Source organism: Amblyomma mixtum, chromosome 3 (assembly GCF_055824585.1).
Source record: "Amblyomma mixtum isolate Tamu chromosome 3, ASM5582458v1, whole genome shotgun sequence".
NCBI lineage: Eukaryota > Metazoa > Arthropoda > Arachnida > Ixodida > Ixodidae > Amblyomma > Amblyomma mixtum.
The window spans coordinates 193,124,365-193,411,293 of NC_143014.1; the positions used below are offsets into that span (position 1 = coordinate 193,124,365).

The window sequence follows — 286,929 nt, forward strand, 5'->3', positions numbered from 1 at the left end:
TCTTCCTGAATGGTTTATAGAGACTTGGAAAGCTAATTGGTTTGTTTTCCAACACTAAACACCAAAGGAATGCTTTATGGGCATGTACAAAATTTTGTACAAAGTGTCACAGCAGTAAAAAAATTGTAACATTGAAATACCAGGGTTTGTCAGATAAGCACCTTTGGGTTGGGGGATCACTTTGCAGTATTTTCAAAAGCAGCACATGATGTTATAGCCGGATGCAGCTCGGGAACAAAGCTGCTCTTCCCTGTCAGAGGAACTCTTTCCAGCCAATGGCGTTGGCCGATAGTCCCCTCCCTGCATTGTTACACTGCTCCCTGCATTTTGACGCTAGCAGGTTCATGAGAATTGGCCAATGCCATTAGTTGGAAGTGGGTCCTTTGACGGCGAAAAGCCGCTTCGTTATTGAGCTCTGTCCGACTATAGAAATGCTAGAAATTAGTAAGGGAAAAACTGTCTCAGGAAAATGACAGAATATGTGCTACCAAGCTGATTGTTTTGAGAAATGTTATTTGCTAGTTTGCAAGAAAAGCAAACAGTTTGTGAGGTGAAGGGTACTAAATTCACCAAACAGTTTGTGAGGTGAAGGGTACTAAATTCACCTGGAACGAAGAGTTACTATGCACGCTCAAAAACAAGTTTGCATTTGCTGTGCACACAGTTCTGTACATAGCACGTCAAAGGGTTAATTAATGTTGCGGGTACAGCTGTTGTAGTCAAGTGGCTTTGTCCTGCTTCTCCCAGCTATGCCCTCTCCATGGTGGTTTCCCTTGCATACGTCAGACACTTAAAGGTGCACTAACGAGGAATCTCAACTGCTCTTTTTACCGCGGAAACTCGATCTACACATTTCGAGCATTCTTAGAAACGTCTAATTTTTGTCCTGTGCAGCTGATTTCCCTAATTTTTATCGGATTAAATGTCCCGGCTCCCACCTTTTTTTGAATTCGCCGCGGAAGGTAGGAGTCAACGCGTGGAGTGCCTTTCAGGCAGTTGCGTGGTGGCTTCGCGTTCGCTTTTATTTTGTTTTTAGGTTTCCATGGATAAATAGATCCAGTCAGAGACTACATAGCTGGAAATTAAGCCCACGGAAATAAATATACGCGTGGACTCTTCGCTTTCGCCGATCACTACGTATCACTCTGCTGATGAGCGGCAAGCCACCACAGGACTGGCCGTGAAGTTGGTTTACTCCTACCGTCAGTGGTGAGTTCAAAAAAAGGCCGGAACCGAGACGTTTAATCCGATTTCACTAGGGAAATCGGCCGCACAGGACATAAATTCGAAGTTTCTAAGAATGCTCGGTGAGTGTAGAATGAGTTCCCACTGTAAAAAGACGAGTTCAGATTCCTCTTTAAAGCACCTTTAACATTTTTATTCTTTCTTCCTCACTTTTTGCTTTTTGAGGTGCGGAGAGGGGTGTCAAGGAATGCTTAGTTCGAGCTGTGGCAGGTGTGCACTTGCACCTGTTGCCTGAATGCCTGTTATAAGTAGTGGAATGGCTGGGAACAGATAACTTTTATTATTTTTAATGCGAGAGCATTATATGGCTCTGTTGCATCAGCAACATGTGTCCGCAATTTTGTCCGCATGATTACGTCGTTCTCTGAAGATAAATGTGTGAAAGTGTGATTGTGGCTGATCATGTGTGATAAAATGTTGCCGTGAGAAAAAATTTGGTTGTTGAGGTTTCATTAGTTAATTAATTAAACGCGAAAAAATACACTTAGACGTCAAAATAGCCATGGCCATCGATATAGCACATGGACGTCAGAAGAGCCACGGGTGTCGATATAGCTGTGGACATTTCGCTTTCACATCGCTCCAATGTGGGTCGTCGCAGTGATCTTTTCAGGGGTCCCACTATAGTTTTGGTTGAATGTGTGTAATGGGTGTCAGTAGCGCAGTGTGAGTAACACTATGCTAAAAGCATGATTATCACAGCTGCAGAGGTGTTTATAGTGTAGTAATATCCATGCAGCGGACTTAGATTCGCCATTAATTGCACTCACCACAGAGACAGTGCCCCAGGGAGTGTGCAGTAAAGCTGACACAAAATGAAGCACACTATCATGAAGAAATGACATTATGCATGCCTTTTGCGGAGGTGCAAATAAACTGGAAAGCCCAACATGAATGTTGGAAAAAAAAATGGTACTGTGAAAGGCAGTGGATGTCACTTGCAAGCAGCTGAACGCTGGGGAAGCATGTCACCTGTCACTTGGTATGACAGATGACTGACTGGGAATGTGAAGGGCCTTTCGTGTAGAGGGCATGCCCCTTTCATCACAGGCATGGCTGGGTAGATTGGCTGTGTCGGGACAGAGTGCAAGCTGGCTTTGTTTTGAGTTTCTACCATCTTCTTGCGATGTATGTGCTCTAAAATTTGCAAAGATGATTGTAGCCACTCGATCTAATGTTTATTTTGTCCAAGGTTAGTTCAGAGCACTTGCTTTTAGCAGCAGTAATAACCATGAACAGGTCAAGCCCAGGGTGTATGTAGGCTTGCTGTCCCATTGTGGACCACACAAGTTTGTTGCTTGTGGCAGCAGGTTTTGCTAGGTCTTCTGTTGCAAGTATTGTGCGTGAATCTTACCAGAGGCCAGAACTGCAGCTTGTCATAGCTCTTTGACATGCTTCAGGTCAGCTGTTGATATGGTAATGATGCTTTGTGTGTAGTATCATTCCTGTCCTCTTGTAGTTGCTTGCTGAAAAGGCAGCAAGTGTGTGATGCAGCTGAATTTTTTTTTTTTCACTTCGCTATTGCTATGCAATGATAAAATTATTGTAGTGCGCTAATTTAGCTGCTTTCTTTTGTGCAGAACCCGAACACCAAAGACCAGGTTGCACCTGTAGACATCCTGTGGGTCAAGGGTACTGAAGGTGGAAACTACTACTTCTCTTTCGGAGGAAACCACAGATTTGAGGCCCATTACAGGTTGGGCCTCACAACCATCCGTGCCAAGCTTATTCGGTCAGCACCTGCAGCGTTGCCTCTCTACCTGGGAGGGTCAACACCGGAGCTCAAATGATTGATGTGCAGTCCTTGGGGGGTTTGTGTTGATTATTGTAATTGCCATAGCTACTTTCACTGATCTTTAATAACCTGTGCCTGACTGCCATCGCAGCTCTCATCACATGCTCACCTGTACAAAGACCATTATGAACACATATTGGACTGACAGCAGCTTTGCCTGGAACATGGAATTAATAAAAACAAGCATCACATTTCTTCCCTTTTCAAAAAGTTACTCTGGCTCTGGGGGATGCCGTTGTGGAGGGCTACGGATAATTTCGACAGCATGGGGTTCTTCAATGCACACTGACATTACACAGTACATGGGCCTCTGGTGTTTCGCCTCTATCAAAATGCGACCGTCGTAGCCGGGATTGTACCTGCGTCTTTCGGGTCAGCAGCCAAGCACCATAACCACAGAGCCACCGCGGTGGCCAAAGCATCTAAAATAGTTATTCTCAGTTCCTTATCAGTATGGCATCTTTTCATGAGCAATGAAAAATAAAGGAAAAATATATGACGTCCTCCATTTGGCATGCCTTGTGTACATCTGTTTGTACCCACCTCTTCATCTTAAGCAGGGTAAAAGGCCGACTTCTTGAATGTCCACACCTTTTTTTTTTTATTCCTCCAGCCCTGTTTATGTATATACATGGAAATAGATGCATTTTTTACACTGCACTTGTTTGGAAAAAATTTCTTGTAATGTCAAGAACCTTATAGAAATGTCCTCACAGTAGGGGCTTTACTGATTGTCGTCGTCGGGTGCACCATCTTCCGAGGCTCCCTTGACAGAGATATCTTTCCATAGAAGTTCTTCAGTACCGCTCAGCGCATTAGATGTCCCACATTTCTTGAAAGCATGACCGACGAGCTCCTCGGAAATGATGGCCCAAGCGTCCGCGATCTAACTGCAGAATGTAGCTGGAAAGGTCTGTTTCAGCTATCTGGCAACATTAACTACAGGCTCTTCCTACCCCATCTAGTTCACGTAGCAGCGCTTGACACGGTGCCGATGCTTACGGCAGGTACAATTACTTTCCTTTTAAAAGAAGGCATAGCTACTGCTCTCGCAGTACCGACAGTGTGCGAGGTGCAATCGTCCTGATTCCAGTAGCTTGGTTAGTGTGGACGCCGCGGTCGGGGTCAGCATGGTGAAATGGTGCGAAACTGAAACCATCGAAAAAGAACCGACGCCAGTGCTAGATTGCTCCTCCTCTGGCTGGAAACTTGATGGGGATAGTACGTAATAATAGTTAGTTCTGAACCGTGAATTTGGGCTGAAATTCGGTTGGACCTGCATATAATGTGAGGCAGAAATTTGAAATGCTCAAGTCCTGAAGAAAAAAACTAACTTATATTATACACGGGTTTTTATGGTACTCTGTGGCACCGCGATGGCTCAGTGGTTATGGCACTCGGCTGCTGACCCGAAAGATGCAGGTTCGATCCCGGCTGCGGTGGTCGCATTTTGATGGAGGCGAAATGCTATAGGCCCGTGTACTATGCAATGTCAGTGCACGTTAAAGAATCCCAGGTGGCCGAAATTTCCGGAGCCCTTCACTACGGCGTCCCTCATAGCCTGAGTCGCTTTGAGACGTTAAGCCCCTATAAACCATTTTACAGTACTGTAGCTGAAGCTGTACAATGTGTACATCAAAGCCGATACATAATGCCGTGGTGTGGTATAAGGAAGCAAACACTCACCACAACCAAGGACAGCGTAAGGGAATTTTTTTGTTTGAATTTGTGGCGTTGATCAATGGGGAATTAATAGTGTAATAATTTGTGGCTGAAAGATAATTGATTAGAAAGTGTCTGAGGAACCTGCAAAACCATAACTGCAGCATTTCGTGGGCACTCGCTCATATCGCACAATGCCTATCATTTCTCTGAACATCTGGTTTTAAGCACTGTTCCGTGTACTGTTACTGAAGTGCTTGTTTAATTGCACAAATTCAAAACCACAGTTGTTGGCGTTGACTGCTAGCAAGGATGGTCTCTGAAATTTGTGAAAGTCTCGGAGGTCACAGTGAACAGAGGGCAGAAAAAGCGACGGCATTCTTTGAATACTTTGCATGTTTGGCTGAAACATATAGGGACATCCTACTTGTGTTGTATTTGAGGTAATTTCTGGCGCACCGGTGCGGAGGCAGTGCTTCTCAGCTGAAGAGGTCATAAATTGTGCATACAAACATTTCTCAAGATCTAAGTGAAGGTTATTGAAGATTTATGTAAAGCAAGTATTGTTTTGTGAACTTTCTTGCTAGATTTTCCGAAGACATTCTCAACAGTCCAGACAAATGAGCAACACTTTTATGCCCATCCTCTTGGCCTTTTTGCTACTGTAGGAAAATCCTGCTCATCTTGCCAAATTGTACCAATACAGTCAGTGCTGAGCACAGCTTATTATGAGTCTGTAGTGGTCTTCCAGAGAGCCTGATATGAGCTGGACTCGTCATATTGCAAACGTCGTGTTTTTCCTGTATTTTACTTGGTTGGCGTCAATTACCTTCTCCTAACATTAAATTTCCCAACCAGACAGACTTCTGTCGAATGTTTTCTTTTGAATTTTTCAGAAGCATTCTGGTGGCCATCATCACACTGTTGTGAAAGGCATATCTGCCATCTCATAGCGGATGAACAAAAATGCATGAAAACAAAAGTTCAGAGTTTCTTGTTGGAAGAAAGCAGTATGAAGTCCGGAGAAATCAGGAGTAGTGCTATTTCAAAGGATGACCGTCATAGCAGTGGCTCTGCAGATGGAGTACACATTTGTACTAAGCTTGTAAGGGGCTCTCTATCAATATGCCTCATCTGCTAATCATATCATCACACTTCTTGGTTTCATTAACTCCACTGATAAGTAAAACCATAGCTGATACCGAGGATATTATTAAGTTGTTTGACTGCTTTCTTTTTTACTGTCGGCAAAGAGTTAAGTTGTGCACAAAAGCCCAACGACTACGATTTCTTTTTCTAATATTAAGTTAAGAACAAGGCTTTCGGGTTTGAAGGAATGCAGCTTTTTTTATACAGAAAAGATTCTTTACGGGCTGCTTAAAAAAATGATAATATTGGTTTACTTTTGATTAATGCTGCAGCTTCTGGGCCAGCCTGTGCCATTGCATGAAACCAGCTACATACTGCTAAAAATTGGTAGTATTTTATGAAATTGTACCAAGGCTGCCCCAGAGTACAATTCCAGCAACCAAGAGCCACAGCCAATGTGAAGAGGCTGAGGCTGCTGCCAGTGGCGGTCCCAGAGATTGGTTCTAGGGGGGGGGGGGGGGGGGGGGGGGGAAGAAAAAAAAACTGACAAATTTTTATTTGCATTTTATTTGACAACAATTTTTGTGCTCTTTGTTATTGAAAAATAAATGGCGAACAATATAGATGTTATACCATAACTCATGCTTTGAATTTTGACTGTTAAGTGAGCATTATTCATTTTGATACCAGGGGAAAGTGGGAAAGCAGGTCGTCGGCTGAGATATCCCGCCACGTTGAGTCCAGGAAGGTCAAAGCACCTGCTCGGGCTAGGGTGCCTCAATGCCAGCGCCACTGTATGTGGCGGCGCACTGCATCAAGGCAGCTTAGCCCGGGCATTTCACGAGCGGGGTTAGCAGCCTTTATTACTCAGTTCGGGGAAAGAGGTTTGTTCTGCCCTCGGTCCTCTCCAACAAAGAGGCTGGTCGGCACTCCTTTTCAAGTCAACAAAAGGTTTATGGTTTATGGGGGGTTTAACGTCTCAAAGCAACTCAGGCTATGAGAGACGCCGCAGGGAAGGGCGCCGGAAATTTCGACCACCTGGGGTTCTTTAACATGCACTGACATTGCACAGTGCACGGGCCTCTAGAATTTCGCCTCCATCTACTGTGGCATCTAGGGTGGCTCCATGCCGCCCTGATGAGGTTGCTGGCCGCTGCAACCGCGGGTGAATGGCACCGCCGTCGGCGCCAAGGCAAGACAACAGTGGGGGTACGGCAGGACCACGATACTTCGATAGTCGCTACGTTGTACTTGTACAACAACCTGTAGAGCGTAGAAGTGTGCAAAAATTGGGTGAAATAAGACAGCCACTAGCACGTGAATGTACAAAGTAGGGGATTACTGGACGCATCACAGACGAGAAAGCTTCCCAGTTCTACGTAAAAAATCATATCTCGCCCGGAGAGCCCGAAAACGGACGTTCGGGAAGATGTGCAAACTCTTTAGAGGGGGCGACCGCCCCCTCCGCCCCCCCTTAGGACCGCCACTGGCTGCTGCCCATAGTGCACAGCTGCTACGATTTAATATGTAGAAGCACGACTCTGGTTCCTTCTCCCGATATGTGACGAGAAATATGACCAACAGAATCCAACCCCCTTCTGTTTAGCAGCGAATGCACACATGCAAAGAAAAAAATTACTTTTAAAAGGTTCAAATAGTGCAAAATCATGGTCCTGCTGGATTTATTGGGCTTTTGCACAGCACCATCACATGTCCCATAAGATCAATGTGAAACAAGCAGAAAGGTTTTGGATGTGCTCCAACTGATATAGCTCGATTCCATGGATCACGTTTATGCTGGCTAGATGTGTAACGGCACTGTCAACATCCAAGCTTCCGATTTGTTTATAAAGCAGAACACATTAATTCGAAACTTCACTGTAGAGAGTTGGTCCGTGTAAAAGGAATTGGAATGAATTGAGCCACCTCCATTGATGGGGAGTGGCATTCTCAGAGTGTTGGCCACATAGTGGAAACGTAATCTAGAGCTTGTGTTGTTGCCAGATGCCTGTCGTCACACGAGCTTGAATTATATGTTACGGTGGGAAAAAGTTTGAACCTAGTCTGTTCATTGCAAACACTTGAAGAGGAAGCAACAAAGTGTGTGGGAAGCACATGGCAACGCCGAATCCATCAGTGAAGAAAAATAGTGGTACTCCTTGGAACGGGGACTGCGCATGCATGATAATACACTTTGTTGCGAGAAGCGCAGCCATGTTGGACTGCAAGAAACCTGCCATAGCTTCCCATAAACCTGTGAAGTGCCTAGGCATTGACCTGAGTTGTGCTGTGAAACGGTGATGGCGTGGTCGCATTCCTGCTGCGGCATAATAACTTCAACGATGCAAGGTGGCCATGCTCATCCTGAAACAATCACCGTGACCATGGTGCCCTCTGTATTCATTCTGGCTTTCCCTAACTGAGGTCGTTTTTGAATGGTGCAGTGTTGTGAGAGTCTCATATAGCTGCCTACCATTTTTTCATTGGGCCTATTGGGCGAGCGGGCTCCAAGGGTAACGTTGACTGGGTGTGACATCAGTCCTTTGGGACTTTATGAGATCAGGAGACGGTTGCAGAGGCAGAGATTGCCCGAGAATGAAAAAACTTCATAACAGTTTATTCTCATGGTAGAAATGGAAATGGGAGCTCTCTATACAGCATAAAGCATGCACTTTTATACGTTGCATGTTGCCTAGTGAAGTCCTTTGTTCCCTAGGGGTAAAAGTTCAACATTTCTAAAGGTTACATGACACAGCTCTGCCCCTTCACACACTGACATCTGTGGGAGAGAGCGTATGCCCTATGTGGTGGGGGCGAAGGCCCTGAAGGAACACGAGACAATCCGCTTATTGAAACCAAGAACTAGTATACAACATATACTCCTCCCATTATAGAAATGAAAACATACAGGAACACTAGCACATGAATCCATCAACAATGCCTACATGAGGTTGATTCAAGAATACAATCTTACCAATCAAATGAAGGTGGACGCACTAGTACACCGTATTTTCTATGTCAGTGCATATAAATAATCACCATGGGTAGGCTGTAGAATAACAGCTCAGTCACCACAGCTTTATGCTGACACACTGTGCTTATGGCAGCAAGGCCATGACGACAACAAACGACGACAAAGCAGTGAGCAAGGTCATCCTGTGGAACCATGACCACCCACTTGGGACAGTTTAGTCATGTAATAAGTCACAGAAAAAAAATGCAACACCAAGACTCTCTCACTGTGTCTATTAACACGTGTAGCACCCCAGCTTTGTGTGAAGACATGCACACACTTTCCCCTCCCCTCAGGCCGTCCCCCGAGGGTACTCTTTCTGTGCTTCCCCAGAACAGATGTTTCCTCGCAACCTGGCGTTGCATTAAAGACACTTGTACCAAATATTTTATTCATTACAATAAAGTTGCATGAATGCAACATGTTCATGTCTCAGCAGTTCCATGTAATCATACCTTCTGGCATGTCCTGGCATGACTGTGGAGCCGCCTGCGGATAACATGTCCCCATAGCATTTCGCTGTCCGGAACGGTGCAAAATTGGTTCACAGTCACTTGTGAAAGGAGTTCTTGTTCCTGCCTGAAATACTTCTTGCCAGGTTTCTTTAGGCTGCTGACATGATGGTTGCGAACCTGATCTGACCATGGTCTCAAAACACTGGAGTGTAGCTCCAATGATTGTAAGCTTTCAAGTTCTGATGGCATCTAGCCCCGTCAAAGTGACCCCCTCCTGAGCCACATAGAGAAAGACCTGTGCTGTTCTCTCTCTGAATGTTGCGGTTGCTATAAAACAGCCGACAACCTTGATCGGGCGTTCAGAATAATCAAGTAACGTTACAGGAGCTACTTGAAACAAGTGGTAGGTCCTGCGCATGCTACTTAGCAATCAAAGTACCAGTATTTCTACCCACCGTCAGTGCGTTTTATTGTATGTACGTACTATACTCATTGGTAGCACCTGGGGGTCATTCGGGTACTTGGCAGCTGTGTGCATGAGCTGTTTAGACGTTCTGAAAAACCAAAACTGCAAAAGTTTTGTACAGCTGGGCTGCACCACTCCACTCTTATTCAGGTAGCGCAGCATATCTGAAAGAAAAACCTTAGATAACATACTAGTTTGTTTGGCAATTTGATGCAGCCAAGCATAGGCTATGTGAGCCTGGGAGTTTTCTGTAGGGGAGAGTGGGGAGGGGTGCACCCGTCACTGTGTCGCCCGGGTGAAGGTGAAAAGTCCGGGAGCATTTTCATACTTTTTAATTGCACTGACTGAATGCAATGCAAGGAAATTGTGAAACATTAGAGTGTATAGGGTGGTTTTGGATCACAGTTGTGGGATTTGTGTGGTAAAGTTAGCTATTTCTGACTTTACAGAATGTAATTTTGTGTACCCTGAACAAGTTTTGTTTATTTAAATAAGCTACCACAGCCACAATTTTCGTGCAAAGCTGTGGTGAGGCCATCTTGCGAGAGTGCATTTTCTTGGGGGAAAGCTCTCTTGCTGGTGTGGAAAAGGCAGGGCACCATCATGCCTATGCTGGCGCAGATCTCTGCATTGTGCGCGTGTCGCATGCCGAGCATTGCCCCTGCAGACTAAAAGCCGTGTATGCTTAAGTGCACCCGCTCATGGACTTCAGGCTTAGAAACTCCGGGGCCACATTTTCATCATATGCTGTGTTGCAACACACGTTACTGCAGTGCAGAAATGGCCAGGTTTCGGTGCTGCGCACATTGCCTGCAGTGTATGGAAGGGCGCGTGGCGTACCTGCTTGTGGCGTTGGTATAACAGCTATGCTGCAGAAGGAGCTGCAGAGACGCACGGCTACCCTGGCACCTTCAAAGCACTCAAGAGTAGCATGAAAAGCAAAAAGCAGTAGAAAACACACAAATAGCAGCAACTATGCGATACAGTGAGAAAAAAAGAGACGCGGGAAAAAGAAAACTACACCGGTGCCATTTTCAAGTGGGATAACATAAGCTTATTTCATTCTCTGTCTTCTGCTCACTTTGTGCATAGTGCTATAAATGCTCTGTTTCCAATTATCTGCTGTCTGAAAGGTTGTTATATTCATTGTTTTCATGTAACATGTTTGGACATACCTGCCATGCTCACACACCTTTAGGGGCACTTCTGTTAAGACTAACAGATTTTCTGGTCCCTTCAAGTTCATCGTAAACGGAGTCTACTAGTCAAACACAAAAGAACCTATAATTATACTATCAGTTAACTACTTCTGTTTTCAAATGCAGGATTTCTGTTCCGTATTTTCTTGCAGTTCATTTGATAAAGCTAGGCATTGCCTTTACTGTAGAAGGCAGTTTTCAATATTTATTATTTATTTACTCGTACTACGCTCTTAAAGAGACCAAGCAGGTGGGCGTGTTTGTACAAACATTTTCTTTTCATTAACAAAAGAATACATACAGTGAAACCTTGTTATAGCGAACAAGTAAAAAAATTGTAAAATAGTTCGCTATTGCTGAAATTCGTAATACAAAATTTTGTCAGAAACGCGCGCAGTAGCGGCGCAATTTAGTCATTGAAGGGACAGCATTTCTGGCGATCCTTACTAGAGAAACGGTGAGATGTTCTCCCAGGTTTTGGCGGCGTTTCGAAGGCGCTCGCGGCTATTCCAAAGACCGCAAAAAAAACCAAGCGCCAGTTAGGCTAGCTTCTCCGCACAGCACCGCAAACGCAGGTTAAGCGCTGGTTACTGTGGCTTCTCCGCATTACAGTTGTGTCGCGTGGAAAGCGGTACGTCAGAGCAAAAGCTATCGCCGTTTTCACCATCTCCGCGACAGCCGATATGAACGCAGGATTGTTACTGCAAGTTTACAACCACCATTGCTGCTTCCATGGCGCTGTCGACGGATGCCAGGGGCGTGAACGCGTGATGACTGCCGGAATGCAACCCTACACGCCGCTGTTGGCGAGTGCGGGGTGAAAGTGCAAACCTTGGCGCAAACGCTTGCCGCATCACCACTAGGCACTTGTGCTGTGCGGCCAAGCCTGCCGCCTGCCATCCAAACGAGCACAGCTTGGCGCCGGAAAGTTTAATATATCGTTTGATGGCCAACCGCGTTCGATATAGAAAGGAGAAATTGCATACATTTTTCAAAAATATTTACGAAGAGTTTGATATAGCCAATAATTCGTAATATCCGTGTTCATTATATCGAGGTTTCTATATGCTCTTGTGCTAGGCGTATGCAATAGAAAAATGGAGAAAAAGAATAGAAATGAACAAGTAGGCATTTCAGCTTTGCAAAATGATGGCCTTCATGTAATCAGAACAAAAATGCTCTTGTATAGGCAGCCTCACAAAGTAAGGATAACTGGGAGAAAAGGTGGAAAAAACAACATTGAAGATTTAGATGCAAAATGCATGAGTAGCACCTGGTCAAAATCGTCACTGGAAAAAATCGTCGAGGGGAGACCATTCCGTTGTGTAACTGTATGAGGAAAAACAAATTTTTAGAGAAGTTAGTGTGGGCTTGGAAAGAGCAAGTTGTGAGCATGATAGTGCCTAGATGCGCATGGCAGGTAAGGTTGAATATATGTTCGTCCGTTTAAACTTCAGTGACTTGTTATACATCGTGAAAAGAAATTTAAGTCATGCTGCAGTTCTTGATTCTAAGGTAGGGATATGGTTGTCGGCCATTAGATGTGACGAGGAATCAGCAGACCTAAACTTGAAATTGAACCACACTGCCTCTGAACGAGGGGAAGCAGTTTGTTAAAAGAAAACCAACAGCTATAAGCAAAACACTTCAATTTATTGTTAGTGATTAAACATTTGAAGAAACTTAAAGATTAGGCAAATCATGTAAACAGTTTAGTGGCAGCATGTCAACTCCACTGTTTTGCTGGTTTGCTTCAAGTGCATTAATCTGGTCAGCTGGCTGGAAGCAGTGCTTGCCGGTGAGTGTGTAAAACTTCTGCAGCCTTGTTTAAGAAGTACAGTCTTAGCAAAAAGTAATCTGGCTGCATGGTTTGCATCTCAGTCCCATGGTAGAACACCGTGCCACCCTTCAAGCTCTAAATCTCTGTAAAGCTGGTGCTGGTTTGCTTCGAGTGCATTAATTTGGTCAGCTGGCTGAGAGAGGAGAACCCTTGTTCTCACTTTTCAAGACCTTTTTAACTTTAGGCAATTGGTAAGGGCTCTACTATATGAATGAGAAGCAAATCAATGAAGCTTCGTTACTCTTGGCAAAGACTGTACATGGACCTTAGTGCTTCAGTTGCACCATGTGGGCAGGGGAGCGACTTTATTTTTGTTCCCTTTCTTTGCCCACTAAAAGGTACGTAATTATAAGTAGCATGTTGTGCCTTGGGCAGAGCAGGCTGGGGACTTTTAATTTTTTTTTTTAAGGTACCTTAACATCGTTCTCATTGATTCTTTTGAGATATGCCTTGTCACCTTTTTCATTGTGTTCCTCGTTCTCTCGACTATGTGTTGCAGTCACGTTCCTTTAGAACACTGCACTGTCACTGTGTAGTGAAGTGACAGTGTAGGCACTGTGTAGGCAAAAGACGACATTCCTTTGTCACCTAATCAGGAAATTTATACTTGGGTAGCAAACGACTCTAGCCAACTCTTCTACTCATTGTGGTGCAGTGACCTGCTTATGATACTTTCTCAAGACACTTGTAGGAGTTGGGCAACAGTGACTCACTTTGGTTTGAATTGATGATCTTGAAGTTAACAATTTTTTTTTTCCGTATCTTTTAGAGGTAACACATAATTGGTGGCCTTGCTGGGCCACCATACTCAAGGCATTCTTTACTGACATAACTTATGTTAGATGTCGACGCCTTTGTTCTGCTAGAATGTGGAGTATATGCATTGTTAACTTACCATGGCTGTCTTTCACTGGAAGGCTTTTCTGACTAAAGATCTAGCTTTTCACCATTTTGCTTTCAATGTAGATTTCAAGCTATGCTCGATTGGCAGATTGGCTTCTTTTCAGTAACTCAATGTGATGTCAGCTAGTGACACACATGTAATATGGGTGAACAAAAATATGCAGCCATAGTAATGCAGTGACAAAATACTTCAGCTGCCAAGCTTAAATTTGCAATTTCACTTCTTGGCTGCAACAGTCACATTTTCATGTTGCAAAAATTGCTTGTGTGCTCAGACTACTAGGCAAACCTCATAGGCCTTCAGTTTTACCAAGATGAATTTTTCAGAATCTTTTTTTTGTCTGTTATGTATCATGATTTCTAGGCAAGAGTAGTACTGCCTTTCCTTTTTTTAGCTTTCATGTCCTCTGCTGCTTTCATTATATCCCCTGCAAGAGAAGGTGCTTGGAGTGCCATGACACCATAGACCTGAGCACATATGGGCTCAGCTCACCCATGCTTAGCCATGTGAATCTTTTAGCACTGTCTGGAGAAAAGGGGATTGTGGAGGTTGAGGCAATGCTGAGTGCTTAGACCGTTACGGCCCCTCGGCTGAGGCAACACACCACTTTTACTTTTGCTTCTCATAAATGGCGCCCCCAAGCTGACCTGATGGGGAAATCTGCAGTTGCCTTTTTCCATCCTGCTCTCAAATATTTTGTTTTCCTGTCTTTCTAGCAGCTTTCATGTCTCCTGCTCACTTGCCTTAGTCCTGTTCTGCAGGCTAGGTGTTGACCCTGTGTGGCAGAACCAACCTTGATATTGTCATATTTAGTTCTAGCAGTTGCGAATAGTGGCATGGCCAGGCTTGCTTTCAAGTTCCTCTCCAATTGTTTGGCTCTGCGGTAGGCAACTGGAATCCCTTCTGAGCAGTAAATGTTACAGGGACTCTCTCTCCTCCACTCTCAGATTGCCTGCCTAAGTACCATCGCACCAATGCAATGTCACAGTTTCTTTTTAAAATTTAGGAAACCTTTCATCATTACCTCAAAGTGCACAACAAACTGACAGAGAAGGCAGCCAGAGCCCGTTTGCCTTTCTCAGTAACAAAACGCCTGACTTGGTTATAACATAACGGAGCTGTCGAGTGATGACCTCCCGATGGAAATCCTCTAGAAGCTACAACTGGAAAATTTTTTACCCTTGTGTATTTTGAAGTACTGCTTCCAGTAATGCCGCACAGGCTACTCCACACTGCTTGCGGCTTAATTTCAGAAGACTTCACTCACCTCACTGAAATTGAAACGTTGGAAGGATGTAGGGAACAAAATGCAAGAAATATGCATCGCTTTGATTTACACACAAAACATCTCATACTTTCGGTTTGAGCTTACTGATGGACTATGTGGCTGTAAGGTGAAAAGAAACTCGGGTCCGGGGCTATACGCCAAAACCCCACCGCTGTTCAGAGTTCCAGAAGTATGACCATGGTTTCAAAAACTGCTCAGGAAGACCATCCTGTGCAAAGCTGGCTGCATTTCAACATCCTTCCAAGTTGCGACGCCACACTGCACAGTCTTAACTGCAATGGTGAACATCCTGCTCACTCGGTCAAGCCTGGACTGGAAAAGAAGAATATATGACACTAAAAGTAAAGGAAAACATCTCGCGAAGCTGAAAAGCGGCTGTCACTTGCACAGCCTATTTTACTGCGGTGCAAAGAGACGTGGCACTACTACGGCTTTGATGACTGCGCAGGTCATGCACAGTGATCTGGTCATTTGCACTCCTGGCATCTCCTCTGCCATCTTACAACCCTGCAACTCTGCCATCTCCAATGACTGTAGTCCATGAGGAGTTCCCATATGAGAGGAGGTCGCACAGGCATTTACTCGTTTCTGGTGTGCGGATCATCGTCAGCAGTATTATTCAACCTTCCTGGGACAGTGTGGCATTTTATATTGAATTGAAAAGAAATTGAATTGAAAAGAATTGAATTGAAAATAAATTGAAATTATATTGAATTGAAAGGGCCGCCGCGGTGGCTCAGTGGCTATGGTGCTCGGCTGCTGTCCCAAAAGACGCGGGTTCGATCCCGGCCGCGGCGGCTGAATTTCTTTGGAGGAGAAATTCGAGGCCCGTGTACTGTGCGATGTCAGTGCACGTTAAAGAACCCCAGGTGGTCGAAATTTCCGGAGCCCTCCACTACGGCGTCTCTCATAGCCTTAGTCGCTTTGGGACGTTAAACCCCATAAAACCAAACCGAAAAGAAAGGGCCCGGATCACAGGTTTGAAAACAGATCTTGCCTGGTTCCTTTCCTGTGACGCACACATTACCCATAAAACAGACTACTTGTGGTGCATTTAAACTGCAGAAGGCACTACCATAGCGAAAATTCTAATAGTGGAACTAATAGCCCGTTTGCTTATCGACTACTAATATGTACTTAGTTTAATGAGAAATGAAAGTAGAAAGTCTGATTGGCCATCAGATTTCCTGACACTGGGAAACAGCATCTGCATGGCCAGCGTCGTGACAGAAATCTCCGTAAGAAGTATGCATACACTAATGTTGCAGTATCACTAGGAAACACCGAGCATAAAACCCCCGCACTTGCCATGTATAAAGAGGCAGCCTTCACTGGGTTTATATTGCTGCTCTGAACAGCGCTTCCATATGTGCTGGTGGTGAGTTGAGAAAAGCTTTCTAAATAAATATCGCGACTGTATATTCGTCATGCATCATGTAAAACAGCTGGCTTGCCTGCAACATTGTGTTAATTGAAGATCCAGTTAATATCAACCAAAGGGTGGCTGGTTGACCTCTTAAATATACTTGATATTTTTAGATGTTGCCTGATGACTAGAAGCCAGATTGTTAGGCACTACAAAAATACAGTGTTCTGCAACTTTATTATAACCGCTTTGAAAAATTCTCCCGTCCCAACCGGAGCTCGTTTTTGGAGAAACCGCGCACAAAGCTTGGTTATTTTTGTACCGTTTGTTGCGTAGTGACCGCGCGTGATGCAAAACCAGAACCTGCCAGAACCATCTGTGACAAGATCGAGGGCGTGAAAGCCGCCAACGTCGAGTACGAGTTTCCGCCGAAGGGTAGTGGTGGCGCCATCTGGCATCGCTGAAGGAATGCGCCGCGACCGAAAAGTGCCGAAGCGCGCGGCTAGCTTTGAATGCGCCGTTCGGGCCATGTCGTCTGCTTTAGCGCGTCGAATATTTTTCGGCCAACGCATATTAAAAAGTATCGCAAACAATTAAGTGACTTGACGGTGATTTACCAACAGAAGATATATTGTTAGCTTTCTCGTCAAGTGTTTCTGTCGTCTGCTTTCACCAATCCCGTTGTGTGTCTTGCTTCTGTCACTTCTTACCTGCCTCATAATCGACCCGGTTTCTTCAGATTTGCGGCTCCATTCCGAAACTGCCTAACGAGACGGTAGTCGACGGGGAAACTTCAACTTTAACTGCTTGCGGACATAGCGCTTGGAGCCAGACTGTATCAACCGCAGTAGTGCCTGCACTTTCTCCTTCGCGGTGTAAATCAACATAATGCCGCTCTACACACCACAGCAGAAAGAAGCAAGGACGTCAGAGACAGCAGGACAGGATAATAAAATTAATCGCCACAAACCAGAATGCAAACTTAAAAACACTGCTCAATACTTCGCGAAGTCTTCTGTTTGCGTAGAGAGAGCCGCGAAAGCAGACGACAGAAAGACTTGACGAGAAAGCTAACAATATATCTTCTGTTGGTAAATCGCCGTCAAGTCACTTAATTGTTTGCGATTCTTTTTAAAATGCGTTGGCCGAAAAATATTCGACGTGCTAAAGCAGACGACATGGCCCGAGCGGCGCATTCAAAGCTAGCCGCGCGCTTTGGCACTTTTCGGTCGCGGCGCTTTTCTTCAGCGATGCCAGATGGCACCACCACTACCCTTCAGCTATGACTCCCTCAATCTCGTCACAGGTTGTTCTGGTTTCGCATGACGCGCGGCCAAACCTGGTAAGTACCATGGTAAGTACAACAAAGGGGACAACAGCTTTGTGAGCGGTTTTACAGCAAACGAGCCTCCAGTTAAGGCAGGAGAATTTTTCAAACCGGTCCCGATAAGGTATGGAAATAGATTTAATGCCCAGTGTACCTCTCCCTTCGTCCTTTCCAACTATCCCCTCACCTCTTTCATTTCACTGCTACACACTGCCTGCTATCCTTCATTTCCGCTGCCCCAATCCAGGTGCTTCCAGTAGCGCTAGCAGATGCCGGGGCCAGCAGTAATCTTTTCCTTCCATTTGTCATGTTTATTAAAACTACTTAATTACTCCTACTCTTGATAAAGTTGCAGAACACTGTACATTTTAGGCGCCAAAAACGGGTGGTTAAAAGCGCATTTGAAGCACCGAATGGGGAAAAAATATACACTGCAAGAGAGCATCATTCTCAGCGACTCCAAAATGGCTATCAATAATTTCGCAAAAGGGCGAATTATAAACACCTCCCTTAGAATCCTTAACGCCATCAAATTCTTACCAAATTATTCCGAACTGATATGGGTCCCAGCCCATTCGGGGAATTCGGGGAACGAGGCAGCCCACAATAAAGCCCGAGGTTTCGTCGACCGGGCAGTGGATGAGACTGGCTCCCTGAATTTCGCGAAGGACTCCATGATCACATATCATGATCTCACCAATCATTTTAAACTAGAGAGGAGAATTTTCCCCCCTCCGGACAAAAGCCTGACTAAAGAACAAGAGGTTACGTGGCGTCGTCTACAGACGAGATCGATACGTACCCCATCACTCGCGCACATTTATCCGGATTTATACAACCCAAACTCTAAACACTGTGGCCAACGAGCCCACTACGATCACATCCTGTGGGACTGCAAAACAGAGCCACCTCTGGGTGATATAGTTACCGCTCCTTCTCTCGAGCGGTGGGAGACCGTGCTGGCTATAGCTCTGTCCCCAGAGCGCAAGTTTTGGCGATGGAGTGGGCTGACAAAGTCGTCGAGGGCTATGTACTCTCGACCACTTAACGCGACCTCTTACCAAGCTCTTTCCGGCGAATAAAATGTTTTACAATCAAGGCATTGTAAATTTTAGCAGAAGTTCGAATGATTTCAGGCCTAAGCATCTGCGCACAATATCTGCCGCAAAAAAATAGGGGTGATGACTTGGGATCGTCAAATGGCGAAAACCTTAGGGGCAGCTTTATGACAAACGATTATGAGCATATATGACAAACGATTCACATGCTTCAGCAGGGCAGATGAGGCAGTCACTTTCTGGCGCGAGAAATATTTGGAGGAATTAACGGATGTACCAGCACTTTTAGAAACACTTTTGACGTGACTGCAACAAGGAATAAAATGCAAATACATTGTTGAAACTCCCGATGTACTTATTAAAATATGAGCTGGTCTATGTTACGCACTGGAAAATATGCCTGCCATGCTGAAAAAACTACAAGCGACCAATAAACGCATTGACAGGAGGCCGTATACATATAAATTACTGCAATAATAATTTTTTTTTTTTAATATCAGGCATATGAGCTTATAGCGTGCCATCGTGGTCCGGCTGCAGAAGACTGGATTTCGTGGCTGCTCAACTGAATGCCGACGGCCCGCTGTCCCGTTCCCGCCTGGCTGAGTGGGTCCTGCCAAATATATTTGTGGACACCCGACAACGACTTGTGTCTGTGATTCATCTCCACAAGCTCAATATATTAATTCAAATAGCAATTATCTATCTTGCACAGTTTTGCACAATTATCTATTTCGCACATATATTTTGCAGTTCTGCACAGTTTTGCAACTTCTCTATTTTGCACAGGAAAATGGTTGTTCCTCAATTTGCGGTTCATTTTGTTGGTAATTTTATGCAGCGGGCGTTGATACAGTGTTCAGCCGGCTGCTGACGTCACTTGCGCGACATGACGTCGTATGCCAGGTTTCGCGCGAAAGCCCGGTACCCCGTGCCCACCGTGCCCGGTACCGCTGGTCGCCACGAGATGCGAAAGGAGGAATGTTTAAAAATGTATTGTAAATCATCCGTTCGCTTTTGAAGTCTCGTACGCGGCATTAACTGTCGGTGGCCTGCACTCTACATAATGCAAGCATTTTATAGCGAACCACGAACGCCCTGTTCAGGGACCCTTTAAAGGACACTTAAAAGGAACACAGCGGTTCCTCTTGCCCACGCAAACACGGACACTGTACCTTTTCACCTTTAGCATACCGTGTACCGCGTTACCGTTTCCGGGGTACCGGTAGTTCATATGTAGAATGCCTTCGCAGTTGTCCGCCGGCGCGCTGTGTGCAGTTGCCGCAGGTGATGGATCATTAGTATTATTTTCTAATCACTACTGCAGTGCCTGACACTTCATCTGCATTAAAGGATTCCTTCCACCTTCGTAGATTTCTGTTGACACCACGCACGCGTGTAAGCGAATGTGTCATTTGAGCACAGATCGCAAGACAAGCAAGATGCGTCCGCGCTTTTAGGCAATTACGGCACCGCTTCGGTCATCACAAAACTGCCCACCGGTGGGCATAATCGGCGCACGGTGCAGTCGCCAGGCACCCCCCCTCTCCTGCCCGGGCGCAACGGGTGTGAACAGCAACAGCACGCGGAGAGACAAAGCGCGCAGCACTCAAACACGATTAGCCAAAGCTCCACGGTGGCGTCGTGCTTGATCAACGCCTCCGAATTCCGCCGCTAGGGGAAGAGCGCGGCTCTATCGTCACGCAGGCAAACTTTAGGTTGGGGTCCTGTCGTCTCTTGTAGCCATAGTAGTTTCGTATGACGTTCGGGTCGAGGTTAATGCCTGAAGGAAGAGCATGTAATGCAAAACAACTAACACTGTCGTAAGTACACAGCTAATAAGAGCGTATTCAGAATACTTTTACAACTATCGAGATGTCGGATAAACTCTTAGAAAAAAGGTAGTAGTACTTACTAACTTTTACTGACTTACTAACTGCTTGTCACTTATGTTACTACCCTGTTAGTAACTGCAGTAAGTAACGGGAAGGTTAGTAACAGTTACTAACCCATTGAGTTAGTGACGGCTGCTACCTGCAGTTAGTAACGGGAAGCTATAGTAGGATACAACTTATAAAAACAGCAGTTGCTAACAATGGGCCGCGGTCCGCGGCGTCTTGTATTACTCCGCTGGCGAATCGCAACTGTAAACGAAAACAGTTTTTTAATGCTTGACTATATCAAACAATCCACGTATCAGAACTGTAGAGCTCGTAACTTTTTTCTGGTGCTAAGCTTCTTGTTTACATAACAAGAAACGTTTCAGCCGCAGACTACTTTTTCGTCGTGGAGGAATTCAGCGCGCGGAGGCTGAATGTGGGCGGAGCTTCACTGCAGACTTAAGTTGTATCCGACTATAGTAGTATTTACTAAGAAAATGAACAGAAACTCGCATATGTTGCTAGATTCACCGTACGGTGTGCTGGCATGGCTTGTCAAATCCATGCGACTCGAAAAATAAAAAAAAGCTTCACAGTCAATTTCACTAACTCCGGAATCCAGACAGAGCTATCAGAGCGTGCTGGCCGTAATGTGAATCACACACTTAATCACACACACAGGTTTAAGCTTATCGCGCATTACATGTACAAATTATGCGAGGTGATGGCATCAACAACCTTACCGTACACACACAAAGGTTCAGAATGCAGGAAAAGCACACATCAGAAAGAGCCACACTCGCGCACTGCGCGTGCACATGTAGGGAAATCTTTCTCACTCTTATACACTCCGTAAATCAGACTCATTTACGGGCTAGTGGCTGTTACCGGTTGAGCTAAGATACCAGCGTGAATTAGGAATTTGAGATTGTAGAAACAGCTTAGTCTACCTAACCATATGCCCCTGCAGAAATGTTCAATTACAAAACCAATTTATTGGCAAGACATTCTGTATCAGTTTATATTCTTTGACTTTATTTTAGGGTTAAAGGAACGGTTACTAACTAGGCAGTAACTAGCCACCATAGTTAGTAAAAAGGTAGCAAGGGCTACTTTTACTAGCTATACCTTGAAGAGGGTAGTAAAGAGCTGATATAAAGTAGTAAAACGAAGTCAGAGTTAGTAACTGCTGGACTTACTACCTTTTTACTAACTTTTTTTTCAAGAGTGTTCGACGACTCCGGCGAAAACAAAGCTTAGCCCTTGCTGAAGGCATGGGCGTTGACGCCAGCACAAGGCCACCTTCACGGCTGCGGCGGAAGAAACGACAATTGAGCTATAAAGGTGACGAGGAAGCAACTAATGGAGAAAAAAAAAACATTCAAGATAAATTTATTCTATGAAATGATAGACACTATAAAGATATCAGTTGAGGAAAACTTTATGCAGCTGGAGCAGCACGTGAATCTCCGGGGTTTCCATTACGACTTCTCAAAACTTCCAGAAAAAGCACCCCCATTGTGCTCTCAAGGACAAATAAAGTGCTGACATTATATCTATATGTAGCCTGCGGCCCACTGGTTGCAGCAACGTTCTTCAGTTTATATTAAATCATAGCCTCGACGATAGCTTCCTGAACACATGGGTGGCACTTAGGATACTTCGTGCACTGCACGCCCGTTTCCGTGGCGACAACGGAGAGAATTTCTCTAAATTAAAACTGATAAAGGCTTATCTAAGATAGGCTATGGCAGAGGCGGGACATTCATCTGTGGCAATTTGATACTGAAAACAAATTTGCATCTACCATCGACATGTCGGAAGCAGTAGCTCAATTCGTAATTTGCTACTGAAAACAAATTTGCATCTACCATCGACATGTCGGAAGCAGTAGCTCAATTCGTAATTTGCTACTGAAAACAAATTTGCATCTACCATCGACATGTCGGAAGCAGTAGCTCAATTCGTAACGTTAAGGGCCCGCAAGGTTCCGTTCTGATATTGCAGTTACGTTTTCCTTCCGCTTGTTTCCCATGTTTAACAGTCATATCACAGAACAGCTTAAAAGTCTCATCCTTGTTTGAAAGACTTAAAAACCTTTTATTTTTTATATATTGCAAGCTTGTATTTCGTTATTTCTTTTTGAATAGAATTTTTGTCATTTCTACGTCCGTAGTATCATTCAACTGATTTTTTCCGCTTCTTAATTAGCGCACAATCACTATGACAATCAATATCACCACAGCACACAAAAACGAACGCGGACGGACAAAAAGGTACCAAAGAGACACCACAACGCGCAGCACGCAGCAGTAGTTGAAGCAGCGCTTTGTGGTGACTTTTTGCGCATTTGCGCATCCGTGTTCTCGTTTTTGTGCGCTGTGGTGACGTGAAGTATGTGGAACCAACTAACCCGGCAATTCGTTTGGAACACTATCTTGCTCGCTCTATAAATGATGACCTCGATAATTTTTCTTTGGACCGCAACCTATAATTTTATATTTTTTACAATTTAGTCAAAACTGCTAGCAGCATCAGAAATATGTTTCACGCACTGGGTCCCAAAACTTTTCCCCGTGTTCTTATATTTAAAAAAAAAAAACAAAAACAGGAGAGGGAGCTGCTTCGTGAGCACATGGCTTGCGAAGGCTGGCCGCGTAACGTCACTCTCCCTCCTGAGTTTTTTTTCCTTCTTGCTCACGTGACCAAACTGTTCACTACACGCCACAGCCAGCGTTCGGTTGATGAAAGAGAAGCCTTGTCGAGAAGAAATGCAGTCATGAGCTATTTAGCGGTCGTAGACGAATATCACGAAGTAATGCATGCATATTGATTTTATAACGCATCATTTCAAAGAAAAAAACACCAAGCAAAAATTAGGTGTCGAAGTCTTTTAAAGGGCAAAGCCGGGTGTTTTTGAACATTTTGAGTTGATAATTCCTTCGCATTCTTTAGAGTCCCTTCTCTACGGTGCAAAAAAACAAACAAACCGTTTTTCAAAATACCGAATATAACAATTTTAAAACAGCAAAACCTAGGAAATAGAAACTGGGTTCCGTCCAAACTATGACGTTACAACATACCAACCTATGACGTCACGGTAATGTCTCAAAACTTATCGTGCGCGCGTTAATTGGCTAAGCTTGAGATGGTAAGCGAGAGCATGGGTCATTACTTGTCTGAACTGACCAAAATCAAGCGTGAAGTTTTATCCTTCAGCAAATGCAGAGCGAATATCAGCGAGCGTGCCAACCTGTGAGGTTACGCACGCAAGGTTGCCCGTAGTTAGTCGCCCGGAGTGAAGCCACGAAATGAAAACATTTAAAATTAATTTGCACTGCATTAAGACGTCGTCCGGCTGTGAAATTTGGCACAAATGACCAAGAAACTGCGGTCAACTTAACCTGAAAGTTTCACTAAAATCCCTGTGGGTACAAAAAACGCCGGAGTTGCCCTTTCTTGCACGTTTAGAAGTGAGATGCGGATGCAGGAATACCGTGAAACGAGAGGATCTGGGAGCAAATAAGCTGAAGAATAGGGATAACCGTAAATGGACAATTTTGAATGTTATTTGTACGCGAGGACAGAACGCTGGATCCGAATGGAGGAAAACTGATAGAAAATTTTGTATGAAATATACCGAGAAGAGATAGAATGAGCAAAAACTTAAACAGACAAAAAGACTATTTACTGCAGGTAAATGTGACGAAAGAGGCTCCATCTCTGCACTAATATCTCAGGGGAAGATTTAATTAAATGCATTGCGCAGTTGTGGGGACTCGCCCCGCTCCGTCCCTTCGTGGTTTGCTTCCCCGCGATGCGTCTTCTCTAATGGCCTTGACTCACTAGGAAGGGCGCCCGCATCGCAGCGACACTAGCGCCACAGACGCCATGATTACTGCGGGCGCGGGAGACAGCTCTCCCTCATATTGGTCAACAGCACTTAAACAAACGCACGCAATGCGTTGGTTGGTTGGTTTATTGGGGTTTAACGTCCCAAAGCGACTATGACGGGGGGCTATGACGGGGTGCCGTAGTGGAGGGCTCCGGAAATTTCAACCACCAGGGGTTCTTTAACGTGCACTGACATTCTCCTCCAAAGAAATTCAACCGCCGCGGCCGGGATCGAACCCGCGTCTTTCGGGTCAGCAGCCGAGCACCATAACCACTGAGCCATCGCGGCGGACGCAATGCAAAACACGACGACATAGGCGCTTTGTGTTTTGTGTTCTGTCCGTGTGTCTAAGCGCTGTTGACAAATATGATGCAACACCAAATAGCCCGACAGCTTGTCTTATTGAAGCTCTCTCTCACTCTCCGACCTCGGGACCTCATCGCGTTCAGACGTTTCGCTGCGTCGCTCTCCTCTCCGCTAGGGGGGCGAGGCCCCGTGGGAACATTTCTCGCAAGCTTGTCCCATCCGGCATCAGGGCTTCACCCCTGCCCTAGAGTGGGCGAACTTTTGCTCGCAACTTTGCTGGTGAGTCGGACGTCCGCGATTCCTCAGTGTATTTTGTTGCTGGCTGGCGTTATTGTTGTTGTAACAATAAATTCCTTTCTGTGTCAGCTCGTGTTGTTCCTTTGTTCCAAAAGAGCTCGGCCCGTCGTGACCGGCGTGTGCTCGGTAGCACGCGCGATCACGGTGTGGGGTCGGCGGTTTGAACTGTGTCAGCCGCGGTTTATTTATTTATTTATTTTTATTAAAATCACTGCAGGCTCCTCCTGGAGTCCAATCAGGAGCGGTCAATGAAACGTATACCAAAACACGAATACAAACAGGCAAAGAACAAAAACCTTGCATTCACTCTTTTCAAACAGGCAATAAAATCCACTACATGCTTGCAGACAACGGCACTCTGTGGCAGCCTATTCCAATGGGAAACAATATTAGGAAAAAATATTTAAATGAATCTGTAAAAGCCCGGTACTCTTCCAAAAGTTTTCGGCGGCTAACGCGAGTGCTTGCTCGTGATATACTGGTGAGATAGCGGGCCTTGTCAACCAGCGTTTTATTATTAAATACGGTATATAAGAACTTCATCCTGTGTTCTGTGTGTCTTAAAGATGCACTAAAGAGGAATCTGAACTCGTATTTTTACCGCAGGAACTCGATCTACACTTCCCGATTCTTAAAAACTTCGAATTATTCTCCTATGCGGCCGATTTCCGAAATTTAAATCGTCCTAAACGTCCCGGCTCCCGCCTTTTTTTGAACTCGCCGCAGACGATAGGATGAGTCAGCCAGCCTTTCAGCCAGTCCCATGGCGGCTTGCCGCTCTGCCATCGGCGAAGTTATACTTAGCGATCGCCGAAAGCAATGACTCCATGTGTATTTTTATTTTCGTGGGCCTAATTTGCAGCTATGTAGTCTCCGAATGGATCTATTTATTCAAAATAAAAGCCAAAGCGAAGCCGCCACGCGACTGCCTGAAAGGCTCTCCACGCGTTAATTGACTCCTGACCCCTTCAGCAGTGAGTTAAAAAACAAACAAACGGGAGCCGGGACGTTTAATCCGATCGTTTAATCGGCTGCACAGGACAATAATTCGAAGCTTTTAAGAATGCTTGGAACGTGTAGATCGAGTTTCCGCGGTAAAAAGACGAGTTGAGATTCCTCTTTAGTGCACCTTTAATCGGAGGGTCTCAAGGTCCAGTATATTAATCACGTCTGTTACGGTGTCTGTTCTTCTGCAGTGGTTACAAATGAAGCAAACGGTCATTCTCGGCATTTTTCCAGTGTGTCTATGTTTGTTTTGCTATAAGGGTCCCATAAGCTTGACGCATGCTCCAAATTAGGTCTAACCAGTGCTTTATGCGCAGTATATGTCACGTGTGTTGGGGCTGTCGACAATTTCCTTCGAACCCTCCTTAGGGCCTTACATGCGGTGTAGCATATATGTTATCGATATATTGGCTCTGGCTTAAAGTTGGTATTATTTTTATTCCTAGGTATTTCAAAGCTGGTACCTCTTTGTAATGGTTGCTTCGTGATTAATACGCGAAGAACAGAACATTTTTGGATATTTAACGCGATTTCCCACCAGCTCTGAATATTGCTAAGATTCGTATTAAGCTAAAATTCGTATTAAGGAGTTCTTGATCATGTGGTGACCTGACCGCTGTGTACATAGCACAGTCATCTGCAAAAAGTTTAACAATGACGCCATGGTCTGTCACTGTCCCAATATCATTGATGTAAATAAGGAATAAGACCTGTCCCAGGACAGAACCCTGGGGTACACCTGATGTCACTGGAAGGATGCAGGAAAGCTATTATTAACTTGAACATATTGTGCGTGTTTCTAGGATTTGCCATTACAAAATCAATGATTGTGCTATTTATGCCAAAGTTATAAAGCTACTGTATGAGTTTTTTTTTTGTGGCTAAGTCAAACAACAGTGCATCGATTTGACGTCTGTCGTTAATTGCAACAAAAAATTCGCGGCAAATAGTTAACTGTGTAACAGTGGACAACCAGCACCGAAAGCCGTGCTGAGCATCTGGCAACAAGTTGCTTTCTTCTACATACTGAACCAATTCTCTGCAAACGATGTGTTCCAGTAGCTTAGAATTAGCCGCAGTTAAAGATATAGGGCGGTAATTGGATACCATTGAGCGATAACTTGATTTAAAAATACTTAATTTTCAGTTGATTCAAAAGCACAGAGAATGTATTTTCCCCCTATTCTAACCCCGCACAGTAATCCAAAAGGTGAAACGGGTTTTAAAAGACATATACAGAAAAGTCCCATAGCCTTGCCTTTGTGGCTTGTCCACAGCTTGCTCACATGATCCACTTCATTCAGGTGCTAGCACGGGCAGCATTTGTCTTGATTTGGTCCTTAGCTGTAGATATGGCAGGGCGAAAATAGGCCTCCTGACTGCAGCAAAATAACTAGCATGGAAGGTAGTAATTGAAACAGGAACAGGTGCAGCAATGTCTACTTCGTAAAAATGGCGACGTGCAAACTCCTACTGGTCAGTGAATGTGTCGTTGCCTCTTAGAGCAACTGTTGACATCTACCCATGGTTCTCACTAGTGGCAAGGCGAGCATACGTGCAAATCGCCTTCACAGAACTAATGGGGCGAGCGCGTCACAATGCCCGTAAACCTTGTGGCGCATCTTATTCGATGTTTATTAATGGTGAGGCTGAGATATTCTCATACGCAGAGTGGCCGTGGTTGGTGAAAGGCAGATGTACCTGGAGGTCACTGCGAGAAGCTATTGGTGTCATAAGTCAAGGTGAGGATCTGTTAGGAAAGGCAAGAAAGAAAGAAGATTTAGGAAGAAGTGAGCAATGAAAGTTTTTTCATTGCTCGCACGATGTTGCTGGGCATATTCAGAAAGGGGTCCCAGAGCCACCCCCAGAGCTAAATACCGTAGGTGGGACCCTTATTAGTACTAACAAAAAACATATAAGTGAAAAAATAGCAGTCGCAGCATGAAAAACGATGGAAAAGTGGAAAAAATTGACAGTGATTAGATAAGAAAACAAAATTGGCAATAAAGTAGCCGAAAATAATTACGAGCTAGAAGAAGACAACACAAATTATTTAAACAGGCGTAGTGAACTACATTCTTTAACTTAATTTGTAAACGTATAACGAACTAAGTTGTGCTAACGGTAGTTGTCTGTTAGCCGTAGTTAGTCTGAATAAGGTAATGAGTAATTATTCATATATGCGGAACGTGTGTGTTTGAGGTGAGGAAGTTGGCTATGGGTGGGTAAAGTGGACGGCAACTTCTTGTTGTGAACGTTGAATATTAAAATGCCAAGATAATATTGAATTGAATCATAAATGGAATACATTCTATTTAGCGAGTTTTATCGATGCACAGCACGTAAAGCTTGATTTTGAATAAATTGGAGAGATGATAAATGCGTAATGCAAGTGTTACTCCAACATGTGATGCAGCAATTGATATATCTGTGAATGAAGGCGTAGTAGAGCAAGATCAACGTATGTACAGTCAGGCCGGAATGAAACGCGAACAGAGCATGTCAAGAAAACTAAATATTTTACCTGCCTACTTTCAGCTGAGGTGTACAACTAGCCTGATTCACGTGTCTGGGTAAAGGGCCTACTGGTTTGGTTTTGTGGGGTTTAACGTCCCAAAGCGACTAAGGCTATGAGAGACGCCGTAGTGAAGGGCTCCGGAAATTTCGACCACCTGGGGTTCTTTAACGTGCACTGACATCGCACAGTACACGGGCCTCTAGAATTTCTCCTCCAAAGAAATTCTAGCCGCCGCGGCCGGGATCGAACCCGCGTCTTTTGGGTCAGCAGCCGAGCACCATAGCCACTGAGCCACCGCGGCGGCATAAAGGGCCTACTGAAATGCATAATCGAAAATAGGTTGTAAAGGAATACCTCGCTGCAAAGCAGAAATGTATGACATATGCGTGTTCGCGTTTCATTCCGGCCTGACTGTACCTTAAAGTAAGGTCGGCCTATGATTAGTATTCTAATTCCATAGGGTGCTTGTTTTTGTAAAAAAAAAAAAAATAATGTGCCCTAGAAATTTGAAGTGTTTATCAGTTATGACGCCGAGGAAAACTTTTATCGACAGGTGGGATGACAGTAGAATTTATAAAAAAATAGATGTGTAAATAAAAAGAAAACGAAGCTTGATTTTAGCGTATTAATGTGAAGCAAATTAGTGCGGCACCACTCTACATTTCAAGACGCGCCATTGATGATGTTGTTGATAATCTAAACATTTATCACTGCACAAACTAGTGGTGTCATCACCATATAAAATACATTAACTGTTAAGGCATTTAGGGAGGTCATTTATGTATACCGGGTGTTTTGTAGCTGTTTACGGATTGTTAATTTAAACCTTGCGAGAAATATGTCGGTGCGGTGTGCAGTTGGATTGTACAGCAGGGCGGACATTGTGTACGTGATAGAGATCAGTGATTAAACGATTAATTAAATGAACTAAAGTTAACTAATCAACTTTTTAAATTTTGATTTTAGGGCCCAACTTTATAATATAAAATTTAAGGCCGTCAACATAAAAGCTGGGTTCAGTTTTAAAATTTTCTAAATCGGCAATGCATTTCGAAATATTTAACGCCAAAAACACGCATTTTTTTAGCTCGGAAAGTTAGCATCCCGCAGTGCACTTTTTAAAAAGGTGTCACTCGCTTTTCCAATACAGCAAATACGGAAGCCGGTTGATGCGCTCTGATGGAAAAAAAGCGTTGTTTGTCCATGCACAACGGCGCTGCTATGGCGCAGCTGCGGGTAGTAATCTGTTTTCTTCGTCGTAGAACTCGTTCGTGCAGCTTGGCGTTTGTCGAATGTGAACGAATATTTAGCCACAGGCAGTATGTGCGATAGGTCGTGAGGTTTACCACAAAAGTCGGAGGTGTATAAGCTCCTCGGCAGGGCAGTTCCCACGCGTCGACGGGTTTTATAGCTGCCGAAGCAACAAAACCAGCAATCCAAAGTCACAGCGATACTCTAAAGTTAAAGCGCTATTAAGTTTTAAACTGATCTCCAACGAATACTTTGATTTCACAATGTATTTGTAACGGACGGCGCTTATCTACGAGAAAAAGCGAATACCATGCATATTTTCTGCCCACTTATTTTAGCATTGTCGCTTTCTCTTCGCCTTCGTAGCATTTTTTTCTTTCTTTGCATCGCTCGTGAGTTACGTCACATCGCTCGCGGATCGCTGCCCGCCGACCAACCGCCGCGCCTACTCCTCTGACCGTTGGGACCCGGCGGCGTCACCTCTGCTTCCTCTGTGCCCTTCGATCACCTCGCAACGAGACCGGAGCCATGGACCGGGTGCTGACCATCGCCTCGCTGCTGACCATAAGGTTTCCGTCGCTGGCCCAGATGGAAGCCAGGCGAAGGCGCGCCAATGAAGAAGACTACGACTCGGACGTGCCACCAGAAGTGGTAAGCCCCGACTTCTTCCGACAACCATCGGATATCTCATTGACGCGGTGCTCCCTGTTGGTCGCCCAGCGGGTGTTTAACTACGGACGGCGAAGCTCGGAATGTGTCTCGCCTCTTACATCGGGAGTCCCAGCTGTGTTAAGTCACTCTGCACGGATCAAAGATCGTAGCTGTCTGAACATAGGCAAGACTGGCTTTCACAGTTAAAAAAGGGCAGGTGAACGCAATGTTCAACCCATTCACGCGCACGCTTCATTTTCCTGCCACAGCACATATGTTCGGCCTAATTAATTCAAATTCAAATTCTTTATTTCTGCCTTGTAAAGACAGAGACAGCGGAGGCGCAGAAAAAGCTTTGAGAGACAGCTTGACTAAGTCGCAGCCTCCTTTCGCTTGGCAGCAGCTTGACAGCAGTTTTAGGACAAAAGGCAGTTGCACAGCGTGATAACAGGTATACAATAATGAGCCGGTACAAGAGAGAAGGAAACAATATTATACAATAGTGACAAAATATTCCCATTGGGTAACCACAGGTACTGGCAGAAAAGGAAAAAAAAAAGACACAAAACAAAAATCCTACATGCTAGCATACAGAGCACGCAAAGATCTGTTTGACGAACTTAAAAGGTCAAAATTATTATATACATACGCATTTAGCAGGGAAGGAAGAGGGAGCTGCAGGCGTTCTCTACCTGAATTTAATCGTGGGGTCGGGACTATCCATGTCTCAGCATACCTTGTTGTGTAGCTTGCATCTCGGGTATGTAGTTTAGCAAGTTTACGTACGGGATTTACATTTCTACGTGTTTCGAGTTTAAACCGGACACTCAAGCGATATTTATACAAGTTTTAGCACATCGCTTTGTAGAAAGAGATCTGTGCTTGGCGAGTCCCAGTGGACATTTTAAACATGGCGAAGAAACCTTTTCTGAAAAATGTAGATACGCTGAAGACAGCTAACCGTAGCTGTGTCCCACACTAGGTGGCAGTAGAGCGGGCCATCGTTAAATGCGAGCCGCATGGACAGATAGGGACGAAGCAAAAACAACTGCATATAGCCGATTGACGTACACCCATCACTGCCCATCACTACCCGATATATAACCATTTATTTCAATGCCATTCATGACTGCCGCTGCGGTGGCTCAGTGGTTATGACACTCGGCTGCTGACCCGCAATACGCGGGTTCGATCCCGGCCGTGGCACCCGAATTTCGATGGAGGAGAAATTACAGAGGCCCGTGCTCTGTGCGACGTGAGTGCATGTAGAAGAACATCAGGTGGTCTAGATTTCCGGTGCCCTCCACTACGGCGTCCCTCACAGCCTGAGTCGCTTTGGGGCGCTAAGTGCACATAAAACCAAAAGCAGCCATCCATTACTGCTCACATGGCTAGATTGCAATCTAGCGGCTGAGCTGTCTCTGCGTTCAAGACCAAAATGCAGATCGAAATTTTTCAATAAATGATTAATCTAAAAACTTTTGGTAACCTATCCTTACTTTCCGTAGGTTTTGCCTAGGCCTGTTTCATTTTCTGAACGAACAAACGTAGCGTTTAAACAGGACACAGAAAGATGAGGACAGGACGGGGCTACAACTTACAACTGAATGAAATCGATAAACGAAACACACATCCCTTCTCGAGCAAAGACACGCATGCGCAAACTTGAAAGAATGACAAAACTGTGATAATCTAGAAAAATGCGGTAAAAGAAAAAGAGACGAAAAGGCGAGAAATAGCCACCGGTCATGAAGACTGTTTATAAACATTAAGTGCGTCTTAGAAAGTTCCTTTCTTTTTCCATTAGATAAATAGATGGTGTGCTAATGCACGTGTCATTACCGCGTTGTGATATTTCATGAGCTTCCAAGATTTCCCTCGCCAATTGATCTTTACCCCTTCCTAAAATCTTCGTGCGGTTCAAAGAGGGAAAGCAACCTGGGCAGCTCTTGCAATGCTTTGGCAAGTGCTCATCAGTTTGCTGACGAAGCGAAGATGCGTGTTCACTCAGCCTCACGTTTAGGCATCTGCCCGTCTGCCCAATGTACACAATTTCGCAGCGTAGAGGGATCTGATAAACAATATCTGTGGCGCATGAGACGTGCGGCTTCTTGTGTTTTGTGCTACACCCTGGTCGGCGCTCCTCAAGTCATGTCCGCACAAAGTTGGTAGTAGTTTTGACAACCAGGTTCAAAGACTTAAATAAGCAGGCTTTCCTGGCGATGTTCTTGTGGCTGTCGCAGAAACTCTAAAGAAAAAGTTGCACAAAGAAAGAGAACACATCCAGTTATCTAAGATAAATGTACCGGGAGAACAGAAAAGGAAGTTTGAAGTTATGCCCTATGTACAAAGGCTCTCGCACAACTTGAAGAGGGTGGCAGCAAAATTTGGTATTGATGTGGTATTTTCAGCTCCCCTCAAGCTTGCAAAGCTTTGCGCTCTGGCAGATCATGAGAGCGTCAAAGGCTCTCGCACAACTTGAAGAGAGTGGCAGCAAAATTTGGTATTGATGTGGTATTTTCAGCTCCTCTCAAGCTTGCAAAGCTTTGCGCTCTGGCAGATCATGACAGCGTCAAGAATTCAGGTTGTAGCACAAAACACAAGAAGCCGCGCGTCTCATGCGCCACAGATATTGTTTATCAGATCCCTCTACGCTGCGAAATTGTGTACATTGGGCAGACGGGCAGATGCCTAAACGTGAGGCTGAGTGAACACGCATCTTCGCTTCGTCAGCAAACTGATGAGCACTTGCCAAAGCATTGCAAGAGCTGCCCAGGTTGCTTTCCCCCTTTGAACTGCACGAAGATTTTAGGAAGGGGTAAAGATCAATTGGCGAGGGAAATCTTGGAAGCTCATGAAATATCACAACGCGGTAGTGACACGTGCATTAGCACACCATCTATTTATCTAATGGAAAAAGAAAGGAACTTTCTAAGACGCACTTAATGTTTATAAACAGTCTTCATGACCGGTGGCTATTTCTCGCCTTTTCGTCTCTTTTTCTTTTACCGCATTTTTCTAGATTATCACAGTTTTGTCATTCTTTCAAGTTTGCGCATGCGTGTCTTTGCTCGAGAAGGGATGTGTGTTTCGTTTATCGATTTCATTCAGTTGTAAGTTGTAGCCCCGTCCTGTCCTCATCTTTCTGTGTCCTGTTTAAACGCTACGTTTGTTCGTTCAGATTATGTATGACCAACTGGCCCCACAGTGTACTGTTTCATTTTTTTTCTTTTGAGCTTTATAATTACTGGCTATATACAAAGGAGTGAATAGTTTCACTTTTTGTTCCGCCAGTTGATTGTATTCCACTATTTTTAGTTCAGATGCTCTTGTTGAACATTTCTGCGAGCTTCGGTGCGCACAAGGGTGCAAACAAGGGTGCGCTGAGTGACCGACCCGCTTTCTTCACCCTGCAGCAGCGCCACATGTCGGACCAGAGGCGTCGCCTGCGGAACATTCGGCCGGCAGGGGAAGACACCATACACATCTGCTGGCACTGCGAATTAAACTTCCACCTACCTAGCCGCCTCATAGCCCACCAGATTTTCAAGCATGACTTTGGCGACGAGCCCCGGGGCACTAAAGTGCCATGTCCGATGTGCTACCGAAAGTGCCGTAATGAGACCATTATGGCCTTGCACTTGGGAAAACACATCGGCGAGAGGCGGTGCTTCAAGTGCGGTGCTGAGTTCGCGAGCGCCACCTCCGCCATTGCCCACAGGCGTCTCCACCGCACGGGCGGTCGTTTCCAGTGCGGCTTTTGCAGAAAGCTCTTCGCCCACAAGAGCGACCGCGATGACCACTGCCGGCGGGAGCACCTGCGCCAGCCGATGGGTCTGCGCTCTGGGAGCAGCCGGTAGGCCAGCGAAGGCAGGAGCGATACGCTCCACGCTTGGGCTTGAAGCGAATGGCGGTGGTTTAAATAAAAAAAAAGTGCTCCTGCCTCTGTGAAAATGCCTCCGTCGGTTTGGCGCGGCTTTTCAGCCACCCATGCTTTACGTTCAACCATCAGAAGATAAACACTGGAAAGACCTCCGGACTAGAACGAACGGGAAATTTTCTGTTTGCGTGCAAAAAAAAAAAAATCTAAGGCAAACACATTGAATGTTACCTGTCTTTTAGGGAGATGTCATACACCGAATGAACTCAGGGTTCAGATGTCTGCGCGATGTAAGGATCGACGGGTTGTTAGACTGCGCTTGAGGTGCCATAGCGAACCTGTGGATCACATCGAGATGCACGATTATATGAGGAGCACTGTTTAGATTCGAGCCGAGCTTGCGCAGTGAATGCTGAACGAGACATCTCTGGATTGTACGCATCGGCTTAGAAAGTGTGTGATGATAATGAAAGTTTGCGACAGGCACTTATTTCTCTGTCAAGTCCAAATGCGTGCGTTTTTAAACGGCGGTGTGCCCATCGATTCCGCTTAGCTTTCTTAAGCAACCTCGCAAGGGTGCTCACATTCCATTTGTAACGTTTACGTAAAGTTAGAATGAACGGCTGTTTTTTAGTATTTTTTTATTAAGCTTTTCTTTTTCGCAAACACCTGAGTGATTATATGTGATCCAGGGACTGCATGGGTGGTTACGTTTATTGTTAGAAGTCAATGTGGATGATTTGTTAAGTGCATATGATAGCACGCTATAAAAACAAGGAAACGCTGTCTCAGGATCACCTGCTGGCATTACTGGCGACCAGTCAGCGCTACCGACATGGTTCAGAACTGGCGGAATGTCAGTCGTCCCTTGTTGGATGGAGGACAAGTGTAGTTTTGGATCAAGTTAATTTTTACAAAGAGGGGGCAGGGATCCTTAATCAGAGATTTAATGATGCCTGCATCTAGAAATGGATAATGTTAGATTCGCGTGATCTATGAGTCAGCCTTGTCTGGGAGAGCGACATCTAGACGGGCACGTTATGAGGCATTCAAACCCATGTCCATTGAGGCAGTTAGTATATTCAGTAGGGGTGGAATTACGAGTATCAAGAATATTAGCATTAGCATTCCCCCTAATAATGACATATTTCCGTTCAGCAGATAATGATTCAAATGTTTTTGAAAGTGCCTGACACGAATCAGTAGCCGATGATGAGGGTGAGCTATACCAGGTGTCCCAGCTAAATGTAACCAAGCTTTTAAAAAACACGAGATGTCCTAGCCGTCTGAAACCAAATGTGGGTTGTTCAGAGTAGCGTGACCTAGTCTGCAGTATTTTTTTCGTTCTTCAAGGTTGACTAATAGTTAAGCTTAATTAACTAACTTTTTAATTATTGACTTCAGGAACAAAGTGTCAATGGAAAAGTTGTATATCGCTTTGAGAAACAGCTTACTGAGACATTTGCAGCAAAGTAATATTTACGTAAAGTTGTTTTTTTTACCGGCCTTTAACCATAACCCACACAATAAGAAAAAGCTTCCACATGACAACTGTGCCACTTCAACGTCCCAAGACGCACCTTAAAGAATAAAATCCATTTTTTCTGAAGTCATCTCCTCGATGAGACTTTGGGTGCACATTGGGGCAGAGAAGTGAGCGAGCAGCTGGTCACGTGACAACTTTCTTTTAAGGCCAATAAATGAAGCTACGTAAATCGTAACTTGACGGAAACAGCACTACTAGCGGTTTTTCGAGGTGATCTAAAACTTTTGCTTTGACACTTTCTTCCTGAAGTTAATAATTAAAAAGTTAGCTAATTAAGCTTAACTAATTAATTAACATTGAAGAGCGAAAAAATACTCAAGACTAGGCCACGCGACTATGAACAACCCTGAGTTGGTTTCACTGAACTAGGACACTTCGCCTTTTTTAAAAGTTTGGTTACATTTAGCTGGGACACCCGGTATATGCAACCAATATTTAGGCCTATGTCGTCTTGAAAACGACATGATTCATTGAGCTCTACCCACATCGATTCGCAGTTATGAACATTTAAAAATGAATCAATTCGTCTGTAATGCTGTAGGTGAGACGAACTGAAGATGGTCGCACCTCCGTGATTGCATATAGGGCGATAATGATACTGATATGCATAAGAAGGTAATGAATATAAACCTTTGTCGCTACCGCTAAGCCAGACCTCACTTGTGCAGATGACTAAAACTTTGTGCTGGATGCATGATAATAGGTTAGTCAAATTATCGGAATGTTTTGACGAGTTCCGCGCATTGAAATGCATGATTGATAAGCAAGGTAGGCACGTAGTTCTGAAGGTAAAAATACGAAGCCATTATGGAAAGATTAAAATATATGCATGCGAAAGGACGGCATATGCTGAAGTGTTAGCCGACAGGTCGGCCTCGGAGGGGACGCGGAAGACCCAGCTGTCATCAGAATTCTACGCTTTAATTTTTCAGCCTTCGGTCCAGAGGAACGGCCATTGTTTTTTTTTATTCGAGGTTAATGCCTTGGCAAAGAGAGTTTGCTATCTGGGGTGAGATGTTCATTTACATAGAAAAGCATTTCCTGCCCTAACAGTTTGAGGTCACTCGTGCTCAGCAGGGCTCTGCGGGCCTTTCTGATGAATTCGCTTTGCTTGGAGCGGGAGCAGAAACTCGCGATGATATTCGGGTGTCCAGATTATCAGGGACCCGGTGAATGACGTCAACATAAGCGGCCGGCAGAGGGCAGTCGAATTTTTCTGCAGTTGGGGCTAGAATGGAGGAACAGCCTCGCTTTTTGTTTGGGTGGGGGACTCATTTAATGTCCACATTATTCGCACACGAGATCGCGGTCACCATTTTCGCTTGCACGGACCTTCTTAATGCTAACGCATCAATAATGTTGTAGTGAAGGGGAAAACCTATAGGAACAGGAAGCCTCATCTTCGAGGCGCTGAAATCGATATGGGTAGCGGTAAAAGCGGGCGCGCGGCAGCGATTCCATCGCGAGCACACATTTTAGATAGCTTTCGATGGCAGACTCCTTTTCAACGCACGAGTACTCTGGCCGTAACGGCGCTAACGTACAGTACGGTTCATTGTTAAAGGGAACAGGCGATCGCGTGCCCTCCGCGCTTCACGAAGCCCTGCCGCCCAGATGCGGCGAGAATAGGCGGCGTCAGGTGCATGCGCAGAATGACCAGCCGTCATGCTTACTGCGCATGCGTCTTGTGCCGACAATTCTCACAAGTTCTCGGCGGCACCGCTCCGCGAAGTGCGGAGGTCGCGCGATCGCATGTTCCCTTTAACAGTGGACCGTACTGTACATCAACGACAGTCTGAACGCCAGCTATGTTGTACGTGGTCTGCTCGGCCCGCTGTCATGAGGCAGTGGCGACCTAGGTCACCTTCAACTTCGGTATAACGCGGTTCAGCTGTACTCTCAATACAGCGAAAGTTTCGGATTTCGCACACTTTCCTGAAAGCGCGAAGAGCATTTTTACAGTAAAAAATTATCGCAATGATGATTACCTTATCTGTAGTTTTTCTTGACATTCTGCAACTTTTTAATTAAAGCTTCGTTGTAAACTAACTAAACAAATTATTGTGATACAAGCATCCTCCTCGCTCTAGGCGACCACCAAGGATGCTCTTTCACTTTTATTCCCTTTGTTTACTGTACTTAAAAAATTATACCTTTCGTTCAGGTTAGCAGGAACACCATGCATGACTTTTTCCATCCGAGTCTCCGAAATTCTCGCGTTGATATTAGGTACCGCGTGCCGCACCGTGAGCGAGCTTGAATCTAACACGGGAGATTCTATGCACCTATGCGGGCTGGGTGGCGTCGCGCAAGTAGCCATGGTCGCAGAGAGAGAGAGAGAGAAAAGTCGTTTAATGAAAAAGCACAGAATTTAGCCCCCGTCTAAAAATCGCTGGCATGCTTATCTGCTCGGAGCTGACACTGTAGTCCGGAGAGCCATGGTTAATTTTCTGCTCTTCCGACTGGGGGTACTTGCCCTGTGGTGCTCATGATCGGTTCAGTTAGAGTAAAGGGCCCACAGTGATTTGCTTTTCTGCAGCCTTGAAACAAAGAAAGATATCATCCACTTCTGCTTACACCTTTGAAGCACTGCTCCGTGGCAGTGGTGAGCCCCTCTTCAAACTTTTCTGTCTATTTTGTTTTTTTTTTGTAGTGGGCCCCGTATCAAGAGGTACTACGAAGTTTTGCCTTTATATTATGTAGCAGACTCCATTATGTAACAGATTGGAGGCCATCGACCGAAGCCCACTGCTACCTCACTTCCAGTCCAGTGGGTGGTTTTCTTGCCATAGCACAGATGTCCAGGGCAAAGTAAACTTTCAGGCGGTAGTAAGAGCGTGAACAAGAAAACGCGGCATTTGGTCTTGCCAATTGGCAGAGATTCATCGTCCTGGAAATACTAAAGAAAACATTGGCAGTGGTTTAGCTCTGGCTAAACCTGGAGGATTGCGAAAGCAACGAGGAGAGAGAGAGAAGCGATGGAAAGCGCGCGGCAGCGTCGGCGGCTCCGGCACGCTAGCTATGCGCCGCTACTGCGCATGCGCAACTGGATAGCGCAGCGGCGGCACCTCTGAGTCACCCGCGCAGCGACGGCGGCGGCGCGCCAGCTGTGCGGCGTGTGACGTCACTGCTCCTCGCGCATGCGCAGTATGGCCTTTCGTCAGCTCCGCGAAATGGCTCGGCGACTCGCGTAGCGTAGTATTGCTTTCGCAACAAAAGGGACAGCAAATAAACAACACTGAGGGCTAAGTTTCTTCCACAGGGGGGGGGGTCTCGCGTCTTCAGCGGCCGACGCTCTGGCGGCGGATAGGTGGCAAAAATTTGAAAACATGAGAACATTGGCAACTGCATTTCCATTTCCTCCACGCCCCTTAACTGTAGCGGCGATAGTGGAAAGGTGGGGAACGCGAAGGCATGCTCTGTGTGTTATTGAGCTCGCTGAGTGAAATGCCATTCGATACTTAAGCGGACTTGCTAAGAATGACGTCTTAAACTGGCCGGAAATATTTGAGGAAGACGAGAACATGGAAGGGATGTCGGCAATTAAAGACACCGCCTGGTAAAAACTCTGCCAAAAACCTCGCATACCACGGGCTCTGACCCGAGTTCTTGCTTTAGACTTGCAAAAATGTAACTTTCGGTGAGTTTGTGTAAGTCGCACGTGCACCAACTGTGAATAATGTAAACAAATGTGCAGTTTGAATAAAGCTTTATTTATATTTTTTTTCAGCGCAAGGCGCCACTGAGTTAACGAACTCCCACGGAACCGCCGTCATGACGAAGCAGGGAACCGTCCCTGAAAGGTGAAGGGAGGGAAAAGAGAGAGAAAGAAAAAAAAATTGTGTGAACGCGTCATTAAAAGCCCTTCCCTCTACCACATAATGCAGTTCCATCCGCACAGAGTATGATACTTGCACTTAAAAATAAAATATGTGATGAAAAAGACATTTCGTCGCTTGTTTACAGCCGAACAGAAGACTTCGTTACTTACGGCGACGAGTCGGTGTAGCGGAAGAGGCGAGAAAAAAGTTAAAGTTCACTATGAAGGACTGTGACGGGGGACAAGCAAACATACAATGTACTGGCTGCAATGTCGCTCGAGAAATTACGGCGCGCGCCACTGACAACCACACACCAATTGCCTACAGTCGGATACAACTCAAGAACGCAGCGAAAATGCCCCTCAAAGGAGGCCCTCGAGCCAATGGCGTCGATCGACTGTCATGACTTTATGGTAAGCCGCCTTGCCCCTCCTAGTGTGACAAAGTGGGAGACTGACCAAGAAGATTAACCACAGGTTAACCGGATTAACGATGACGTCATGAAAATAAGTCGATGCCATTGGAGGTGCTCCTTTGAGGGACATTCTCCGCTGCATTCTTGAGTTGCATTAGATTGCAAGTGACTTTGAGCGTTCAGATTTTGGAAGAAAATTCAGCGCTACAAGTTGCCGGGTTCCCGAAGATAAGTTTCCGGACTTGTTAGTTTTACATGCTTGCTTCCCCTACTGTGCATTAAAAAGAGAGAGAGAGACGGACAGATGGTGGAAGACGGCACAGATGCGTACACTACCAGGGATTCGGAGCAAGCGTCCAGCTCCCTTGACTGCCGCCACGGGGGGCATTGGCTTTATTAAAAATAGCGCTGGCATTATCCGTGACGTAAGAAAAACAGGGAATGACCGAGTGGTTGCCACTGAAGCGCTATAGGCCGCTAGGCTAAGCGGCACTGGCTGGGCGCTGTCCCGAATTCTTGGCAATGGATGCATCGTCTTCCACATTTAGTACGCGTTCATTTTTTCGCGGGCGGCTGCGGAATTGAACTGTGTCCCTACACATCAAGGCAGTAGTACGAGTGCGCGATAAACTAAAACAGTGGATAAAATAATTGCTCTCGTTGCAGGGCAACGTTTCCGCTTGTTGCATAAATCGCGATATTTAGCTAGAGCTGGCGTAAACGTTGCAATTTTTTAAGCTCTCTGATCTTTTACCCTTTCGCTTAATCTTGTCCTTCACGGAAGGGCCAGATGTCCACCCACTGGATGACTACTAGCGCGCCTTTCTTAATCACTGCTTAACCCCTACAAAGGCGTGCACAGTTGTTTTTAAAGTAGCTAGTGACGCTGAAACGCGGACAAATCTGTCGACACGGCTGCTAACGACAGTGTGAGGCATTAAATGCTTTCGACTTAAAAATGTCGTCGCTGTCCTAGTGCGCTGTAACCGTTAACTGGCGGTTCTCGTGCCGGCCACTTAGGATGCTATCCAGGTGTGCTCAGGTGTGGACGCGGTGCAGCTGCCCTTGTCACTTCTACGTCCTCGCCTGACAGCGGAAATCCTGGGAGTTTTGCGTGTAGTTGGTCGCGAAATGCGGGGTCGCGTGGAATTTCGCAGTGGTCGCCATGTGGTGGTAATCAGTCGATAACCAGGACTGCTGGAGTCAGCAGAGACGCTTCTACGACTATCCCTTTGGTTGCGCGTGCAGTGTACGGTATGTTGTCGTTAAAGTCAAGCATTTCAGGTGTCCGAGAGCGGGGCTACGTTACGGCATTTGCGAACGATGACGTGAGTGCGTTTACATTTCGCATTAGTTGCAGCGTCACGCTTATGGCACTACGGGGAATGTTGACGACGTGATATACTAGATATAAGACCTACCATTGCTATCGCATGCGGATGATTTACGGCTCTGTTCCAGAGGCCGTGCACTTTCCCAGTGACGCTATAGAGCTTGCGAGTGTGTTGTTTTATGCAAGAGCGATTCGCCGCAAAGGAAACATGCCTCCAACTTCACAAAGGAGGCGTTTATTGACGGCGTCCTCCAGCGATGTACAGAAACAGTCACCTCGTACCGGGGGTGCGCTAGGAGCAAGCTACGCAGCGCGCACGAAGCGACAAGTGCAATGCGCGCTGCTGCAGGAGAATGTCCCCGCGGCATTGCTGTGGCTACCTCGCGGCAACCGTTGGGCCGTTCGCGAGAGAGGGTGGGCGATCAACGGAAGGTACGCCTGTCGGAGGCTGCTGGAGACAGGCTCGAGCCGCTGTAGGTCACAGGACCCCGTGCTGGTGAGCTCGAGTATGCACTGGTCCGAACGTCAAAAGCCGGCGAACAAGACAGTAACGTACGCACCTTAGGCTGTCTGGGAGGAGTCTATCCCTGGGCTCCGCTCGGACGGTCACGCTGCGCGGGGCCGCCAAAGCGAGTCCCCAATTCCCACCAGAAGATACCAATGGCAAAAGCCACTGGGAATCCTGGGCGGAGCTGTGGCCGAATTACAGCGATTAGTCACCCAGCCACCACTCCGTCTCCTGAGGCGGAAGAAAGAGAGAGAGAACAACGCGGGACGTACGTCGGTAACAGCCGCGCAAAGGCAACGCGGAAAGCCAGGGTTCCCACACGGCCGCAAGTCATCACGTGGCCAGCGTGAATCACGTGACCATCGTAGGTAGCACGGCGACAGCTTTCGCCAAATTTTGCGCAACTCTGCAAAGCGTAGATACTTGGCATATTTTTTAAAATCCTTCAAGTCTAATTTTTAACACTTTATATCTTCCAGCACGGCAGCAACGCCAGGATGAGAGGCCAAAAAAAAAGTGCACCGTCAGTAAAAACTCTTCCAGAGCTAGAAGGAAACGAAGAGCAAAACAATCAGACAACGATTACTGCTCTCGGTAACGCGATCTTTCAGCGCAGCTGCTGCATGCGGCACTCAGTGCCGAACGGAAGCGGCTCTGGGTTTCGGCTTGGGCTGCGCGCACAGCGATCTGTCGCCGCTGATTCTCGCCTCGGGCGAAATGAAATGCGGCGCGTTAGCGCTGCCTCCGCCGGCGGAGGGGGCGCGCGCATCGAGGCACCCTACGGCGCGCGCAACTCTGGCGCCATCTCTTAACGGGTCTCCGCCGCGGAGTCCATCTTCAGGCTGCCCTTCGTACCCTCGTTCTCCGCTTTCCTCCTCGCACTCTGCCTCCACTCAACGCCACCTAGAAGAATTCTACCTCCACTACGCACTTCTTTAACCCCTTTTTCTTTCACTTCCTCCTTTACCCTGCCCGTACGGCGCGGTTGAGGTGTCCTCCGAGATGTGAGACAGTTATTGCGCCATTTCCTTTCCACAAAAACCATTAGCTGTTAATATCGCCGTGTTCTGATCCGCTGCGCTGCGCGTTCGCTCTTTCATCTTCCGTTGCGCTCATTCGCCCTGCTGGTTACGCCAAGGCCGACCACCAGGGACACCGCGCCGCACACGAACGGGCGCGTAGGAACCTCGCCCTAAAAGATGTTACGAGCTGGTACTTAGGGGTTTAACGGCCCGAAGCAACACGTGAACTGTGCGGGACGCCGTACTGGAGGACTCCGCACTGTTGAAGTTCTTTAAAATGCACTGACATCGCACTGCACACAGGCTTTCCTGCATTTCGTCTCCACTGAAATGCGGCCGCCGCAGCCAGGATTCGGTTTCGCGACCTTGGGCTCAAGCAGCCGAAAGCCTCAGCCGCTGCGGTGGCTGAGCAGCGAGAAAACATATTTAAGAATAAAACGACATAACCAGTGTTATGTTATTCTGGCAAAACGCTCGACATCGGCGCAGATTTTCCTGAACAGTGTCTCGCACTAAGTTGCCGTACTAGGAAAATATTTTAACGGTCGCTCTAGTTTCACCTCGGCGTTATAACAATCCCATTTCTGCGGCTTCAGAAGATTCGCATGTGCTGTCACGTTGACTGTAAAGATGGGCATTTACACGGGAGTATGCCAAGACGCTGGATGAGTGAGCAGTGGGTCTCGGCTCTCCGCTCGGCGTATGCATCACTGCAAATGGAGGCTGTCCAAGGACGCCACCGTGCAAGAGCCGAGGCACTCCGCGCCTCGACCGCTTGCAGAGCGAGCGCCGGAAGCAACGTCCGGAGGGGCGCAGCCTTTCTTTCCGGCTCGCGCGCACCTTCGGATGTCATTTAACGCGGCGAGGTAGGGCGTGCAGCCAACGCGAGATAGAAAAAGAAAGAGAAACGGGCAGAACAAAAAGAAGAAGTATCGTGACGTCAGCGTAGGAGGCCGATCTTAGCTTGAAGACGCTCCCTGGGCTACCCGCAAATGGTGCCACTGAATGAACGCGTGCACGGGCAGGGTGCTTACGCTATGCGGGCCCATGCGCGCAGTGGAGAGATAAATACAGACCGGCTGAAAGCCTTTTAGTGATGCACCGTGGTTCGGTGCGCCACCTACTAGATCTTCACCGGTAACTTTTCACGTGTTGAGCGAGTGCCGGTGAAAGCAAACGGGTTTCAGGGGCACTGGTGCGGTCGTTGCCTGTAATGGCAGTGACGGATAGGGGAGTGTTAACATCATCATCATCATCATCATCATCATAATCATCATCATTTATTGTCCCTTAAAGGCCCCTGTCGGGGTATTACATAAGGGGGGAGCGTATACACGGCTGATGTAAAAAACAAAGGTCACAAAAATATAACAATGCAATATAGAAACTAAAGGAGAAGCAAAGAAGGCGATAGTTAAAACGGTGCAGGTAAAAAATGCCTTTAGGCCACAAGCACCACACACGTCGGCGAAAGGTTAGGGCAGCAAAACTCAATACAGGAAAAAGGATTTCATATAAACACAAATCGAAGAAAAAAAGACATGTCAACCCAGGTGATCTAACAACATCGCCTTAAACCTTGTCGCATCGTGCACATTTGTTAGTGAGTCGGGCAGAAGGTTCCATTCTTCAATTGCGGTCGGAAAGAAGGACTTGTTAAAAGCATTGGTGGAGCCATGAAGTCGTTGGACGCCATTTGAATTAAAAAGGCGACGCTATGTACGAAAGGGAGGAGATATAAGGGAACCACAGAGATAGGGGAAATTGAAGTATAACTTATGGAAGAAACAGAGGCGCGCAACTTTTCGTCTGAGAGCTAAGAAAGTGAGGTCAAGTGATGATTTAATGGAGCTTACGCTGGAATGAAAGTCGTATGTTGACGATATGAAGCGTGCTGCACGGTTCTGGACGGCTTCAAGCATGTTAATTAGGTAGGACTGATGAGGACTCCAGATCGCGGATGCATACTCCAGCCTACTGCGGACAAAAGTTTCATATGCCACTTTACGTATGTTAGCGGGGGAAGAGGGAAGTGATCTTCTAATAAAACCAAGCGTACGTGAAGCGTCGGCCGTGATTTTTGTAATATGATCAACCCAGGTTAATTTGCTATTGATTGTGATGCCAAGGTAACGATAAGATTCTACTTGCAATAGGTCCTCAGAAAATAAAGAGGAAGGATAAGTTAAATTGGAGTGTTTCCGAGAAATTTGCATAAAACTGCACTTCCTAATATTCAGTTCCATCATCCACAAAGAGCACCAATTTTCGATGAGCTTCAGATCGTTTTGGAGGCCAGCTTGATCGTGTTTAGTATTTATACGCCGGTAGATAATGCCATCATCCGCGAAAAGACGGATGGTGGATGAGATGTTGTGTGGGAGGTCGTTAATAAATATTAAGAAGAGAAGCGGACCCAGCACAGACCCCTGTGGTACTCCGGAGGAGACGGAAGTAGAATTTGACGGAAGTCCGCCTATTACGGTGAACTGAGAGCGAGCTGTGAGAAAATTGTGAATCCAGTCTACAACTAGTGGGTGAAGGTGAAGACCTGAAAGTTTGAACATAAGACGTTGATGTGGGACACGGTCAAATGCTTTGGAAAAATCAAGATAGATGACATCGGTATGGAACAAAGAATCAAGGTTTAAGTGAAGGTCCATGGTAAACTCAAATAACTGTGATTCACATGATTAGCCATGACGAAAGCCATGCTGATTTTTGAAGAAAAAGGAGTTGGAATTCAGGTGGGATGTAATATGCGAGTATATAATATGCTCAAGAAATTTACATGGTATGCAAGTTAATGAAATAGGACGATAACTGGACGGGTCGCTCCGGCTGCCAGCCTTGAACACAAAAACGACTTCGTTAATTTTCCAGTCACTAGGTATGGAACTGTTCGCAAGAGATTGATCAAAGATTATTTTTAGAAAATGAGAACATACATTTTTTGTAGCTTTTAATATCTTGGCAGTGACGTTGTCAGGCCCGGCAGCACTGGATAAGTTTAGTTTGTCTATCATAGCACAAATGCCAGCAGTATATAGTGATGTTGATAGGGGCCATCGCAGAAAAGTTAAAAAAAATCTTGGTGTGATGTATTTCAGGCAGGTTCATGTGTGAAGACTGATGTAAAATAAGAGTTCATGACGTCAGGTCGAAGTTCTGGAGGCACCTGTGAACCATCTGGATATAAAAGGGTAATGCAATGAGTGTTGCCTGATTTGGGTGATAACATCCGCCAGAATTTCTTTGGGTTTGTTAGTAGAATGCCATACAAATCATTGTGGAAAAACTTTCTTTTTGTACACCTTAGGAGACGCGTGTAATCCTGTAGGCACGAGAAATATTTCTTCCATTTATAAGCCAGTGCAGTTCTTTTAGCTTTACGAAAAAGACGCTTTTTCTTTTGAGAAAGCCTCCTTAATTAAGGAGTTAGAGTACCAGGGCTTGTTGGAGTCGCCGCGAATGCATATCAGCGGAACATAGGTTTCGACCAGATTTGAAAGTTTATTTTTGAAAGTTAGCCAGTTTTCTTCGACAGACCTATTAGATGCGGACTGCTTGAAATGATGAAAAAAGTTCTCAAGCTCTGAGTTGATATGGGCGAAGTCTCCCTTTTTATAATCGCGAATGAACTTAACAGAGCGCTGCCGTTGGGGAAACGGGAGTGATAGGTTGAAAATAACTGTGTTGTGGTCACTGAAATTGTCAGTGCTCGGTATGGATTGGATGAGTTCGGGGCTAGACGTAAAGACAAAGTCAAGGGTGTTACTGCCACGTGTAGGGAAGTTTACTGCTTGGTTGAGGTTGAATGTCATGACAACGTCAAGGAAATCTTTCGATTGACGAGAAGATGTGCTCAAGTTCCCCCAATCAATGTCAGGGAAATTAAAGTCACCGCAAAGGATGTAATTGGCTTTAGGAAAACGAGTATTAAGATCGAGCAGAACCGAGTAGATATCGGTAATAAAGGAACTGTCACTGTCAGGAGAGCGATAACATGCAATAACTATGCATGTGCTTGTGGAAAGGGTAATTCTGACACAAATAATTTCCTGGCAAGAATGAGTCGTGAGAAGAGAAGAATTAAGACTGGTTTTAATAAAGGGTAAAAGACCCCCACCCCTGCGTGAAACCCTATCACGTCTGTAGATGAAAAACGGTTTATTGTTGTCAAGCAGTTCCTCATCTGAGATATTATCGGAGAGCCACGATTCTGTAAATATGGCAATATCGGTGTCGTGATCGTCAAGAAAGGCTTCCACTGACTCTCTCTTCGGAAGATAGCTACGAATGTTTGCTAAAACAAAAGCCGTAGTTTCATAAACATGTGAACATGACGGAGGAAAAAGTGGCTGATGGTGGGAGGGGAGCCTTGAAATAGACCGCTATGACCGATGCTCTACCACGGAATCTGTATCCGCATCGTAGACAAACTGCTTATCGCCCATGGTCAACTTGTCATATCTTTGTATTTTAAACCACTTTCCTTGCCGAACGCACGAAGTTTCTTTTGAGCTGTACGCACGCGCACTGAAAAATCTTCACGGATTGAAAAGTCAGTTTCTTTGAGCTTAGGGCCAGCAGAAAGGATTTTGCATTTATCTTTAAAATGCGAGAATTTAGCTATTATTGGCCGTTGTTTCCCTTGCTCGATGCGGCCTAAGCGATGCGCTCTTTCAATGTTGGCAGAATCGATTGATGTGCTTAACTTATCTGAGCAGAAAGAAATCACGACCGTTTCAGATTGCTCCCATGTTTCATCCGCCGTATCGGGCAGTCCGAAGAACAGCAGATTATTTCGGCGAAGTCGGTTTTCGGAATCGTCACATTTTTCTTTGAGGATTCGGATTTCAGATGAAAGGCTGTGAATAGCTGGGTTTGAATTAGGCGTTGGACTGACGTCATTGCACTGGCTTGTTGCGACAATTTTTTCGAGAGCATCGACGCGCGATGAGAGGCTACTGACCAAGCTTTGGAAATTCGACTGGGAAGCACGAATCACTGCAGGTTCAGACAGAACGGAATTTTGTGCAAGTTCTAAGGGTGACAAACTTTCAGCAATAGAATCAAGAGACGGAGGAGGACCAGGATTTAACTCGATGTCGCCTGACAGGACAAGAAGCAAGGAGACAAAGTGAGCATTTACGGCGAGGGAAAGTATTCACCGGCACAAAAACGCTTGGCAACGCTTGACCGTGTCTGAGGGTCACGACACCGCTAGAGCGAGTACAAGATGCGCATGGCAAATAACCAACCTGCAGCAAGAAGAAGGGCATTCTAGTGACCATGCTCGTAGCGGTGCGGTGATCCAAGTGGCCCGTGAAGGGTGGGTGCCTTTGTAGTAATGCTCCCGCGCAGATAGTGGCGTGGGGTTGCCAGGCGAAGATCCGGTCAAGAGCTGGAAAAGGCGATGACGGTCGAACGATGCTTTCATGCTGATTCCAGCCGGGCTCTTCGCAAATTCCCGCATCATTGGTGACGTTGCAGCCAAGGCAGGATAAGATCGGCGAGGGTTGCGTCAGCAGGAAAGCCTGCAGCAAGAAGAAGGGCATTCTAGTGACCATGCTCGTAGCGGTGCCGTGCCGTAATGGAGTCTCCCACTTTAGGCGCTTCGTGACGTAAGAAAAGGAAGGAAGAACAATGAGAGATGACATCAAATACAAGGGGGTAAAATAGTGCGAATTGCCGTGCTTTTCTGCCGTGCGCAAGGCTTCAAATACTGTCCGGCTTTGTGGTGATCCATCGGACAATAATTGTGAGTTACATACTATCAATAAAACCGCACTCGTTGCGCGAGTCGTTATTTCTAGGCGGATCCTATAAAGTGTTGCATGGCAAATGTACTGAAAAGACGTGGACAATGCAGCAGGGAATCATCTCTTCGTGATATGCCGAGATAACGCTGCAAATAGACGGTTGAGGTGTCATGCCTGAGTGCACTTGAATCTGCACAGCTTTTACCTTGCAAACATATGTGCTATAGCAGCAACTGAGATCGCAGTGTAACGTAACATGGCTTGAGGATACCTCTTGTAAATAAGAGTGGGGTCGCGGTATCTTATAGATTTTGCCCTGCAGGTCGAGAATCGGAGGTGTTTACTGCTCGCTCGGGTAATAAGGTGAGGGGATGATTGAGGGGCAACCATACTCAGAAGAGCTGTGCTGCCGTGTGGACGATATTTAGATGGTCAGACGAATGGGGGAATGGTGGTCCAACTGTGTCGTATCGCGAGCGGCCGTGAAAATGCCATGTGTACCGCTAAAAAGACCTTCAGCGCATGATAGTTGGAAGTTGGCATAGGAGGTGTTAAATGAGGAAACGAATCACCACGGGGGGATGCACCCGGTATATACGTGCAGCGAGTCACGAAGTTAATGCTGAAGCAGGTGACCAGCAGCTTCAACTTCCATCCGAAAAGCGTCCGCTGCGCGCCGTGTGGGAATGAGTGAGTGCGCATGCAGGTCAATCCCTGTTCAATGCCGAATGTTTCGTGCACTCAATAACGCCAGCCTCACAGAGTGAACCTTCGCAGATGACGTCACGCCGAGGCACTTGTGTAGCGCACCAGGGTTGATGCCGGTTGCTGGTTAATTCACTGAAGAGAATGGAGGTGCATGCGTTTTGTGCACCGGGCCCCTGGATACAAGAATGAAATTACGGGGTCGCGATATGGTATGCCCGAAGCACATGAAGAATGTCAATATTTCCGAGTTATAACGCATGTCAGGACAAGGACGGAGAACAAACCTGACGTTTGGTTTCGCGGCAGTGTACCATGTATAAATAGTTGTGCCTTTTCCAAATAAAGTCGTTGGAAGTTAGCGCTGTGTGTGTCAATTCTTGTTATCTGCCCTTGTCCTGTGATGCTCTAAAACTGGGAAATATGAACCAACAGGCCCAAGTCTCCACGTAACTGAATGTCAATATCCTGCCGCGAATTACGAGTACAAGGAAGAGAAATGTATATGCATGGCACTGGCCAACGACCGAAAACGTGCGCGACTATTCGTAAAAATGACGCCTTCTCATATGCATCCGGTTTGGTTTAGTTTATTAGGGTTTTACGACCCAAAGCGACTCAGGGTATGATGGACGCCGTAGTTGCAGGGCTCCGGAAATTTCGCCTACCCGGGGTTCTTAAACGTGCACTGGCATGGCACAGTACACGGACCTCTGGAATTTCGCCTCCATCGAAATGTGACCGCCGCGGCCGGAATCTAACCGCGCGTCTTTCGGGTTAGTAGCCGAGCGCCATAACCACTGAGCCACCGCGGCGCTTTCATACATGGAATCGGAGTGACACACACACACACACACACACACACACACACACACACACACACACACACACACACACACACACACACACACACACACACACACACACACACACACACACACACACACACACACACACACACACACGCACACGCACACACACGCACACGCACACACACGCACACACACGCACGCACGCACGCACACAGAGGCTTCATCCCGATTGCGTAACATCGCGGTAGTACGTATACGTTTCCCCACGTGCAGCGCGATAAGCCGTCAGCCGGCTCGCGCCAGGCCTCGCAGGCATCGTTAATTGTGTCTGCTAGATTGTGAAAAGCTACAACTGGCTGCGATGCCCGCGGGTATGCCGCCTCTGCCCGCAAGCTACGGAAAGGGCATCGCTTTTCGTCGCTGATATCAGCGCGCCGAGCCGAAGACGCTCGCCACGTGCAGCCGTGGAACTCCCCGCTCGACGCTCGCCTTCTTTTGCCCTCTCCAACCCTGGACGCGTGTGCAGTCGGCGCCTCTCCTCCTCGCGTATTGGTGGCTTTTGACAGCAGGACTGCGCACGAAGCTGCGATCGGCCGACTGAGAAAGAAAACGCGCTTTTCTGTCTGAAACGCCGCGGAAAAAACCGGACAAGCTTATTCCGGCCGAGACTGGCTTCAGGGTGGCGTCCTTTTCCGGGCACATCAACATTTCACGATTGCAGTTCTTGGTTTCCATTTTGGGATGACACGGAGACACAGACCCACAAAACTTGCTACGCGTATAGTAACCCAGTCGAGTTCCCTGAATTAAAATAAAAAGAATAAGCCCCATCTCATTGTTGCGTCTGTAAATATATGCTGCACTTTGCTGATATTGACACCGGTCGAAACAACATGCACAAATAATTGGGTTTTCTTTTTGCAGACAGTTGAGTTATACTCCCTCACGGTTAGAACTGCGAACCTACGCATCTGAGCGATAATTTAATTCTCAGAAATTGTGAATTGACCCACATAAAAGTAGGCCTGGCTTCACTTGGCAATTCACATTACGTGAGGTAGTGGCTACTGCAAGGAACGCCGAAAATTTTAAATTATACATAAATAATATTCAGAACATTTAACTACTCACTTTTGTTTCTGTATACAGATCATTTCTCCTCAAATAACTCGAAACATAAGAATATATTGGTTGACTTTGCGAGAATGGAGTTCAAGTTGCGTTCCGGGCGGTAGCCTCGTGCATACAGGAGTATTTTCTTTTTATTTCGCAATAAAATTACTTAGTTGGGCTTGCATGACTGACTCCATAACTAATGGAGATACGGCACTAAGTTCACTTGGAAAACTACAACGTTAGAAAGACCATATGGCTCTATTTTCTAGAAAAGTAAGTTAGTTCTCAAAGTTTTTCCGCGCACTGAAATAGGCGCTCTAAACGCTGGAAGCGCCTGAAAAGCGCATGTGTTATATTTGTGCTGACAGACGCCAATTAGGGTGCGCCACCTGTAAATGTGCGCTTCTGTGAGCAGAATATTCAAAGCATGGGCTCATCGCCCAAAAATGTGGACTTTCGTAAGAATTGCTCTCAACTATATAGCTGTGTACACACGAAGGAAGCCAACAGTGACACAAACCAAGGAATACAGGAGATTACTTTTTTAAATTCGAATGTTCGTCAATATATATATATATATATATATATATATATATATATATATATATATATATATATATATATATATATATATATTGACGCTGATGAACACTCTCAAGGTTAAGTTACGTGTAAACATAAATACCCCCGAAAGCAGAAGATTTAACAACCGTCGCCGTAGCTCAGAGGTAGAGCACCGGACGCGTAATTCGGAGGTCGTGGGTTCGGATCCCACCGGCGGCATGTGGTTGTTTTTTCTTCTGCTTTTCTAATCAATTAGCTTTAAGCGATAACATATTCAGTAGTATTCTAAATTGATCAACACCACAGAATAAATACATTAATTAAAAAAAAATCCCCTGTGCCCCTTGGTTTCTGTGGCTGTTGGCTTCTTTCATATTTATAACGAGCCCCTCATTCGCCTTCCCTTGTTTGCTTAATTGCTTAGCGAGGGCCTCGGTTCCAGCAGCCTTGACGCCATAGGAAGCATAAGAGGGTTCTCACGCAGCTTCCACCCTCTCCGTTCGATGACGTTCTACGTCACACCTGCGGTAACTCAGGACGTTCTACGTCCGCCGCTTATGAACGTGGGTGGCGCTGATGAACACTCTCAAGGTTAGGATACTTGTAAACATAAATACCCCCGAAAGCAGAAGATTTAACAACCGTCGCCGTAGCTCAGAGGTAGAGCACCGGACGCGTAATTCGGAGGTCGTGGGTTCGGATCCCACCGGCGGCATGTGGTTGTTTTTTCTTCTGCTTTTCTAATCAATTAGCTTTAAGCGATAACATATTCAGTAGTATTCTAAATTGATCAACACCACAGAATAAATACATTAATTAAAAAAAAAATCCCCTGTGCCACTTGGTTTCCGTGGCTGTTGGCTTCTTTCATATATATATATATATATAGTGCACGTTAAAGAACCCCAGGTGGTCGAAATTTCCGGAGCCCTCCACTACGGCGTCTATCATAGCCTTAGTCGCTTTGGGGAGTTAAACCCCATAAACCAAACCATATATATATATATATATATATATATATATATATATATATATATATATATATATATATATATATATATATATATATATATGTATGTGTTGCGAAATCATAAGGTACTTGACTGCTTACAAGAGTATATAGCGAAGTATACGCTTCGTTAAAGGAAACATATTTATTCGACTCGACGTTTCGATCGGAAGACCGATCTTCTTCAGGAGTGATTTTACTTTGTTAATGCATACCCTTTTATAGGGGTGGGCACAGTACAGGCAAGTGGGAAACACAAAGCACATAGCAGGAAAATACACATCAAAAATTATTAGAGGCAGTGCGACGCACACGGGAATATATATATATATATATATATATATATATATATATATATATATATATATATATATATATACACACACACACCGGGTGTTTCAGTGAACACTTTCAGAAATTTTCAAAAATAGGTTTTTTGGGATAAAGATATAGCTTTTGCGGCATAGTATCACAAGTTCTGGCGGACACCAGGAAACCGGTGAATCGTCTTAAGTACCAAGCTGGTTAAATAATTTTTAATAATTACCTGTTTAATTAGTAGAGTTAGGTGCCTAATTGCAGTTAGATATATGTAGCCGGTCGTTAGTAATAACCATATCAGTTTTTAGAATTTCGAAAACACGATTACCCTCGCCGTTGTAGCTCGACAAAATCTGGCTTCATCTTGCGAAAAATACACTTTCGAAAGCATGCAGGCAAAGCAACCCCTCATGTGCACGTAACTAGTCGAAGGAGTCTCATATATATATATATATACACCGGGTGTCCCAGCTAAATGTAACCAAATTTAAAAAAAAAAGCGAAGTGTCCTAGTCCAGTGAAACCAACTCAGGGTTGTTCATAGCCGCGTGGCCTAGTCTTGAGTATTTTTCTCTCTCTTCAAAGTTAATTAAACAGTTAAGTTTAATAACCTAACTTTTTAATTATTGACTTCACGAAGAAAGTGTCAATGCAAAAGTTCTGGATCACCTCGAAAAACCGCTAGTAGTGCTGTTTCCGTCAAGCTACGATTTGCGTAGCGTCATTTATTGGCCTTAAAAGAAAGTTGTCACGTGACCAGCTGCTCGCTCACTTCTCTGCCCCAATGTGCACCCAAAGTCTGATCGAGGAGAGGCCTTCAGAAAAAATGGATTTCATTCTTTAAGGCGCGTCTTGGGACGTTGAAGTGGCACAGTTGTCATGTGGAAGCTTTTTCTTATTCTGCGGGTTATGGTTAAAGGCTGGTAAAAAAACTACTTGGCGGACACCAGAAAACCGGGGAATCGTTTACTTTACGTAAATATTACTTTGCTGGAAATGTCTTAGTAAGCTGTTTCTCAAAGCGATCTACAAGTTTTTCATTGACACTTCGTTCCTCAGGTCAATAATTAAAAAGTTACTTAATTAAGCTTAACTAATTAGTCCACCTTGAAGAACGAAAAAAATACTGCAGGCTAGGTCAGGCGACTCTGAACAACCCTCATTTGGTTGCAGACGGCTAGGACACCCCGTGTTTTTTAAAAGCTTGGTTACATTTAGCTGGGACACCTGGTATATATATATATATATATATATATATATGCGGGCTCTGTACAAAAGGCCACAAAAATGACGCCATTGGGCATTTCTTGCGACTCTCTTCAGTTTTTTAGTTCACGTATCACCGACGGTGAAGAATTAAGTGAACTAATCTTAGCCAATCGCCTAGTTAATTGTATCGATTAATAACTCTTACGCGCTGCATTAGAGCGCCGGCAGCACTGCTACATGTCGCACTGCAGCATTGGTTGCAAGTATGCGCCACTCCATATTAGAGCTTTGGTGCAGTCTTGCTCAAAAACATACGCGTTTTATCCAAAAAATTAGAACCAGCAGTAGGCAAGAGTGAGCACTTCACTTTTTCTTTCATCAATGCATTTTTTTTGTCGTAGGAAATTTTGTATCCCAAGAAGGTAGCAGCATATTTTCGCCTGCCGCAGCACTTTTTGGCGCGCAATGAAACGTTTATCATATCTCCGAACCAAAGCAGTCAACGGCGTGTCCAGTCGAAATGGGTGCGAGGGGGAAAAAAAAAATCAGGGGCGCAGAAAGGCCGAACGTGCGAGCGACGAAAGGTGAGAGTGCGCACTTCCAGGTGATGATTGAGACGCGTGCGTTTCGCCGGCGGCCACTGGCGTCACCGGGGCCGCTCGCTCTGAGATTGGAAGAAGGGCTGCACGTCTTGCGGAATCTTCCGTGAAGCTGTTTTTATGTATGGAACAACGTTATTCAGTTGGCTTCAAATACTGCGCTACGGAGTACCAGGGATGCCGTTTGCTTATACCCGGCATACAGGAACGTTCGCGGAGATCTGTGCGTTCAGGGAGATTAAATAACTGATCAGAGAAAAAAAGTATGCCGCACCGTCAATCGTCACCACGGTCGTTTGGGAGCACTGCAGAGCCCTGCTCTGTTGCGAGGAAATTGTTGAAACCCGACTGGTTGGAAACGGGCTATTTTCGCATTATCAATCAGAGATTCGCACTAATGCTTAACATGCCGTTTAACAAAAGCACCACGCAAATGAATTACCTTATTCAAAAGTAGAAATTAGAAGAATAAATAGAATCGCAAGCAGAGTTAGGGGGACTTGTAATTCTTACGAGTGATTTAGTTTTTTACTTTTCTAGCAGAGCAAACGGCTTGAGGCTAGTGCGCGTGTCCGTTTATTTTTCTTTACCCATTGGTGTGGCCGTCCTTTGTCAGGGCCTTTTCGAGGAAGCGAAATAAATAAGATTAGTCAATTTCGGATGAAACCAAACCCAGTAGTGTGCAGCACTGCAGAACCAAAGTATGCTTCGCTGTTGCGTGCGAGATTTCCGGGTGCTGCTGTTGTGTGCTCATATGCTCGTCCACGTAATTAAACAATGAGAAATAACGAGGCGAGATTCATTATTCCTAGTTCATCAACTTACTGCAGGGAAATTCTGCCTGGACGCATTAGCAGTCTGGCTGCGTGTACAGAAAGCACGAGCAATAAATCATTGCACCATATTGTGCTGTCTTTTTTCAAGCTGTGAAAATACCACAGCTTTGAATTAAAATTTTCTGGATGAGCACAACGTTGGCATTCTCATTTACTGTTGCAGTACTCGAGGCCTAAATGTGAGTAGCAAAGCAAGCCGTATGCGCTCTTGGCCGTCTTTTTTTTTTCATGTTATTCTTCCGCATTCAGAGGTGTTCGTATCAAGAACAAAACGACCAAGCCGCTCGCAGTGATGAGAGCAACGTAGATTACAAGCACAAGAGCGTGCGTCATCGACAAAACACTGCACACATTGCGTAAGCAGTGCCAGTTCTCGGGTTAGGTGCCATGCCAACCAAGCCCTGTCGTGACCTGGAGAGGAACAAGTTCGAAGAATTCTTTATATGGTCGTGCATGCCGTAGCAGAGCAGAGTTCGCATCGAAATGCAGAGCACGCTCCGTGTTCTCATGACTATTTCACTCCGTTCTCGCCTGCGCACGAATGTTTCCATTCCACAAAGCGATAAGGCCGCTGCTAGCTAGCTTCCGTTTAAGTCACGGAACAAGTACACCGTCGTATGCGCCGCATTGTTTTGTAAACAAGGTGGCGTCGCGTAGGTACAATTCCGGCGATCACTCGATCGTCCTTGGAGGGGAGCAGCTCACAGGTGGCCATTGCACGTGCTGCCCCGCGCGTGCGCCTACAGGAGGAACTGTCTTGGAGCGGGCGGCTGTTTACAGGGGGACCCTGCGTAAGCGTTTCCCATGGGCCGCCGAGTTCCACGAAGAGCACTGGCTGGGACAGCGCGCAGCCCAGCGGCACAGAGCGTCGGCGGAGGGCTCCCGACGTCAACGCACCTTGCGGCATCCGACGTGCGACCACCGCTCCCAAGCAGCACTTCCTGAAGCACCTTCTTCGGCGGCCCGCCTCCCGCTCGAGCCCACTGCGGCGAGGACTCGAAGAACTCGCACCTCTGGCGCCGCGCGCAACATCCGTGGGAACAATGCCGACCCTTGCGCCGAGCCGGCCGATAAGCGCGCGCTTCCTCGCGTCGCACACGTCAGAAAGTCGTCCACGCGCGGGAGGAGCAGCAGCAGCGGCGACGACGACGTGAGCCGCGACGTCAGCGGCGTGGCGCGGACCCGGAAGTGACCGTCGCGGGAAAGTTTGAAAAAGGGCGCGGGCGATAAGCGGCTGCCGAGAAAGCTCCGAGCGCCCAGCGCCGGTGTCACATCGGGAGTGCGTTCTGCTGCGTGCGCGCGATTTTTCCCCCGCGCCGACCCCGAGCCTTCCCTCCGAGCGTGCTGCTGCTGCCGCCGCGGATAGACCAAGTGCGGCGAACCCGAGCGGCCGCGGGTAATTTTCGACAGGAAGGGAGAGGGGCTGCCGCAAGAGAGGAGATCGCCTGGCCGCGGGGACCGGCCGCCGTCCTCCGCTCGGAGTCTCACCGAACGCCAGTCGCACCGAGGCAGCGGCCAGGATCGGACCTGCACGCACCCGGGTCGCGCCAGCGAGTCTGCAGAAGCCCTCCTCCGCCGGTCGAGCACGCGGTCACCATGCGCGGAGGCGCCGGAGCAGCCATCCTTCTTCTGATGCTCGCCGTCGCCCGAGGTCAGTGCCAGCTGCGCCGCGGTTTCTCTCGCCCTCGATGACAACAGGTCCTTCTCGCGAGGAGGCCAGATGCGTACCCGACGCGGCGACCTGCTTGATTCTCCTGCGATTGGCCCCGCAGCGCTTAACGATTGGGTACTGTGAAATTCGGAACAACCTTTCAGCACTGAGTTCACGAATCTTGACCAACAAGCCTTGTGCACGGACAGCAGATACAGCAGCCGTGCTCAAGAGCTCGAGATAGTGTTTCTTTTTTGCTTGTTTGTTTCTGCGCGGTACAAAGAAATGAGAGAGAAAACAAATAGCGGCCACTGTAGGCTACCGCTACTGCCTATGTATCTGTCCATGTTGTTGCCGTGCAATTGTAATGTGATCCTGTGATGATAGCCCCAGAAATCTTCGTTTCTTGGAGTTAACTCGCAATAACGTGATTTTAATTTGTGAGCTCATACACTGCAACATTTACTTTATCCAAGTTATTAGAATGCCGCCCAACCAAAGCTCGTGTATATCTTTTGGTTCATAACGGTGTGACAGCGTGTTATTATTACCTCTTCCCTTCGTGGTACATTTACTTTTACATTGAGTGTAATATGCAAACGTGCTCGTACAAAGCGGCGAGAGATTTTGTGTTCAGAAAAGCAAAAGTTTCATCCTAGAAGGCAATCCTAGCTTGGGAAATAAATAAATCCTGTCCGAGTAAATTGGTTTGGCTTATGGGGGTTTAACGTCCCAAAGCGACTCATGCTATGAGGGACGCCGTTGTGAAGGGCTTTAACGTGCTCTTCTTTACTATGCACTGACATCGCGCAGCAAACGGGCCTCTAAAATTTCGTCATAATCGAAATTCCACCGCCGCGGCCAGGATCGAACCCGCGTCTTTCGGGTCAGCAGCTGAGCGCCATAACCACTGAGCCAACGCGGCGGCTAGTAAATTAACGAAGCAAAATTTTATCATCTTCGCAAATCGGTTCCGCAAAATGCGCATGTTTCCTGAAATCACAAGTCATGGTTTGATTTCTTTACTAGCACTGATGTTTATTAACTAACAAATAAATTAACTCAATTGAAAATCCGCGATACTACTTCTGCAAGAAAGGCTGAAATGGTTAACTCCACTGATCCTGGCAGAATCTAAACCACACTATTGGTATATATGTGATCATATAGGTGCTTTTACATGCCGCTGTTGTACAGTATTAGACTAAGGGTCTCGCTTGAACTGGCCTTAACACGCAGGCTGGTTGCTCTCTTATAATAATGCCCGCGTTTTATCCTTGCGTGTCATTCTCGCTACAGCCACGGAAATGAAAACATATCACGGCAGCTAGAGGCGGTATTGCATCCCACGTTTGTGAGCAATGTGTGATGACCTTGGAAATCCCGACAGCGTCTTCGGCGGGGATTATTTTCGAAAACACTTTTATATGCTTCAACCGCTTCTTAACTAATGCGAAGCAAGTCCCACATGTGCCGTCTTTAAGGTATAGCGCTCACCGAATTTTTCAACGTGGCCGCGTACTCTGTTCACTGAGCGATCAAACGCGTTTGGCCTTAGCCCATCGTTTTCACGCAAGCACTGCCGAGGCTTTCTTTAGGCTCAGCTCGCCTGAGTACAGCAGTCACATTTCCCCCCCCCCCCCCCTACGTTTCTGTTCGCTTCTGACGTAGTAAAGCGTCTGAAGGAATACTACCATGAACAACACACGGCGCCAATGACTCCTTATTTGATTAGGCACTAATTTCGCTGCGTACTTCCCCCGTCGGATTAGACCTCCTTTACTCTCCACTCGCTGCCCATGACAGCGAGCCACAAGGTGATTTCTTTGTGCTTATTCCGTCGCTGTTTGGTCAGCTGAGGGGGTCGCCATAAGTCACGAACGGCGCCGTAGTCGACTCACCTTTGAATATTTATCGGCCTCGGAAAGTCCATATATGACGGAGTACGCTTATAGCGCTTTGCTTCCGTTTGTGTTTTCTCGCACGCTGTGAATAGCTGTGTAGCCGTCAGATGCAAGCTTGCGACGCCCCACTGCTACCAGAACGGCGTCGACGGAGCAAAAGGTGCAGAGCAGGCTGGTTCTAGAAAAAATGTGTGTGAAAACAGCTCGCGTACTCCGCTTTTGGTGCTTAGTAGAATAGTTAATTCACAAAGCTTCGTTGCGAGCAAAGTGCGCTCGTTGAATATTTAGCGCAGGATCCTCACTAAATTGCTGCGCCGCGTGCTTTATTTTTCTTCGGTATAGCGTAACAGGGAGTACTGAAGTCTGCATTTGTTCGCTGCACAAAATTAACCAAGGAGAGGTTGTATGGCCATTATGTCGAGCAGACCGCGCTGGCTGAGAAAATAGCTGAAAGCAACCCGTAATTAATCCTCCTCATCGGAGATTAATCTTCCTAGTATTCCCGAATTAGATATGTGATTTCTTTTAGAGAGAGAGAAAGAGTAATATAGAGAAAGGAAAAAAGCTTGCAGATAGGGGATGAATAGTCTGATACAAATCGTCAAAATATCACGTATCTCATGGGTTTTTATTTCCTGGAATAAAACACAATGGATTTTTTTTAAACACCAGCAATGTTTTTATCTAATAATCACTCGTAGTTTATTGTTCCAGAAAAAATTGCCACATTATTTTCAGGCTAAAACTGCACATTACATACCCGCGAGATCACTAACTCCGGATACTGCCGGGCTTACGCCGGATTTTTTTCTCGCCTTCTGGCCAGACGAGAAGAAACTACGGCTTACAAAGAAACTCAATTTCTCGAAGACATAATAGGCAGCAAATTGTACTAGCTGCTTCCGTTCATTCTTGCACCGTGCGCTTAGTCGATGAACGATGGAACGCTGTCCTGTATCTCGTGTCGTCGTTTGTGAACGTACGCACAGTGCAAGAATCTCGAAGACAGTCGGCTGGCGCGTACGGCCTTACGGAGCGGCACCGATCGCGGAAAGGTGCCCGAAATCCCAAGAGGCATCTTTGTTCGCTGTGGAAACAAAGTCACCTGAACAGGCATCCAGAAGCGAGAAAGGCTGTTCAGCTTGCCGCGATCTCGAGCTATCCGGCCACTACCTGCTTATGTCACTCTTACTGCTTAGCCCGAAGTGGCCATACCAGTCGGCTGCGTAAGTCGACAATACGAAAAACAACAAAGCTCGAATAGGGCACTGCCTTTTCTCCGTGCCACGTTCATCTGTTTCTTTTACTCCCTCTGCGCAAAGAATTTTCGTGCCTCCTCAGAGCAGCAGCGATCGCAGCGTGTATAGTTGATGGAGGCCAACCTTGACTTCTTTTTTTTTTTTTGCTTTGGCGTCGGCTGAGCGCAGGCTCTGAAAAGCGCGAGAGGAGATGAAAAGAAGATATTGCGCAATCTTCCTCTGGCACGTCGGCGACGAGCTCAGCTGTGCGCGTGCATGATGCGCGACCTCCGAATCGGGCAGCGTTCGTTCCGTCCACAGGGCGCGCTGCCCTCCAATCTGTGGCCAAGGGGTCAATGCTACCTGCCTTCGCCGCGCAGGCGGTCGCAGCAGACACCGGAACGGATCCCAGTGTTCGCTGGGAATGGACCGGCTGCACGACTCGAACGTAAAAGAAACAAACCCGCGGAGACTTGTCTCGTCGTAGGCAGCATCTCTTCCTCCTGTGGGACTGCCTGCTATCAGGTGTCTTCCTGCGGCTTGTCCGTGATGCGTAGTGAGGAGCTGAACGAAAGAAGAGGGGAGAAGGAGCGCGTATCGAAAAGCAACGAGAAAGAGGGGCGCATGCGCCGGGTGAGCGGGGCTCCTCTCATTGGCTGGGACGGGCCAAGTCCTCTAATCGTCGTTTACCATCGCTATTACCGTCGGTCGGTCGCGTAGCCAGATATCATTCACTGCGACACATTGCCTTCCTTGTTGTTTTCCTTTCTTTATTTAATCGTGTTAGCTATTCATCCCGAAAACACACAACGATGTTTCATCAGGACGAGACTGTATCTGTGAGAAAATACCGTCCGTTATCTATAGCTACCTGGACAGCGGACCATATATATTGCGCGCACCAATTTCATGCGGATGAAAATCCACGCTGTAGATCAATGACAACTGTGACCAGGTTGCAAACACATGCTCGCGGGTCGTTTAGCCTGTGACCCAGGGAAAAGTCGCCGTGTCCATCCCTGGGGCTCCTGGGTCGCTACATGCTTTAGAAAACGGGACAAAGTTCATTTTACAGTTCTTTGGCGATTGCAAGGGATCTTATTGTCGGAAATGTTGCAGTTATAGCGCTTCCCCTGCCCACAGTGGCGGTTATTCTGCGTCCACCCAAGGAGGATGACCGCACGATGTAAAGTCTATAGCATCTGGAGTCTTTACAGGCGAGTTAATTCAGCTCTCCTTTCTTGCTTTCCATGATGCTGCTGGGACCTTCATTTGTGAAGACGTGGCGGGACAACACTAGTTCCATTCCACAGAGACCACAATTTTAGATGATTGAAGCTCTGAGGCTGTCATTATGCAGCTAGCCCTATTACGGTAATCGAAACTATTGCAGTCTTTGTCATAGGTTGATGTAATTATTAACTGGTGTTGATGCACCAAAGTGAAGTGACACTGTGGGCAGTAAGGTATAGCGTAGGGGCCTGGTTCTTTAACGTGCCTGGTAACGGGCACGTTAAAGCCCCTCGGGTTATTTAACGTGCCCAGAAATCTCAGTATATTTGTCACAGATGTAGGTGCGTTCGTGCGCCATGGATCCAGCCGCCGGACCTCCTTTCGTAGTTTTAGGGTTCTGAATCTCAAAAAACTTTTGCTAACAGTTGTCCATCTGGCTGTACAAAATTTTGAGAACGCCAGGAGCTTCTCACGGGCCTCACGATGCTCTCCGGTGACCCTATAATGACCACCGGCCAAGCGGCCTGCGTATTTTAGATAGTGACTGTCCGATCGCTTGGCAGCTGTAGAAGACCTGAGCGGAAAAGCAACCAGGCTCTCTTCGTGCGACCTCAGTGCCGCTCGGCTGTCTTTAGGGGCTGACAGTTCGGTGGGTCGTAACGGTCAGTTCCGCCACACAATGCCTACTCTTGCGAAGAATAAGCTATTACTGACATATGAAGCCCGCTATACATGTTTGTCTTTGCGTGCAAGGAGATATTACGATGCGCCTGATAATGCAGGGTTGGCTGAGAAAACTGCGCAAAACGTTCCCAACATCCGGATGCCAGGAAGGGTGCCAAAAAAGGTTTTGTGATGGCCTCCCGAACCCCTCTCATGTTTACGCGCGTGCAATGCGCAGGTGAGGCCAGGGACGAAACCGCCCGTGCGGTAGTATAAAATTGCGATTGATATTGCCGCTCTATGGGCTATCATTTGGCTGGTCATTTCGTGCGTACGGGTTGTATTCTTGGTGAGAGACCACGCACCACTTGATTGTGATTCGTCAGGAGCAGAGCGTACGAAAGCGTTTGGTCCGTTTTAAACGCAAGCGCTGCACAACTTTCAGAGAGGCCGTCTTTCAAGCAGCGATGCTCCAGCCCTGTCTTGATATTTTAGAGCACCGGATGATTGGAAGGTGGCCATGCTAAGAGCGGACACGCTGTGCGGTTTTACAGCGGCACTTGCATCGGGGACTTTTCTCAGGCGCAAAAGTCTGATGGGGCGGAAGGTGGACACTCTCAGCAGTGCGCCATCTGCTTTCATGTGATCTTGGTGCGCCTTGAGTGACTGTAGAGTGACCACTCTCGTGGGGATGTGAGAAAGGGGTTGGGGGCGAGGACAGACGACTATAGTAGCCACTTTCCCTGGAGAGAACGAAAACTACGGGAGCCCAGCCTGTTTTCTCTCGACCAAAGCACACTCGCAATTCGAAAAATAATGGAATGCAATGCACGAGCAAAAAGGAAGCCGTAACGAGCGGAGAGTCCAGTGAGTTATGCTTCGAAGCCGGCCCCATTGGTCTTTCTGCGTCCCACGAAGTGCTTGCAACTGCCGGCGCGAGTAAGCTGGTTAAGCGACGGAAAGTCGGCTGGCGGCTTAGTAAAGCGCGCTTTCAGGTTACCCGGCTTTATCGACCGCGGCGCTGTTGTGAGAAAGTCACGCGTTCCAGAGTTAATCAAGTATCTTTTGCGGCCATCTCCGCCTAAAAAAGATGGGCACCTCGCTTCTTTTTGGGGCAGTAACCAACACCGGACTTCGACGAAGGCGTAAGCGAACGCTGCCCTCTGCGCTGTTGAGTGGGGCCAGTTCTTCGAACTTCCCTGGCTGCCCTCGCGTCGGGCCGGCCGAGCACGAGAAGGGGGGAGTGGGGGGGGGGGGGCGACCTTGTCGGGCGCTCAGCTGGAAGCGACGCTGCGGTGGCCTTGAGACTGGCGCCCTCGCGGGGCTCAGGAAGCGACCCGGACGGAGGAACGGGCGCAGCGCTCGTGGGTTCGCGCTGCTGCGGCCGATGCTTTCCAGGTGCTGTATCCCAGCCGAAAACCGCGAACCACTTCACAGTAATTGCGCCCCCGTTGGCGTGCCTACGCTTTCCCAGGATTTGGGCACTTGCACGTTAAAGGCCTCGGGAGAAGGCAGAATAAAACAAGGAGAGAGGCCCGGTTCATGACCGAACGAGCTGTAACGCCGCGGAGAGCACATTCGACGCTGAAACTGTGTGTGGGCCCCACTGCTGTATGTATGTCGGGTGTGTTCTAGTCATTAATCTTTTTTGTTGTTATAACATAGGCTCCTCTTTGTTATGACCCGGACTTAATGAGGAGGTGGTGGCGACGGTGCATCGTTGATGCCAGTAACGATGAAAGCGAATAAACCTTGAGTCGGAAGGTAGTAAGTTCTCAGTAGCGTAAAAAAAAGAAAAATGAAAAATCCAGACAGTACAAGGAGAGATAAAAACATGAAGAAGGATACTAACAAAAAGAAGAGTCCCAGATGCTGACCCACGCGTGTGTACAATGATCAACGCTGCTACAAAAGCGACCCAGCCTTCCCGTTGTCCCAGCCGAGGAAACGGAGCCGAGTTTTGCACACTAGGCAATGTTTTATGCAGTGCAAATTTCTTTTGTTTCAATGCCACCGCTTCATGGCGTCGCCACAGGAAAATTGGACCCTTGGCTATCACTTCCGACAGTCGCGTCGCACTTCCCGGTAATGTGGTCAGGTGGTGGATCCGTAGAAATTAGACCTGAGGTGGGCTGCACCGGTTCTTGCTTGTCGGGACAGCACCACCATGAGGTCATAGATTTTGCTGGCCTACCAGTTCTCAAGCTGGAAGTTAAGAGTGCTTGTTCGGTCGTTCGGTGCAAACATTTGGCAGAATGTCAGTTATCAGAAACCAACCAGCTATCCCTCTGCATTACAGCTCATTTCAAAGTGGGCGTAGTAAGGCAGTGCCGCATTTTGATCAAGCATCCTACAGCATATAAACACATGGAAGCGGTGCACCGTGTGGCGTACATATTCAATATGCTAATCACGCCAGCTGCATTCATCATATGATATTGTGTCGCTGGCCACTGCTCCCTCATTACCACGCAGTTTTCAGTTAGGAGAAAATATGTAAACATCGCACAGCCCGTAGCAAGGGCAAAGCGTATGTTTGGGACGGCTCTTAGTGCAGAAGAGGCAACAGCTATGCCTTGGTCCCGAAAGTAGGATGACATTTACTAGTCATTGCACAGCCTGCAGAGTCCGATGACAACGGAGCTGTTTCGCGTGTTGGAATAGTAACAAATTGCAAGTAGCTTAGTAAGCCGCTCAATAAAATATTAATAGACTTGGATGACGCATTGCTGCGTCGTCGGCTCGTGCCATTACCGTTATAGTCATCGTCTTCGTTAAGTCAAACCTCCTTAAGAGCCCCTAATTTGTGGTACTCTCCGGCCATGTCAGCGATATCGTGTTCCAGGACAATGATGTCGGTGCTGTGCACATCAGACGTTAGCCCCATTAGTGGGATTTGTAAGCGTCACTTGTACACGACGCAGTTCCGCGAAAAACTGGTCTAGCGCCATAACAACGTCATTTTAACTATGACAATGAGCGCAATGTGGAGCGCGTACAGACTGTGCCCTCCGCCTGACAATATCTGCACGTACAGAACTATCGGCCCAACAACAAACAGCAGCCACAAGCGAGCGAAACGCAGCCGCGCGTCGACTGGCGGCGTGAAACGCGGTGCAAATGAGATGATCTGCACGCAGGGTCGCCCACCGAGCGGAGCAAGTACCTGCCCATCGTCTTCCCCGAGGAGAAGCCGCCGTGTGCCGCCGGCTTGGTCTGCCGAGACATCACGCTCTGCTCGCCGGCTATCCAGCAGGTGCGCAGTGGCGGCCGACCCACCATCTGCGGCTGGAACCGCCACGTGGCCAAGGTGTGCTGCCCGCAGGACTCACGGTCCGGCACGGGCCGCCCCTACACGCCCGAGTTCATCGCCTTCCGCCGGCCCTCGGGTGAGTCCTGCGCTTATACTGACACTGGTGGTTTGACAGATGTAACTCGGGGAGCCCTGACGACACCGAACACACAACGCAGTACCGCAGGAGCGATGCTGTGCGCACTGATGCCGGTACATCTGTCAGAATGGCTTTCGTTTCCGGCTTCATGTTGTGTTTCTGCAACGATACTCGTATGACTTCTTGTACAGCTTCATGAGCTGAATAAGAGGACCGAGATGAGTCTTCCTGCAGCATTCCATCATAATGCGTAATGGTTCTGGACTTTAAGCGTATACAAAAAAAAAAAGAAACCATAAGAACACCCGAGGAAGGAAACACGCCTTTTACTCGCAAACACAATGCTGCGAATAGAAAAAAAAATGTACCTCCAGCGTTTATGCGCGCGTTACAGAGGTCATTAGTCCTAGCTATTGCGCCTGCGTACATACAAAGGAATCAGCACCAATACTTTAGACCCTGTGACCACGCAGATGACATTGGTGTTTAGTCCTTAAGGTCGATCCGTGGATGCCGAACGCCATAACAATACGTTAAGTACGAGGTTACGGACTCCCTGTCTGATTAAGGACTGTGAATGTGCGGGTTAACCGATATCCTTGAGTGCATTGCATTTTGCGTGTTTCTTTTACCATTGTTGCCACTGAATGCCACGTCTGTGACGGCCGATCTTTCGTATATATCAGTGCAATCAAAAAGTTAATTGCCAAAATTAGGGCAAGAAAATTTCTCCCTGCTTTCGGGCCTCTGTGGCCGACTGTGGTCACATCGTTAGATGGCCGTATAGATTTATTCACACATATCAAACAAGCCCTGCATGCAACCGCACCATCGCTAACAGCCACAGAACAGAGACCCTGGACATCGGCTCTCTCATACAGTCTCTGCTATCTGATAAAGCTTTGGTCTTTTTCATGCATATCACTGAAACAGGAGCGCGCGCAAAAAAAAAAAAAAAAGAGGGACGAACACAACGCAGGCCGGGTCACACAACTGCGGCAGTGGCGTACAAGCCCAGTGCTTCAAGAAAGGCAGCCGTGTCCGTTCGCTTTCAGATAGTCTGGGTATCATGGCGATCCGCACCACAATGCTGGGCCGGACAAAATATCCCACCTTGTCAGCTGTGAACACGCTCTAGATTGGCACTACTTCCTTATAGACAGCTAAACACCACTGCCTAGACCATTCCATCGCGTACACACAGTTGTGTTAGCACCTCCTCTCTGGACTGCTGCGAACCGGTTCAGGGAGCTCGCGCCACCGCTTCCACCGTGCTAGCGCCACGTGCCGACTGCAGACCAACGAGCAATATTGCAACGCCCACGGAGGGCCTATCGGAATGCTGGCAAGGACACTTGTCAGCGCAGCGTGCTCTAATTATGTAAGGTACACGTGTGTCGCTTGCGAGCAGAGCAGAGAAGGCTGGCCACTGATCGGCTGGCAGCGTTTTTATGCGGCCTGAACTGTAAAAGTCCTTTCGAATGATTGCATATGAGCCGCGCTATGCACAGGCGGCATTCAGTATGTGAAACAGCCACTGTGCAACTCTTCAGCGTCCACAGTTAAGACGAAAGGAGTGCCTGCAGCAGTGGCGGTGGGGCCGATTATTGGCGACGCGATAGCGCTGCAGTAGCCTCCGTTTCGCAAGCGTTCGTCGTATTGTTTGTTCCGCAGCAGAAGGAGCTATTTCGAGAAGCGCAGTGTTCGCAAACAAAGGATGCCGAGGCGAAGCTGTCGTGGAAGGCGCTCGCATGCCGTCCGTGAATTCCGAAGTGTCGCACATCCTGCGCCGGAAATGCGCATCTCGGCGCACGTGATTTCCTATGCAATAAGCTGGCCCGGGGGAACGGCCCGCTTGTTTCCCGGGAAGGCGCACCAGGGCGGTCAGCAACAGCAGCGGCGGCCACCGGAAGGGCTCCCGGCAGCCAGGAAAGGCTGCTGCAGCCCCCGCTTTCGCGAAGCGCCCGAGAGCCGTCCGCTGGCCAACTATTCTCAGCTGCATGGTCGAGAACTGGCGGCTGGTATGCATTACTAATAATGAGCACTGCGCGTTGGCTCAGCAGGCGTATAGGATGTATGGAAGTTAGGCTGGGTTTGTGGGGTTTAACGTCCCGAAGCTGCACATGGGTAATGAGAGACGCCGCAGTGGAAGGCCCCGGATTATGTTTGACCACCTAGGGCTCCTAAACGACATCGCACAGCACACGGGTGCTTTTGCGCGTTCCACCTCCATCGAGACGCTGCCATCACTGCCGCCGCGGCCAGGATTGAATCTGGCGACCTTTGGACTTAGCAGCGAACGCCGGAGCGTGAAAGCAAAGATTGGCGTCAGTACGGTTGTTAGAGTTGGGCTAATTTTCAGACTTCGGTGGTGGCTATGCATCTGGATGTCGGTATTTTTGCGCATTGCAAGCTGATGCCTGTCGGAGCCCCTCGAATCGAGCAGACCCCCCCCCCCCCCCCACGACTCAGCAGTCCGATTCTCAGAATCAAGATCAATTGCCAGCTTTGTTTCGCATATTAGATGGACCGCAGGACACTGCGTGCATTATTATTAGAACTGTAAGGGCGCATCTGATGCCAGGAAAGGTACCAAGGTTTCAGGCTGACGTGTTTCTTTTTTTTTTTTCTTGCCAAACACTTGCGACCGTTATTATTTACCAGCAGTTTCCGGAGTTACACACTCTCAGTTCTCTCGTCTGCAGGATCATACAGGGGACCTTTTAGAGCGGAGCAATTGAGCACGCTTGGATATGCTCTTTTGTAGCCTTGCGTAGATCCTTGCCTGAACTTTACAGGAGAGCTGTCACAGTTCCGCCCTTTAACTTCGATGCCGAGAGGTATCTTCGTATTAAGCGGATACAGTAGTGAGAGCTACGGGGAAATTATAGAAAGGTCCTGTCCCCAAGCGGATTCGCGACACTCGGCTTGCGCAAATCAGCCGGAATCGCTCGGGTTCCTTCTCACAGCTACAGCGCCGTGAGCGCACATTGAACTGGTTTCGTCTCTCGGCTTGGTCTGGCCGGAGGCTCACAGAAAGACCGCTGAGAGCTCGCTGACGAAAAAAGGCCTGCTCACTGCGGAAGCGCTTTTCTTTTTTTCCGAGCACGTTCCCGATGGTTTCGTCATCGGTGGGGAATCGCCGAAGCTCGAGTCAGCGCGGTATTTTCTTTTCTTGTTCAAGGCCGTCTCGAAAGGCCGCCGCTTGGCAGGTACGCGTGTCGATTACAGCAAAGGGCACCAGAGACGCCTGTCGGACGAAGTCTGGTGAGAGCAGCACGCGTACAGAATGACCTGAACCGATGGCGATGGCCAGTACTCCTGAAAGGTGGGCTTCCACTGAAAGGGCCACTGAGGGGGATAAACTGAGGCTTCGTGTTCTAATGATAAAGCAGCTACTTTCGCTAAAAACGGAGCTTCTAGACGCTAGAAAAGGTTCGAAAGCGAAATTCAGGTATCACCGCCGCACACTGTCTTCACAAAGGCACTGGGGTGAAGTGAAGGTAGTTTTTTTTTTTTTTTCCACGCAGACCTCGGAGGCTATAACTACACCACCATTCACTTCGAAATGGCGATCACGGAGTCTTGTTTTTTTTTTTTCTGTCTTGACGTCACGAGTTTCTGTCAAATGGCAGAGAAAAAAAAATGCACCATTTCAAAATCCATTTGGCAATAAATCTGCCTTCTGCCCCCAAACGAACGTCAGCATATCAAGAAAGAGCCACAGAATCAATTCTTAGAAAATCGGATGGATTTGTCCTGAGTGTTTCTTTCAGCTTGGTTCATGGTTCGAAGGGGGTTTAACGTCCCAAAGCGACTCAGGCTTTGAGGGACGCCGTAGTGAAGGGCTCCGGAAATTCCGACTACCTGGGGTTCCTTAACTTGCACTGACATCGCACAGTACACGGGCCTCTAGAATTTCGCCTCCAAAGAAATTGGACCGCCGCGGCCGGGATCGAACCCGCCTCTTTCGGGTCAGCAGTAGAGTGCCATAACCACTGAGCCACCGCGGCGGCCAGTGATTCGCCATGGAGATGGGCTTCAGCTTTGCACAGATATGTGAAAAACGAGAAGGAAATTATCTCTTCTTGCACACAAAGAGATATGCTCCTCCCTAGCGTTGATGTGCAAACTCGCCATTTTCCAGCCACAGACTCCTTCTGAGCCGCTAAACGTAGTTGGTCTTGAGCATTCACCCGCCTTTCCAGTTTAGGTTCTTGCGCGTGCGCGTGTGAGCACTGTGACATCCCTCTAGTTTTCTTTTCTCTCTGTTCCCTCATTTGGTTAATGTCCCCGCCTGTCCATTTCTTAGTTATCTCGCTGTCAGCTATGAAACACTGACAATCTGCAAGGAAGCAGCGTTGCAGGGGCTGCTGCAGAAGGAACCCCCCGCAACAGAAGTGAACCCCATATTTCGATAGCTCCTACGCTTTCTCCCGGAAGTGTGCCTGTGCTGTCGTCACGTCCCTACCAAAGCACCTATAGTCCCTGTAGCATGCCGAGCCAAGGCCTTGTTCAATCCCTGCATGTTGTCGCGCGCAACTCGGTTCACTTTATTCGACTCGCTGAGCTGAGTGCCGGCCAGTTTATCGACGATGGCGGACTCGGCGATTACGGCATCCGTTTCCTCGGCCGCTGAAAATTTCGGCGCCAGCCTCGTCAGCGCAGCGCGCGCAATCATTACGCTCGAGCGCGCGCCGCTGGCGGCCCGATCGGAAGCGCCGGCCAGCGAGGGAGGCTGGCGAATCGCACGCGGACTGTCGCTTCCTGTAGGGAACCCGCGGAGGAAACTCGCGCGGGGGGTGCAACCTGCGGCGAGGACGGCGAAAACGACCAGAGACGCGCGGCCAGCTATGGCGTATGCGTGGGCCCCAAGGTCGCGGCCACCGCGGGTCTCTCCGATTTGCTCGGCTAGAGCGACAAAACACGCTCGGGAAGGAACGGAAAAAACCGTGGCATGCGCTGGATACCTCGAGCTCACGTTCTTTTTTTGTTGTTGTTTCTTTGTGTGTTCGACGAGGGATATCCCGATTTGCTTGATCAAGATCGATGAAACGCAGACCGATAAGTCACGATACGGCGCGCACAACTTTCTCTGCCCACAGCTGCTACAACGAAAGGCTTGGCCACATTTTGCGGCGGTGAGGCAAAAAATCATTAAAGCCGGTTCTAGGACGCGAGGCAAGGTTCACAAAGCTTTTCGTGCGCGAAACCGCCTCGCGACTTTGCGACTTGCCTCGTGGGGAAGGGGTAGGGCAAGCCTCACCAATCTCTATGGGGGAGGGCAAGCAGCTCTGGCTTCGGCTGGTTTTTGCGCCCAGCAACTTCTCTGAGCGTCTGATGTCTACATGTTGTCTATATATTCGACTACTATTTCTCGTTTAGTAATGGGAGCTCGCAATCAAATGCGATCATTGCAGCGTGCACAAATTCGCACAATATGCGCCACAGGGTGACGCTGACTTGAGGCACCACCATCAACCAGTTAGTTTACATGCTGTGACCATAAACTTTGTGCACGAAAGCTGAACCACACAAACCTCTCCGTCGACAGTGGTCAAGTTACGTAGTCGAGGTGCGAGGTCGTGTTCAGTTTCCACAACGATTAATTTCACTTCAGCCTCGCGTTGTCATTGTTCATCCTTCATTTTTATAGGTTTCTCGAGTTGCAGACCTTGCTTTCATCTGTTATAAATGCTAGCGTTAACGTAGCGCTCCAATGGCATTTTGGTAATACCGGTAGGCATTTTCTTCTTTTTATTTTTTAATTTGAACAAATTTCGAACAATCATCGGTTAAGACATTTTTACCTTGTTCATGTCACGCAGAGTGCGGAATTCTGGTCGTGCCTCAAGTCAACGCTTCAGCGACGACGAAGGCTCCGAAGACGTCCACGCTGAAGACGTCAACCAATACCGCGCGATCTTCGAGTTCAACGCGATTTCCCTCGACAGTAAAGAAGAGCTACGTTTACGGGACGCCATCGAATTCAAAGGTGAGAGTTTTTGTGCCTGGAGAAACACGGACCGATGGTCTGCTTTTTTGGACAGGAAGCTTTGTTAATGCGCTCCCCCCCCCCTTTTTTTTTTTTTTGCGGAGTGGCTATAGTCTAGGGTGACCGCTTCGGATAGACAAGCATTCTGAGTTATGGGCTGGTTATGGTTATGGGCTGTAGGCAACGACTGAAATTTTGCAGTGAAATAATGAAACGCTGTCAAATGCAATGCGAGCGCTTTTTGTGTCGTTTCTTCCGCAAAGCGCCTGCCAGCTATCTAGGTGAATTCGCAAAGTTGTTGTTTTCAAATTCGGCTTCTGATTAGCTGGCGTCCGTGTGCTCTGCAGCTTCGATAGCCGAGACACTGCAGCGGTCAATCGTGGGTCAGGAAGTGGTGGTGTAGCACTCCCACTTGTAACCGTAGAACAGTTTGACCTGACTGTTAATTTCGAACTCCCAGGTTACCAACTAATTCCTCGAAAAAAAAAAAAAAACAGCGGTCGTTAACGCCAAAGGAGAGAATAAAGCAGTGACACTGCTCGTGCCGTGCGCGTTCACTTGTCGCTTACTGGCAGTTAGCGACTATTCCATTCTCTAAAATGTCCGCTGAAGAGGGACAGTTATGCGAAGGGTCATTAGAGTAGTGTGTACAAGCTGCCACCCTTGGATGTGCAGTAGCTTTCAGGCAGCACGGATCACATATCCAGCAAAGCAGTCGTAACTGTGATGTCTGATCTACGCGGCACACCATCTCCTGAGGGCAGTAGGCCTGCAGGTGTCCAGGGCAGTTCCGCCTGCCTCGAGAGGAGCGGGTTGGGATCTGGGATGGCGGGAAAAGCAAAGGTGCGGATAGTTAATCCGATAAACAGGGACCCAAGCCAGCATCTTCAAAAACGGTTTCGTACTGAGGGAAGTTGTCAGCTGCTTACCGTCGCCGATTTACCGTGGCCGCCAGAAGCAGCAGGCGATGCTGTCGCAGAGCTGTATCGCAGCTTGGAGCGGAAACTATAAATCCCCGGAAATATTTGGTCAGGCCTGACTGAGCATTGCTACGAAGAAGGAGCCGACTAAATGGGTTCTACGTTCGCAGCTGGACTCGAGCCGGCGGGGGTCGGTGGCGCCGCCGATCAGGGGCCACACGCAACCCACGCTGCGGCCCAGCGCCAACTTTGGCTACAACGTGAACCAGAGAAGCACATCCGCGTACTTGACCACGACGCCGCCGTACTCGGCGCGGGCCTCGCCCCCGCAGCGGCAGGCCCCTGCGGCGGCTGCCGGAGCCCCGTCAGGAGGAGGCCACGTGCACTACAGCGTCTACCAGAGCAACCAGGTGGTGAGCAGCCACAACCACCAGTACGAGTACACGGAGTTTCGAGGTTCTTCCGGTGACCGCAACCACATCGCCGGAGGCGGCGCCCATCACCAGTACTGGGAGCCGCCGCCGCAGAACCAGCGGGGCTATGCCGAAGGCGGTCGGAACGCCGGCTCCAACGACTGGTACAGCTATAACACATTCGCAAAGAGGCAGGCCCGCGCCATCCGCAATTGGTCCGACGGCAAGGGCTCTCGCTACGACGGCAAGGGCTCTCGCTACGATGGCAAGGGCTCTGGATACGATGGCAAGGGCTCTGGCTACGACGCCAAGGGCTCTCGCTATGACACCAAGGGCTCTGGCTACGACGCCAAGGGCTCTCGCTACCATGGCAAGGGCTCTGGCTACGACGGCAAGGGCTCTGGCTACGACGCCAAGGGCTCTCGCTATGACACCAAGGGCTCTGGCTACGACGCCAAGGGCTCTGGCTACGACGGCAAGGGCTCTCGCTACGACGGCAAGGGCTCTGGCTACGACGGCTACGACAACGACGTCCTTGGGAAGGGCGCTTTCCAGGAGGACAAGGAACGGCGCTACGAAGGCAACTGGCCACCCAAGAAGAAGGCAAGCAATCGCTTACTCGACACGCATTGCGCGGCTCTATGAAAGGATAAGCTCCCACGCTCTTGCGTACAGAGTGGGGTGAAAAATTCGACTTTTGTGAGACGCACCTCGCTCGGGTCAAAATTTTCAACCTGCTGCTTTGTGTGTGTGTTGTCAAAGAAGGGCGCGTACTAAGTGCACATCCTGCGTCGAGATGCCCTGATTTGGCGCTCACTCAACGTGCTGTGCGGCCGCAGGTGAACAGCGCAGCAGCCAAGCCGCTGGGCACCACGCACCGTCCGCGGCGCACCAAGCGGACGGGCAAAGTGGACGCCCGCGTGCCGGACCCGGACCTCATCAAGGCCATCGCTCCGGCGGTCAGCCTCGTGGTGGGAGGCCAGGCGGACTACAACACCTGGCCCTGGATGGTACGTGCCTTCCCAAAGCCTCCCCCTTCCACGCTGTGCTGCGCCCTGTGCCGCGCCCTGTCTGCACCGCTCGTCAAGCACTTGCTATTTACTTGCGTGTTTGTAGCACTCGTGCAGTGCACTACATGCCTCCGACGTCCACCAACACCGACTGGCGCGTTCCAATCAATCACCGGTTATTTATGCTGAGCTTCAGGTTGCCACACACGGGAGAACTCAGCCACATATGTATAAGCAAAGAAACTACAGATACGCGTTTGGACAAAAGCAAGAAACCCGTAACTTTAGCATAAAAATATAGGCACGTGGCATCGACTAGTTTGGTAATTTTCGGTCGGACATCCCTAGCCTAAATTAGCGCTTGGTAGAGTCAGCACCCCCTTCGGCTTTTCACTTTATTTCCACACGAACGGGGTTTATTCTTCGTTGCCTCCCTCTCCCGGCTTGTCTTTCATTCTGCCCTCCCCTCTCCCAGTCTACCTGCGTATACAGTGGGCGCTGTTTGCTCGTCTTTATGCTCATACGAGTTTTCAGACAACTAACTGCTCTGTGATTCTCTTCGCGGTGACCAACGGAAGCGAAACAATCCTCTCGAACGTTCTCGCGCATTTTTTTTTTTTTTTGATTAAAACATACCGCACTAGTGACAGGGGTTGGGGCACAGTACACGCCTCAAAAACAGTGACGGTTCGCAAGTTAACAATTGTATTCCTTTGCGTTTCTTGTCTTTTTCTACAGGCCGCTATACTCATGGGCAGCGAACTCAAGTTTCTCTGCGGTGGATTCTTGATCAACGATCGATACGTTCTGTCGGCCGCTCACTGCTTCGAAAGGCACAGGTTAGTTGCATGCAGCGACTCATGTAACATGCGGCACGCTTTGATACGTGGAAAGCCCTCACATACAAAACGGCCCGCATAATTAATAGCCGCGCTATTAATACCACCAGCGTTTCCCCTTGTCTTGGTTCTCCGTGGTGTTCGTTTTTCACGCCTGGGCGCAGTTAGTCGCCACTTGTTGACAAAAAAAAAAAAAAAGACCGGCCTACTCTTTTTCTTATTGTTTACTCTGGTCGTATCAGCTAATTTTTTTCTTTTTCCAAGACTTTCCTTGCGCTGGTCCTACAAATAAAGTTACCCCTTGAATGTGTTTCTCTTCTCATTAACTCTTTTAAACGAATCATTTATCATCGCTGTTCAGAATTTTTTAGGGTTTTAAACGTTAAGCCCCCATTAGTGCGGTTGCAACCGATAAATTTACAATTCAAAGACATTAAATGCACCGTTCATGGGAATATAAACAGTCTTCCTTGTAACTGTGGCACGCACGAGTGCATTCGGGAAAGGCATTGAAAGAGTAGCAACAAGAGACAAAAAAGCTAAGTGATGGGAAATTCTGACCACTCACACGCAAGCCGGAGCGACCTTTGCCGAATGAAACTTGATCGACACTCGGTTGGCAACTGTGCAGGCCATCGCAGAAGTACGGCGTTCGCCTGGGACAGATTCGCGTGGACGAAGGCCGCGTGTACAACGTGGAGAGGTTCGTGCAGCACGAGGACTACGTGCGCCGCGAGTACTACAACGACATCGCGCTGCTACGCCTCACCGAGTCCGTCCCGCTGGCGCTCATCAAGCCCGTCTGCCTACCCGGCCTCGAGCTGGCCCGCTCCGACCTGGTGGGAAAGGAGGCCACCGTGCTCGGATGGGGCGACACCATGTTTGGTGAGACGCTGGCCTCGCTCGAGTGTACTTGCAAACGAAAAGCGACGTCGTTTGGAATGCCGGCAACTGTACGTTGTGGTTGGAAAGGCATTTTTGTTGAACGGCAACGCGAACGGCAAGTTGAAACGACTGCAGTCGTTTCAAAGTGGCGTTCTTGTCTTCTTGACCCAGCTGGTGAACCATGGCACGGCACGACGATAGTTATTTTTAAGCTGCTTCTCCATTCTGCTTCTTGCGTAACGTGACGGCTGCAACTATAGGTAGCACAGCAGCCACTTTATTCTGAACTACCAAAAATTGCTTCACAGATGGCGCCTGTGCATAAGATATGTTTTCTCTCTTCTGTTATGCCTTTTGGTTTAGAGCTTTGCTTTCTCCTTTTTCGCCAGGGAACATTGAGTTTGACTACCCGCTTGAAAGGACCAGGCTACCACCACCATCATCATAATCATCATAATGGTCTGATGCTGCTATAGCACCCCGAAAAAAAGTTAAAATTTTGACTTGATTACGGTTATATGATAATATAACCGTTGATTTTTAAGATAACCTTTAGTACGTTTAAACTGCCAGTTCTTCGCCGTGTACTCGAGCTGTTGTGAGTAGGGCAGAACATGTCCGATACATTAAATGAGGCCGGGAAGAAATGTTGCTGTGCGCATCGTATTATCTGCAGCGATTCTCTTTCTTTTGCATTCTTGGCCTATCTTCCTATGATCAGTGCCGCCTTTGACACCGAAGCCCACGGCGCTTACCACTCTCAACATAGCTGCCATCGCCAACATTGCAGGCTGTAGCGACTAAAGCACAGTGGGGCAAAATATAGTATAAAAAAAAAGAAATGTTAGAAAATCGCTGCCCCACGTTGAGTGGGTTTAAACGCCCACAGCCTGTTTGTTAAAACTGCATATAACCGCTCGACGAATAGACCTCTGGCCGTTTGAAACCCCTAAAGCAATTGCAGCACACCTGGTTTAAGAGCGCCGCGCGTGCATGAAGTATTTTCGTCCTGGGTTTCCCCCATTCGTTTTGTTTCGCTTGTTTTGATCCATCTTGCTTTCACGCAGCTGCTTGTGCCATAACACGTTTCTAACGAAAGAAACGACTCCGCGCAGAGGTCATGCGCCGCAGGGAAGGAGAGAACCTTCCACAGGTGGCCGCGCTCGGTTTGCGTTCGCTATTCTTGTAGCCTCCCCCGGAAGGTTGTGCTTGGTCGTATCCAAGTTAGCTGCAAGTTCTTAGCCAACTGCATCAGCGTTCGCAGCTCGAGCAAGCTGCGTCACGGGTTCATCTGCATGCTCGCTGAAAGGGAAGGGGTATACCAAGTCAGGCTAGACTGATCGGTTAGCATAACCTGATAGCGAAATCGTCATTTTTTTTTGTTTCATCGAGAACGACGCTTTTATAAGCCATAAGAGTGCCTAAAAGCCAGGTACATGCAGCGCACGCTACTTGAAGCTTCGTGCAGCGGAGACGAGTGACGTTTACGTGAGCTTTCTGTGGGAACGCTATTCCGCTGTCTCGATGGACAGTAACCGTCGAAATACGAGGAAAGCAGCGCGGCGAGCGTATAGGCGACAATGCGAAGAGTCTCGAAGAGTACTGATCAAATCGCGCTAACAGGCGCAGTGCCTGTTAGCGCGATTTGATCAGCCTTGAAGCACCAACTAGCCCCCGCTGTTGCATTGTTAACAGTTATCTCGAAGAGTCTCTCGTGCCCTGATTCGTTTCTGCTTACAACCCACAAGAAACAATTCACGAACGTAAAAATAACAACGGCCAAAGTAGAGTCGATTACGAGGGTTGACTACAATTGTTTTTACTGAGTAGTTAGTCAGCAACACAGGCGATAATTGACAGCACAGTGCGCCGCTTCATGAGAAATACGCGTTCAGTTTTTTCGCTCTGATGTGGCGTTGAATGAAATAGGCTAGAGCGCGACGGCTGCTCGCATGCTTTAGGGGATCCCTCGAAGCTTAGGTTTACACTTCACGACAACGCACGGCGCACCGAAGGCCACACGCTCCCGTTATCGTCGCCGATGTGTAGGTGCGTGAGCGCGCGGTCAGCAGTTTGTTCTGCAGTCTGCGGCTGTCCTCGATAACTTCGCGTAATTTATTTCGCACCCAAGGAGCCTATTTCTACCGTACGCGCGCGTTTCAACAAGACGGAGACGCACGCAATGGAGCGGAAGTGGAGAGGCCCTATCGAAATAGCGGGTGGCTGAGGCGACCTGCACTTGCACCTTGCCGCCGCGACCGCTGATCTGTTCACTTTCGGTTTCCAGTCGCATTTCCGGTCTTTGGAAGTGGCGCCTCTGGTCGGATTGCAAAGATGTAATAAATGACGACACGGTAGTCAATTTTTCGCGGGCACTTTGAATGTGGAAGGGTTACGGGAATTTCACACTTGCGGTTTTCTCAGGCATGCAGCCACCTGTCCGCATAAGAAAAACGTTGATAGTGTTCCTGAGGAATAATCTATCAGTTTTTTTTTAGTTTCATATTTCCCCTTAGTGTCCCTTTAGCGAACGATTGGTAAAGAAGTGAATTATAATGCATTTCCAAATATATCCACCTTCCTAGCGGATTAATTAAATTTTCGCCGCCGCGGTGGCTCAGGGGTTATGGCCCTCGGCTGCTGACCCGAAAGACGCAGGTTCGATCCCGGCCGCGGGGAACTTATTTCGATGGAAGCGAAATGCGAGTAGGTCCGTGTACTGTGCGATGTCAGTGCACGTTAAAGAACCCTAGGGAGTCCAAATTTTTCGGAGACGTCCACTACGGCGTCCCTCATAGCCTGAGTCGCTTTGGGACGTTAAACCCCGTAAACCAAACTAAACTAATTAAATTTTCGACAGCTTAAGTCATGACCGCAATCTAGTTGAGCATGAACACCGATTGTTATGCAAGTCTAAACGCAGCTGCTCGTACCTACGTCTATCGCCGCGCGGCGTTACCATAGAATCGCGTAAGAGTCCGGCCGCGTGTCTGTAGCACATCCATTTGCTCCCAGAATGTAACGCTGCTACCTCTGAAATATTTACAGAAGACATCGGACGTGCGTTAAAAGACGTCCCTTTTTGTTTTCGTACTTTTGTTTGGTTTGCGCTACAGCTGTGTATACCCTGGGATAATGAACCAAAATCAAATCAAATCAGATCAAAAGCAGAGCAGAGACACACTCTCTGCTTACCACTGTATTTAGCTCATGCCTTCAAGTTAGGAACAGACTCACAGGAGCATGCAACAACTTCCGTGAAGTGTCGCGAAATTCCGACGTCCTCAAGAATCGAAACATTTTATTGACGTCCAACTGCGTCGACATCCTTCTGTACCAACGTCCCACAGAACCCTTCGTTGTGGCAACGAACGTGTGTCCGCTTTTTCTGGTACGCGGAGGACGCTTTTCTAAGAAAGAGGGAAGCATAGCCGTCGAGTGTGTCTTGCAAAGGAGCTGTATGAGCGGGTATAGCAAGCAAACTGGAGTCGCGCAGATATCGTAGAAAAAAGTAGGTCTCGACTCACACGCGTACCTGGTTTCACAAATTCCTTTGCAAATAAATGTAACGAGGGATGTGGGCTTGCATAGCTTTAGAAGCCTTCTGTCTAAAATGCGCACCGCATGAGCTGATGCTTTGCGCCGGCCTTGTTCTGTCTCATACGCGATCGCTTTGGGGCCCGGACATTTATTCCTTGCCTTCTTCGCGCAGCTGCTTGAATATATCAACGAATGAATTCCCGTGGTAAGCTGCCAAATAAAGCAGTGGCATCGGCCGCTTTCGTTGTGATGACAGCAAAGGGTAGGTCGATGCACTTTGGCGAGCATTAAAAAAACTGCCTACAAGCCCCTGGGCCTTGCTGCCGCGATCCTGTCATATATAAGCATCTCTGCGTTGTGCCGTGTATGAAGATCGATTTTGTTCGGGTGACTAGAGCACGGCCCTGAGCCCCCCGCCCCGGTTGCGCAGGTGGTCCGCGCAGCGACATCCTCCAGGAAGTGAACGGCTTGCCCGTGGTGCCGGTGAAGCAGTGCAATGAGTCTTACTCCAAGCTCCGGGGAAACCCGTTCCGTCGAGGCATCACGTCCGAGTTCATCTGTGCTGGCCTACCTCAAGGCGGCAAGGACGCCTGCCAGGTGAGCATGTCGCGCGCATTCGCGGCCTGTGATGAAAGCAGCATTTTCTAATAGCGTCGTACACTCAGGGTTCCCAGGCGTTCTGTCACTGGACACGTCTGGTGAAGCGGAAACTGCGCCTGAATTTCTCTTCTATTTCTGAAAGGTCGCCGTTGCTTGCCGCGTAAGAGTAGCGGCACCCCTCCCCCCATTGTGGAGATTTATTGCCCTCAAATGCTATCAAGGGTACATTTCCATTACGCGTGTATGCAGCCTAGCCAATGCACCGTAAAGAGTGAAAAAAAAAAAAGAAATCAGGTCTTTACTTTTTATTATTATGTTTCCACCAGCAGCAGTATGTGAATGTGAATGACGTGCAGTATCATTCAGTCTTACATCATGCTACGCCATGAGGCTTCAATTCGATGCAGCGCAATGTTCGAACTTGACCTCGTACTGTAAATAGAGTAGCAGCGAGTTCTCCATGCTCGATCCGTGTGTCATAAGCCATGTGCCCTGGATGACGGCCCACATAGAAGGGTGGGATACACCTGCACGAAGGTGCATTCGCCATAAAGAGGAACCTTAGTTGAACTCAGCGTGTATACTGCCTTCTTGGTGGCCCCGAAGGGCCGCCTAGTGGTCCCGATACCATTTTCGAGAGCGCGCTATTAGTGGCTGGCCCGTCGTTAGCCTGGCCGCACCCTGTAATTGCGAAACCGCGCTTCCATTACGCGGAGCCAGAGTTGCGAGCTTGCTGACAGCGCGTGCAGATCGTAACGACCGCATCATACGCGTCTTGTCGGTGTTCTTTTGCGCTAGCCACCGACTTATGCGGCAATTTGCCGTCCGCGATTACAGGAACGCTTGGCACGCAGCCAAGAATGGGTAAAACAGGAGGCGTCGGCGTCCGAGCTTATGTGCACAGTACGCAGCGCGAGAGCTCTGCGCTCCTAACTCTCTGTTTACAAACAACATTGAACTGCGTGCGCCCTCAGAAGGTCGCAACTAGCTTCCCTGTTTAGACAACAAAAGAAAGTATTGCATCATTCTTGTCCACCATACTAGTCATTCAGCGCAGTTCATGCTCATGACACGAATAATAAGCGGCGGGTGTCACGGTTTTTCACCAGGAAGCGCGAGACATTCGCAAGCGGTTCTTGGGATTTTGGTCACATCTTTGAGTCTGTCGTATACGGTCCCTGTTGTCATTATTGTCACGATCCGACTGGTCTTTCAAGTGGGACAAAAGGGGGTTCGCGCCAATATGCGCACATACTTTTTTCCGTAAAATGGCGCGCGCAGACAGAAAGACAGACACGATGCTTCGGATGGGTCATTGACATCCATTCAGTGTCAGCTAGACGGCAGCGAAGCGTTGACTGCCTATAAAGAGGGAGTGGTTTATCGTCTTTCTTGAAAGACGTGGCCGATCATCACTCTTCGTGTTTTTCCCTCTGACCGCCGATGCGACCACTTCGGAGAGTGTCTGCTTTGAGCGAACGATTCGCGATGCGTCAGCAGTCCGCTCCGCAGCCGTCAGCCGGACGCTCAGCTCGCGGAAAGATGGACGCCGGCGGTCAGTGCGCGTGCCGCGGCCGCAGCGCGTGCGGGGAGTTTCCAGCGGCGCTGAGTGCCGCGTGCACGCCGCCCGCGGTGAGCCACCGGAGCGAATCGGATGAACCTCTGGACGCAGCCCCTGTTCTTGTGCGGTTGGGCAACCCTCAGGATTACCCGAGCTAGGGTTTCCCGCAAAATCCTTATCGGCTTCCTGTCTTTGTGCTGGCGACGACGTGCAAAAGCGGGGGAGGGAGAAAACGATGACATGGGCTCAGACAGTCATCAATTAATGACGTCGAGAAAATAACGCGCGGAGAAAACCGTATTATTACCCTGTACATCTACCGAGCGAAAGCGCGATGCTCGCAGTGCCGCCTCGTGCGAATCAATTTCAGTGTCGGGGTTGCCCTGTAAAGAAAAGGAAACAAAGTCGTCTCGATGTGCTGAGCCCGTCGCTTGGAAATAAGGGGAAAAATAGAACAACAAAGAAAAAGTGACAGACCTAATGGATTCTCACTATTCCTCCGTTTCCTCTGAGGTCGCATCCGCTGCACCGGTAAAGGGATATAGTTATCTAAATTTGCCGAGCTTCCTCTCCGAATGCTCTGAGACTAAAAATACTGACTACGCCGCTCAGGCTTTCCTATAGCATGCACTGATTACGTGTTAGTATTTCTGCCGCAGCGATCATTTCTTAAGAAAGTCTGTGTTCAAAGCATTCTGCTCTGTCGCTAATGTCTCTTTTTTTTTTTTTGCGAGTGCTGTTAGTAGCCGGCTCCTGGGTGATTATCGCTCATCGGCCAAGCACATTGTATAAGTTGACCATGTAAGTCTTGAGCAGCCTGTACCAACCACCTGCCTGTCAACCGTGGCATCGAGTATACGGTTCGAATCCCGTCACCACAGCCGCTGTCTGGCCACCACAGCACACACCCTCGCGGAAGTTCTTGCAGGACCCAGCATGCACCGTCGGCACCTGATTCATATCGTGCAGCAATTAGCATGCGCGCACTTAGACAACGACATTGCGCGGAGCATCGCAGGGGCGACACGCGCGCTCATCTGTAGGCGTCTGCCGCGCCTTTTCACGCGTGTCCCGCGAGGCGTAACGAAAAACACCTTGCTGGCTGCTGAGAAGCACAATAATGCGCTCAGGCGTCAAGCGTTCACAGGCGCGCGATCACGCGAACCGAGGATGCGGTCGCTGCTGCAGCGGCTAGTGCGCGTCAACACAAACAAAGCGAACCGCTTCGGTTTTTTTTTCCACTTTTTTTTTTTTCTGCGGCGGGGAAATTTTCGGCCGCACAAAGAAGGGCGAAGCGTCAGCCACTAGAAATGAAATTATGCTGCTCGCGGAACCGCAAGGTGAGCTGCGAAGTAGGAATGTATTTTCTGGCCCTTCACTCCGGCGACGCGCATAGCTGTAAACAAAAAGCTCTGGCGCATGCGCGCGTCGCTGCTGCCACTACTCCACACAGGGACGCGAAAAACTCCCGGACTGACATTACACTCTCTCTCGGGAGATGATGACAGTAATATAGCCAACGCCGGTTAGCCCCAGAGAAAGCCACATTTACAGCTGGTTTAGCCAAAAAAAAAAAAGGGTGGATGGTTAGGTAAAAGCTCCAGTGAAAAAGCCTGAGGTTCATCAACCCCAGTGCAATGATAACAGGCCAGAGTATATGTATACAGTTCTACACATACCGCGGCACAAAATTAATACGTGAGCTAATGAGTGCTCGCAATAATAACAATACGTTAGGTATACATTGGTTCGATTACATCAGCATTGCTGAAGACGCACACAGAACTCATATCCATTCTGAGAAACTACATAATGTGAACATGATAAAAAAGTATAAACTATAACAGCACAACGCCTCGCAGTGCCTCTGCGTGCTACCACTTCTGTTTCATCCTGTTCGTTGTGCAGTGAATTCCCATAAACAGCCGTCGTTGGAAAACCAGATTGAAAAGAAAGACATCCCCACCTCTCCCTTTCTCACCAAACGCTTCCTCCGTGGCGACTATTACAAGTCCGGCTACGCGGGCGTAAAAAAAAAAAAAAAAATTCGCCCTGCTTGCACGCAAGTTTGAAATCTGGCGACCTGTCGCTGGCGGCCGCTCGCGTGAAGCAGCGGTAGCCGTCGTGGCCAACGGCGGCCTGACGAATGCGTGTTCGTGCGCGCACGTGTCTGTGCGTGCGGCGCGCGGTCCGTTCCGCGACGGCTCGTCCGAAGGCAGTGACCAGGCGCTGGTCTGGAACCGCCCGCCGATTATCCGAGGTGAGGCAACGACACTGCTCGTTGCGGCGGCGACGATTACGACGCTGGCGGGAGCGCTCGCTGCGCCGCAGGGCTAGCTGGCAATCACGGGCGGCCGCCTCCAGTGGCCGGTCAGAGGCGGCCAAGTGCCAGCGCCGGGCCGAGGAGTTCGCCGGCCGCCCGGCACGTCTTTGTCCGGTCATTCTCTCTCGTGACCAGCACTGGCATGGGAAATGAGGTTCGTCAAACGCTGCCCTCTCTTTTCGCCAGGGAGGATAAGCAAACGGAAAAGAAAACGTGAGGGGGAGGGGAAGCGGAGGGCGGACTTCTGCTGGGGCCAGCTCGTTCCTGAGAAAGGCGATGCTTTCCAGGAACACTCGCCTGGAAACAGGGGCAAAGAGAACAAAGGAAATAGCAGTGCGCTGATGGGCTGACCGAGCCAGCAGGGTTCAGCCAGTCGTCCCCACGTGGGTACCTTGTCTGTGCGGTTCCTTGGCGGAGCGGAAGGTTGAACGGGTTTGTCCGTGCAGCTATAGTGCGTTTTTTTTCTTTCTCTCCTTTCGTGCCGGGAAAAGGGTGCTGGAGGAAAATGATCATATCTTCCGACTCAAAGCCAATGAGTTTTTCTGTAGCCTTTTCAAAGGCAACTTTTTTGGTGGTATTTTGATTTCTCGTTTAGCATTTTCAGCGTACGTGGATTGTTTTGAAGATCGCAGTGATCGTTGACTGCAAGCCATTTTCGCATCATATTTGGTCTTATGTAAACAAAGTGCAACAATAACTGACCTGTTAGCTTGCGAACGGAGTTGAACACGTTGCATATATTGTAATACTCGCTTTCAGGTACGTGTGTAAACTGCCGTTGTAAAACTGATTATGATTCATTACAAATCCATTCTCGAGATGTAGAAACAAGCACGCTGCTTTCATCTCAGCTACCCCACGCACCACTGGAATCGAACTACAGCGCCACTCGCACATTTTAGACAGGCGATGGTAGGGTCAGCTGTTTTTAGTCTAATTATGCTTGCATGTATATTTATTTGCTATCATTTTGGTGCCTGATTGGTTGTATTGAGGAGTAAAATAAGACGATGGAAATTTCAAGAATCTACCGTTTAGGAAAAATTCACGACTTAAGTGAAATGAAACGAAATAACAAATTGGCTGCATTCGACTCTATGACATGAATTTACCCTTAAAAGCTCGTAGCTGGAATTAACATGGCACTTTGTCGAATTACGGAATTGATGGTCACTGCCCTACAATTGATAGGCAGACGAGCAATAGTAAAAAAAGAAACGCGCAACGTTCGCCGTAATTCAAGTCAGTCAATTACGATTGAAACATGCCTCTTTGCGCATCACGATAAGAAAGCGCACTGATCATTCTCCTTCAGCGGTTAGGCTCGCAGCAGTATCTCCATTAATGAGCGGGAAACTTGGCGTGAGTCGTGCACGCGAGAGCACCTCTCGCTCGCGCGCCCCATCCGAAAGTCTCCACCGCCTTAATCGTTTCATGGCATGTCAGGGCAAGAGCGATGGTGCCCACCCGAGGTGGGTGCGGAACGCGCCCACGTCCAAAAAAAGGTTCGTGGCCACCGCCTCGCATGGCTTCCTTGAACTAGTTAAACAGAGTCAGACGGGTTTCCACGTAACCACCGGCATTAACCCGGCCGCACCAACATCCGTAAGAAAACCGGCGTCTGATCTATGGTGCGCAGTATGCTGAAGTGCAGCACGCGCGCGTCGGCAAACACTGATGGCTGTGCAGGGCGACGGCATCACTTTCACTGACCCAGTGGCACTGGCAGGGCCGGCCGCAAGCGGTCATCGATTAGGCTCGCGGCGCTCCTCTGGAACCCGCCTGGCGAGCACGCGTAGACAGCCGATTCGGCCAGAAACCGCTATAGCGTGTGTGCGCATCCATTCCAGGCATCCGGAGGCAGCGCCCGCTGAGCGCATCACCCCACCTGCGGAGCGCGAGCGGTCACGAGAGACGCCGTCTGGCCCCCGCAGTCGCACACACTTGACGAAGCATAATAACTACCGATGTGGCAAGCTTACTCGCCGACTCCGGTAGCCGTTGAGATGGATGCGCGGGTTGAGAACGCCGCGCCGAACAACGAGCAGGGGTCAAAGTTTTACTGCCGTGCGGCGCAATCCGGTTTAGCAACACGAGGGGTGCGTAATCGCCGGACTCCGTGGTGTTGAGAACGGCCACAAATTGACCCCTCCCCTACAAACAAGGGGGCCTCGCGCTTAGTTCGTCTCTCAGACCACAGGCGTCGCGTATGGTCGGGTACGCTCTCAGCCACACCCAGAACTGTACGATTGCCGGTTGCTGTATTCGCCCGGGCCCACTATTATTCAGCGGCCGTTGAAAGCGGTTCGTGGTAGGCAATAACTGGCGCTCTGGGAAGCGCCTCCTAGATGGGAGGGTGCTTTCTGTATGACCTGATCAACTGCACTTATCCTCGCTTATTATGGGCGGTTGCGCGGAGAGATCACTCATGTGCTGATACACTAGAGCCCACTTGCAACGAACCTGAGAGTCGTGCGGATTGCGTTCATAGTATCCGAGGTTCGTAATAACTGGACTTCCGACGTTACAGCCAAATACCTAAGGTCGGACAGTGCAAGTCCTTTATGTACGTCTGTGCATTCAAACTAGATCCTATTACGGCGCTTTCCAAGCTCTCCAGCGCAGTCACATGCTGCTCGCCGATGCTTTTTCAAGCTGGTTTAACGACGCGGTATAACCAATCGCGCTCACGGTAGCAGGTCATAGGTCAGCCTCCTCGTCATCGTCCTCATCAGATTCCTGGCAGTGCGAGAGCTCTCGTCGACGTCATCATCGGACTACCGATCGCGAAGTTGAAGTCATCCCAGACGACATAGTTGAGGGTTCGGCGGAAACCCGTCTGGCGAGAGAAATTCAGCATAACAAGAAACAAACACGCATAACAAGAAAGCATAACAAGAAACAAGAGACGTTATGCCGGATATTGGCTGACTACGACATCCAAGTTTCCCATGTCCCATCCAGCAAGCTCAGAAACCATCTGGTACGGGTAAAGGACCCGCTTGAAAAGACAAGCTACCCTGGGGTCGTTTACACACGGTAGCAGGTCATAGGTCAGCCTCCTCGTCATCGTCCTCATCAGATTCCTGGCAGTGCGAGAGCTCTCGTCGACGTCATCATCGGACTACCGATCGCGAAGTTGAAGTCATCCCAGACGACATAGTTGAGGGTTCGGCGGAAACCCGTCTGGCGAGAGAAATTCAGCATAACAAGAAACAAACACGCATAACAAGAAAGCATAACAAGAAACAAGAGACGTTATGCCGGATATTGGCTGACTACGACATCCAAGTTTCCCATGTCCCATCCAGCAAGCTCAGAAACCATCTGGTACGGGTAAAGGACCCGCTTGAAAAGACAAGCTACCCTGGGGTCGTTTACAAAATCCCTTGCAAAGGATGCGGTGCAGCCTATATAGGCGAAACAGGGGACTTCAAGAGACGTTTCAAAGAACACCAAAGTGACGCCAGGAATCGAAAAAGTGACTTCTAACGCTCTCGATGAACACCAGAAAAACACGGGCCAACCGATTGATTGGGATGCCGCGCGCATACTCGAAAAATAAAAGTCTTTATCTACTCGCCTGCTCAAGGAATCCCTTCATATACAAATGACAAGCCAAGTGATTAACAGGACACGAGGCACTCTACCCGAGATATACATCCGCACGATACGCAACATTTTTCCTACATAAGCAGCAGCCCATATCGTTTTCATGCTGTTGTGAACAAGGCACCCGTAAGGTGCTGAAACGTCAATGCTTTTATGTTTGTTTGTTTTTCTTGTATGACTTTAGCGAGTGTTTGTTTCTTGTTATGCCATCCCAGGCGACATCAGGTCGGCCCAGCTGCGCATCGGCGACGCGTTGCCGCAAATTCACATGCGTCCGATGACATAGCGTTCGACAGCGTCCTTCATCGTTCCTGAGTACTTAAATGCAGCCTTACGGAAGCAATTCTTGATGTACTCCGCTATCAGTTCCATCCACAGGACCTTATCATTCCACGGTGGGGAGCAGAGAATTTCTAACTGATACGTCGCGGCACATGGTCGGACAATCCCTATCAGTACGCGCTGGTGACGCGCAGCCGATAGGACACCTTGAGCACGTGAATTATGCCCATGTCAAGGGTCTGGTGTTGCTCGTCGCGGCCGGTGAAAGGAGAGCGTGGTCAGTGCAGTGAAGGAAGGCAGCATGTGGTGCGCTGCGTGACTATCGAGTCCGAAAAGGACCTTACTATTTTTAATGCGATAGCGTTGGGAAGGCCATGAAGGCGAAAACTGTCAGGTGACGGCGTCGGAACCCTTCACCTGTCAACCGTGCCGGGTGGTGTTTAGGGGGATTTCACTCTCTCCGCCTGCCACTTGCCAACCATCCCCTCTCACCCTGCTCAAATCCCTCTCCCCCTTTCTATATTTAGGGGAGAGGATGGAGATGCCGGAAGAGGGGCTCAGCAAAAAGAAAATGACTGAGAAGAAAATGGCTCAGACAACAGCAGGCCTACGTACAAAATAGATAGCCTCTCGAATAACTATATCCGCAGAACTGAGGCTTGCGAGAGCTACTGGTTCTCTCACTGCTCAAGAACAGCAACCTGTGTCTCACAAGCTCCACCGGTGGCTGTGTTTCAAGCAGCCACCTGCCGGAGCAGTGGCGCATGGCTTTACCTCTGCGCCACTACACCAGTAGTAGTATGTGAGCTCACCGCGATCTGTCAATGTGACACATTTTGCATAGTTTCGTTGTCGGAATTGGAATAAAATCAGAAATGAAAATGATGGGAAGTGAAAGACAATGGACTTTGTATTGGAACAGAATCAGAATTGGAATAGTTTGGCGAGTGAAAGAAGAATGCTGCCCCATTTCTTCTGCATCAATCCAATTGGTTGGCCCTAACTTTTTTTTTTTCGCCGTGTCATGGTCGAACTGAACAAGACACACGGCGAACAAGTTGCCTTTCACCCCATGCCTCCCTAGTGTGACGGATGTGCTTAATGGCACACTCGTGGAATAGTGGAATAATAATAATAAAAAAAATTCGCGCATCATTCAGGCCTTTGTGTCGCGCATGTAGCGTACAAGAACGTAGCTTCCAAAGCACTGCGCCTTGCGTGTCTTCTTGATGACAGAAGGAGACCACCGATCGCTGCCTTTCGTGCTCGTGCACAGAAAGCCGCTAACGCGAAGATTACCGCACTTTACACCAGCGCTATGCGCCTTTCAAGGCATGCGTTCTTGATGGTCGCATCTGGTAAACAGTTCTGTCGGCATTCCATACGCCTCGTATTTGTCATTTGTTTTTATTGTTATTGCTTTTTTTGGGTCGCCGCGTTATTTCCGTAGGAAGGTGGGAGGGGCGACACGAAAGCTAGGAGACGCTCGTCGCTCCCCGCTCATGCAAGAACTCGTGGCTTTCGGCTGCGGGGCCGAGTTTATAGCTGTGCAGCTGTATCTGAGACGAAGTGCCACTGCCATAACGCGTATTCTGACGGTAGCACAGCTCTCGTTCGTAGTAAGAGAGCGTTCGTTATAACTGCGGCCTTTATAAGTGGGGTTGACTGCATACGTTCCGACTACCTACTGTAATGCTGTGATGTACTAAACGACGAAGGTATTGTTATAGTTTGACTAGATTCATTATGCAAATAATTCTTCGACTGTCCTTTTGATGTAGAATATTAGCTTAGGCAGATGTTCTTACTCTTAAGGAACGTTTATACCTTACTATACAGTCCGCACTTCCATAACGTGCTAGAAGGTACAGGGACAGACATGTTGTAACGTGGACATCGCGTGCATTCGTTGGCCAGCAACGAGTCAATGCACTGCTTTCTTGCAACGTTCGCACTCGTGCACGTTGCTTCCCTCTTCTCTTGTTCTGAGAGCTTAGTCTTTTGGAGCATTTAATTTTCAGTGACGCCACAGAAGCACGCCTGAAGCGATGGCTCTGGCTGTGGCGTTCGGCTGCTAAGTACGAGTTCGCGGGTGCCATCCTTGTCGCGCCCTCCGCGTTCCGACGGTGACGGAACGCCAAAAGGACCGTTCAATGAGACTTCGGTCGTTAAAATACTCAGGGGATCGAAATGAACTCGGAGCCCTCCATTGCGGCGTGTCTTATCGTCCACAGCATCAAGCAACGGTAGTCGTGAGAAATGGCTTCGATTGAAGGAAAGGCAATAATGAGAGAGGAAGAAGGGGTAGCTTAAGGGCAGCTTAAGGTAAAACGCATCGCACATGACCGCGCGAAAGGCGATTCTGTTTTGCTTCTCGAACTTGCCTGTCATACATATGTCGCATGTGTGTATAGTGCTGATATGAAAATGCACTCGTTGGTCGTTGAGAGGCTGACTTTCCTCTCTTGCCCATCTACGTGTACCGCCCACGATTCTGAGCCCACGCGCATCGATAAATCCTCACATGCTGGTGGTCATTAAACATCGCGAAGTATTCTTGCTCGTTAGTTTTTGGTGTCTACCGATTGACTATTGCTCTCTTCGGTGCAATGGCTCAGATCCGTGATCGATATGTGCTTTCATATATGTGCAGGGTGACTCCGGAGGTCCCCTCATGCTGGACCACGATGGACGCTGGACGGCAGTGGGAATCGTGTCCTTCGGCTATCGCTGCGGGGTAGCCGGCTACCCCGGCGTGTACACACGTGTCTCCAGGCACCTACAGTGGATAGACAACAACATGTACATGGATTCCATCGGTTACAACACCATTGTGTGAACCACAAGAGCCGACGCAACTACCGCAGCGTGCGGAGAAGAAGAGCCTGAACGTGCTTTCGGTGCAGAAGTGTTCTTGGTGTCTTCCAATAGCCGCTCACCTCTGTCGAGGCAGACGGGAACAGTCACGAAAAGACCGTGTAGAAGACGAGGCGAACGCTTTAAGCCAAGTCAGAACCACCGACTGACTCTATTCTCTGATATGGAGCGTGGGTGCCTGTAAGAATACTGGCGTGAGCAATGATGAGCGACGTTCATGCCGAAACAAAACTGGTTCCACGTTGCCTGTGTCTCGCACGGGCACTGTGAGGAGTCTCACAGTGGCATTTGAAGAAAAGGACTGCGTGTAAAAGCTAAGCTTGTGTTTAGCTGTGTGTGCCCAAATGAGAGCGTCATCACTGAAGCAGGTGTCATCGCGATGTGTTATGCTGCTTTGGGGACAAAGTACGCCATGCGCCCCCATTTTTGTCATCGTGCGCTGGGAATTTTTTATTTTTTTACAGTCACTGCCTATATTTCTATTACGTGACATTGTGTTCATGCGGAGTAGGGCCGGTGGCATGCGCACTGTTTCAACGCTTTCTACGCCACCGGAGACGTCCATTGAGAGCAAGCGCATGGCTGTGCCATCCTTGCGAGAACGAATGCGTGAGCGAGTGGTTTGAGATGAATGAAAGCGTGCACGAGGAGCGGAAATTACTGCCAGAAACAGCAATTTCAGTGCGAAGTCTTTTTTTTTGTAATGTGTAGTGAACTGTTTACGCTGGATTAACACACGTACAACCAATAGACAGCGATAAACCGCGGTGCTGGACCTCACGGGATATCGCAGTTCCTGCCTCCACATTCGGTGTTTGTTTCCATTGTAACCCTTGTCAAATAAAGTCATATGTCAGTTTCACTGAAATGTGTCTATGGCGGCACTCATGCTTCTTCTTACATGGTATCAACAAATGCTGCACATATTAGGGACAAAGCGGCAACAATATTCCTAGGAGAAAGGCAAGTCTCTTCAGTGAATGCTCAGCAAACACATAGCTGTGTGACGGGCATAAATGTAGCGCTAGATTCACAAAGTTGTTTGTACGTCCTCGTACTCAAGCTGAACGTGCTGACCGGTCTCGATATCCAGAAAGGCGATAGCTAAGGTGCTGGTTAATCAAACGCTGAAGACATACAGACAGTTTTGCGAAATTCATGAAACCCAGCAAGAAATTCGCGTGCGGCTGCCAATGTGAAAAGCAAACGAAAGGATACCCCGACCAATTATTATCATCACCACACGATAATCATCATCAGCCTAATTTCGCTCGCTGCAGGATAAATGCCTCTCCCATATCTCTGCGGCCACCTCAAAAGCGCGAACTTCTTAATCTCATCCGCCCACCTGACTTTCTGCCTTCCCCTGCTACGCTTGCCTCCTCTTGGAATCCAGTCCGCTACCCTTAACGACCATCGGCTATCTTGCCTTCGCATTACATGCTCTGACCATGCCCACTGCTTCTTGATTTCGATTACAATATCACTAACTCGCGTTTGTTCCCTGATCCCTTCCTCTCTCTTCCTGTCTCAATGTTACACCTATCATTTTTCTTTCCATAGCTCGCTTCGTTGTCCTTAACTTAAGCTGAACCCTTTTGGTTAGCCTCCACGTTTCTGCCCCGTAGGTGAGTACCGTCAACATACAGCTGCTATTACACCTTTAGCTGCATAGCGAACTTCAGCCATTCCATTTTTGGCGTATTTCTTCTTGAAATAATTGTGCCTTCTTTGTCTCTCTGTATTCCCTTCAAGCCACCCGTCGTGGTTTGACTGCCTCCTTAATTTCCTTATTTCACTAGCTTCGTGCCTTTCCAGCGGTTTGCTACTTTTACTTGTTTCCTGTTCGTACTGATGAGGAGTTCTGATTATAATCTCATTTTTCCATGGGGAGTTTTTTTGTTGCTTCCCCAACGCCGGCTGCGGTTAGGGCTATTTATTCATCGTTTAATTTTACCTTCCCCTTTTTTTGCTTCTGCATTTCTGCTTTGATGACGGCTCCGGTCTGTAGACTGATGCGTTTATGATCACTTCCCAGGATTTACTCCCCTTCTTCGTCTATTTCCATTTTTGCGATCATGCTGTAGAGTTCCTGCGACATTAGGCAGTAATCAATGGTGGCCTGCCTGTTCCGGAATTCTCACGTGATTTGTCCCCCACATTTAATTTTTCTATTACAATAACTAGGCTGCGCTGCTCACAGATGTCTAGCATTAACACCCCAATACAATCTGTGTATCCATCCCGATCCTCGATGTGGCCACGGGGGTAAAGCTGAGCCAGCAAAGCGCTCCATACCAGTAGGTCGCCATCTTACAACTCATCATTTTGGGCAGTGCAGTTCTTTTTTTTTTGCTGAGTCATGATTGGGTAAAAGTTAGAACTAGAATCCCGAAAACTGCGGAAAAGAAAATATCTCTGCGAATGTCTTACCCGCATTTCTTAGTTTTTAAACATATTTTGTGATACTTAGGATACTGATTTTGGCCGACTGTGAACAGTGTTCACGAGAAAACGGTTTTGAAGTTTCGGTTTCAAACTTCCGTTTTCGAGCGTGGTTTCCGACTGCTTTAGGTTATTAATTATAAGCTAGGTGATTAAGATACGTAAAGAAAGGAGCTGCACACGACAAAGAGCCACTGGCGCTCTCTTGCACCGCGACGCCACCTTCGTGCGTTGTGTGCAAGGCAAAAGCTCCAAAAGGATTGGACACCTTGCATCACGGGTATCTTGCAACTTGCAACGTGCCAAATGATAAATCTGCACATTTAACGACATGTTTTACCTGTCGTGAAATGTGCAGAGTACACACTGGTACTACTTATAACGGTTAATGGGCGTTCTCAATAGCGCTAAAATGCGTTTAGAAGTACTTTTTGCAGCACTAATGCAAGCGGTAAGTAAAGGTGACATCGTTTTTTTCATTTCTGCTTCCACCCAGCTGCTACTATGCACACCGGCAGGCTGCTGTTAGTCATTCTTGACGATGCTCTCAGCGTTGCTGTGGACGAATAATCCCACTGTGAGCTCGTCCCGCGCCAGAAAAGACACGACAACGTCGTCCTCGGCGAAAGAGAAAAATGAAAAAAAAAAAAAGGATGAGGCCCGAGGCAGTTCCAGAATCCTATGACGTTTACTATCGCAAAACGCTGACCAGCCAAAATAAACCAGGCAGAGACGTTGCCGGTTACATCGGCGCCATTTCCTTTGGGTATACTGTGTTCGACCTCTTGTGCCAAAGCAAATTTCTGACGTGTATTTGGAAATCGGGAAAAGAGGACGTGCATAATGTTTTGTGCTCGACGGACGAAATGTACTCCAAGCGCGTCACAGTCGTGGTACTCCCCTTCAAATAACACTTTAGAGAAGTAGGGCACCCATATGAAGTTGCATCAGGTATGCGACGCTACATAGCATCAGAAATGCTCCAAACGTGGCAGTTTGCCGTTGTTTACGCAAGTTTAAAGCATTCGTCAATTACACTGCACTCTGCCGTCTTCCAACGAACAACGTTGCCAAGTTCAAGATTGTTCTTTGTCCTGATTTAGCAGCCATCTAAACAGCTCGCAACACACACAAACCGTTGGATCATGGCGGCGTTCATGCGTTGTCCGCTGGTTTGTATGGATACAATGTGCAGCTTTCCCGCTAGAGTCGGTATATTGACTCTATTGATGTGGCCATTCATGTCCTCTAGCTTGCGGGCACGTGGCACTATCTGGTGCCCTCCCGCCGGACTTTTGAGGGTCTCGCCGCCGTCGCTCGACTTCGGCTATGGCGTAGTATAGATTAGAACACTGCACGGCTAGGGGTTGCCCGAAAGCCATGGCCCGGCTCAGATCGCAGGCCGGGCCGTGCTGGGTACAACAATTTTATGACGGGCCTAGGCGGGGCCCAAGCTGCCCCTTGGGCTACGTTTCATCGCAATTATTGTCGTTCAGATCAGACATCCTGGGTAGGTTTACATCGAAGACAGTTTTCAAACAGCACGATAAACGAATCGCGAGCTGCAGCAGACAACTAACACCGTGATTACACACACAGGTTGCGCTGGCGAACGTCGGAGCCGGAGTCGGTCAGTGTGTCGTCTGCGGCGCCGTCTTCTGTGATGCGTGGTCCTCTCTCATGCGCTTGACACGGCGTTTGAAAATTGTTTTGTCAGGTAATGCTGTCTAGGCTATTTAGTTTCAACTACTGTATTAGTGAACAAATGCAGCGCACGCAGCAGCATGTCAGACTACATGAGAAGCTTGCTCGGTTCGGGGAAACACCCAGCGGATAGAGCGCCTTTTGGGGTATGTCCGGATTCACAACACACATTTATCGTGGTATTTTGCAACTATTGCTTCGAAGTGACATAGCATACTTTGTCACACTCTCCTTCAAAGCCCTCGCCAAATGTTAAAAAAACAGCTGCCTCCATGAATGCTCTGCGAAACGAGAAATATATTTCTGAAACTATTGCTGACAAGTGTTTCTATGGGCCGCGCTTCCGTTCCGTACCTCCTTGCGTAGGTGTTTTAAATATGCATCGCCTTGGAAATGACTCATCATACTTTCAGAATCTGTTCTAGGATGAATTTTGTTGTTCTTCAAGAAGGGTCGACATCGTAGGTGCTCTGCGAAATTTAAAAACTGCTTAGAAAGCTTTCGCTTCCACATATTCCTATGATCGCTAAGCCTACTTTTCACCCCCAAGTTTTCCCCCAGTTCTTCCAGCCGGTGACAGCAGCGCAACCGCGTATTGCTTACGTAACATATCGGTGTTGGTTTATATGCTATCGCCGCCTGGCGCGTTCAATACAACAATCCCTTTTGTGCTGCCATGCATATCTGCCTACGCAGCATTGTTATTGTAGGTGATAATTTAAAACCCCGCGTTCGTGCTGCTCAAATTGACGCTTTTGCTAATACTTACAGGAAACTAAAATTTTCAAACCTCGTTAATGCTGCACCTTGTGCACTTATGCAGGTCCTAAAGAGGATGGCAAACGGGCGCGGATGGGCGGACGAACGGCAGCTGGACGGACTAATTTAACGCGCAAAAAACGTAGCCGCTAAATACATTCCTGCATTGAAAGCTCCAATTTTTAGGAACGACATTATGAAAAAAAGCCCTCACTTTACCCTTTTAGGAAACTTTTCGCCTTGACGTGTACTCTTAGGGAAACCTGCCACCGCCGGCCCTCTATCGGTATTCGCGGCGCGGTGTTGAACCGTCTCCTCCAAGTTTACTGCTAAGTTCCGTGTCGCTTTCGTCAGGGTCTTTGCAGTGGATGGTCGTTTTGGGGAATGGCTCTCTCTTCATCCAAGAATCCTCTGCCAAGAATCGACGCCGCCTTGGATCGCCTTTGCGACGCCAAATATTTATCTTCCATGAACCTGAAGTTGGGGTACTGGCAAATCGAGGTCGACGACGGGGACCGCGAGAAGACGGCTTTCATCACATCAAACGGATTATACGAGTTCCAGGTCATGCCTTTCGGTCTTTGCTCCGCGCCAGCCACTTTTCAAAGACTCATGGACACCGTTCTTGCCGATCTGTAGTGGCACACTAGTCACACTGGGCGACGTGATTGTCTTCCCCCCATTTTTCGTGGAGCACCTTCGTCGCCTAGACGCGGTCCTGCAGGCTATAAAGTCCTCTGGCCCTACACTTAAAGCCGAAAAATGTCATTTTGCTTACGAGGAGCTGAAGTTCTTAGGCCACGTAGTCAATCGAGACGGCGTCCTTCCGGATCCAGAGGACACCGTTGCCATTGCGAATTTCCCGGCGCCGCGTGACCTGAAACTACCACTTGTGTTGTCGTGCGTATCCATCGGTGCCACTTCATTTGAAGGCGCTGACGCTGAGTTACCACTGGCACCGGTAGCAGCAACACTTGCCTCGGTGGCCTTACCCGAGGCGCTCTCTTCAGGTTGCTGGTCTTCTTGATGCTCGCAAATCCCATCGAGTTGAGAGGACTGGTTCGTTGTCTCCTTTGAGTCCTTTGCTCTGTGGTTGGTTTCTGCACCGGCGACTTCCGCGACGTCCACCTTGTCCATGAGGTGTTCCGAGAGGTCGTCGGTTCTTGCAGGCCCTGTTGCACTGGCGTATGTTTTGACACACTGCTCTTCCGTGTGACCGAAGCGACCACAAAGGCTGCATTTCGGCACTTTACGATCGCGCCGGATATGTCCTGTGGCCTTTCACCTCAGACACGGCGGCGCCCTTCCCGGAACAACAAGAAGTGCAGGCTCACCTGCTATCTTGAATTGGTGGGGAATGTCATCCACTGAAATTATGTTTTTCAACTTGAGGGCCACTGTTCTCGTTGTACATCCTTTGTCTGCGACACCGAAAACTCGCCAACGTTCTTTGGAAACGTCAGTCACGGTTCCGTACGGCAGCAAGGCAGCCCGGACATCATCATCAATAACGCCGAGCAAAACCCAGTGAATTTTGAGGCGCACATCCTGGTTGCTCGGGTAGATCAGTAGGCAGGGCCGGTTCTTCACCTTGACATCCGTAGCCGCCAGTAGCTTCCTTGTTGCCTCGGCGCTCTTGAGCGTAACAGCCCAGACATGGTTCACTTGATACGGCCCCAAAGCAAGCACTTCAGGGAGAGCACCAAGATGAACCAAAGTATCCCTGAAATCTTCAACGTGATATGGCTTATCCGCTGGGTCGGCGTGCATAAAAATCGTGTTCAACATGATTCGTCCTGTCGACAAACTTGGCAGTATGACCTGATAACCTTCCTCGACGGCACACAAAAAACATGTTGCCGCGGCTTGACTGGGCCACTGACCCCGCTCTGACGGAGCTCATGATTAACACGTCCGTACGCTGTGGCGGCCGGAAGTCCTGAGCTATGCGGGCTCTCTGCTGCCTTTCATTCCTTTGTCCCAACTGCGCATAATAAAGAAAATAGATTTTCACCAGGAGCCCACCATTTCTGCCGTCACTGCGGACGATGGTGGGCGATCGTCAGGCCTCAAAACAAAATTTTGTGAATTTTCACTTTTACAATAATTGGTGGGCAAGAGACACCAACGACTTAACCATGAAAACGGAGAGAAAGAGATTCCTCACGAAAAGTGCAAAAAATAATAACATCCGCCCGAACGGGGGCTCGAACCCCGGACCGTTAGGTTAAAAGCCTAAAGCTCTACCGACTGAGCTATCCGGGCTTTCTTTTCCTTTATTGCCTGTTTTGACAGCGATAACAGCAAACAAACCTGTAAAACACGTTAACCGGCCTTCGGTCAACGTGGTTGTTTAAAACTTCTTGAGGGATACAAGTTCATCCAACACGCCAAGTCATTCAGGAAGCTCCGGTTGGTCACGGTAACATTCGCGCAGATGCACAACACTTTCAATGAAATTTTCTCTTACAGGACGATAGTTCACATCGGCGTTTCTCACTGACATCCTGGTTTTCCATATGCTGTGAAGGCCCCGTAGCATGATGAGATCATAAGGAACATCTCGGTCATCTTCTACCGCTGAGAACCGGATTCCATACGGCGTGATTGGCAGGTCTTTCGTTATTGTTCTTTGTAGAATGTCCCAATGGAATACCGGATCCCAACATTCTATAAACACATGCTCGATTGTCTCAGGCTTTTTGCAGAGCATACAGTTAATCGTCCATGGAACAAAAATGCCATTTTGATCTAGCCAGGTTTTCACTGGCAGAGTGTTAGTATGGAGTTTGAAGAAAAAACTTTTAACGTTATGATTTACTGGCATACGTTTCACTCTTTTCAAAACATCTTGCCCTGGGCTTCCGCAGCCTAGCTGTCGATACAATGGTGCAGGCAGCATGACATCCAACAAATCTTTACACAGTTTCTTTCTTGACACATTACTTAAATGATCTAAAGGCGCACTTTCATCATGTTAAAAGCCGTGACAACTTCGCGCCAAAATCGTCTTACAGATGTCGTCCTTTGATCAGAACAGGATACCAAAAACTCAGGCAAAGCATTGCGCAGGCGCACTTGCACAAAAGTACGCAAAAAGGGATCATTATGTTCTCGCAGAAAAATAAAACGCGACACAATCTGTCTGATAAATAAATGCACGAGACCCACTTCCTCTTTTCGAACCGAAAGAAACAGATTTGTCCGACTCGTACAGCCTTTGTCAGAAGTTTAGAGCCCAGGGGGCCTGCTTCTGGGCCACACTGCTATGCTCGTAATGCGTCCTCAGCGTCCCAAATCTCCTGAAGGTAAGAAGATATTTGGTCCTGCTCCCTCCAATGCGTACGACTTCCATGAGTCCTACAGGAGCGCCACAATAGTGCTCAGAAGCAAACCCCCTGGGCTCTAAACTTTTGACAAAGGCTGTACGTTCCCATGTGCTTCCCCACACGAAAACAGCAAAGATTCGATGTATTTTTTGTATGGTTACGCGCGACATGAGCAATACCTGCAACACATACGAAACTTTCGCAACTAGGAAAAGGTTGCAAACAATTGATCGTGTGAACATGGACAGGTTCCGGCCGCTCCAAGCTTGCGTTTTCCTTTTGAGATTCTCTATTTTTCTATTCCAGTATTGCTCAGTGTCATTGTACTGGTCAAGTGGTACTCCCAAGTACTTTGAGGGCAGCGCTATCCATCGCACATTGGCAAACACTTCAGGTTTTTGATCCCATTCCCCGTGCCAGAATCCGGACGATTTCTCCCAGTTAACACGGCAGCCCGTTTTAGCACAAAAATCAACCGCCACACCAACAGTTTCTTGAACGCTTTCTTTGTCTTCACAAAAAAATAGCCGCATCATCTGCGCATGCGAGCATTTTTACCTCCATTGCTTCGAGCGCGAAGCCGCGTATCCTTTCGTTCTTTATCATGCTCAAGCACAACGGCTATAGGTATAAAGCAAAAAGCAACAGGGATAATGGACAGCCCTGCCTCACAGACGATTTCACTGGCACTCTTTCGGTGAGCTTTTTATTTACAATAATTCTCACTGCACAATCCGAGTAAGCCATTTTGACTCCCTCTGTATAACACTTCCCATATTCACAAATTCTAGTAGATTAAAAGCGCTTCATGGCATACTCGATCAAACGCTTTTGCTAGGTCGAGCTTCAACATCGCAACTCGTCCATCAAAAGTATCGCAACACTCCAAAACACTTCTCGCCACATGCATATTGGTAGTAATACTTCGTCCTTGTATTGCGCAAGTTTGGTGTGGTTCTACTAGGTATTTAATAACGCTTCGTGTCCTCCTCACTAAAACTTTTATAAGGATTTTGTAATCGACGTTGGTGAGGCGTATCGGCCGATAAGACCCCACCAACAGCAGCCTCGCTGGATCTTCATACTTCGGAATCAATACAACGTGGGCAGCTTTGAAAGACGGCGGCAATCGTTTTGTTTCATAGGATTCTTGGATAACTTTGTGCAAGACCTGACTTAGTTCATCTTTAAAAGCTTTATAAAAAGCTGCACGTAGGCCGTCTGGCCCAGGTGACTTCTCGGCATTTAACTGGTCAGTTGCTATGTCTATTTCTGTTATGCTGATTGGAGCTTCAAGTCTTTCCTTCTCACTGTCTTCTAATTTAGGCATTAATCGCAAATAGTCACGTTCAAAGCCGTCCTTCTGCACTTGCTCCTGTACTAGCAAAGCTCGATATTGCTCAAAAAAGGCGCGTTGTATCTGCTCTGGATAAGTGGTTTCTTCATTTCTGTACATTATGTTTTGTATTTCATTTTTCGAGGCATAGGTCTTTTCATCGCTCGGTGACCGCTTAGTGGGCGCCTCACACGAGCTATCCGCGCTCTCTGCTGACTTTCATTCCTTTGTCCCAACTGCGCATAATAAAAAAAAATAGATTTTCACCAGGAGCCCACCACTTCTACCGTCACTGCGGACGATGGTAGGCGATGGTGGGCGAGCGTCAAAACAAAATTTTGTGAACTTTCACTCTTTGCTTTTACAATAATTGGTGGGCAAGAGACATCAACGACTTAACCATGAAAACGGAAAGAAAGAGAGCCCTCACGAAAAGTGCAAAAAATATTAACATCCGCCCGAACGGGGGCTCCAACCCCGGAACGTTAGGTTAAAAGTCTAACGCTCTACCGACTGAGCTATCCGGGCTTTTTTTTCCTTTATTGCCGGGCTTCGACATTACAAAATAGAACATAATAATAAGTACATACAGCATACAGAGTTAGCCAGGATCCCAAAGAGTGGGCCTGACTTAGGTTAAAATTCTCTTAAAGTTACGAGGGGTTCCAGCCTTGGTAACCACTCAGGAACCTCCACTATTAGCTTTTGTTCTTCCAGAAACTTGTGCATACTTTCTCTAAAATACATGCGGGCTGGCCGTGCGTCAGGGTCACAATGATACCCTGCCATGCGGGAGCACCATATACTGTGGAGGCCCACCAGCATGACTAAGTCTAACGGAACCCCATCCTCGTTATTGGTTGGCAAAAACCTTATTCTGTATGAGTGGATTGGAAGCTGTTTCTTTAAAGTCCTCTGCAGCATGTCCCAAAAATAGACCCCTTCCCAACAGTGCAAAAAGACGTGATCAATTGTCTCCGGCTGCTTGCATATGATACAATGCGACCCCCAAGGAAGAAATATCTGTTTTGCCTCAAGAAAAGTTTTCACAGGTAAAGTTCCAGAGTGTAATTTAAAGAAGAAACTCTTGACTCCCGGTGGTACCTTCATTTTCTTTACCCTTTACAATACGTTGTAGCCCGGCCCTCCACAGTACATGGCCCTGTACAAGGGCACAGGAAAGAGGATGTCACACAAATCCTTGTACAAATCTTTCCGGCTCACATCACTCAAATATTGTTTTGAAAAATCTAGCATTCAAAAATCGGACGCTGGCAACTATCTCCTTGAAAAACCCAAACATGCCACCCGTCATACACTCAGTTGAAATCACAGTCTGGCAAAGCCCTACCGAGCCTTACTTGGCACACTGTGCGCAGAAAAGGATCATTCACATCGCGCAAAAACAAGAATCTATTGACCAATTGCTTCGCAAATAAATGTCCAAGCCCGAGTCCTCCATCCCTTACTCTTCTGAACAAATCGGTTCGCGTACACCTCTCCCATTTCGAGGCCCATACAAAAACAGCAAAAATGCGATGTAACTTTTGTACATTAATTCGCGAACAATGCATCACTTGCATCACATACCACAGTTTGCTGATGAAGAACAGATTGCACACTGTGGCTCTCGCAAATATAGATAGATAGGACGCTTTCCACTTTTCAGCCTTTTCGCGTGTTTCTTGCACCTGCCGTGTCCAATACGGTTCGCTGTCGCGGTAATTTTCCAGCGGGACACTCAAGTATTTCACAGGGGTCGTGTGCCAGGTCACGTTAGCAAAATGTTTCGGGGTCACTGACCACTGTCCATGCCAGAACCCCACACACTTCCCCCAGTTAACCCTGCTCCCCGTCACAGTGCTGAATCGCTTTACCCCGTCGAACGCGTTACGAATGCTATCGTGACTCACGCCAAAAACAGCAACATCATCTGCATATGCTAGGATCTTGACTTCAGCCGTCTGTAGCCGAAATCCTTGAACAGCATTATTTCTTATAATGTGCTTACACAAAGTTTCTATATAGATACAAAATAAAAGAGGACTGAGGGGGCAACCCTGGCGAACCGAACGCTGAACGTTAATGGGGGCCCCCAGCGATTTATTTACAATTAACCTGGTAGTGCAATTTCTGTACGCCAAGGCCACACCCTCAGTGATAATAGTGCCTAAATTAACGTGATGGAGGATAGAAAACAATATGTCATGCGCAACACAGTCAAAAGCTTTTTCTAAATCTAGTTGGAGAACTGCCACACGAGCGCCAATGGCGTCACAGCACTCCAACACACTTCTTGCTTTGTGGATATTATAAGCAATAGACCGCCCCTTGATGCCACAGGTTTGATGAGGGCCAACAATTTCTATAATTACCATCTGAAGAGTGGCAGCTAGCACCTTCATAAAAATTTTGTAATCGACGTTCGTCAGCGAGATGGGCCTATATGCTGTAACCAGTTTAAGTTTCTGCGCGTCATCTGTTTTAGGAATAAGTACTGTGTGGGACGTAGCGTAGGATGGAGGCAGAGCATTACGATTGTAGGCTTCGTTAAATAAAGAAGTCAGTAAAGGGGTTAATTCACTCTTAAACACTTTATAAAAAAACAGCACTTAAACCATCCGGGCCTGGAGACTTTCCAGGGTTTAAGCTTTCTATAGCGCGTTCGACTTCTTGCTGCGTAATCTGCTGCTCTAAAATTTCTTTTTGCTCGTCATCCAGCCGTGGCATATCTTCCAAAAACTCGTCTCTGAATGCATTCGAGTCGATTTCATGTTGCGCGAAGATTGTCTGAAAGTGCTCAAAGAAGGTCAGCTGTATGCTATCGTTATCAGAGACTGAAGTGCCTGCCCATTCTACCCCGTGAATCACTGAGCTATCCGGGCTCACTGTTGCCTTTCATTCCTTTGTCCCAACTGCGCATAATAAAGAAAATAGATTTTCACCAGGAGCCCACCACTTCTGCCGTCACTGCGGACGATGGTAGGCGATGGTGGGCGAGCGTCAACACAAAATTTTGTGAATTTTCACTCTTTGCTTTTACAATAATTGGTGGGCAAGAGACATCAACGACTTAATCATGAAAACGGAAAGAGATCCCTCACGAAAAGTGCAAAAAATATTAACATCCGCCCGAACGGGGGCTCGAACCCCAGACCGTTAGGCTAAAAGCCTAACGCTCTACCGACTGAGCTATCCGGGCTCACTGCTGCCTTTGATTGCTTTGTACCAACTGCGCATAATAAAGAAAATAGATTTTCACCAGGAGCCCACCACTTCTGCCGTCACTGCGGACGCGATCGTCAGGCGTCAAAACAAAATTTTGTGAACTTTCACTCTTTGCTTTTACAATAATTGGTGGGCAAGAGACATCAACGACTTAACCATGAAAACGGAAAGAGATCCCTCACGAAAAGTGCAAAAAATATTAACATCCGCCCGAACGGGGGCTCGAACCCCGGACCGTTAGGTTAAAAGCCTAACGCTCTACCGACTGAGCTATCCGGGCCTTTCTTTCCTTTATTGCCGGGATTTCGACAAATAGAACAAAACATAGAAAGAGATGTACCGACACATCCGCACAAGTAGCCTACAACCCCCTGAGGCAGGCCTTGTCACGCTAAAATTTCTTGAGCTCTATCAAGGATTCCAGCCTTGGTAACCACTAGGGGACAAATTTTCCCAGTTTCAAAAGCTCCAGAAAGCTATGTACGCTTTCCATGAAGTACATCCGCGCAGGGCGGGCGTCGGGGTCGCAGTGATACCCGGCCATGCGGGAGCGCCATATACCACGGAGGCCCATCAGCATAATTTGGTCAAAGGGGACACCATCCTCATTATCTGTGGGCAGGTACCCGATGCTGTGTGAATTAAGCAGTAATTCTTTTTTGATGGCTCTTTGCAAGACGTCCCAGGAGTAAACGCCCTCCCAACAATGAAGAAAAACACGATCTATTATTTGTGGCTGTTTGCAGATTAGACAGTCTAAACCCCACGGCATAAAAAAACCCCTTCCCTCTAGAAAAGTTTTAACTGGCGATGTTCCTGAACGTAATTTGAAGAAAAATGTCTTGATTCCTGGTTGCACCTGCATCCTCGTTACCCTCTTTAGCAAGTCTGCACCCGGAGCTCCATCGTATAAGGCCCTGTACAGGGGCACCGGAAAAACAGTATCACATAGGTCGCAATAAAGCCTTTCCTTTTTAACACCACGTAAATATTCTTTTCAAAATCGTGCACCTAGAAATTTAAGACTCGCGATAACTTCTATCAAGTAGCCGAAAATCCTTCCCGGCAAACACTCGGTTCCAACAGCAAACTCAGGCAGAGCGCGGCCAAACCTTAGTTGGCATACAGATCTCAAAAAGGGATCGCTGACATCCCGAAAAAAGTATCTGCTGACAAGCTGGCGCAAAAAAAGATGCCCCAGCCCAAGACCACCGTGTTTAACAGTCCGAAATAAATTCGTCCGACTACATCGCTCCCATGCCCAAGACCGTACAAAAAACGCAAAAATACGATGCATCTTTTGTACGTTGAGCATTGAGCAATGCAACACTTGCATGATATACAATGCCTTGCTAATAAAAAAACACATTGCACGCTTTGGCTCTCGCAAATATAGATAAATACGCAGCTTTCCCCTGAGCTATCGGGCTCTCTGCTGCCTTAACTTCCTTTGTCCCAACTGCGCATCATAAAGAAAATAGATTTTCATCAGGAGCAGACCACTTCTGCGTCACTGGGGACGATGGTGGGCGATCGTCAGGCGTCAAAACAAAATTGTGCGAGTTTTCACTCTTTGCAAGAGACATTAACGACTTTACCATGAAAACGGAGGGGAAAGAGATCCCTCACGAAAAGTGCAAAAATAGCAACTCCCGCCCGAACGGGGGCTCGAACCCCGGACCGTTAGGTTAAAAGCCTAACGCTCTACCAATTGAGCTATCCGGGCTTCTTCTTCCTTTGTTGCTAGGTTGACAACAACAATACAGAACATAATGAAAACAACGATAAAAGTGCCGCCAGTCCTTCGGCTGACACGTCTGGTTTAAAATTGTATCATAGTAACCAACTTCTGAAGTAAAACTCTAGTTTGGGCGAGTTGGTTCATGTTGAAAGAAAAAAACTGGTAATGGCGCAAGAAACGGGGACACAGAAGGCGTCAGTCCTGTCTTTTGTGTGCCTTCTGTGTCCCCGTTTCTTGAGCCATTACCAGTTTTTTCTTGTCAAGTAAATTCAGCCAATCCAGTGGATCAGATTGGGCTCGGTATACTTCGCTGAAATACGACACGGTCTCAATGAAATTTTCTCTGACAGGACGTGTATTGACGTCTGCGTGCCATATCTGCATTCTGGTCTTCCATAAACAATGAAGGGCAAGGAGCATTATCATATCGTGTGGCACTTCTTTGTTGTCTACAGGTAGAAATCGTATGCCATAGGGATCTATTGGGAGTTCCTCTTTTATCGGTCTTTGATGAACATCCCAGTGAAATATGGGGTCCGAACAGTCTATGAAAACATGCTCAATTGTCTCTGGCTTCCTGCAGAGAAGACAATTCGTTGTGCACGGGACAAATATTCCTTTTTTCTCAAGCCAAGTTTTCACTGGAAGTGTCCCAGTATGTAATTTGAAGAAAAAGGATTTCGCCACTGCTTTAACTGGCATCCGCCTTACTCTTTTTAAAACGTCGCTTCCAGGACCTCCATAGTACACAGAACGGTACACAGGCACACGTAACATGATATCAAGGATGTCTGCATACAGTTGACGTCTTCAAACTGAAGAAAGATATTCAATCGAAAAGCGGACACTCAACATTCTAAATGCACATACCGCCTCGCGTAAGTAGCCTGTGATTGCTGTGCATTGTTCTGTTCAGGATGATACAATGAATTGTGGTAACATTTTACGCATCCTTACTTGCAAAACAGTTCGCAAAAATGGGTCGTGCTGGTCTCGAAGATATAGAAACCGCGATACTATCTGGAGTAGAAACAATGAACGAGACCCAAGCCCCCGTTTCTGAGAGGCCGGAACAAATTTGTGCGACTCATTCTTTCCCAAGTGGATGTCCAAATAAAACAGGAAAAACACGATGAACTTTCTGGATATTGACACGTCAAGCAGACAAAATATTCATGACATGCTATATCTTGGGAACAAGAAAAACACTAGATACTAGCTCGCGAAAACCTAGATAAATCTCTAGCCCGCCATCCTTTCGCTTTTTCTCGAACTCGATTTGCTTCTTCTGTCCAGTATCGCTTAATGTCTCGGTAACAGCACAGGGGTACACCGAGGTACTTTGTAGGCAATAGCGCCCACTTCATCAGCGCGAAGTATTCCGGCCTGTTGCCCCATTGCCCGTGCCATAAGCCTGAACTTTTTTCCAAGTTAATTTGGCACCCAGTCTGTTTGCAGTATTTCCCTACAATAGTAACAACTTCACGGTTGCTATCTTTATCTCAACAGAAAACAGCAATGTCATCCTCATAAGCTAGGACCTTACATGAGCATCATGAAGCTTAAAACCAACCACCCTATCACTGTGAAGCAGAGCTAAACACATTGGTTCAAGGCACAGCCCAAATAGCAGCGGCGACAGCGGGCAGTCGCACCGATGAGTGCACATTCACACACTCGGTAAGATTGCCATTTATGATGACACGCGTCGTACAGCGAGCACATGACATCTTAACGCCATCCAGTATCACTCGGCCCACATTGGTGTGCTCAAGGACGCAGAACGAAACTGCGTGCGACGCTCGATCAAAAGCCTTTGCTAGATCGAGTTGCAGCATAGCAACACGACCTTCAAAGGCATCGCAACACTCCAGAACACTACGGGCAAAATGGATGTTAGTATTTATCGTGCTGCCTTTGATGCCACAAGTTCGGTGCGGGCTTATCAAAAACGTAATTACTCTCTGTAGTCCGTTTGCTAGTACCTTGGTGAATATTTTGTAGTCTACGTTGGTGAGGCTAATTGGGCGATAGGACCCCACCAACAGTCGTTGTTCAGGAGCATCAGTTTTCGGAAGTAGGGTAATGTGCGAAGTGCCAAAGGACAGACTGAGCTATCCGGGCTCTCTGCTGCCTTTCATTCCTTTGTCCCAACTGCCCATAATAAAGAAAATACGTTTTCACCAGGAGCAGACCACTTCTGCCGTCATTGCGGACGAAGGTGGGCGATCGAACCCTGGGCCGTTAGGTTAAAAGCTTAACGCTCTACCGACTGAGCTATCCCGGTTTTTTTTTCCTGTATTACCTGCTTGGGAAAAAGGATGACCCATTGCGAATGTTACATGGGCATAAAAACACGTCAATATCTGACTGCTCTGTTATATTCAAAAGGGGTGGAGGGTGGTCAGCTGGTCCAGAACTGGTAGCCGGTCAGGAGGATCGCTCTTTGCACTGAAAGCATCAGGTATGTACTGCACACTTTCGATAAAGTACTGTCGAGCTGGGGTAATCACCTCATGCTCATGTCTAACAGCCATGCGCGTTCTCCACACGCTGTGCATGCACAGAAGCATTAAAAGACCGCAGGGCTCTCCCGCTGGTTTAGCGCATGACAGAAAACGTATTCCAAATGGAGTTATTGGCAAATCCTTTTTCAAGGTGTGTTTTAAAACATCCCACAAAAACACTGCGTCATGGCAGTCCAGAGAGATATGCTCAATTTTCTCTGGCTTTTTGCATATCAAGCAGTCTACGGACAGAGGTGCAAAGATTCCTTTGCTTTCTAGCCACGGCTTCACTGGAAGATTGCTTGTATGCAACAGGAAAAAGAAGGATTTAGCGGAAGCTTTTACCGGCATTCTTTTTAGTCTTAAGAACATCTCGTTCTGAACCCAAAACATATACTGAGCGATACAAAGGTACACGCAAGAATTCGTCAAGGAGATGTTAATACAGTTTATTACGAGTAACGGCGGCCAGATATTAACATGATAATTTCGCCTTTAGTATATCGAAAGACGCGACTATTCGCGCAAAAACGCACTTAAAGCCTTTGGCCCAGTGGACGTAGACGACACTATATAATCAGGCAATGAATCGTGTAGCCTCACCTAAATCACTGTTCTCAGAAAAGCATCGCTTTGGTCACACAACAAAAAAGAATCTGGTTACTATCTGCTTGAGGAACAAATGTGACAACCCCAACCCTCCATTCATTACCCTAAGAAACATATTACAACGGCTAGTACGTTCCCAACTTGACGCCCCAATTAAACGTCGCGAACTCTCTCTGCAGTTTTTGCATAGAGATCCTATTCAAACATAATGCTTGCATGACGTACAAAATTTTAGCAACTAGAAATAAATTGCACAGAGTCGATCTTGCAAACACTGAAAATTTATGCCCTCCCCATTTACCTGTCTGAGTTTTAACTCGTACTGCTTCGTTTGCCCAATATTCTTTGAATGGCCTCCGCGGTGGCTCAGTGGCTATGGTGCTGGGCTGCTGGCCCGAAAAACGCGGGTTCGATCCCGGTCGCGGCGGCTGAATTTCTTTGGAGGAGAAATTCGAGGCCCGTGTACTGTGCGATGTCAGTGCACGTTAAAGAACCCCAGGTGGTCGAAATTTCCGGAGCCCTCCACTACGGCGTCTCTCATAGCCTTAGTCGCTTTGGGACGTTAAACCCCATAAACCAAACCATTCTTTGAGTGAAAACTTCTTCGACGGAAGTCCGTCCGGTTGGATTCTTGAGATAGTTGAGAGAAAAAAAACTAACGCCAACCAATACTCTAATTTTGCCCAACGTTTCGGGACCAACTCGGTTCCTTCTTCAGGGGTGACTAAAGTGTGCCAGCAGCAGCGGGGTGCTGCCTTCGAAGGGAGAGCGAAGGCATTACCCCGCTGCTGCTGGCACACTTTAGTCACTCCAGAAGAAGGAACCGAGTTGGTCCCGAAACGTTGGGCAAAATTAAAATATTGACTGGCGTCAGTTTTCTCTCAACTAGCCCAATATCCTATACCCACGCGATAATAATCTAGGGATACACCTAAGTGGATGCCGGGTGTTACCGCCCGTTGCATTTTGCAAAACACCTGGGGTGCGTATTGTCATCTACAGCGCCAGAAACCGAAACACTTGATCCAGCTAATAGCCCTTCCACTTGCTGCACAAAAAGTTGCAGCCTCTTTTACGACTTCACGCTTTCATGATCGGTACAAAACACTGCTACGTCATCAGCATATGCTAACATCGAACTTCAGTTTCGTAGAATGTGCATCACCAGTTTGTTCTTGTAAGCAGCCGCAAGCAAAACGGCTCGAGGTAGAGCGCGAAAAGCAGGGGCGATAAAGGGCAGCCTTGCCTTACAGGTGACTACATAGGTATACCCTCGCTTAGCTGCTTATTTATCACCAACTTCGCTGCACAACCATTGTACATCATTTTAACGTGCTGTGTAATAGCGGTTCTAACGTTGACGTGATCCAATATATATATAGAGAGAATAAAACTTGGTGCACAGCTTTCTCAAAAGCCTTGTGCAGATCCAACTGCAACATGACCACGTGCCCATGCATTGCATCACAGCATTCAAGCACACTTCTAGCAGCAGGAATATTGGTAAAGATTGTCCTGCCTTTTATGAAACGGGTCTGATGTGTGCCTACAAGTGACTTAATGACACCTTGTAGACGTCCAGCTGGAACCTTCATGTAGATTTTGTAAGCCACATTTGTTAAACTGATGGAACGGTATGATTCTGCAGATTGCACCTTAATCGGGTCACTTGTTTTAGGAAACAGTATCACGTAGGACATTCGGAATAAAGTAGGAGTTACCTTATTTTCGTAGCATTTGCTAACCAGTCGTCCAAGGGCGACAGCCATTTCTGTTTTAAGCGCTTTATATACAGATGCGCCAAGACCGATGCGTCCCAACGGGGCCTTCCCTACTTTGCCCTTCGGGCACGTCCTTTGGCAGGTGTCGCACGACCTGACGTACGTTTTAATCTCCTCCTGCACTCCCGGCCAATAGAATTGTCGCGAATCGGGTGGACGCGTCCCCGTCTGCTGAAGGGGAACGCTTTCGCGTGCAGGTCTGGGCCCGGACACTTGTTTCAATTTAATTCTTGGATCGCTGCTTCAGTTTCCGCTGCTGTTATGTCAGCTTCAAGGGCTTCCACAAGTTCGTCCTATAATCTTGGAATCAGAGATAGGAATTCTGTTCTGAAGCACTCAGTGTCCGGTATTTTTAGGCTGGAGAGCTCCCTGTAATATTTCACAAACACCATTTCGATTCTCTCCCTTAAAAATGTAACTTAATTTTGATAGCAGATTTGTTTTATCGTTTTCGGCAGTGCCTGCCTTTTTTCGTCACTAAGCGCCCGTTTAGTGGGCGTCTCCCCGAGCCACAGCCTTTCGTTTCGTGCCCTTATCACGCACCACGATACTTTTCTTCGTCTATTGCCTCGAGCTTAGTCTTTGTTTCTTTTATTTCTTTTGTGAAAAATGCAGGTTTGCAACACTCCACACTAAGCATAAAATCTAGGGCACTGTAACGCTCTTTTTCTTGTTATTTTTCTTTCTGCCGAAGAGCACATGCTCTATCTATCGCAGTTCTCTTAATGTCGCATTTGAACTGCTCCCATACTTGTATGAAACTTCTACATTCCGACTGCAGCATGTTCAAGATTAAATCCTTTACTTTGAAGATTGAAGATGTATTCTTCATCTTCAAGTAATTTATCATTCAACTTCCTGAAGTCCCAATTAAACTTCGAAGCTGTTTTCTTCGCACCGAGTGTAATCATAACTAGGCAATGATCACTAAAGCTGACATACATCGTCTGATATCCAGAACACAACACCGCACACTCGACAGGAACATATATACGGTACTGTCTTGCTTGACAACCACCCTGAAAGTGCGTGTACACTGTCTGGCCTTCATGTGTCGATATCAAGCCTGCATCTTCATGGTCGTGCTCACTTAAGATCTCAGAAAAAATTCCGCACTCTTGTCCCGAAAGGAACGGTTTTTAGCTCTGTCTTCTGATCTGCAGACGCAATTGAAGTTGCGAAGCGTTATAACACGCTTCTCAGTAAGTAGGAATGGCTCGACCTGGGGGAAAAAAAAACTCTCTTTCATGTACTGCATTCGGCGCGTATGCACATATAGCTCACCAAGCCACTCCAGCTGTCTTAAAATCGCATAACACAAGTCGTCCACTTTCACACGAGAAAATAGCATCGACAGCCCCAATACAGTTCCTTACAAAAATAACGCCTTCGCCTGACCGTCCAACTGCAGAACTTATACAAGCACTGTATCTGCTGCGAAAACCTACTACCATCCTCTCTCTGTTCTTCACTTTATTTTAGTTTCTTGCGCCGCTAGCAAATCGATTTCGTTTTCTAGCAGAATGCGGTTCAGTTGCTCTTGTCTTCTATGAACCGGGAGGCCTCTAACATTCAGCGTGGCCACACGCAAACTAGTTGCGAGATTGGTCGCCATCTAAAGGGGTTGGATGTCGCCGATCTGTCTACTCACACGTAAAGCAACGTAAGTCCGACAATCGTTCTGGCGGTGGAGCTCGGTGTTGTCCCGATCAGAGACCAGGCTTCAACAGTCGTGACAGAAAAAGCCACCGCAAAGGCGGTGGTAACACAGGCGCACTCCTACGGTGAGGTGATACATTCGGTTCGGGCTTGAAAGGCGCACGGCGCACTAGAGGTGCCTTCGGCAGAGGATCCTCGCCGCTATCACCCTCCAGCATTGATTGATTCCTGCTTGTCCGAGCCCTCGTGTGCCCGCTTCACTGGCAAGCTTGAAGCAACGGGCATCTCGGCGTCCTCCTGTTCGTCGAGCTCCTGCTCAGACGAAGCCACGCTTACAGCATTCCCGTTGTCCGCTTTTGCTGGAGGTGTCACGGCCCCTGAAGCGTCAGCCGCCTGAGCTTGAAACTCACTCCTATGACTGACTTGCTCAACAGGTGCGTGATCCCCAGAAACTGGCTCCTTGGTCATTACGTCTACACCACTTTCACGGGCGGCTTCGACATCACCTGCGTCGTCCATGATGTGTTCGGCAGTCTCGTCACGGCGTACCGGCCCCGTAACGCTCGCGCACGCATTGGGTGTCGTCATGACCGCGCCGACGACAGAGCCCGCATCGTGGCAATCCCGCCGTATACGTCTGGTGCCCCGGAATCGCAGGCAAAGCGAAGCCCCACCAGGGACATGGTCAAGAGCGACGTCCTCCGCAACACGCAGCTGATGGAGCAAGACCTCAATGGCAAAACCCGCCTTCAGTTTCAGAGTAACCGAACGCGTCGTTGAAGCTTTGTCGACGCAGCCTTTAACCTTCCACTTATCACGACAAATTTCGGTCACCTTCCCGAACGCCGCCAAGGCAGCTCGCACGAGCTGCTCGCAAAACGCTCGAACCTGAAGGCAGATGCAGTAGAACCTTTTCATATTCCTCGGAAAGCTTCTCAGTGCTCCTGATACCGCGGCCCGGCTGGGCCGCTGAAACCGCTCCTTGGGAGCCCATGATGCGCACGTCCTTCACACTCGGTGGCCGGAAGTCGGACCTCTGAAATCTCCGGGCTCTCTGCTGCCTTTCATTCATTTGTCCCAGCTGCGCATAATAAAGAAAATAGATGTTCACCAGCAGCAGACTACTTCTGCCGTCACTGCGGACGAAGGTGGGTGATCGCCATGCGTCAAAACAAATTTTTTTGTGGGTATTCACTCTTTGCTTTTACAATATTTGGTGAAAAAAGACAAATTAACGACTTAACCGGCAAAACGGCTGGAAAGAGATCCCTCACGAAAAGTGCAAAACTAATAACTTCCGCCCGAACGGGGGCTCGAACCCCGGACCGTTAGGTTAAAAGCCTAACGCTCTACCGACTGAGCTATCCGGGCTTCTTTTCTCTTTCATGGTATTTATTTACATGGTTTTGTACAGAGAGGATATATATACATGTGTGTGTGTGTGTGTGTGTGTACACACACATACACAAAAAACTATTTACATAGAACCTAGGTAGGCGCTACATGGCACAAACATGATAGTAAACATATTAGAACTAAAAGGCCGGTAAGGATATACAGCGCATCAGGAGAGGAAACCAATCCGGTAAAAAGTCCAATTCTTTGTACGTCCGTTACCTGCAGCAGAATTCGGCTAAAATGAATTCTGGGCAAAACGACAGGTTCAACGTTGCGGTCTTGCATGCGCGTTTTCCGAAAGTTAAGAAGTCTAATGAGAAGACTCATGTCACAGGGTTTCGAGTCAGGTTGGGAAACAACAAGGTAGCGCACACTGTAGGAATTTAGGAGGAAATCTTTCTGTAGCGTCCTCTGTAACACATCCCGAAACAAAATCGCGTCTTTGCAGTCTATAAAACAATGTTCAATTGTTTCAAGCACATTGCACAAGCGACAGTTTACAGAAGACACAAAAATGTTTTTCCTATCGAGTCACGTGTTGACAGGTAGAGTTTCGGTGTGTAATTTATGGAAACATGTTTTGGTGCAAGGAGAAATTGGCATTTTACGCACTCGCTTTAAAACATCATGACCCATGAGCCCAAAGTAGACAGAACGATACAGTGGGGGCGGGAAGAGCGTCGATATCAAATCACTGTGCAGACTTTTGCGCGAAACAGAATATAAGTACTCATTTGAAAACCGAACTGTAAAAAAAAAAAAAACGCACGGAGGCATAAACTTCAAACTTCCTGCATAAAGCATAGTAAACGGGGGCGCTCAATAAAATTGGAAGAAACTACTAAGTTCGGAAATAGCGTCACGATGTTAACCTGCAAGAATGCTCTAATAATCGGGTGGGAACAATCACGAAAAAAGAAGAAACGGGCAACCAACTGTCTCACATACAGGTGCTCTAGGCCCAGTCCTCCTGCACAAACAGGCCTGAAAAGGTTATCACGCCGCGTGGGCTCAAATTCGGAAGACCAAATAAACGCTGCATGTAATGTCTGGCGCAATGAAGGACCTGGAGCACGTAATAGATCCTTGTTGCCAGAAAGGTGTTGCAAGCCTGGGCTCGACCAAAAATTGAAAGCCGATGTGGCAAAACCTCTTAGCATAACGCTCAACGGCCGGAACTCGCTCTCTCCAGTAACGCGCACTTCATTTATAGGCATAAAGTGGAACACCAAGATATTTAGGAGGCACACATGACCATTCTATTCCAGCATACAGGGGCGGAGTTGTGCCCAATGAACCAAACCATAGGCCAGAACTTTTGGAGCGATTCATTTGAGCACCAGAAACGAGGCCAAATCGATCTATCGAGGACAACAGATCATCAATGCCGGGCTTGTCAATGCAGAAAAATGCAAGATCATCAGCATATGCTAGAATATGACTTCATTACCCAAAACAGAGAACCCATGGATGTTACTGTTACGCAAAACACTCAAAGCGGTTCCACCTAAAGAGCAAAAAGCAGAGGATACATCGGACAACCTTGCTTCACGGAAAAGCGGATTGGCACAGGGTTTGAGAGCTGGCCATTAATGATAAATCCTGTTGAACAGTTGCTGTAGCAAAGTTGAACCTCCTTAGGTACAGTAGAACCCACGTTTGCTCGCTCTAGAAGTGAAAACAGAAATGAATGGCGAACGCGGTCAAATGCTTTCGAAAGGTCGATTTGAAGAAGAGCAAGCCACTCATGGCAGCTGGAGGAATATTCAAGAATTTCATGCGCACTGTACAGCCCGCTATCCGGGCTTACAGCAGCTGCTATTCTCTCCTTTGTCCCACTCCACCGCATGAACACAATCAAATTGCGCTACGAATAGCAGCCATTACAGACGAAGGTGGGGGCGTCCAAAATAATGTTTAAGGCAGTTCCTTGTTTGCTTTGTCACCAACCGCTTTGCAAGAGGCTTTATGAATACTGTCCGTGATAGGGGCGGAGCAGCGATCCTTTCAGGACAAAAAAGTCACCCTTCGCCCGAACGGGGGCTCGAACCCCGGACCGTTAGGTTAAAAGCCTAACGCTCTACCGACTGAGCTATCCGGGCCTACATCAGCGCACCTGCTTTTGTCTCCTTTGTCCCACTCCACCGCAGGAACACAATCAAATTGCGCTACGAAGAACAGCCATTACAGACGAAGGTGGGGGCCAAAATAATGTTTAAGGCAGTTCATTGTTTGCTTTGTCACCAACGGCTTTGCAAGAGACTTTCTGAAGACTGCCCGTGACAGGGGCGGAGCAGCGATCTTTTCAGGGCAAAAAAGTCACCCTTCGCCCGAACGGGGGCTCGAACCCCGGACCGTTAGGTTAAAAGCCTAACGCTCTACCGACTGAGCTATTTTTTTTTTCTTTATTGCTTTCAAGAAAACAACACAAAATCTACATACACCAAACTGAAAACTAGCAACCTGCCAGATCTGCCTGGCAGGCCTTGTCAAGTTTAAAATTCTCTCAACAGAGCCAAATTTTCCATCCTGGGTAGCCAATCGGGTACACATGCTTGTAGTTTCATTACTTCCACAAATCTACGTACATTTTCCCGAAAATACATGCGGGCTGGTCTCGCGTCAGAATCGCAGTAATACCCCGCCATTCTGGAGCGCCATATACTATGGAGGCCCCAGAGCATTACCTGATCAAACGGAAACCCGTCCTGGTTTTCAATTGCCAAATATCTGATACCGTAGGGATGAAGCGGCAGCTCTTTTTTAAATGTTCGTTGCAAAACATCCCAAAAAAACACCCCCTCCCAACAGTGAAGAAACACATGGTCTATTGTTTCGGGACACTTGCAGATTAGGCAATGCGAACCCCACGGTAGGAATAAACCCCTTCCCTCTAAAAACCTTTTAACTGAGAGTGTTTCCGTATGTAACTTGAAGAAGAAAGTTTTGGTTCCTGGCTGTACTTGCATTCTTTTTACTCTTTTCAGAACATCCCCTCCGTGGCCTCCATCGTACAAAGCTCTGTACATTGGCACTGGAAAAACAACATCACACAGATCTGCGTATAGCTTTCTCCGCTTCACGTCACTTAAATATTCTCTCGAAAAACGCACAACCAGAAATTTAACGCTATCAGCAACTTCTCTGAAGTAACCTAAGGTTCTTCCGGAAAAATAATTTGTTCCCACAACAAAATCAGGCAAAACACGGGTCAACCTTAGTTGACACATAGTTCTCAAAAAAGGGTCACGCACATCTCGGAAAAAGAAAAACCTGTTTACAAGCTGGCGCAGGAACAGATGTCCTAGCCCAAGGCCACCATCTTTCACACGTCTAAACAAATTCGTCCGTCGGCACCGTTCCCAGGTCGAGGACCAAACAAAAACAGCTAAAATGCGATGTATCTTCTGTACATTTGCCCGGGAACAGTGCAACACTTGCATGACGTACCACAGTTTGCTTAAAAAGAACAAATTACACACCGTCGCTCTCGCAAAGATTGACAAATGTGCCCCCTTCCATCTATCTGATTTTTCCCGTAGTTCGTGCGCTTGTTCTTTCCAATATGCATCACTGTCCCGGTAGCAGTTTAGTGGCACTCCTAGGTATTTTGGGGGGATAGTTACCCAAGTCACATTCGCAAAACGATCTGGGGTTGATGGCCAACCCCCATGCCAAAGTCCCTGGCACTTTGCCCAGTTCACTTTACTTCCGGTTGCCTTCCTGAAACTGTCAACTGACACAACAGCCTCCCGTATGCTCTGCTGATTCACAGCAAACACCGCTAGGTCATCCGCGTACGCAAGCAACTTGACTTCAGCTGCCTGCAACCTAAAACCTTGAACAACCTCGTTCTTAATAATGCTCAAACATAGTGTCTCTATGTAAATGGCAAACAAAAGTGGACTGAGGGGGCAGCCCTGGCGTACCGAACGTTGCACCCGAATGGGGGCCCCCAGACTCTTGTTTATAATTAATCTCGTAGTGCAGCCGCGGTACGCCATGGCCACGCCCTCTCGAATTACTGAACCTACATTCGCGTGGTCCAGAATACTGAGCAAAATTTCGTGGGCGACACAGTCAAATGCTTTTTCGAGGTCTAGTTGGAGGATGGCCACACAGTCATTAGTCAGATCACAACACTCCAGAACCGATCTTGCCGTGTGTATGTTAGTCATAATTGATCTCCCCTTTATCCCGCACGTTTGGTGAGGGCCGACAATATCCTGAATTACTGACTGCAGTCTCCTTGCTAGCACTTTCATTAATATTTTATAATCGACATTAGTCAAGGAAATTGGCCTGTAAGCTGTGACCTGCTGGAGCTTTTCCTCGTTATTTGTCTTTGGAATTAGAATAGTGTGAGATAACCCGTATGACAGCGGCAATCTGTTTATTTCGTAGGCTTCTTTGAACAACGCAGTCAATATTGGCGCTATTTCGTTCTTGAACCCCTTATAGAAAGCTGCACTTAAGCCGTCTGGCCCAGGCGACTTTCCCATATTTAAACTATCGATTGCTTTTTCGACCTCGAGTTCTGTGATTGGCATCTCTAATCTTTTCTTCGTGTCCTCGTCTAGTCGTGGCATAGCCATAAGAAACTTTTCTTTGAACAAGTTTATGTCGACCTCCTGTTTGTTAAAAAGCTGCTGATAATATTGGAAGAAGCCTTGTCTGATATGATCGTCATCTGACGATAGCATGCCGCCCCATGCAATCTTATCAATATGATTTTTCTCTGCATGAGCCTTTTCCAATGCCAGTGCTCTTTTCGAGGGCGTCTCGCCCATGTTCCAGCTTTCCGCCCTTGCCCTTACTAACGCTCCTTGGTATCTGTCTTCTTCCATCAACGCAAGCTGTTCTTTTATTTTCCTAATATCTTCTATCCATTTGCCGGGTGCCTTACATTCTTGCTCATGTAGTTTTTCCAGCAAAGCCTTTACCTGGGTTTCTTTAATTTTCTCCTGATACCGCAGGCAACTGGACCTATCAATGGCCTTTATTTTAATCTGTTCTTCGCACATCTCCCATTGCTTCCAGATTTCGTACAATGTGCCCGGCCTTACTTTAATGAGTTCATTCAGTACAACCCGTCTAAAGGCTTCATCGCTGAGCAATTTGTTGTTAAATTTCCATAACTCCCAGCTAAATGCATTCCTTCGTTTTCTGGTGCCGAATAGGTTTGGTTTATGGTTTATGGGGTTTAACGTCCCAAAGCGACTGAGGCTATGAGAGACGCCGTAGTGAAGGGCTCCGGAAATTTCGACCACCTGGGGTTCTTTAACGTGCACTGACATCGCACAGTACACGGGCCTCTAGAATTTCTCCTCCAAAGAAATTCCAGCCGCCGCGACCGGGATCGAACCCGCGTCTTTTGGGATAGCAGCCGAGCACCATAGCCACTGAGCCACCGCGGCGGCTTCTGGTGCCGAATACGCATTTCACTAAGCAGTGATCCGTGAATGTCATGGGCACAACTTGGTATTCATTACATACGGGAATCAAATCCAGCGACACGTAAATTCGGTCAAGGCGCGCGTGGCTCGAACCTTGGAAGTGCGTGTACTGCACGGCACGCGCTCCCCCCAGGTACTCAGCCACATCTTCCATATTCCACTCGCTTGTTAACTGGCACAACACATCAGTACTCTTGTCTCTGAAGCCGCGTGTGCTGGTTTTGTCCCGAGCATTCAGTACACAGTTGAAATCGCCCAGCATTACAACCTGCCTCTCCGTACTTAACTGCTGCATAACATTCTCAAAAAACACTGCTCTTTCCTCAACAATGTTAGGAGCATACACACAAATAATGCGCCACTCAGCATTGGAATATGCAAAATCGGCTACAACACACCGTCCTGACAGACATGAGTAGTGAGCCTGTACAATCAGTCCAGGCAGCTTTTTGACAAGCAATACACACCCAGCCGATGTCCCTACCGCGTGGCTCACAATGGCGTAAAATCTAGCCGTGAAACGTTGCACCATGCTCCCGGTCTCTTCCTCCCCATCAACCTTTGTTTCTTGCACGGCAAGCACGTCGATATCATGGTCACTTAGCAGGCGATGTACTTGGCTCTGCTTCTTTTTTGCTGCCAATCCCCTGACATTTAATGTGGCTACTCTCAAAGGGGTTTCAGGCGCCATTTTCATAAAGGGTGAAAAGACCGAGAGCATGGTGCTTACCTTCCTCGTCTAGCGCGCGGCTAGACGCCATCGTTGGAACCGCCTCCGTCTGGTGCGAGCGGCTGAACTGGCAGCGGGGGCGCTTTATCCGCTGCACGCCTCTCCGAAGAAAGGTTTGGACTGTTTTTGCTGGCGGCTCGTCGACACCGGGGGCTGCTGCCTTGTCACCTTCGAGATCGGTCTGTGTGTGGGGTCGCTTGGCTGGGGCTGTGACGCTTGGCGAACGGGTACCGCTGGTGTCCGGGTGCTCCTCACCGTTATCTTGCTCCATGTCGTCTGCCGGCTGAGGTGACGTCTCGTCCTCTGACCTCGGGAGGTCAGGTGTAGCGTCACTCCTCCCTGCATCGCTGGCACCACTGATATCTCGTGCCGAGTCCCCCGACGAGTCTGTCTCCCGTGCCTGCGTACGCGCTTCGCCGGTTCCCTTTGCCGCCTCCTCTGCCTCGACTACGTCCATAGTGAGCTCCGCCGACCGCTCCCTCGTTCCAGGTCCCGCGGCCGAAGCGTACGTGAGCACACAGTCAGCCTCCTCATGTCCGTAGCGCCTACATTTTGAACATCGGGGCACCTTACATTCGCGGCGGACGTGTCCCGTGCCTCGACAGCGTAAGCACTGCATCGCCCGCCCAGGCACCACGACAAGGGCTAATTCCCCGGCGACTCGCAGCTGGTGCGGTAAATCATCAACCTTAATGCCAGGCTTCAATTTCAGGAGCACCGTCCTCGTGGTGGACCCCTTCTCCTTGACGCCTTGAACTCGCCACCTTTCCCGGGTCACTTCGGTCACGTTTCCAAAAGCAGCAAACGCCGTCCGGATGTCCTCATCTGCCACGCCGTGCAACATCCAGTGGAGACGCAGCTTCACTTGTTGGTCTTCGGGATCGATGATGAGGCAGCGGCGACCTTTCACTTCCAGTTCCTTGAACGCCGCCAGCTTCTTTGTTGCTTCTGTGCTGGTTAACGTGACAGCCCACACATGGTTGATCTGATACGCCCCCAACGCCAAAACGTCGGGGAGCGCACCAACGTTGGCAAGGGCGTCACGGAAATCCTCGACCCTGTATGGCCTAACCCGCACATCGCCGTGCAAAAAAAGCGTGTTAAAAACAACGCGTCCGGTGGGCAAAGTTGGCAGAATAATCTGGTACTCGCTATCTTCGTTGTCCTCGAGCCTGTTTCCGCGGCTGGAAAGGGCCGCTATCGCCGCTCCGCTGGAGCTCATGATCCTGCGTCCGTCACGCTCGGTGGCCGGAAGTAGAATGACTGAGCTATCCGGGCCTACATCAGCGCACCTGCTTTTCTCTCCTTTGTCCCACTCCACCGCAGGAACACAATCAAATTGCGCTACGAAGAATAGCCATTACAGACGAAGGTGGGGGGCGTCCAAAATAATGTTTAAGGCAGTTCATTGTTTGCTTTGTCACTAACGGCTTTGCAAGAGACTTTCTGAAGACTGTCCGTGATAGGGGCGGAGCAGCGATTCTTTCAGGGCAAAAAAGTTACCCTGCGCCCGAACGGGGGCTCGAACCCCGGACCGTTAGGTTAAAAGCCTAACGCTCTACCGACTGAGCTATTTTTTTTCTTTATTGCCTGACTTCGGCAAGAACCACAGTACACAAATACACTTACAGAGCGCAATGAGCAATAATTAACAACACTATCCGCTTGGTGGGGCGTGGATTCGTCACGTTAAAACTCTTTAAGCGTCACCAAAGGCTCGACTCTCTCGAGCCACTCGGGAGCTTCAGGAGGAAGTTTCTGAACTTCAATATACCTATGCATGCACTCCCGAAAATAGATCCGTGCTGGCCGTGCATCAGGATCGCGATGATTTCCTGACATTCTGGAGCGCCAAATACAATGGAGGCCCATTAGCATAATAAGGTCGAATGGTGCTCCATCCTCACTCTCTACAGGCAAGTACCGAATACCATGAGAGTCCAGCGGAAATTCCTTTTTTTAAAGTCCTTTGTAAGATGTCCCAAAAGTATACCCCCTCCCAACAGTGCAAAAAAACGTGGTCTATTGTTTCTGGTTGTTTACTGAGCTATCCGGGCTTACAGAGCGCAGCGCTTTGGCGCCCATTTCTGCGTTTCGCGGCGTTGCCGGCGTCGCCGTTGCCGTTGTCCCTTGTAAGCCGCAGTAGACACCTTAGACACGCTTTAAGCTGCGAAACCAATGGAGCGGGAGCTTGGAAAGCAGAGGGAAGGCGCATAACTGCCCTCTTGGAACAGTGGACACCTCATTCGTGTTTTAAGCTACGTGGCGGTAGTGACAGATGTACGGTGCATATGCGTTGGCAATGACAGCGTTGTGCCAGTAACGCGGCGCTGAAGCCATAGGCCGTCGGCGTTCATTGTGTTCATTGGCGTTGGAGTTGACTATGTTTTACACTACGGTCATTTTAAGGAAAGGAAGTGCGCATAACTGTCTCCCTGGGTCAGTGGACGACTGAATCGCCCTTAAAGGTACGTGGGGTGATGAGAGAAAGAGATGTGGGCTGCATGCGTTAGCGCTGACAACGGTGAGTGAACTCAACCATTAACTGCCACCTGCCAGGGTGGCAGGGTGGGTGGGGACTTGAATGTAAATAAAAAGACAAACAGGAATTTCTTATCACTTATGTGGGAGAACATCTCGATCCTCTAGCTCGTAACGCCTCCCACGGCTGTGACAACCTCGCGAAGTACTTGCATAGACCTCGTCTTTGAGAACCAGGCATTGGTGCAGCAAGTCGAGCATATGTCCATTTCTCCGACCACAAGGTTTCCTTCACGACAATCAAGAACTGTTAGTGTAGTGCTTCTTGAAGAAGGAATATGTGTGAAAAATAACAAGTTGTCTGTAGTTGTACATACATGTCTTGCTCGAATTCTTAGCCTCAGTCTATCGAAAAGCTGAAATAGCTGATGAGCTGCGCTCAAATTTCGCATCAGTAAGTAACGTAATCGTCGGCAGTTTTTTTCTTTCTTTTTTTTACTGCCGTCTTCGACATTCACAATCAAAGGTTACAAGCCATAAAACGTGGCAGCCACAGTTCGGCTAACATGGAATTAATATTTTTCAACAACACCAGTTCATTAAGTACAGTAATCAATCCTGGTGAATCAGGGAGCTCCCTATAGACATCTCCTAAACGTACTGCACTCTCAATGAATTGTTCGCGAACACGACGAACAGCTTCTGAGTGCTCAAATTCCATTCTCGTTTTCCACATAGCGTGGAGGCCCAGGAACGTACTTAAGTCGTATGGTATACCCTCTGATTTCTTTTCGGGCAAGAATTGTATGCTGTATGGGTCAAGGTGTAACTGTTTCTTTAATGTGCGCTGAAGTACATCCCAATGAAAAATCGGGTCCCAGCAGTCTAGGAATACACGTTCTAATGTTTCGGGTTTCTTGCATAAGAAGCACTTGGTTGTCCAGGGTATGAGATGCCTTTATAATGAAGCTAGGTATTAACGGGAAGTGTGTTGCTGTGTAACTGAACGAAGCTTTTAACGTCAGGTGGGATTGGCATTTTCTTTACTCCTTTAAGCAGATCCTGTTCTGGGCCTCCACGATGACATAAAGGGTACAAAGGCACTGGAAGGGTGTAGTCGACTAGGTCTTTACAAAGTTTCTTCTTACTGACGCTGCAGATGTACTCTTGCGAAAACCGTACGTTTAGAATTCTGTACGAGAGCAGCACTTGGGGAAGATACCCAGTTACGGCTCCACGCATGTTTTCACATGATGCCACAACAAATTCCGGCAGCAGTCGGCGTAGCCTCACTTGCATGACTGTACGTATTAACTGGTCATTTTGGTCGCATAAATGAACGAAGAGCGATGCAATATGACGCAAAAAGAAGTGAACAAGTCCTAACCCACCTATTTTGACTGTACGAAACAAATTTGTTCGACTGGTCCGCTCTCAGGTCGAAGCCCGAATGGAAACAGCAAAAATACGATGTATTTTTCGTATGTTAACCCGCGATGCCCGTAGCACATTCATTACATACCAGATCTTGGAGACAAGAAAAATGTTGCCGAGAGCGGCTCGTGAGAACATTGACAGCTGCCTGCCTTGCCACACCTCTGCCTTTTCATTTGCACTCAACACTTGCTGAGACCAGTACGCTTCAGGATCGCGGTAACAATCCAGTGGTACACCGAGGTACTGTGTTGGATCAGTCGACCACCGTAACCTGGAGAAATTCTCTGGAATGACTTTTAATTCGCCGTGCCCAAAGCTATAACTCTTGTCCCAGTTGATATGAGGGCTAGTACATTCGCAAAACCTTTCAACAACAGTCGTGGCTTGTTTAATGCTCTCCCTGTCTGAGCAAATGACGGCAGTATCATCGGCGTAAGACAATATTTCAGCATGGGCCGCTTGCAGCCTAACATCTGTTATGTGTTCATTATTTGCAGTGGCCAAACACAGCGGCTCGAGGTAAACTGCAAACAACAAGGGCGAAAGTGGGCATCCCTGCCTCACCGAGGAGAGAACGCACAGACTATCGGTAAGGTCAACATTGACAATAATACGCGTTGTACAATCAATGTACGCCATTCTGAACCACACACCTTTAGGTTATAAGCCTAACGCTCTACCGACTGAGCTACCAGGCCCGTTAATTTCTCGGTCACATGGTATTCATTGCACGCGTTTATGTACAGGAACGGGCTATATGCGCTGACTATTTACAACGCAGCCAGCTAGGGGCCACGCCGCACTCGAAAACAATTCCGGCATTAAGCCTTGGGCTCGTTCTACATATCTGCTTCCGCTACCGTTCACGCGGTAAGCGCTGGTGTCGGTTGTTCCGCTTCTAATCAGCCTACTTTCAACTAAATGCTTGCTGAGCTACTTGCGGGTCATTAAAAGAAGGCTGAAGATATCGGCGATATCAAAAAAAAAAAATTCAGCAGACTGTGAACTCTCGTTTTGAGGCACTTGAATCACGTTTGTCTGCTCTTGAGAGAAAACGGGAATAATGCCATGTCAGGCATTATTTCTCTAGCCAATTGGTCTTTTCAATAGATGACTTTGAAGTTGTTATCGCAGGAATGGGAGTGTTCCTGAAGCCTTCTATTAACGCATCGTCCGGTCTGGTCAATATACACGGCACCGCAAGAAAGCGGAAACTTATAACAACTCCAACACTACACGAAATGAACATTGGTCGATGCTTGACCTGACACCCACCCGTTTTACCACGCATGCAGGCTAATGTCAGATCTCTTTTTTTGTTGTGCGCAGATACCACATAACTTATTTGGTGCCGAAAAAACAACTTTCATGCCGTATTTGCCCTCATACGGACGATGCGTTAATAAAAGGCATCAGGAACAGTCCAACTCCTGCGATAACAGCTCGTCACAGTAATCTATTGATCTCGCAGTCCATCGTCATTCATGCGGTTGCACGCTGGCATTTTCTGCCACAACGATTCTTTTTAGACATAAAATCCAATTGGCTAGAGAAATAATGGAAGCCTATCACATGCATAGTTCTGGAAACACTTGCGTCAGTCGGCTTTTTGTAGTGGTGTCGCAGAATGAACTTGATTTCCTCAAGGGTGCCCATTGATAGCGCGATTAAGGACGCATCCAGTTTATCTTCCTATGCCCAGAGTGTTTTTCTGATTTTGTTTTTTTTTGATGGACATGTGCGCATTAGTTCACGCCTTGTATGCCGGTTCTGTTTATGTTTGTTTTTGGAAGATGTATATATACTTCCCTTCCCGCAATAGACTTCATTTGATGTCAGCGCTTGTTTTGTCTATTCTCCCCTTTTGTCCGTGTTTTCTGCGCTGTTGTGAATAATGAGTACAAATCATAGTTTTTCCTTATCGTCAGTTTTCGGTATTAAGATAATATGACTTTGGGTAAATGACTGTGGAAAAAATCCAACATCAATACTCTTCTAAAAATTTGGAGTAGGACAGCAGATAACACAGATTTAAAGGTCTTATAAATTCCCTAGAGAGGCCGTCAGGCCCCAGACTTTTCGAAAGTGGTAATCGATGAATTGCATCTTCCATTTCATCCGAGGTTATAGGACCACTTATTATAGCGCACTCATCCTCAGAAAACGGCGAAACCATAGACACCCAGCGCGCTACACGAATATCGTCAGCAATGCTTGAAGCGGCAGTAAAAAGCGAGGCGTAGTATTTTAAAAACTCGGTTACTATTTCATCTGTACTTGCGATCAGGGCGCCACCACAGCAGAGCTCAGAGGCGCGCTTGGCACTCATGTGCCGACGCTCATCAAGCAAGGCCTGTCTAGTTGGGCCTTCACAGTGCCAGCACGATTGCTGCGGGATCGTGCACGGGCCTCTTGAAAGCGTTCTGCGTCGAACCTCTGAAGTTTTAAAGTTGCAATTTCTTCTGTGTGCGACCCTGGAGCCTCGCATTCAAGTTCGTGCAAATTATAAAGGCTCTGAAGCAGCCGTTTCTCCTCACCTTGCTTAAAGTAAGACCTCATGGAGCCGATCTCAATAACTACGCCACGAATTTCATGTTTCAACATCTCCCAAGCTGCAAATAATGGTACTGCTATAGTCAAACAAGATTCCAAAGCTCTCCTCACTGGTTGCTTGAAGTCCTCCTCATTTAGCAACGAAGAATTAAGCTTCCGCAGTGACCACTGTGGCTTAAATTTGAGACGGACACATTCTCCAATCCGCGCAACGATCATGACATGATCAGAGAAAAAAACAAGTCTGACTTCGCACGAAATACACCTTTTAAGGAGATCTGCTGAAACGTAAATCCGATCCCGACGTGAATGCAACGCTCCTCAAATAAATGTTAAGGTGGGTGAAAATCCGGTATCACACTGTGCTATCGCTATGCTATCACCGCAGCCGACCCGGGTTAAACTGCAACGCACTGTCGTGCTGTGCATTTTCCGCCGTCGTCATTACCAACTTACATCTGTGCGCAAAATTCACGGAAAGAAAGGAAACGCGCATAACTGGCTCCCTGGGTCAGTGGACACCTCAATCAGGCTTTGAGCAGCTACGTAGCGGTATAGCGGTATAGTGACAGAGATGTGCGCTGCTTGCGTTTGCGTTGACAACGTTTTGGCAGAAACGCGGAACTGGAGATATAGGCCGTCAGAATTCATGGGGTTCATTACCGTTGGCGTCGCCAACGTTGTAGACTTCGCTGATTTTGATAAAAGGAAAGGCTCATAAATGGCTCCCTGGGTCAGTGGACATCTCCATCGCGCTTTTATGTGCTTGGCATTGGTGTCCACCTGCATAAACCTGCCGTCGCACAATATTTTGTGCTTAGCAATGCTAAACCGCCAGCAGTTTTTTTTTTGCTTCTGTTCCCACTGAGAACAGAACGTACTTTCATTTGTAAACGCGACGTTCTGCCAATCATCGAATGTGCATTAAAGACGCTCTTGAACCATGGCGATCCCTTTTGTTCTGGCATTGTCGGAAAATAGGGGCTTCTGTGTAGCCGCCCTGTTTCTGCTACCTGCTTCCCTTAGCCGTTGCCTAATCAGTTGATCAGACACATTAAGTCCGAGGGCAGCGCTTATCTCAACCGCTGTTATGAATGGGTTGTCACTAACACAGCCAGCAATCTACAAGTCTTCTTCGGTTGTTTGTTTGTTTCTTTTGGAGGGGGGGGGGGGGGGAGAAGCAACGAGGACCATTTTCGATCCGGTCTTTGTCCCGGTAGGCATGCAGGTATGATTCTGCCCGCTGAAACCTCAGCCACTCGTTGGTTGAGTGATTTTCTTCTGCGATGAGCTGCTCAACGACGTTCCTATAATTTGGAGTCTTGTCGTTTGGGATATACGGGGTGGCATATAGCTATTGCAAACTGCAGTGAGCGCTACCTGTAGAGCAGCAAGACTTTGGTTTGAGTTTGTGAATGGCGCCGTCCTGTTTTTGCGTGTTCTCGCCTTTGTAGAGCAGCTTCACCTATTAGAGGTTTTAGAGCGGCCTTATAGCTTCACGGCCACGCTGAAGCTATTATGCACTCATAGTGTTGACAACTTCCCTTTCTACGGATGAAAAGAAAGCGTTTACGTCAGAAGCAACAAATGAACGATCCAGGTTCTTCGGCTGATCTCATGTCTGGGCGTGTTTGGCCTATCTTGAAATTTTACTTCCTCGATTGGTTGCCACAACAGTGACCTTCGGAACATAAAATACGAGCAAAACCATTCGCCTACTAACGCTGCCAGTTCGTTTCAAGCGCGCTTATGTGGTGTGAAGTCCTTAAAGCTTTGACCGATTTGTGGGCATGCACTTAGTCTCAACCTGTTCCCGACTTGGCTCCGTCATATGGCGCTGACGGACAGAAAAGTCGCCTATCGCGCACACTAGTTAAAGATTTGGGCACCGTACATTATATTTTTGTTCCCAAAATCAAGTTACAGGCCTGGGCTCGACCAAAAATTGAAAAGCAATGCGGAAAAATGGTATGCGCAAAACCCTCCAGGCCAAGAACCCGCTCCATCCAATATTGTGCACTTGAAGGCGTGAAGCGGAACGCCGAGATATTCAGGGGGCACGTCATTTTACTCCAGCATAACGGGGCCTTTTTGAGCCCTGCGTACCAAACCACAGAGCCGACTATCTCCAAAAGTTCATCTCAACGCCACGGACGATGCAAAACTGATCAGCTGTGGATACACCTTCGTCAATGCGGCTTGTCAATGCAGAAAAAAAAACGAGATCATCAGTACATGCAAGCACTTTGACTTCATCACCCAAAAACAGTGAAGCCATGAATATCACTGTCATGGAGAACACTGGAACAAAGCGGTCCCAGGTAAAGGACAAATAACAACGTGGACATTAGACAACTTGGCTTCACGGAAGACACGATTAGCACAGGCGCTGTGAGATTTTTTACGGTATTATTCGCCAGTAATGCATACACATTCATATTCTGACTTGCCCAAGACCATTGTGCATGTTGGCTGATCAAGCGGCAGGTGGAGAATGTTTTACAGAAAAAACAAAAATAAAATACTTAAAAACATACGCATGAATTTTTTTTTTACTATACATGACACTGTTGTTAATCTGACAGCTCAATAACAGATACAAGACCATTCAAACTGTAAACAAGGCAATACATTTGAACAACAATGTCTTAAATGAATCATCACCTTACACTTGTTACTTGTAAGACATGACTCATCAGGTATTTCATTAAATATAGCAGCCGCGTAGTAACTTCGCATCTTAGCACAATTCGTATAGACCCGATGTTTAACAAAGCGTTCTATATTTCATGAAGTAACATCTTTTTTTCAAAGGAGTTTTATATACGTTTGGATAGTAATACCGTGCCACCACAACAAAAAAAAAAACATTTCACGAATTTGGAGAATGCCTAACTCACTGCAATTCTACTTTTGTTATTCGAGTGTAATTTGGTGCCGTAAGTTACAGTATTTACTCTTCCTCTTATTAGAGCGTTTAATGCTTTAATAATATGTCCATTAACAATCAAGCGAGTCGAACATTTGCTGTAGCAAAGTTGCGTCCATTTAAGTGCAATAGATCCGGTATTGTCATGCTATAGAAGAGGAAACAAAGGTGTATGGAGAACACACTCACATGCCTTCGCAAGGTCAATCTCAAGTTACGCAAGCTGCTTGCGGGAACATGAGAAGATTCGAGAATTGCACTATCGGAGGCAAAAGTGCCCAAGAAGCGCCGCCGCCGACTCAAATGCATCGTTGTGTTAGCGGTGTCACCTGGTGGTCCGTGGATGGCGCGTCCATTTTACGCGCCTGGAAGCGTCTGTTCTGCCTCCCTTGGTCTTTACGCAAGAAGAAGCCCACCACGCGATGAGTTTACAAGCTGGCGCCCATCTCGACGTATACCGCCATTTGGATAAGGCGCCAGCAGTCCGAATTCCTTTTCGGATCTTTTTGGAACGACGGAGCAGAACGACGTGATCTTCCTTTGCGGGAGAAAGGGTTCCCTGACCAGCAGCTTTGGCGAGGCGGACGCTCCGTTGTGTGAACAATTGGGGGTGATCACGTCGTTGGGAGAAGAGGCCTTCTCTCCCGCACGGAACAACGGCCGCCGTCCCTTCCCATCACTACGAAGCGCCGCTGTTCGAAGTTTGTGGCCTTCCCAAGCAGCTCAGGTAATAGGCCCAATATTGGAAATGGGTGCTTTCACTCTGGTCCTTTGGCGAACCGGTCTTTGCCAATACGTTTCCAATATTGGGCCGGTTACTGCGCTGCTTGGATTGCTGGGCGCGTTACTTCCAGTTAACCCTGGTCAACGACTGATGAATCCAGGGCTGGCTAACCATGGTGCTGCATTCCCATCATCACCGGTGTTGTAGGACGCTGCGGCACATCGACACCGCCGCCGGAAGAGCAGCGAGAGGGCAACGATACCGCCTCCTGCGATGGGCGGCTCCCCAGGACATCGTGAGTGGCTGCTTGATTGGACGTCGATAATGCAGCAAGATTCCCCGGTTAGGGATCTGGGGAAGATCGGCCCTATTTAAGCAGCCGGACGGCTTGTGTGCGAGACTCTTCTGATTTCTGATTTCTGCTTGTCTTTCTAACGCACTTTGCGTACTCCTGTAAATATGTAAACTGATTCCCTTGTAAACTCCTCTCCTCGAGTCCCGTCCCTCCTCGTCATATCACAGCAGCAGCCCTCTGAGCAGGAGCCTGAGGACCTCGACCTGGCCGAGACGACCCGGGCGTACCAGGGGCCCGCATCTAACAATGGGCTCCGGAAATAGTGTCGCATTCATCTCTGTACACTGCCTTTCGCTTAGTAGGGCTTAAGTATTTTTTTTTGAAAACCTGACGGTCAAAAGTTTCACACTAAACACAATTTGTTCAAGGAAACCAAAAATGTCCCGCCATGTGCCGTGTTCCGACAACAGAATCTGGCAATGCATGCACTAGCCTGAGCTGACATACGGTGCGTAAAAAGGAGTCTTTTACATCACGCAGAAAAAAATCTATTTGCAATCTGCCATATAAACAAGTGCTGCAACCCAAGTCGTCCTACCTTAACGCGCCTGAACGAATTCATGCGGCTGTACTTCTTTTTAGAGGCCCAAACAGATATGATAGGAACGCGATACAACTTCTGCACCTAACCAAGAGCAATGCAGTACTTGCATGAAGTACCAGAGCTTGCTTATCAAAAAGAGTACGTACAAGTTCCCTTGCGAAAACAGAAAAATGTGCGCTTTTCAATTTGTTTTTTTTTTCCTGCGTTGCTTGCACTTGCTTTTGCCATTAAGGCCCTGCATGACGGTAAAACTCCAAAGGCACACGTAGGTACTTTACAGGGGCTATTAACCATGCTACGTTACTGAAAGCGCCATGGGTAAACTGCCATTATCCGTGCCAGAAACCCAGGTGCTTTCCCCAGCTTACCAAACTTCAACTGACCTAACTTGAACGCTTTACAGCATCAACTGTCCTAATGAAACTATCTTAACATAGGAAACTGACTTCATCTGCGTTTGCTAACAGCTTCACTTCAGATGCCCGTACACGAAAACCGTGAAGTGTCGTTCCCTATTGTGTTTAAGCACAGACTTTCTACATAAATACAAAACAAAAGGGTGTTGATGGGGCCTCCCCGGCGTACCGATCATTGCTCACTTATGGGGACTCCCAGACTTATTTACCACTAACCTGGTAGTGCAGTTCTGGTAAGCCAAGGCCGCACCCTCTCTAATAACGGAACCAACGTAAATGTAGTCTAGAATGCAAAACAACAGTTAATGTACCACACAGTCAAACGCTTTCTCCATGTAGAGTTGAAGAACTGCGACCCGGACATATGTAGCGTCACGACACAGGGAATTAAGTTTCAGGAGGGTGGGGTGGATTAAGATTGATTAATGTGGATTGAGAGTTGATTCCACTGAATTAAGTTGCACTAGGGCAGATTAAGTTAGAGTATGGTGGAATACAGGTGAATTACATTAGATTAAGTCGCAGCAGTAGGGTAGAATAAGTTGAATTATGGTGGATTATGAGTGGATTACATTGGTTTAAGTTGCAGTATAGGGCTTAATAAGGTGGATTACAGTGGATTGTCGTAGATTAAGGGTGGATTTACTTAAGCAAGGGAAATGCACAAAAAAAGACATGGGCGAAAAGAGCACAAGGACGGGCGCATATTCGCGACTGACTTTATTCAGAAAAAAAAACCCATTTATAATTTTTGCAAGCCAAATCATTGCCTAAAGCGCACATGCCAGCAACCTTTTTTCTTTGTTGTACAATTTGATTGACGCATCACTTACGCAGTTATCACCTTTATCCTCAATGCAAAAAACCTCTGCCAGCTCACTTGCCGCCTGGTCATGACTGCGCCTCAAGATTTGGGTTCTAGCCAGCAAAGGCCGGCATGGCTTACCGGGCGTAGACAAAGAGCATGCGCCACAATGTGAGGGCAAATTGGAACCTTTTCCGTTCTTCATTGAAAGCTGGTGCTTCCCCAGTCGTTGGTTTCGCGAGTGGCGCTCCCCATGTCAGTCGCGAGTATGCGCCCGTCCTTGTGCTCTTCTCGTCCGTGTCTTTTTTTCCGCATTTCTCTTGCTCCCAACAATGTGCACTCTTAAGGGTGGATTCTCGCTGATTGCGGTTGATTAAGAGTGGATTACACAGGATTAGGTAGAATTAGGTTGTATCAAGAGTGGCTTGCAATGAATTAAGTTGCAGTAGAGTGATTAAGCTGAATTACTGGTGGATTATAGAGAATTGCTGTGGATAGAGAGTAGATTACGTTGAAAAGGTTGGGTTTCGTTGATTGCGGTGAATTAAGAGTAGATTACTTGGGATTAAATTGTAATGGGCGATTAGGGTACATTAAGGGCGCATTAAAGTGGATTTGTGGGTGGATTAAAAAGACGAAAATGATTTTTCTGTCGCAGCATGTAAGTAGCCGTAAGTGCTCTCGATATTTTTGCCTGTTTGATCGGTTTTTGGCATGAGCACGGCATCAGACGATGCGTATGATGCAGGCAACGCATACGATTAGTAGGCTTCGTTAAATACTGCGAAAAAGAGTGACGCCAATTCCTTCTTGAATGCTTCACAAAAATCTGCGCTCACGCCAGCAGGCCAAGGCGACATTCCTTTGTTTAAATTATTTATAGCAAATCATACTTCTTCATTAATTAGCTGGTCTAATCTTGTTTTACGTTCGTCACCGTTACGAGGCACAGCCCCTAAAAATGCTATTTAAATCTATTCCTGTCAACTTGCCTATAGCGAAAAGTGCTTGACAGGAGTAAAAAAAGGTGCGTGATACTACTGTCGCCGGATGGAATATGGTCTTTCCCTATTCAATTTCTGCGATATGTTTTCGTCGAAAAAGCGCTATTTCCATGCCCCACGCCCATTTTGTGGACGTTTCCCCACCAGCGATCTCTCTGTGAACATATCCGGCGCTTTGCTTTCCTGCGCTAATAATTTCTCAAGCAAGGACCTTCTTTTAAACATGGCTTTCATCTTGATGTGTTGTTTCAAGCAAGGACCTTCTTTTAAACATGGCTTTCATCTTGATGTGTTGTTTGAAAATTTCCCACTGCTTCTCAAGTTCGGGTATTCCGTCATGAGTTGTTTTAATAATTTCGTCGGTCACAACTTCAGCTCTACCGACTGAGCTATCCGGGCTTACAGCAGCGCACCTGCTATTCTCTCCTTTGTCCCACTCCACCGCATGACCACAACCAAATTGCGCTACGAAGAGCAGCCATCACAGACGAAGGTGGGGGCGTCAAAAATAATATTTAAGGCCTTTCATTGTTTGCTTTGTCACCAATGGCTTGACAAGAGACTTTCAGACGAGTATCCGTGATGGGAGAGGAGCAGCGATCCTTTGAAGGGCAAAAAAGTCACCCTTCGCCCGAACGGGGGCTCGAAACCCGGAAAGTTAGGTTAAAAGCCTAACGCTCTACCGACTGAGCTATCCGGGCTTTTTTTTTTCTTTATTTCCTGGCTTTGGAAAACAACACTTCACGAAAAAAAGAACAGACAAATCACAAAAGCAATAGTACAAGACAATGAACACATTGAAAGTCATACTCAGCCAGCGTCAGGCTGGCTTCGTCACATTAAAACTCCCGCAAAGACAACAAAGGCTCTACCCTTGAGAGCCAGTCGGGAGGTTCCGCAACCGCTTTTTGTATAGCGACAAACCAATCCATAGACTCTCGGAAATGAATTCGGGCAGGGCGCGCTTCCCTGTCACAGTGATAGCCTGCCATTCTGGAGCGCCATATACAGTGGAGACCCAGGAGCATAATTAAATCAAATGGAACTCCGTCGTCATTATCAATGCTTAAATATCGAATGCCATGCGAATCTAGGTGGAAATCTTTCTTCATAGTCCGTTGCAAAAGATCCCAAAAATAAACCCCTTCCCAACAATGTAAAAAAACATGGTCTGTTGTTTCCGGCTGCTTACATATTAAACAATGCGAACCCCAAGGTAAAAATAAATCCTTTCCCTCGAAAAATTTCTTTACTGGCAACGTTCCGGTGTGTAACTTAAAGAAAAAGGTCTTAGCTCCTGGCGGCACCTGCATTTTCTTTACCCTCTTTAAGACGTCTGAGCCTGGGCCTCCACTGTATAAGGCTCTATACAAAGGTTGTGGCAAAACAGTGTCGCATAAATCGTGGTACAGCTTTTTCCGTTTTACACAGGACAAATATTCATTAGAAAAACGCACTGAAAGAAATCTAACACTTGCGACGACCTCTCTGTAATAACCGAAAATACCACACGTAACTTCTTCGGTGGAGACAACAAACTCCGGCAGTAGGCGCCGCAGCCTAACTTGGCAGACAGTGCGCAAGAAAGGGTCAGAAACGTCGCGAAAAAACAAAAACCGGTTGACCACTTGCCGCAAAAAGAGGTGTCCAAGTCCCAAGCCGCCATCTTTTACCCGACGGAATAAATTTGTTCTGCTGCAGCGTTCCCATTCTGCAGCCCAAACAAAGACAGCGAAAATCCTGTGGAGCTTCTGGACGTTTACACGCGAACAATGCAAAACTTGCATAACAAACCAAAGTTTACCGATAAAAAAAAAAGGTTACATACAGTAGCCCTGGCGAAAATCGATAAGTTGGCACCTTTCCACTTCTCCGCTTTTTCCCGTAGCGCTTTCGTCTGCTCTTGCCAATATTGCTCGCTTTGGCGGTAACCATCAAGCTCGACGCCTAAGTACTTGGTTGGGGTTTTCGCCCACGAGACATTTGCAAAGTGCTCACGCTTCGATGGCCACCGTCCATGCCAGAGCCCAAGGCACTTGGCCCAGTTCTCCCCGCTTCCGGTAACCTGAGAGAACTCTCGGACACATTTGACAGCCTCGGTTATACTCTCATGGTCAACCGTGCAAACTGCAACATCGTCCGCGTACGCAAGCAGCTTCACCTCGGCTGCTTGTAACTTAAACCGATTTACGTTATCATTGTTAAATATTTTAATACACAATGTCTCAATATATATATAAAACAAAAGAGGGCTGAGAGGGCAGCCCTGTCGCACCGAACGCTGCACGCTAATAGGGGCCCCCAGACTCTTATTTACGATCAATCTCGTCGTGCAGTTTCGGTACGCCAGGGCCACGCCCTTGCGGATAACTGACCCAACATTCGCATGGTCCAAAATAGAAAACAAAATTTCGTGATCGACGCAGTCAAAAGCTTTCTCAAGGTCGACCTGGAGAATGGTCACCCGACCATTCGAGTCATCACAACACTCAAGCACACTTCGCATCTTATGAATATTGGACATTATTGACCTCCCTTTTATCCCACACGTCTGGTGTGGCCCAACTATATCCTTAATCACCGTCTGCAACCTCCGAGCCAAAACCTTCATAAAAATTTTATATTCAACGTTCGTAAGTGCTATGGGTCTGTAGGCTGTAACCAGTCGCAATTTATCTATTTGATCCGTTTTAGGAATGAGCACCGTGTGTGATGACCCATATGACGGAGGCAGTGCATTTACTGTGTAGGCTGCGTTAAAGATCACGTTCAGGATGGGGGCAATTTCGTGCTTGAATTCTTTGTAAAAACGCGCGCTGAGCCCATCTGGTCCCGGCGATTTACCGGGGTTTAAACTGGCGATTGCATGCTCCACTTCGGCTTCAGTGATAGCCATTTCTAATCTCTCTTTTACGTCATCACCGAGACGCGGCATCGCCGCCAGAAACTTATCTTTAAACGTGATAGTGTCTACCACGTGGGAAGCGAAGAGCGCTTGGTAATGCTCGTTGAAAGCTGCTTTTATGTGGTCGTTGTCCGCCGACAAGACACCGCCCCATTCTTTTTTGTCGATGTGGTTTCTTTCAGCGTTTGCTTTTTCCAACCCTAGCGCTTGTTTTGATGGCGTCTCCCCTGCAGCTATGTCTTCTGCCCTTGTCCTCACTAACGCTCCCCGATACCGTTCTTCTTCCATCAATTCTAGTTTTTGCTTTGATTTCCTTACATCTTCAGTCCATTTCCCCGGCGCTAGAGATTTCTGTTGAAGCAGCCTATGGAGCAGCTTCTTTAACTCTGTCTCTTTCTGTTTTTCTTGAAACCGTATACAGGCAGCCCTCTCTATTGCTTTAATTTTTATAGTTTCTTTACACAGCTCCCACTGTTGCCATATGTGCATATTTTTACCGGGGCCTATTTTTGCAATTTCTTCTTTTACTATGCGGGTATACAGTTCGTCCTGCAGGAGTTTATTATTGAATTTCCACATTTCCCACGAAAAAGAATTCCCTCTCTTTACCATCCCAAAACAACATTTAACTAAACAATGGTCTGAAAAGGATACTGGCACAACTTCGTAACTATTACATTCAGGTAAGACATCAACGGATGCATAAATGCGGTCCAGCCGTGCATGGCTAGAACCCTGAAAGTGTGTGAGCTTTACTGCACGCGTTCCCTCAAGACACTCTGCCACATCTTCCATGTTCCATTTCTCAACCATTCGCGATAACACTTGTGTGCTGGCATTTCTAAACGGTCGAGGGCTTGTCTTATCTCGCGCACTAAGAACACAATTAAAATCGCCCAGGACGATCAGCTGTCTGTCACTACGAAGGCGCTCTTCGATGCTATAAAAAAACTGCGCCCTTTCTTCTGCTTCATTAGGCGCGTACAGACAAATAATCCGCCACTCGACGTTATTCAATCGAAAGTCAAGGAAGACACACCGGCCCGACACACAAGAGAAATGAGCTTGCACTTCTAGCCCCGGCAACTTTAGAAAAAGAACACAGCCAGCCGATGTGCCTACAGCGTGGCTAACTACAGCAAAAAACGACGACGTGAAACGTTGCACCATGCTCCCGGTCTCTTCTTCGCCGTCTACTTTCGTCTCCTGCACAGCCAGCGCATCTATGTCGTGCTCCGTTAAAAGCCGAAAGAGCTGGCCTTGCTTTCTCTTTCCTGCCAGACCTCTAACATCCAGGGAGGCGACTTTCAGCGGAGATGCAGGAGCCATTTCTACATAAGAAGAAGAGACCGAAAGCGTGGTGCTTACCTCTCGCGTCCAGCACATGGCTAGACGCCACCGCCGCCGTCGCCGCCGGCGTCATCCTGAGCGTGCACCTGGCCCTGCTCGGAAGGCGCCTTGTCGTCGGCGCGCTTCTCGCTCGCAAGGTTAGGGCGCGGCCGAAAAGGGGCCCGCCTTGCTTGAGGCGTCTTTGCTGGAGGTTCCTCTAGGCTGGGCGCCGCCTCCTTGTCGCCGTCGGGGCTGGTGTCTCCATGAGGACGCTTCCCAGGCGTAGCCACAGTGGTCGCACGGCCACCGGTGTTCTGCCGATGACCCTCGGTCGGCTCCTTCGCTACAAAGTCCATGGGCACTGGTAGGCTTTTTGCATCCCCTGAAGTCGCCTCCTTTGACTGAGGCGAGTCTCCCGTTGGTGGCTGGAGTCCTGGTCCACTGGCAAGGGGGGTGTCTCCGCTTGAAGTCGCCGACGTGTCCAGCGACACGGGGAGGTTGCCCAACTCGTCGGTACCCCTCGATGCGTCCTCAGCCTCAGCGGCATCCATCAGCTCCCCGCTGTCTCCTTTCCCTCCGTGCCCGGTCGCAGACGCGTAGGTACGGACGCAGTCCTCGTCCGCATGTCCGTAGCGCCTGCACTTGGAGCACCTGAGAACCTTGCAGTCGCGACGAACGTGACCCGCGCCGTGGCAACGCAGGCACTGCATCGGCCGCCCGGGCACCACCACGAGAGCCAACTCGCCGGCGACGCGAACCTGGTGGGGCAGGTCGTCCACCTTCATAACTGGCTTCCACTTGAGCAGCACTGTTCTCGTGGTGGATCCCTTCTCTTTCATTCCTTGAACGCGCCAACGCTCCCGCGTCACCTCGGTCACGTTTCCGAACGCCGCGAAAGCAGTCCGGATGTCGTCGTCAGCGACGCCGTGCAGCATCCAATGCAGGCGCAGCTTTACTTGCTGATCCTCGGGGTCGAAAACGATGCACCGGCGTTCCTTTACCTCAAGCTCCTTCAAGGCGGCTAATTTCTTCGCGGCTTCTGGGCTGGTGAAGGTTACCGCCCACACGTGGTTTACCTGGTACGCCCCCAACGCCACGACGTCGGGGAGCGCACCAGTGTTGGCGAGGGCGTCCCTGAAGTCTTCGACCCTGTAAGGTCTCACACGCACATCTCCGTGCAAAAAAACTGTGGCCGGAAGTAGAATGACTGAGCTATCCGGGCTTACAACAGTACACCTGCTTTTCTCTCCTTTGTCCCACTCTACTGCATGAACAAAATCAAATTGCGCTACGAAGAGCAGATATTACAGACGAAGGTGGGGGCGTCAAAAATAATATTTCAGGCCTTTCATTGTTTGCTTTGTCACCAATGGCTTGGCAAGAGACTTTCAGACAAGTATCCGTGATGGGAGCAGAGCAGCGATCCTTTGAAGGGCAAAAAAGTCACCCACTGCCCGAACGAGGGCTCGAACCCCGGACCGTTAGGTTAAAAGCCTGACGCTCTACCGACTGAGCTTTCCGGGCTTACAACAGTACACCTGCTTTTCTCTCCTTTGTCCCACTCCACTGCATGAACAAAATCAAATTGCGCTACGAAGAGCAGATATTACAGACGAAGGTGGGGGCGTCAAAAATAATATTTAAGGCCTTTCATTGTTTGCTTTGTCACCAATGGCTTGGCAAGAGACTTTCAGACGAGTATCCGTGATGGGAGCGGAGCAACGATCCTTTGAAGGGCAAAAAAGGTCACCCACCGCCCGAACGGGGGCTCGAACCCCGGACCGTTAGGTTAAAAGCCTAACGCTCTACCGACTGAGCTATCCGGGCTTACAACAGTACACCTGCTTTTCTCTCCTTTGTCCCACTCCACTGCATGAACAAAATCAAATTGCGCTACGAAGAGCAGATATTACAGACGAAGGTGGGTGCGTCAAAAAAAAATATTTAAGGCCTTTCATTGCTTGCTTTGTCACCAATGGCTTGGCAAGAGACTTTCAGACGAGTATCCGTGATGGGAGCGGAGCAGCGATCCTTTGAAGGGCAAAAAAGTCACCCTCCGCCCGAACGGGGGCTCGAACCCCGGACCGTTAAAACCCCCCGGAAGGTTAAAAGCCTAACGCTCTACCGACTGAGCTATCCGGGCTTTTTTTTTTTCATTGCCGGGCTCCGACACAGTGCAAAAACACAAACGGAAATTTACATTGTACCCCTTTCAGGTGGTACTCTCACACTCAAACCATCTGCTGCTGGCATCGTCATGTTGAAAGTTCTTTAGGGACACCAAGGGCTCTACCCTCGAGAGCCACTCAAGAACGTGAACAGCCGTTTTTTGCATTTCGACAAACCAGTGCACACTCTCACGGAAGTAAATTCGTGCAGGCCGCGCATCCGGTTCACAGTGGTATCCAGCCATTCGTGAACGCCAAATAGTCTGGAGGCCCAACAGCAGTATTGCATCATAAGGCACTCCCTCTTCGTTCTGTAGAGGGAGATACCGTATTCCATACATATCTAGAGGTAGGTCTTTCTTCAGCGTTCTTTGCAAGACGTCCCAGAAGTAGACGCCTTCCCAGCAGTGCAAGAATATATGATCGATTGTCTCTGGCTGCTTGCATATCAGACAATCTGAACCCCAAGGTAGAAACATTCCCCTTTTCTCCATAAATGCTTTCACGACCAGTGTTTCTGTGTAATTTGAAAAAGAAGCTTTTGGCTGCCGCTGGTACCTGCATTTTCTTCACGCTCTTCAACACATTACCGCCCTGGTCTCCACGGTATGTGGCCCTGTACAATGGTTCAGGCAGAACCACATCACGTAAATCCCGATAGAGTGTTTTCTTTTTTACAGTAAAGAGGTACTGCTGCGAAAAACGAGTGGCTAGAAATCTAACACTCATAACCACTTCTCTGGTGTAGCCAAAAATTCGACCTTGAATGTTATCTGTTCCAACAATCCATTACGGTAATGCATGGCCCAGCCTTACTTGACAGATTGTGCGCAAGAACGGGTGACTCGCGTCTCGAAAGAATAAAAATCTGCTGACGATTTGGCGCAATAACAGATGGCCGAGCCCTAGTCCTCCGTCTTTTACACTTCTGAACAAATTTGCCCGGCTGCTCGAGGCCCAGACAAACACTGCAAAGATGCGGTGCAGTTTCTGCACGTTAACTCGCGAACAGTGCAGTAACTGCATCACGTACCACAACTTGCTGATGAAGAACAGGTTGCACGCTGTTAGTCTGGCAAAAGTAGATAACCTAGCCCCTTTCCACTTCCCAGCTTTTGCACGGGTGTCTTCCAGCTGCCTTTTCCAATGCGGTTCACTATATCGATAACATTCCAGTGGGACACCTAAATACTTCACTGTGGTCGTCACCCTGGACACATTCGCAAAGTTAACAGGAATGGTTGGCCATTCACCATGCCAGAAGCCAATACATTTTGCCCAGTTGACTCGACTTCCTGTCGATTGGCTAAATTGCCGAACACAATCAATGGCCTTTCTTATGCTCTCATAATCAACAGCGAAAACAGCTACGTCGTCCGCATAAGCCAGCAACTTAATTTTTGTCGCTTGTAACTTAAAACCTTGAATACCGTCATTCTGCATTATGCTCAAACACAGGGCTTCTATGTATACACCCAACAAAAGAGGGCTGAGGGGCAGCCTTGGCGCCCCGAACGCTTCACGCTTATGGGGGCCCCCAAACTCTTATTTACTATTAGTCTCGTTGTGCAGTTTCGGTACGCCATGGCCCCTCCCTTCCTGATGACTGACCCGACATTCCCGTGATCCAAAATTAAAAACAAAAGTTCATGTGCCACACAATCAAACGCTTTTTCCAGGTCTAACTGAAGGATAGCAACAGGACTGTTCGTAATATGACAACACTCAAGAACACATCTTGCTTTATGAATATTAGACACAATAGAACGACCTGTCGCGTTCGTTAAAAATAGACAACTTCGTTTAGCGAGTACAATCGACATCCGTTAATTTCAGGTTACATGACACGACAGCCGCCCCAAGGGGTGCTCCTTTGTTTCCCTTTCCCAGCTTGCTTGGCTTGCCTTGCCTTCCGACTTGGGACGGTCTTGTTTCTGTTTTGGTTTCGCGACACATTCCCCCCCCCCCCCCCCCTCTCCCGAAAATGACTTCAGTCATTTTTTCCTTTTACGTTAACTCTAGAGGATACACGAGTTGGATTGGTCTCTCGAGGGTTTATCCTGCAGGTAGTCTCAGAAGGCACGATCGCACCTTCCCGTCTCTTCCCGGAAACAGTTTATCAATCCTTGCGATCTTCCACTGCTGCCGTGGTTGAAGACTGCCACGAAGAAGAATCGAGTCGCCTCCCTTGATAGCTTTTCCTTGACGTTCGTTCTGACTCTGCACATTTCGCAGTTCCTCAAGGTACTCTCTGGTCCACCTACGCCAGAAAGCTTCTGTGGTCTGTTGACGTCGGGTCCACAGTCTCTGAAGGGATATATTGATTTGGTCATCTTCGTTTTTTCCCACGCTAGGCAGCGACGTGAGGCGTCTTCCTGTCAAGAAGAAGGAAGGGCAAAGAGGTTCCGCTTCTTCCGGTCCGTCGTACACGTGAGTTAGTGGTCTTGAGTTCAAGACAACTTCAATTTCGGCCAAGGTCGTTGCTAGCTGGTCGAAGGACAGAAACTTGGCAGCAAAAACCTTCGTGAGCGCAAGTTTGGTTGATCCGACGAGTCGCTCATAAAAGCCACCCCACCATGGGGCGCGCTCTACGATGAACTTCCATTCGATTCGTGTCTTTGCAAAGTAGTCAAGAACCTCCGGTTTCCGGATAGAGTTCCAGACGTATAAAAGATCTCCGTTGGCTTTCTTGAAGGAAAGCGCGTTGTCACTGTAGATGACTCTGGGTACACCTCTTCTTGAGATGAAACGTGTGAAGGTCATCAAGAACGACTCCGCTGTCATGTCCCTCGCAAGTTCTAAGTGAACTGCCCGTGTCACGGCACAGGTGAACAGCGTGATGTAGGACTTGTACAGCGAGTTTTCTCCTTTTACTAGAAGTGGCCCTGCAAAGTCCACCCCTGTGACCTCGAAGGGTTGGGCCTGGGTCACTCGATCATGTGGAAGCGGTGCCGTCACTTCCGATGCTGGACGTGCACTGTAGCGTTGACAGGTTATGCACCCTTTGATAATTCTTTTTACCAGCTGGCGGGCTCGTACAACATGGTACTTCTCTCTCAATTGTACCAAAGTATCCCGCGCTCCCCCATGAAGTACTTGGTGATGAGCTTGACGCACGAGCAATTCGGCTAGGTGATGTCGCCTCGACAGTACAATTGGATGGCGTTCGTTGTACGGCTTGCCACTCTGTTGAAGTCTGCCGCTTATACGGAGAATACCGTCGTTGTCAACCAACACTGGAGTGTCCCTCAAGGGCGAGTCTGCTGGAAAGCGATCTCCTTTTTTCGCGCATTCAATTTCCCTCTTCAGGTCGTCTCGCTGAGCTTGTCGTATCCAGTATTTCTCGGCATCATCCAGTTCAACTGCCGTCAGTGTTCCTTTGTTAGTGCTCAGATGTCGCAGCTTGTTGACATATCTTAATATCCAAGCTGTCACTCGGAAGAGTTTCGTTGCACTGCTGTATCGATCTGGCTCTAACAGCTTTGGAACTTCAATGGAGCTTGTTGTATGAAGAACTTCCACAATTCGCTTTTCTTCGTCCACTGTCGGAATGCTCCCTTGTTGAGAGAAGCGTGGCCAATTGTTTTCCATTGCCTTCATCCAGGGTGTTCCTTCCCACCAGGTGGAACTCTCAACAAGCTTATCAGCTGTAACTCACCTGGTCATGAGATCCGCCGGATTCTCGGATCCGGGACAATGTCTCCATGCTGAGGTGTCGGTAAGACGCTGAATTTCAGCTACACGATTCCTCACGAACTGTTTCCATTGCGATGGCTCTCCCGTGATCCAATGCAATGCGATTGCAGAGTCGGTCCAGAAATGTGTCACTTGTGGTGGTTCCTTCAGGCTTTTCTGGATGTATCGACTCAGCCTGGCCGCTAAGAGACACGCCATCAATTCGAGTTTCGGGAGAGTCAGTTGCTTGATCGGGGCGACCCTTGACTTGCTAATGAGGATGCTCGAAGTTGCGATGCCATCCGCATCTGTTACGCAGATGTAGGCCTCTGCCCAGTATGCCACTGGGCTGGCGTCAGCAAATACGTGGAGCACTGTTTTGATGGCAGGTTCGACTGTGCCTGCTTTGTAGCAGCGTTGCACTTGAACTCTTTTCAATTCGGTTAGTTCCTCGCACCACCGCATCCATTTTGCGTCCAGATCCTCTGGTAGGATGTCATCCCATTCCACGTTTCTTTTCCACAGCTCTTGGAATAAAGCCTTTGCCCAAACTGTGAATGGAGCTAGCCATCCAAGTGGGTCATACAGTCTTGCTGTAGTCTTCAGAACAGACCTTTTTGTACTTGTTCCTGGCTCAGGTAGCTCGATAGACTGTGGGGTGAAGGTGAGATTATCTGTGCTGGGATTCCACGTCAGTCCTAACACCTTAATGACCCCTGGGAGGTATCCTAAGTGTCTTGCTTGACAATCATCCGTCGCAAACCGTTCGTTCAATGTCTGGTTGTTGGACGCCCACTTGTGGAGTTTCATAGAGGCCGCACTGAAGATGGTCCTAGCTTCTTCATAGATCTTCAGGGCTCCCTCTTCGTTTTCTGCTCCCGTTAAGAGGTCATCCACATACAAGGAATGCGCCAGCAGTGTTGCTGTGTCCGGATACTCTTCTTCCATATTCTTCAAGTGATGCTGAAGAGTTGCTGTCAACAAGAAAGGGCTCGCTGTGGTTCCGAAAGGAACTCACTTCATTCGTAAAGTCTGCACCTCGCCTGCTGGTCCACTCGTACCTGGTTTCGTGTGGTACCACAGAAAGCGCAATGCATCTCTGTCGTTCTCTCTTATCTATATTTGTAAGAATGCCTTTTAAATATTGCCACGTATCTTTCTAGCGTCCGATCGTTCGCGCAAGGCCGCAGAAAAAGGGTGTTATCACTTTTGTTCGTGACGCGAGAAGCGACCAGACTAATCTCGATTGATCGCATCCATGAAAGGCTGCATCTAGGTTTTTCCAGATTAGTGTAGATGATCTTGTCTTGTTATCTGGAAGTTTCCTTGCCGGCTTTAAATTGAGCGATGCCGCGAGCGGCGGGCATTCATAGTTCGACGACTGACGAGCACGTTTGTTGCTTACGCCGCCGCCGAGTGATTCAGTTCTTTTGTGGGCGCAAGTCAGCCCTAATAAAAAGCTTCGTTTACAAGACTTGTTTGTGTCTTCCTGACCGCTGGACGGCCATCACTATAACGTGACATCTGGTGGAGGTGCTGGGTACCTTCCATTTTCCGGACAGCCCCTACAAGTCGTGACGCCAGCCCTCTGAGTCATTCACCGCAGGAGCTGACTCCAGTCTACCACGCAGCCTCTGGAGCCTCCAGCCATGACTTACGCCGCAGCAGTGCGCCGTCCTGCACCTCGACGACGGGACCCAGGCCCCTATCGCCATTAGCCAGCTGCGCTGGAGCGCCGCCGTCTCGCCCCTACTCGCACGTCCTACGAGCGTCGCACACGGCCTAGGAGATGCGACGAATGGAGTACACCCGACCAGCGTCGCCCACTATGCTTCCACTGCGGAGAACCGGCCACATTCTCCGGTACTGCCCATACAGGAAAATGGGCATCCGGGGGTTTTCTTACGACACCCCACGAACCCGACCTGGCCTGCGACCAGCCGAAATCGAAGAGTTCTTGCGTCGGGAAGAATAGTCATCGCCGAGCCGCTTGTCACGTTGCCCCTCGCCATCGTCAGCGCGCTTTGTATCTCCTAGCCGAGGTTGCGCCATGCGTGGACGCTCCCCCAGACCCCGAAGGTTAAACTAAATAAAGCAGCCTCTGGAGGTGAGGTTGCTTCTGAGGGCAAGAACTAACATCGTCCATCGACGAAAACACAAGACTATGCCTCAACCACGACGACAACTACGACGACGACGACGACAACTACGACGACGACGACAACTACGACGACGACCACGACAACTACGATGACGACAACACGGCCAGACTTGAAGCTTTTACGGCTGCCCTTAACCCTTATTATGGACGCTGAAGGACTCGAAGTTTGCATTCTCCCTGTTTATTTTCATTTTAAAGCATCGAGACGATGCTTCTTTGAGAGGGGGGTAATGCCACGTATCTTTCTAGCGTCCGATCGTTCGCGCAAGGCCGCAGAAAAAGGGTGTTATCACTTTTGTTCGTGACGCGAGAAGCGACCAGACTAATCTCGATTGATCGCATCCATGAAAGGCTGCATCTAGGTTTTTCCAGATTAGTGTAGATGATCTTGTCTTGTTATCTGGAAGTTTCCTTGCCGGCTTTAAATTGAGCGATGCCGCGAGCGGCGGGCATTCATAGTTCGACGACTGACGAGCACGTTTGTTGCTTACGCCGCCACCGAGTGATTCAGCTATTTTGAGGGCGCAAGTCAGCCCTAATAAAAAGCTTCGTTTACAAGACTTGTTTGTGTCTTCCTGACCGCTGGACGGCCATCACTATAACGTGACAATATCTGCCACCAAGGCGATTCTGTTGCTCCTGAAATTCAGTAACAGTGCGCCAAGGTCGGCTGTCAAATTCGGACCACTCTGTAGGTTTTGATTCAATGACTTTAACATCTGTCCATGTGAAGAAGCATCGAAAACCACTCGCAGTCTTGTATTGCTCGTTTCTCGGAACACCGGCTGATGAGGCATGTAGTAGATCAGTTTTCCCTGTTCTTTTTCCACTACTGGCTCAGCTATGTCTTCCATGCAATACTGTCTGATGACAGCGTCGTAGGCTTCCAGTAATTCAGGATTTCTTCCAAGGCGGTTTGTCAGTTGGGACAGGCGTTTTTCCGCAGTCCCCTTGTTGTCACTTAGATCTATGTTTTGCTTCCAGGGAAGGGCTACCTCGTATCGAGATCCACTACGCCTGATATTGTCTTCGAAAGAATCGAGTAGCTGTTGCTCAACACAGTCGTCGTTATCCACGACTCCGATAGATTCCAGGGTCCAGAAACGTTCCAAGCAGTTCATGGTCTCACTCTCGGCCAATGATATGCGAAGGGCGATAGTTTGCATGCTCTGCGAGTCAACTATGTTTATTCCTACAGGTCCTTGAATGCACCACCCAAAGGCAGTCTCGACTGCTCGGAGTTTTCCGTCTAGCTGCTTGCTTCTTCCAGTTACAAATTCCCAGTAATGCTCTGCTCCGATGAGGAGGTCGATGTCACCTCTTTCGTTATCGCAGGTCCTATCGGCCGCGGCCAAAGGTCCAAGCAGTTCCTTGATCCTGTGTTCAGGAATCGGGACTCGTTCGCATATGATGTCCGTCTCAAGAACTTCGATCTGTTGAATCTTCCTGTTCTGTGCGGTTAGCGACACCAGCACTCTGTTAAAGTCGCGTTCTGACTGGTGTCCACCGAACATGCCAACCTTCAACGTTTCTGTTCCAAGGACTCGACACCCGAGTTTTTCTGAGGCTCGCTTCGTAATGAATGAACGTTGGCTTCCGCCGTCAAAGAGAGCACGTAAGTATACCGCTTTCGTTTCACCGGCACACAACGCCGTTGCCGTTTGTAGCAGTACTCGTTTGCGAGTTTCTTTCACTGTAGATTGCAAATTCACTGGGACTGTGGTCACATCGGTTGCATTTGCTTTGACTTTCGGATGAGTAAATTCTGGGTCGCACATTGTTGTCGCATGCCGCCTTGCACAGTTACCGCATTTAATGCTGTTTCTGCACTCGTTAGAACGGTGATGTGGTTTCATGCAGCGGAAGCAGCGTCTTCCAAAACGTAGCATTTTCTTCTTTTCTTCTAGCGAAATGACAGCACGGCAGGCAGCGGATTCGTGATTATTCTCCTGTCAAAAGAAACAGTGATCTGTTCTTGCTGACTGCTGCAGTAAAGCAGCTGATGATTTAAATTCGTTCCGATGCTCTTCTTGTAACTCCCAGTTGTGTTTAACGTCTTCAGCATTGACAACTGGTGCTTCTTGCCAGTACCTTGCTGAGCAACCAGATTCTCGCGGCTTTGCACTTCAATCCTCAAAAAGTGAAGTAGCTTCGAGAATAAAGACGGAGTACCTTTTGTAGCTGTTTCTGTTGGCTGCCCCGGTGCGTCGTCGCTCCGCAGGGCAGATCCAGTTCGTTCCATGTTCTGTGTTGACGTTTCGGAGGTTTCCTCCCTCGCCACGGCTCGGTGAAACTCGAGCAGTATTTCTTTCGGCAGGGCGCGCTGTACGACGGGGTAGAGGAGCGTGCCGTAGGTCTCCCGTTTCTGGCCGAGCGCCTCCAGCCCGCGGAGGTGGGAGACGAGGGCATCGTACAACCGTCGGAGGGACCGTATGTCTTCGGCGTTACGCACAGGTTCAAGAGAGCTTTCGCATGTGCGCTTGCATGATGGCGTCCTCACTGCCGAAGCGTTTTTTCAGCAGCAAGATGGCGTCCCCATAGCACTGCGATGTGGGGGGAAGGCCCTTGATCGTTCTTGCTGCATCGCCAGTCACAACCGATTTTAAGTACCCAAACTTGTCCAACGTCGTCAGCCGATCGTTCTTGTGAATCATTTGCTCGTACTGTTCCCAAAATTCTTGCCAGGACACATCTTTGCCGTCAAATTTTATGAGCTCTAATTTTGGAAGCTTCACCTGGCAGGTCGTGGTTGCCGCTCCTGCGTCGTTGCCTGGTGATGGCTCTTCTTTCGGCTGCCTCTTTGGATTTCTTGAATTTCCGCTTGGAGCTTCGCAATGTATGTAACGATCTTGTCGTCATACTCGATGGTTTCGGCAAAGTCCTGCTGCGCTTCTTCCGCTGGCACTAGCGTCTGGACAGCGGCGTTAGCTTCGTGTAGACAGGTCTGCAGAGAGCTAATTCTTGCCAAAAAGACACTGAGTTCCTTTTCGTTGCCCGTGCGGCTTTTCATGCAGGAGTCAATTTCAGCAATGAGTCGAGTCACCTGTTATTGGACAGCTGATCGCTTCGCTTTGTGTCTGTCCATGTCGCTGCACTCGGTAGCACTGGGCGGCGGCTTTGGAGTAGAAATGGGCTTTTTCTTCGTTATTCGTCGCCGTCGCATCCAGGTAGTTGTTTTCGTTAGGTCTCGGGGTATATCCCGGGTTTCGGCACCAACTTATATTATGTCGCGTTCGTTAAAGATAGACAACTTCGTTTAGCGAGTACAATCGACATCCGTTTATTTCAGGTTACATGACACGACAGACGCCCCAAGGGGCGCTCCTTTGTTTCCCTTTCCCAGCTTGCTTGGCTTGTCTTGCCTTCCGACTTGGGACGGTCTTGTTTCGGTTTCGGTTTCGCAACACGACCTTTGATGCTGCACGTCTGATGAGCACCTACTATCACATTCATTACACTTTGTAAGCGTCCTGCTAGCACCTTCATGAATATCTTGTAGTCAACGTTTGTTAGTGAAATTGGTCTGTAGGCTGTAACTTGCTTTAACTTTTCACAATCTTCCGTTTTCGGAATTAGGACAGTGTGATATAGGCCAAAAGAAGGAGGTAGTGCTTTTAATTCATATGCGTCATTGAAGAGTACCGTTAGCAAAGGGGAAATCTCTTGTTTAAAGGCTTTATAGAAAGCCGCACTTAAACCGTCTAGTCCAGGCGATTTTCCCGAGTTTAAATTTTCTATACCTTATTGCACTTCGGATTCAGTAATTGGTGCCTCTAATCTCTGTTTCTGTTCGTCATCTAACCTTGGCATCGCTCCTAGAAACTTGTCCTTGAATGTGTCGATGTCTACGTCGTGTTTTGCGAAAAGCGCCTGATAGTATTCAGCAAAAGCTTGCTTTAATGAGTTTCGTCATCTGTTACGACACCTCCCCATTACATTTTATCAATCCTATTGCGCTCAGCCCGTGCTTTTTCCATGCCCAATGCTCGTTTTGTTGGTGTTTCACCGAAAACCGCCTCTTCGGCTCTCGCACGCACCAGCGCACCGCGATAACGCTCTTGTTCCATAACTTCAAGCTTTTGTTTAATTTTCTTTACGTCATCAATACACCTACCCGGAGCTTTACTCTCCTGCTCAATTAGTTTCCGCATCAGTTCTCTTAAATCCTTTTCGTTTATTCTTTACTTTTTTTTCAAGCAGCTAGCCTTGTCAATTGCGTATATTTTAATTTGCTGCTTACATAGCTCCCACTGCTCCCATAACGTTTGCCTTGAATTTGGCTCTACTTTGCCAATTTCTTCTTTTATATTGTCACAAAAACGTTCACACTTTAACAGCTTATCACTAAATTTCCACAAGTCCCAGTTAAAAGCATTGTCCCGATTTTCTGTTCCTTTCCTACACTGTAGCAAACAGTGGTCCGAGAAGGACACAGGTACAACCTCGTAATTGTTGCATTTTGGAAGCAGGTCTACCGCCATATAAATGCGGTCTAGACGTGCGTGACTCGTCCGCTGAAAGGGCGTGAATTGCACGTCCCACTCACCCTCTAAACAGTCGGCCACATCTTCAATATTCCATTTTCCCACTAACTCGGCCAGTCTTTCGGTACTTCTGTCTCTGAATATTCTATCACTTGTTTTGTCACGCGCAGCCAAGACACAGTTGAAATCCCCCATGACGATCATTTGCCTTTCGACAGTGAAGCACTCCTCAACTTTTCCAAAAAAGGCTGCCCTCTCGTCAACTTTGTTAGGTGCGTAAAGGCAGATTATTCTCCACTCCACATTCAAGTAAGCATAATCAAGCACAATAAATCGTCCATGAGAACATGTTGCATAAGCCTGAACAACCAGGCCCGGTAGCTTTTTGACGAAGAGCACACACCCAGCCGACGTCGTTCCAACTGCATGAGCAACTACTGCGTAATGCCTACACGTGAAACGCTGCACCATGCTCCCGGTCTCTTCCTCCCCGTCTACTTTAGTTTCTTGTATCGCCAACAGATCAATGTCATAGTCTGTTATGAGTCGATATACTTGACTGTTTTCTTTTCCCCGCCAACCCCCTTGCATTAAGTGTGGCTTTTTTCAGACAACATAGCGGAGCCATATATTTCGACGAAAAGGTGTAGAGACCGAGAGCATGGCGCTTACCTCTCACGTCCAGCGTATCGCTAGACGCTTTGTTTGACGCCAGGGTCCTCAGGTCGGTCGCCGTGGCCTTGCCGCAAAGGTGAACTTGCGGCGATTCGTCTGTCAGATGAAACGTTCGGGCGCGGCTTGAATGCAGGCCTCCGGGCCTGCGCAGCTTTCGTTGGAGGCTTCTCTGCACTGGTGGTAGTCTCGTGGGTCCCTTCGTTGAGAGTCAGATTGTGAGGACGCTTGACGGGAGCACTAATGGTCGCCATGCGCCCGTCGCCGCCATCCCTGCCCTCGTCGCTGCACATAGGTTCGGGCACCTCGGTTTTGAAGCACCTGCAGATCCGCCGTCCTCTGCCGTTTCAGTCGCCACGGCCCCTGGAAGTTCAGGTTCCTTCCCTTGGTCGCTGGGCGTCTCGGTGTCCTCCGCAGAAGCAGGTGAGGAGACGGTGGCTACTGCCACCTTCTCCGCTCCCCCTGCCCCCTTAGCCGCCTCCTCAGCTTCAGCGGCATCCATTTGCAATTCCGCCTTTTCGTCCTCCAACGCAGCTCCCGTGGCCGATGCGTAGGTGCGAATGCAATCAGCCTCACCATGACCGAATCGCTTTCATTTCTGACAGCGAGGAATTTGGGGTGGCTCGCCGCGCCCGTCAAAGAAGACACCAATGGGCCCGTTAGCTATGACACCTTTATATGTCACTGCGCACCAACACCCAAACCACGAGTAGTGTGCACAGAGGCAGGCGGGGCTCGTACGGAACACGACGGCGTTCAAGTCATTGGCCCAAAGCCCGCGCGCCCACAAATGTCCAGTGCCACTCACGATTCGAGGACACGGCAGAGTCGCTGGTCCGGGCGCTGGTCTGCCCGGCGACACTGGTCAGTGGTCGTCCAAGCGAGGCGGTGGTCACGAAGGCGGCGAACCGATGTCGACGCGTCGCTGAAGGATGGCCCAGGAGATATGGCGGCCCGAAGCCGTCACGTCACTGCGGCACAGCCCACTCACACACACGGGTCTCCGGAACCGACCCAGCCACAACCGCGGCGTTCGAGCACACTCACGCGCACTCCACACCCCACGCGCACTCCACCGTCGTCATCTTCGCCACGCCGGCCACTGCAGCAGCGCCACCACCACAGAATTTTACATTCCCGCCGTACGTGTCCAGTGCCGCGACAGCGCAGACATTGCATTGGCCTACCAGGCACAACCACAAGCGCCAGCTCCTCCGCCACCCTCAGCTGATGAGGGATGTCTTCGACTGTAACGCCTGGCTTCATCTTCAATAAAACTGTCCTTGTAGTAGAGGCCTTTTCAGTCATACCTTGAACTCGCCACCGTTCGCGGGTCACTGCGGGGATCTTTCCGAACGCTGCAAATGCCGTTCTGATGTCCGATCGTCATCGACGCCGGGCAGCATCCAATGCAGCCGTAGTTTGACGTGCTGGTCCTCAGGGTCGATGATCATGCACCGGCCCCCTTTCACTTGCATTTCCTTCACGGCGAGCAGCCGCTTGGTTGCCTCGGGAGTGCTGAGGGTCACCGCCCATAAGTGGTTAACCTGGTACGCCCCCACCGCTATCACGTCAGGGAGAGTTCCGTTCTTGACCACGGCATCACGGAAGTCTTCGACTTTGAAAGGCCGCAGTCGCACATCGCCATGAAGAAAGCAGTATTTAACACCACCCGTCCGGTAGGCAAAGTTGGCAAAAGAACCTGATACTCGTTATCAGCAGTTTCAGCAATCCTGTTACCGCGGCCGGCACGGGCCGCTATCGCTGCTCCAGTGGAGCCCATTCTACAAGCGTCCGTCACGCTCGGTGGCCGGAAGTAGAATGACTGAGCTATCCGGGCCTACATCAGCGCACCTGCTTTTCTCTCCTTTGTCCCACTCCACTGCATGAACAAAATCAAATTGCGCTACGAAGAGCAGCCATCACAGACGAAGGTGGGGGCGTCAAAAATTATATTTAATGCCTTTCACTGTTTGATTTGTCACCAATGGCTTTGCAAGAGACTTTCAGACGAGTATCCGTGATGGGAGCGGAGCAGCGATCCTTTGAAGGGCAAAAAAAGTCGCCCTCCGCCCGAACGGGGGCTCGAACCCCGGACCGTTAGATTAAAAGCCTAACGCTCTACCGACTGAGCTATCCGGGCTTTTTTTTTTCTTTATTACCGGACACTGACACATTACAAAATTGTACACGGAACAAATCAGCCAGCTCAAAGCCAAATGTTCACGTAGAAATGATAGTAATAAGTAAGCTGTCATCCTTAGGTGGGATGACGTTGTCGTGTTAAAATTCTCTCAAATGGATCAAGGGTTCTAATCTTGGCAGCCATTCGGGAACTGTACGCTTCAATTTGTGCATTTCAACAAACGCATGCATACTTTCACGAAAGTAGAGCCTTGCAGGGCGAGCATCGGGGTCTAAATGAAACCCAGCCATCCGCGACCGCCAGAGGCTGTGCAGACCGATTAACATGACGGTATCCAAAGGCACGCCATCTTCGTTATCTGTTGACAGGAACCTGATGCTACGTGTATCTAACGGTAAGTCTTTTTTAAGGGTTCTTTGCAGCACGTCCCAAAAATAAACCCCCTCCCAACAGTGTAGAAAAACATGATCTATTGTCTCAGGCTGTTTGCATATTAAACAAAGTGACCCCCATGGCAGAAAAAAGCCCCTGTCCTCAAGAAATGTTTTTACCGATAACGTACTAGTAGGCAGCTTAAAGAAAAACGTTTTTACTCCGGGGGAAACTGGCATCCTTTTTACCCGCTTCAATACATCTTGACCCGGATAGCCGCTGTACAAGGCTCTGTACACAGGAACGGAGAAAAAGTCATCGCATACATCCTTATACAATTTTTTCCTATTGACTGAGCACAAATATTCAACCGAAAAACGAGTTGTCAAAATTCTGACACTGTTTACGACCTCTCTTAAAAAACCAAAGAGGCGCCCTGGCATACTTTCTGTGGCAACAACAAAATTTGGCAACGCCCGCACGAGCCTTACTTGGCAAACAGTGCGCAGAAATGGATCAGAGACGTCGCGGAAGAAAAGGAATCTGTTTACGAGCTGTCGTGCGAATAAGTGTGCTAGCCCAAGACCCCCGTCTTTGACACTCCGAAACAAGTTATCCCGTCTACACCTTTCCCAATTCGACGCCCAAACAAAAGTGGCAAACACCCGATGCAGCCTCTGAATGTTTAACCTGGAACAGTGAAGCGTTTGCATTACATACCACAACTTGGCCACAAAAAACAGATTACAGACCGTTGCGCGTGCAAAGATAGACAGCGGCACACCGCTCCATTTGTCAGCCTTCTCACGTATTTCTTGGGCTTGGTCGCGCCAAAATGGCTCACTGTCTTCATAACAGTCTAAAGGCACACCCAAATACTTAACCGGTGTTGTGACCCAAGCCACGTTGGCAAACGTGCAAGGCGTCGATGGCCACTCTCCGTGCCAAAACCCTAGACACTTTACCCAATTCACCGGACTTCCAGTTGTCGTGCTGAAATCTTTCACGGCATCGACTGCCACGCTAACGCTCTCTCTGTTCGCACAGAAGACGGCTACGTCATCGGCATACGCCAAAAGTTTGACCTCCGTCATGTGGACTTGGAAGCCCTGTACATCTTCATTCTCAAGGATTGACAAGCACAAAGTTTCAATATAAATGCAGAACAGAAGCGGGCTGAGGGGGCAACCCTGACGCACCGAACGTCGCACGTTTACGGGTGCACCGAGTTCCTTGTTGACAATTAATCTTGTAGTGCAGTTTCGGTACGCCAAGGCCACGCCCCCACTGATAACAGAACCCACATTAATGTAATCTAGAACTGCAAACAAGGCATCATGTGAAACACAATCAAACGCTTTTTCAAGGTCGAGCTGTAGAACCGCGACGCTACCGCATGTTGCGTCACAACACTCCAGTACGCATCTGGCCTTATGTATGTTGGTAGCAATGGCCCTTCCCTTGATGCCGCAAGTCTGGTGAGGCCCAACAATCTCCTTAATAACGGTCAGTAATCTGGCTCCTAGTACTTTCATTAGTATTTTGTAATCAACATTTGTTAGGGCTATTGGCCTGTATGACGTCGCCAATCTCAATTTCTCAGTTTGTTCTGTTTTGTGGATGAGTATAGTATGTGACGACGCAAAAGAAGGCGGCAACATGTTAAGATCATAGCCTTCGTTAAATACTGCAGCTAACAATGGAGACAACACTTTTTTAAATGCTTTATAAAAAGCCGCGCTCAAGCCGTCAGGCCCTGGCGACTTTCCTGGATTTAGATTATCAATGGCACGCTCAACTTCATGCTCGGAAATCGGCAGCTCCAACCTTTCTGTGGTGTCAGCATCTAGTCGTGGCAAGGAAGAAAGAAACACGCGCTTAAACCTGTCCATGTTCATGTCGCGAAAAGCAAACAGTTGCTGATAGTATTCGTAAAACGCACGTGCAATGCCGTCTTTATCTGTCACGAGGTTGCCGTTCCACTCTATTTCTTCTATGTCGTTTCGACGAGCATGCGCTTTCTCGAGACCGAGAGCCCGTTTAGTGGGCGTCTCGCCTGCTGCGCATCTTTCGGCCCTGGCGCGAACGAGCGCTCCTCGATAACGATCCTCTTCTAATAACTCAATTCTCTTTTTTTTTTTCAGTTTTCTAATATCCTCATTATAGACCCCTGGCTCTTTGCACTCGTGCGCTATTAACTGATTTAGTGTCGCCCTTAAACATGCTTCTTCTTGCTTTTCATCATGTCGAATACAACTGGCTCTTTCTATAGCTTTCATCTTAATTTCTTGTTTGCACCATTCCCACTGCTCTCCAATGGTGGTGCACGGCCGTTGTTCTATCTCTTTAAGCTTCCCTGCAATTATTTCAACTAAAGCTTCATCTTCTAAGAGTTTGGAGTTTAGCTTCCACAGTCCCCACACAAATTTTTTCCTTTGGTTTCTAGGGCCGATTGTACATTTCACAAGACAGTGATCCGAAAAAGACACTGGTATAACGACATAATTTTGGCATTTCGGAATCGCATCCAACGATAAATAAATACGGTCGAGCCTGGCATGACTAGAACCTTGAAAATGCGTGTATTTCACGCTGCGCGCTCCCTCCAAACACTCCGCTACATCATCTAGAGCAAATTCGCCAACTAGCTGCGACAAAACATCCGTGCTTGCGTCTCTAAAGGCGTGGCTACTTGTCTTATCTCGAGCACTTAAGACACAATTGAAATCGCCCATAACGACGAGTTGTCGCCCAGTATTTAGATATCGCTGGATGCTCACGAAAAAATTTAACCTTTCATCAGCCGCATTCGGTGCATAAACACAAAGAACGCGCCATTCACTGTTATGAAAAACGAAGTCACACACAATAAAGCGACCCTGCATACATGAAATCACTTCCTGCACTGTCAGTCCTGGCAACTTCTTAACGAACAGAAGGCACCCGGCCGATGTGCCAACCGCGTGACTAACAGCCACATCGTACCTCGACGTGAAACGCTGCACCATGCTCCCCGTGTCCTCTTCCCCTTCTATTTTGGTTTCCTGAACCGCCAACACGTCCACGTCCTGGTCCGTTAAAATACGGTATACTTGACTTTGCTTTCTTTTCGATGCAAACCCACGGACGTTAAGCGTTGCTACGCTCAGTGACTGTTGCATCGCCATTTTCGTACTTTAGAAGGACGCTGGGAGCATGGTGCTTACCTTTCGCGCCTAGCACGTCGCTAGACGCTTCCAGAAGTCCCGCCGGCATCGTAATTATCGGGCTCGACGTGCTTCGAGAGCGGCTTTTCGGCTGCCCTCCGGCCCGTCCCGATGTTAGGTTGCGGTCTGAAGGAAGGTCGTCGCCCCTGCACAGTTTTCGTAGGTGGTTCCTCGGCGTTGCCAGGGGCCTGCTTATCCGCCCCGTCACCGGCGTCGGCGTGCGGGCGCTTCGGCGCACTGCCAGCGCTCGTTGACCGGCCGCCGTTTTCCGCATTCGTGTTCTCAGCCGCCGATGTTTCCGGAGTACTTGTCCCTTGAAGGGGCGCTTCCTCGCTCACAGGCGCCTCCGAAACTACGGATGGCAGTGCCTGTGTCTTGTCCACGCCCTCGCACGCCTCCTTTTCCGTGGTCGTCGGAGTTGTCACGCTGGGGGCCACCGCAGAGCTCTCCACACCATCGATCCCTTTGGCTGCCTCCTCAGCCTCGACGACGTCCATAATGTCTTCCGGTGTCTCCTCTCTGAGCGCTGGCACCGTTGCGGCAGCGTATGTGCGGACACACCCATCTTCGGAATGTCCGAAACGTCGGCAGCGTGAGCAGCGAGGTACCTTGCATTCACGTCGGACATGTCCGCTGCCCTGACAACGCAGACACTGCATGGGCCGCCCAGGCACGACAACAAGGGCCAGCTCACCGGCGACTCGTATCTGGTGGGGGAGGTCGTCCGCTTTCATTCCAGGCTTCAGCTTGAGCAGCACTATCCTTGTGGTGGAGCCCTTTTCTTTCACACCTTGCACACGCCAACGCTCACGGGTTACCTCTGTCACGTTCCCGAAGGCCGCAAACGCAGTCCGGATATCTTCGTCGGTGACGCCGTGCAGCATCCAGTGTAGCCGCAGTTTCAGCACCTGGTCCTCGGGGTCGAATATAACACACCGGCGTCCTTTAACTGGAAGCTCCTTGAAAGCCGCCAATCGCTTTGTTGCTTCAGCGCTGTTGAGAGTCACCGCCCAAACATGGTTGATTTGGTACGCCCCCAACGCCACTACGTCGGGGAGCGCACCCACTTGGGCGTGGGCGTCACGAAAATCTTCGACCTTGTAAGGCCGCGCTCGCACGTCGCCGTGAAAAAACACGGTGTTGAGAACAACACGTCCTGTTGGCAGGTTCGGCAAAATAATCTCGTAATCCTTATCGGCTTCCATGTCGGACCTGTTTCCGCGGCCAGCAAGGGCCGCTATCGCCGCTCCACCGGAGCTCATGATTCTGCGACCGTTCACGACAGTGGCCGGAAGTAGAATGAGCTATCCGGGCTTAAATCCTTCCAAATCCTTCGAAAGTGTCCTAAATATAAGACTAACCTTTGTTCTTCAATCCTGTGAACTGCTTGATATCCATCAGTGTGGATTTAAAAAAGGATGCTCCACTACAGATCACTTAGTCCGCCTTGAAAATACTGTCAGAGAAGCTTTTATACACAAACAACACTGTCTTAGCGTCTTTTTTGATTTAGAAAAAGCATATGATACAACCTGGAGGTTCGGGATTCTCCAGGACTTAGCTGAGCTCGGCATCCGTGGCAGAATGCTCAACTGCATTAAAGACTTTTTGTCTAACCGCTCATTTAATGTCCGCCTAGGCTCGACCCTTTCGAGGGACTTCATTCAGGAAAATGGAGTTCCTCAAGGGTGCATTTTAAGCACAACTCTCTTCGTTGTAAAAATGAATTCTATTAGAAAAATAATCCCAAGGTCCATTATGTATTCAATGTATGTTGATGATCTTCAGATAGCATGCACATCTTCCAATATATCCACATGCGAACGACAAGTACAGCTTACAATCAACAAAATGGCAACATGGGCAGACAAGAATGGTTTCCAGTTCTCAACACAGAAAACAGTGGCCTTACTTTTTTCACTCAAACGAGGCGTACACACAAATCCAACATTACACCTCAACCAAACCGAGCTGCCTTTCAAAAACGAACACAAATTTCTAGGCATCACCTTCGATAAAAAACTTACTTTCCTGCCTCACATAAACGCACTGAAAAAGAAGGCGTCGCTAGCACTGAACATACTTAAGTCCTTTCACGCAAACACTGGGGTTCTGATCGGGTATGTCTTCTACACATTTATCGCTCTGTAGTACGTTCCATTCTGGATTATGGTTGCATAGTGTATGGATCAGCAAGGCCATCGTACTTGAAGCGACTGGATCCTGTGCACAATTCGGGATTGCGCCTTTCAACCGGTGCATACAGGACGTCACCAATAAAAAGCCTGTACGTAGAAACCAATGAATCACCACTTGCAGACAGACGAACAATTCTCACATGCTCATACATTTTAAAGATCCGTTCCCAGCCTAAACACATCTGTTACCCACTCGTTACAAAGTGCCCATCTCGAACACTATTTACCAACAAACCTCTAGCAATCAGACCACTTCTTCTCCGCTTTGAAGAGAAATGCCAAGAACTAGACATAATGAACATATTACCTAATATTGCCCGCAAACCTGATCCACTCCCGCCTTGGTACTGCCTACCATCTGTGTGCGACTTCACATTAACACAATTTCGGAAAAAACATACACCACATGAACAGATATTACAAGAATATTTAGCACTCAACGAAAAATACGGAGAATACGAAGCATTTTATACCGATGGATCAAAATCGGCGCACTACGTGGGAAGTGCTGTAGTTCAGAATAATTGGGAAAAAATAGTACGGCTACCTGAGTGTACATCCATTTTCACCGCCGAGTGTTACGCAGTCTTGGTGGCTGTAGAAAAAATAATAAATGAGAACATTCAGAACAGTATCATTTAGACTGATTCTCTGAGCATACTAACCTCACTTCACCATAGCAATGCAGTGACACCACTAATCGGGGATATCATACATAACATAACAAGCGCCACAATACAGGAACAAGACATAAAATTTTGCTGGGTTCCCAGCCACATTGGAATCGCTGGCAATGAGAAAGCAGATGAATGTGCTGGAAAAGCTCGAAACAAAGAAATAAAGAAAGTGTACATTCCCTACAAAGATGGTATGAAGTTGGTGCAGTGCAAATTAAGAAATAAATGGCAGTCGCAATGGAATACCGAAAGAAATAATAAGCTACATTTAGTAAAACCCATTCTAGACGAATGGAAATCATGCTCACACCAAAAACGATTCATCGAAGTTATTTTATGCCGTCTCCGTATAGGACACACACATCTCACACACAACTTCCTGCTAACAAAGAAAGACAAACCTGTTTGCGAGCAATGCGGACATGAACTTACCGTAAACCACATACTACTATCATGCACAAAACTTGAATCATTAAGAAAAAAATATTTTGCTACATTTTACAAAGAACATATCCCATTTCATCCAGCGTTGATTTTAGCTGAATATGCACTCATTAGTATACTTGATGTTTTTAGCTTTTTAAGGGAAGCCGGTCTTCTTCAAAACCTGTAATTTTCTGACCCTGTGCTTCTCTACTTAGAACGATACACCTCAGCCACTTTCTCAGTCCTGAGAGGGAGGCTGAGGTTTTTTATCTGAGTAGTTGGGGGCCTCGAGATCCTTGGCAAGCCAAGGATGTCCACGGAGGTCAACCAACTTTTAAAAGCTTCTACAAGCAGCCATTTCTAAAATGTTTGTATTTAATCAGCCAGGTAATAAAAATAACTTTTAGGCCCTTTACACCACCGTTTTTATCAACTTTGTTTTCACACTCTGCTCAAGCATATTTTTTTCCATACCTTGTTCTTGGCGCATGATAGCCTTAGCTGCTTATGCGCCAATAAACCCAACACAACACAACACAACTATCTGGGCTTACAGCAGTGCAACCTGCTTTTCTCTCCTCTGTCCCACTCCACTGCATGAACAAAATCAAATTGTGCTACGAAGAGCAGCCATCACAGACGAAGGTAGGGGCGTCAAAAATAATATTTAATGCCTTTCACTGTTTGATTTGTCACCAATGGCTTTGCAAGAGACTTTCAGACGAGTATCCGTGATGGGAGCGGAGCAGCGATCCTTTGAAGGGCAAAAAAGTGGCCCTCCGGCCGAACGGGGACTCGAACCCCGGACCGTTAGGTTAAAAGCCTAACGCTCTACCGACTGAGCTATCCGGGCTTACAACAGCGCACCTGCTTTTCTATCCTTTGTCCCACTCCACTGCATGAACAAAATCAAATTGCGCTACGAAGAGCAGATATTACAGACGAAGGTGGGGGCGTCAAAAATAATATTTAAGGCCTTTCATTGTTTGCTTTGTCACCAATGGCTTTGCAAGAGACTTTCAGACGAGTATCCGTGATGGGAGCGGAGCAGCGATCCTTTGAAGGGCAAAAAAAGTCGCCCTCCGCCCGAACGGTGCTCGAACCCCGGACCGTTAGGTTAAAAGCCTAACGCTCTACCGACTGAGCTATCCGGGCTTACAACAGCGCACCTGCTTTTCTATCCTTTGTCCCACTCCACTGCATGAACAAAATCAAATTGCGCTACGAAGAGCAGCCATCACAGACGAAGGTGGGGGCGTCATAAATAATATTTAATGCCTTTCATTGTTTGATTTGTCACCAATGGCTTTGCAAGAGACTTTCAGACGAGTATCCGTGATGGGAGCGGAGCAGCGATCCTTTGAAGGGCAAAAAAAGTCGCCCTCCGCCCGAACGGTGCTCGAACCCCGGACCGTTAGGTTAAAAGCCTAACGCTCTACCGACTGAGCTATCCGGGCTTACAACAGCGCACCTGCTTTTCTATCCTTTGTCCCACTCCACTGCATGAACAAAATCAAATTGCGCTACGAAGAGCAGCCATCACAGACGAAGGTGGGGGCGTCATAAATAATATTTAATGCCTTTCATTGTTTGATTTGTCACCAATGGCTTTGCAAGAGACTTTCAGACGAGTATCCGTGATGGGAGCGGAGCAGCGATCCTTTGAAGGGCAAAAAAAGTCGCCCTCCGCCCGAACGGTGCTCGAACCCCGGACCGTTAGGTTAAAAGCCTAACGCTCTACCGACTGAGCTATCCGGGCTTACAACAGCGCACCTGCTTTTCTATCCTTTGTCCCACTCCACTGCATGAACAAAATCAAATTGCGCTACGAAGAGCAGCCATCACAGACGAAGGTGGGGGCGTCATAAATAATATTTAATGCCTTTCATTGTTTGATTTGTCACCAATGGCTTTGCAAGAGACTTTCAGACGAGTATCCGTGATGGGAGCGGAGCAGCGATCCTTTGAAGGGCAAAAAAAGTCGCCCTCCGCCCGAACGGTGCTCGAACCCCGGACCGTTAGGTTAAAAGCCTAACGCTCTACCGACTGAGCTATCCGGGCTTACAACAGCGCACCTGCTTTTCTATCCTTTGTCCCACTCCACTGCATGAACAAAATCAAATTGCGCTACGAAGAGCAGCCATCACAGACGAAGGTGGGGGCGTCATAAATAATATTTAATGCCTTTCATTGTTTGATTTGTCACCAATGGCTTTGCAAGAGACTTTCAGACGAGTATCCGTGATGGGAGCGGAGCAGCGATCCTTTGAAGGGCAAAAAAAGTCGCCCTCCGCCCGAACGGTGCTCGAACCCCGGACCGTTAGGTTAAAAGCCTAACGTTCTACCGACTGAGATATCCGGGCCTTTTTTTTTTCCTTTATTACCGACTTGGCCGGAAAAACTAAACACAAAAATACAATGACATGACAATAAAAGCACTGGTCAGTTTCTAGCTAGTGCACGATGATAAAATGGGTTAAATGATTTTAGTTGGTCGAGGACAGGCAACCACTCAGGTTGTGGAGCTCGCTGTCCGAAAACTTCCTGTGTGTACATGATGCTTTCAATGAAATACTGATGTGCAGGATGCACAACAGCATGTTCATGCCTGACATCCATTCGCGTGCGCCATAGGCTATGCATGCAGAGCAACATTAGCAGGTCGCAAGGCACTTCACCTGGTTCTGCACATGGTAGGAAGAGTATTCCAAAAGGCGTCAAAGGTAACTCTTTTTTCAGGGTGCGTTTCAAGACATCCCAAAGAAAGACAGCGTCATGATAATAGAGAAGGATATGCTCTACAGTTTCCACTTTTTTGCAAATTAGAGATTCCACTGACCAAGGCACAAAAAGGCCTTTGCTCTGCAACCATGGCTTCACTGGGAGGGTTCCAGTATGCAATTGAAAAAAGAAAGAACGCACTGAAGGCTTCACCGGCATTCTTTTGACCCTTTTTAGCACATCCCTTTCGGGACCCAGAAGATATGCACTGCGATAAACAGGCACTGGCAGAAACACATCGAGCAGGTCCTTGTACATCTTTTTCCTTGTTACAATGGCTAGATACTCATCGGAAAATTTTGACTGAAGAATACGCACTGCTGCAACAACTTCTTGCAAGAAAGCACTTAACCCACTCCGACCTGCAGACATGGATGACACAACATAATCAGGCAGTGATTCTGACAATCGCACTTGTATAATAGTTCGCAGAAAATCATTATCTTGACGCAAGAAAAAGAATCTAGTCACTATCTGCCTCAGAAATAAATTTGACAACCGTAGCCCACCGTTCCGCACCTTGTGGAACAGGTTGCATCGGCTGGTACGTTCCCATGCTGACGACCAAATAAACGTTGCAAACACACTGTGCAACCTTTGCACTGAAGTCCTTGGCAAAGTTAACGCTTGTAGAACATAAAAAATCCTCGCTATTAAAAATATGTTGCACACCTTAGCTCTTGCAAACATGGAAATGTTGTGACCGCCCCATTTGCTTGTCTGAGCTTTGACTCGTTCGGCTTCATGGGCCCAATATTCTTTGCTTTCTTCGTAGTTGGTTAGCGGCACGCCGAGGTACTTTCCTGGCGTGTCTATCCACTTCATTCGACAGAATACTTCTGGCGTGGCCTGCCACTTTCCATGCCAAAAACCAAAACATTTCTGCCAGCTTATCGCACAGCCACTTGCATCACAAAAATTTACGGCTTCTCTCACCACTTCTTGCACGCTTTCCTGGTCTCTGCAGAACACTGCTATGTCATCTGCATATGCCAATACCTTCACTTCATTGTGACAAAAGGCGTAACCTCGAATGTTTTGCGTAGTTAACAGCTTTAAACAAAAGGGCTCCAGGTAAAGTGCAAAAAGCAGTGGAGAAAGAGGGCAACCCTGCCTCACTGACGACAAGACAGGAATACTATTACTCAGGCGGTTATTAATTGTGAACCTTGATATACAGCCATCATAAACCATTTTCACGCCATCAGTGATGATACATCTTACATTCACATGTTCCAAAAGCACGAACAAAATTTCATGCACAACTTTATCAAACGCCTTATGCAGGTCAAGTTGCATCATGGCGACACGACCCTCCGTTGCATCACAGCATTCAAGGACACTCCTAGCTACGTGTATGTTAGTAAAAATGGTTCTGTCTTTTATGCCACAGGTCTGGTGTGGGCCAACAAGGGTTTTAATTACTGTTTGGAGTCGTCCGGCTAGCACTTTCATATAAATTTTGTAGTCTACGTTAGTTAAGCTTATTGGGCGTAAACACTCAACTGACTGCAACCTACTCGGGTCGTCCGATTTTGGGATCAACACCACGTGGGAGGTTCGGAAAGACGGCGGAGTTAACTTTCTTTCATAACACTCGCTTATTACGCGTTGTAATGCTATTGCCATTTCTGTTTTCATAGCATTGTAAAGTGCGGCACCGAGGCCGTCCGGCCCAGGCGACTTGTTTAAGCTCAGCTGCTGTATTGCAGCCTCGATTTCTGCTGCCGTTATGGGCTCCTCAAGTGCCTGCGCCAGGTCATCCTCGACTCTTGGCATTAGCGACAGGAATGCAGTTTTATAGTGTTCAACATCGGGCGTTTTAAGGCTGAACAAGTTTTGGTAATATTCCAGAAACGCCCTTTCAATCATCTCAGATTCGGAAGTTACGTCATTGCGATAACAAATTTCGTTTATCTTTTTCGAAACTGCATACTGTTTTTCGTCGCTGAGCGCCCTTTTTGTGGGCGTCTCCCCAAGCCAAAATCTTTCGCTGCGCGCCCTTATCACTGCACCTCGATATTTCGTTTCATCTATTAGTTCAAGCTTAGTTTTGTCTCTTTTATTTCTTGTCTGTACAACCCCGGCTTGACGCCTTCCATGCTGAGCATGAAATCAAGCTCGGTACGAAGTTCCTTTTCTTGCTCTTTTTCCTTACGCTTTAAAACACATGCTCTTTCTATAGCGGCCACTTTCACGTCGCATTTAAATTGTTCCCATGTTTGTATAAAGTCCGACTCTTTTTTTAACAAGCTTTTGACTGAGTCTTTTAGTTTCTTGCTAAACTCCTCATCATCCAACAATGTGTCATTAAATTTCCATAATTCCCAACTGAACTTGACAGTCCTTTTCCTCTCCCCAAGTGTGACCACGACTAAAGAATGATCACTGAAGCTGACGTGCACAGTCTGGTACTGGGAACACAAGGGCACAACCTCAGAAGAAACATAAATTCTGTCCAGCCTTGCGTGACTAACGCCTTGAAAATGCGTGTACTGCGCTTGTTCTGAACCTTGCATTATAACGCCAATGTCTTCCAATTCTGCTTCATTAATCATCTCAAACAGCAGCTCGGCACTCGTGTCCTGCAGGGTTTTGTTCGTTGTTCTATCTTCAGGTCTACACACACAGTTAAAATCTCCAAGCAATAGTACACGCTTTTCTGTCAGCAGGAAAGGTTGAACACGGCGAAAAAAGGCCTCTCGTTCGGGAATTCTATTAGGTGCATATACACACACAGCTCTCCACTCTACACTAGAAAAGTAAAAATCGCATGCTACAATCCGGCCACTTTCACATGAAAATACAGTTTCCACAGCGACTTTGCAGTTTCGAGTTAAAATCAGACACCCTCCAGACTTTCCTTTTGCATGGCACACGCAAACACTGAACTGTGCACGGTAAATTTCAGCCATCGCATCTGTCAACTCTTCGCTTTCAATTTTTGTCTCTTGAATAGCCAACAGATCGATTTCGTTTTCGAACAAGAGACGCTTAAGCTGATTTTGCCTCCTTCGCGCAGAAAGACCTCTCACGTTCAGTGTGGCAATACGCAAGCAAGATGTTATTTGAGACGCCATCTAAATAGTTGGGATTCGCCGCTCTCGAAGTGACATCGGTTTGCATCTCACCTCATCAAAAATCCTTCCAGTTTGCAAAGTACGGCGGTGTCAGCACTGAACCCGATCGAAGACCGGGTTACCAACACGAAGACCCTGCGAGGCACCTCCGCTAAGGCGGAGGGACACCCGACGAAGTCCTACGATCAGGAGGGATGTTCGGCTTGGGCTTGTAGGCCGCACGTCGAACAGGAGGCGCTTTGGGAAGAGGTTCCTCATGGTCCGTCCCGTCGTAGCTCGTCGCCTTGTCATCAGCTTCGTCGTGCGTCCTCTTCGCTGGCAAAGTTGACGCCGCGGGCATCTCCGTGTCAACGTCCTTCTCGTCGGGCGATTCCAAAACCGTCTCAGCTGCACCTACCGCAGCATCATCTGCTTTTCTCGCGTCCGCCTCAGTTCTGGTGTCAGGCACAGGTGGTTCTTCTGAGTTGGCAGCCTCATGTTCCGTGGGAAGCGTTGCTTTTTCTGAGGCTGTGCTTTTTGGCACTGCGTCTTCCCGACTCTCACGGGTCGCCTCTACCGCGTCGACTTCGTCCATAATATGCTCCTCAGTAGTATCCCTACGACCAGGACCAGCTACGGTAGCATATGTTCGCACGCACTGGGCGTCGTCGTGGCCGAAGCGACGACAGAGCCCGCAACGTGGCACACGGCACTCCCGACGTATGTGTCCGGTGCCGCGGCACCGGAGGCAGAGCGGAGCTCTGCCAGGAACGTGGACGAGTGCGACGTCCTCTCCAACACGCAGCTGGTGCGGTAAGTCCTCGATGGTAACGCTACCTTCAGCTTCAATGTCACTGAGCGCGTAGTAGACGACTTGTCGACGCAGCCTTTGACTCTCCACTTGTCCCGAGTTATGTCGGTCACTTTTCCAAAAGCGGCCAGAGCTGCCTTCACGTCGTCATCTTTCACGCCGTGTAGCAGCCAGAACAGCTTCAGCCTGACGCCCTGGTTGCATGGGTCAATGACCACACAGCGGTGGTCCTTGACGTTGAACGCCTCCGCCTGTAGCATTTTGTTTTTTCCTTCTTCATCGCAGAATGTCACTGCCCAAACATGATTCATCTGATATGCCCCGAGGGCAACCACTTCCGGCAGCAATGACAGACGCTCAAGAGCGTCACGAAAGTTTTCAACACGGTATGGCCTGGCTTGGACGTCGCCATGCAAAAAAACAGTATGCAAAACGCTCGAACCTGTTGGCAAATGCGGCAAAATCAGCTGGTAGTCCTCGTTCGGTTTGATCGTACTCCTGATACCGCGGCCCGGCTGGGCCGCTAAATCCGCTCCTTGGGAGCCCATGATACACACGTCCGTCACGCTCAGTGGCCGGAAGTCGAATTCTGAGCTATCCGGGCTTACAACAGTGCAACCTGCTTTTCTCTCCTTTGTCCCACTCCACTGCATGAACAAAATCAAATTGTGCTACGAAGAGCAGCCATCACAGACGAAGGTAGGGGAGTCAAAAATAATATTTAATGCCTTTCATTGTTTGATTTGTCACCAATGGCTTTGCAAGAGACTTTCAGACGAGTATCCGTGATGGGAGCGGAGCAGCAATCCTTTGAAGGGCAAAAAAAGTCGCCCTCCGCCCGAACGGGGGCTCGAACCCCGGACCGTTAGGTTAAAAGCCTAACGCTCTACCGACTGAGCTATCCGGGCTTTTTTTTTTCTTTATTGCCTGACTTAGGCAAGAACCACAGTACACAAATACACTTACAGAGCACAATGAGCAATAATTAACAACACTATCCGCCTGGGGGTGCGTGGCTTCGTCACGTTAAAACTCCTTAAAGGGATACTGAGGCGGTTTTCGAATCGGCTAATTTTTTAAGGTTTTGAAGTAGTGTCATTGCTGATCACGTCTGTGAAATTATTTTTTCGATTTTGGCTAAAACAGTGGCGCAATCACCAATTAAAAACGCGATGTTCAAATCTCCCGCGCCCCGCGCAAGCGTAGGAGAGGAGAACAGCGGAGAGGGAAACCTCGTCCATGTCGGCCAACGTGACGTCATGTTGAGGAGCCGGAGATACTTCGGCGCACCCGAGCGAGCTTTCAGCGCGCGTTGTTTCTCGTGTTGCGTGCGTTATGACGTACAAAGCGTGTCAGCCGACCTTGAGAATCAGATTCAACACGAGGTACTACTCTGCGTTCGTGTCCATGAACAAATACGGCCGAGACTGTGTCGTCTTCCACTGTTTTTAGCAAGATCAAAAGCTCGCAGCGCAAGCGCTCACTGCTGTGACGAAGAACTCAAGCTGACCAAAGCAAGCCTACTCTGCTCGAAGCATTTTCGTTAGAGCGGCTACATGCAGAGCTTGTCCCTAATGTGACCTCTGGAGATTTCTGTCGAAAAGGCGCGGCTGAACCATGACACAGTTCCTTCGATTTTGTTGCGCATGAGAGGCGTGTCACCATTCCGAAGAAGCGCCTCTTTTAAAAGTAGAAACATGCTCACTCAGCCCCTGAAGAAACCTTATAGAGGCTCAAGCATGTGTCGCTATCCTCAGCTTAGGTGCGGCCAGACCACCTGAGACGTGCTCAGCAAGGCTCGGTTCGACGTGTCCAAGCAAGCAAGCAAGCAGAGCAAGCAAGCATCGAAGCTCTTCATATGCGGCGTCTCGTTGAATCGTAGCTCAGCAATTAAAATGAAAGCGTTCGACATTGATTTCGGATGCAAATTTATGAGAGAAATGAATGCCAACCGAGTTTTTGCAAGAAAACACCGCAACCTTACTCGGTCTCTTCATAGTTGTGGCAGCGGGCGAGTTGAAGCTAGCTTGGCTTTTAAACACGCATATAGTTGGCAACTACTTCACTGAACCTAAACTGCAAATCTAGGAAGGGCGAACGTTTCCGAGGCAGCGATTAATATTTTCTGGCATCTGCTGAACGCACCATGAGTGAAGCAGCAGTCTTGTGCGCGTATTTGGCTTGTTTTCCAGCGCACTATGATTGTGTCACGATCTTGTGGTCACATGCCTCGCAGTGCTTGGCCACTGCGCTTCGCTAATTTTGACACCAACTTTGTGCTCCTTCATCGTTTCCTTAAAATACTTTCTTGCCCCAACCTGCAACGCCGGGTACTGAGAACAGGATTTGTTGTACACAGTGCTTTGGGCCTTTTCTTTAGGATGACGCTCTTCCGGGCGAGCCAGGAGGCGTCCGGTGGTGGTAATTGACTTGAGTATTGTTCGCACCACTTCCTTTCCGAGAATACGAGCCGAGGTTGTGCTGGCACCGTTTACGCATGGTCTGCATACGCGTCTTTCACGCTGGCGTATGCTTTTGCTAGGCGTAGAATTTTTTGCTTGCGTCTTTCTTGGTTTAAGGTGATACGTGGAATGAACAAACTGTAGTATACTTTTCTTTGGAGGTCAGTAAAAAAGAATAGCCGCCGTATTCGCTTTTACAACGACGCGGAAAGCTGCGATCTGCACTCAACGCTGCGCCGGGTCCGCATCGGCAGCTTCTCCAGTCCTCAAAGTGACGTCACGACCTCTCTTGACCAATCACGGGCGGCGGCGTGCCCCGCGGCACAGGCCGCATATTTCGGCTAAAAAAGGCAATTCGCGCTTGTTTTTGCCTTATTTGGATGGGATATTCCAGTATGCAGCATGAAAAACTATAGGATGCCGCTACCAGCCCGATTTTCAAAAAAAGTGCTTCAGTCTCCCTTTAAGCGTCACCAAAGGCTCGACTCTTTCGAGCCACTCGGGAGCTTCAGGAGCAAGTTTCTGAACTTCAATATACTTATGCATGAACTCCCGAAAATAGATCCGTGCTGGCCGTGCATCAGGATCGCGATGATATCCTGCCATTCTGGAGCGCCAAATACAATGGAGGCCCATTAGCATAATGAGGTCGAATGGTGTCCCATCCTCACTCTCTACAGGCAAGTACCGAATACCATGAGCGTCGAGCGGAAATTCCTTTTTTAAAGTCCGTTGTAAGATGTCCCAAAAGTATACCCCCTGCCAACAGTGCAAAAAAACGTGGTCTATTGTTTCTGGTTGTTTACAAATTAAACAATGTGATCCCCAAGGTAGAAATAACTGCTTCCTTTCCAAGAATTCCTTTACTGGTAGTGTTCCGGTATGTAATTTAAAGAAAAAAGTTTTTGCACTTGGCGGCACCTGCATCGCCTTCACACGCTTAAGTACGTCGCGTCCCAGGCCTCCATTATATAAGGCCCTGTACATAGGTTGTGGAAGAACTACATCGCACAAATCTTTATACAACTTCTTCCTGCTAACAGAAGATAAATATTCATACGAAAATCGAACAGACAGGAATCGAACACTCGCGACAACCTCTCTAAAGTAACCAAAAATACGTCCCGAGAAACTTTCGGTTGTGACAACAAAGTCCGGCAGTGCATTTCCGAGCCTTAATTGGCACACAGTGCGCAAAAACGGATCGCTTACATCGCGCACAAAACAAAATCTGCTTACAATCTGCCGCAGAAATAAGTGTCCCAGACTCAGGCCGCCATCCTTCACCCGCCTAAACAAATTGGTCCGGCTGCAGCGTTCCCAGTCCGCAGCCCACACAAAAACGGCAAAGATCCGGTGCAGTCTCTGTACGTTCATCCTTGCACGATGCAACACTTGCATCACGTACCACAGCCTAGACATAAAAAACAGATTGCACACTGTGGCCCTTGCGAAAATTGAAAGGTGTCGCCCTTTCCACCTTTCCGCCTTTTCACGCGTGGCTTGCGTCTGTGCTTTCCAGGACGAATCGCTATCGCGATAACCGTCCAGTGGGACGCCTAAGTACTTTACTGGGGTCGTCACCCAGGACACGTTTGCAAAATTGCCGGGCTTCGTTGGCCATTCTCCGTGCCAAAGCCCCAGGGACTTTGACCAATTCACTTTACTACCGGTGATCTTGGTGAATTCTTTTACGCATGCCACGGCCTCGGTTATACCTTCCCGGTTCACTGTGAACACCACGACATCATCCGCATAAGCCAGCAGCTTAACTTCTACCGCCTGTAGCTGGAAGCCTCGAATTTTTTCCCTTTCCATGATATTCAAACACAACGCTTCAATGTAAATGCAGAATAGAAGAGGGCTGAGGGGACAACCCTGGCGCATCGAACGCTGCAGGCTAATGGGGGTCCCCAAACTCTTATTTACAATTTATCTTGTCGTGAAGCTCCGGTACGCCAAGGCCACTCCCTCGCAAATAATGGACCCTACATTCACATGGTCGAGTATGCAGAACAGGATATCATGCGAAACACAATCGAATGCCTTCTCAAGATCTAGCTGAAGGATGGCTACACAGCTATTTGTGTTATCACAACATTCCAGCACACACCTCGCTCTATGAATATTGGAAACAATAGAGCGTCCCTTGATCCCACACGTCTGGTGGGGACCGACTATATCCTGAATTACTGACTGTAGTCTATGGGCTAAAATCTTCATGAAAACTTTATAATCTACGTTTGTGAGGGCGATAGGACGATATGCTGTGACCTGCTTTAACTTTTCTGCGTCATCGGATTTAGGGATTAGCACTGTATGGGATTTACCATAAGACGGGGGCAACTCATTTTCTTTGTAGGCTTCGTTAAAAACTGCTGTCAGTACTGGCACTATTTCGTGTTTATATGCTTTGTAAAAAGTGGCGCTTAACCCATCAGGTCCAGGAGATTTTCCCAGGTTCAAATTTTCTATCGCTTGCTCGACCTCCGACGCAGTTATCGACAGCTCCAGCCTTTCTTTCTGTTCGTCATCTAATCGCGGCAAAGCGCCAAGAAACTTTTCCTTGAATGCGCTCACATCCACTTCTTGCTTTGCAAACAGCGTCTGATAATATTCAAGAAATGCCTGCTGGATATGCCCGCTTTCTCCAGATAACGCCCCGCCCCATTCGATCTGTTCAATGTGGTTTCGTTGAGCATGCGTTTTTTCCATTCCTAGCGCTCGTTTGGAAGGTGTCTCCCCATCAGCTATATCTTGCGCCCTAGCCCGCACCAGTGCGCCACGATAGCGTTCTTCTTCAAAGAGTTCAATCTTATTTTTTATTTTCCTAATGTCATCCATCCATTTGCCAGGCTCTTCGCTTTCTCTTTCGAGAAGTCTAGCTAGTAAAGATCTTAAATTGTCCTCCTCACGCTTCTCCTCTTGTCGTATGCAGCTTGACCTTTCGATTGCTGCTATTTTTATTTGTTGTTTGCAAAGTTCCCACTGCTGCCATACTTTCAGTTCCCCGCTCGGCTTTAATTTACTGATTTCTTCGTTTACTTTCCTGCTAAAGATGTCGTCTGTAATGAGCTTATTATTTAATTTCCACATCTCCCAAGAAAACTGATTTCCTCGTTTCTTTGTCCCTATCCCACACTGCACTAAACAATGATCCGAAAATGATACCGGTACTACATTGTAGCTACTGCATTTTGAAATAACGTTCGGTGACACATAAATGCGATCTAGCCGTGCATGGCTTGACCGTTGAAAATGTGTGAGTCTCACACAACGCTCGCCCTCTAAACATTCGGCCACATCATCGAGGTTGCACGTGTCTATAATTTGTGAGAGTACTTCAGTGCTTCTGTCCCTAAATGCCCTTGCACTGGTTTTGTCACAGCCTCTCAGGACGCAATTGAAGTCACCCATGACGATCAGGCATTTCTCACAACTGAAGTACTTTTGTACGCGTTGAAAAAACGCTGTCCTCTCATCCACCGCATTTGGGGCGTACACACAAATGATGCGCCAATATGTTTTGTCGTACAGGAGGTCAACCAAAACAAATCGACCCGAAGGACACGCCGTATATGCCTGAACCTCAAGTCCCGGTACATTCTTTACAAAGATGACAACCTGCAGACGTTCCTACAGCGTGGGCTACAACTGCAAAAAACCTAGACGTGAAACGTCGCACCATGCTCCCGGTCTCCTCTTCCCCGTCAATTTTCGTTTCCTGCACTGCCAGGACGTCAATGTCGTGCTCAGTTAAAAGGCGGTACACCTGGCTCTGCTTCTTCTTACTTGCCAGTCCCCTGACATTAAGTGTACCGACTTTCATGGGGAACGCATGAGCCATTTTCATGCAGAATAAAGAGGCCGGGAACATGGTGCTTACCCTTCACGTCTAGCGCTTGGCTAGACGACATCATTGACACCGGAGCCATCCGGTGCTGGTGCCAGGCCTGGCAGTGGGGGCGGCTTGTCAAGGGCTCTCCTCTCCGTCGACACATTTGGTCGTGGCCGGATGGACGACCGCCGTCCTTGGGTCGTTTTTGCCGGCGGCTCTTCGACGCTGGGGGCTTCCGCCTTGTCGTCTTCGGTTCCGGTCTGGGCGTGTGGCCGCTTCGCTGGGGCAGGGACGCCGGTCGTGCGGGCGCCGCTCTGGTCAAGGTTCTCCTCGGTCAGAGTCGCTGGCTCGGTTTCTTGGAGCGCTGGCACGCTTACTTCACCGCTCGACGCCTCCGTCTCCTTTCTAGTAGGTTCTGCCCCTTCAGGCTTGCGTCCGGCATCGCTGCTGGAGGGTCCCGAAGAGCCCGTCGATCCTGCTTGCTTTTCGGGTTCCTCTATGCCTTTCGCAGATTCTTCGGCCTCGACTACATCCATCAGGAGTTCCGCAGAGTCGTCTTTCGACGCCCCGCCCGTAGCCACCGCGTAAGTGCGGACACACTCATTATCCGCGTGGCCGTACCGCCGGCATTTCGTACAGCAGGGAACCTTGCATTCACGCCGCACGTGGCCTGTACCATGGCAGCGCAAGCACTGCATTGGACGCCCAGGCGCCACGACAAGAGCCAACTCTCCGGCGACACGTACCTGGTGTGGCAGGTCATCCACTTTCAAGCCGGGCTTCAACTTCAGTAGGACCGTTCTTGTCGTTGAGCTCTTGTCATTGACGCCTTGTATCCGCCACCGCTCACGCGTAACGTCGGTCACTTTGCCAAACGCCGCGAATGCCGTCCGGATGTTGTCGTCAGCCACACCGTGAAGCATCCAGTGTAGCCGCAGCTTTACCTGCTGGTCTTCCGGGTCGATAATGAGGCAGCGGCGTTTCTTAACTTGCAGCTCGTTGAAGGCGAGCAACTTCTTAGCTGCCTCCGTGTTCCGCAGGGTAACCGCCCACACGTGGTTGATTTGGTACGCCCCCAACGCGACCACGTCGGGGAGCGTACCGGTCTCGGCCAGGGCGTCACGGAAATCCTCGACCCGGAACGGCCTCGCTCGCACGTCGCCGTGAAGAAAAACGGTGTTGAAAACAACACGTCCTGTTGGCAGTGTCGGCAAAATAATCTGGTAATCCTTATCACCGCAGTCATCGATCCTGTTTCCGCGGCAGTCAAAGGCCGCTATCGCCGCTCCGCTGGAGCCCATGACCCTGCGATCCGTTCAGCTCGGCTGCCGGAAGCAGAATGAGCTATCCGGGCTTACAACAGTGCAACCTGCTTTTCTTTCCTTTGTCCCACTCCACTGCATGAACAAAATCAAATTGTGCTACGAAGAGCAGCCATCACAGACGAAGGTAGGGGAGTCAAAAATAATATTTAATGCCTTTCATTGTTTGATTTGTCACCAATGGCTTTGCAAGAGACTTTCAGACGAGTATCCGTGATGGGAGCGGAGCAGCGATCCTTTGAAGGGCAAAAAAAGTCGCCCTCCGCCCGAACGGGGGGCTCGAACCCCGGACCGTTAGGTTAAAAGCCTAACGCTCTACCGACTGAGCTATCCGGGCTTACAACAGTGCAACCTGCTTTTCTCTCCTTTGTCCCACTCCACTGCATGAACAAAATCAAATTGCGCTACGAAGAGCAGCCATCACAGACGAAGGTAGGGGAGTCAAAAATAATATTTAATGCCTTTCATTGTTTGATTTGTCACCAATGGCTTTGCAAGAGACTTTCAGACGAGTATCCGTGATGGGAGCGGAGCAGCGATCCTTTGAAGGGCAAAAAAAGTCGCCCTCCGCCCGAACGGGGGCTCGAACCCCGGACCGTTAGGTTAAAAGCCTAACGCTCTACCGACTGAGCTATCCGGGCTTACAACAGTGCAAACTGCTTTTCTCTCCTTTGTCCCACTCCACTGCATGAACAAAATCAAATAGCGCTACGAAGAGCAGCCATCACAGACGAAGGTAGGGGAGTCAAAAATGATATTTAATGCCTTTCATTGTTTGATTTGTCACCAATGGCTTTGCAAGAGACTTTCAGACGAGTATCCGTGATGGGAGCGGAGCAGCGATCCTTTGAAGGGCAAAAAAAGTCGCCCTCCGCCCGAACGGGGGCTCGAACCCCGGACCGTTAGGTTAAAAGCCTAACGCTCTACCGACTGAGCTATCCGGGCTTACAACAGTGCAACCTGCTTTTCTCTCCTTTGTCCCACTCCACTGCATGAACAAAATCAAATTGCGCTACGAAGAGCAGCCATCACAGACGAAGGTGGGGGGGGGGGGGGGGCGTCATAAATAATATTTAAGGCCTTTCATTGTTTGCTTTGTTACCAATGGCTTTGCAAGAGACTTTCAGCAGCGATCCTTTAAGGGCAAAAAAGTCACCCTCCACCCGAATGGGGTCACGAACCCCGGACAGTTAGGTTTAGTTTGGTTTATTCGGGTTTAACGTCTCAAAGCAACTAAGGCTATGAGCGACGCCGTAGTGAAGGGCTCCGGAAATTTCGACCACCTGGGGTTCTTTAACGTCCACTGACATCCCACAGCACATGGGCCTCTAGAATTTCGTCTCCATCGAAATTCAGCCGCCGCGGTCGGGATCGAACCCGCGTCTTTCGGGCCAGCAGCCGAGCGCCGTAACCACTGAGCCACCGCGGCGGGGCCGGACAGTTAGGTTAAAACACTAGCGCTCTACCGACTGAGCTATCTGAGGTGGTTTTTTTTTGTTTGCTGCCTGCTTAAACGCATTGCAGAAAATACACAGAATGGTTAAATATATGCCATCACAGCTTTTTCAGGTTTACTAATTCATCAAGAACAGGTATTCATTGGGGACTTTCTGCTTGGCCGCGGTACACTTCTGCTATGAGTAATGTGCTGTGAATAAAATTTTCTCTATAGCAGACCGGACGGTTAGGTCTGCGTGTCGGGCCGCCATCCTAGTCTTCTATAAGCTGTGGAGGCCGAGGAGCATGAAGATATCGTACGCGGTTTCGTCTGCAATATCAACACGTAAAAACCTAATTACTGACGGGGTGATTGGCAATTCGTTTTTAAATGTCCCAGAAAGAGATCGGATCCCAGCATTCGATTGTTCATTTGTTTCGCGTTTTCTTTTGCATAACAAACAGTTTACAGTCCAGGGGGCAAAAACTGCTTTGACTTCGGGCCATGTTTGAACCGGAAGAGTTTTTATGCTCAGCTTGTAGAAGAAAATTTTAACTCATGGTCGAACAGTCATTTTTTTAACTCTTTTCAATACGTCCTCTCCTGGACTTTCACGGTGACCTGTTCTGTACGAAGGTATTGACATCATGATGTCAATGAAATCTTTATACAATTTCTTTTTGCTAACTTCTGCTAAATACTCGAAAGAAAAATGCGTTCGCAGAATACGGTAAGACACAATAATTTCATGCAAAAAACCGGTTACACCAGGGTTCACAGCACCACTTGTGGATGCAATGAAATATTGCACAGCTTTAGGAAGCCTAATCTGTAACACAGTACGCAAGAAACAGTCACTTTTGGTCTCGTAAAAAAAATAACCCATACAAAGTTCGTCTCAAAAACAAGTTTCAGAGATCTAGTCCCTCGCTCCGTACGGATCCGAACAGATTTGACCGACTGACCCTTTTCCAACTCCAGGCCCAGATAAAGACTGGGAAAGCTGCTGTATCGCAATCGTATCTCGCCAGATCATCGTGCGGTGGCTGCGTGCGGCTCAGCACGGATGATCACAGATCCGAACAACGCATGCGCTGCTCGGAGCTGTGATCGGACCTTCTCCCCCCAATGGCCACCGTTTAAAAGCGCTGGCCAGTTATCAATAAAGGCTTTTCTGCTTCATGCAGACTCGAATGACTGTCTGCTTCGGGTGCGCTGCGGCGCGACGTAAAAAAAGCTCTGCGCATTTTTTGCTCATTTGCACGTGGCATAAACTTGAAAGACATAGCAAATATTTGCTGTCAGGGGCACATTACAAGCTCTAGCACGTGCAAACATAGGTAGGCCGCGACCATGTCATGACTCCGCCTTTTCCTTCACGTAGTTCATTTCTGTCTACCAAAACTCGGTGTTTTCTTTGTAATGCTGGAGCGGAACACCCAACTATTTAGTGGATGTTGCTGCCCATGTAGTATTTTCAAAATGCTCTGCTGTAGTATCCCAATGGCCATGTCAAATGCCAACGGTCTTCTCTCAACTTATATGTGCCCTTGTCTGCATAAAAAAATTGGTCATTTACCTGCACAACTTCGAGGACGCTGTTTTTGTACTCGCAGAAAACAGCAATGTGATCCGTATAGACCAGCTCTTTTACCTCGGATGACTGGAGCTTAAAGCCATTAATGCATTCATACGTAACAAAGCAACTCAAAAAGGTTCAGGATACAGAGCGACTAGCAATGCTTGCCTCACTGATGTCAGCACAGGAACCGGTTCGCTAAGTGTCTCATTTATTATAACACGTGTTACACAGTTTTATAAACCATTCTTACGGCTTCAAGAATCATCGATATTAGTGTTGTCTAAAACAAGAAACAATGTCACGCGAGAGCCTGTCGAAGGCCTTCGGTTGGTCGAGCTGCACAGCATAGGAACTCGTACTTCAAAGGTGTAGCAGCACTCTAATACACTCCTGGCGATATTGTTCTTCAAACCCACTTTTCAGGTGTTTTGCGCCACCAAAAAGATGCTGATAGTGCTGGACGAAAGCGTCGAGCACTATCTGACTTAATTTTGATATAATATTTGTGTGATCTCGTTCTTGGGGGCGTACCGTTTTTATCGCTTAAAGGGCGTTTATTCGGTACTTCCCCTAGCCACAAGCTTTCTGCTCGTGCCCGAATCACTGCTGCATTGTATTTTTCCGCATCAAGAAGTTCTAATTCACTTTTATCTTTGCTGATTTCTCAAGTGTGCCTGCCTGGCTCCGCTACTTCCAACATAACCAGTCCTTCAAGCTGCCATTTGAGCTCTTTTTCCTTTCAGTTTTAGCGCCGAATCGTGCCCGTTTCAATCACAATAATTTTTACTTCTATCTTCAGTTACTTCCACGTCACAGCATAGTCGGCAGGTTCGTTTGCTAACACACAGTGAATGTTCTGTTCGACCCTGTCAACGAAAGAGTCATCCTCTAGAAATTTTGCGTTCAACTTCCAGAGTTGCCAAATGAAGTTTGATGGCTTGCGCTTGGTCCCTGTTGTAAAACTCACTATGCAAAGGTCGCTAAAAGACACAGGCTGTACAAAATACCTTCTAAACATAGGCACTAGATCTAGCGTCACATATATTCGGTCAAGTCTGGAATAATTTTTTTCCCCTCAAAATGCGTATACTGGGGTTCTGCCGAATTCGATGATACATGGCCCGCGTCTACAAGGCTGTAGTCATGTACCAGAGTACTCAAAAGGTAACGCTCTTTTCGCTGATTGGCGGATTGTTTGCACGACACAATTGAAATCGGCTAAAGGAATAACGGCCCTATCCCCCTGGAATAACAGCCCTATCCCCCTAAAGAGCTTCAAAAAAAAAAAAGCTTTTCGATCTTGCACATGATCTGGTGCGTAAACATATATCAGTCGCCATTGCGAATCTGAGGAAACAAAACCCAAAACAATAAGGCGCCCAGTATCACTGACATGAAGGGCTTTCTCGGCAATTCCGGCACTTTTACGCGTTAGGACAACGCACGCACCAGAAATGCCTACAGCATGAAAAATATAAACATTGTAGTGTGCCGTAAGCGCCTGAACCATGCTATCTGTCTGCTCCTCGCTCTCTGCTGTTGTGTATTGCACAGCCGCTATATCATTGTCATTATCAAGGCACAGGCGGCTCAGTTGGCACTGCCACCGCTTTTACGAGACGGCCCGAACATTAATACTGGCAACTCGCATTCCGCTATCCATTTTGGCTATCACTTAAAAGCGAGAACAGACAGATCGCCGGGTGCAAAAACATCGCGCGTGACACGCAACGAGGGCACACTTTGCCAGTGGAGTATAGCACAGGTCTAAGACCGTCTGGTCTTTCGTACTCGTGGATCGCCGTCCCTTTTAGATCCATTGCTTGTCATGCGCGCCCAAGTGCTACGGCTGTCTAGGAGGGATGGCACAACGTTTTTAGATCCCTTTCAGTTTGCAAGCTCCCCCGGGCCGAGCCCGAGAAAGCGGCCCCCGTCCACTTCCACTCACCACGCGGCGCTGCTGTCGCTGTCGGCCCGGAGCCGCCGGAGCGCTCGCGCTTGGCAGTTGCTGTGACAGCCTGTTCTCATCCGCGATAACATTGGGAGCGAACACGTCGAACTCAAATTTGCTGCAGTTTTGTAGCTGTCACGTTGAAACTTCAGTCTCATGGTTAAATAAATGTTTCGCCTGGCTAGTAAGGGTGAGATAAAGCGCAGGGTGATACCAGTTCGCAAAATACCAATCGTTTGCATTGCGCTTTATCGCATCGCGTTCGCGACGTTTAGCGCTATGCGTATGTTGGAGTAAAGCTATCAATATTTTTTCGGTAGAATGCACAAAACATCAATGAAAGGTTAAAACTAGCGATGTTCCACTTCTAGATCAGTCACGAAATTCCGCGCTATATTATCAACGAAGCACCGCACATACCAGCAGCATTTTGCACGTTCTTTAGAATGCCAATTTCAGTGAACACAACTATAAATGCAGACACACTTAGCTGGATGCAGGGAGGGAATAACTATAGAAGAGCTTTTTATTTGCAATGATCGCACAGACGGGAGCAGCGTCCTGCACTTTCATTTTTAGAATGTTAATTTCATTGAACACAGACAAGCATTAAATGCAGACACACTAAATCGGAAGCACGGAGGGAATGGCTACAGAAGGCGAGCTTTGTTATCTGCGATGACAACCTTTTCTCCGTTCTCCAGCCGGCGGTTCACGTCTCTCGCATAGAAGTGCAAGCGTGTCACTATGACAGAATGCAGAACTTGGCATGTAAAAGTGGCCATATGCTCTGCACATCCAAGCCGAGCAAGGTTTTGCAATTCCAGCTCGTCTAGCACCTCCCAAAAAATGTCCCCAAAAACGGGACCTTCTTTCAAAGAATTCGAGATTGCTTAGTTTACAATGTTGGTAAACTCTAGCATCTTTTTGGTGGGATGCTTTAAGCACCCTTGCTTGAAGCTTTTGTATACTGTAAGATAAGCGTCACTGCCAACAACTGGCACAGGAGAGCTGATATCTTCCATGCTGATATCTGCTGGCTGCTCCAAATCAGGCGGCGGCGACGATGGCGTAGGCGCGAAGGGCCACGCTGGTCGGGCAAACAGCGTGGCGAGCGCCACCGCGCGGCAGGAAACGGGAAGGCGACAATCCGCGCACCGCAGCTTTCGAACTGAAATGGATCTAAAAACGTTGGGATGGCAAGCGTGTTCTGTATCAGCCAGTCAGTCTGATAACATTGTAACGGAAATGACGTGTGCCTGACCGGCATGCAGCGTTGCCTATAAAAGGACGCTGCTGCCTCGAATAAAGAGCTTTTTGCGTTGCTGCCACCGAAGCGTCTGTCTGCTGCTTAGAACAGAACATCTGGCGACGAGGATGGGATCCGGCGCGCAGTAAACCGCCGCCGGCCAGCAGCAGTCACGAGGCTGAACCGCCTATGGTGCAAGGCGACACGGAGCCCATGCAGCCACGATTTCATCGGCGGCCAGGAAGGCTGAACCGCCTACGGTGCAAGGCGACACGGAGCCCTTGCAGCCACGATTTCATAGGAGGCCAGGAGTAACGCAAGAACGCCGGAGGAGCGCAGGAACGCCGGAGGAGCGCAGGAACGCCGGAGGAGCGCACAAACGCCGGAGGAGCGCAGGAACGCCGGAGGAGCGCAGAAACGCCGGAGGAGCGCAGGAACGCCGGAGGAGCGCAGGAACGCCGGAGGAGCGCAGAAACGCCGGAGGAGCGCAGGAACGCCGGAGGAGCGCAGAAACGCCGGAGGAGCGCAGGAACGCCGGAGGAGCGCAGGAACGCCGGAGGAGCGCAGGAACGCCGGAGGAGCGCAGAAACGCCGGAGGAGCGCAGGAACGCCGGAGGAGCGCAGGAACGCCGGAGGAGCGCAGAAACGCCGGAGGAGCGCAGAAACGCCGGAGGAGCGCAGAAACGCCGGAGGAGCGCAGGAACGCCGGAGGAGCGCAGAAACGCCGGAGGGGCGCAGAAACGCCGGAGGAGCGCAGAAACGCCGGAGGAGCGCAGAAACGCCGGAGGAGCGCAGAAACGCCGGAGGAGCGCAGAAACGCCGGAGGAGCGCAGGAACGCCGGAGGAGCGCAGGAACGCCGGAGGAGCGCAGGAACGCCGGAGGAGCGCAGAAACGCCGGAGGAGCGCAGGAACGCCGGAGGAGCGCAGAAACGCCGGAGGAGCGCAGAAACGCCGGAGGAGCGCAGGAACGCCGGAGGAGCGCAGGAACGCCGGAGGAGCGCAGAAACGCCGGAGGAGCGCAGAAACGCCGGAGGAGCGCAGAAACGCCGGAGGAGCGCAGAAACGCCGGAGGAGCGCAGAAACGCCGGAGGAGCGCAGAAACGCCGGAGGAGCGCAGAAACGCCGGAGGAGCGCAGAAACGCCGGAGGAGCGCAGAAACGCCGGAGGAGCGCAGAAACGCCGGAGGAGCGCAGAAACGCCGGAGGAGCGCAGAAACGCCGGAGGAGCGCAGAAACGCCGGAGGAGCGCAGAAACGCCGGAGGAGCGCAGAAACGCCGGAGGAGCGCAGAAACGCCGGAGGAGCGCAAGAACGCAGATAAGTGAAATTTGCTCATTATGGCAGAACCTGGACATGGTCCTAAGCTCGGCAGAATGCCGGAATTCAACCCGAAAATCGACAACATACGCTCGTATTTTGAACGCTTCGAGAACTTCGTAAGCATACATGATGTCTCTGCAGACAAGAAACTGAAGTTGTTTCTGAACGTACTCGGTGCGCAAGCATACGAAGAGCTAGAGAAGATAATTGTGCCTCATTTGCCTTCTCAGAAGACTTTCGAAGAAATTAAACAGCTTCTTAAAGCTCATTTCAGCCCAGCTCATACAATTATCGCAGAGCGTTGTAAATTTAATCGCCGAATGCAGCAAGAAAATGAAAGCGCCAAAGATTTCATCACTGAACTGAAGCATCTTGCAAGAGATTGCAATTTCGGCACGTTTTTAAATGACGCCTTAAGGGACAGGCTTGTAGCTGGTTTGCGTGACGAGGAAACGCAACGGGCTCTTTTTGCACAGCCTGACTTGACGTTCGAGCTGGCGTGTCAAACGGCGCTAGATAAAGAGCTAGCGGCACAACAGGCGAAGCAAATGCATGAGTTTGACAGGAAACCGTGTAGCGTCAACGTCATTCAGGGCGAACGTCGCCGTGATAAGAAAAAGAAATCGATGACGGTTGCATGGCCAAAAGATAAACGCGAGGAAGAGCGGCGAAGTGCTTGCAAGCATTGCGGAAAGCGTCATGCGGGAGAAAAATGTTGGTATCGCAACCACACCTGCAGAAATTGTAACAGAAAAGGGCATTTGCAAGCCTTTTGCAAAAGCGGGGCTAAACCAAAAGCTGTCAGATACGTTGACACTACGGACGAAGAATCCGAAGACTTGAGTTGTCAGACTGTGTTCTTCTCGGGCAAAAGTTCAAGGGGCTACAGTGTCGACCTGAACATTGAAGGGAAAACTGTTTCGATGATAATTGACACAGGTGCAGCGGTCACGATCGTACCAGAACAGTTCTATAAGCAGTATTTCCCGCATGTTAAATGTGTGCAATCCAATGTGTCGTTGCGCACTTACACCGGAGAAAAGCTGAAGGTAATTGGAAAAGCAAACGTCTTAGTCAAGCAGGACGCAAGCGAAATCTCTTTGCCTGTTGTGGTAGTGAAGGGAAACGGAACGCCGATGCCCGCTCTCATGGGACGAGACTGGCTGGAAAAACTGCAGATAAACTGGAAAGCAGTGTACAGCCTGTCCACGGATAAGTCATTGGAGCAGAGGGTAGAAGCCTTACGGAAAAAGTATTCCGAGGTTTTCAAGAGCACCCCGGGAGTCGTCAAAAACTTCGAAGCTCGCATCTTTGTAAAGGAAGGGGCTCAACCAGTGTTCTCAAAAGCACGGCCAATACCATTTGCCATCAAAGAGGAAGTAGCAAAGGAGCTGGAAAAGCTCGAGCAAGCCGGAATACTAAAGAGGGTCACGAAAAGTGACTGGGCAACGCCTCTGGTGGTGTTCGCGAAGAAAGGCGGCGCAGGATTAAGGTTATGTGGCGACTACAAAGTCACGGTTAATCCTGTGCTAAAAACTGACCATTACCCTTTGCCATTGCCGGAAGACTTGTATACCATGCTCGCAGGAGGTAAAATCTTTTGCGTTCTGGATCTATCACAAGCCTATCAGCAAGTGCCGCTTGCTGAGGAAAGCAAAGCGCTGTTAACCGTAAACACTCATCTCGGATTATTCCAGTTTCAGCGCCTACCATTCGGCATCTCTAGCGCACCCGCTATCTTTCAGTCGTTAATGGACGAAGTCTTAAAAGGGATTCCAAAAGTGGGTTGCTATATCGACGACGTCATCGTCGTAGGCGACAATATAGACGACTGTGAAGAAACTGTGGAAAAGGTACTTCAACGACTGGAAAAGCACAATATCACTGTAAAAGAACAGAAATGTGAATTTTTCAAGCAGTCCGTCGTTTATCGTGGACACAAAGGGACAGCTGATGGCATTTTTCCAACATCAACAAAGATAAAAGCCATCACGGAAGCACCTCAGCCAAGCAACGTAACTGAGCTTCGAGCCTTCTTGGGTCTGCTGAATTTCTACGCCAAATTCATCAAAGATTTAGCCACAGTAGCTGCACCAATGTACGACCTGCTGAAAAAGGACACTAGTTGGGCGTGGACGGACGAATGTTCAAGATCATTCGTGGAAGCCAAGCAGCGTCTTGTAGACAGTCAAGTTCTGACTTTTTACGACGTGAAAAAGCCAATCTGTTTAAGCTGCGACGCGTCGGCCTACGGTCTTGGGGCAGTAATTTTTCACGTCATGCCTGATGGTTCGGAAAGACCCATTTCATTTGCCTCCAGAACATTGAGTGTAGCGGAGCGCAACTATGCGCAAGACGAGAAGGAAGCCCTAGCATTAATTTTTGGTCTGAGCAGGTTTCATAGATACCTGTACGGGCGCAAATTCACGCTGTATACAGACCACCAACCACTGTTGGGGATCTTGGTATCAGATAAACCAATTCCTTCTTTGGCTGCAGCTAGGATTCAGCGTTGGGCTATCACCTTAGCAGCTTATCTGTACACACTGCGCTACAGGAACGGCAAAAACATGGAAGTTGCCGACGCTCTTTCAAGGCTTCCACTTCTGGTGAAGCATAAAGACGACACTGAAGAATGCCTTGCAGTGTTTGAGTCAACGCCTCTCACTGCGAGCCAGGTTGCTGCTGCGACTAAAAGGGATCGCCTTCTTTCCAAAGTCGTGCAGTTCACCTTATCTGGCTGGCCCGCGCACCACGATGATAAATTTCAGCCCTTTTACGTTCGTCGAAACGAACTATCGTATGAGCAAGGCTGCATCACGTGGGGCCAGCGAGTGGTCATTCCGGACGAACTTCGAGAAGCAGTATTAACATTGCTACATGAAGAACACCCTGGAATGCAAAGAATGAAAATGCTTGCTAGGTCGTTTGTTTGGTGGCCGTTGATTGACAAGAACATTGAAGACACTGTCCATCAATGTACAGTGTGCCAAACGACCATGCCTGCGAAGGCACCAGGGCCATTGCACCCATGGACTTATCCAACTCGTGTTTGGCAGAGAGTCCATGTCGATTTCGCCATGAAGGATGGCTCGAACTTGTTCCTTCTAGTGGACTCTTACTCAAAGTGGATAGAAGTAAAATGCCTCCGCACTACGACGACGTCGAAAACAATCGACTGTCTCATGGAGATATTTGCAGCGTATGGCTACCCGGAGGAACTGATCAGTGATAATGGACCTCAGTTTACTGCGCAGGAGTTCTACAATTTCACCTCTTCTCACGGGATTCGCCACACGCGTTTGCCACCCTACCACGCTTCGTCGAACGGGGCAGCAGAAAGGCTGGTTCAGACGACAAAGGCCACTCTACTCAAGCAAGTGTTTCACGATAACCTAACAGGGCAGAACAGAACTCTGCACCAACGACTTAACGACTTCTTGCTTGCTTACAGGAACACCCCGAACTCCATAACAGGAAGAACGCCGGCTGAGCTGTTCCTGAAACGACAACCCCGAGTGAAGCTTTCGCTTCTGAAGCCAAGTTTTGTGCAGGACATGCGCAGCCGCCAAGCCAGAGACGCCACTCATCGCAACGAGGGCCGAGGAAGGGTCCCGCAGATGGAAGCCGGTGATGCAGTTCTCGTCAAGACTACGAGAGGGGAAACCCTGTCATGGGAGGAAGAGGTCGTAATGCAACGTGTAAGCGACTCTACGTTTGTAGTCAAAGTCGGTGACCAGTTTCTTTTTGTGCATATCGACCACTTGAGACCCAGCTGGATATCGGGTGCAAAGTCATCACTCCATCCCGACGTCGCAAAAGAAGCGCATCCTGAGTCCACTCCAAGTGCCGCTGTTCAGCGAGACTTGCCATCAGCTCCCTCCGTGCCTGCTGGCTCCGTGATTAGTGGTCCCACTGCGGACAAGCTTGAGGATGTTCGCATAGATGACGCCACTTCAAATGAGGAACCGGCATCGCAGCCTGAGGCAAGACACATGGCAGCGCAGCCTTCAAGTTCCACCGCATCAACCATGGCTACACCCGAAGAGGTCCATTTGCGAAGAAGTAATCGAACAAGACGTCCTCCTGATCGCTATCAAGCCTCCAGTTATGAACACGGAAAGAAACTCGTGTAGCTTTGATTAAGGAGGAAGGAATGTTCTGTATCAGCCAGTCAGTCTGATAACATGGTAACGGAAATGACGTGTGCCTGATCGGCTTGCAGCGTTGCCTATAAAAGGACGCTGCTGCCTCGAATAAAGAGCTTTTTGCGTTGCTGCCACAGAAGCGTCTGTCTGCTGCTTAGAACAGAACAAAGCGGAAGGAAAAAGGCATCGCCATTGCAGTTTTAACTCGTTCCGGCGAATCTCGGAAGGAGCTGGAAGGCTGGCAGGGCAAAGGCACTGAATAGTATCGGCATCCCAGGACTCCCGCGTACAGGCGTCAGGAAACCCATCGATAGTCCCTCTGCGGCAGTTCTGAACTCAGGCACATTGTTTGCTGGGGGCTTCCCACGACAACCGAAAAAAAAAAGGCACATCGCACTACTACGATGGCGGTTTCCGCGCCCGCCATGAAGTTCGACGGCGGCTTCAAAGTTGAGCGGCGAATCCCTGGCGTTTACGGCTGCGGCTCATCGCTGCCACCACCGGAGTCCGGCTTCTCGCCCACGCTCTCCTCGTGGGAGCATTTCCCACCTGATAGGGCGGCAGCCTCCTGCCTGACGTCTATGACATCAGTGCTGACAGCCTTCACGCTGTCCAGAGATTCGACCGCGCCCTCTCGCTTGTCATCGCCGCCTTGCCTAGGATTACGGTGTCCTTCATTAAGCTTCATGACTTTAGTGCACTGGTTGTCGTCGCTGTCTTTTTTGTTAGAGGCCTCAACAAAGGCGCCTTGTGAGTCGCTGGTTGGTCTGTTGCACTGGTTGCCTCATCCGCGTCTGCCTCGTCCATCAGCGCTCAGACGAATCTTCACTGGTCCCAGGGCTGGCACTGCTCGCGTAAGTGCGGACACACTGGCCATTTTCGTGCCTGACACGCGGAGCCGGACACTCCTTGCGAACATGGCCTGTACCCCGACGGCGAAGGCACAACGGTGGCCTGCCCGGTACGACAACAAGCGCCAACTGACCGCAGACGTTGAGCTGGTGCGTCAGGTCGTCAAGCTTTACACCAGCTTTCAACTTAAGAGGAATGAGCCTGGTGGTAGAGCCCTTCTCCGACACGCCGTGCACTCGCCAGCGTTCCCATTCCGCTTGGGAGATTTTTCCGTGCGCACGTTTCGTCAGGCACACTGTAAAGCAGCCACCGCAGCTTCAGTCGTACGTCCTGGTTCGCATGGTCAATCACTGCGCATCGGCGTTTCTTAAAGGGATACTGAGGCGGTTTTCGAATCTGCTAACCTTCTATAGGGTTCTGAAGTATGCTCGTTGTTGATCATGTCTGTGAAGTTACTTTTTGTCTGTGAAGTTACGATTTTGGCTAAACACTGGCGCAATCATCAAATGAAAGCGCGGCGTTCAAATCTCCCACGTCGCGCGAGAGCACAGGAGAGTAGAACAGCGGAGAGGGAGACGACCTTGTCCATGTCGGCCGAGGTGCCGTCACGTTGAGGAGCCGGAGATGTTTCGAGTCACCCGAGCGAGCTTTCATCGAGCGTTGTTTCTCGCAATGCTGGCGCTGTTCCTCGTGTTGCGTGCGTTGTGGAAGTACAAAACATGCCAGCTGAGTTTGAGCACCAGGTTAAACTTGAGGTACTGCTCTGCGTTTGGGCGCACGAACAACTACGGCTGCGACTGCGTTGTCTTCTACTGTTACCCGCAAAATCACAAGCTCGCAGCGCAGATTGTCGCTGCTCTGAAGAGGGAGAATTTCAAGCGCACCAAAGCAAGCGTATTCTACTCGAAGTTCTTTCGTCTAAGCGGTTGCATGCAGAGCTTCTCCCTAATGCGATCTCTAGGGCTTTCTCTCAAAGAGGCACGGCTGAACCACGACGCCATTCCTTGGATTTTTCTCGCGTAGGAGATGCTTGTTACTATCTCCAAGAAGCATTTCTGCTAAAAGAGGAACCGTGAGGTAAAGGCTACTACTTTCGATTATAATTTCGTAACTTTACGACAGTTCAGGTCTCTTTGTGTGCGCAGATTTGCGTGAAGTGATGACAGCGAACAGTCCTCGGAGAGTGACCCCGCTATGAGACGGACAGACAGCTTCAGCGCGTGGCTGCATATGCGCGTCTCCTTTTTTTTCACACACAAAGGGACACACTTGTGCTAATCGTCGCGTAACCGATTAGCGGTACGATTATTTACGTAAGGACCGGCTATTGAGAAGTGCCCACTGCTGTGTCCGAGGCCGTGGTGGCTCTGCGAGATGCTTTCCCTCATGGCACGTGCCTGACATTCTTGCCGAGCCTCTGTAAAAGCTTTATAGAGGCTTAGGCATGTGTCGCAGTCTTCGAAATAGGCGCTTGCAGACTTCCTGGGACGAGCTGAGAAACATTCTGTGCGACGCGTCCAAGCAATCAAGCATCGAAGCTGTTGATATGCGGCATTTTGTTTTTCCACTCGTTGCTGTCTCGTCACTAATTATATCTCCGCGATTAAAACGAAAACATTCGAGAGGGATCTCTCTCGTTCGGGATGGCAATTTAAGAGAGAAATGAACGCCAACCAAATTCTTGCAAGAAAACACGACGTCTCCAAACCTTACTCGGTTTCTTGGTCAAGGAGTGACTGCGGGCAAGTTGAAGCTTTGCTTTTAAACACCCACGTAGTTGACCGCCAGGTCACTGAACTTAAACTGTGCATCTAGGAAGAGGGAATGGTTCCAAAGAAGCGATTCAATATTTCGAGGCGTCGGCTGAACATGCCATGACTGAAGCAGCAGCCTTGTGCGCGGAGTTGGCTTTGTCTCCAGCATAATAGTTCCATATAAGTCTTTAATGTGTTCACACATGCCTCGCAGAGCTTGGCCACTGTGCTTCGCCGGCTTCGCTCACTTTGACGTCAGTGTTGTGCTGCTTCATTCTTTCCGTGAAAAAGTTAAAGGTGCACTTAAGTCACCTTACATGCGGAAATGCGAAGGCATTTCGAGTTCCGTTGCCTCCTCTCTTACTTATTAATGCAATTCATTATAGATGGTAATCGCCTAATTATTTAATCAAATTAATTTATTATCAATTTTTTTATTCAGTAAACAATAATTGCTTATTACGTATTATTTGTTAATCGATTAATTTCATTATTATTTCTATTCTTCGTCCACTTCTAGAGGAATTACTAGTAATTCACACAAATTTTGTGAATTACTCGCAGTAATTAGCGAAATTAGTTGCCTTGTTATTTATTCAACATTTTATTCATTTAGCCGCCGCGGCGGCTCAGTGGTTATGGTGCTCGGCTGCTGACCCGAGAGACGCGGGTTCAATCCCGGCCGCGACGGTTGAATTTCGATGGAGGCGAAATTCTAGAGGCCCGTGTACTGTGCGCTGTCAGTGCACGCTGAAGAACCCCAGGTGGTCGAAATTTCCGGAGCCCTTCACTACGGCGTCTCTCATAGCCTGAGTCGCTCTGGGACGCAAAACCCCATAAACCAAACAAAACTAAATATTTTGTTTAGTAATTCGGTCATTTAGACTTTCCATTTAATCATTACCAATCTTTACAAATCATAATTACACTCTTACTACATGAATGACAGTCCATCATGACACGCTCCGTCCACAGCCCGTGGTGACGCATCCCGTCCACGCCAGTCATGAGGCAAGAAATGCTTTCGCATTAATAACAACGCCGGGCACTTACGGCAGGGTTTTTGTACGCAATGCCTTGGGTCTTTTCTCCAGGAAGTCTGTCTTTCAGGCGGGGCAGGAGACATCAGAATGGTGGTAATGGGCTTGAGCACTGTTCGCACCTCTTCTTTTCCGAGAATAAGAGCCAAGGTTCCCCTGAGGGCTTTTATGCTTAGGATGTATACGCGTCTTTCCCGCTGTCGTATGCTTGTGCTAGGCATAGAATTGTTTTGGCTGCGTCTTTTTTTTTTTGGTTTCAGGTGATACGCTGAATGAACGAACTGGGGTACCCTTTTCTTCGGGTTCGATCCCGGCCGCGGCGGCTGGAATTTCTTTGGAGGAGAAATTCTAGAGGCCCGTGTACTGTGCGATGTCAGCGCACGTTAAAGAACCCCAGGTGGTCGAAATTTCCGGAGCCCTCCACTACGGCGTCTCTCATAGCCTTAGTCGCTTTGGGACGTTAAACCCCATAAACCAAACCAAACCAAACCTTTTCTTCGGAGGTCAGCGAAAAAATAGTCGCCCTAATCGTTTTTTACAACAGCGCGGAAAGCTGCGATCTGCTGGAACGAAGCGCCGGATCCGTGTATGCAGCTTCTCCTGTCCTCACTGTGACGTCACGACTTCTTGACCAATCACAGACGGCGGCGCAATCGATGGTGTGCCCCGAAGCGCCGGCTGCATATTTCTGCTAAAAAAAGACAATTCGCGCTTATTTTTCCTCCATTTGGCTTCGATAATTGATTACGCAGCATAAAAACTGTAGACACCGCTTAAAGCCCATATTTCACTAAAAGTGCTTCAGTGTCCCATTACCACACACCTCATCAACGCCTACAATCTTTTTCATTACTTCGGAATTCTTGAAAACGATGGCCCAGACATGGCTCACGCGATACGCGCCCCGGGCGATAACGTCCGGGAGCAACGAAAGCTGAGCCAACGCGTCCCGGAAATCTTCCACCCGTACAGGCAGGCCATGACATCACCGTGCAAAAAAAAAAACAAACTGTATTTAAAATTAAAAGCGCTACTGGCGTACCTGGAAAAACAACCTGGTCAATACTTTCCGGTTCAGAAGCCCTGTTACCGCGGCCAGCCATGGCCGCGAAGCCGCTCCGGCGGAACCCTGCATCCTGCGTCCTTTCGTGGCCGGAAACAAATGTGAGCTATCCGGGCTTTGAGTAGGCCGCCTGCTTTTGTTACCTTCGCCTACTGCTCAGCAAGAACAAAATGTGATTGCACTAGGAGGAGGAGCCCTTACAGACGAAGGTGGGGGCGTCAAAAATAATGCTTAAGGCCTTTCATTGTTCGCTTTGTCACCAATGGCCTTGCAAGAAACTTTCAGACGAGTATCCGTGATAGGAGTGTAGCAGTGATCCTTAAAGGGCAAAAAAGTCACCCTCCGCCCGAACTGGGGCTCGAACCCCGGACCGTTAGGTTAGAAGCCTAACGCTCTACCGACTGAGCTTTTTTTTTTCTTTATTGCCGACTGCGACATCAAAACCAAAAGATACAAATGATAAAAACTTCAGCCTAATTCGGCTGACGTATCAGGGCTTAAAATCTTCTCAATGCGACGAGGTCATCAAATACAGAAATCCATTCAGGTGGGTAAACTTTTGCTCGATACATTTCTCTCGAGCTCACAACACTTTCAATAAAGTTTTCGCGCACCGAGCGAACGTTAACATCCGCGTGTCGCATTTTCATCCGTGTCCTCCAGAGGCTGTGGAGGCCCAGAAGCATGATTAAATCATATGGTACTCCTGGTTCATTCTGAATTCGCAAGAATGTGATGCCGTAGGGGTCCAGGGGAAAACCTTTTTTGACTGTTCGTTGGAGCATGTCCTAATAGAAAATGGGGTCCCAACCGTCCAGAAATACATGTTCTACTGTCTCAGGTTTTTCGCATAAGAGACAGTTTGTGGTCCATGGGACGAAAATCCCCTTTTCGTGCAGCCACGTTTTAACAGGAAGTGTATTCGAGTGCAATTTAAAGAAAAAAGACTTCGTAGATGGGTTCACAGGCATATTTTTAACTGTCTTTAATAAATCGTGCCCTGGGCCTCCACGATAAGGTAACCGGTAGATTGTGGTCGGTAACATGGTGTCCACCAGATCCTTATATATAGCTTTTTCTTTGACACTTTACATAAGTACTCAAGGGCAAATCGCACATGGAGCAGCCTAATAGAGAGTACAACCTCTCGCATGTAACCATTGACAGTGCCACACATATTCGCACAAGATTAGACGACAAATTCAGGAAGAAGTCTCTGCAACCGCACTTGGATAACAGTCATAAGAAAATTATCCCTTTCATTTCGAAGAAAGAAAAAACGCGAAACAACTTGACGCAGAAATAAATGCACAAGGCCGAAGCCTCCTTTTTTCACTGAAAGAAACAAATTGGTACGACTGGTTCTCTCCCAGTTCGACGACCAAATGAAAACAGCAAACACTCGGTGCATCTTTTGAATACTGGCCCGAGATGCGTACAGCACATTCATCAAATACCATATTTTAGATACAAGGAAAAGATTGCAGACGGAGGCTCGCGCAAACATTTTTAACTGCCTGCCTTTCCAGGCATCTGCTTTCTACCTCGCCCTTGACATATCCTCATTCCAGTGTTCACTTGCATCACGATAACACACGAGGGGAACACCGAGATATTGCGTCGGCAAAGACGACCATCGCATCCTAGAAAAGTGTTCAGGCATCGCTTCCCAGTCGCCATGCCAAAAGCCAGAGCTTTTGTCCCAGTTTATGAGACACCCCGTTTGTTTGCAAAATTTATCCACCGTGCTGATCACCTCGGTAATGCTGCCTCTGTCTGAACATAACACCGCAATATCGTCCGCATAAGCAAGGATTTTGACATGAGTCGACTGCAATCGAAAGCCCTTTATGCTCTCACTTTTGATGATAGCTAAGCACAGTGGCTCCAAGTAGGCCGCAAACAGCAGAGGCGATAGCGGGCATCCCTGCCTTACCGATGAATGAACAGCTATCCTGTCTGTGTGGTCACCATTAACAATAATGCGCGTGGTGCAGTTTGCATCCGACTGAGCTATCCGGGCTTACAGCAGAGCACCTGCTTTTCTCTCCTTTGTCCCACTCCACCGCATGAACAAATTCAAATTGCGCTACGAAGAGGAGCCATTACAGACGAAGGTGGGGGCGTCAAAAAATAATGTTTAAGGCCTTTCATTGTTTGCTTTGTCACCAATGGCCTTGCAAGAAACTTTGAGACGAGTATCCGTGATAGGAGTGTAGCAGTGATCCTTAAAAGGCAAAAAAGTCACCCTCCGCCCGAACGGGGGCTCGAACCCCGGACCGTTAGGTTAAAAGCCTAACGCTCTACCGACTGAGCTATCCGGGCTTACAGTAGCGCGCCTGCTTTTGTCTCGTTTGTTCCACACCACCGCATGAACAAGACCAATTTTCACTACGAAGAGCAGCCATTACAGACGAAAATGGGGGCGTCAAAAAATTCGCTGTGCCTTAGCTAAGGTTAAGCCTGGATATCTCGAAGGGAAAAGCTGCGGCGATGCTCGTGATTTAGCTTAAGTTATACTTACGGTTACACTTAGGGTATAGCTTTCTGGCTTTGCCGAAACGTATTGCCTTAGCTATACAAAGTTTGTACGGAGGCGGAGGAGGAGCCGCTTGTAGTGAATACGGTGCTGTATGAGAAGGTTGCTTTAGAGACGTACTGTGCTGTGCATTCTTTTCGGGTGTACACCAAGATATGAGAGACTGACATTTGCTTTCCTCAAAAGCAATTTTCATTTCATTTTATTTTCCTTAAGTCCCTTACGGTGCGGTTCGGGTATCCACCGTGATATGAGAGAAACAGGCGTCGTTTACTTTCCTTAAAACCAATTTTCTTTTCGTTTTTCATCCCTTACGGCGCGGTTCGGGTGTCCACAGAGATATGAGTGTTTCTTGGCGCACTGCTTGTCTTTCATTTATTTTTTATTTGGGATATTTTATTTCTGTCATGCCTTTTTATTTTTGTTTTTGTCAGCGGCGGCGGCAGCGACGGCGGCCACCTGCGCCATGCGTGATGTCACTCGGTTTCGCGCATGCGCAGAAGTGGCAAATCTGAGCTCCGGCTCACGCGAAGCGCGGTGTTGACTAGCCTAGTAAAGCATTTCGTTTCAAAATAATGTTATCGGCTATCTGGACTTTTATTTTGTTACGGGCGTGGCAATGACAATAACACGCCAAACAAATACTAAGGGAACGCTCAATTACCAATATTAAATGACAGGGCGTTATCATTAGGTCTTGAGCTTGCTTGAAGAGCTAAGGTTGGCGGCTTAGCGCATTATTCAGCGAAAGCAGATGGGCATTATTAGTTTTGTGTCTCGCCACCTTGCACGGTAGCCAACTACCGGGCAATTGTTCCTGCGGCAACCACCCTGAGGTTGTGCATTCCTCCGCTCGTGCAGAACGTCCCCGGTCGGCGGAAGCCACCCTCAGGGTTCTTCCTATGGTAGTCACCTTCCAGGCTTTCCCTCCTGTCCCCTATAATTGGAGTGGGAGGTTTCTCTTTTGCTTCTTTGCCACTTTCCAATCCTGGCAGGTGGTAAATCAGTTTTGCTGAGTCATTCCGGTCATTTTCGATTGCGGGGTCGTCTCGTGGCAGCCATCTCCGGGCCTCTCCGTACTGTCCCCTGCATCCACTTGGAGAAGGGGATATTCACGCGTCCACTTTGCCTCCTGCCACCCGCGGCAGTTGGTGTACACAACACTACGCAGCCGTACGCCGGGCACTTTTTCTTCACGATGAGCTTCTATCACTGAAGCAATAATAAATGACGGACCACATGGAGCTAAAAACACTATCTACAGCCTGTCTAGTGTGTTTCGGTTAAAGAGTGATCAAATGAAGCCAGCCGACCATTAGCGGGTAATCTAATCACGGAGATTATTCTGTGCTTGGCACCTCTTAGATATGTATGTCGCATTATCAGTGCGTACTCTAAGGGCGTATACAACAATGCCTGACATGCATTCATGTTTTCAATACTATGTGCATATACAGAGTGTCCAGGCTAACTTTAGCCAAGGGTTAAAAGAAAATATTTGAGATAGGCCAGGAAACCACTTAAATACACCTATCAACCGGCTTGCGCATCTAGGCAATTTTTGTATTGCTATTAATTAAGAAGTAATTAAGATAATTTTTCTAAATGCGTAAATATTGACTTTAGACGGCAGATGTTAATAGCAAAGTTGGAGAGCACCTTCATAAAACCCCTTCCATTTATTTGCGACAAAGAAACCTCCCGTTTATCTTTTTTCTGAGCTCCAAAGAAAGTCCGCGAAATACAAAAAAAAAAAAATCACGTGACTAGCGCATTCGCGAGCCCCGATTGTGCTGCTCTCAATCCTGGCTTGAGCGAACGAAATCAACTGCTGGCAAGGCGCTACGACCTCATTGCTCTGGCAGGCCGATATGTAGACGGTGGTTGCGGCGCAACATGCGCCGTCACGCTTGCAGACTGGCTCGCACGGACATTTAGACAAATTATCTTAAAAACTCCTTAATTAATAGCAATAAAAAAAGTTACCTAGATGCGCAAGCCGGCTGGTAGCTGTATGTAAGTGGTTTCCCTCGCCTATCTCAAATATCTTATTTTTGTAACCGTTCGCTAAAATTGCCTGGACACCCTGTATACAAGCACTCTCCCACATTCGCCGCATGGCAGGAAGCGAAGTGCGAGCAGCGTTATCGGAAGGTCATTTTTTCATTTCGCTGAAAGGTGTTCCACGGAAAACTGCGTCATGGCAATCAAGAAAGATGCGCTCGATGGTCTCCGGATTTTTGCAGATTAAATAATCATCGGATCAAGACACAGAGAGGCCTTTGCTTTCCAGCTATTGCTTCACTGGTGCAGGAATGCAACTGAAAAAGGACTTGTCTGAAGGTCTGAGAGGTATTCTTGCAACCCTTCTAAGCCCATCACTCTCAGAGCCGAAACTGTACGCAGCATATATAATACGCTGCACCAAAACGAGCGCTTCGAAAAAAATTCTTCTATAACTTCTTTCGTGTTAGCTTTCGACAAATTCGAAATTTCGTCAGGAGAATACGACTGAGCTATCCGGGCTTACGACAGCACGCCTGTTTTTCTTTGCTTTGTCTGCATTGAGCATCACGACGAAAACAAAATTTTGGGCACAGTTAAGCTCCACGCTAAGGGTATGACACTATGCGTTAATGTGCCCCTTCAGTGGCCAGGGGTCCTCTTTGCATACCACTTGGCTGACACGGACACTGTTTTTTATTTTATATCATTTCTCATGACTTTAATGTAGTTATTACTTTTTATTTATTTACCACAAGACACACAAGGCCCACCTTTAACCAAACCGCACGAACTTTCCTCAGTTGTCGAGGGATTCCCCTTCCGGCCACCGAGCGTGACGGACTTGTTATCAAGGAGGGGAAAAAAACTCAGGAGAGAGCGTGCCGACACGCCGTCAGCCTCCCGCAAGCCAAGTGCCCAGGAAGCCGCTCCCTCCCTCTTTTTCTCTCTCCGAGTAAGTCCCTAATGTTTTGGTGTTGGTATGTTTTAGCGCGCGCGGCTGCGCGGCCAATGACGCGGGCGTCTACCGCAAGGAGGTTGATCTACAGTCAGTTTGCCGCTCTAGTAGGCGCATGCGCGCGCGCAGCGGTGATATCACCACATGCTATCACGTCGTTGACGGGTGATCACGGTGAGGGGGGGACCGACTCTCTCCTTTTTATTTTTTATGTCTAGGCTTCAAGGTTATCGCCGGACGCTCCCTCCTGAGTTTTTTTTTCCTCCATGCTTGTTATCATGAGCTCCGTCGGAGCGGTGTCAGCGGCACGCATTCGCTTTGCCAAACTCTTACCACTAAATGCCCTTTGGCTTCCACTGCCAAAGAGCAGTCTAGCACATTTACCTGATGCATCTACCTGCACTTATGCAACAGCAATCTGCAGTAGCACACTCATGTTCCACTTCGGTTGGCTCCGCTGCGTGCATTGTTCAGGAGGGTTGCAACTCATTCTGAGGCTCCACTGGCCCAACGGTTTTGTGCTGACTTGTCGACCTTCAGCGGCACATCAACGTAGCGTGGCATCCTCTGCAGCTTTTGCACTGAACTTTGGCTTAACAAAACCACGCCACGTGACTGGGTCGCGTATACATCTGAAGCGCGCTCCACTTCCGTTTAGCACGCTTTACTTATCTTCGTACGATAAGCTGCGACTGCAGTCCTCCGTTGCATGACTATCTTGCCTGCAGAAAACGCACTTCCTGCTTGACGCACTGAATAAGTTCGACGTCATTCGAACCTCCCTATACGGCGCCTCTGGTAGCTGTCGTCGTTGGTTGTTCGTCTTCGTGGCACTCTACTTTCCCGTTCAGAAACGCCATAAAAAACTTCAAGGATGCAATGGGTTCATCTGGTGTATCAGTCCATGAAGCTTTTTAGTATTAAACTCCGCCGCCAAGTCTGAAGGAATACTCTTCAGCACAGGTATAAGCATCGGCGCATATCCTTCTGTTGTTACCTGCAACCTGCACGGCCTCCAGTGCTAAAGTATGAACTTGGACTTTCTGTGCTATATTTCTAAGTTCCTCCGTATCGTTTCTCAAACGAATTTTATCCACCTGTAGCAGTTCTTTCATGTGAATGTCTATTGCCTGCTCCTGGTTACCAAAGGTTTCCTTCAAAATCGCTATGGCCTGTTCGTAGTGCTCGAAGAAAACTGTAGGTCTTCAATCGTAGCGGCTGCTTTTCTTGTGAGTGACGCCATCAAATAATTAAATTTTTGTCCTTTACTCATATTCGGTCTGGTGTGGACGGCGGACACACACTGACACCAAAACCATTGCCACTGAAGCTTGTCTTCAGCAAATTTTGTCGTGTCCAGTTTTGGTGTTTTACCCATTCGTTTTTCATCTGAATTGCGCTTTGCGTCCCGGTTGGGCCTGTTTGTGATAATGCTACACGGAGTTCATATGATGCCTCAATATGTCTTGCTAGCTGTGACACTACAGCGTGGATCTTCAGGCCATATTCAATGACTCTTTGGAACTCCGCATCAGCTGTCTCTTCTGTCGAAAACTTCTCCATTTGCACTTTCAGTTCTTTGAGGCTCTCCGCTATTCCAGTTGTCTGCGCGTGCGTTACTGTCTCTGTTTATCGGAATGGCTATTGATCTTATCTTCTACTGTTGTCACTAGCTGCGTAATATACCTGCGTAACGCCCTCTGATTGTGAACTATTAAGTCCTTGGTCAAGCTGGTTTCGGAACGTTCTGCTGCCCGCTCACTGTTCAGCAGCTCTGTTTCCCTTCCGGCGTGGGCTCTGGTCGGCTGCCGCGTCCTCTTCAAGTTGTTCGCCTACTCCACCGCCGCGCTCTTCACTGCTGCTTCGAGGCGGGTTTGTTGCTTGCGGTCTGGGAGGTGTATCCTTCTCACGGCACCAATTTTTAAGAAAGAGGGAGCCGACTGCTTGTGTTGTACGCTTTTGTTGTTGTTGTTGGCTTCTGGTGGAGTGGCGCATAACCACAGTGAGGGATTGGCCATTGTGCCTTGCACATTCAAACAGTAGCGACACATTGACGTAATTAAGGTAGACATGGGTGAAATTTCACGTTAAAGGAAATAATTTTGAATAATATAAGTAACAAAGGAATCTCTCTGACGCAATGGAGTAATCATGAAGATAATCGCACACCGGTTTTAGGACATATCCCCTGGCGCTTGCGCCAGAGAGAACCGGAATAGAGAGAGGGAACCCTAATCGAGCGAGGGGAATCTCCAAATAAGATCTTCGTAGAAAAGCAAACCGCTTACAGTGGAGGAGAAAGTGATCAAGTGATTCAATTTCGCCACATGATTAACAAAGGTTGGTTGGTTGGTTGGTTTATGGGGTTTAACGTCCCAAAGCGACTAAGGCTATGAGAGACGCCGTAGTGGAGGGCTCCGGAAATTTCGACCACCTGGGGTTCTTTAACGTGCACTGACATCGCACAGTACACGGGCCTCGAATTTCTCCTCCAAAGAAATTCAGCCGCCGCGACCGGGATCGAACCCGCGTCTTTCGGGCCAGCAGCCGAGCACCTTAGCCACTGAGCCACCGCGGCGGCCTTAACAAAGGTTCGACAGAAAGAACCCCGATCGGTACAAATAAAGATTGAACCGTAGTATTCTGCACCGCGAAAAAAAAAAAATCACACGTAGGCGCCTAGATGTCTGGATCTTCCTCTTCTCATTCGCCTTGTCTTCGAGATATTTCACAAATATTGCCAGAAGGGACAGAGTTATGTTACGCTAATATTTTCTCCAGAATTGTAATCAACAAGACACTCACTCTTAGATTTCAAGTAAAACCTTCTTGTTAGGCAAGGGTGTATCTTGTCTCTTTTACTATTTGCTCTGTATGTTGATCTCTTTTGTTTAAGCATTATTACTAACAACGCTAATACTAGGTTTAGGTTTTGTTGAAGCGAAGCTAAGCTTTTCTCATATGGTGACGAAATTGCTGTTTTCTGCGCTGATAAATCCAGTATCATAGCGCGTGCACGGCAACCAAGTTCTGTACGATGACTGGAAGCAGTATCAGCTGGGACAAACCTTTAGGTACTATGTATGGCTTGGTGAATGGGCGCAACGCCGTCAGTTTTTGTAAAGATACATTTATCGCTCTCGCCAACGCAGTACCTGGGGTGCCCTTGCAGCACTAAAAAGACAGCATGGAACTTTGGAAGCACGAAGCGGAAAGGGGAAGGAAAAAAAAATGGCGAAGTTTGGAGGGCGGAACCAGTATTTTTGCGTGCTCGAGCGTTTGTAACCTATTTCTGGCACCAAAGATTTGGTACGCTCTGCAGGTCATGTGTACATCGATGGTGAGAGTAAAGTTTCGCTCTTGCTTCCTTCTGATAGCAAAAGCGAATAGGTTCTTTTTCTCTTCTTTCTTCTGCACCAGGGGTGCCCCGTCGGAGACGGCTTGTTATTACTTGAAGGCTGAAGGTCTATAGGAGATGATACTTGCAAACAACAGAGAACTTGCAGGGGATATAACTTGAAGCTTTATATACAATAGTTTACATATATATACAAGTTGAGCAGTGAGCACAACAACAACATGGAACTGGCTAACATTTAGGGGAGGCCCCTACCCGGCATAGCCGAAGATGCGTTACATCTGTCTCCGTAGCCCAGAACCTCTCTTCCGGGCTCCGGGACCCAGTTTTAAACACACATGGGCCCGGCCCACATTCATCAGCATCCAATCGTGTCAAACCCTTAACACGATTGGTTTTTAGCCGCGTGGTCCGCCCTCCAACTTCCTTAAGGCACATAACTCTCTCTCAAATGTACATATTGTAAAAAGGGCATCATTTTTCCTTAAAACACCGTACATTCCGAGAATTCACACACATGCGGATTGGCCCCCCGGGTTACGTGCCCCGCCCCACGCTTCCACCGTAGTAAACAAACTCTCTCCCCTATGGAAAGAAAAAGCAAAACACATAAGAACAACATGTCAAAACACTGCTACGGGTCCGTTTGTCTCCCCAGTCCCCGTGACCTTGACGCTTCCCGGCACTAGGGCAATTGTCGGCCCCAACCCAGCTGCGACTGTTGCAAACATCGCCCGGGAGCGCAGATCCACTTTCCGATAAGAATCGGGTCACAATGGACTGCCGAAGCCACCAGTTGTCCTCCGGGGTCTGGGCGGCGACATAAGTCGAGATGGCCGCCACTGTCCCCAATTAAGCAGGTGGCAGTGCTCGCTCTGTGCGGCGGCGTCTTCTGCGCGCGCCCGCTTCTTGATCCCGCGTTGTCGTCGAGCCTCGGGGCTATCCCGGACGCCAGCCAGCTGCACCGCCGCCCACAGCTCCCATTCATCCGGACGCACCGGACCCCGCTTCGTTCGGCAGTGTTCTCTTCTCAAAAGAAAAGCGGTCGAACCTCCGAACGAAGCGTCCGAAACTTAATTGGGCCGCAAGTGGTATTTGTGGAGCCGCGGTGAGCTGTCGGCGTAAGATGAAACGGCGGCTTGACCTTTTTAAGCTCTTGGTTCTTTGTGCACTGGCACAAAGGCGAGGAACACGCGTCCTTCCCCAAAAGGGGACAATGGGAGGCTTGGGTGAGCCCGCTTTGCTGCTCTCCTCGCAGCCCCGCCGCCGGGGGCTCTCCGGGTTCTGCAGCGGCGACACCAAAGGCGACAGAAAGATGGGCGCTCCTAATGAGACCGCGCGCATCCCCATATCTCCCTGGGGCCCGCTCAACGACGAAGCCCCCCTTCCTTAGCCGCGAAGAAAGGAGGGGGGAAGGGGGGAATAAACTCACATGGCGCATGCTAGCCCTCTACACGCACCCCTCAAAATTCATCTAAGGGTTGCTGCACGCTTAGATGAATAAAAACAAACACAAAAAGAGGGCTAGTGGCTCACCCACAACGAACCCAAAAACGAAACTAAGCACGCACTTCAAAAGTAAAAACGTTTCATGCATGCTGTGGTCGTAGTACGGGTGTCCCGGTCCATTGGCTGTGCTTACAGTCAGTGCCACACACGTGCGTACGCGTTTCACACATTCACATACAGCGCCTTGACAGAAGTCCACGCTGTCGCGCCGCGACCAGTTACACCTGCATGCACAGCCCCGTCCTGCCCGCGAATGAGCACACATACACACAGACACTTGCAACTGAAGCACTCGTATGAGGTCCGGAAGTGGCCGCGTGAGCCTCCTTGGTCGCACCGAGTGTCCCTGTGTGCATTCGAGCCGTGATGTGTTATCAACGAACACGGTTAACGGCTAACGGTCACTCAGCTCATGCGCCTGGTGCCGACACGGGGCGAGAATTGAAAAGCTGCTGCCCTCCAGGATCGAAAACATCCTGGTCCGCGATGGGTCCGAATCCCCGCGCACGTGATGCCCCTGAGGGTACGCTTTCTCCGGCGTGCCAGTACAAACCGCGCGAAGCGTAAGGGGCATAGCCCCTGGTCGGCCTAGTAACCATACCGCTGCGGCCGGTTTTGCTGCACCTGCTTTGGCGTACTGCCGCACGGAACGTATTGCTCCACGCGCCGACTTTCGGCGTGAAAGCCAGGTACCTGCCTCCTGGTACTATGCCTCGCTTGGAGCCATCTGCACCTTTAATGCACGGGCAAACCTTAAAATTGCCGCTCCCTGATTGATCTACTCCTGCCGGTTCCGTGGCTTCGTCTGAGACGGCATGAGCTTCCTCGCAGTCACCTGACCCGAATTTGCCCTTCGGACAGTCCCTACGCATCTCCCTGTCCTCACCTGACCTGATCAGACACCCATTGGGTGCGTTCGACGACTGCGCGGTACTTCCCCTGGTCGGCCCAGCAGGCCCACCTCCATTCTCTGCCTCCGAAGAAAGGCTCTTGCCATCAGTAACGCTCCTGGGCACTTCCTGCCCTATGCCCGGCACAGCGTGCCGTTGCCGCAGCGGTAGCTCTCCTCCTGGCGTTAGCTCGCCAACCTTCCGTCTTTCGTTGCTGGCCGTTTCATGCCGAACGGACTCCTCTTTTTCGCAGCTTGCCTGCGACCGGGTTTTTCTTTCCGAACTCGTGCCCTCGTCCCTGGCCTCATCTGGGGTAGAGCTGATCTGAGCGGATTCCTCGTCGGAGTGCGCGATCAGTGGCTCTAATACCGCTGCGCTCCGTTCCATCAGGGTGCTTCCTTCACTTGAAATTTCAGTTTCCCGATAAGCTGACTCCCTTCGTCCTTCTGCCTGGCCGTTTTCGTCTCGTTCTTTTGATATGTCGGAGGTCACAACCTCCGCCATCAAGCCTGCAACAATTTGACCGCTGTCCCGTTTGTTATCGGTCAATTTGGTCTCGCTTACCCCCAGATCATCAGAATTTGGCTCCTCCCCTTCGTTACGAGCCGCCCGCAGTGGTGGGAAATCTGTGATACCGTCGCGCCCCTCAGGAACCTGGTCCTCACTTCCTGCGCTTTTTGCGGTCTTTTCGGAAAAAGAGGTGTTTCTGCCTACCGGCCGACTGCTTTCAGCGTCCTGCCTGCTTCTTTCTTGGCCTACACTGGACAAGCACATCAATTTGCCCTCCACCGCAGACGGCCTCACCTCTCGGGACTCGGAGCAGTTCTGCATGGCTAGTTGACTAGCTCTTCTAGACTCCCTGAGCTTAGCTCCCTGATTTTCAGCTGGATACTTGAGCAACGTCGTCGGGAAGAAAATGTACAAAGATATCGCTGATGCGTGTATGCCAGTGCCAGTGGATGGCTCGATGTATCCATAGGGAAAAAGGTAAAGATGTCTTGAAGAGCGTAAAGCGGGTGCCAGTTCGGCCTTCTGTGAAAATCTTTTTCTTGTACGCACTGCAACTCTCCCGGCCAATCAGTGGCTTGACCGAAAGGGCATCTTGGTTCCGTGGACTGTAAACTATTTTACAGTGTAGAAGACCAAAGACCTTTGACCACATTTTTTTTAGTGTTCAGACACTGTATTTTTATCGGACATACTGCAAAGCGCTATGAAAAAAGACTCGCCAGACATGCCAAATGGCAGCCGCTTTCTCCTTACCTCAGACAATGGTGAGGTCCCGCATGATATTGCAACGGATATTCACAGAAGACGATGAGAAGGAAGTGCCTGACTGGTGTGCGCGCGCTATTGTTCGGTGCCTCCTGTGTTGTTCGCTCTGCGCTCCGGTCGCCCTTGCTTGTGACTAGCCTTTCGGGCAACGTAACATCTTTGGTGGAGGTGCGGGGTATCGTTCCCAGTACCACGGAGCTCCGAAGCGGTCGTCAAACCGGTGCTACTACCATCATGGCCCCACCCAGCGAGTCGCCGACCACTTCTGCTGCTCCTTTCGTGGTCATGGCTTCGTCCCGTGACCCCGGTACATTTTCGGGAAACGACGGCACCGATGTCGACGACTGGTTAAGCCTTTACGAAAGAGTAAGCGCATATAACCGGTGGGATCAAACGTTAAAGGGAGACTGAAGCACTTTTTCTGAAAATTGGGCTGGCAGCGGCATCCTATAGTTTTTCATGCTGTATACTGGAATATCGCATCCAAATAAGGCAAAAACAAGCGCGAATTGCCTTTTTTAGCCGAAATATGCGGCCTGTGCCGCGGGGCACGCCGCGCGGCGCGCCGCCGCCCGTGATTGGTCAAGAGAGGTCGTGACGTCACTTTGAGGACTGGAGAAGCTGCCGATGCGGATCCGGCGCTGCGTTGACGGCAGGTCGCAGCTTTCCGTGTTGTTGTAAAAGCGAATACGGCGACTATTTTTTTTTACTGACCACCGAAGAAAAGGATACTACAGTTTGCTCATTCCACGTATCGCTTGAAACCAAAAAAGACACAAGCAAAAACTTCTGTGCCTAGCACAAGCATACGCCAGCGTCAAAGACGCGATGCAGACCATGCGTAAAAGGTGCCAGCACAACCTCGGCTCGTATTCTCGGAAAGGAAGGGGTGCGAACAATACTCAAGTCAATTACCACCACTGGACGCCTCCTGTCTCGCCCGGAAGAGCGTCATCCTAAAGAAAAGGCCCAAAGCACTGTGTACAAAAAATCCCGTTCTCAGTACCCGGCGTTGCAGGTTGGGGCAAGAAAGTATTTCAAGGAAACGATGAAGGAGCACAAAGTTGGTGTCAAAATTAGCGAAGCGCAGTGGCCAAGCACTGCGAGGCATGTGACCACAGGATAGTGACGCAATCATGGTGCGCTGGAAACCAAGCCAAATACGCGCACAAATACGCTTCACTCCAGGCGCGTTCAGCAGATGCCAGAAAATATTAATCGCTGCCTCGGAAACGTTCGCCCTTCCTAGATTTGCAGTTTAGGTTCAGTGAAGTAGTTGCCAACTATATGTGTGTTTAAAAGCCAAGCTAGCTGCAACTCGCCCGCTGCCACAACGTGATGAAGAAACCGAGTAAGGTTGCGGCGTTTTTTTGCAAAAACTCAGTCGGCATTCATTTCTGTCATAAATTTGCATCCGAAATCAACGTCGAACGCTTTCATTTTAATTGCTTAGCTAGGATTAAACGAGATGCTGCATATGAAGCGCTTCGATGCTTGCTTGCTTTGCTTTATTGTGCTTTGCTCTGCTTGCTTGCTTGCTTGTTTGCTTGGACACGTCGAACCGAGTATAAAATCACTCCGAGCCTTGCTGAGCACGTCTCAGGCGGTCTGGCCGCACCTAAGCTGAGGAGAGCGACACATGCTTAAGCCTCTATAAGGTTTCTTCAGGGGCTAAGTGAGCATGTTTCTACATTTAAAAGAGGCGCTTCTTCGGAATGGTGACACGCCTCTTATGCGCGAGGAAATCAATGGAAGTGTCTCATGGTTCAGCCGCGTCTTTTCGACAGAAATCTCCAGAGATCACACTAGGACAAGCTCTGCCTGTAGCCGCTCTTACGAAAGTGTTTCGAGCAGAGTAAGATTGCTTTAGTCGACTTGAATTCTTCGTCACAGCAGCGAGCGGTTGCGCTGCGAGCTTGTGATCTTGCGGAGAACAGTGGAAGACGACACAGTCGCGGCCGTAGTTGTTCGTGGACACGAACGCAGAGTAGTACCTGTTGAATATGATTCTCAAGGTCGGCTGACACACTTTGTACGTCACAACGCACGCAGTACGAGGAACAACGCATGCAGCACGAGAAACAACGCGCGCTGAAAACGCGCTCGGGTGCGCCGAAGCATCCCCGGCTCCTCAACATGACGTCACGCTGGCCGACATGGACGAGGTTTCCCTCTCCGCTGTTCCCCTCTCCGGCGCTCGCGCGGGGCGCGGGAAATTTAAACATCGCATTTTTAATTGGTGATTGCGCCACTGTTCTAGCCAAAATCGAAAAAATAATTTCACAGACGTGATCAGCAATGACACTACTTCAAAACCCTAGAAGGTTAGCTGATTCGAAAACCGCCTCAGTATCCCTTTAATGCTTGCTAACGTAATTTTCTATCTGAATGGAACGGCGAGGGTATGATTTGAAACCAACGAAGAAGAACTTACCAGTTGGGATATATTCAAAGAGAAATTGCGAGCACTCTTCGGAAGACCTGACGATAGGCAGATCACTGCGAAAAAACAGCTTGCTTCTCGTGCGCAGTCGTCGACGGAAAGTTACGTGGCCTATATACAGGACGTATTGACACTTTGCCACAAAGTCGATGCCACCATGAGCGAGTCCGACAAGGTGGGCCACGTGCTGAAAGGCATTGCTGACGATGCCTTTCATCTGCTCGTTTGCAAAGACTGCACAACTGTTGACAGCATTATCAAGGAGTGCCGTCGCTTCGAACAAGTCAAAAGCCGTCGCATTTCTCAGCAGTTTTCCCGACTTCAAAACACGGCCGCTACATCTTCTTGCCAGGACCAACGACTTCAAACTCAAGTGCCCTCAGAGTCTCTTCCTGTCACCGACACTGTGACAAGAATTGTTCGCCGTGAACTCGAAGCCCTAGCCCCTGTGGTAACATCATCGACCACACCTAATGACACACTGCCTTCCGTGTCGCTTATTCAGGCTGTCGTGCGGCAAGAACTCGCCCATCTCAACCTCCCTCCGGCTTTGTGCGCAATCGGAAACTCGTCCCCACAGCCACCACCTCCAGTCCATTTCCGTCCCACCTATTATTCACCACGGCGTTACCGCGATCCGAATGAGTGGCGCACGCCAGACGACCGCCCAATCTGTTTTCAATGCTCTCGGGTCGGCCACATTGCCCGCCACTGCCGCAGCCCCTGGTCGTCACCCCCGCGAGACACCTCCTACTACCGTCCAAACTACACACGCCGCTTTTCACCCCGCCGCCCATCCGAGACGTCTGAGGCCGCCGATCAACCTCCACGACAGTCCTCCCGTTCGCCTTCGCCGCTGGCCCGCCGCTCACGCTCACCGCAGTCGCCTCGTGTTTCGACTGCTGCGTCCTACCGCCCCTCTCATCGGGAAAACTAAGTGATGCAGCTCCCGGAGGTGACGCTGCATCAACGACCCGGACCTCAAACCCTCTACTGACGACTCGACCCAATCTGCTAGACGTTACAGTTGACGGTGTTCCTGTGCAAGCCCTTATTGACACCGGTGCCCATATTTCCGTGATGAGTGCTGCCCTCCGCCGTCGCCTACGCAAAGTCCTTACGCCTGCAACGTCCTGTGTGCGCGTCGCGGATGGTGCTATGCCTGCTGTCGAGGGACTGTGCACCGCTCGCCTGACAATCGGTGACCACAGTACGCCGGTTCAGTTCACCGTCCTTACCACATGCGCCCATGACCTCATTCTCGGTTTAGACTTTTTGTCGGATCATTCTGCCCTCATTGACTGCTCGCAGGGTGTCCTTCACCTTGAGCTTCCCCAACTCACTCCTGACCCCATCGACTCGTCGCTCCGGTTGACCTGCCCCGACTATGCCCACCTGCCCCCTCAAGCCTTATCTTTCGTTTCCCTCACACCTTCTCGCCCTGTTCCCGATGGTGACTACATCGTTGCGCCAGTCCTTGACCTCGCACTGACCCGCAGTGTTGTCCTGCCCCATACCATCGCCACCGTCACAGCCAACAACCTGTCTCTACCTTTCTTGAACTTCGGCTTCTCCTCACAGCTGCTTCCAGCCGGCATGTGCGTCGCTACGTTGTCCCCACTCGCCCAGTGCCATGTGGCTCCATTAGATGCCTCTCCTAATCGCGACCCACCAGACCCACCGCGGTCCACTCCGCTGTCCTCGGACGCATTCACGACCATGATGCCCACCGATCTCCGCCCCGCCCAAACTTCTCAGCTTCGTGACCTTCTCCAGTCGTTCTCCGACATTTTTGACGTCTACAACACCTCACTGGGCCAAACTCTCGCTGTGACGCACCGCATTGACACCGGCGATGCCCCTCCCATTCGCCGCAGGCCCTACCGTGTCTCCCACGCCGAGCGCAAGGTCATAAACAACGAGGTCTCAAAAATGCTTTCCAAGAACATAATCGAACCATCCCACAGTCCCTGGGCCTCTCCAGTGGTACTAGTGAAGAAAAAGGACGGCCCATGGCGGTTTTGCATAGATTATCGACATCTCAATAAGATCACTAAAAAAGACGTCTACCCCCTGCCGCGTATTGACGACGCCCTTGACTGCCTACACGGAGCCAAATTCTTCTCCTCCATAGATCTTCGTTCCGGCTACTGGCAAATTGCCGTCGATGAGAAGGACCGTGAGAAAACCGCTTTTGTGACCTCTGATGGGCTATATCAGTTCAAAGTAATGCCTTTTGGCCTATGCAACGCGCCAGCCACATTTGAGCGCATGATGGACGCCCTTTTGCAGGGATTTAAGTGGACCACTTGTCTGTGTTATCTGGACGACGTCGTTGTATTTTCGCCTACATTTTCATCCCACCTAGAAGACCTTTCCCAGATTCTTTCCCTCTTTCGTCGTGCCGGCCTACAGCTTAACTCCTCGAAGTGCCGTTTCGCGAGACGTCAGATCACTATTTTGGGCCATATCGTTGATTTCCAGGGGGTTCACCCTGATCCCGATAAGATCCGGGCCGTGAAAGACTTTCCCCTTCCCCGATCTTGCCACGACGTCCGAAGCTTCTTGGGGCTCTGCTCGTACTTCCGTCGATTCATTCAGGGCTTCGCCGACCTCGCCCGTCCCCTTACCGACCTATTGAAGAAAGACGCCACCTTCGTCTGGGGACCTGACCAAGAACGAGCCTTCTCCACTTTGATCGCCAAGCTGACCACCCCACCAGTTTTGGCGCACTTTGATGTTGCGGCCCCCACCGAAGTCCGTACTGACGCCAGTGGCTACGGCATCGGCGCTGTGCTCTCTCAGCGACAATCCGGTCAGGACCGTGTCATCGCCTACGCCAGCCGCCTTCTTTCTGCGCCCGAGCGCAATTACTCCATAACAGAACGTGAGTGCTTAGCCCTTGTCTGGGCAGTTGGCAAATTCCGTCCTTATTTATACGGCCGCCCTTTTACGGTTAAAACCGACCACCATGCGCTATGCTGGCTCTCCTCTCTGAAGGACCCTACAGGGCGGCATAGGAGATGGGCATTGCGTCTGCAAGAGTATGATTACACCGTGACTTACAAGTCTGGCAGGTTACACCAAGATGCCGACTGCCTCTCACGTTACCCCATTGGCCAGTGTGACTTGTTTGGCACTGCCACCGAAGCCGACCTGTTTTCTATCTCTGTCCTTGCCAACATGGGCGAAGAACAGCGCCGCGATGACGATTTGAGATCAATTATCGACCGCCTCAATTCCACCCCGTCTGATCCCTCGATGCGGCGCTTTGTGCTCTCTGACGGAATCTTGTATCGCCGCAGCCTCAATCCGGATGGCCCCAACCTTCTACTCGTTGTCCCCAAGCACCTTCGTCCTGCTATCCTTCATGAACTCCATGATCTCCCCACTGCTGGCCACTTGGGTGTATCGCGTACATACGACCGTGCGCGACGTCGCTTCTTTTGGCCCGGCCTGTTCCGCTCCGTACGCCGCTATGTTGCAGCCTGCGATGAGTGTCAGCGCCGGAAACGGCCTGCTACTCTCCCAGCTGGCACACTTCAACCTATTGATGTGCCCCCAGAACCTTTTCATCGCGTCGGCTTGGATCTTCTGGGTCCGTTTCCAGAGTCCACCTCCGGCAACAGATGGGTTGCAGTTGCCACGGTCTACGCCACCCGTTATGCGATCACGCGGGCACTGCCAACCAGTACAGCTACAGATGTTGCGGACTTTTTGCTATACGACCTCATATTGCACCATGGTGCTCCCCGCCAGCTTCTTACCGACCGCGGCTGCTGCTTTCTGTCCAAGGTTGTCTACGACATTCTTCAATCCTGCTCTACTAAGCACAAGCTCACCACCGCCTATCACCCGCAGACAAACGGACTTACTGAGCGTCTCAACCGCACTCTGACCGATATGCTCGCTATGTACGTTTCCCCCGACCACCGCGACTGGGACCTCGCTCTCCCGTATGTTACCTTCGCATACAACTCCTCCCGCCATGATACAGCCGGTTACTCCCCTTTTTACCTTTTATACGGCCGCGAGCCCCAATTGCCTTTGGACACGCTGCTGCCTACTCCTGCTGCTCCGTCCTCTGAATACGCCCAAGACGCCATTGCCCGTGCTGACTACGCCCGTTAACTTGCACGCTCCCGACTTCTCGCCTCGCAGGCCTCCCAGCAGGAGTTCTACAACCGCCGTCACCGCACAGTCTCTTTCTCTCCTGGCTCCCTCGTCTTGCTTTGGTCCCCATCTCGCCGCGTCGGCCTCTCCGAAAAACTTCTGTCCCGTTATGTTGGCCCGTACCGTGTCCTGCGCCAGGTAACTGCTGTCACTTACGAGATCGCTCCAGCCTTCCAGCCCGCTTCTTCCCGCCACCTTCAACGTGATATCGTCCACGTCTCTCGCCTGAAACCCTACCTCTCGCCCTGCCGCTCGACGTCATCCAGTACACCGTGACGGTGTTTTTCCGGACGGGGGGCCATGCAACGGATATTCACAGAAGACGATGAGAAGGAAGTGCCTGACTGGTGTGCGCGCGCTATTGTTCGGTGCCTCCTGTGTTGTTCGCTCTGCGCTCCGGTCGCCCTTGCTTGTGACTAGCCTTTCGGGCAACGTAACAATATTGTTATCATCCTCCGCATACGTAGCAGATGGCGCACTAGGATGGCTGTGCAGCATACAGATCTAAACTCAACGCCTGCCAGGGAATTCTTTATAGAAGGTGTTGCATTCGTTCACGCAGTGTATAAAGCGAACACTGACCAGCCATACTGGCTGCCGGTGTTGGATGCTCCTGCTAATTTGAAACGCTTTTATACACTTCCGTTAGCCAAAGGATGAGAAGCGCTTTTAAATTGATTGTATGCGTGTGTGGATATGTATATTTGTTGGCTGCAGAGCAGGCAATAAAGAAAAAAAATCCTCTGTGGTCGAGGGGTAGCGCACTCGGCTCACGACACAAGCGGTTCGAGTCATGGCTCGACCTTTTTTCTTTTCAGCGCAATTGCTTTTCTTTCTCCAGAGGCACTACGTAATGGTGGTAGAATGACGTCACCATCCTGTACACCAATGAGGAATTCTGTAGTGACGTCATCAGTGCTGTACTGTGTGATTGCCGTAGGGTGTTTGAATTACCCGCGTGAGGTCATGTGGTTTCGACGTCACGACTCTCCCGACCGATCCTGATTTTCTCGGTACAACAGCGCCGACAACTACGGCGCCACGTTTTCCGCTGAGCGGGACCCTTAACGCTATCGCGTTTATAGAGCTCTACTTACAGAATAGGGTGACGATATCGGTTAAGGGCATAGGGAAATTGCAGGGGGCCAGTGCGCAGGCAGAGGACAGTAACGCCCCTACCTCCTGTTATTGCCCTGCACCTGCGCACTGGCGCCGCGTTATTCCCCTATGCCCCTAACCGAAACGTCACTCTATTCTAAACGTCCCGAATAACTTTGCACCAGGAAGAGACCACTTCTGCCGTCACTGCGGACGAAGGTAAGGGTTCATCAGAAGCTATTTCGCTATTTGGCTATTTCGATGAGTTGCGTCCACTGGAGGGGTTGCTTGGCCTGCAAGCTTCTCGAAAGCGCATGTATTTTGGCGCGATGTAGCCAAAATTTGTTGGGCCACAGCGCCGAGGGTAACCGCGTTTTCGAAATTCTAAAAACTGATACGGATATTACTGAGGGCGGGCTTCACGCCTTTCAATAATTAAGAAGCCTAACAGTAATAGTTAAACAGTTAACTATTCAAAATTAGTTAGCCAGCCTGCTGTTAGGACGTCTCAGCTCTGTTCTAATGTACTGCCACGGCCTCTCAATGGAGAGCGCACTGGGTGCGGCCCGTCGCGTCGCCCGAAAGAGCCGTATTACGCCTAGTTCTCATCGCCACCGCTTCGGCGCCACCGCTCCGGGACGAGTCCGGGCGGAGAGCTACGCGCAGCGGCCGAAGCAGTGCTTTCGTTTAGGCGTCTGCACGGTAGGCGCTTTATGATTTTAGCCTTTCTGAGCTGCGTTTCACACATTATGGTGATGCCACGTGCAAGTTTGCTATTGATAGCGTGACAGAGGCATGTCACCATCACTGCGCTTTTCCAAATCGCACGTGCGTTTACACCGAGAATCGAGGCAGAAGTGCGCTTCGCCGAGCGGTCACCCATTCAGTGACGGGCGTTTCAACCACTGTAATAACTTATTACATATTACAATCTTGAACTCGGGACAAGGTTTCGGGCCACTTAGTCAACGTGCACTTTTTGTAAACTTACGTTTGCGGTCGTAACGTTCAGCATTATAGTTCAGCCTGTTGCTCCGTTTTTGCTGGACATAGTTTCAAGTGGGTACCACCCCGTACGAGGGTCATCCCAAAATTAAGGACTGCAGTTTTTTTATAAATCGAAAGATATGTTTATTTTAAGCAAATTACAAATCACTTAAAAGGGACACCATTATTCTACTTTTCCACATAATCACCGTTGGGGTCTATGCATTTTTACAGACGCTGGGGCAGTTTTTGTATGCCCATGTCATACCAGCTCGCCGCTATGCCGTTGAGGAAGCGTTTGACCACATCTTTCACTTCGTCATCATCAGTAAAGCGCCTTCCAGCGTGGTGTTCCTTTAGCTTTGGAAAGAAGTGGTAGTCAATTGGTGCCAAGTCTGGACTGTAAGCTGAGTGGCTGATGACGTCCTATACAAACTGTACTAGGAGGGCGATGGTTTGACAGGCAACGTGGGGGCGAGCGAGACGGGCGATTTTGAATCGCCCGTCTGAGTTTTTTTAAGGGTCTCACAATATCTGTCCGCGTTTACTGTGGTGCCAGCCAGGAGCCAAGAAGTGCAATCGATCCCAAAACACAGTTGCCATGACTTTGCCGGCAGACTGTGTTCGCTTGAATTTTCGCGGCTTGGGTGAAGATGAGTGCCGCCACTCACGTGATTCTTGTTTGGTCTCAGGCGTGAAGTGGAATGTCTAGGTTTCATCACCCGTAACAATAGAATACAAATATCTCCGTTTCATCTCCAGAACGCGGAAGAAATTCGCGGGAGGAGTCAACGCATTGTTGTTGATGGTCGTCTGTGAGCATTCGCGCAACCTGTCTTGCGCACACCTTCTGATATTTCAACTTTGCTGTTAAACTCCTATGAATAGTGCTTCTAGAAACGCTAGGAACCAAAATGCAGAGTTCGTCGAGTGTGATCCTCCGATATTGCCGCATCATTTCTTCGACCTTCGCGACTGTTTGATCAGAAATTGACGGCCTCCCGCTTCTTTCTTCGTCGTAAATTTAAGTTCGACCCGCTGCGAACTTCCTACACCAATTGCGGAGTTTTTAACATCCATGCAAGACTCTCCGTACTCTACCTTCAACAGGCGATAATTTTCGATTGGTTGCATGCCATTTGCGTGAACTTCGCTCCTGGCGGTAGAGACAAAAGGAAGCTCCATTTCAAATGGTTGCCGGACCAAGACTGACAGTCCCTTTCGCGCTGAGTCATGGCTTGTTTGGAAGACGGGGAACAACGAGCACAGCAGTACAGCGAGCAGCCACGCATATAGTTTCTCTGCGGCCGCAGCCCTTTGAAGACCTCACTTATGGGATTGCCCTCGTAAATATACTGCTGACACGAACTGTTGCAAAAGAAACAACTCTAGACAGCCAGTTGAACTAGACGCCAGCAGGCCCAGCCTATATTTTTCGTTTTATTTTGAAGCCACGTGATGCACCGAGGGAATTCAAGCCTATTTTACAAGCGAAGAACTTTCCTCGGAAGAGGTTTATGAGCAAGTATGATTTTTTTCATCGTAAGATTGATGTTTCCTGCCCAATCGGTCAGCAGTGGTCGCATTAGTTTGGCTAGAAAGGCTTTGCAGAGGTCTTCGGTGTGACTGCGGTCTTCTCTCTCGCAAATCAACTCCGGACATTGCTCAAAATAGGGATGAAGGGCTGAAACCACCATGTTGCATAGCTTGCTGCTTCTGCGGGAACTCATGGTAGCCGATCTTCGGATCTTTTCTTGCGTTTGTGGTGCACAGCGGCACGCAGCAGTTGCGTGGCATGGTTTCGCATGCGCTTAGCGACGCTGTTCACACAGGCACCGATGAAAAGCACGCAGAACTAGCTGAACCACGCGGTCATGCAGAGCAGATAGAGCGAAAACACAGACGCCAACATAGCCAGCGCACTCCTTCCGCGTCGGCGGCTTGTCACGGAGTGGTGGCGCCCCCGCGGAGAATAGCGGCGGAAACTTGAACTTCTCCCAATACGCGCTTCCCCAGCCATTGAGGCCCGACGCGGCGGGCCGCACCAAGTGCGCCTCCATTGAGTGGCCGTGGTACTGCACCCCTTATAATGGTATGCCGAAAAAAGTGCTCTTCGAACTCAAAAAGCCTATTTTTAAAAAGTTTGTAAAGTTTTAGGTGAAACACCCTGTATTTTGCAGATAACAAAGCGGTTATCACTACCCTTCCAAAGTAAACGGTTACCACCCCTAAACTCGTTATGCATTTCGTCATAAATTTCACAATAGTAGAATTTAGAGGAAACAACACTCGCCATTGCGGTTGAGAGCGTGGATTTTTTGTGGACAGAATAAATCAAATAGTAGGAAAATTCTATTTTGGCGTCTTCTGCAAACTACCACCTTCGTGAGTCCAATGCGTGCGTTGATGGAAGAGAAATGAAAACGCAACTGTGTGCTGTGCAATGTCAGTGCACGCCAAAGAACAGAAAGGAACAAATTAGTATGGAGTGGTATGGAAAACAGAGTACGGCTTAAACACTCTTAAAATTGGCACTCTTGTGCATGTTGCGCAGATGACTGTTTTGAAGAAAAGCAGTGTTTGGAATTGTCATACTAAGCTCTTTTTCCCACTCTGCCTCTCTGTCCTTCTCTTTCTTCACTTTGTTTTCTAGTTTGCATGCTGAACAAAAAGAATGATATCCACAAGACAAAACATGCCGTCGGGGAGCACGAAGGTGGGGATTCTCCGGACTTTGGCGTTCATTTTAGTGGTTTCGTACTTCTTTTTTCGAGTAGTCAGCTTCTAAGCTGCGATCGCTCAGAATTTTGTTGCATCATGACTTGCTCTTGCTTCTGCTCGCCCGTTCCTTCAATTGCTTTCAGTACTGCAGTGGAGTGCACCTTCCCAGCGGTATGCTCAGGACGTTCTCTCAGAACCGAGGATCGTTGCCTACTCTAAACGCAGCAGCACTGTGCAATCATCGCACCGATTGGGGACGGTGCGTGGACATCTAAATTGGTATCTCGCGTCAGGAACTCCACGAAGCTGTAATGAGACAATCCGCGCACTCCCAGTTTCCGCCGTGTATGCTTCAATATTCTTGCTCGTCGCATCTCGCCCCATCTTTCCATCTCCCTGTTGTCACGACAACGGTTCGTGTGCGGGAAATTTTGTTCTCACCGACTGCACGTGATTCGCGAGTTCATGCTGTAGGCCGGGCCCCTGAGGTCACCCTGTTTCTCACATTTGCCTGAGAGGTTATGCCACTCTGTACCCGTTCACTTCTTTTCCAGGGCACGTGTAATTGCGGGTACCGATTTTATGGCTCTCGATTTTGACATTGTTTATTTTTTTTTTGGTTTCGTAAGCAAAGTACAGCAGCGGCGGGAAATCCCTCAAGCACCTGAGAGCATACGGACGTCCGAAATCAGGGATTCCCCTCTTGCCCATCAGGCTGGGGTAGCTGACCCACGCGCGAGCGCGGAGGCCGCGGAGCCGTGGCTCAAAATAGACAAGGTCAGAGTGCTATCGCCAGAGTAGAACCACTTTCGGCACTGCACAACGTAATTAGAAAGACGTTTAAAAATTGATCATGTTATTTTGAATGAAGGAACGCAAGTGGCATTCGATAAAGAGCCTGAAAGATCTGATCGAATGAGTTCTTTCTTATGCAGTGCATATACATATAAGGGAAACAGCCCCACCTTAGTAGGGCGCTTTTGGTGCGTTTTCCTTTTATTTTCTTTTTTAATCCGAATTTAAACCCGCTAGGCTTAGGTGTATGGCCAACCTTGAGAAAGGTGGCCGATCTGGCAACATTGCTTTGTGTATGCTTTTTGGAATTGCACCGTGTGCTACAGTGTTCCGCGCTGGCCTGTGGGTGGGTGCACTTATGAGAACGGGGGGGGGGGGGGGGGGGGGGAGCTGCGGCACTGGTGTCCTCTCCACTTCATCGCTCCATGGCAGGATGAAAAGTGCTGGCGGTGATTGTTTACGACATACCATGACGGTGACGGTCACGCCAGCACTACCAGATGGAAAAGCGTTGAATGTACCGAGCATCACATCCTTTAACTCGATGCACAGAAAGCAAGTAAACATCCTTCTAACAATTTCTTTGATCGATATTTGCAATTTTACGAAGAATGCTGCATACATAACGGCGTGATTGAGGCGTCTACCCAGAGTGAGATGGTTCCCGCGCCCGTTCTTTCTTCGCCCTAGCTCTTTTCTCCTTCCCAGCAAACCTCATAACGGCGGTAAAAAGAAGAAAAAAAAAAGCTCTACACTGAGTCACACTCCGCTGGCTCTGAAGTCGAAGCTATAGGGTTAATTGGCGCCTAAAAATCGGAGGCCAAATTTGCAAGCTTCTCAAGCATCTTGTTGGCCTTAACTTGTTCGTTGTGCGCTGTGCTATAACGATGGCCGAAATGACGGGCGCAATCCTGTCATAGACGCTTTCCTACCCTTGCCTTGATATGCTGACGCCGGCCGTAGCTTATACTTCAGTGCTAACATATCGTGAGACAGAGCATAGTTATCGGTTTCCACGGCGTCGAGTCGTCCAAGGCCCTCACAGATGACAGCTCGGGGAACGACATTGTCCTGCTGCGCCATGTTCTCGCTCATAACGTGGGCAGATACACGTGCATCAGCTCTAAGAAACGAAAGGACATTCCCGCAGTTAGCATCGTGAACTTCCCTGAGCACGATCGCGGCAAAATATGCCTGACTAAATTACTGGGCTTCAAATCTTTTTCCTTGAAGCATAATAGTAAATCAAGGAGGACTTACTGATTGGGAGTGATCAGTTAGGGGGCGTTCGTAGAGTAGAATGAAACACGGACGTCCTCTGGTAGTGGTCACCACGATGTCGGCGCCGAACGCTGCGGCCAAAGTCGTCATGTGTTTATTCCGCAACCAACACACCTTGCACAATTACGTATTATCAAATGGACGGCGTAGAGGTTCCCATACGGGCCCTACTGACCGCGGATTTTAACGTCAACGTCAGGAAGCCCGAAAACGTGCAGGTATTTCCCTTCGCAAGGGGGGGGGGGGGGGGGGGTGCTAGAGATGCTCATTATCACAGGTGCGCGGAAAGAAGGCACCTTTTTGCTCTTGGTTTTTGTGCGGAATTTGGAAAACGTAGTTAGCTTAAGTACGTTAGCTACCCCAATGTATGGGGGTGGCCTGTGCGCTGTCTTACATAGTGCGCGCATTGTGAATCTTGCACGACTGCATGGCAGTCAACATTGACGTTTTCTAGTCAATTCACTGATACAGAGCGGGTGCAAGAGAAACGTGTGCTACTATGCCCACTACTATTGCTACCACGCCCACCTGCGTTATGTGATGAAAAAACGACGTTACGGATGAAACACAAAGAAGAAAGTACAAGATAAGAAACTGTTGTCTTGTCTTGCGCTTTTCTCTTCTTGCCTTTGTGTTTCGGGTGCCCCTCCGAACCTGGGAGGGCTGGGAGACCCCACTGCGGTCAACGGACCTGGCCAGGCAGAAGATCGCCGTCAGCCGGGCCGCATGCGTACGTCATGGACCAACACCATATGAACGTTTAGACCGTGAGTGGGGTCGTGCGGAGACCCAGGAGGCCTGTGGGCCTTGAATTCTCTTGCTAAGTAAAGTTTCCCAATCCATCCATTAATCGCTCTGTTTTTTCATGCCACGTTGCCAAGTCGTCGGGTTCACTTCATTTAATAATAATAATCTTTATTCCATCGGTATGATGGAGGAGGTTGTGGGTAAAAGCTGCTCGTAAACGGCAGCTTGACAAAGGCCCACAGCCCCCCTCTACAGGGCAACAGCAGCAAGGCATGGAACGACACAAATATACACATCTAAACTCTTCGCGATTTAGCAGATCCAAAATAAAGTACAGTAGAAAGGAAAAAAAGAAGAAAAAACAACAACAATGCAATAAATACAGAGGGCACAAAGAGGTACAATAAACAAAAGATTAAATATACATATCATAGGAACACAGGTATACAATTTTTAGGAGTGTATGCAGTGAAGCTGTCGTAATTCGTGTTTAGATATATTAAACAGGTCAGTTTCGGATTTTTGATAGTTATTTAATAGTGTTGGAAGGGTGAAGGATAATTTTTCCATTGCGTATTTGGTTCTAGGAGTTGGTACAATCCACTCCTCTTTATGACGGGTAGGGTAACAAACAGTTCTTTTTTCCAGTAAAGACAACTCACGCAAAGATTCAAGATGATTGTTTAATTCGAGCTGGAATGCAAGTGTTTGCTTATAATTGTATAGATTGAATACTTGTATTATGTTTGCTTTTGGGAAAAGACCTTGCGAGTGACTGTTGTATGAGTATGATGTATTGAAAAGTATTCTGATCAGTTTTTTTTTTTTGAAGTATGAAGATCTTTTGCAAATTTGTATACGTGGTTGTGCCCCAGATTAAAAACGATGCCACCAATTATTCGCGGCCAGTGCTCTCGCAAATGAGCCAATATAGGTTTCTCTTCCTTTGAGCGGCCCTCGGACGGATCTCATCTGAGGTTGTTTTTTTTATTATGCCACGAGGTGCTGAATGTGGGAGCAGTTCGTGACGTGACACTCGTTAACGCGAGAATTACGAGATTTTAGCTCCAGACACGCCACTGTAAATTCTATCGACAAGCCACAAGCTCGCACATCATGTTTCTTGATGCTGGCTACCTGCAGACTGAGACAACTCAAGAAAGCAGCGGCAAATGTTCCTCAAATGAGGCTGTCCAGCCAATGGCATCGACTGGCTGTCCTGAAGTTGCGGTTAATCCCATTTCACGGAGGCACGTACCTGCCAGCCACCTACGGTTTTACGCTTGAGGACTAACCGCGACGTCATTAGAACCGGTCGGCTACATTGGCTGGAGGGCCCCCTTCAGGAGCATTCACTGCTGCGTTGTTCAGTTGCGTACGACTATAGTAAGCTTTGTGCGCGCGCTGCACTCCAGTTACGCCGTCGCGCACGTTCAGGTATGCTTCACTCCCCCAGCAAAACGTCTCTGTTGAGGTTCTTTAGTTTAGATGTGCAGTCATGAATTTTCGAGTCTGTCGACTTAACGGAGATTCGCTGTGGTAGTTTCTTGCTTTATTCCCCTTTTTTAAACTTCTTTCTTGTGTTTCCATTGTTCTTACATTTATCGCCGTAACAATTTCTTTACGAGTTTTGCGTGCTCATTTTCTAGAATACGCTTCGGTAGGTAATACGTTTATTATCTTAAAGGGCAACTGAAGTGATTTTAGAATTCAACGAGCTTAAAGGAGGCGAGTGTGCGAAACTTGCACGTAAAGAATCTGAAGTCTTTTTGCGCTAGTGTTTGAAATGGTGACGTAATCGCCGAATGAAGCCGCATAGGCGTTCAGGCTTCTACGCTGTGCACAGCTCCGGGCAGGGTCCGCAATGATTCATTCATTCATTCATTCATTCATTCATTCATTCATTTCCCATTGTCTAGGATACAGGAGGTCGAGGTAAAAGCTGCATGCAAGCAGCTTGAGGAACCCTCGACCCCCGTACAAATAACATCTGGAGGACTTTCACAGGGCAACAAATCACAATGGCTACATAATGGGTCGTGATAAGGCGCGAGGAGCACCTCCATGGCCTAAGCTCTTTAACAAGCTGCTCGTTGCTAACTTTTTTTTATGGCGCCCCGGTACACTTAGGCCGCATTGCTAAGGAGTAATGGTTTGGTCCTCACCGCACTCGCTTGAAGGCATTAAATTGCTTACACGTGAATGAACAGCCAGCAAACCATAAACTAGAAGAATTTAAATTTTTTGATGATATTGTTACCAGTGAACTGGTTACCGTATCAGTGTACTCTACTCGTGAATGAATCGTGAACGAATCGTGAACGACGAAGTGACGGTGCGCTGGACGACGACTATGCTGACAATGTGAAGCTGGTCCCTTGGAGTCTCTGAGCGGAGTGCTGGCCATCGCAGCGCAGCTGTCAATACAGACTTTCGCTGGTTAGAGCCGACCACACGCTGGATCTTCGGAGCGGCCGTAACCTCGGACCCGTCGCGATGGCTACCGACGCCCCCCCGCCCCCCAACACCCCTCCCGTCTGCGCCTGCCAACTGTCGTCGTAGCCCACCCTCGCGACCCGGGCACATTCTGTGGTACAGATGACGTGGACGTCGAGGACTGGCTCTCGCTTTATGAGCGTGTTAGCCAGCACAACAGGTGGGACATCACGCCGAAGCTGGCCAATGTGATTTTTTATCTTGCCGGCACTGCACGAGGTCTAGTTCCGAACCCACGAAGAAGAAATTGCCACGTGGGAAGTCTGCAAACAGAAGCTCCGCGACCTGTTTGGGAAGCCAGTTGGCCGTCAGCTTGCTGCCAAAAAAAAAAAAATGGCTGTTGCTTAGCTAAGGTTAAGCCTGGATATCTCGAAGCGAAAAGCTCTTGCTGCTTTTCAGGCAACTCCCAAGCTACCACTTCTGGATCGGTGTTTCTGCGCCGTCCGACTGTTGCTTCTTCTTCTCCTTCCATGGCGAGTGTCTGCGCCTGTTCTATGGGCAAGCGCGTCTTATGTACCCCTCCTTTCACATGCGCACTGCGCACGGCTGCGGTGAAAGGTCAAACGGTGGCGAGGAGGAGAAGCGGCGGCGCACATGCGCAGTAGCACGCGGCGACGGCGAAAGGTCAGGCGACGGAGTCAGGGGCGGCGGCGGCGGCGACGGCGGCCACCTGCGCCGTGCGTGACGTCGCTCGGTTTCGCGCATACGCGGAAGTGGCAAATGTGGCCTTCGGCTCACGTGAAGCGCGGTGTTGACAACCCTAGTGAAGCTTTTCGCTTCAAAATAACTTGCAGCTCGCGCCCAAACGGCGACTGAATCATACATCACCTACACCCAAGACGTCTTGGCACTGTGCCGGAAGGTCGATAACAGCATGACCGAAGACGATAAGGTAGGCCACATCCTCAAAGGCATTGCCGACGATGCCTTCCATCTTCTACTATGCCGGGGCTGCTCTACGGTTGACTCCGCTCTGCAGGTGTGTCAACGCTTCGAGCAGGCCAAGCACCGGCGCATTGAGCACCGCTTTGACCACCTGCCTAACACAGCTGCCAGTTCCACGTACGAGGACCTGCCGACACTGTGGCAGCCTTCAAACCCCAACAACGTGACTCGCATCATGCGCCGTGAACTGGAGGCCCTGACTCCTGTTACGACCAACGCGCCCTTGTCGGACAAACCCTCGCCACAATATCACTCATTCAAGCTGTCGTCCGCCAGGAGGTCGCCAACTTGGGCATGCCCTCTAGCCACCCCGTCGAATCTCGGAGTGCGAGCCTCATATCTCCCCGCAATACTTGCCGGTAACCCAAGTTACCGATACCGCAATCCAGATGATTGCGTACCCCTGATGACCGGCCGATCTGTTTCACGTGCTCGCGCGTAGGCCACATCTCTCGCCACTGCCGCAGCCGTTGGTACGCACCACCCCGACCTTTGCTCTACGCTGACCGCCGCTATGACTATGGACCCCGTCGTTTTACGCCTCGGAATGACCCACCCAGCGCCAAGTCCACACCGCCTCCTGGTAGATCCAGCCGCTCCCCTTCCCCGACAGCCCACCGTTCCCGCTCACCTCTTCCGCACCCCACTCACCGTCCTTTGCAGGCCGCTTCGCAGGAAACTAGCCAGTGCAGCTCCCGGAGGTGATGCTGCATTGGTGCCCCGACCTGCAAATCCTCTACTGCCCCAGCCTTCGCCCTGTAATCTCCTCGATGTCTTTGTGGATGGTGTTCCTGTTTCTGCCCTCATTGACACTGGTGCCCAAATCTCGGTTCTCAGCTCATGTTTTTGCCGCCGCCTCAAAAAAGTTCAGACCCCTGCCGCTTCGCCCACCGTTCGCGTTGGCGATGGCAGCACTGCTGCCGTCACTGGCCTGTGCACTGCCCGCGTCACTGTTGCCGATCATCACATCCCAGTTTTGTTCATCGTCCTCGAACACTGCCCTCACAATGTGATCCTTGGTCTTGACTTTCTAACAGCTCACTCTGCCCTTATCCACTGCTCCAGCGGCCTTCTTCGATTGGACCTGCCTCTCTGCTTAGCCGACACACCCTCAAGCTCCTCGCCCCGCCTTCGCTCCACCGAGTACGCTCGCCTGCCCCCAGACTCTGCCGTTTACCTGCCATTGTCACCCTTTTTCTGCTGTTCCTGACTGATTATCTTGCCTGCCCACTCGCCGATGTCGTTCTCTCCCGCAATGTTGTTCTTCCGCACCTCATCGTGAGCGTCACCCAGAATAGCACCTACACCTTCCTGTCCTCAACTTCAGCTTGTCACCAGAAGTTCTCCCTGCAGGCATATCGCTTGCTACTTTGGCTTCTCTCACCGACTGTACCGTCACTGCTCTCTCACCTGGACCGCCTTCTACTGTCTCTCAAGCGCCCGACATCCCGGCCACCATTCCGAAATCCATTTGCAGCAGCCTTGCAAAGCACTCAATAGAAAACAACTTCTACCATCTACAGAGGATAGATGTCAGATGTTTCAACAATGCACGACGGTCCAGAACCTCGAAAGCGAGTATGTCTTCAGCTGCTCAAACCACTGAGAAAGATTTTTTTTCCCCTGAGCGGATTCACAAGACCCCAGTTTAAACGCCAACAGACCGCAAGGAGCAGGAACCTGATTGTTTTCATGGCAAAATGAATTACGACTTTTCGAGGCAGGTGATGTCCATCGTTTCTTCCAAGAACATATAGAGTTGTGATGCTAAAAAAAAGGCATTCATGTTTTGTCGCATTTCTGTCGTCAAGAGAGTAGAGTGAACCAGAAGCCTGCTAACCAGGTAGGAGGCAGTAAACATAAAATAGTGTGGAGAGCATGATTATTTCCTTTGTACGGCCATTGGTTCCGAGTACACCGTTATATGCTTCTTGTTCACTTACTCGCTGATGCAATCCTGAAAGCCGTCATGCGTGCAGGTAGGGTAATATAACCACTTGACCCTTAAATTAGGTACTCCAAGATTCGGAACGCGATCTCCTGTTCGCGCAGTCGTCGTTACATGCTGCTTTCCGGTTCTACCGTCAACCAGCCCCTTAACTCTTAAGTTCATAGACTGTTGCCCGGTAGCGCTTAAGCCCAGCGGGCCGATCTTCCAAGAAAGCCCGCCCTGACTGTGCTACAGGCCTCGCAGCAACCCGAGGAAATATTTTTTGGTACTTTTCAATAGAGCAGGAGTTCTTTAATACACAAACTGTCAGGGGGACCTAGTGTATATTGTTAATTGCATTTACAGTTAATTAGGCGACAAGTAGAAAGGAACAGGTGCCAACACATCTTGGATATTTCCGTAAGAAGTTATTAGCAAAAACGAATACCAGCAAAGGAACATGTATTGGAAACAGGAAACAGATAATGTTGAAAATGTATACACGAAATTATAATACACGCATCGCGTTATGAATAAATGAATAAAAAGCAATTAAGATAGGAAGGGTACCATACATTTACAAGAGAACATCAGTCAGTGGCAGCTTGTTGAGAAATTAATTCTCGTGTTTTTTTCTTTAATATTTCTGCCGACGGCCAGTTTTTTATCAAATTATCTAGTTGATTTCAAAAAATATATATAGCCGTAAAATAGATGTCAAACCTTCAGTAATTAGAGCTGACTTTGGGGGAAAAATTGTGTTTTCAGAAAGTGTGGTGTCGTTCCGGCTAACTAGAGAGAATATTAAAGCATCAGTAAAGACTTGTTTCTTAACAGCCCGGTGGATAATGGTAGTCAGTCTTAAATATGTTAAATTAGCTGACCTCTGATTATATTCCCCAGCCTCAAGTTACGGGGAAAATCAAAGCCAAATGGTGCCTGAGTGCTTAAAACCTCTCAACTACAAACAGGCCGCGAGATCCAGCATAGCCGTCACCTTGAGGCGCCGAGGCGAACCCTGTTTCGTGTGAACGTCCGCCCACGTCGTCTGCTGCCAGCACTGTGACCCACTGTCACTTCACCATGTCCCATCGCCGCTGTGCCGCAGACGGATCCGGACAGGCAAGACAACCGTGTCACTATAGCCGTGAAGGGTGTGCGTGTTTTTTCTGGCCACGCTAAGCTTGTCAGCCTATCGTCCGCCGCCTATCCTAAAAAACTTGGAGAGCACTGCAGTATGCTCATTGGAGAAATGCGAGAGCATTTGATTTTGAACGTCAGCAACTTTTTGGAAGTCATTGTTGTCACGCGACACTTAAGACGTGCCCCCTGGACGACGTCAGCAAATTTTTTTTTTTTGTAAGTCATCATTGTCTAACCCCAGTACACATCCCCAACACACTTTACCGTCGTACACATCGTAACGCATTCAATTCGTGTCCCTCTAACACAATTGAACCAACGACCCCCGAGTTCCTTTGATTGTGGTGTGCAATCGCTTGTGAAACGTGTGCAACGAGTAGGCGAGCCTGCGGGCAAAGCATGAAGATCTGCTGAATACAATCACCGAAAGTTATGGCAGAAACTGTGTTCACATTTTTTAATATGCCGCAGTCACTTCCTCAAAAAAAGGCAAATCGTGCTTTTGCTACCATCGAGAATTGACAATAGGCTGTAACTTTTCTTGGAGTGCAGATACCCTCGTTAAGTGTATACAGCTGGGTTAGCGGTTATTTGTAACACTATGAGTCATATATACGGCTTTTTGTAAGACTATGAGGCTTCAGTGCCGTGTATATTTGCAAGCTCATAACTGCAGACTTCACCCTGCTGCAGGGCTACCTTCGTTCTATTTGATGATATGCACGATTTTCCGCAGGTTCACTTTAACTTTCACTCAAGAGGCTATGAAAAGTACATAATAGGCTCAAGGCATCCTGCACATGACGTCCCAGTAATAATGTGAACATGTAATATGCTTTCAGCAAAGTATGACCTAAAAAAATATCGGCAGTATTGCTAGCACTACTAGAAGCCACTAAAACAGAGGAAAATGCATAACATTGCTAGATGTGAAATCGCAGGACAGTATAAGTGTGCGCTGCAACGGAAACGCATAATGCTTCTTCAGCCAATTTACTGAGGCAGAAAAAATGCCTCCGTGGCATGCGTATAGAGTAATAATTCGAGTGAAGGATACCAGGAAGTTCCACACCATATTGTCGACAAGGTAACTTAGAAATCAAAACAAGCGCTACGCCGCTGAAAGCTTGAGTGTCCGGACTTCCCCGTTTCCGCATAGTTCGACAAAAACGAGATATGACCGTGCAGCTAAGTGATAATGAAATGTTTTTTTTTTGTTACTCAAGATTCAGCTTTCAATACATTGTGTAAAATACCGTGAAGGGTCGGCCGAACCAATTTTTTTCAAAGCAGCTGGCAGGCCTTGCACACAGTTGTGCCTCGCCATTCTCTCTTTTTTCCATTCCCCAGCTCCTCTTTCTCTGTATCTATAGTGTTTACTACGGTTATCAACTATTTTATCTGAATGCAACATTAACCGAGAGCTGAGGCAGCCATTTATTTTTAGAGCAAGGTTTTCAGACCGGTCACCAACAACATGAAGTAGCCCGCGGATAGGGCAACGCTAAAGAAAACAGGAAAGCCCATTGACGTGTGTGGGAGAGCGCACCAAACAAGTATAGAGGAGTATTTGTTTTGGTGCTGAATCAAGCTTGTAAATGTTTCTGTGGCAGTGAGATAATACACATCGAAACTATAAAGATAATAAAGAAAGATAATCTTCTACGCGTTCCATGATCGTTCAGAGCGTCCATGGCTCAGACGCAGTACGTAGTGCTACAGACCGCTGATTGCTTCAAGACAGCTGGGTGCTTCAAGAGCCGGCGAGAGTCTTCAGAATCTGGAATACTTTGCGATCTGGACGCCACAGGCGCTGGAGCACAACAGCACCATTACGCGGCCACACAAAAATCAGAGAAGGCAGCCGTAGTCTGCTGAAGAATAGAAGGGGGGTAATGCCCCCCAAACGTCGTGTTACGCCGGTCCTGCTAAGCTCTCCATGCTGACACCTACTCTCAGCGACGAGATAGGGCTATTCTTTTTTTCCTTCTTAGGTCAAGATTATTACTTATTTGCTTATATAATTGCTTATCAAAAGTTGCCAGGAGTATGTTGCTGGCTGCAAGAGCTAGACATCTAAAAGAGTGTGCATGCCAGTATACGGTCGCTATAGAAATGAATGTCTTGAATTTCTTAGTTACGTTTAATTTTACTCTATACGGGATATAGTTTTCCTCAATGTCCAATTATCTTTTTAATACGTTTCTGGAACATTACAAATAATTGCTGGAATTACATTTCCCTTATTTAAACATTAAAACTACATGTAAACTTTCTCTGAAATGGTAAAGTAACCTTGCAAAAGCATGCCGGCCCGCCAGTTGGGATGATACACAACTTACACAACGCTTTGAAGGACCAAAAACGAGGGCAAAACTTGAGTTGTACAATACATTACAAACAATACATGCAATTGACTCATCTCCGAATGGAACCATGGCGACAAGCCTATGCAGGATATAGATGGTGTCTCAAGAGTGATATTGGTGAATGGGTTATAAGCAATGTTTTGTAACAAAATAATGGGGCTTTACCTGCGATCTAGGGCAGTCAGAATTTAAGAGACATATTGAAAAGTACTGCTACTAGAAGAACGTCTTTACTGTGAGAACAGTAGGGAAGTTTCTGGGGCTCAAACGTGAAGTATATTTGTAACGTTTTTCTATAGTTATGCTTTAATTACAACAACATTTAGACAACGTCAGAAAAATGTTTAGTTCAAATGTTAATGCTCGAATAAAACAAAAGATTATTATAACACTAACCTTAAAACATTAGAAAGTTTAGCAAACATCATTAGCAAAATGTTTACTTTGTATGTTAGACTAAAATTTATGATACAACATCCCAGTCCGCACCATACGCTACAACCTTATAAAAATATCACCTAAGTCGCAGATACGGTACTTCAGGGTAAAATTAACAAACACCGTTATATGTTGCACCGAAAACGTTCAAAGTAAACATAACTTTAAAGCTGACTTTTAAACGACATTATACTATTAAAAATTACCAAATAATGCTATATGTTGTATTTTAAACATAAACGTTCCAAATAAGCATTGTTGTAATATGGTCTTCTAAACGTTTTTGGAATGTTTGCATCAAATCTATAAAACTGCATTACAAATATATTTCAAGCAATGGGTCCCTTAAGTTTTCCAACCGCGTTCGTGCAGTGAAGATGTGCTTCAACTAGCAGTACTTCGCAGCTAAATCTATTGGATAGTGCCTGCCATGGACTGCATGCACAGCCCCATTATTAAGGCAAAAGCCTTACTAGCCCCATTACGAGAAAAGCCGGCAGAGTATTTGTGTTAGCGCATGTGTACTCGCAAGGGGCACTGAAAATCCCAGCGATGGCAAGAAAAACAGGGTGACGTCATTAAGCGGCCGTAGGACGCACACACAAAGCCAAGCGGCGCAATTTCAGACAATTACATTCATTCCGTTCGTCTTATATATCCCCCCACTGGCCCAATGTGGCGCCCCTTTTTCCGACTGCATTCGTACCAAAATTGTGAGTAACCGTTTGTTGTACAGCGTTCCTGGCAGTGTCATACGATTTCTCTTTGAGGTGTCCAACGAGATGTTAGACAGTTACTGCACCATTTCCTTTCCCTTCCCACGACAATCAATCTTCGTATTGAAATTGTGACGCAACCGTTCATCGTGGATCGTTGCGAAGGGTGTTATACGATTTCTCGTTCCATATAGCATACGTTATAGCCAGGTTGAAGGATAGCTCGGGACAAGCATTTGAACCGAGTGTCCGAGTGTTTCACTCGGATCTCTGCAAATTCAGCGTTTGTGGAATCAGCGTTCGGAGTAGCGTCTTCGTTTCATTTCTCAGTGCGCAACCTGCGTCGACGTCGAACGCTCACGATGACACACTCATTCTTTCGCCTTCACGGCACGTAGGCAGCCTTAAGTGGCTTCGGATTTTTTTTTTTTTTGTTCGAAAGCTTCGCGTGTTACCCATTCGCCACTATCACTAAGCCCTCACTAACGGGTATATACGCTAGAATCCATAGTACCTGTTCGGTGGTTGGTGTTTGAGCTGCATGTTATGATGTGTTGTGGAGCTCAAGTATCGCCCTTATTGCTGATCAATGCAATGAGTTAATTAAGTTGTGTATACCTTCACAGAAGGGTTGCTGTACCATTTTAGTGACAAATGCATTTATTTTCTTCAAATGTTCAATCGATGCTACGGAAAGCTTATTATAAAGTTTATTTCTAACACTCCAAAATACGCACAAAAAAGTACATTACAGCATTTGGGACGTTTGACCAAAGCACAAAATAACACTTTAGTAATGTTTCGCGCCACATCGGACATAACTTTATTTGTTAATTTTTAAAATTGAAATAACGGTCCTATGTAACATGTAACGTTATGAAATTTATGCAAAAATTTTATAACATTTTTTTCTGCGCTCGTGGTGCTTCCTGGGTCGGTTGCAATTGGTTGCTTTGCTTGACGGACGAAGGTTCGCGTACATTAGAGTTTAAACCCCCGCGGGTTCGACCTTAACGTGAGTCGATGGGGCCCGCGCTCAGCCATCTCCACACATGTATTTTGAGCACCGATGTGACACGCACGCAACTCAGAGTGGAGGACAGCGGCCCGCCGAAGAAAAAAAGCAAAGCTCCAATTTCACTAAGCTCACTTCAGCACACGGCAGAAACACATGTTTGCATGGAAATAGCAAGGAGTAATTTTGCGGTTCGCACGCTGCAACCAAACGACATGCGGCAAACGCTGCAACCAGAGGTTATGGTATTTGGAGCTCTCGATGAGCGTGCACCCAACGCCAATCACCACATTCTGGTCAGTGGGCTAACATTCTTGAACCAAAGGTGTAACTATCATCGCAGTGCAATCCAAAGGCGCACAACGAGGTCAAAATCGAGCAGACCGCCGAGCGAGAATCAAATGGTAGGACATGAAAACCAGTGGTCAGAACAGCCGACGTACTGGGGAAAACAATGAACCAGGCCCATCCTGCTAAACTTTATCCACAACCTTAAAGAACACTGACCGAATCCTTCCGACGTACTTCGGATAAAAATGTGCCCGGTCCGTCGGACGTACCTTAACCGCAGAATTTAAAAATATACCTGTATTTGAAAATATATCCGACTCTGTAGCAGTCCTCCGAGTAACTGCTAATATGTCTTCCACGGCTGTTCGCTTTCAAAACGTTTGGGCTGAAGAAAACACCCGAGTTTCAGCCAACGGACTGCAAAACACCCGTCACGACCTAACGTATGCCTTGCTGCTCTGCTACCGAAAATTTGACTCTTGCGTATCACGTCCGGTAATCTCATGGCCCTCGCGACAAAGAACGAAACGAATAATCTGTGCGGTAGTGGCGCCATCTCAGAGTACAATATCAGAACAATACCATCCAGAATTATGGAACGCCGTCTGCCTCGCTAGATGGCGGTGCAAGCTCGATAGGTTCCTAAAGGACAAAGTTAACCGCGCGTTTAAACTTTGCGCGCGTTTTTTGTGACGCTGCTTTGGTCGGTTTGCTTATGGCTGTCAAAGGTAAGTTTTGCTGAGACCCTGTATCACCAAGTAAATATTTTTTTTTTCTTGGAAGCTCTGCATAAATTTAGACCTAATCTTAAGCCTAATTTCGGCTGGAACTCATTCTTGACAGCCTGACAGTAATGATGACACAGGTGAATTCAATGGGCCGTGATACCCTATTTTTTCCAGAACAGCGCGTCTGTGTTCTAACCACGGTGAAAGACCGGTGGTCTAACTAAACACTCCCACTGAAGCATGCACCAGTTGAGCATTGTATGTGGGCGTGCTAATATGTAGCGTAGTAGGTGGCGGCAGAAAGTTATGTGGGCGGGTGAGATTAAGAAGTTTGCGGGAATACTGTGGCCGAAATTGCCGAAGGACGGGGTTAATTGGAGAGATATGGGAGAGGCCTTTGCCCGGCAGTGGGCGTAGTCAGGATGTTCATAATGATGATGATGGTGATGTGGGCGTGCTTATGTGAGTCTGTTCTCAGTCAGCCAATACGAATTATGTACCCGGGTTCGAACTCGTGGGCGGCCGCGCTTCTTTGGAGGTGGAACTCAAAAGACGCCCGTGTGATGTGCGATGTCATTTCATGTTGAAGGTCCCAAGTGACCGAAATTCTTCTGGAGCCCTCCACTACGGCACCTCTTTTCCTCCTTCTTTCACTCCCGCCTTTCTTCCTTCCCTCACGGCGTGGTGGAGATGTTCACCGAGAATTGAGACAGTTACTGCGCCTTTCAGTTCCTGAAAACCAATCATTTTACAAAACAAGCCTCATTCATAGATTGTGAGACGCAAAACGAACGTGAAGACAGGCTATAGACTAGAGGAGCCGTTAAGAAATAAGCGGCATCGTGTCGCTTAGGCACGTCTGGCTTGCTTGGCAGATTTTGCCACTGATAGTAGAATGGGTAGTATCTAGCGCGACATGGAGCCAGTTGAAGTCTTGCATCAGTCACAGCTGTTTTCAGTTTTATGACGCCATTGAGGCAAGCCAGTATATTCTGCCAATCGTAGGTATGACGGGGAGCGCCTAGGAACACTATAACGAAGGAGACAAATTACTATAGACACTCAACTTAAGTTGCCTGTTTTCTTCATTCAAATGATGCGCTAGACATTATTATCCATAAATAATCGCGTGATATTCGCCTGCGTCCGCTGAATAATTTATAAATGAATTTATTCTTCGCGCTGTTTTGATTTCGGTTTCAACAACCGAACGGCGGCTGAGACGAGTGGTTGGTTTTTAGGACGCGTGAGGCTCGAAAAAAACGGCAGTATAAGTGCTGATACATAGTTTCTTCGTTTTTCCCCGTACAACACTTAGACCAGCCCGCTTCAAGAGCTGGAATGACAACGAACGACGTATCATCAGTTACACCGCCGTTTTTTTTTTTTTTTCGTGTCTCACGTGTCCCAAAGACCAACTACACGTCACAGCCTTCGTTCGGTTGTTGAAACAGAAGCCAAAACAGCGTTAAGAAATTCATTTATAAATTATTCAGCGGACGTAGGCGCATGTCACGCGGTTATCTATATATATTACTGCTTAATTGTTAGCGCATAATTTGAAAAAAGAAAACACGCAAGCAAAAATTTGCTGTCTACTGTATGGTGTCTATAATTATTAAACGAATCAAACTAAAACGAAAACCTCTATCTTACGCACACACGCGTACACATAAAATATGCCACATGTGAACTAGCTTAAGCAATATATGCAATCAAGGTAAGTGACCTTCCCATCAACGGTACCTGACCACGACTACACACACAATGGCACAATACAGCTTGATAACTTCGAAGTATCATCATAATCTCAATCATCATCAGCCTAACGCCCACTGCAGGGCAGATGTCTCTCCCATATACCTGTAATTAACCCTGTCCTGTACTAGCTGCGGCCACCTTATACCCGCAGGCTTCCTAATCTCACTCGTCCAGACTTCCTGCCTTCATCCTGCTACGCTTGCCATCTCTTGGAATTCATTTCGTTACTCGAAACGACCACTGGTAGTCTTGCCATCGCATTACATGCTCTTTCCGTGCCCATTTCTTCTTTTTGATTTCAACTGGCAATGAGTATTCACGCATTTTGCAGCAGCATGGGATCGGCCCGGGTTAACAGAAAAACTTTCCCTTCGCGAAGCATAACGATGGCCCTGGTGTTTTGGCCATGGTGAATGGAGGCTGGTCTAAAAAAAACTTGACTTGTCGCTTTTGATCGCGCACTACTGGCCTCGATGAGGGAATTCTATCACTCAGCGCTTCACGGAAGCATCCGCGCTGTCACAGCAAGCGCAGCAAGGCAACGCTTCCTTCTTTGTGCGATGAAGGAAGCGAAGCGTTTACCACAACGAAGCGTAAGTGGTGTAAGACCGCGTCCATGCACCGGTCACTATGCAATTTTCATATAAATCGTGGAAAAAGGTCCACCCGTTCAGTTAAGACGACTTCTCTTTCTCATTTGGCCGCAAGGTCTCTCATGCTTCTGTTACAGGTTATGAAGAATGTTCTTGGCATGAGATTGCGAGAACGCAACAAACCTCCACTCAGTCGACATGTAAACAGCAGTAGCCAATCGATTCGCCAACTCATTACATAGCACAGATATATGTAGCGAAGGCTCTACTGAGAATGAGCCTGTTAGTCGTCCAGTGAAGCAAAGGTGAATGATTCTGAAATTTCACAGCAGATACACTCTTAAGAAAAAGGTTGAATAATTCACTAAGTAACTACAAACAGATTCTAGTCACACAGACCACTACCTTCTTCGTAACTGGAGGTAGCAAAAGTAGATCTAGTGAAAGTGACTTCCTTATTAAGCTTGTGAAGAGCACTACAGTCACTAACAAAAAGGTAGCAGTAGTATTTACTTAGAATATGTTGCTGCGTTTTAGAACGGTGCGTTGGTATGGCTTGTTAAATTTGTGTGCAGACTGGAAAAATAAAAAAGTATATGTTGAATGCGACCAGTGGCCGACACTAGTGAGAACTATCAGGGTGCGCTGGTGGGTCGTAAATCACACACTCTGGCTTATACATATATACTGAGCATCAAACACCCCCACATGGGTTCAGAATGCAAGAAAAGCACATATCAGAAAAAGCCACACAAGTGCGACACGCGCACTGCGCGTTGCACGGGTAAATCTTTCTCCGTCTTATATAATCCGTAAAGCTGCCCCTCAGTTACGGGCTAGTGGCTCTTAACCGATACGAGCCTTAATTATGAAGTTGTGATTGTAAAAACAGGTATCTAAACGCACGACGCTGCCGAAATGTTTAATTACAAAACCGTTTTATTCACGCAATATTTTGTGTCAATTATCTTCTACGGCTTTATTTTAGGGTTCAATAAACGGTCACTGACCAGGTACTAGCTAGCGGCCGTAGGAAGTAAAAAGGTAAAAAGGGCCAACTTTTACCAACTACACTAAAGAGGGTAGTAAATATTTAGTAAAAAAAGTAGTAAAATGCAGTAAGAGTTAGCAACTGCTGCACTTACTGCCTTTTTACTACCTTTTTTTTTAATACTAGTGTAGATCATTTTAAGAATATAAATGGAGCTGTAAAACTGAAATAATCAAGTGAATCCTTTCGAGCCAAGAACCAGCATGCGTTACCCTTGGCGATATGCCTTCTTGCTTGCACACAAGGAGTTCTGCCGACGCGCAGGAATTCTTGTGAGACGAATGAGAACCTTATTCGACTCTGGGGTAAGTGAAGCGTCTCCGTCGCACTATCAGCCACTTATCGATCCATACAGATCGCGCAGCCGGCTCATGTGCTGCAGTGGGAGAAGTTTAAACTGTAGGCGGCGGGCAGAGGACATTTTATCGATTCCCGGAATACTCGATGATACAGGTGGCATGCCCAGCTTCCAGCGAGGACACTTGATGCCCGAGCGCTGAAAATAGTGCTGTTTGGAAATTGTATTCCTGCTGCATTGAACATCAGTGCAAAACAGCTAAGAGCACTCAAGAATCTAAGTGTACAGTGGACAATGTACAAGCCATTGTAAAGGCCTAACAAAATGGTGACATGCTTCTAGCAAACAAGGAGTTATAGGTTTATTTCTCTTCGATTGGGAAAACAAAGCCATTTGAAGCATGTTCGGATGCTGCGCGCTATCATGTTAGATAAATTACTACTCTGATGGGTCGTGCATAGAAGGCCAAGAGTAGGTGTCGTCTTGCGACACAAGAACGGTATGAGTTTCGGTTAGCTACACTACCTTGGGCAGTGGCACACGAGATGCCGGGAGACGAGGGAAGGAAGGCGTGGTGGACACGTGGGAGCGCATGGAATGGCGACGCACCGCACTTTCAGAGTAAAATCGGATAAGCGTGCAATTTGGTGTGCCGGAGAGCGCCAAATTGCCTCTCGGCACCTGTTTTTTTAAACCTGAATAAACGCGTAGCGGTACCGCGTGGTACGGTTGAACAGCTAGCTTTGAGTGATCGCTGCCGACGATGCCTCAGTGGCGTTGTAAGAAGTGGAAAGTGTTTTTGTGGCCTATTTTGCTCAACTAATGGCGAATTTCCGCGACAGTAAGTATCGATTCTTTGTGGAGCATGCGCAGCAGGGTGGACAACACGCATTGTAGCGATATGACGTTCCTCATTTGATTTTGGCGAGCTGTCCCGCTGCAGTCATTCGCAGCACGTTGAAGGTAAACTGTTGTCGAGTGGACGACTGTGTTCAGTTAACGCGTTCCTCACCATGCGGCATGTAAGCAAAGCAGAAACAAACCGTCGAATCTGATCTGCGAAGGAAGCCGTGAGCTCGACATGTAAGAGAACCATTGTCTGCCATGGTTTACAGTGAGCTGCAAGCTGTCAAAGCGCATTTTCGTGAAGGAGAACACGGCAGAGTTATGCGCCGAAACATTCGTGCCTCTTTCATTATATTTTGCCGATTGCAAAATGAAATTGAAACCTCCCTCTTTCCGGCAGTTGTGTATGCGGTGACGCTTTTCGTATTTTTATCCCTATTTCCCTACTATTGCTACTTGCTTGTAACGACAGTACGGACATTGGTCAAGATGCCCACGTATCAAGCGAGTAATACGTTATTATTGCAGTTCTTTACTGAAACAGCTTCTTTAGGAGAGATTTTCAATGTCATCGTCGACCACAGTCTTCTTTACCATTCTAAGAAACAAAGTTAATCGAGGAATACGTTATTATTGCAGTTATTTACTGAAACAACTTCTTCAGAAGACACATTCAATGTTATCGTGAAATGAAATGCAGAATAGGGAAGCGCCAACCTACGAGACCAGTGTGCGAGTCTCAACTTGACAACGTTGAAACTTCCTCGTCGCACGCCAGTTTTAATTCGCGGGACGGCGCTGTGCTTCGGCAGTTCACGTCATAGCGTAGTGCACCTGCAAGAAAACTTCCAAATCCTGCGGAGCAGTCGTGCTTTCGCTCAAGGGCTATGTAGGCCACGAATTGAGAGCGCGCGCGCGGATTGACGCATCGAAATGGCAACGGAGGTCAAGGAAGGCCGTGTGTGTCATCCGGCCTAAACTCTTCCCTCGCTCTACAAACGTAACCAGGTCGATAATAGAGTCTGGAGCATTCTGGTTTGGAGGAGAGCCAGACTCTTCTTTCAGGGGATCCTCCACTGCCTTCAAGCCGGGAGGTGAAAAGTGAACAACTTTTCGCGTATTTGTTTCTATCTCATAACACGACACTTGACACGCTACAAACCGTGGTTTCAGCTCAAGTACGTATAGGTGGCGAAATATCACCACAGTGAACTAAAGTGAATGCGCAGGACTAACGTGCTATACGAGCCGTCCTTTACAAAGGTTCCTAGGCCAACGGGTTTACTTTTAGGTCTTGCGGTGCAACTCGTATATCTTGCCGTGCGTTCGAAATCCCTGGGGGCCGAGCAGTACTTTCTTCCCAGCCTCGTCAGAATTACGAAGTGCTAAGGACGCCATTTAAGCTTCGCTACACAGCCCAAAAGCAAGCCTGTGTGTCTGGCAACTTTTCAGTTGTTGCCTTGCATGACAACACATGAGAACGGAGCGTGTATTAACAACCTGTTATGCTTGACACTGTGGCCTCAGTTTGAGCGCAGGCAAATTCTGACCCCAAAGGCTGCGCCAGCACCACGATGAGTGCGCGCGACAATGAAAAATGCACCATATGCCGAAATCCGAAACTTATTGCGTTAAAGGTCTTGGTTTTGTATAACTGACAGTTTCTCGCCAAGAACTAGTGCGTATTGTTTTAATATTCAGCACACGCCATGTAGCTACTCCAAAGTACTGCTGCTCAAATCTCGAGCCGCAGTTGTACCGCAGCTACACAGTGAAGTAGCAGAAGAAAGTTCGCAGATCCACATAATAACCCGTATTAGGTCGTGACTATATAAAACAATTTCTCCACACAGGAATTCCTGTAACACAGCTATATGTAGGATGAAGTTCTTTAGAACTTCACGTTGGAGCGTAAAAAGCACAAAGGAAGGTGCTACGATAACTTCAGGGAGCAGGGAAAAATAGCTAAGTGCATCCATTTTAAACATGACACCATATGTATAGTGTCAGACGTGTAACATGAGCCGAGGATTGAAATTTAAACAGCTGTATGCGCTGCGAGCAGTCAAGGACTGTTGCAAATTTTCCGACGCCAAGAATCTTCAGTAAGAACTAGCAAACATCCTTAGCATATATCCCTCTGAATTTGCAGGAAGCATAGCACCTACACCAAACACAGAAGACAGGATGGACACGGTACATGCGCTAACTTTTCTGTGTTTGTCTGTTGTATGCGCTCTAATGCTTCCTGAAACGTAAACGGTCTAGCCCGTCTACAATATCTTTTAAGTATCCCTCTCTCGCACAGCATTGGTCATGAGGGCTTGCAGCGTGGCGAAGAAAGTGGGAAATAAACTCGCGTGAGTTTGTTTACAGCCCAAATAAAACGACTGCGGTGATCGCGTCCTACGAAAGTTTGCGACATACTAGCACGTGACTTAAAAAAAAGGATTATCTCAACTAGCCAATCATCAGTCGTAAAATATCGATTAGGTAAGGTAAAAAACTCCATTCTGGTTTGGTTTATGGGGGTTAACGTCCCAAAGCGACTAAGGCTATGAGAGACGCCGTAGTGGCGGGCTCCGGAAATTTCGACCACCTGGGGTTCTTTAACGTGCACTGACATCGCACAGTACACGGGCCTCTAGAATTCCTCCTCCAAAGAAATTCAACCGCCGCGGCCGGGATCGAACCCGCGTCTTTCGGGTCAGCAGCCAAGCACCATAACCACTGAGCCACCACGGCGGCAAAAACTCCATTCTAGTCTACTGCTATGCGCATGCAGGGAATCACTCAGTGGTGAAATAATGGTCAAAAATAGATACAAAACACTGAATCATTATGGGTTCTGATAATAGGAGTATAATTTGCACAAAATGTAATATATGCTGCGGCCAAAACAAATGGTTTTCTCTGAGATTACATGACCTCGTAGACTGATCTTTTTTTTTTTTTCAAATGACACAGAACACGTAAAATGGCGGCGATTAATCAATATAGTCATAAAACAAGAAAATGTCATCCAAGGTGACATTTCTTTGTTTTGTGCCTGTTGTGAACAGTTCTGTCTCCTGTGCGAGGCTTGTTAGATGTCGTCCTTTGGAGAAAACTAAGGACATCGTTATGAAAAGGAAAAGGGCGACAAAAGCAACAAAAGGAACCCAATCTGAGGCGAGGTAAGCAGATCAAGTTCAGGTGGAAATTACGACCAGATGCAGGGGCGCATTTATGAGCAACTCTTTGAACGGATCGGAGAGCGGACGGGGAGAGGGAAAGAGGCCCTTTTTTCATAATGCATTTCTAAACTTTCATCAAAAAAGACGGGAAGGTTATAGGTATGTTCAACCTACAGCAAAAGTACGGCCGGCAACACGAACTGGATCAGGTCAGTTTGATCACATTTCTCTTTAAAGCGTATGCGGCTGCCGCGGCAACGACTGACGCAGCGTTGCGTGTGGGTGGTGTGCAGGAAGCGACTAGAAGGCTCTGTGCGCGACCGGAGACACACGCCTGATACGTAGCATTGTGCTGCATCGTGGACTATCCCCTTCAATCCTTCCTTCCCGGCACGGCCCAGGGCCCGCTTGCACTAAGCAAATTAGACAGCCTAGCCTTATTCGCAGTTTAGACCACGGTTCTAGAAGTGGTCTAGACCCTCCGCTAGAGTTGAGGCGAAGACAAGGGCATCACTGGATCAGTTTGCCGGTGGACACTTCAGCCGCGCCGAAGAGAAAAACACGAAAGGTAGCTGGAAGCAAGCTTTTAGTTGGCCTTCGTTTTTTTTTTCTCTCACGTCGTGCTTGAAGTCCACCGGCAAAATGAGCCAGTTATGCGTCTTTGCTTTCATTTAATCCTGTGTAGGGTCTAGACTGCGAATTAGGCTAGACTGGGAAGTAGACTGTCTAGTTCTATTCGCGGTCTAAACATTCTCTTGGTTTTCAGGGAAGAAAAGCCACATAATTGGATCACTTCTGCTACTACTGGCGAGACCGCGTTACTAGTGTGATGCTGATGAGTTACACGGCTGCCGTTGTGGCCCCTAGCTTGTGTTCCGCTTGATATAAGCGATTACAGCTTTCGCTGTAAAAAAACACACAAAAACATAATTGACCCCCGAAGAGTGTGGATTCTGTGTGGAAACTTCTGCGCTCAGGAGAGTGCAGACCTCCTCGAATTTAAATGTGCCCATGACATGACCAGGTAGTGAATTCATAGAAATGAAAACCAGCAGGCTTTCGGGCAGCCGAAGACGTCTAGGGGGCGGATTAGTGCTCCATCGCAGACCACTTCAGCAATGAAAGACTGCGAGTTCATTGCTCTGGCCAAGGCTGCGTCCTCTGGTCATGAAGAATCGACAGATAGCTTCGGCTCTAATCAGGGCGGACTGAAATAATGGAAGAAACTTTTTGCTGTCGGTGCTGATTATTTGCTGATTATACCATGTTGGGCGTTTGAGCGATGTAAAGGATTTGTTGCTTCTTTTTTTTTCGGCCCATTATGGCACTCATCTTTCGCGGGCTTTTCCAGGGGCAGTGACCTTTTCCAGCCCTTGTAAAGCGGTTCATCATATGATCGCGGCCCGCATTCCTACATTCCCACCCACAGGGCAGCCCTGGCTTAATAACGGGCATGGTAAACGTTAAGGATGCTCGTCCTTACTTGGATCCGTGGGTCTTTGTGTATCAAAGCAGCATTATTACCTGTGGGGCGTGCCTTTGTGTAGGGCTCTCGATTAATTTTGATCATGCGGAGGCAGCAGCTGCCAGTAAGTTCTATGCACGAACTCTTGTTCAACCCCTGCGGCTGTGATTACCAGCATACTGAAGCAAGTCTAATGTGGAGTGAGGCCTGTTAGAGAGGAAACTTCGTACCCTGAATGCTTTCAGTGGTGAGAATAGGATAAAAGCAAAAGGGAACGATCGGTATGCCACAGCCAACCATCTGAGAGTTTAACTGGTAACACAAGCAAGACAGACCTCCCTCCTTTCCTTTTAGCTGTGCTCTACACGTCTGGCACTGAAGCGACAGTCTCAGGTGCTGCTGGTAGCAGCGAGAGACAGGCGGTGTCAGCCGGCGATGCGTATATGATGGATAAGGCAGCTGACACCTTACTTACGTCGCCGTCAGTGCAAGCGCCAGGCCCCGCGTTCAGCTCACTGAGCTGCAGTTCTCGCCGACGGCTGCACGGGGCAGTGGCGTGTTATTTAATGCGGCCTCGAAAATGTTTTACGCAGAAAGGAAAAAAGAAGCATGCAATGCACAATGCAAAAAATGCAAACTACACTATGTTTACCGCGAAACGCACATTGGCTAGGGGCCAACACGGAAATAGAACTGAAGATTTTTAACTAATAAATGCGTGAGGTGGACTTCACAAAGTCTATAGCATGAGAGACATTGCGCTTTAACATCATAGCGTCACCTGGAAGCCAGCAGCGTCATCAAAGCGCCTGTCCGTGTCTTCCTGTCTGTCCGTCGTGTTAGCTTCTCGCTGCAATTCATCATTACCATTAATCAACTTACCCAACTCTCGGTATTGGTAAAGGTGGAGAAATATTGCTGAGGAGCCCCCACTACCTCGAGGACACGACAGCCTTAACCTGTAGATGATTTCTGTAAGTGGGTACAATAGCCGGAACCGTGTCCTGCGTTGTTTTAGCTCCATGTGCCATCATCTTCGTTAGCCACCAAGTGCCAGTTCTGCCCTTGCTGGCACACTACAAGGCAGAGACAGCCAGCAACTCTCCGTCTCACCAAGAGTGAATCGTGTCTTTCCCCTTCCACGTCATCCAGTATTTATTATGAAATTTCCTAATGCCTGGTTTGTAGGGTAGCCTACTGGGCATCGCCTGGTTAACCTCCCTGCCTTTCCGTCCATTTCTCTCTCTATCTCTCTAATGCCTGGTCACGTGTCTCTGACAGTGTTTATTCGGCAAACGCCTTCAAGTGGTCCTCAAGGAAAACATAAGGTCGACGCACCCTTCATGTTACCCTAGCTGCGCCTTTGATGACTGGCAGTGGCAGCTTCTACGCGCCACGAGCTAAAAATGTCCATATGCATTCAGGACAGATAAAGTATGCAACTGAGTCCTGCGCCTAAATTCCAGGGGTATCGAGTTGTTTCTCGCGGCTGTAGTTAGAGGGCGACTAAACGGCCTGCGAGTGGCACTGAACTCTGTTTCAAGCGCACGCGGAGGAACGCTACGCGAAGAACTTTGCCAGAGCTGGGCTAGCTGCCGGCACCAGCGAGTCGCACGCTAGTGTAGTCACGGAGGCCGCTGAGAGGGAACGACACAAACAGCGTCTGCTCGCTCAGCATGGCTGCGCCACTTGCACGCAGGTGGTGCAATTCTCTGCCACAGCCTGTAAAAAGAGAACCTCGGTCACGCGGTGCGCGGAGGGTGGAAAGCGGGGTGGTCATGCGAAGCCTAAAGCATCTCCTGCCGCATTCTGATAAAGACGTGCGCACGATAAACCGACCACGAAGTCGACGCCCGCGCTTTGTGGACGCAATTCTGCTCGGGCGCAGCGGCGGCGGCGGCTGCCTGGCCATGAGCTGCCTTGCAAACACTGCCGGGCGCTCACAATGCACGATAAGGCGCACGTGGCCCCAGAATGGGCTTCGCAAGCTCGTGCCAAGCCTCTTCTTGTTTCCCTTGATTGCCGCGACTCGCTTGTTTCTCTTCATTATTATTTGCGCCTTGTGAGGAACGCTGACACAGAGCGGCTACGAAACTCGCCGCACACAAGCCCTCGTAAAAGGCGAAAGAGCCACTGAGTCGAGGAGGCATCTGCGGCGGCTTTGTCATTCATAGATAACCGACGGAAAGGAGGGATTACTTAAGCTGTTGATGTGCACAGTCGCACATAGCAATAGTGGATCTACGGTGAAATCCACGAAGCTCGTATACTGCAGGGTAGCCAAGCTGGAGAATTCGTTAATCTCTCGCCTTTCCTTTCTCCTTTCACGGAGGTGGCGCCACCAGTGTGCAATGGTCGTGCAATTTAAAAGCATTAAATGCTGAAAATATAAAGATTGTTTTGCCGAGGTGAAAAAGTAACAATGGAAACGGGAACGCACGACGAGCTAATTGTCTCGGCGCCGTGGTGTTTTCTTTCCGTCGACATACAGAAAAAAAATTCAATGTGTTAGCTAGATAATTTGGCACGAAGTCAAGCACTACACATGGCGGGGAAGCAGTGCTTGCTGCTCGGTATTTAGGTCAGGTTTTCCACCGGGTTGAAAAAGAAAAAACTGTATCAGGTATCATTATGGAGATCTGTAGGTTGTGGTAAAGATCTGAGTACTGCGCTTAAATACAGCGAAGAGAGAAAATGTCATTAAGATTTACGCGAACTAAACAAAGCTCCGTAAGAACATGGCACGAGAGCAAATCTTCATGGCTTTCCAAAAAAAACGAAGCAACTAGCCCAACATCTCTTCATAGGGAGTAAAGGTTTCAGCATCTTTCGGACGTGCGGGGCAAGCACGAACGACAGGGCAAGTGTTCTGAACGAAAATTTTTGTCATAAGTCCAGATTTTCGCCCCTTAGATCGCCCTGAGACAATCTTCCAGATTGTAACTTAAAGCGTAGAGGCACATCATCATACAGCGGCTTGCTCGCGGGCTCACTTGTTCTGTTTCGAACAATGTTCCCGCAGGAAGACGTTCTACGAGGCCGAGCAGGTGTGTAAAGCGCTATTAAAAGCACCGCGCGCTCCCAGGTCGCTTGGCGAGCTTCACCTCGTCTTTTTGTGCAGCGTCCTTTGCACCAACTAGAACAAACTTTTTATTTTTATTTATTTATTTACAAATACTGCAGGCAGCAGCGCTTCCCAAGCAGGAGAGGGTTACATGTGTTGCAGTAACAATTTAGCAAACATTTAGCAAAGCAAAGCATTTAGCAAAACAATTTAGCAAAGCAAGCAGGATTATTCAATAATAACTGGAGGCAAACAGTTCCACTAATGAGTTGTGAGGGGAAAGTACAAATTCTGGTAAAGTTTGTCCTGGCGAAATATGGGTGTACTACTTAGGAGTGGTTCAGTCTACTGGATCTCTGAGGGGCAGCTAAATATAGGTGTTACGTGACAAACGAGATTTGTTGTTATACAGCATATGAAAGAATTTCAACTGAGCGCGGCGATCAGCCCTCAGGTTCAGCTTTTAGCTTTAAACCTCGCAAGAGTATAGCGGCTGGCGGGGCACAGGGTTGCCACGCAGAGGCCTCTTAACGCCCGCCAAATCTGATAGAGGACAGGGTCGACAGATAAGCAATGAGGACCGTGCGGCTGGAAGGTTGTCGCCAAACTGTAACGAGCGCCTAGCAGCCCATAATTAGCTTTCTCTTGATGAATGCAGCGCAGTCAAAGCTTTGAAGGAACAAACATATAAGCTCCGTTGTTTTCCCACTGTGCATGACCAAAGGAAGTGATTACTCTAGCCGTGCACTGTAAACATGGGTATTTAGATTATTCTTTGCGGTTATGTACTTACATTGTGAGAGAAACCTGAACGCGTACTATGTAAGAACAGCAACCGAAAAGCAAGCTCGTTTCCGCAACAAGCCATGAACGAAACGAAGTGCCGTGTAGTGCCGCTAGCACCGCCTGCGGAGCAGCACCGGCAGTCACGTGGTTTGCCATGCCTTGCCTGGGGCTTCACGACTGCTTTCCTCGCAAACCCCTTATCGCCGCCTCGTTTCCCGGCGGGCAACTCACGACGCCGTATCGCTTTATGAAAGCTCTGGCAAACGTCTGCCGGGTCCCTCCGTGTTCACTTGGAGCGGGTCGAGTGTCCAGATTGCGCAAGTCGACATATCGCAGTACGATTGTTCTTTTAGAGAGCAAAAAAGAAATAAAAAAGAGCATCCTGGAAGGACGGCACAATTTGGGCGGTTGCGGTTGCCTATCAAAGACATTTGTTTTTTATTTCGTATTTGCAGTACATTATACGTGGTTATCCGGATATATATCCAGCAGAAGACACAGAAATCGAAAATGCAAATAGGGCCTCCTACAACTGCATGAAGACGTTCAATAAACCAGCGCATGCACAGCAATCCGAGGTGCAAAGGAAGAAAAATGAAAAGACAGACAAATTAAAGCGACAGGTTGTGATACAGAACGGCTAAGGACAAAACTGTATTAAATATCTAAGTATTCTAATATGTGCTGTGGCATTGGTGATTTCAGTGAAGGATTCAAATTATTCCAAGTGGAAATGGCATAGAAGGAAGTCACTTGCTTGACATAATTAGTCCGTGCTTTTATGCACATGCAGAGTCTAATTATGCTCGGACTAAGTATGCAGAGAGCTGTGATGCTTGTTAACGCGCTTCAAGAAGTCGTCCGTTCATGCCCTTCTTCGGTTACAGCATAAAGGAACCCATTAATTTTGATACCTGGCGTACCTTCAGCGAGCGCTGTTTACAACGGGTGTCAAACGGTCAATTTTAGCGCCACAGTCAGCTGATCCGGCCTAACTCGTGGAGTGCCGCTTAAGGCCGGTTCACACGACGGTCCGTTCGCCCGCGGCCCGCGCACTACGTGTTCATGCGTCACCACAGTGAGAGGCGCGCTGTCGGCCCGCGGCCTGGTCAGCGCGCCTCTCAATGTGCTGACGCATGATCACGTGATGCGCGGGCCGCGGGCGAACGGACCGTCGTGTGAATCGGCCTTCAGGCGGTACAGCGCTGCAAAAGGAAGGTGTATTCGCAGTTGATGTCGATGACAGTCCGTAAGCCTGATGCGCGTTTAAAAGTTCTTTCGCACACGCTAATTTCCCGCGGCAATTATTCTTTCCTCACTACAGGCATCTCACAGGGCCTTGGTAAGTGAAGTCATATCCGAAACTTCACTGACGTAATAAAACATTGCAAGCTCAGACAAGGCATGAAGATCATTCACCACCTTCTCGAGCAAACTCTCAGAATATTTTGCTTGCGTTCAGCGAACTTATTGTGAACTTAAAAATGGTTCTTAGCACAACATTTAACAGATGTAATGTTTTTTCACACTACCACCCTCGTTTTTCAAGCGCATGCACTTATTTTCAACCCCGAAGCGAGGCTACGCAAATGAGCAGCGCAAACTGTGTTCAGGATGAGTTCTCTAACTCACTTCGATGCGACTGCATACTGCAGCCATCGTCACCAAATTTGCCCCTGTGACAAGGGTGTCAAATGTTGGTCGAAAGTGCGTAAGCAGGTGATTACATGCAGTTTTGCTGTTAAATTTCTTATAAACTTCTGGAGGAAAAGAACACTTGAATGGAGCTTATACCTGGTGAAGCTAGGTATTAAAAATCGTGATTCGGCGAATCTAGTACAATAGAACGACAAAACAAAGATATCGCGTTGTATAGTAGAGTTCATATTGTCACCGACAAACGCAGCAGGCAGCGGGAAGCAGAGCCGTTTTCTAGGGCGAGGCTCGCCGAACCGCCGAGCTCATTTAAGACAAAGAAGACGCTCGGCCACGCGCTGGGAGACAAGGTTCGGCCACCAGGTGGCGCCGGCAGAGTGTCAGCAGAAAGAGCGTTGACTCACAGTGGCAGAAAAGAACTAACCAGTAAGTATGCCGGACACGAGGACGGCGAAAGAAAGAACATAAACGCAAGGTTAAAAACGCGGAAGTTAAAAATTGGATTAATTCAATGGAAAAGAAGCATAGGGTAGAACTATATCGATACTGGAAAAGGCAGATCAGGAAAGAATTTTTCTATGACAACTCAAAAGGCAGTGCCCTACTCTTTGAAGCTAGGTCAGGGTGTCTTAGAACGCGCAGCTAAAAAAAAAAATTTAACGAAGATGATGACACATGTGCTGGGTATGGTAGATCTGTAGAAACAATTTAACACCTCATACTCAAATGTGATGGCATCCATCCGGATGTCAATGAAGGCAAAGTCACTCTTCCTGAGGCCCTAGGATTTAAAGATAACAATGGTCATGAAAATAAATCTGCTGTGGAAGTTAGCAAAAGCGATTGGAGGATTGGTGGCTGAAAACCAGAGAGGAGACATCGGGTTAGAAGTCTAGGAAACTGTATTGAAAGAAGATGGCGAATCTTAATAAGAATTAACAACACAGTTGAACAAAAATAAGGGGAAAAAAGCTGAGCATGGTGGCAATTGTCACCACCCCGTTTCAAAGAGGGAGCTCCTATCCATCCATCCATCCATCCATCCATCCATCCATCCATCCATCCATCCATCCATCCATCCATCCATCCATCCATCCATCCATCCATCCATCCATCCATCCATCCATCCATCCATCCATCCATCAATCCATCCATCCATCCATCCATCCATCCATCCATCCATCCATCCATCCATCCATCCATCCGTCCATCCGTCCATACGTCCGTCCGTCCATCCGTCCATCCGTCCGTCCGTCCATCCATCCATCCGTCCATCCATCCATCCATCCATCCATCCATCCATCCATCCATCCATCCATCCATCCATCCATCCATCCGTCCATCCGTCCATCCGTCCATCCGTCCATCCGTCCGTCCGTCCGTCCGTCCATCCGTCCGTCCATCCGTCCATCCATCCATCCATCCATCCATCCATCCATCCATCCATCCATCCATCCATCCATCCATCCATCCATCCATCCATCCATCCATCCATCCATCCATCCATCCCGTGTGGAAACATGTCCACGTTCTCACTCTTATTTTTTTAATTATGCGTGGCCCTCATGGTGGATATCCGCTGATTAGGGATAGTTTTTCATGGCGACTGATCGATTATGCAACTAGGATGATCGTATGGACGATCTTTTTCGTCATCTGATCGAAATCACTGCTAATGTTTAGACAATCCCTTGACTCATCATATCTCAGCCAGCCGCCATTCTTTGTTTTCCATGGAAGTTGTGCGCATTGCTCATGATCTCTTATGTTTTGTCATGCACTCTGGTCGGCAGAGTCTCTCATGAGTGCTCACTCACATATTCGTTTATGTGAGTGTGAGTGAGCCCCTGATAGTGCGTACCCCTGTAAATTTGTGAATGTGAGCGAGCAGGTTACGGTGTGTATACCTGCAAGTTTGAATGTGAGTGAGCCTGTTGTGGTGTGAACATCTATAAGTGTGAGCGAGCCCGTGAAGATCTAAACCCCTCTAACTGTGACTATCAGTGAGGCCGTGAGGCTGTGAACCCCTGAAGTGTGAATGTGAATGAGCCCGTTTTGGGTGTGAATACCTGTAAGTGTGAGCGAGCCTGTGAGGATCTGTACCCCTCAATACCCCTGCCACAGGGGCATCACAAAGACCTTTGAAAATCAGGTCCTTATGTTCAAAGGCGTAAGGAAGGCAGCTACACGGCACAGTTGCTGCGCCTTTGCTGATAAGGGCCTTAGAGGCGAAGGCGCCCGTCCAAGACCTTTGGAGCCCAAAGGCGCACCCTCTGAGAACCTGCGATCGCAGTGCCGTCCAACAACAAAAAGTAAAAGCAAAGAAAAAGTATACATATGCAGTTAACAGTGTTTGAAAACATCTTTAAAAAATGCCAAAGGCTTGTGTGGTTTTGCTTTTTGGACGGGTGTTTATATTTTATGCTCAGATTTCAAGGAAGTAAACTTATTGCAGCAATACCGAGTGCCCTTGGTAGTCAAGGCAATGCCCAAAACCCGATGGTGCTGACGAGAGTAGACGTTGCAGTTGTTTTAAGGAAACAATAAGAATAAAAAAAAAATGTCTGAGCTCAACGAACGAATAAAATACCTTAAGTCCGCAACTACCTTAATTTTAGTAAAATGTATAAACATGAATTAGAATTTTTAAGCTCACCTGCGCAAGGCCGACCGGATGTTTTTATTAGATCTTTGTGGCAGTAAGCGACTCCTTCTCGAGTGGCTGAAGCGCCAGCAGTCTTCCATGATTATCATCGACCTCCTGTGTAGCACTTTTTAGTCTGTCATGCTTATGTCCTGTTATTGTTTTCTCGCCCGATATGCGCCTGATACAGCGGTTGCAGCTTATCGCGCTCCATTTCCTTTCTTTTCTAGTTGTTATTGCATGCGTACGATATACGTCAAGATGTTGTGCCTATGCTTTGTCTGTGTATTTTTCGTCTCTCTCCTTACTTTACCTCGCCGCTGCAAGCACACGCAAAGCTTTCTCTTCCACGTAACAAGTCTCGCTCGTGCCGTGCAACACGCCCAGAAAGGTCAATTTCGCCACCTTCTTTTCGCTGCCATCCAACACTTGCTTTTTTTTTTTCTCCGGTATTCACTAAGAGGAAGACTAGGAAGCAAGTAATCTGGTGGCCTCCATTGATTGAGTGCGCTAACCTAATAAAACCGCAGTTCGGCTGTGGGCATCCACGAAAGGGGAGAGAGTGTGCTCCGGAATCACGGTGCCCAAGCGTCCCCTCCTTTTGCTCCGGAAGAAGTTCGGTCGCAGTGGTCTTCATCGCGAGGTGTGACGAACATCTAGCAGGTGCGCAGATGAGCTGAGCAATGGTGAAACTCGGCCGACAGACGAAGGGAGAAGGTGCAAGCGCAGTATTCTGCAAACAACTTGCAATAAATCGCCCTGCGTCAGCACTTATCTAAAGTAAACCGGCAAACAGTAGACCATTGACAAGCGAGCTGGCAATGCGGCGCACACAGCAGCTGCAACAAAGTGCCTGGAAAACGCAAATATGGTCTCAAGGCAGCCGGCACTTTAGAGAGCATATCGCATTGACGTTGCAATTGGTGGCGCGTGTCCTCCGCTCTCTTCTCTGGGGCCATGTTTTTATTTTTCTCTTTTCATTTCTTCCCTTTTACCTTAATCCTATGGCCGATAAAAGCGCGTTCTGGACAAATATTGTGCTTGAATGTGTGATGTTTATGTTCCCAGTCGACAACGTGACATTCTTAATCAACGACTTGCCTAAGAAGGTGACCACACATTGTTTCATCACAGATAGGCGCGTGTGTGCGACATCATTCAGGGAACATACATTCAGGCTGAGCGAGAGAGGCGCCGATTAAGCAGCTTCGCAGCAGCGAATGTCCCCCCCCCCCCCTCGTTTTTCTCTTCCCAACCTCGTTCTCAATCAATGTGCGGAGCGGCATTCCGCTTGGCGGCGATGATGCGGTCCGCTTCTCGCGTGGCGTGCGCGGCGGCTTCCTCCCCATTGTGAGCTGCGAGCAGCCGCGGACAGCGCTTCCGAAACGCCGACAGCGGTGACGAACGCGCCACTCCTGACGCGCGAAGTGACACAAAGCAGGCGCGAAAACAAGCCAAGCGATGCGTTTTCAGCTGCCACCATTGTGGCACAGAAAACTGTCTGACAAGTTGGAAACGGCCCAGCCGAAACGCCTTGTTCTCGGAAATCGTCAGTGTATACACATGTCGAACGCGCGAGCCGCGGCGCCGCCATGCTGAAGCTGCGAAATGATGAGGCAATCTCTCAACTCTCACTCTCAGATTCAAGTGATGAAATGCGCTGCTTGCACTCGCATCGCACAGCTTTAGGCGTTCCACCAATTACCACGAAGGCCGCCGCTCAAAATTGGCTCGGACACATCTCTAAGGGCTATTAGCTGTTTTTCATGAAGGCTTGTTGCGGAAATGCCGAGCGCGGCAGCTCGCGATCACTAATTAGGACGCAAATAGAAACCCAGTTACTCCGCAGAAAGCTAAAGCTCTGCTCAATGTTTTCTTTCTTTTTATTTTTTTTAATGCGGATCGCCTTTGTTAAAAGCTTGCAGGGTAATTTGAGCTACGCCTGGATGATGCCATTGCATGAAAGGCAGTGTTGATTCCTCTGTGTAGTAGTGTACCTATTTCACTCATATCGCAACGCCTCTCTTACGGGAGCGCCCATAGAAACCTAGATATGTATTCTGTCGACACTACCCTCTTCGTCTACTACTTCCTCCTCTTATCTCCTCTTTTTTCTTCCAAACGCCGCTTGGATAACATGGATAACATATCCTCATACCTACGCGGCCACGCATGCAGTGTGCGCTGCATATACAGTGTAAGCTTTTAAAGACATGGCTGCTATTTATTATTACCCAGATCTGAGCTTTACTATTGTCCAAATCCATCCGTGGACGCAAGAACGGACGACGAAAATTTGTAGACTCAGGGGAAAGAGACACGGTGGGAGAAGACACGGGAAATTGAAGAGGTAACTGTACATAATGAATTCGGGGTTCTTGCTAGGGTTTGGTCACACGAGGCGTCCATAGGATTGCAAGCATTCATTCCCTCGGTCGAGTTCTGCTGGAACGGAATCCCGCAAAACAGGCGTAACAATTTTTGAAAATCTCTGTAGATCGGCCTATTATCGGTCAGTCTGTCTTACAATTTCCGTATCAAGCGACGTGTATATTATCTAACTCCCTTGTGTTCTCTATTTGTTTTGTTATTTTCTGTACATTTTTCGTGGACAAATGCTTGTATGTTTATATTTTTATTACTGTTAATTCAAATCGTTATTGATAATAGGTAGTATAGCATTATCCCTAATATAAGGCATCATCTTGGTCCCGCTGTTATTAATGCGAGAGCATTATATGGCTATATCGTGTCTACATAAAGTGCCCGCAAAGCGTGTCCGCAAATTTTGTCCGCACGATTACGTCGTTCTCTTAAGATACATGCGTGAAAGTGTGACTCTGATAGATCGTGTGAGGTAAAATGTTGCCGTGGGAAAAATTTGGTTGATGAGGTATAATTAGAGAATTAATTAAAGGCGAAAAAACGCGAGAAAAATACACTTGACGTCAAAATAGCCATGGACGTCGATATAGTACATGGACGTCACAACAGCCATGGGCGTTGATATAGCATCGTAATGAAACGAAGCTTTCGCATTTCTCCAATGCGGGTCGCCGCAGTGATCTCAAAGTTTTTTTGTTTTTTTTGCGTCTATGTCGATGCATCATTCAAAGTACATCTGTGGCTATATCTGCTTCTTCCTCTTATGATAATCTTCACATAACAGGTGTCTCCGGTGTCAAAATACAATGACAAGCAAATAATGCTCTCAGTGATATCAGGAAAACCGAATGCAAATTACTTACGAATAACTTCTAAGAAAATAAATGCAGCATTAGATTCCCCGAAAGGAACAACTGAACAACACCGCTTTAATTATTACTTTATCCACAATTAATCCGCCGTAGACACCGGAAGCCAACACAGTACGTGAGCACTAGACATCGTATTTCTTGTGTGAATAAGGGATAGTGATCGTAGTAAGTTATCGAGAAAGCAACTCCCATTCAGCACGAAATTCAAAAAGTGGCTGAGGCAAAACTTAAGTGCGTCCTCGTAAACTTCTGAGGCTGGTTTCGCCAAATCAGCCCTACACTCTCCTAGCCTAGAGATCGCAACAGCTGAATAACCAAGAACTCAGTTTTTTGCCATCCAAAAAATTAACTAGGAAAGGGAACTGAGCCCCACAGTCGAGATTCAGAAGACGATGACTCCAAAGGATGAGCACGGGACGTCCGAGGTACAGTGATGGCAGACACCGCTAGAGTGGTTCTAGAGTAAAGAACATTGATGACTGGCAATTGGACCAGACAGCTTTATGTTGCTTTAAATCAGCTACAACAGTAAAGGCCGAAAGGTTTACTAAAGCCGCTACTTTTGTGAATAGGGCGATGCGGTAAAGTTACGTTATTGTCTGCCAGTTCTACATTACGACCCGTTCGTGTATTTCCTTCTACACTAAGTTACCCACAAATCTGTAGAGAAATAATAATTTTTCGAAATAATGATAGTACTGGAGTGTGCCAGCCATAAATGCATCGTACGTCGATGCTAACCCATTTCGTGACTTAGTTTAGGTTGGAACATTGCAGTGGTGCCTTCGATACAACATACTTGATTCATTCTTTTCGTTTCAGATGAGGCAAAGAGCAGAAAAAAATTCGCTGCAAAAAAAAAAACATGAATCAATCACTAAATGCACGTATAACAGCTAGTCACCGTGCTAGGCCCGGGCTCTAAGAGTCATTCCATAAAGCGCATCACACCGGAACTGCATTAGCAAGCGTTTATGAAGCTCTTTCTGAAGATCCATCACTCTATATTTGCCGTGGTCTGTTGCTAACAGCTGGCCACGTGAGGAAGTGCTAGCCGCTGTTTGTCCGAGCAGACCGACGACATTTGAAACATACGTAAATTTTATGTATGACCGCGGTTAAAATAGGGCAACCAAAGGCTGCTAGCAATGTGGCATACGGGACAGGCAGATTGACAGTAAGATTGAGCCTCCCTCACCACTGCGGGAACGCGGGTTGAGTTTAAGCAGCCAATTATTAAATAAATTAAAAGGATAAGATAGTGTAAAAGGCGGCTTTGGCCTTGAAAACTAATAAAAAGTGAATGGGAGTGGGTTAAGTTGGGGAAGAAAGGTAAAAATGAAAAGACATGGAAAACCAACCAGTGCCCCCAGCCGAAGGAGCGGACCTGGAAATCGCGGGCACATATTGAATTGAATTCTCTGTTTTTGCTGCCTTCTTATTTTTTTCCTCTTCTTGCATCACTTTCCAGCGACATCGCGTCTTGAAACACGTATCTGTGATTCCCTGAAAACGAGCTCCTCTGAAAGCGATATTAATCGATGCCATGAGGTTTCCTCTCTGCCCTCAACATCAGTAGTGTGCTACAAGCTACAGTCGTAGTGGACTTTGTTCTGGTTTGTTGCTGTGCGGATCGCTTGCATCGCCTGCTCTATAAACATCTCCCAATTGTTAGCTTATTCGGCTAACTAATATAGAAAGAATGAATATAGCTATAGATAGAAAGGCTACAAGATACAGTTAAGGATATGGAATTTTATTACATACACAATGTACAATCCGCTAGTTGCACAGACAGCTAAAAAAACATCGCTCAGCTCAACGCACCGCTCGCGCACACGCTCGGACACACACTTGAACACACTCCCGCACAAACTCGTCTCGCCCGTTTCACGCTCCGGCTGTGGATCACACAAAGCGTATCCCAGTCTTTGACAGAGTTGACACTCTCGCAGTTACACACTCACAATTACCCTCAGAAAGCACACAAACACACACAGAAGAGACGAACACGTGCAAAAGCCTCAGTAAAGTTGTTGCCGGTGGTGTTGGTCCGGTGGTTTCCAGCAACTGGATGCACCGCTTGAAGGGATTCTCGATGAAGTGACTTCCAGGCGAAGCGATTCACGGAGAAACGAAGAACTTTTATACAGGCTATTTACAGATGGGTACAAGATTCAGTACGGTCGAACTATCCGCGGCCGGCCTAGCCGACCACCTTCCCAGAGGCGAGGGACACCACGTCCCAACAGTCGAACTGGCGCGCCTTGCACCAGCTCTCAACGGCCGCTACTCCGCGCTCGGCCCGACCGAGCGCCTGACAGCTACGAGTAGCTAGCAACAACAGCCCTCGGGCGCGGGTCTCCCCGAGAGTCCACTACGATTCTCCCGCGCCCCTTTCCACACGCAAAAATAAACAGTGCTACAGCTTCCCGCCTGACATCAGTTTTAACGAATAAGAAAGCTCAGAACTGATGTCAGCGCCTTTTCCCTCACCCCGAAATTCCTCCCTACGTGGCTGCGCAATCCTCCGCCAAGTGGAGCGGAGGCGCGCCAGATGTGTGGGGCCAACGGACACTTTCAGCTCCTAACCGTGCTGGCCTAGTATACCGCCCGTCGCGTAACGCGACGAAACCGAGACCGTTCTCGCTTGTTTATGGCCGGCGGCTTCTCCCCCCCGGGAGGCAGGATTCCGGGAAGATGGGGGACAGGAGCCCAAGGTCGATGTCGGCAGAGAGCCCCGCCATCTGGAGTGGCAAGGGAAAACGCAAGAACGAACGGGGAGACCAACCGAAGAGCATGGGCGTTCGAGCCGCTCCTCGCCTTCCAACGGCACGCACTAAAACAAAACAAACAAAACGAAACAAAACGGGGCGCGCAGCCTAGTCCACTCTCCTCTCGCGGAATGTTCGTAACACATGTACAAAAAGAGGCGGCAGCGTGCCGAACCCTACACCTTCCCCCCAAGACTCGGCTAATCTATTAAGAGATAAGCCGAGGCAACAAACAACAAAAAGGGTTCGGCAAGTATAGCAGCTCAGTACATCGGCACGAGTAAGCTGCAGGAGCCTGTGGGCGAGCATGCCGCGGCCTTTCGTCACACACTTCACAAATACATGCTAGAGAATCCACCAAACAAACACACACAGAACACTACCACTTTCGCTGGGTTGGATCAGGGTGTGTCTCTTAAGTCCAACGAGTCTGTGTGCACTGTTCCCTGGTCCAGTTTCCCAGCGGTCACTGCGGGACGTCAGCCAGTGTACTATTCCAACAAGCGTTGGGGATCCTAGACAAGGCATCCGCGTTACCGTGGTCGACTCCCCTGCGATGCTCAATGTTAACATTGTAACGTTGGAGCGCCAGAGCCCAGCGCGTAAGCTTTGCACTTTGGGGCACGCTGCTCGTAAGAAATGAGAGCGGATTGTGGTCAGTGATGACAGTCACGGCGGCGGCAAATACCCACGTCTCAAACTTTTTTAGTGCCCAGATTACCCCGAATGCCTCCCTTTCGATTGCAGCCCATCGCATTTGCGAGGGTGCAAATTTGTGACTGGCGAAGGCTATCGGCGTCTCAGTGCCGTTGTCAGAAAGCTGCGCCAAACAGGCACCAGCTGCTACTGCCGACGCGTCTGTGAAAAGCAGATACGGCTTCCGTGGGTCCGGAGTGGTCAGTGCAACCGCCTCGCATAGAGCTTTTTTCAGGGCTTTGAAGGCTCTGTCGGCGTCATCTGGCCATGGTATTTTATTCGGCACGCCCTTGCCCGTTAGGCGTGTTAGTGGCAGAGCGATTTCTGCAAAATTCGGAACATAGCTACGGTAGTAGCCACATAGCCCTAGGCAGCTCCTCAATTCTTTCTTGGTCTTAGGGACTTGAATGCCTTCAATAGCCTCAATTTTCTCCTTGGCTGGGCCATGCTGGCCTGAACCGACAACATGCCCCAGGTAGCGGATTGAGGGCAGCGCTATTTGGCACTTTTCCAAGCTAGCATGCAGGCCCACCTCCTCCAAAGTGAAAAACACACGGTGCAGATGACGGATGTGCGATTCGAGCGATGGGCTGAACACGGCGATATCGTCTAGATAGGCGCAAGCGTATTCTTCCTGCCCGGCTAGTAACTGGTTCATGTTCCTTTGGAAGGTAGCCGCCGCGTTCTTAAGACCGAAAGGCATCACCCGCCAGGCAAATTGACCTAGGTGCGAGATGAAGGCGGTCGGAAGCTGAGAATCCTCAGCGAGCGGCACCTGCCAATAGCCGCGCCTGAGGTCAAGAAGGGTTATGAACCTCGCGGCTCCGACTCGCATGATCAGCTCCTGGGGGCAACCCATAGGAAATGCGTCCGTCTCGGTCACCGCATTCAGCGCTCGATAGTCTATGCAAAGACGTACCGACCCGCCCTTTTTTGGAACACACACGATCGGGTGTGCAAAAGGGCTTTTGCATGGGTAGATGAGGCCTTGTTCGAGGAGTTCATCAATCTGCCTCGTTACTTCGTCTTTTAAAGCCTCTGGGATCCTATAAGGGTGCCCTCGCTTTGGATTTGCCCCCTCCGCGAGTTTTATGCTGTGCTCGCCCACGCGTGCGATAGAGGGTTCATTCCGAAACAATGCCTGGTGCTGCTCGAACGTGGCGTGCACCAGCGCCGCGGCATCCCTGTCTAAGTGGCTTGTTCTATCAGGCTTAAGAACTACACAGTCCTCCAGGAGGTTCTGTGCGCGCGGGGTGTATTCGACTTCTCCGAAGTCGCAATCGTCATGAAATATGACGCTCACCGAACCCACCTTGCCGACGTAGGGGCGTAGCTTATTTGCGTGTACTAGCATGCGGCGACCGTCACTCATCTGTACGTAGTACGAGTGCTCGCGGTACCTTTTTGTCACCACCCCCGGCCCCAGCCACTTTGGGTACATTTTCCCTGGCCTCTTTTCGTCGAAGACGAGGACCGCCTCGCCTTCGCGAAAGATTTTCACCATTGCATGCTTGTTGTAGTGTGACGAGTACGCCTCCTGCTGTTTTCTAGTCGTTAGCTCTGCGGTGTCGGCCGCGATCTCGAGCTGTGCTTTCAGCTTCTTCAGGTACTCGGCCGGGGCGCTCGCCAGTTCCCCGGGTACTTCAATATCTCCCGCCCAGCTTTGCTTTAGGATACCTAGTGGTCCTACTGGGTCTCGGCCGTAAAGCATTCGGAAGGGCGACACGCCAGTGGTGTCGTGCGGCACCTCTCGATAGGCCCAAAGAAGAAAAGGGATGAACTTGTCCCAGTTTTTCGGTTCCTTTTCAATTACGTGTGAGAGCATGGTCTTAAAGACTCTGTTCCACCTCTCCACCGACCCATTGCTTTCCGGATGATTTGGGGCGGAAAAGCGTGGGGTACAGCCGAGCCTTCCAAGAAATTCCTTCGTAAGTGCGGCTGTAAAATTGGTGCCGCAGTCTGAGCACACTACCTCGGGAACACCCGTCCGGCTAAACACCGAAAGCAGCGCATCGCAGGTTGCCCTGGCGGACAAAGACCTAAGGCAGACTACTTCTGGCCAACGCGTGCACAGATCTATTATGCAAAGCGCGTATCTATGTCCTCGGCCAGACGATGGCTCGATCGGACCTATGACATCTATGTTCACTTTCTGGAAAGGAAACTTCGGGCGAGTGAGAGGCGTTATCGGTACCCTATCAGTTCGCCGGTGGTCTGAACGCACTTGACAGCCATGGCAGCTGTCACAGTGATTGCGAATATCCGACTCCATGCCCGGCCAGTAGAAACTGTACTTGAGGCGAGCTTTAGTCTTGCGAAAGCCCAGGTGTCCCCCCCAATAGGACTCATGTGCTAGGCTTAGTGCGGCCTCGCGCCGTAATCTTGGCAGCACTAGCTGCTGTACCCCCTGGCCTAGCACCTGGTCTTTATGATACAAAACTCCGTCTACGACTGACATGCCCGCCTTTCCCTGCTTAGCGTTCTGCCAGGCCTCACGCAGTGTCTCGTCCTCACGCTGCTCAACCCGAAACATCTGTGCTCCGCCAAGCTCAGCCGTGCTATCCGTCTGTGATTGCTCTCCTTCATTTCTGTCAAGGGTCCGCTCGGGCAGGATTTCGTCCTCGAACGTCAAAACTGACTCGGCACCCGCGTCTGGCCCTGATTCATCCGGTCTGTCTTCACCCGGCGGCGACAGAGTTCCAACCGCCTGCACGAGACCCTCGCTGTCCGATTTGCGCGTGTCGTGCAGCTGTTCCCATGCGTCTGCCGAGATTAGGCAATCGGCGTGCGTGAGCTTGTCGGTGAGCGCACACGTCACCGGTGTCGCATCATCCACATTTTCAATTAAGGAAGCACCACGATACAGCTTCAACGGAACAACTGCCAGCTTCGCCTCTACTTTTTCTCCGAAGGCGGAGATGAGATCGATTGTCCCATGTGGGGATACAAACTCTTCAGGTACAAGGCTTTCGCGCACTACGGTGATATCTGCGCCGGTGTCCACAATGGCGCTGAAAACTGCCTCCCGACAGCTGATTTTAACGTCCCTGAGAGTTGGACGCGTGGTCTCCGAGGCATGGGTGGACACGCGTGCCGTTAACCTATCCTCGCGCGGCGGGCGCTCTCGTTTGTCAGCTGGGTTCTCACGATCAAATGGGCAGTTCGCAACAACGTGCCGCCAGCTCCCGCATCGGAAACAGCCACCCGATCGCGATTCCTTTCTCTTTTCTCCTCCTGGCCTGACTGCAGCCCTTACGTCTCCTCGTTCTGCCCCAGGCTTCTGAGCAGGTGGGGCCTCAGACCTCGGTTTTGGCCGGTTATCAAAACCCTTAAAGCTGTCGGCTTTCCTCTGTGCGCTTCCCTTCCCGGCGGCTTCCTCGTACGTCTGCAGCAATGCGGCTATATCATCCGCGTTCAGCCATTTCTCACCCTCGCGCAGCTTGACATATTTCCGTGCTTCTTCTGATAGCCCCTCTTTGAGCTGGTCGGCGACCAGAAGCTTCAGAAGTCCGTCAAAAGTCGACACGCCCCGAGACTTTAAATAAAAATTTAAATAACTCTGGACGCGTGTGACAAAACCCTTCCAAGTCTCTTCGCGCCTCTTGGTGGCCCCTGAAAACCGCCTTTGGTACTCTGCGGCTGAAAGTTTTAACTCGTCTAGGACCACCGTCTTCAACTTATCGTAGTCTCTGTGCTGTTCTGCGGTGAACCGAGTCGATAAGTAAGTCACCCGCTCGGCCAGCACTGGGAACACAAGCTGCGCCCAGTGTTCCTTCGGAACGTTGTAAGCCCTGAGCGAGCATTCCACTGATTCAAACCAGACGGGCACTTCACCGTCTGCAGGCAATTTGGGAAACGCGCCGGCGAGCAGCTTAGCGTACTGTCTCAACCGTTCGTCTTCGGAAGGCGCAGCATTCTGGCTTCGAGCACGAATGATTTGCATTTCAAGCTCTAAGGCTTTTATCTTTTTTTCGTACAATTCCAGCTCTTTATCAATGTTTTGGCTACGCCGTGGCCTCGACACCTCATTGATGCCCTTGTCACCACCGTCCCTACTGTCACCACTGTCACTATCGCTGTTCATTGTCGATGCCTTGTCAGGGTTAAGATGCCCAAATCGGGTTATCATTAATTACGCCCGCCGTAGTCAAACAGTGACCGCCAAGAAAAAGGAACCAGGGAACTCACTCGGAGCTGCTCGCAGTGTCCTCTTTTCGGGCAAGAATGGAGTCGACCTCTTGAGGTGCCGATTGAAGCCGCTAGCGGCTGCCGTTGCTCGGGGATGCCAGTTGGCGTCCGCTGAAGGTCGTGTCCGCTTCAATTTCCCAATTGCCGCCGTTGCTCAGGGATGCCACCCTCTGTCCGCAGAAGGCCTTGTCTTCGGCGTTTCACGCCCGATGCTCCTCGCACCTTCGTACCCTTAGCCTGTCGTCCACTCGGTATCTCGCCTTGGATACCGAACTTCGTCCTCTCCTGGGGGCCGCTGCAGTGCACCAATCCTGTCGGCTGCGCCAGTAAAGTTGTTGCCGGTGGTGTTGGTCCGGTGGTTTCCAGCAACTGGATGCACCGCTTGAAGGGATTCTCGATGAAGTGACTTCCAGGCGAAGCGATTCACGGAGAAACGAAGAACTTTTATACAGGCTATTTACAGATGGGTACAAGATTCAGTACGGTCGAACTATCCGCGGCCGGCCTAGCCGACCGCCTTCCCAGAGGCGAGGGACACCACGTCCCAACAGTCGAACTGGCGCGCCTTGCACCAGCTCTCAACGGCCGCTACTCCGCGCTCGGCCCGACCGAGCGCCTGACAGCTACGAGTAGCTAGCAACAACAGCCCTCGGGCGCGGGTCTCCCCGAGAGTCCACTACGATTCTCCCGCGCCCCTTTCCACACGCAAAAATAAACAGTGCTACAGCTTCCCGCCTGACATCAGTTTTAACGAATAAGAAAGCTCAGAACTGATGTCAGCGCCTTTTCCCTCACCCCGAAATTCCTCCCTACGTGGCTGCGCAATCCTCCGCCAAGTGGAGCGGAGGCGCGCCAGATGTGTGGGGCCAACGGACACTTTCAGCTCCTAACCGTGCTGGCCTAGTATACCGCCCGTCGCGTAACGCGACGAAACCGAGACCGTTCTCGCTTGTTTATGGCCGGCGGCTTCTCCCCCCCGGGAGGCAGGATTCCGGGAAGATGGGGGACAGGAGCCCAAGGTCGATGTCGGCAGAGAGCCCCGCCATCTGGAGTGGCAAGGGAAAACGCAAGAACGAACGGGGAGACCAACCGAAGAGCATGGGCGTTCGAGCCGCTCCTCGCCTTCCAACGGCACGCACTAAAACAAAACAAACAAAACGAAACAAAACGGGGCGCGCAGCCTAGTCCACTCTCCTCTCGCGGAATGTTCGTAACACATGTACAAAAAGAGGCGGCAGCGTGCCGAACCCTACAGCCTCCCTTCCAAAAAACGTCGGAGATGGGAGCCGTCCCGCGTCTGAGCCTCAAACGTTCCTCCGAAACCGGGAGCACTCCTGCGGTGCACAGCGCGCCCCGCTGCAGCTGTCGCCCACCGACTTTCGCTCAGGGAAAAAGACCCCCACCTCCTGGCTAGTAAAAAAAAGAAAGAAAACGGATGGTCATCAAGAGAACAAATACACAAGATGAAAATGACGCTCGCTAGCACAAGCGGCAGGAACTCTTCTCCTCATCCCTGTTGGAGCCTAGGAATGCTACGAAAACACTTCTACCTGGCCCAGCAGCAACCCTGGTGCCCTCTGTATTTGGGGCATAGGTTTTAGAGGGGCAGTAACCGGCACAACATGCGCTGCCCGCGAGTTCGTTTTGTGATCATACAAGGCTGAATGTGCGCTCCTCGCTTTTTGTGCAAGAAAAGCATCCCAAGGAGAAAGAGGGTTTCGTACTCTTTCCACTGTCGTTCATGAGTGACCGTCACGCACCGAGGGAATGGAAATACGCTGAGAAGTTCTGCAATCGCTGGACAAGACCGTTTCAATGTTCCCTGGAGCGGTGGATGCAACGAGGTACTGTTGTGTGCTCCATTATGTCCCGCTAAGTACCCCGGCGCAAGCAAAGAGAAGGTAGCTATCTTTCATCCGTGAAACATGATATCGTCGACTGCGTTGCTTCCACTAGGACAAAGAGTCCAGTGGTCAGCCGAAGGGGACGTGGACATCGTCTGCGGCCACTGGCGGATGAATGCGTCGCCCCTACTTCCTCTATACGCTTTGTAGAGAGAGAACGAAGCAGGTCAAAGCCGGAAAAACCTCGACGGCGACTCAGCGAGTGGCCAGCCGCTTTTTTATTTTTTTGCGTTGTATGTCTTTTTGCCGTTTTATGAGAATAATGAGGCTGAACGCGAACGACGTCCGTCACTTTTCATCTAAGCTGCTGCAGTGTAGACAGCGATTCAACTACAGAAGGTATCAGTGTACATTATGACAAGCACGAGTTTTTTTTTTTTGGGGGGGGGGGGGGTGCATATGTTGGCCGTTATGTGTGAGCTGAATATGCGGTGCGTGTCCGTTTGTTTGTTTCTTTGTTGTCTGTTTGTTTGTTTCAAGCACGAGGCAAAAACAGCTAAGTGATTTTGCTGGAACGATGTTCCATATGTACAGCGCGATAAACGCTACATGATGTGAATAAACATGTAAAGACAAACACAGCGCTGCCATGCATGTTTACATGTTTCTTCACATCATGTCCCGTTTATCGCGCTGTAGATATGAAACATCGTCACCAACTCGCCCAGCAACTTACTTTGCTGGAACAGTTTTCCTTTCGGAAACCATTACGCCAGATGCAATAAATTTAACAGCGTTAATATTGAAATAAGCGGCAGTTCAGCAAAAATAGTAACCTCTGTCACACCCTGGTGGCTGCCAGCACTCATCTTCCCCCCTTTACGCGTCGCCGAGATATGCTAGAGAGATTAAACATGCTACAGCTACCAAAAGTTGAATGCAGTATGAATAATTAATGCTGTCATGAAATAAATAGTGCGATAATGAAATTATTAAGAGGTTACCTAAATCGGGAGCGCAAAAGCTAAGAGGCAGCATGAGGTAAACAATACGGTAAACCATTCGGCGTAGAACGCAATAAAAGTGGCTGGTGCGTCCCAACAGGGCAGTGTGCCGAGCAGAAGTGAAGGGAAAACAGGCGCACCACAACATCGTACGCTTCGCTGCACGCAGTTATTGCGCACTCTTTCCCTGTCGCACGCCGCTCTACGCAACGCTTCACGGAGCTTGCGCAACGGCTGCATAGCGGCAGACGGTGCTATACTAATTCGCAATTGAGAGGCCGCACAGCGCTCCCGGGCGGTTCAACCACTCCAAAGGCAAAATGACTTCTCTTCGCTCGAAGAAGATCCTGAAATGGGCATATAAACAAGAAGACCGGATTCGCTTTTACTTTATCCCTTTGTGCTTCATAATTCCGTCAAAATAGCTGAAAGCAGGAGTACGTGTTTCAGGCTGCCATGCATCAAACTCCACCATTCAAGACCATCTTCCTTTCAAAAGCTATTTCGCTAACAATTATTTTTAGGCGATAAAATAACTGCCCTATACAGTCCCATTGGTCCACACCACAAGTTAAAAAGATAACACTCTCTTATGCTCCTTGGTTGCGCCGGCTAATGGTTTCCTTCATATGTGCGCTCCCCGTCAAAAGTATAAAGCCGAAGGGGTTTGCTTGTGATGCCTGCAGCATGCCTCCTTATGGATCCTCAGTGACCGCAATCTCTCGAAATGGCTTTGCGTCCTCAATCTTCCCAAGGTCTGGACCGCTTGATGTGCCGGGAGCCACGCTTAAGAGCTTAGAACCAAACCCCTTGGGCTGTATACTTTTGAGGGGACCATACGTCAAAACGAGCCCCTCATTTCCCTTCCCTTGTCTGCACAATGAGTCTCGCTTCTGGCAGGCTTGGCGCCATAGGTAGCATAAGAGGGTTCTCGCACAGCTTCTGCCCTCATCGTTCGACCACGTTCCCACGTGGCACTCGCGGTAATACAGGAAGTACCACGTCCGTCGCTATGGACGAGGGTGGCGCTGGTGAGCACTCTCAACGTTAGGTTACAGTTACACGTATCATAAATACCCCCGAAAGCAGAAGTTTGGACAGCCGTCGCTGTAGCTCAGTTGGTAGAGCATGGGATGCGAAATTCGCAGGTCGCGGGTTCGGACCTCATCGGGGGCATATGTGGTTGTTTCTCCTTTTGCTTTCCAATCAGTTATCTTTAGACGATAAAATAACTACACTATTAATCTCCCATTGATCAACACCACAATTTAAAAAAGAAAATATTCTCACATATGCTGCTTGGTTTCGCTACCTGTTGTCATCCTTCATATGTAGTACTTCGTAACGAGCCTCTCATTTCCCTTCCCTTGTCTGCTCAACTGTATAATTACTTCTTCTTCCTTTCGAGACTTAGAATAGGCGCTGACAGGAAACAATTTAACAGAACAAATATTCCGGAAAACTTAACACCTGCAAAGCTGTGCAGTTATCGAGCTTAAATTTTTTTTAGGACAAATTAAAGGCACCGAGCAAGGTCTTCCGTCGAACGAATGTTGCAACGTTCAGTGATAGCTCTCAGTTCCTAGGTAATAGTGCAGAATCAATAATAATTTAAAAAAAACGCTATTAAGAAATTCTAGGGGCTTGCAGGACTACGGGATATAGGCGGACGCGTACAGCCACCGTGTCAGTGCGACAGGTATTCAGTCGCTCCACTGACGGCAAAAGCCATGGAAAGCACTGGGTGAAAAGATTTCTTTTCAGCGCATGCACGTTACTTTGGAAGCATAGGGCTGGGTCAGGCGAAACACTGTCCGTTCAGCACGAAATTCTACACATCCGAGACACATGATACTGCGCGTGCTTACGCTATTGTGTTCGAGGACAGCTCACCTCCGCAAAAGGTAGTCTATACAAAGCTGTTGAGAGTTTCTCTCGGCTTTCAAGCCTGCGTACCAACGAAGCGCTTAAAAAAGCGCTGATCTGCTTGATTACAAGCCGACCGGGTGAGACGAGGTGAGGACGAATCAGAGATGTTGGTCGTCGCACAAGGAGAGGACGTTCGTTCATTTCTCAGGACTCCGCCAATTTAGAGACAATGGACGGAGATGAACCTAGGGCATCCGTAAGAACAGACAGAAAAACACTCAAATGACCTACGCCCGCCACAGGGCTGATACCTGCGCCCGATAATAGAAGCGAATCGGGGCGGTGCATGCAAGTGCTCCCCGCAGCGAGGTGGAACAAAGAAACTGAAAGTCGTGCGGCACACAAAACATCATTGTTCCCATGTGTCAAGGTATTGCTCAATGACACTGCGCGTACTCGTAGCTGCGCCACTTTTGTTTGCGTTGTGCGATACGTGTTCTAAGCTGAACGTGAATTGCTTTTCTTTTTGGTTAGACAGGGGACAACGAGCACACGAGGCGAGTTTGTTTTGCTCGTTGCCGCTGCCATAGCTGTGGTGCCACAAAAGCCTCCCACATAAACAAAAATATAAGGTTTCCAAAACTTCTTTTTTTTTTGGCTCTCGAACAACGTGTTACGTATACAACGCATGCGTTGCTGGAACACCGCCTATCAAAATAATTGTCCTGCGCTAGCAGAACCAACCTTCGGCGCACGCCTTTCTTGCAAGCGGCGTGGTGTGTGGTGTGGGTAGAAATTACGCGGTGTTTTTTTTTTGTTATTGTAATAAGTGTATGGTTGTAAGCAAGTCTATTCGTAATAAGTCGGACCTCGAAAAAGTTATTTTAGCCCGCGAAATAAAAGCATCGGCAACAAAACAGTACCGTACTGTGCTATACCCCCGCACACATGGGATTGCATCTCAACGTCAACATCCTGTTCTGCACAAGGCAGGAAAGGGGATGACGTTGCTCATAGATGAATTATTTCCCCACGCATATACGCTTGGAAAAACGTAACATTTACTCTAATGAGTTTTTCATTTAAAACAAAGTTTTACTGAATCTCACGAATGGGGCTATATGTAACTTTAGTTACAAAAGCGCTTTGCGCAGTTGCGTGCTTTTATGCTAGTCACTGGATTTCTTTAACATTCTGACGTTGTGGTTTACCTGTGATAGTAGCTAAATGAGCTGCGTAAATTGTGTTCACTACTGGGTTTCAGTGATGTATTACAATTTTTGTTGTTAATAAACCATATCAATGGATGATGGTTTTCGTTCTCTCATTTATACACCTGTGCATCTTCGATCCATCACTGGTGATATATTAGTGCAGCACGGCTGAGCTATGAAGTGCTTGCAGTTAGGTTTATTTGAATGTCCCTAGTTAACATCTGTGTTGCAGTGCTTAGAAGTGTAGAAAAGGCAGACACAGGGGCAGTCTGGGACAAAAGTCTCTAGACTGCGCCTCCCGTAAACGAAGTCCATAACTACATTATTAAACCGCCGCCTCGAGACCACACTTGTGGGCGTGACAGAACGAAAGTTTTACTTTCACCTCCACAAGTGTGGTCTCCAGCCGCTGGCTAGTAGTAGAGGTACGTATCGGCTTCTTTTCTGGAACACGTGGTCCAGAGACTTTTGTCCCTGACTGTACAGTTAACCGCATACATTTAACGCTCCTGCAGAGCCTATGCTGATCTTTTTTTTTTATGTGAAACCATTACTAGTCCCATTACGAGAAAATCCGGCGGCGTGTGTGTATGCGTACTCGCAGATGGTACAGAAAATCCCAACACTTGCAAGAAAAATAGTGTGACGTCATCAAGCTACCGTATGACGCGCACAGCAAGCCGAGCATCGCCTCCGGACAATCATATACATGTCGTTCGTCGATATGTGCTCCCCACTGGCCGACCTCAATGTGGCACCAGTTTTCCCGACAAAATTTGTGCCGAAATTGTGATGGAACCGTTTGCAGTACATCTTTCCGAGTGGTGTCATACGATTTCTCTTTGCATGTAGCTCACAGGTGCTAGTCAAGTTGGATGCTAGCTTGCGGCAGGGATTCGAACCGACGACATATGCACCTGCAATTGTATGCCTTCCCAGACTCTTTACCTCTTCCCCTAAGACGCGGTTGAGGTGTCCACCGAGATGTGAAACAGTTCCTGCGCTATTACTTTTCCTCAAAAACCAATTTCCGTATCAAGTTTGTGAGGCAACCGTTCGTCGTACAGCGTTCCGGGTGGTGTCATATACGCGCGTGTGTGTGTGGGTGGAGTCTGTGAGGATGGGTGTCAATGCACCCAGGGACAGTATAATGCTTTCAGATTCCCACACGTAAGCAGTGTTAAGTGCCTCCACCGAATCTTTTTTTTTTTTTGAGAAAGAACCTCTTGAGTTCTGTTTTTTATCATGGTCTATGTCCACTGTAGGGCAAAGGTATTTTCTATATCTCCAATTAACCCTATCCTGTGCCAGCTGCGGCTGGCACAGGACACCTCCTAGTCTTATCTGAGGCCTGCCATACCGTGTTATTCGTGGTTTCTCTCTGAGTCTAGTCGTCGCCTTTTAACGAATGATGGTTATCTTTCCTTTACATTACATGCGCATTTCTTGATTTCAACTGGGATGCCATTAACGGATGCTTGTTCCCTGAACCCTGATTTATTTACTGCACATGTTCAACGTTCTCAGAAAAAAATGTGAATATTGAAAAACTGTAAGGTACTGTTATGGAAATATTGAAGGGAATGGTCCATTCTTCCGACATGTACCAAAATCACTCCTTTACGGCGTTTCCATCGCTCCAATCGAGCAGTTAAGACTGCCATACAAAACCAATGGGAAATACTTTTGACGATAGCAAAAACGTTAATACCAAAAAATGGGAGCCTGCCGATGGGATATTTGCGGATATATTGATTGTTATAGTGAAATATTACAATATATAAAAAGCCTGTTTATAAACTGGTTCCCGTTCAAAAATGCTTTTGTCCAGAACTGTTAGATAAGTTACTGCAAAATATTGATTTTGCTCCTCTCCACCACCGTCATAAGTCAAGAGGTGGACAAGATGCTCGCAGAAGACATCATCGAGATCTCGTCAAGCTCTTAGGCTTCACCCGTCGTCCTGGTAAAAAAGGACGGCATCTGGCGCTTCTACGTTGATTACTGGCACCTCAACCACACCACAAAAAAGGAAGTGACCCTCTCCCGAGGATTGATGATGTATTAGATCGCCTCCACGGCGCTAAATATTTCTCTTCAATTGATCCTCGGTCGGGGTACTGGCAAATTGCCATTGATGAAAAGGACCGCGAGAAGACTGCCTTCGTGACTCCTGATGGCTTATACTACTTTAAAGTCATACAGTTCGGACTCGGTAACACGCCGGCTACATTCTAACGAATGATGGACTCCCTTCTTCGTGGCTTTAAGTGGTCTACTTGTCTTTGTTACCTAGAGGATGTTGTGGTTTTCTCGCCTGCTTTTGCCACGCACCTCGAACGCCTCACCAGTATTCTGGCAGTGTTCCGTAACGCCGGACTCTAGACGAACTCATCGAAATGCAAGTTCGGTCGCCGCCAACTCATTATGCTCGGACACCTCGTTGAGGCTTCTGGTGTACGCCCAGATCCAGTCAAAATTCAAGCCGTCATACTCTTTCCTCTTCCAAGGTCGTCGAAAGATGTGCGCAGCTCTGTCGCCTTGTGCTCGTATTAAAGCGAAAGCCTTTAATACCTCATTGTTGAGACAGAAGACTGTCAGCAGAAGCTTGTCAGCAGATGTTAAGCTAGACGCCTATGGCGTCAGTAGCTAATTTCCCACTACCGTGTCCGTCTGGAGCGGTTAGGAATGGCGACAGTGCGTCGCGCGCTTCTAACGCTTCGGACGGTGTCCAAGCCGCGGGAAACGGGGAGTAAGACCGCGAACAGCCCTGTCGGGACCGCAGGGGGCCGACGACCCTGCCCCATTGAAAAGAGATTAGCTGTCAAGTGGCTGGGGGTCAGTAAGGTCGGCGACTTCTTAAACTCCCGACTGTCTAGCTAAGCAGTGGACGTTACTGGCGCCTCTAGAGTCGGGCTCTGGCGAGCACTGGGCTCCGCCCACTTGTATCTACGACGCCATCGCAGCAGTATTGGTTGAAATTGTGCGAGAGCGGATTTAATAAAGCTCCGCCCAATTATGGAAGGTGTTAAAACCCGCTGCAACAAAGAGCAAGAAGCGCGCCGAGTCTCAGTCTCGGCCGCTTTTCTACAGCCCTTCTTTTAAACAGCCTTTTTTGACAGCCTTTCTTTAAACAGCCTTTTTCTCTAAGTCCTTGTATTTTGCTCCAGTCTTCAATAAATCAGTTTTTTAGGTCAAGAAGTTTGGAGTGGCTGCCCCAACCGGCAACGTGTCGCCAGACGAGCGTACGAAGACGTGAAGTGTCCAGCATACGATCAGACCAACCGGCCATTCCGACCTTTTTAACTGGTGCCGTGACCAGGATCAGAGCTGCGATTTAACTGCAGAGGTGTCACGCTTTTGACGGGTGTCCACCGAGATATGTGAGACAGTTACTGCGTAATTTCCTTTCCTCAAATACAATTCTCATTTTCTTCATTACGGCCCCTCTTTCTCTTTCTTCCTTCACTCCGACTTCCTCTCTTCCTGTACGGTGCGGTTGAGGTGTCCACCGAGACGACAGAGAATTACTGCGCCATTTCCTTTCCTCAAAAAGCGTTGCGTTCAAAGGGCAAGGCATCGCACTGAACGGGTGGTGGCGTTCCGCGGACTCCCTGGCAGCGCTTCAACATGCTGTCGCGTTCCACTCCTAAAGGCGAAGCTTAAGCGTCGATAATGAGCAGTTAATTATTATTTAGTCATTAATCAGTATTTAGCCATTAATTAGTAATTTGCCATTACTTAGTAATTAGTCATTAATTATGTGTGCTGTCACCAGTGCAACACAGGCAGTCAAAGTAGTGCGGAAAACGCTTCCGCCTCTACGCACTTAAAGTGCCCCCTGAATTTTTTTTTTCGCCGTTTCATGAAAGATTTCGCCGGCATCGCTCGTTCGCGCACCGACCTTCTTAAGAACGACGCTCCCTTTATCTGGGGCCCTGCCCAAGATAAAGGGAGCATTTTGCTCCCTTCCCCCGTTTCGCATTTTGCTCCCTCGTCCACATGCTGATCACTACGCCCATTTGGGCCCATTTTGCCCAGTAGGCTCCCACAGAACTTCGCACCGGCGCCTCCGAATGTGGGATCGAAGCCGTGATAACCAAACGTCAACAAGGTCAAGATCGAGTTATCGCTTATGCCAGCCGCCTACTTTCCACTGCAGGGCGAAATTACTCCATTACTGAGCGCGAGTGTCTCACCCTTGTCTGTGCAGTAGCTAAATTCAGACCCTACCTGTTCGGCCGTTCATTCGCAGTTGTCACTGATCACCACGCTCTCTGTTGGCTGTCTTCACTAAAAGATACCACCGGTCGCCTTGGTCGTTGGGCACTGCGCCTACAAGAACATTTATACTACGTCGTGTACAAGTCGGGGCGTCACCACGAGGACGCTGACTGTTTATCCTGATACCCTCTGGAGCTACCTGACCTAAAAGAAGCTGAGACCCTGCCTTGTCTCTTAGCGGTCTCTGATCTCACCGATATCGCCAACGAACAGCGCCATGACTCATCCTTACGACCAATCTTTGATGGCCTCAGCTCTGCAAACCGAGCTCCGTCTATGGAACTTTATGTGCTCCAGAACGGCATTTTGTATCGCCGAAACCTACGCTCCGACGGCCCTCCGCTCCTGCTCATGATACCCCAACGTCTACGCTCTTCTGTCCTTGAAGAATTGCACGATCTGCCGACAGCCGGCCACCCTGGCGTGTCCCGCACGTACGCTCGAGTCCGGCAGCGCTTCTTTTGGCCTGGTCTGTATCGTTTCGTCAAGCGCTACGTTGCCGATTGCGACCTGTGTCAACGTCGAAAAAGGCCCTCCACATTGCCTGCCGGTCTTCTACAACCTATCGACGTACCTCCGAAACCTCTTCACCGTGTTAGCCTCGACCTTCTTGGCCCTTTTCACACGTCCCTCTCCGGGAATAAGTGGATCGCTTTCGCAACTGATTATACTACTCGGTACGCCATCACGTGTGCTTTGCCTACCAGCTGTAATACCGATGCCGCCGATTTTCTTTCACGCAACGTCATTTTTCACCATGGCGCCTCTCGTCAACTACTCACCGACCGCTGTCGTTATTTTCTGTCCAGGGTAGTTAATGACATTCTTAGTTCGTGTGCCACACAGCACCAGCTCGCGACAGCATACCATCCACAGCCCAACGGGCTTACGGAAAGGCTCATCCGCACGCTCACCGACATGTTAGCAATGTACGTCTCCCCAGACCACCGAGATTGTGACGTCGCCTTGCCTTGTGTGACCTTCGCATATAGCTCTTCACGGCAAGACACAACAGGCTATTCCCCTTTCTACCTTTTCTTTGATAGGCACCCTACCTTGCCTTTGGGCACATTCATGCCGCCTTCTCCAGTCCCCATGAGTGCTGATGCACAAGACGCCATCACCCAGGCCACGCTGGCGCGCCAAATAGCCCGTAGTCGGCCCCATGCCTCTCAAGCTTCCCAGAAGTCCGCTTACGACGGCCGTCACCGCGCAGTCGACTACAACCCAGGTTCAAGAAGAACAGCGCGAAATATACAAGGACTAAAGGAAGATACACACAGACAGACGCTGACTTGCAACTGAAGGTTTATTGCTCGGAACGTGGAAATAAATAGATCAGGCTCCAAACAACAAAAAGAAAATATAGGGGTGATACACACTTGTCCATGCACACAAAAACCAAATTGATACAGCAGCATTACTTCCCTGCAGATAGAAATTCTAATTCTTTTGTTGACAATGATAAGGAGGGACTACTGAAACATGTGTCCTTTAGCCAGGCGATTTCAGCGGCTTCAATAATTTCTCGAGTCCGCGTATTGGGGTGTCTACTCAACACTTTTGTTTGTTGGAAGCATGGCTGGCAAGTTTTGCTTTCACAATCTCGGCAGTGGATGCCAAAATACCCTTTAACAAAAGTATTATGAACATTGTTATTATGTTCTCTCAGGCGCTCGTTCAGGCATCTGCCCGTCTAGCCAACGTACTGTTTTCCGCACGAAAGGGGAATGGAGTAAATGACACCTTCTTGGCATGCAACGAACTGATTTTCATGCTTTATGGAGCACTTTTGTGGTGCGAATTCGTCATTTACCCTTTTGCACAGTTTTCCAAGCTTTTCGAGAGCCGAAAAAACAACTCTTACGTGAGCTCGGTTGCCTATCTTCTTTAGTTTATGCGAAAACTTATGAATGTAAGGAACAGCTGTTGTCTTTTCTTTTACCTTGGCGGACTCTGTCAGTTCTTTTTTTTATTTTTGCTTAAACTTGCAAGCATCGATTCAGATACGGACACGAGCAGATCCTTGTGATATCCTGCCTTCACAAGGCGATCAGTTTGGTGGTTGAAACTATCTTGTTGAGAGTGATTGCTTGATTTATTTAGAGCGTTGTTATAGCATGACTTAGCCACAGCGCGTTTAACTAGCTTGGAATGCGACGATGCGGATGGAAGTAGAGGCTTGTCGCTTCGCGGTTCATACGACCAGCAGGTATGATGTGCGTAAAGCTGAGTCTAAGGTCAAGGAATTTAATCGTGTTATTTTCGGGAACTTCAAAAGTCAATGTGAGTGGATGAAGGAACTGCGCAAAAATATCTTGAATCTCTTGCTTGACTGGTTCAAAATTATGGACATCGGTGTCTAACAGAACAAAGAAATCGTCAACAAACCGAAAACAGCGCAAAGCTTTTGACTCTTCTAATTGTCGTTGGAGCCGTCTGTCCTTTTGTGCGAGCAACAGATCACTAAGCACGGGCGCTATGCATGAACCAATGCAGACTCTTTTTTTCTGCAGGTAAAGATTACCATCCCAGATAGCAAATGTCGAATTTAAATACACTTCAAGTAGTTTTAAGAACCCTGCGACGGAGATGCCTGCCTCATTTTGGAAGGCAACAACGTCGTGTTCGTCGATGCATTCTTCGATGCACGAATGCATGCTTCGATACATTCTTCGATCCCTTCGATGGTGCCCCTCGTCAATTACTCACAGACCGCGGACGCTATTTCCTGTCCACAGTTGTTGACGACATCCTGCGTTCATGTTCTACCAAGCATAAGATTGCCACAGCATACCATCCGCATACCAACGGGCTAACCGAGCGTTTGCACCGAACATTAACAGACATGTTGTCTATGTACCGTCTTTGTCGAAAGTAACCAGGCTGCATGGTTTCTTTCTAGATAGTGTAGTGGAGCCCTTGTGGCTTTTCTAAAGATCAAAAGGTGTTGGAAGGTAAGAAGACCCCAAGTCCTTACCTTTAACGACCATTTCAGCTTCAGGGAAGCTGTAAGGGCTCCACTGTACGAGCTAGAAGCAAACCATGCAGCCTGGTTACTTTTGACAAAGACTGTACGTCTCCCTCGATCACAAAGACTGGGATCTCGCCTTGCCCTATGTGCCGTTCGCTTACAACACCTCCTGGCATGACACAACTAGTTACTCTCCGTTCTAGCTCTTATACGGGAGACACGCCGTCCTGCCTTTGGATACACTCGTCCCATCCGCTGACCGTCCAGTCACCGCCTACGCCCGTGGCGCTATTGGTCAAGCTGCAGGCGCTCGCCAAATCGCCCGTTCTCGGCTCCAAGCGTCCCAGCAAGCACAGAAGTCTCTGTACGATAATCGCCATCGCCATGACACCTACGAACCGGGGTCGCTCGTTCTTCTGTGGTCCCCTTCCCGCCGCGTCGGTCTCTCTGAGAAACTTTCATCCCCTTACCATGGTCCTTATCGTGTTGTGCGTCAGGTCACCGACGTCACGTATGAAGTTGCTCCTCATAAACCTGCATCCTCATCATGTAGACCACCCACCGATATTGTTCACGTTATGCGCCTCAAGCCCTACCGCGCCGCTCCTCTAACACTGGCCTAGCGCCGGGACGGCGCTCGTGCCGCCGGGGGTCATGCTACGACGAAGTGAAGTGGAAGACACAGTGGCCTCCCGCGTGAAAGGGGCGGACGAAGAAGAAGAGGTTGATGGGTCTCCCTGTTCACGTTGGTGCACCCTGCTAGGAACTATTCAGTCTAGACCCCTACCGCTTTTAAATAAATGTAAATAGTATTTCCTCGTAACAATATTCCTAGCAGACCTTTGCACACGAAATTTCTTTGGAGTTTGTGACTCTCGTGGCTCTATTACATTAGCTCTTTTTGGGACTCCAGATCGCGGAGGTGGACCCTTGTTTCATCACCCGAGAAGACTTCTGGATTTTAGTTAGCATGTCTAAATTACGTTGGCTATATTGCTGGCGACATGCTCTTTGCTCAAGCTTCGACATTCGTGGCACCCGCCAGAAACTGACCTTTGACACCACCAAAACATCGTGAATGATAATGGCAACCATGCCTTCTGAAATGCCTTGTCTTTGTGCCATAACGCTGCTGATCTTCCAAAATCATGGTCACCACATTACGGTGGTCATCTTGATCCGAACCGAATTTAATGTGTCATGCATGCAGATGTGGTGAGAGTATTTTTTACGGCTGAAACAGAAACCAAATTGGCATTATAAGCTAATGAAACTTTGCGCAAATTGGTCCCATGGAGTACAGAATCTACTTTGAAATTTAACGCAACTTAAAGCAGTCTAAAGCAGTACTTTTAGGCCAAAAACCAAGCCATTAGAGCCTTTACCTACACTTAAGATTGGTTCCCAGTGCATTGAAATATCTTCCTCAGCAAAGTGCCTAGGTGTGATATTGCAGTGTTATCTGCCATGAGATTTACATATTGATAATCGCCAAAGAACTTGCTAGATGCACAGGCATTTTATGAAAAGTTTGGTTTTTACTGCCGCTTAGTGTCAAACGTTTAGTTTATAGTGCACTATTTCTACCAAATCTTTCCTATTGTCACGTCGTGTGGAGCGCGACAACATGGCAAAACACATATAGGTTGCAGAAAATACAGAAAAAGGCCCTTCGTATGGTTGCAAATGTCTCCTTTAAGGCTCATACTCAACCCATTTTCCCATCACTGAAAATAACATCAGTTAATGACATTTATACTTTATGCCAAATGAATTTTATGAAAGAAAACGAAAAAATATCGACCCTTTCTTTTATGATCTACCTAACTTACAGCCCAAACGTAATTATTACCGAACACGTAACAACGACTTCTGGTGTGTGCCATCTTTTCGCGCGAATTACGGCTGTCACGATCCCTAACCTTCTCAATTCTCACAGTAAGTCCTAGGGCATGATTATGCAGTTTCGCCAGCTGCGCACTTTCTCCGCAGGTTTTTATTATTATTAATATTTATTATTGTTATCTGCTCCGCACTTTCAGTGTTTGTGAATTTATTTAATTTTATTTTTACCGTTATCACTTACTGAATTCTTTCAAGGGAATGTTTATTTACGCACGATAGTTTTCTTACTGTTGAACTGTCCGTGCTCTGTTGCTGCCACTTTTTCAGTATGTAGGGGAGCACCCCTTTGTCACACCAGCCATACGCTTTTTGGGTGCACCCCTAACGTCCTAGATGCTGAAATAATTAGGTATTTGTATTTGTAACCCAAAGCATTAATTGGTGATCTGAAGATGAATCCTGACAATGTCGAGCAATCATCCTTTCATGAATTTGTGTAGGCTTCTTTTATCCTTTGTAATGAATCTATTCGCGCAACAAAGTTCGAAATCCTTCTTTCTTTCTAGCCAATATCTAACCTCACTTGACATCTCGTCACTCGGAGTGATTTAATCGGACTAAACTGCTACGGTATGTTCATGGCCGAACTTCTCCCAATCTGCATCGAGTAGCTTAGTCCCCCATTACTGGTTAAACATACTGGGGTGGAAAACTTACTGAACCCACCTAGTATATGGTTATGTCAAGTGTTAAGGCAGAAATTTGGGCAAATTCAGCGCGTTCTGTCATCCACTTCTTTCTAGATCTGTGGTTGGGCTGTTTTTCCCATTTTCAAAAGTTGTATGATGGGACGTTCTGGAAGTGTTTCTTTCGCCTTTTAAATATTGGCACCTTGTCATTCTTGCATATGCACTTTAGCTGCTTCCCGGTATCTGTGGAAATTTTCTTAATTGGGTGCTTGTTGGGTGCTTATTTATTCTTGGTCATTTCAACTCATATCAGTTCAGTTGTTGTAGGAACTGTATATCTGACTGGGCCTTGCGCCTTTCGCCATTCTAGTCATCTTTCCATCCCTGCGCAATCAATGCACGCGTTTTCGCATGCCCGCACAGTACTGGCATCAATTGGATATTGCTTTGTTTGGAATTATTGCATCGGATATCAATTCGCTTAAAAGTATTTTTTATAATCCTTGGTCGGTGCAGTTTTAACTCTTCTTAAATATTAATAATCAATTGGTTCTCAACTTTCAAACGCTGAAACAGCATTTGCCAATCTTGAGCATTTATTTAACTATTCTTGGCTGCGCTAATTTTCATACTGTAAATTGCCCCATTCATCTATGTCACAAAACGTTATTGTGCTCTCTCTTCATTAGTGCTCCGTTGTATACAGAGCAAATTTCACACATCATGCCTTTTCTTTTCTGCTTCTTCATATATGAAGATGGAAATATGTTCATGAGTGGATTTTTCATGCGGCTCTTTACTGAATTATCTGCATACGTAGCGAGCTTAGCTCTCATGCGGAGCACGGCGACAAAGAAGTAGAGAGAAAAGAGGTGAAGCGGTAGCCGCCGCACCGGATGCAGCTGACCCTAGTGACGCCACAGCGGAGTGTCATTTATTGTTCTGGCTCAGATAAATTCTTATAGAGCTAACCCAGAGAACGCGAAGAAATAGACAATACAGAATTGTAGAATGGCCCTAAGCGAATAAGAGCAATGTGCGCCCAACGTCACTCCGGTTTTGAGGTTTGCCGCAGACGAGACAGGACCGAGCCGACAAGAACAGCAGTACAAGCACCCGAGGAGATTGCGCTATCTGAAAACGTTGCTAGAGGATTATGTCCTTCTTGTCTTTCGTGCCGCGGTGAAGCAAGACCGCGGTGGAGGCCGAGTAGAATCGAATTCAACTTCGCTGACTCTGTCAGGCGGCACTCGGCTGTTTGTTTTGGCGAAGAACGGTGAGGCACCACCAGAGGCGACGGAGACAAGCTACAGCCGCCACACGAACGCACACACAGACACATCTGGCCACGTCACAAGCCTCGAGCCCCAGCGGGGCCGCCGCCCGCTCACTCGGGTGACCGTTGCGCAAACCCCATCACGGGACTAGCCGCATTTCACCCGCCGATGAAACTGTCTCTAGCGAGAGGCGCCGTCTGTCTGCGGCACATTTTGATTTGGAGCTGTGCGGTGGAGCGCCCCGGCCGTTCACCGGCGCATGTTCGCACCCGCCGGTGGTCTCGTCAGCGAGGCAGGGCAGGATGGCTCTCGCTCGGCGTATGCACGATAGTGTAGCACCAAGCGAGTTTTATTTCCCCTGCCTTCTCACTCGCAGTTAGGGCCGCGGTCTTGCTCAGTACTAGCTACGCGCTGAATGACAACGTTTGGCGCTGCTGACTTCCCTGCTGTGTTTATGTATACTTGCGCATGCCAGCCTGAGATCGAACGCGCATTCGGATTTTCTGATAGAACTCTTTTCAACACGACGTTAACAGCGCCCGCCAGAATCTCGGCATCCAAAGCATATCTCTTAGTCAATGACTCGTCTTGAAACTATGCGCGTGAAAGCAATCGGAAAGATCGCCCAAGCTCTTCGCCCGGGGCGGCCGACCTGTTTGGGCGCTCTTTGGGAGCCAACAAGGGAATGGGAAAGTTGTACCGCATCCTCGACTCCCATTTACAAGTGTGCCCTCTGCCAGGCTCATCCTGGATTGCGTGTCCGCTAATGACACACTTCCCCGGCCACGTCATCCTTGCGGCTCTGACAAACCTGGTCAATTCTCTATTTGGTCATCAAGCGAATCGGGAGTTTTCGACTACGACAAGCTGCGCCGACCCTTTTTACTTTATAAGCAGTACCCTATGGGGCTAAATGTGTAAACAAATGACAGAGGAAGAAATGGAGCGATGATTTAAATTGGGGCCGCTGTGAACCAAAAGATCTCAGCTAATTCTGACTCGAATACAAGATTACCCCTTGTAACGTGTAGTTGCTGCATGAAGAAAGAAAAATCGAGCAAAATACACCAAGAGTGCGAACAGCATGAAATCACTCGCTCGTTGTACGCCCGAGTGTTGAAACACGACAGCGTTGTTTGCACGACACCTTCTGTTACGTCACACTCAGAATATTACGCAAAGTCGCGAATGTGTTAAGAAATATCATCCTTTCTTTTCGTATGCAAAAAAATAAAAGAAAAGTAATGAGGTGGTTTCGTCATGCGTCTCTGTTCAAGTACAAACCTGAAATGTTAGCGTCATGCTTACAGGATTCAGAGCTCTGGCGTAAACGTGGCTCACTCGTGCCGGCCAGTCATAGCGGCAAGCGCTAACGCGTCTTGTTGCTCGAACAATCCGTGTTCCTTCCAAGATTAACCACGAACCCAAGTAAAGCGGTGCAGCGGATATGAGCCTGCGGAACGAAAGCGCCGGGAAATGGAGAAAACAAGCAATATGGAAAAAAACCGCAGAGGCACTGTGCCAGCGCCTCGACAAGGCAGCCCCCGCGCGGCAGGGAGACGCGGCATCGTCTCGCCCACAGACGGCGGTGGGAGACGCATCTGCTGCACACAGAGTAAACACGCCTCTTTTTAGAAGCATCTCCTTCTTACACCGTGTGTATACGAGGCTGGCCGTGAGAATTGCGGGGTGGTATACGAGTTCCATGACGCCATAAAGCGCGTGCAAAAAAAAAAGAAGGCTGACCATGCTCAGAGGATAAAATGTGGGCGCTCGTTACGAGAGCGGCGCTGCAGATGACGTAAGCGACCTTCGGAGGTAAATATATATTCCATTCAGGCATTCGGAGGTGGGCATACAATACATTCAAACAACTTCTTGGTATCGAGAGAGCTGAATAAACAGTCAGCGCTCTTTTTACGCTCATCCCGCTCCCTTCCACCAGTGAATATACCATACCCTCTGCAAGTGCACGAGGTAGAAGTCCTAGCGTCTACTGCAAGTAGGAAGGCTTCTCCTAGAGATTCTCTACAACTGCCACTGCTCCACGCAAAACTTATTTTTCCCCTCGAATGTTGCTACCTCACACCTGCAACTGGCTCTATGCCTTTCAGTGCTGCGGTTCATGCACACCTCTTTTAAAACTTGTCTTCGTCCTCCTTCTGTCCTTTCCACTCATCAGATGACGAGTGAACGCCACCTGCCTTTTCGCGAGAGTAGCTAAAGAATGCCCCGCACTTATAAGTTTGTTTCCTGATCCACGAAGCTCCATTTCTACAGGCTGTTCTATAATCTCTCGCTATAAGCAAACGAGTTGATATGTCTTGCTCGCGATCTTACATGAGCCCCACCTTTATCAGCGGACATCTTTATCAATAAACATGTCAGTATGTGCGACGTAAACGGCGCGTTTCGCGCTGCTTGGGCACATGAGATTGAGTACTCATGGTCAGTCCTCATCAGTACTCATGTCAGCACCCATGCCAGTACTCATGTCATATCAGTACCCATGTCTACTCAGCCAGTACTCATGTCGAGTACTCTGGTACATGTGGACAGACGTGATTCACGACCACAAAGATGAAGCCAGCAAAAAAACTCACCTGGAAAAATTGTAAACTGTGCTCAAAGAAAAAAAATGACGGGCGATCATACGATGTGATGCGAAAAATCTGCTTTATAACAGTATTTGTTTTACTTTTAATTCTCGTTGTCACAATGATCGCCTTCTATAGCGTCTCGGAATTTTATTTCGCTGTCGCTTTTTCGTTCCGTTCCTGCGTGGGTAGGCTTCTGGTGGGCGGAGTCCTCTGGATGGCAGAAGTGGGTATGTCAAGGCCTTCTACAGGATGAAGATGGGTGAAGATGGGGGAAGATGAAGGTGAGTGGAGAGGAAGGCGAGTGCTTCATACACAACACACACACAGACACGCCCACACCCCGGATTTTGGGGAAAATCTGACTATAATGCTAACGCAGTAAAATACGCAATGTGTGGTTGCGTCCATGCAAGTTTTCCACGTCAAGTTGTCGCGCCGAACAGTTCGTCTCAAGGATAAACGAGTTCATCCACAAAAAGTAATGCATCATTTACAGAAAATAAAAAGGAATGTTTTTTTTGTTTTTCCCTGCATTGAAGTCAGCTAAACCCGCTAAAAACCCGCGCTGCACCCGATAATTAGAAGTGATCTCGCAATTATTTCCGGTCGCAAAGGGGGCTCTCATGTCCCAAGAAAAATTCGCCAATGGCCAATGGTTAGTAAGTCGCCGGTCTTGAGTTTGTAGCCGATGTGCTCGGCCGACTAAACTCGGGCCAGTGTCGGCCAACGGCTGTGTCGGCCAGTGGTTGGCAAAAGGCGAACAACCGACCACGGGTAAATGCCTGGCAATAGTTGGCCGCCGACGCGTAGGCAACCAAACAACGGCAGACACCGGGCCGCCGCTGGCCACCAATCACGATGGTTATATAATCTGAGACAGTTGTGCGTAATTAGGGCGAAGTCACTGGTCTAAGCGCTACGCGTTATATCTTGATCGTACGTGTAACAGCCGGCAGAACGTTTTCCTAATATAAGAAAATATCACCTTCATGACACGTGCATACCACACGGCCGTGTGCCTGAGAAAATGAAGTCTTATTGCGTTTGCATAATGTCCGCGACAAAGATGGCACAGTGAACTATAAAGTTTTTCTTATAGAAGATATCGGCAACGTGGTCCGCTCATTTTCACTTCCCATTTGTGCCATCACAGAATCACAACTGAACGAAATAATATTGCTTAACACGCAATAGCCACAAGCTCCACCAGGAGAGTCATATTTGAAGTACATAAGCTTGTGAAAATTTTTCGCTCTCTGGATGTGTGCTCGGCATGTTGGTGTTGTATGGTCTCTGATTTGTATAGCATCTGTATAGACCAGAATACCATACTCCCGCACCGGGTCCGGTTCATGTGTACTCTCAAACCCAGCATAAGACGCAATCTTTCGCCTGGCTGCCAAAACGCTACGAAGTGCCTTTCCGTCACGCATAACCAGCAGGCCTTGTAACCTCTGAAAGTGCTTAAACCTGTCCCTGTCATCCTCGTGCAAGTGCAGCAAGTCATCTGGTCACCACTGCGTTATCTAGGTGCAGTAACAGCCAGAGGAAAAAGAAGCAGCTGGGTTATGGAGCGCTGTGCATGCGATGTGCACGACGTGTGTGCAGAGTTCTGCCGCTACTGCCGCTGCGAAGTGTTTAACCTGCATCGTTTCCCGTCAGGCGTTAAGAATGATGACTTAAGTCAAATATAGATTGCTGCGGTGTACAGAACGAATTACGAGGCAAGTCCGAAAGCACGAGTAAGTACTGTGTTTGAAACGGTCGATCTAACTGCGTGGCCATCGCAATGCGTTTAGCATTCAGTGACCGTGTTGTGGGAACATGCAGGTCATCTCGGAGCATTCGGGACGGGGTGACTGAGTGTGTGTGTGTGTCGCTGGAGGACAGCATGAATAAGCGTCTCCTTTGTGGACTGGGAATCCTGTTTCCTAGCTGCGAGCCGCTCTGCCGCTCTCCTCCCTGTGGAGATTGCGTGCGTTGCAGCGGTGCTCCACTGTACGTGCATGTGGTGACGGCTGGTCGGGACATTCGGCTCGCGCGAAGCAAGAACCCATGGTGGTTGATGGCCCGTATACCCACCGTAGTCACCACAGCACCGACGAAGTGAAACCCTGTGCAGATGCTGCTACTCGGCTACTCAAGAAGGACAAGTGCAGCCCGCAGCTCGCTACAGCGTCGATTTTCTGCGTTTACACATAAGCTGCATCGACCTTGTGGACACGCTGAAATAAGGCGATGGCTAGTGCGAGCCGCCATGAGCTCATTTTGGTCGTTGGACTCGCCTTGCTTGCATTTGTAGCTCGAGTGCTCAAGTGCTATATAAATGGGTGACGCCTTGTCAGGGTTCCTCGAATTATCGTATACCCAGGATTTCGTAACATTGCGACTGCGCACGTTCGCAATTAGTGGCTTGCAACAAGCCCCAGCCTCGCAGGGTATGAGATAGTGCCTTGATAAAGCCATATCGGGCCTGCTATCTATATAGGCATTACCGCGCAAATGGCAGGCATGCAGATGAACAGTTCGTAGCAATGCTCGCTGCATTATTGAAATGTGCTTCATCGCTGCGCAGGCTTCTAGCAACACTTGGTTGAAGAAAATCGCATGAGAAGTTCTTGCACTCACCGCAGGCATTTTACCTCAGCAAAAGCCATCGTGAGTGGACACAATGGCCTCGTTGAAAGTCCCGGTATAATAAACTTGATCATTGCAAATTATGCCTTTAATTACGGCGTCGTGCCGCGTTTACAAACTGCCGTTTGGACGCTGCTCCCGTATGTGCCCTGTGTGGTGTCGCCTCGCGTGACAGTTGTGCTTCACTCTGCGTCCAACGGGTGGCGCCACAGTGCTTTCACAAAGGTGGCACCCAAATTTATTTTTGTTCTGGTCCATAGCTTGATCTGCGGGTCGCATCTGCTTACCGTTAGACATCGGTCTTCGTGAGCGTTATACTATTACTATTCAGATTTCACCCGGAAATACGTGGCACTGGACCAATCACTACTCCGTTGTAATCAGCTTCAGACTTTTCTTTCTTACGTCTAATTTACATACAATGCAAATTAGGCTTTGCAATTATTTTTGAAGTATTTTGTACAGCTGTCATTCTACTGTACTCACTAGTAGCACAAAATTTCATTTATCCTAAGGCCATTGTAAGGCTGAGCATGGCTTGGCGTCGGCAAGCTATGGTCGGCCCGTGCAAGGCCATTGTCAATCCCCAACCTTGGGCCGAGCTGGTTTGCCGAACTCGGGCCATGAATGGCCTGGTTGGCCGCCGTACACAGGCCATCGACGGGCTACGCAAACTTTTTCCCTTGCATTTTTATCGACAGCCGACAAATATGACTGAGGCCCACGCGAAAAGTGATATCAAGTGCCAGAGTTATAGCTACGTAGCTTGTCCTAGCAAAGGCACACTGCTTAGCCTAATCAAGATTTCTCTGTCAGAGAACCAGAAACTGTGCGATTTTTAAAGCGAAATACTATCCCGTTACAATAGTAGCGGAGCTCCGTAATTGGCTCAGTGACGGAATAATGAATTTGAAAGCAATCAGCAGGAAACGATAAAAAAAAAATACCATTGGGAGTCGGATTTTCGAGAGGATTGGTATAAAAGGAGCTGGTGGGTGCTAAAGTGATACGACTGCATAAAACTGGCGAGACGATTTTCGGTTTTGCGCTATTGAGGAACCAACGCATGAGACGACAGATAAGGGAAAGAACAACGCAGGATAAGCGCTGATTTTTCTATGTGCCCATCATCATATGCGTTTTTTCCTCCGCCATGAATGCAAACCAACAAGCCCAGCTAAAAATTCTATTACAGTAATGATGATTTAAAAGGAGGAGAAGGTTTCCGAAACCAGCTCAGATTTACTCTCCTCCTCACGTAATGCACCAGGGGGGCTGTGAACCGCAGCTCTACATGAAACAGCATAACGGTTGAAACCAGCTACCGGTGAGCAGCGGCCGAGCTACGCGGCGCATGTTTGGCGACCTGCGGCTGCAGGGAATACAAGACTGCGCGCGGGGATCGCCCGCAGTGAACAAGCGGGGCCCAACCGAGTGGAGTGCACGCTGCAGGCACACGCCAAAGGGGAGGAGCTCCCGAAATAACCGTTTGTTGAAACCGAGGAAGCGGGACCTGAAAATAGGAGCCCATGCCAGCGGGCCCAGCTCCGAGTGAGCGCTCGGCAGAAGCCGCTCAGGGAAGCCCGGCGGTGCCCGCGCGGGAAAGATGCTGCTCCCGGGGTGCTGGGCCCCGCGCTCCGCGTAGACGCGCGGCGCTCCTGCAGTATCGTACGCAGCGCGACATCGAGGCCTTCCCGTGGCAGCTACGAAAGGTGAGCGGGCAGGCCGCTCGGATCTTGCCTCGTCGAGAGGACCTGCCACCAACCACGCACATCAGTGCTATAATCGAAACAAGTGGACGCAGCGACCGGACAACGTCCCGAGACACGACTTCGAACAGCACGAACGTCAGTGGCGCAGAGTGTCAGCGGTGGAGACCTACCCTCGACGCAAGGTCGGCTGAACTTCTTGTGTCTGTTCTGCGTATACCCGGCCGCAGCCTGGTCCAGGAGGAGGAAGTGGTGCGAGCGTCAGCGGAAGATACGCCGCTACGGAGACTGCAGGCTCCATCTGCAACTGCCATTGCATGCAAGTCGCCAGCGTATCGGACTGACCTGATTTTCAGAGCTGCACGCGATAAGGAGCGTGTCTTGGAAGTGCGTTACTGCATTCACTGCGGTTTTGACTTTTATTTAGACTCCGGTTAAACAAGCTTGTGCAAACAGGTCGAACGCAAAGAAGTGCTGTGAACGTGAAAAGTAAGAAACCCATTCGTGACAAGCCTGAACACCACGTCGTATGTGACCAGAGCGACTTTATTACAGCCGCCTATTCGCCTCGTTTGCAAGAGCTTGTGTGGACATTAATCACTTTAACTCCTGAACACGACGTGAAGAGCAAGGGGGATTGCTGTGGGAGATCGAACATATTACTCCTTTTAGACACTTTCTGGGAAGGGAAAACAAACGCGAACAAGGTTACAAAGTCAGTGTGTTCCCCCTGCTGCTTCCTTGGTGAAGACCGCCAAACATCAGTGCAAACGCTCATAGAACGAGAATTGAAGAATGACAAGCAGCAACTGGTGCCCTTGGATACCTCCCCTTTTCAGTAAGTTCAGGCGTGTGCATGTTTAAGGTGGATGTCCGTGGTACGCATGTCGCCACAGCCACTTTATTCCGTTTTCATGAGAAGAAGTGGTTGCTAGAAGCAAAAAGCTAGCCAGGGAGGATATTTTGGAGACCTAGACTTCAAGCTATGACTTCGGTGCAACATAAAGATTTCCTGTTTAACCTTGAAATCTAAGCCTTTGGGTATTGTATTATATAGACATTTCATATATTACAGGAAGTAAACTTACTCGAGCAAGGGAACGTCCGGAAACGACCAGTAATGATTTACTAAGTTAGAAATAGGGCTGCGGCGTAGATTAGTATGTTCATTTATGTCATTAAGGCCTTACTACCTTTCATTTGCGAAAATGCTGCAAAACAAGTGCTAGTTTCACTCTGCATTTGCCCGGTTAATGCAGCGTGAAGCTAGCTCTTTCTCTCTATAGCTGCAAGCGTATAACCAGCAAATTTTGCATGGTTAAAACAATGCGAAGCACCACAGTTCGTTATGAATTAGAAAAGGCTGGAGGTTTACTTCTGTAAATATATAGTTTTCTCTCCGGAGCCATGCCAGCGAACATTGCAGAAGTTCTGGCACAGAATTTAACTCACTATCAAATTAAAGCTGTCAAGGCGCAAGCATAATGTTTTCCGATGGTAGAAATTGTGTGTACTGATGGTCAGAAAGAAAACAGACTGCCACACTAGAGCGTTTGTGTTGGATAAAAGATACAGACTGAATGAAAATTTGAAAAAAAAATTTATAGATACTGTAATAATTCTCAGATGACCACTATCACACATATGCTACATAAAGAAATGTTCTTGTTTACATGCACGATAGCAATGATTCTATACGTATGCATATTTCGGTATAGAGACTGCTTATGCTCAAAAGGTCACAGTTTCGATAAAGTTATGTTATTTATAGTTGGCTTTTGTTTTACCTGCATGCTCAAGCGCGTCTTTCGAATGAAATAATAAAGTTGCGATGTCGACAACAGACTTGCGCACATAGACGCCGAGGCGAATGAACAAACTCAAGCACCCTTCCATTTCATGGCCCTCAAGATAGAGAGAAAGAAAAAGCAACAACAATAGTCCCGCAAAAAATAGCTGCGTAAGGACGACGGTAAGAGCTGTAATTTGAGGTAATGACATACACGATTTGCAACAAAAGGGGCGTGCCACCATCGACCGCGATTTGCGCGCAATGCCATTTCTTTCTCGTGGTCTGACAAAAGGCCCTCTCTTTGCGATGAAGAACTGTACACGAAGAAAGGAAAGGATAACAGGAACCGCTCCCGGATCAGTACCCGGCTGCGCTCTTTCCGAACGCCCGTCTGCATCGGTCGTTGTGTCGCAAGAGGCGCGTTTCTCCCGGGAGTTCGTATGTCACGCCAGCCCGAGAAGGTGCCGACGTGTGGACGCCGAGGAAGCGAACAGATCCGCCAGCGCAACGGCGCGCCCCTATCGCGCAGTTGCTGGCCGCCGGCCGAAGGGTGGTTGCAAGGGGGCGTGTCGGAAGCGCCGTGTCCTTGGCGGCCGAGGGCTCGCCCCTCGGCCAACGCCCGAGGTCACGGCCGCAGCCGTGCGTGGAGACACGCCGTCTTGCGGGCGCAGCCTGTCTCGCGCCCTGGGGCGACCGCCGTCAGCACGGCGTAACACTGTACGCCCTCTCAGGCGCCCTTCCTGTGCGCACCCCGTGCGTTGCATCCTTCGTATCCTTTTCATGCAGAGGAGCATTCTGGGGCTTGCAGTCCGCGTTGCAATCCGCTTTTGCGCCAGCACTGCAGAACTCACCGGGACAACGATTCACTAACTTGGATAACAATAGGATCACCTTTGTCTTTGTAAGCGCGCACTGTACAGACGGCCGTGCAGGTAGGAGAATAGGCTATCCATGTCATCCAGGTGATCTTGGAAGAGTAGGGACAGGTAGCAGACGAAAAAGAGCAAGATAGGTGGTGATGATGCTGCTGATGATGATGATGTGACTATTCCCTTTGCATCGGGTGGGCGAGTTTTCCGCCCTAGTCGACAGAATGCAGTGCCATCTATCGGCAAGCGGTGGGACTGAATTTCTGCACCAGTTGAACCCAACGTTTCTCGTGTGTGCCTACTTGTTCCTATCTCGGAATAAATTTTACGTGAGAAGACCGTCTTTGACGTTTAGTGGCCTCAGGCCCAGTCGCCAAAGCCGATCATATGTCTTTTTGTTTTGGTGAAGCGACAGTTGGGAGAGACTTTCTTCTGGGGAAACGTTGGTGGCGGCCTAGTCTGTCGTAAGCTAAAATTTCTGTGTTCGCCCGCTGTACAGTGAGAACGCTTCCCCCACAGGTCTGGGCCATTAATGTGAGGCTTTGTCAAGAACGCGCCATATGTTGCAGCGTTATCCTTGTGCACATGCGTGAAGAAGGTGGAGGCGTGCCCAGATTTCCCAGACATTACTTGACATCAAAACTAACGCCGTCTGACGGCCGCCAATGGCGAACACTGCGTAAATCAAAAGGAATGTTTTGATTTGTGATTGAGAGAAAACTAAAGTGTTCGGCGACGTGATGCGCGAAGATGTACGTATTGATGGCCTACTCTTCCTGTGCGCTGCAGAATCTGATAGGCATAATGTTTCCTGCGCTTCCACGAAATAGTTCTGACGAGCATAGGAAATCAATGGGGCGTTCGAAACATTCCAAATTCCCGCGGTATTTTCTGATGTTCAGTGCCATTCAGTACACAGTGGCAGCAGCGCAAACTAGAAGCGTTTGCCTAGATTTACGGGGTTTGGGGGAGCGCTGGGTTTGTAGGTCTGTTTTTTTTTTTTTTTGCAGCAGCAGCAGCAGCAGCAACTGCATCATTGCGACCTTGCTCGGGTACCATGCGTTTTCTGCGGCATGTTCGTCGCATATTTCACACTCTGAGCAAGGTTCGCATACTCTGACGGACAGTTGTGGAAAACTACATGAACTTGATCCATTCGTATTGGTTAAGACGTATGGTGCGCATCTGCTAGCTCACACGATTTCCTGACCAATTTGGCGGAGCACATTTTTTCGTTTACTTTAATGGAGTAGTTGCAGCACTCAAGGGGTTTTTACAAAGTGAGGCACATTGCGTGGTCGCCAAAACGTACTACAAGGCACTACCAGAAGCCCTCCATCTAAGATTTTTCTTCTCTGCAGTCAGTGAAAGCGAGCACCGAAAATTTTTCGGCAGGCTATCCTGCAAACATCACCGCGCAGTCCGTGATAGGTCTATTTCGTGTGGGAATTGCTGGCAATTTAACCCCAGACCAACTGGCGCAGGAGGCACGTTGTCAGCTGACAACCTTCCCAAAAGTTGTGGTTTATCAGAACACCTGATAACACATCGCTTCTTTTAGCCCCGAGCGTCAACAAGCCCCCCCCCAAGTAATTTGTGCCCGGCCAAGATTGACCGCAGTCGTCCTCAAATAAAGGGCCTCATTCCGCGCCACTTCCAGACGTTTTTGACGTACGACATCAGCGGAATGCTGTTTTTTGCTTTGTTCACTTCACCGTCTTTCTGCGGTCTTGCCGAACGTTGGAGAAGAATGACGGCCATAATTAGCCCCTCATTGAGTTCGTGATCGCCATCACATACTCACTTGAATAACAGAGCACTTTGGGCTCGTTCCTGCGACACGACGTGAAAATATTTAGCCCACCACAAGACGAACAGCGACGAGGACATGTCACGTCATACCACGAAGCCTAAACAGTCACGTTAATCAGCTATATTTCTAGTACATAGAACTTCTGCACGTGTTCCTCGTTAGAGCTCGTGTGTCTTTCTTCGCCGTCCTCACCTTGCGGTCCGTCATAAATAGTTTGCTCACTTGAAGATATGTGCAATCACACACTCTAAACTCGAATAGACCGACAATGGAGTAAAAATACAGTAAGCTGTCATCTTGCACACGCCCTTTTTAAAGGGTGTGTGCTAGAGGACAAATTCCTTTTTACTCCTTACTGCTTAGAGTGTAGCGACTGTGTTCCTTCAGAACTCGGGCACGTGATCGATGGGCAGCAGCCGCGCCGAAGGAGAAGTGTACTACTTTTTGTAGAAGCCTCCGCTCGTACGAATAATAAAAAGAGTTGTAAGCAGAAACTCTAGCCGTCGCCAGCGCGTTTTCCCAACCGTTAAGAAGTTTTCAAGCTGCTGCATGCTGAAGGCCGCACTTGGGTAGAATAGTATGCCTCGTTTGGAGCGCTTCTTACAAATAGCATTGCGACGATTCCTCGACAGCGGGCTTCTATACGTTCCTGACTATTACGTTCATCGGATGTCTAGAAATATTTCGCCACAAGATCACTGCTTCCAAGCGAACTCTGCGTCACATCTCGCGTGTCATAGCAATAGGCGCACCGCTCACGCCTCACGCAAACTTGGAATCACCAGCAATTATGCGTGCGATAATATGGCGCGCTTTTAAAGTTTGCAGCCACAAAAAAAAAAAAAACTACAGATCTCAAAGACAGTGAAAAAAAAAAAATCGCTAACGCGGTTATTCCCACTTTAAGCCATCGGTATATGTGGTCCGTTGGCTGCCAATAAAAACTGGCCGACGTTTCGCCTTCTTCTGAGGCCACGACGGGTGCATCGCTACCGCCCGCGCTTGAAAACGGTCAGCGCAGGGTCTGACTAGAGATTTTCATTGGTCAGCAGTGAATGTGAGAGTTGTTGATTACGGCATACTACTGGAATGACGGCGTGAATGGCGATGCTATTTGCCCCGAACGAAGTTCATTGTGTAAATGAGTCGTAAAACAAAAAACTTTCAACCTTGTATACATTTTCGTCCGTTTGTTTTTTTGTTAGCCTTTCTATACGCAGTAAGAAACCGCCGAATATAGAAGGGTTTTAACACATGGTTTTGAAGTTCATTTGATGAAAACGAAATTTCCGCTCTTTTCGCCGAAATTCCAGATTTCGCCTCGGTGGCTCAGTGGTTAACGCGCTCGGCCACTCAGCCGGAGTTCCCGGGTTAGAACCCGGCCGCGGCGGCCGCATTTCGATGGACGCGAAAGGCAAAAAGGCGCCCATCTGCTGTGCTATGTCAGCGCACGTTAAAGATCCCCAGGTGGTCGAAAT

General features: G+C 48.4%; 7 protein-coding genes and 24 non-coding genes across 34 annotated transcripts in view; 4 read left to right on the forward strand and 27 right to left on the reverse strand.

Moving 5' to 3' along the window:
• Positions 1-3,231, forward strand: part of LOC149353122 (sulfiredoxin-1-like) — an 8,100-nt gene extending 4,869 nt beyond the window's left edge. The window contains exon 2 of the mRNA XM_089582317.1: positions 2,826-3,231. Coding sequence (XP_089438443.1) covers positions 2,826-3,035 — 210 coding nt within the window. The 3' untranslated portion in view covers positions 3,036-3,231. The remainder of the gene's footprint in view (positions 1-2,825) is intronic.
• A 26,543-nt stretch (positions 3,232-29,774) lies between these two features.
• Positions 29,775-34,370, forward strand: LOC149353123 (zinc finger protein 711-like). Its single transcript, XM_089575761.1, has 2 exons — positions 29,775-30,510; positions 33,927-34,370. Exons 1-2 carry the CDS (start codon positions 30,388-30,390, stop codon positions 34,368-34,370), a joined length of 567 nt encoding a protein of 188 aa, XP_089431887.1. The 5' UTR covers positions 29,775-30,387.
• A 5,258-nt stretch (positions 34,371-39,628) lies between these two features.
• On the reverse strand, positions 39,629-157,219 carry LOC149353124 (uncharacterized). 2 transcript variants are annotated; one of them, XR_016290913.1, is made up of 4 exons: positions 155,958-157,219; positions 48,300-48,575; positions 42,066-42,244; positions 39,629-39,732 (listed from the first exon to the last, which is right to left on the reverse strand). XR_016290913.1 is itself a non-coding variant. In XM_089582318.1 (2 exons), exon 1 carries the CDS (start codon positions 157,217-157,219, stop codon positions 155,978-155,980), a length of 1,242 nt encoding a protein of 413 aa, XP_089438444.1. In that variant the 3' UTR covers positions 39,629-39,732; positions 155,958-155,977. The 2 variants fall into 2 exon arrangements, 1 of the variants encoding a protein (XP_089438444.1); XM_089582318.1 differs by lacking the exons at positions 42,066-42,244; positions 48,300-48,575.
• Positions 57,183-91,777, forward strand: LOC149353125 (uncharacterized). Its single transcript, XM_089582319.1, has 9 exons — positions 57,183-57,622; positions 65,801-66,049; positions 71,881-72,047; positions 73,138-73,983; positions 74,220-74,390; positions 75,129-75,229; positions 75,861-76,114; positions 80,085-80,251; positions 90,686-91,777. Exons 1-9 carry the CDS (start codon positions 57,568-57,570, stop codon positions 90,869-90,871), a joined length of 2,196 nt encoding a protein of 731 aa, XP_089438445.1. The 5' UTR covers positions 57,183-57,567; the 3' UTR covers positions 90,872-91,777.
• TRNAK-UUU (transfer RNA lysine (anticodon UUU)) lies at positions 98,010-98,082 on the reverse strand. The gene has a single exon. It is a non-coding gene; the product is annotated as a tRNA-Lys (tRNA).
• On the reverse strand, positions 100,938-101,010 carry TRNAK-UUU (transfer RNA lysine (anticodon UUU)). Its single transcript has one exon. It is a non-coding gene; the product is annotated as a tRNA-Lys (tRNA).
• TRNAK-UUU (transfer RNA lysine (anticodon UUU)) lies at positions 103,612-103,684 on the reverse strand. Its single transcript has one exon. It is a non-coding gene; the product is annotated as a tRNA-Lys (tRNA).
• Positions 103,918-103,990, reverse strand: TRNAK-UUU (transfer RNA lysine (anticodon UUU)). The gene has a single exon. It is a non-coding gene; the product is annotated as a tRNA-Lys (tRNA).
• TRNAK-UUU (transfer RNA lysine (anticodon UUU)) lies at positions 105,364-105,436 on the reverse strand. The gene has a single exon. It is a non-coding gene; the product is annotated as a tRNA-Lys (tRNA).
• LOC149353131 (uncharacterized) lies at positions 112,212-120,813 on the reverse strand. Its single transcript, XM_089575762.1, has 2 exons — positions 119,900-120,813; positions 112,212-112,644 (listed from the first exon to the last, which is right to left on the reverse strand). The coding sequence occupies exons 1-2, from the start codon at positions 120,811-120,813 to the stop codon at positions 112,212-112,214; spliced, it is 1,347 nt and encodes a 448-aa protein (XP_089431888.1).
• Positions 113,306-113,378, reverse strand: TRNAK-UUU (transfer RNA lysine (anticodon UUU)). Its single transcript has one exon. It is a non-coding gene; the product is annotated as a tRNA-Lys (tRNA).
• Positions 115,435-115,507, reverse strand: TRNAK-UUU (transfer RNA lysine (anticodon UUU)). Its single transcript has one exon. It is a non-coding gene; the product is annotated as a tRNA-Lys (tRNA).
• TRNAK-UUU (transfer RNA lysine (anticodon UUU)) lies at positions 115,733-115,817 on the reverse strand. Its single transcript has one exon. It is a non-coding gene; the product is annotated as a tRNA-Lys (tRNA).
• Positions 121,099-121,192, reverse strand: TRNAK-UUU (transfer RNA lysine (anticodon UUU)). The gene has a single exon. It is a non-coding gene; the product is annotated as a tRNA-Lys (tRNA).
• Positions 133,468-133,540, reverse strand: TRNAK-UUU (transfer RNA lysine (anticodon UUU)). Its single transcript has one exon. It is a non-coding gene; the product is annotated as a tRNA-Lys (tRNA).
• On the reverse strand, positions 138,525-138,597 carry TRNAK-UUU (transfer RNA lysine (anticodon UUU)). Its single transcript has one exon. It is a non-coding gene; the product is annotated as a tRNA-Lys (tRNA).
• On the reverse strand, positions 138,828-138,900 carry TRNAK-UUU (transfer RNA lysine (anticodon UUU)). The gene has a single exon. It is a non-coding gene; the product is annotated as a tRNA-Lys (tRNA).
• On the reverse strand, positions 139,131-139,216 carry TRNAK-UUU (transfer RNA lysine (anticodon UUU)). The gene is given in 2 exon segments: positions 139,131-139,166; positions 139,180-139,216. It is a non-coding gene; the product is annotated as a tRNA-Lys (tRNA).
• Positions 152,304-152,376, reverse strand: TRNAK-UUU (transfer RNA lysine (anticodon UUU)). The gene has a single exon. It is a non-coding gene; the product is annotated as a tRNA-Lys (tRNA).
• Positions 157,220-160,038: 2,819 nt separating the features above from the next.
• TRNAK-UUU (transfer RNA lysine (anticodon UUU)) lies at positions 160,039-160,111 on the reverse strand. Its single transcript has one exon. It is a non-coding gene; the product is annotated as a tRNA-Lys (tRNA).
• Positions 160,112-160,341: 230 nt separating this feature from the next.
• TRNAK-UUU (transfer RNA lysine (anticodon UUU)) lies at positions 160,342-160,413 on the reverse strand. The gene has a single exon. It is a non-coding gene; the product is annotated as a tRNA-Lys (tRNA).
• Positions 160,414-160,643: 230 nt separating this feature from the next.
• TRNAK-UUU (transfer RNA lysine (anticodon UUU)) lies at positions 160,644-160,715 on the reverse strand. Its single transcript has one exon. It is a non-coding gene; the product is annotated as a tRNA-Lys (tRNA).
• Positions 160,716-160,945: 230 nt separating this feature from the next.
• TRNAK-UUU (transfer RNA lysine (anticodon UUU)) lies at positions 160,946-161,017 on the reverse strand. The gene has a single exon. It is a non-coding gene; the product is annotated as a tRNA-Lys (tRNA).
• Positions 161,018-161,247: 230 nt separating this feature from the next.
• On the reverse strand, positions 161,248-161,319 carry TRNAK-UUU (transfer RNA lysine (anticodon UUU)). The gene has a single exon. It is a non-coding gene; the product is annotated as a tRNA-Lys (tRNA).
• Positions 161,320-166,744: 5,425 nt separating this feature from the next.
• Positions 166,745-166,817, reverse strand: TRNAK-UUU (transfer RNA lysine (anticodon UUU)). The gene has a single exon. It is a non-coding gene; the product is annotated as a tRNA-Lys (tRNA).
• Positions 166,818-173,794: 6,977 nt separating this feature from the next.
• On the reverse strand, positions 173,795-173,868 carry TRNAK-UUU (transfer RNA lysine (anticodon UUU)). Its single transcript has one exon. It is a non-coding gene; the product is annotated as a tRNA-Lys (tRNA).
• A 231-nt stretch (positions 173,869-174,099) lies between these two features.
• On the reverse strand, positions 174,100-174,172 carry TRNAK-UUU (transfer RNA lysine (anticodon UUU)). The gene has a single exon. It is a non-coding gene; the product is annotated as a tRNA-Lys (tRNA).
• A 231-nt stretch (positions 174,173-174,403) lies between these two features.
• On the reverse strand, positions 174,404-174,476 carry TRNAK-UUU (transfer RNA lysine (anticodon UUU)). The gene has a single exon. It is a non-coding gene; the product is annotated as a tRNA-Lys (tRNA).
• Positions 174,477-192,179: 17,703 nt separating this feature from the next.
• Positions 192,180-192,252, reverse strand: TRNAK-UUU (transfer RNA lysine (anticodon UUU)). Its single transcript has one exon. It is a non-coding gene; the product is annotated as a tRNA-Lys (tRNA).
• Positions 192,253-251,191: 58,939 nt separating this feature from the next.
• LOC149353151 (uncharacterized) lies at positions 251,192-256,931 on the reverse strand. Its single transcript, XM_089582320.1, has one exon. The coding sequence runs from the start codon at positions 256,925-256,927 to the stop codon at positions 252,614-252,616; it is 4,314 nt and encodes a 1,437-aa protein (XP_089438446.1). The 5' UTR covers positions 256,928-256,931; the 3' UTR covers positions 251,192-252,613.
• Positions 256,932-280,845: 23,914 nt separating this feature from the next.
• The window catches only part of raw (NDT-like domain-containing protein raw), a 255,811-nt gene continuing 249,727 nt past the window's right edge, over positions 280,846-286,929 (forward strand). For all 3 annotated transcript variants that reach the window (XM_089582333.1, XM_089582330.1, XM_089582336.1), the window contains exon 1: positions 280,846-281,815. The gene's annotated coding sequence lies outside the window, so the exon portion shown is untranslated. The remainder of the gene's footprint in view (positions 281,816-286,929) is intronic.

Bases quoted from the DNA above. Each gene is read 5' to 3' on its own strand.
- LOC149353125 (XM_089582319.1), top strand. From the start codon at position 57,568: ATGCGCGGAGGCGCCGGAGCAGCCATCCTTCTTCTGATGCTCGCCGTC. The intron at 72,048-73,137 runs GTGAGAGTTTTT...CTACGTTCGCAG, and splicing joins GGACGCCATCGAATTCAAAG to CTGGACTCGAGCCGGCGGGG. The intron at 76,115-80,084 runs GTGAGACGCTGG...CCGGTTGCGCAG, and splicing joins ATGGGGCGACACCATGTTTG to GTGGTCCGCGCAGCGACATC.
- LOC149353123 (XM_089575761.1), top strand. From the start codon at position 30,388: ATGGACCGGGTGCTGACCATCGCCTCGCTGCTGACCATAAGGTTTCCG. The intron at 30,511-33,926 runs GTAAGCCCCGAC...TTCACCCTGCAG, and splicing joins CGGACGTGCCACCAGAAGTG to CAGCGCCACATGTCGGACCA.
- LOC149353151 (XM_089582320.1), bottom strand. From the start codon at position 256,927: ATGAACAGCGATAGTGACAGTGGTGACAGTAGGGACGGTGGTGACAAG.
- LOC149353124 (XM_089582318.1), bottom strand. From the start codon at position 157,219: ATGAGCTCCGGTGGAGCGGCGATAGCGGCCCTTGCTGGCCGCGGAAAC.
- LOC149353131 (XM_089575762.1), bottom strand. From the start codon at position 120,813: ATGAGCTCCAGCGGAGCGGCGATAGCGGCCCTTTCCAGCCGCGGAAAC. The intron at 112,645-119,899 runs GTCAGAGGACGA...CCGGGGCACCAG, and splicing joins GCTACACCTGACCTCCCGAG to ACGTATACGGCGGGATTGCC.